This window comes from Vespula vulgaris, chromosome 6, assembly GCF_905475345.1.
Source record: "Vespula vulgaris chromosome 6, iyVesVulg1.1, whole genome shotgun sequence".
Taxonomy (NCBI): domain Eukaryota; kingdom Metazoa; phylum Arthropoda; class Insecta; order Hymenoptera; family Vespidae; genus Vespula; species Vespula vulgaris.
Window position 1 is genome coordinate 6,990,845 of NC_066591.1, and position 288,358 is coordinate 7,279,202.

At 35.3% G+C, this 288,358-nt stretch overlaps 4 protein-coding genes and 1 long non-coding RNA gene across 17 annotated transcripts in view; 3 read left to right on the forward strand and 2 right to left on the reverse strand.

The window, feature by feature from the left end:
- LOC127064767 (protein doublesex-like) overlaps nt 1-861 on the forward strand; it is a 63,662-nt gene extending 62,801 nt beyond the window's left edge. For all 10 annotated transcript variants that reach the window (XR_007781829.1, XM_050996316.1, XM_050996313.1 and 7 more), the window contains one exon: nt 1-861. This exon is cut by the window's left edge and continues 1,891 nt beyond it. The gene's annotated coding sequence lies outside the window, so the exon portion shown is untranslated.
- A 2,483-nt stretch (nt 862-3,344) lies between these two features.
- LOC127064907 (protein UXT homolog) lies at nt 3,345-4,345 on the forward strand. The gene is made up of 2 exons (XM_050996562.1): nt 3,345-3,617; nt 3,782-4,345. Exon 2 carries the CDS (start codon nt 3,787-3,789, stop codon nt 4,216-4,218), a length of 432 nt encoding a protein of 143 aa, XP_050852519.1. The 5' UTR covers nt 3,345-3,617; nt 3,782-3,786; the 3' UTR covers nt 4,219-4,345.
- Nucleotides 4,346-4,675: 330 nt separating this feature from the next.
- On the forward strand, nt 4,676-15,715 carry LOC127064906 (cysteine sulfinic acid decarboxylase-like). Its single transcript, XM_050996560.1, has 11 exons — nt 4,676-4,954; nt 5,033-5,276; nt 5,346-5,544; nt 5,625-6,001; nt 6,970-7,161; nt 7,736-7,772; nt 12,674-12,864; nt 12,988-13,068; nt 13,398-13,560; nt 13,751-13,890; nt 14,428-15,715. Exons 1-11 carry the CDS (start codon nt 4,683-4,685, stop codon nt 14,590-14,592), a joined length of 2,061 nt encoding a protein of 686 aa, XP_050852517.1. The 5' UTR covers nt 4,676-4,682; the 3' UTR covers nt 14,593-15,715.
- Nucleotides 15,716-97,756: 82,041 nt separating this feature from the next.
- Nucleotides 97,757-103,093, reverse strand: LOC127064866 (uncharacterized). The gene is made up of 3 exons (XR_007781857.1): nt 101,475-103,093; nt 101,300-101,398; nt 97,757-98,657 (listed from the first exon to the last, which is right to left on the reverse strand). It is a non-coding gene; the product is annotated as an uncharacterized LOC127064866 (long non-coding RNA).
- A 19,348-nt stretch (nt 103,094-122,441) lies between these two features.
- On the reverse strand, nt 122,442-218,054 carry LOC127064908 (nephrin-like). Of its 4 annotated transcripts, XM_050996565.1 has the most exons (13): nt 216,233-216,372; nt 197,171-197,284; nt 160,124-160,253; nt 153,954-154,165; nt 152,494-152,811; nt 143,969-144,120; nt 141,427-141,702; nt 140,616-140,775; nt 136,851-137,185; nt 135,902-136,271; nt 126,991-127,239; nt 125,431-125,711; nt 122,442-124,076 (listed from the first exon to the last, which is right to left on the reverse strand). In XM_050996565.1, exons 3-13 carry the CDS (start codon nt 160,165-160,167, stop codon nt 123,933-123,935), a joined length of 2,541 nt encoding a protein of 846 aa, XP_050852522.1. In that variant the 5' UTR covers nt 160,168-160,253; nt 197,171-197,284; nt 216,233-216,372; the 3' UTR covers nt 122,442-123,932. The 4 variants fall into 4 exon arrangements, with proteins under 4 accessions (XP_050852522.1, XP_050852520.1, XP_050852523.1 ...); XM_050996563.1 differs by lacking the exon at nt 197,171-197,284 and having other exon boundaries at nt 216,233-218,054; XM_050996566.1 differs by lacking the exons at nt 197,171-197,284; nt 216,233-216,372 and adding an exon at nt 172,579-172,816.
- Nucleotides 218,055-288,358: the final 70,304 nt, after the last annotated feature.

The following is a 288,358-nucleotide window of genomic DNA, read 5'->3' on the forward strand; positions in this document are numbered from 1 at the left end:
AAGAGTAAAACTTTAGAGAGAAGATAGAATAGCGTCACGAGTCAGAGTGTAATTTCTTTTTTTAATAAATAGATATTTCAAACACATGCGAGTAAAATAATAATAGTTCTTAAATAAAAAAAATAAGACGTTCTATACGAATGGATAATAAATTCGAAAGGATTGTCGATGACGTATTTATAAGAAACGCGTCAATGTGACTTATGATTTTCTTTCTACAACAACGGTGAAAACGTTGAACGATAAAAAAACTGACGTGATTTTTACGTATCTACGTCCGACAGATCAATAATAATCGTGCTATAATTCGGATCGATCATAGCATATAATAAAATAATACAGCTCGGAAAGTTTCTTATTTCTTCTTTCTACAGTGTGCAGTACATATGTATGTATAAGCGAAAGTACAGCACGGCACGTGCACCGAATATGAAAAAGTGCGAATGAATGTTGTGCGAGAGGATTTTGCACATCGTAAAACCGTACCCGTTTTTGTTTTTTATAGCTTGTAACCAGTCGGCAAAGAATGTGATGACTTAAATGAAAAGAAGTAGGATCAATGCACCTATATTTAATACGATCTTACCTACCTGTATTCATACATTCTTGTCCGTGTAGTTATTTATTCTACGATCTTCGGAGATAGATCATTTGTGCTACGAGGTAAAAGAAATACAACGTTTCATAGAAAAAAAGTATGTTGAAATAAGTATATGAGTGAAAAGAAATAAAACAATGGAAAGAGAAAAAGAGATAGGATCTCGAGACATGTAATGATCGTTCTTCAAGGATCGACTCTACTTTACGTACTTTTAATTGTTATACATATTATAGCATACAAATAAATGCTAATAAAATCAAGTGTGATCGGGTGTGCTTAATGCGGACACTCTAATTTTATTCCTTAGTTAATGACCGAAAGAATGAAGGTAGGTATAGTAATGTTTTCTTTGTAATTGAATTCGTTGCAAATTTGGATGTTATTGAAGTTTTTAATTATTTCCTTCTTCTCAATATTAATAATATCCACTCGATTTAAATAAAAGTAGTTGTGTGCATATATGAGAATGTAATTTGAATACATCAATTTAGCAATATTGTAACGCGAAATTGTTGGTGGTGATATATCTGTCGTTTAGCATTGAAGATTCTTCATAGGTTCTTTGCAACTGATTAAAATGTGTCTCGAGACAAATTTCACCCAATATTGTAATTTTTATATCATGTAACTATCCTATTAATCTCAATGGCGAATAATTTTTCTATCGTTTCTCTTTTCTTTTTTTTCTGTTTTTGATATATTCTCATTATATCTGAACTCTTTACAGCTTGTCGCATTATCTGTAATAATAATAATAATAATAGTAATTTATATAAATACCTCGATAGATGAAAAGAGTATATTACAATTAAAAGTTGAACAATTCTAACGACTTTCGATATTTGGTGTAGGAAATATAAGGTATAATATTAATCGTGATGCGACTTCACTGGAAACACCACAGAGTAAAATTCTCATCGTATGTATATATTCAAACTTACTTTTTTGCATCATCATCTGCACGCAATGGGTTCTCTACAACGATCGTGATAATATACGAACCACCTTGTAGTATGTATACGAATATCTCGGTAGGCAAGTACTTGCTTTACATGAAAATAATAAGACAATACAACATCTTACCTTTTGTTAAGATTTACTTTTTTAGAATTCTAAGAAATTCAAAAAGAAAAAATTATGGACATGCTCTAGCAACGTAACTTTAATTATTTTTACTAATTAATAACTCCTTGACTCCTTTAGCGTTTCATTTTATGTAATTTCTGTATAGTAATTATTTACACGCTTACTACCGTGAAACTAATCGCAAGGACCGATAAGCAATATAATTACCGCTGCATATATACGGCATTAAATACAGTAATGCTAAAATGTATCTACTTGAATATAGTTAAAATACATGCGATTTCTTTAATTTTGAATATTTTAACAATACAAATCGTATACACCAGGTGTGGCTACGTCGACGAGTTTCATTCCACCGAGTGTTTCTTTCAGTTACTGCAGGCAAACTTGTTTCGACCATTCTCTTAGATTCAAATCAAATCGATCTTGGTATCGATGATTTGCAAATCATGCGCCATGAATAATTTATATTATGTAGTTGATATGCATTATAAAAGTTTTATAATGTACCATGACTTTACAAAATTTTGCAATCAACGAACAAATGATAATCAATTTTAAATGATAATCAGTCATTTTTTAAATGTATGTATTTTGATAAAAATTATAAATGTAAAACTTAAAAATGAAAAAAAGAATTTATAAAAAGCTCGATGCACTTAGATTGATAAAGTGTAAAATAAGAGGGCAAATTATAAGGGGATGTTATTTACAAACATTCGAATTAGCATAGTCATACAATCCGTTATCTTTCATTGATCTGTTAAAGCCCGAGGTGAACGAATATATTCTCAAAATATCTACTTAATTTGTGAAGGTATTATTAGGGATACTCCTAACACGCCGGATGGCAATTGAACTTGTTGGTGGGCGTCAATGATTTAATTCATTGCCTCGAGCAAACCAGCAGTTTTACCTGTTAAATTGGTATGCATTTCTTTGCCGAGGAACACTGAATATCTTTGATTCATTGTCTCTACAGAATGGACTTTTAATTTCATAGTCTACAACAGTAGGAACAACTTTAATAGTAACTTTAGAAAGGAAATTATGATCTCTCGAACATTTAAATGATATTAGATGTAAGTATTTAAAAGGGATAGCAAATTCATAGATCTAAATTGTTAGCTCTGAATATTGAACGGACTTAACGGAATTATTACATGCTCTGTTAAGCAAAGGTAAGCATTGAATAAAACGTTTGGAATGTAGCAAGTACATTACACCAACGGTACTTGTATATGCATATATCATTAATCTTCGTTTGCAAAATAATCCATCATCTACAAAGCAATAAAAACAATAGTTGCATCCGTATGGTACATATATTTTCTCTTTTAAAAATAGAATTCGAGAAATTTGCTTTATTCCATTAAAAACAAATACGGTATATTTAATCTTTTTGCAAAGTTATTTGTTCTGTTATTAAATCTTTACACTATGTTATAATTAGCACGATATTTCATTTAATTCATTAAACAAATTAGTAGCAAATAGTTTTATTTAAAAATTACTTTATATATATTATCATATATATAATACGAAGAGTCTCGATGACTCACAATTTGTTTATTTCTAATAAAAGGATCCTGTTTATCGACTACGTTGCTAGATATAAGTTACTAATAATTTTCGCTAGATGTCGCTTCAATCACTTTTCTATATACGTATACACCAGTGATCATCTAATAACATTTAATATAAGCGAGTTGAATTTAAAAATGAAAATATTCTTACTTATATGATGTAATTAACGTAACAGATATAATATATAAAGTGTTTTATAATTTAAGAGTATATTTCGAACAAGGAATCTCATTTATAATTGGTGTTACACTGTTGAAAACGAGTATAGAGTATTCGTGATATTTTCTAACCTCTAAGTGTTTGGTAATACACTTGTTAACGCATTTTTCGCAACAATTAACTGGTAAATATATTTTTTAAATAGTAAATATATAAGTAGATAGATAATGCATCTTAAAAATACTTTTATTTTACTTGAACATTTATAAATTGTGATGATCAATAACAATATTATTGTATCCATGTAGAACCGTCTTGGTCATTTTATTCTTTATAATTTAATTGCAGTAACTATGAATCCAGATATACAGAAGAAAATTCTACAGTTTGAAGCTTTTATAAATGGTGTGCTAAAAGCTGATCTTGCAAAGTTAGAAGAAAAACTTGATAGTAAAAATACAGATATTGCTGAATTTCTTCAGCTAAAGAACATTATCACAACCTTTCAATCCAGTGACTTTAATAAAAAAGATTTTAAAACTCAAGTAGATATTGGAAACAATTTCTATGTTGAAGCTCATGTTCAGGATGTTTCGAATATTCTATTAGACGTTGGGTTGGGACACTATGTTGAATTTAGTTTAGAGGAAGCTTTAGTAATAATCAATGTAAGAATCAAACTTTTTGAAAAACAGATAGCTCATATACGGAAACAAATTGCAAGAACTAATGCCCATATAAAGTTAATTTTAATAGGTATCAGAGATTTACAAGGATTACAATAATGATATATGGTACTAAATTGTACAAATCAATACTTATACTTTCAAGTAGGTGTGATATATGTGTCATAGGCATATGTATATAATAAAACTCCAAGTATTTTATAGAAAATATATTTTTATAAATAAATGTATGTTTTTATTTATAGTTATATTGATTAAAAAGTTATATCTAAAAGATTATTTAAGGTCTTTGTAATTTAAATTTCAAGAATACTGTGTTTCATACAAATTAATTATATTGGTGACATTGATTGATTCAGTATTCTATAGGGCTGTTGCTTTGTTTCCTTGTTAAGTGTAATTGTGAAATTTTATGAAGACCTTGTAGTTAGTTTATATATATATTAGAGCTTGGTTAAAAATGCCCCAGTCTATTTTACGTCGTTCGATTATACAACATTTATAAGGCCTTGTATACGGCCTGATATTTCATTTTTTTCGAGATAATCTTCAACGAATTATTCATGTCTGATTGGCGTAGTATACCTTCTGAAAATAAGCATAGAGAATTTCTTAAGAAATTCAGTGCTATTTTAATTGATTTCGCATTCGAGAGTGTATCGCGAGATAATCCTGTATCAAGATGGAGAAGTGCAAGTTATTTGCAAGAAATTTTAGACTTCGATTTGTTAGAAGAACCAAAACCACAAAAAGATCTCTTGTTGATAGCAAATAAGATCTTGAAATACAGTGTTAAAACTGGCCATCCATACTTCATGAATCAACTTTTTTCTGGGTGAGTTTTACTCGCGATTCTGGTCAATTACCAGTTAGTGATTCATAATTATTTCCATGTAATTATTTATTTGTATAGATTGGATCCTTATGGCTTGGCAGGGCAATGGTTGACTGATGCTCTAAATGCTTCGGTATACACGTACGAAGTAGCACCCGTATTAACTTTAATGGAGAAAACCTTGACTAGAAAGTTATTGTCTATGTTTTATAAGAATGATAATGGATGTGAATTCGGTGATGGATTGTTTTGCCCAGGTGGATCTTTTGCGAACGGAACAGCTATCAATTTAGCAAGATTTTCCTTTAGATGTGAGAAAAAGGTAATTATTTTGTTTCCATCTATTGTATAAGAAGAATATGTAAATTAAAAATAATCATCTTTCTTCAAGGATTCGATGGTGAAGCCAACTCTCTTTGCTTCGGAAGATGCTCATTACTCTGTATCCAAATGGGCAAATCTTTGCAATGTAGATGTCGTTCTCGTGAAAACGGATGATTTGGGTCGAATGAGCGTCGATGATTTAAAGATCTGTATTCGGCAGGAACAAGAAAAAGGCAGTTCTTTGTTTATGGTCATGGCTACAGCTGGTAATTAATTTTGTTTAATAAATATGAAGTGATGTAGTAATTATATACTATATTCATCGACAAAATTTTCGAAATTTTAGGAACGACGGTATTAGGTGCCTTTGATCCATTGATCGAAATAGCAGAAATTTGTCAGGATTTGAAAATATGGTTACACGTCGACGCAGCCTGGGGTGGTGGTTTAATATTCAGTAAAAAACATTGTGGTCTTTTAAGAGGAATAGAGAGAGCAGATTCTATATTGTTTAACCCTCACAAATTACTGGCTGTCCCACAACAGTGTTCCTTATTTTTGACAAAGCACCATAATATTTTGACCAAAGCACACTCTAAGGGAGCTACTTATTTGTTTCAAAAGGATAAATTTTACTCAGCTGATTTAGATCCTGGAGATAAGTATTTACAATGCGGACGTAGGGCAGATGTTTTGAAGTTTTGGTTTATGTGGCAAGCTAAGGTAAATTACAAGCATTGTTTTAAATATTTTTATAAACCTTTTTATAAAACATATTTTAAATGCTCTTAATCAGATCAGAAGCATATATTATATGAATCATATTTCATATATATTTGAAGCATCTTTGTTGATGCGAATTTAAGACTTATGCATGCTAGAGAAGTGGTTCTCTTTTCCCTGTATTAGATTCTGAATGCAACCACTTATGCAAATATGTAGAAAACTAGCCTTCATAGCACTTTTTTCCCCTACCTTCTTTTAAGCGTGGATCTTGTACTTTAGCATTTAAGCCATTACGGTTGAGGTAACGGCTTAACAACTTCGTAGAAGTAAAGGGCTTGCATGCTCTGTATAGAGTGTTTGCTGGTGTACTTATGCATATATTAATCTCCCCTGTAGGGATTCAGAATTATCCATACCTTATTCATTCAGTGGCTTTTTAAGATTCTAAAAGAAGCGTCTGAATTTCTCAAGAGTTCAGCCGATAGCAGTATTTTGGACCAATAAGTTTTAAATCTTACATGAAAGAAAGTAAGAATTTATTAAGCCAATGAGTAATTCTGTTCATTTGATATAATGATAACTAGAATGATGCATCATTTTTAAAAAATATATATTATAGTATGATATATGCACATACATATATAATTTCCAAGTAGTTAAATATATGGTATAATTATTTTAATGCTTTCCTTACTTTTAATTTAGAAATGATCTAATTTTATGTCGTAAGATGTATTTAAATTATATAAATAATTAAGATAAAAGAATTTTCACTCAGCTAAAAGCTAAGTAAATAGATTAATTCATAACTTGAAATATTATAGAATAAATTTGGTTGTATGTGCTATTGAGTAGTATATGCATATAATGCATGTTTTTTTTTTCTTTCTTTTATATTATTTATTTAGATTAACATGAATTTTTTTATATTATTTGACCACTTTACTAACACTTTCTTTTTACAGGGATCATTGGGTTTTGAAAGACATATTGATCATCTAATGTCACTGTCAGCTTTCTTTAAAGATGAGATTGAGAAAAAAAAACATTTTGAGTTAGTGACACAGCCATGTTTCATCAATGTATGTTTTTGGTTTATTCCTTTGCATTTGAGAGATAAGGATTCTATATGCAACTATGAGGAAGAATTAAGCAAGGTAAGCATTAACTACTTTATAATGGAGTTTTAGATATATTCATCTTAATTCTAATTTTAAGTAGAACTTATTTGTTATAATTAAGACATATATTGACAGTGGTACATATTAAGTATATGTAAAATATATAAGTGTAAAATTGATTTACCTTTTTTTTCGATATTATTATGTATGTACATTCTCTTTCTATTCAGAAGTGCAATAAGAAAACCTTGCATATAAGAAAATCAATTTACTATTATAACATACGAATAATTGATTTAATTGGCATGTTATCTACAGAGAATATTTTTTAAGTTACTGTTGAATGTTGATAAAGAAACTAATTCATAAGTTAACTGTCGGTTAAATAGGTATCATTTCTTATCGATGAATGCATACATGTATACGTATATGTATATGTACATTTATATGTATGTATGTATGTATGATGTATGTACGTATGTATATACATATGTATGTATGTATGTATATCCGCACTATATTCTATAAATTATGAACTTGATTAAGATTATAGTGAAATTAAAAATTGATTCGTCTTAATATTTCTAAATTGTTATATTTTCTGCTTTAGGTAGCTCCTAAGTTGAAGGGAATGATGACAAAAAGAGGTAGTTTAATGATCAATTATCAACCGTTACGTGAGAAACCAAATTTTTTTCGATTTGTTGTACAAAATTCTGGAACAGATATGCAAGACATTAATTATGTATTAGAAGAGCTTGAAAATCTCGGAGAGTCCTTATGAATTCCAATGTGAGGTCACATGTAATCAGATATTTTATTAATAGCTTTTTTTTGATTTCTTCTTTATTGTATCCACTTGCTGCTTTTAGCACACGAGATTAGAATACTATACAAATACTTTCTTAAGTTCTCTTGATAGACAATTTAGAGACGGAGATCATATATTCATTCATGTATACAGTATATATGTCCCCGATCGAATTTCGAATTGGTGTTAGTTGTCCTGCTAATGAGACACATTAAATTCGTGATACTAAGGTAGGAGGTCATTTCGTGATTGCGTTTGTCCTACAGCCCTAACGGCCTCACATCGTATGCGAACGAGCCGGCTAATCCTGATACGACTGACAGCACACAGGGAAGCCATATATTCCATACTACTTTGCTCATACTGACTTTCCATGACTGTACAACATTATGGTAGGTCTCTGAGTGCTCGTAAAAGGGGATAATGTCAATAATGAGTGACACCTTTTCATTTGTTTTCCTTTTTATTTTCTTTTTAATCCTTTTTTTTTAGTGTAACATACGTAATAGCTCGCTTTGAAACAATCGATTTGAAAGACCTATTTTTCGTGATAGCAGTGAACTTAGCGAATCGACTTAATATAAAAGGAACGAAAGACTTCTTTCGTGTCAATTATTAATTTCGATAGACTTTGATCAGTTCGGTTTTCATTGGATTTTATGATATTACTTTCAGCTAATTGCTTTTTTGTTGTTGGCACGATCTGTTAGCGCAGTGGTGCACGAACTATATTTACTTGCGACCTTTTTTCTTAAACGTATTTTTTGTTATCAATATGTAAGTTAATATGTATTGATAATAATAATATTATTTTGTTATTTCTGCACATAAAATTCATAAAAGTTTCCTAACGCCAATAGTAATCAGGTGATTCTTCAAAAGGTCGTAACATATAATTTATTCATTACTGTATTAGCTTATGCGAGATTTTTATATGCTGATCTCGTACAAGTAGAAAATATAGGATAATTGGATTATTAAAAATATACTCGAAAGTCTTTTTTTAATTTTCACGAACGGTAGATTCCTAATTATTTTTAATTTGATAAATAATTCGGTAATCATGAGCATAAAAGACTAAAAGCGTGCACGGAATTTCGTGATCCTTGAACGACGTTAAAATGGAATATGTTGACCTCATTCGAAGATTAATTGCAGTAAAACGGCCTTGACTCGTCTGTGCAATCATAAGTTATGTTTATGATTTGAACTGAAACAGATGTTCCAATTTGATTATTTATTTCGTTATAATACTTTCTATTTTCATCATAAGTTTATAATACAATAAAATTAATTAGCTAATGACAAAACTTAGAAATTATTACAAGTCATTTTCATTATACTGCAATAAAGTTTATTAGTGAAAATTGTTATTGTCTTGGCCCAAATTTACATACAATAAAAAAGTGTGTAATGCATAATTTGTAATCGTAATTTTTTAATTTTCGGTTCTTCGTTTGATCGACTTTTAAAAATGATAAAAATAAAGTTAACGATAAAGGAAACGATACCATCGCTTTATTAAATATCGTATGATATTTAATAAAATAATAGAAAGAAAGAGTAGCGATTGAAACGATTGAAAAACGAAATTAGAATTATTCAAAATTCTATATATCGCGCGTGGTATTGCCCTAGTTTGTTACGCTCCTGAGCATAAGCCTCTACTAGGGGTGCTTGCCCTATGGATGAACGTAAGTTGGACAGTAGTCTAGTGCCCTGAAAGACGGCGATAACGTCGGCATACGCGAATAGAAAGTAAAACATTTCGTATAGTAGTTCAAATGTCATCGGATATTTACAGAATCGAAACGCAAGATGCGGAAAGTTTCCCGACTTGTGGATCGCAGGTGCGTCATTTTAGTTTCTTTTTTCATTTGACTCACCTCTTTCCTGTAAACCTGCGCATCGTAGACTTTCTGGATCATCGTTAAATGATCTCTCCAATCAAATTCTTTAAAATCGGATTTTATTATTTTTGATAACAGTAATTTTTTACCTTTGAGAAATTAGACGAATTCAAAGACGAAGTGCCGAGATTGGACTGCATCGATCGATTGCGGCCAACTAAAACAACCACAACTTCGAATTTAATCGTTCCAGAATGTTGATAAATAGATGTCATTTGCGCATACAATTGAGGTATTAATATTGATTTAAAGAGACGAATTAAATATCGAATCTTGGGAAAATATAGTTGTAAATAAAATTTTCGATACCTATCGTTTCTCATAATAGATACTTTTTCCACATATTTTCATTGTATCTAATAAAGAGTTTTTTTTTTATGCGTTTTAGTGCATGTATTATTTTTTTATAAAGATCTTGACTATTGTAATGTCATTTTGTTCGTTATCGAAAAAATAAGTTCATGTTTTTCATGATATTTTTACTTAAATGCAGTAATACATCACTGTACATGTAGCCTTGTAATTTATATTTGTTCGTAAGCAAAATCGAGGTTAAAAGAGTAATTTTACTTGTAGATAGGCATGTAGAAATATTTAAATAAAGATCATTTTTTTTAAATATTCGAAATAGTTTTTTTTTATGTATTTATTCATATCGAAATATAATTCAGAAGTATTTTACAAAAATTTATATAATGCATCGCGAGAATTAATTTTGGAATGAAAAGTTCAAGAACAAATCTCATGTTGTTATTTTGATCATCGTAGGCGAATACGATCTTGTTTTCGAGAGGCTCTTAATAGGTAGCTATGTATACTTCGAGCTTGTTATAGTTTTCGTTAAAATAGTCGATGAACGGTAGAAGATCGTAACCATAAATCAGAGTTAAATTATAGTCAAGGTTTTATTATATAGATATATAATGCAGATACATAACTGAGCGTACATTTTTGTTATCTTTATGTCTCCATGTTGAATGTATAAAGTACGCTATTATTATCGTTATTATTATCGCTATATATATTGCATTATTATTACTTTTTTATATGGTTATCTTTTTATTTTTTAAACATAATTTAGCAGTGATTGATAATTACAAGAATAACTAATGGCAATAGTTATTCTATGGAATCAATTTTAAGGAACATATTATGTAATGCATTGAACATATTATTTTGTTACGTCAGGAGATCGAAATGTCTCGTAACATTACGAATCTTTTAATCCTTTATGCTATGTTGTAACTCATCACGCGTTTTAAATAAGAAAGCATTATTCGAATTTCTATTATTTTAATTTATGAATCGCGTATTATATTTATATTAAGGTATGTAGGATTTCGTCAATGAACTATCAATATTTCAATTGTATGTAGGTACAAATAAGATTTCTGAGCAAATTTTATTTCAGAAATGAATTCTGTATTATTCTTTATGTGAATTTATAAAAATTTCGATGAAGTTAGTACATTTTCATTAACGAGAGATAGCTTTCTCGATCTTATTATTCTGATAACAATGGCTAGTTGGGTAAAAGTATTTTCCTTCCGCTTTTAGAAGGATTTAAAGAAAAAACTTCTAATGAAACAGTTAACATACGACTCTTTTTTAGCGTGTAGAAACTTTACACATTACATCTACCTGCATTTATTCCTTTTGTTCGGTCAGTTTGATATATAGGGTGGAAGATATGCGTTGAAAATAATCGTTTTGAGATTATAAATTGCATCGATCCTCTTCCTGCATTTCCCTTCTTTCGTTTTAAATATTCTTTTCTTTTAAACATTCTTTTAAATATTCTTTAAATTTAAAATAGATTAAAGTATAAATTGATATTTGAAATTAGAATAGAATAAATATTTCAACAGACGTCTTTTCGTTTTATTTTGTATTGAGGTCAATTTGAAAAGATTGTGGCATTACTTCTTCACTAGGAATGCATGACTTTGCAATGTATTATCTATACATATTATAACTGCTAACTCGTTATTCTGTCATTCTCTCGTCGGCTACCATCGACGACGATTGCCGTTGCACCGGTATCCTGTTCCTCCAACGGACCCACTCGTTTCTTCTTCCTATTTTCATTCGCGAACGAACGAACAACGCTATTCAGTCAGTGTTGATATTTTTGCTGTTGTTGCTTGGCTCTCTGGAATATTGGACTTCGCTCTTCTCTTCTCTTGGCGAACTTGAACGATAGAGCATGGACATTGCAAGGGTCTACCATTATCTCTTCGAGGAGATTGCAGGTGAACGAACGTATTAAATATTTTATTCTGTGTTGAATTCCTTTGTCCGTTAACGGTATTCCTAGCTTAGAATATTTTTCATTTCTACAGGATGATCCAGAATCGATGACCTAAGCTTTTCGAGCAATATTCAATGAAATAAGCATCAAAATCTTTTATATATATATATATATATATATATATATATATATATATATATATATATATATAACGTAACACTTCATTTAGTTGATAAAATAAATCAATGAAAATTGTTTTCTTTCAAAATTATTTTATCTCAAAATATACAAAACGTACATGAGATATCAAAAGTAGAAAAAATCAAATAAGAACTAATCGAAAAGTACAATAGTGTAAAAGTGTTAAAATTGAAATTTATGATTATCTTTTATGATAAATGTGAAATGTGAAGTTAATATTTGAATGTCTTTATTAACATTTTCTTGCATAATCTAGTTCTCGAATTTTGTAATATTTTAAATATATATATATTAACATTTTTAATGTTTGGTCTTAATAATTTTCTAAGATCTTCTATTTTGTAACATTCTAATGATTGCAAATATATATTTTAGATCCCAGAGTGGCAAAATTTCCCCTGATGCAAGATCCGTTCGTAGTGATGTTAATCCTGGTTGTTTATCTAGAATTTGTTCTTCATATTGGACCTCGTTATATGAAACATCGGAAACCTTACAAACTGAAGAAATTTTTGATTGTGTATAATTGTTTTCTCGCAATCGCAAGTGGAATCGCATGTTATGGAGTAAGTGAAGTTAAATTTTTTATATTAACACATTATACATACATTATACAAGAATGATAATATCAAGTTCATTATACTTAAATATACATGAATATATTTTCGAAGATATTCTCTCTTTTATAGATTCTCACGTCGGGTTATACAACGAATCTTTCTCTGGGATGTGAACCTTTTAATATATCTTATGATCCCGAACCTCTTAATGTGAGTAATGTTATAAATAGTAATAGTAGTAATAATAATAATAATAATAATAATAATAATAATAATAATAATAATAATAATAATAATAATAATAACAATAATAACAATAATAATGATAATAGCATCGTGATTGAAAGACATCAGACGGTAAATATTTAATTACATCAACGAATTCACGATACATATCAGATGTCTTAGTGATATAAAATATGAATTATTTTATTAAATAATGAAATTAATTGATTGTAAAGTAGACGAGAATTTTTCTGGAGGAAAGGATTTCTATGACGAATTATCGATCTTTATTAACTTTCTCTATTGATTTGTAGATGGCTAGTTGGGTTTGGCGGGTCTTTATAATGAAGGTAATCGAATTAAGCGACACAATCATTTTTGTTCTTCGAAAGAAATACAATCAGACATCTTTCCTTCATGTCTATCATCATAGTTCAACAGTCATAATGGCATGGACGGTTTGTAAATATGTTCCAGGTATGTGACATGAATGTTAATTGCTTCAATCGAATTTATTAACGATCGATCAGAATTTTTTTTATAGAATATGTTTATTATAATCTTTACTAGTAAATTATTTTTACTATAAATTATTAAACCTTTAACTAATAATTATTTTATACTCTTTTGAATAAAGAATATATAAACAAGTCATTATTTTTTTCAGGTGGCATGTGGACTTTCATAATGATACCGAATTGTATCGTGCACGTATTCATGTACACTTATTATCTATTGGCTGCTCTCGGATCAGAAGTAAAAGAGAAGATTATGCCGGTGAAAAAATATATCACGAAACTACAAATGGTATGAATTAATATAATACCTTCTTCCTTTTGGAAACAATGAAGTGATTTTATAAGCAGAAACAGATTCTTGCATTTTTGTTTCCATTAAAAAAAATTCAATATCCGATTTTCCGTTTTCACGATTCGTTGTGCTCAACTCGCTTCCGTCTTTTCTTCCTTTTAGACCTGATCTTTCTTCTCACCTCCTTCTGTATCGTGTTCGAAGTTTACGAAAAAGCAACGCTTTTCTTTGCGAGCATTCGAATGGAAGATGCATATATTGCACTTTGTCCCGATATCCGTATTGTAACGTGCATTTTCTTTCGAAGCAAAAATCGACGATGATAAAGGCACTTTACTCGTGATAACGTTGCTTTTTTTTGAAAAAAGAACATTTTAACTGTTTCATTTATTTATTTATTTATTTTATTTATTTATTTATATTATTTTACTTTTTATATTATAACGATTTATGGCTTAAAAGAAACACAAAAACAGAAAATAAGACGTGTATTCCTTTTTCCTTTTTTCTGAAAATATATTTGTATGATTACAGATACAATTCATCATTATGCTGTTGCACACAGTTCAGGCACTGATGCCCTCCTGTGATCCAAATAAAAAGTTTGTTGCGTGCATGTACATGATGCAAGTAACTATAATGTTGTACCTGTTCTGGGGCTTTTATAAAAAGGCTTATACAAGGAAGAAGTTGGAGTAAAAAATCATCGGCGTTATATATGATTGAATGAATGAAATATAAAGCTATTAGAAATTTCTTACGTGGGGTAATAGGTGGATGAATATATTTTGCACATGCATATGTATGTTTATATGCATATGTGTGTATATATATATCAATTGAATTTTGCGAAATTAGGCTTTTTCATCGCATTGATCTTAAAAACAAAATATCTTCTAAGACTATGTTGTATTTTCTTAATGGTACGCGTAACTATTGAAATTTCTCTCTTTTCCATTATTTTATTCCGTCTTACTGTATGATGGACAACGTCACATCGAGCGTTAGTTTCGTGCTCTTTCAATTAAGCCATAAGAAATATAAAGTTTGCACCGATGAGTTACCATTGATGGTTTATAATATATTCTCAACGTTGTATCATTAATTCTCTAAGATGATTCTTTTGTATCGCATAAAAGAATAGTCATGAATATTTTTGCAAAAAAAATGCGATTAATTATAAACCATATATAAGAATATGATTATCCTTATGCGATTATAAGTGTAAAATATTTCAAAATTGCTAGGAATATATGAAAAAGAAACAGACTGGTGGAATAATATTACGTTTATTAATTAATAGCTTTTTATCTAAGCTCGTATGATTGTGGATGTATTTGTATGGACTGCAGGAAGAAGGGTTAGGGCTTATATAGGGTTCCATCGTTTTCACACTCTGAAATTAGCATAGCGGATTAGTATGTTCGTGGCTTTAAGTCGACACGCATGGGCTACCGCCGATAAGAGTTTATTAACGTGGAAGTGTATTTATCTCAACCCTCGGGGTCTCGTGGGCCCTCTGCGTTGTACATTCTTTGCCTTTCTCTCGCTCTTCCCTTCGGAGCCATTTAAACGCTTTCACGCATTGGCTTTTTTCTCTAGACGGTGTATTTCGACTCGTGGTTCGTTCCTCCCATAATATAAACTATTAAATAACATTTTGAATAAATAATTTCGTATATACTCTTGAGTCGACGATGCTAAACACATCGTTGAAATAGTAATGACGTATAAACGTTATACGAATATACGACACGAACTTTTCTCTAGCGAGACATGTTGTCTTATATATTTGAATAAATAACATTTCTTTCGTATTATATTTTGACGTGTCTTTTATTTAAGAATATAATAAGAATATTGTTGTGTATTTAAAAGATTGCATATGTGTATCCAAATTTTTTATTGCTTGCAACGTGATATTTATTTTTACAAATTGAAAATAATGTATCGAATCCTTTTTACAAATTAAAAAATCTTGGTAATTGGTGGAATATATTTTTTAAATAATTTTAAATAATTTCCAATGAGTTTTTCAAGGTACGGAGAAAATTGTACTTTTTAGATTCAGTCTAGAGTGGATTACAGATAAGTAGATAAAATTTCGAGTACAATATATATATATATATATATATATATATATATATATATATACACATTTCCGAATTATTGATTTTATTTTTAATTAAATCCGAACGTTCGATGGTTCAAAGGATTAATTAAAAATTTTATCAGGTATCGAAAGTTATCGGAGAGGGCGCTAAATTCAATTTTCCTCAAAGCGATTTCCGAGTTATGAAAGTTCACTCGGTATAATTCACCTACATAAAATCTACCGGATAAGGGATACTATTTACGTTCTGTTAAAGTATATGCGTTCTATATCGATAAAACGTTTGCTCTACGTGCATTTAAAAGTAAGGACAAAAAATTTTTGTATTTCGGAAATTTCAATAAAAGCGTCGATCGATTCATAGATCGTGGAAAGTTAGCGCAAAACTCAGTTGCACTTGGTTTTACCAGAAAAGCAATCAACGCGAGGCTGCTGCTGTTGCTGTGCTCGCGAAAATAACGATCGAACCGACGCGTGTGCGGCCTATGCAAATTGCAATTGCAAAGGTAGCGTAAACTAGTTGGACCGAACGTGCTGCTCGAAAGAGGGCGAGTGGAGACTCATAGGAGGGAGTCATTTTTTGTTCCCTTCTTTCTCGAAAATTTTCATTCCCTATCCGGTCTCATTATTGCCGGCCATGCGTAGTCGGTAACTCTCGAATTAACGGCTCGGCCAATTTCCTGAAATTTATAAGGTGGGGTAATGGCACAGACGCCATTGCCATATTACGATCCTCCATTACGATCGCACGGTATACGACATAATTGCTTGCTTAAATAGCAGAGTTTACGCATACAGTGTCGGGTACAACTACGTATATGTGTGTATATATATATGTATATATATATACACGGTGTCTCAGTAATTCAGTTACAAAACAATATTTCCATTACTTTTAATGATACGAAGAAATACCGAAGTAAGGATTTGTTTGATTCATATGGATATATATTATCGTGATTTTTTCTCAAGATTATTTTTTTCAAGATTTCGAGATCATCGAAGATTTTTGAAATGGTATAGGAATCTTAGCTATCATGTCGCGATAATGAATATATGTTGTCCCATTCGAAAGAAATATTTCATGACTTTAAAATCTTGCAAATAATGGAAAAATAATTAATTTGTACCATAATGTATGTATGGCGTTCTGACTCAAACAATTCATTCTTTCGATATTACTTTGTATCGTTAAAAATAACGGAGATATCGCTTTGTAACAGAATTACTGAGACACCCTATATTCTATGCTCGTTCGCAGGAAAGCACGAAAGCTCATCGATTGTACGAAAACTACTAACTCTTTCCTACGATACCGACAGAACGATTCCAAAGCTTCTTTGGATTGTCTCTCGTAATCGTATATCTCGTCGAAATTTCTCTTAGCTTGCCATTCACAACGATCGTTACGAATTAATCTTTAAGATTTCGGGTATAGTCATTAAAACGGTAGACAATTTTAGATTTTCTAGGAGCTTTTGAACTATAATAAAATTTACATGCATATACAGATTCATTGAAGAATCATGTTGCGATAAAGCAGAAGCGAATTTAATATCGATTATTCGTTGATAGGATAGAAAGAAGATTAGATTTGAATAGAAGTTTTAGAAATTAGTTTCGTATCCGGTGCTAGACAAGGATCACCTATCGTTCTGTATGCCACTGCTCCTTTCACCACGGGGGTTGAGTTTCGGAGACCGTAAATAGGAACAGAAGTGGAGTTCCCACGGGGGAAGCGGCTTAATTAATTGAACTTAATCTAAATTTAATTTAATTTCTCCTATCCTATATCCTCGACGACGATGGCCATGTTCTATCACTGTCCTGTGTGTCTTCCGAATTGGACGTTTAAAACGTGAACGAACGAAACAAGATGGAAATAAAATGCGTCCTTTCTTAGATGGAATCGCAAGAGTTCGACTAAAATCCGGATTAAAGTAATGAGGATAAGAAAAAGAGAAAGAGAAGATGCGATGATTTAAGAACTCCTGTTGTGTAATTCATGATCTACACAAGAAACTTTTATCTTAAAATTACGCGAAATATTTGAAGAAAGATATAAGTGATGATTTTTACTTTTATCGTTAAACTATTCGGAGTCATTTACATTACAAAGAAAGAATATTTTCAATGTCTTTACGAATATTATTAAGATACATCGTTTTTCCTTTTACGCTTTCATACTTTTACGTGATACTAAAGTATTCGTGTAGGTGACGTCACGACAACGGAAATTTATCAAAACGATTATCTCTTGCATAAGATCGATCCATCCTCGGTGGGACAATGCATCTGCAATTTCTCAGGCAACGCGTTAGCACATGGAACTTAAGCAAATGGTGGACCCGGAAGATTAATGAGCGCAAGAAGAGGAATACGATGAGACGGAGAGGACATCCCCCTTTTGGCGTTAGGATGATATAGAAAAAAAAGAAAAAGAGAAGGAACATGGAAAATGGAAAGAGAAAGAGATAGAGAAATATCTCTTCCTTCGAAAGGAAATCTCTTGCAAGGGCTCAAATTTTCCGTGCTATTTTTCCTTTTCACTCGTCAAACCTGCGTTTCAATATCTCAAGGAGAGAAAAAAAAGAGAGGAAAGGGACAAGTGAAGTTCGAGCCATGTGTAATCTTGGATGATTTACTTTGGGTGTAAATCACCGTTGTTACAGGTGCCACGCTCGAAATCCACCGCAGCTCGTTTCTCTTGAGAATTTCGTGAGATCGCTTCCGCGGTCCGAGGAGAGTTCCCGGACCTTCGCTTATATCGAAAACTTTTTCGAACTTATTTCTCTTCTTTCATTTTCCGTACTTTTTTTCTCCCCTTTACCTTTCTTTCCGTATTTTTCTTTTGCTTAGAATTTTATTTGAAGATAAAGGAAACTAAAGAATACAAATTTGAAATACGGCTGGTATTTCTGTATCTGTATAATTCGAGAAAAAGACTCGTCTTTAGAGAAAAGAAGAGAAGGAAAGAAAAATCTTGAATACTTGTGTTAGATTAGAGACGTTCTCGTGCCGTCTTTCGAAATTTATTAGCGAATATCGATGAAATTCGAGCGCGGTTAGACAAACTCAACGGTGGGAAGAAAGAATGAATGAAAGAAAGAAGAAAAGGCAAGAAATGCAAGGAAGAAGAAGAAAAGAATGGTAGAGGTTTATTGAATTTCAAGATTGGCCTCGTATGTAAAGTATCTAAAAGGAATCGCATTCATAGAATCCACGATTGAAAATTTCAATACGATTTATTTTTAAAGAAATCATAGACATAATGCGTCTCTATAATTATGACTATTAGTATCATAATCATTAAAATGAAATTAACGATTTTTATAAAGATTAACTAATCGAACGATTCAAAAATTATTCAAGTAGAGATAGATTCATATGCATATATTAAATTTACTCAAAGGAAACGATACGTCTCTAAGAAAATGTTCTCTGCCATTTTGATACGATAATTTGATATTTTTTGTCAAAGAAACCGCATTAAGCAGATAAGTAACTACGTTTCCTTTATAGTATTCGGCCCTTCGGTTGTAAAAACTCAGTTATTTGTTGGTAGAGTTTTACATATCTTATTCGTGAATATTCATCATTGAATTGGAATAAAGAAAGTTTTATTTGCAAGAAGCCGCTCGACCTACTTTGTTACGTTACTATTTTCCAATCGAAACTTCTCTCACAAGAATTTTATCTGAACAGAAATTTTTATCAGGGATTAATTTTCTTATTATGAAAAAAGTCTTGATCTATAACATTTTTTCTATCAAGTATGGAGTCTCGTTTCACGTAATTCGAGTATCGATTCACGAGGAAATCACTGGAAAGAAAATACGAAGGGAGAAAAAAGTAGAATGTTCTATCTTAATTTCTAAAGTCGTTGGTAAGTAGGGATGAAAGAGAGGGATGAAAAGAGAAGGAAATAAAGACGGAGAGAGAGAGAGAGAGAGGAGGGGGAGAGAGAAAGAGAAGAACTTAAAAGGGAACGTCGTTGATGGAGTAACTAATGAGGAAAAGCGGAGGATAATGTCGTTATAATAAGTATCTGCAGCGTTGGTGTTAAAGTAGTGTTTTATAACTTATACCGCACTGGCTACGATTTTAAATGATCTCGCGAACGTTAAGTGACTCCAAGTGGAAGTCAGATAGCATTTTATTACCATCGAACATCCACCTCGTCTAGTCTACCATTCCTTTCTAAATATCGGCTACTCATTTTCATTGTGAACTCAACGAAGACTCGATACAAAGACTTCCCTGGTTTTGTTCTGATAACCATTCTTCAATAAGATAAAATGATGCTATAAGACCAAACAACGTAACGTTTTACGGAAAAGAAATCGTAGAATCTTTTTCGTCGTTTCGAAAACAAATAACTGTAGCGGGTAAAAGCACAAAGGGGTTAAGTGCGTCCACTCTTTTCGGTGCTGTTCGATATCCGGCGTAAATGCATCGCGGCGATCGTTCGGTGAAATCCTTAACACAGAACGAAAGTTCTTTTTCTAGCTATCGGAAGAACGTGGAATCTTTCCACATGTAAGCGTTGAACAGGCTTCTTGTACAGCACAAATGCGCACTCACGTTCATCGTCCTTTTCTAAGAGGTTCCTTTTTCCAATTGCATATTCGAGCAAAGTATGAGGACATTTTTCTGAGAAGTTACCAACCGAATAAACGACTGACATATGCAATGGTAATGCGGTTCCATTGCTCTTTCTTTTACTTTCTCTCTCTCTCTCTCTCTCTCTCTCTCTCTCTCTCTCTCTTCCTCTTTCTCTCTCTGCTATTTTCCTTTTCCAAATACATCTAAAGGTACCTGAAATTCAACGTATTGTATTTATGACAAGAAATATACCGGAGTCAATTTCCCAAGTACATTCCTTTATGGTCATGTTTTAAATGTATAGCTTAACATTAAATGAGAAAACATTGTAAGATTCTTATCGAGTGTAGATGGCTAGATCATATTATTATCTTAGACTTCTCTAAAATCTTCACTTCAATTCCGTAAAGAGACTTATTGAAACTTTTATATTGAATGTTAATCCAACTCTTTTCATCTCGTGATCTTCGAATGAATAAAAACTCTTCCCGAAATTGAAATTATACGTAAGATCTAGTAATACATTGAAAAATCTGATTCTTTCAAATCTCTCAAAATACTCACGAACAATCGGAACTCATCGACACGTGCAAAACATAATAGAAAACAGAAGAATGGAAAGATAAGATATGGTAAGGGTTGTTTGAGGAGGGTTGGTTTGGGGGTGGGGAGAGATAACGGTGGTCGCGGATATCCAGCTCACTTCGGGTCCTCTTCGTCATCCTGCGGCTTGCCGGAGACAGCCGCAGAAACTTGGAAATTTATGGTCTTGCGGCCTGCGGATTTTCGTTTTCAACCGAACGATCCGTCGTTGGAAATTCCACGCTCTCGTACGACGAGAAGAGAACGCCGATGGGGACTCAATTAATATTTATGGGAATGCTGCCATTTCCTTTTGCCTTTCTCTCTCTCTTTCTCTCTCTCTCACTATATCTATCTATCTATCTATTTATCTCCATTTCTCTCTTTCTCTTTCTTTCTCTCTATCATATTCTTCTCTTTGCAACTTTTGGCATTATAGGAACGAACTGCAGGATCGGCAGAGCTTTATAGACGACTACACAGGAAAGGAAAATGAGTTACGTTTCGCGATCAGTCCCTACGTTTTGTCGCTTTTATTTTATACCTCTGAATTTGCAGGGAGCACATTTACCAAGGATACAAGCTATTTGTAACAATTTCCAGTTTCTTCGAGACTCGTATTGGTTTTTAAGGGGAATCATCGAGATAGAAACTTTTAAGTTTGAACAATTACTTCGATTTCATCACGAAATTATCCTTTAAATCTTGTCGCTTTTTTAATTTCTTTATTTTTATTTTTGTATTTTGAATAGATAAAATGATTAAAACACAAAAAAGTCAGAATCATTCAAGTAGATTAAATGTTTTTATATGTTCCTGTTTCGGTATATTTCTTTTGAAAGCTTTGATCAATTTAGGCAGTATTAAATCTATATGGATACCTTTTTCATTAGCTAACAAGATTTTTCTATTACTAGTAGTCTGTATGAGAAAACGATATTGATGGATGTTGCATCTGTAGTGGAAGAAAAATGAAGTAGTGAACGATTCTGGGTTTAGGAAATTAATGAAAGTAAACACGGAATTCATCTATAAGATACGTTCGTACAGTATTGCCTCATACGAAAATATTGAAATTGATATATTTAAAGAACATCCGATAACTGTTTATTGAATGTACAAAATATTTTTTCTCGTTTATTAAAAATATGTTGAAAAGAATAAACTTCCTATGAATGTTTCACTATTTCGTTCTTTAAAATTCCCAATATTTTATACGAAGAAAAAACCGAATTAAAGCAAATATTATTTGAAAAATAATTTTCATCGAATACGATTCATTTAGCATTTTTTGTTTTCGAATTCTCTTGTATTTCTCTTCGATTCATAGAACATAATATGATCGTGACTCATATAAGGGAGATATCGGTGCATGGTCTTGCTTTAAATTCCCAACACGAGGACTGCAAACCGGAAGCTCTGGGAAATTGAGAATAAAAGGACGAGGAGGAAAGCGTGAAGGATTCATAATTTTTTTTTCCTCATTTTTTTTCATCTCATGCGGTGCAAGCACTACACATAGTATTTGTATATGCACCTGCGTGTTCAGATATGTGTGTGTGTTTATGTATATCCATGTACGTGGTTTGGTTGGTTCCGGTTAAAAAGCTCCGCGAGAAGCGTGTAACGAAAAATTCCCCGGACGGAAATAAAAGTAAATTAAAGCGTTCGTGCTTTGCCGGTTGTTTAAAATGTAACAGCCAATTACTGGCTTCCCGCTACCACGGAGTCGTCGATCGCGTGAACGATCAAAGCTTTACTTTCTTTTCTTCATGATTTTTCTCGAGGAAAACTCGCATCACGAAAGTATACCAGCTCCCTATGAATTTTCCTCAGTTATGTTCACCGAAATTTTCATATATTTAATTTTAGTATCTCCTTGAAAGTTTCGTATAAAGAAAATGCCTGTATTATGAGTGTTAAAACGATGCTGTGTAAGACGTGTAGTGGCCAAATAGCTTTCTGCACTTTACGATCGTACTGTTTTTGACATTGAGGCAAATTTTTCGAGTGACTCGAAAGAGAAAAGAGAAAGAGAGAAGAGAAAATCTTTGTCTTTTCGTCGTATTCTTATCGTTTTTTATACTCTTCTCGATGATCCTCAAGAGGTCTATTTCCGCATTTTTTTTATCTTCTTGATTCTTTTTCTCCCTGTCTCCCTCCCTCTCTCTCTCTCTCTCTCTCTCTCTCTCTCTCTCTCTACAGTGAGTTCTCTTAAAGTCCACCAATTCACTGACCGAACGAGAAAGTCGACGATTCGACTGCAGGAAAGGTTTGGAATTATCCGCTTTCCAGCGGATAGCCAGTTTTCCAAGGTACGATTATACTCGAGCTATGCCCGGATATCCTGGCGATGTCGGAACGCTGCTACTAGCCATTCTCTTTCTCTCTTTCTATCTCTCTCTCTCTCTCCCTCTCTTCCTTCCACTTCTCTCATCTTTTCTCCTTCCCTCTTTCACGAACATTACTACGCAGCGCATCCTCGGCTTTTCGCTAGCTCGAGTCGAGGAAATTGTTTCGCTTCTGGAGGTTGTGAACGCATCTAACCATGGATGATAATCCAAAATTTCGCTCCTTTGCTCTCATAATAAGAGGGAGAAAGGAAGAGAGAAAGAGAGAGGGGGGGGGGGGGGGGAGAAAGAGAGAGAGAGGGAGAGAGAGAAAATAACAGAACAGAGGGTAAATGTATAAGCTGTTAACTTTCTGTATATCCTACATATTCTAATGTATCTACATAATCTACATATATCTTACTTATGTACACATATGTATTACCAAAGCTCAAGAAACATTTGTTCGTTCGTACTATTGAAAACAGGAGCAACATATGCCGCGATAGTTTAGTTATGTAAATAATGAACTTTGACTGAAAGCTGGAAGAAAGAGAGAGAGAGAGAGAGAGAGAGAGAGAGAGAGAAAAGATATCATTCCGCTATTGTTTCAATGTTATATTCCTTATCTCTCGTTTTTCCTTCCGTTTTCCTTACCTGTTCAGACTGATTCAAGTTTCGATTTTAAGAATCTATTCTAGAAATTAATTTTCAATCGAAAGTAGACTACCTGATAGAGAAACTATTTCTTAGTTTGACAACTAATTGAGAAAAAACATGTGATTATTTGAACGTTAAAAGATTATTATATAATGATTATTATTTTCTACGAAACATTTAGTATAGATTTAAATGCATATTGGATAATTGAATCAATCGAAGATCCGAATCAAATGTCGTTATACGTAATTCAAATATTTATAATTTACAAGAAGAGATGATATTACTGATCGTACATTAAATTATTTATGTAATACGTATGCTGAAGTATTTGATGGAATAATCTTTAATATTTAAGAGTATTGTATTACACTGTCGTGTTAACCTCGTATCAACGTATCAATAATACTTTTGCAAAGAGATAAATATAAAATATGAATGTGTCCGACTCAAATTCTTTAATTACGTTTCTCGATGAAACGAAATCGTTACTGTATTGATGGCATCGATTTTTGTATTCAATAACTATTATCCTATCTCAATGAAATGATCATTTTGTGTGATATTTCGGTAATATTCTCTTACGTTCGTTCAAGGAAGGGCGACGTCCTAAATCCCTAAGGGTTCGAGTTTTCTTCACTAGTTCTTCTTACAGGCCTGCGTCGACCCATTTTTCCTCTCTTTTTTTACTAAATCCTTCGACAATTTGCTTCCCAATAGATCAAACTTACAAGTCCGAAATTTTCGTTCTTGTACTATTCTTAGAGAAGAATCATCGAATTTTTATATAAGAAAAGATATAAAATAAAGAATCTTAAATTTTATCTCTGATAGAAATATTGTAACATATTATACAATACATCATAATCTTCCTATAACAATAATTTCAGTCATGTATTTGTATTTTTTTAATTTTATTTTTGAATAATTTGCATTTTAATATAAAACAATTTTTGATAGAGGAAAACAGCATTTTTGACATGACTTTTTTCAAAGAAAACCAAACAATTTCAAAAATTCGAGTAAGTGTAAATTTTTACCTTTAAAACGAGACCTTTTCCTTAAAAATTGGCTAAAAATTACATTTGGATTCATTGCTGGTGTAAATCTTAAATAAAATCTTGGGTGATGAACAACCTTGAGACGTTACAAAAGAAATTTAACGCTTCGTCGTTAAAAGATACTATTAAACGAAAAACGATAGTATTCGTTTAATAGTAAAAAAGATAGTATTAAACGAATCCCTGTTACGAACCAGTGATTCGATCTCACGAAGAGGAATACCGACGTTTCTCTACCCGCTCCCCGTCATCTTTTACTACCTAACTAGCCCGCTATCGAACGGATGATGAGAGAAACGAATAGACCGACGAAGCGGTGAAACAAAGGGTACCTTTATTTGACGTGATAGGGGTCGTGAATCCTTTATAACAAGATAAAGCAAATTGTAAGGTGAAAGGACCATGGTTGTTCGTTGACGAGTTCCCAAATGGGATTTCGCGGTGTAAAAAACTTTTACTTTGAAAAGCTTGTTGCTTATTGCTTTCGTTTATTTTTTTGTTCAATTGCATATTGAAAACTAATACAAAAAATAAAGGGATGAAATTTGAAAATCTCACATTAACGCATGGATATCTCTGTAAAAATGAATATCCTGAATTTGTAGAGTGTAACAAAAACTTGGTTTCAGAAATTATTCATCTCTCAACAAAAATATGATCGATTTTAAAGATATTTAAAGAATTTATATAAGATATGAAATGAAATTATAATAATCAAAAATCTACAAAATGCATGTACTCCTACTTATTATTAAATCTCTTGAAAGAAAATTTCTCAAAATTTTCTGTTTTATGTTTCTATTTGTTACAAAAAGAAAACCATTTATCTTTTTAATTTTTCATATATTTCATATTGCTATAAAATACTTTGTTCAAATACTTCTAAAAGAAATTGCTTAATTTCGAACAGTCTTTCTATAATCTTAGAATATTTCTGTGTGAAAATAAAATCTTGAAAAAAATGGAAAGAGGTAACAGACGACATTATTGTATATTGAGAATCGAATTTTCCATATATTCTAGCACGTAATGCGATAAATCAAACGGAAAAGTTTATGATGCTTGTTAGTTTCAGTACAATAGTACTTCAAAAATGATATAAAGATCCGCCAAGCGGTTTCTGTTTGTCTCGCTTTCTCTCTTTCTCCTTCTTTCTAGCCTTTTACAACGAAACCGCGTATACTACAGTAGTTGATAATATCTAGTAAGCCATTACTTCCGTTTTCCGGACAGACTTTGTAGCTTATCTTAAACCAGGAAGGCGGATGAGAAACCATTCGTGAGATTTAAAGTAAACTGCATCGAGCTATGAACTAATATTCTTCCTCTAAACCGTCCTTGTCCTCTTCTTTCTTTACTTCTCTTTACTTCCAACTAATTCACTTCGGTTCCTTCTTCACTTCCAACCATTTCTATTTCATTATCGAATGTTGTTACGACATCTGTGTTCCTAAATAAATCATCCATCATTCGTTAAGCCAACATTATTATATTTCTCGTTGGTAGACATTTCCAGGCAGAGCAGATGTGGATGGAAGATTAGAAAAGGGTGAAAGCATGGTCGCTTAATAAGCAAGAGTGAAGTGCCGTACAGCTTTAATGGTTAGTTAACAGAGATGGAGATATCAGTACGTTTGCCTTTCCTGTGAGTTGAACCTAGAAAGGGAAGTTATAGAAACTCGCGAACGAGTACGAAGAGACGAGAAAGTGTTTGCTTAATGTCTTCTCCATCTTTATTCCATCTGCAAAGGGACGCGTATTTAACTTCAGATCTCGAATTATGATTCGACGATAGAAAGGAACGCGAATTTAGCCGAGGAAAAAACGACAGATAAGGAAGTTTCCAACGATGGTAAAAGGTCGGAGTGTGAAAAAGATCATGATTCTCTGAGCTCTTTCAAAAGCGTATTTGCGAAACTCTTGTCGCGCGAGTCAGCCATGTTAGTTTTTCACGAACGGATATCGATTCTGAAACTTATTCCGAGAAAGTTCAATATCATGCGATCAAACACATTGTCGAGATTTTCTAAAGACGTTCGCTTCAATAATTCGGAATGATCTTTAAATTCATGCATGTATTTTTTACAATTTAATACATCAGAAATGTTGACATTGTTCCTCTTATAATAAATTATTTAACATTTTCATTTATTCTTTCTAAATTACAAATTTATAAATTTTTTCTGTGGCAATTGAAAAGTTTTATTAAAAGTTTCTAGATTTGTCGAAAACGAAAGAACGTTTTGAACGAATATGAAAAGTGTCATCCTAAATGTTATGTAACTCGTTAGTTCAGTAGCCAAGCAGAAGTGAATCTTACCATGTTTTACGTAGATTTACAGTGACTACTCGGTCAACCGAGTACTTTCCAAACCGCGAAATTCCGAACTTAATCCATTTTCAGTTTGCACAGTGCTTTATGCCATCGTCGACAGTCGGCCATTTTCGGACGGTTAGCAACTTCATAACGCTATTCTCAAATAATTAGGATTCATTAATACAATCGCGTGATATTTAAACCGGTGCTAATTGCATGCACGAGTCAATTTAATTAGGTACTTTGACGTTTTACAAAAAACCTATTACTACTCGATAGCTAATCGAATTTCTAGTTTCAGTTATTTCAAGTTTCATTGTGTTCAACCTTTTCATGAATTATTTATTTTTGTAGAAATTTTTAGAAAAGAAGAAAATAAATAATATAGGTACTAGTTACAAAGTTAAAGTGTGGAAATAATTGAAAAGTTACGTTCTCGTAATTTTCCGTTTCTTTTTATCATGTAACTTGAAGAAGAACTAAATTATTACTAGGATATTTCTCGAATATCCTAGAAAATCGTAGAAAATGTGGAGTCGCAAGGACTGAAACGTACGAAGTAAGTTAGACCCCGTGCTCCAATTTTCAATAATACCATTTAAATTGGTATAGGTTAGCGCGTACTATATACGTTATACAGGGTTTCCGAATAGGACACGTCTCTACGTCGGCGAATGAAACTGCGGCCGATCCAAAACTTCGCTTGGAGTTACACGGTTGGTCGTTAATCATGGATCTTAATTGGTTCGCAGGCACCTACATAGAGCCGAACGAACAATTTAGAATCCGCCCCATTGATTTATCAAATAAATTGTTGCGCGGCTTCCGAGATCGCTAAACGGATATCCCTTTTCCTCTTCGTGCACACTATTTTTAAGATCTTTTTATTCTTGGAAAAAGAAATTTCCGATATTTATAAACTCCTCTTTTAATAGAAATAAAATAATTTTATTTCGTTAGAATAAACCGAGTTCTATTTCATGTTATTTATTATGAATTATCAATAGGGTCATTGATCAGTGATACATCTATATTGAAAAATGCTATAAAAGATGGTGCTGCGAATACTTTCCGGGAATGATTTCTTGGAAAAAAGGTCGTGCGAGCGACGTAGGTGAATAAAAAGAAGATATGCGAGCGTTTTGAAAAGGGAGAAAGAAAAGGATGATATCAGTGGAGAAACTGTAGGATGAGAAGAAGAAGAAGAGGAGAAGAAGGAGGAGAAGAAGAAGGAGGAGGAGGAAAAGTAGGAAGAAGGCAATGGCGTTGGAGCAGGACAGACGATTCAAGCGAATCGCAACCGCTTATGAAAAACGAGGCATTTGAACGTCGGTGGAGGTCTTTCGGAAAAAGATGGATATCAGTGAATCTATTTGCAGCTCTCGTGAGTCTTGGAGTGTCTCATTAAAATGCTAGCTTCATTTTCTTTCAAACGAGCCCATACAAACGTGGCTCACTCTAGCTTCCTCGCATGGGATCTCCACTTCATTCACGTTCTCTTTTCTCTCTTCCTTCTAGTTGGACATCGACGTTTTCTCTTTCTATCTCTTTATCTCTATTTCTCTTTCTCTCTCTCTCACATTCTCTTTCCTTGGACTCGAGTCGAGTCTCAGAATGACTTTGGACGCTCATGGTCGACACTGCTCGACGGTCTTCAACAGAAATGGAAAATATAAAACGGAGCAAATGGCAGAAAGAGAGATGGCAAATATGACAAGCTCTTTCCACCGATTAGGTGAGTAGGAGCAGTGTGGACCGGACAAACCAAGTGACAAAGAAACGTGGCACATTGAATCGTCCGGTTTGCTCGAGATTAGTCATTCCATGAATAACCAGACGAGAACGAAGAGCCTTTCCTAAAGTCCACCATTACGGTCAGAGGAGAAGGGTTTGCGGTAGGGTAAGATACGTAGCGAAACGAGAGAAGGAAGGTGACTTCGAGTCAAACGAAATACACTAAAGCAATCGAGTGAGTTTTACCTTAAAAAAAAAAAAAAAAGAATTAAATAACAAGAAAAGGAAAGAGAACGAATTTATAACGATGATTTTTATCTCTATATAGCATTATATTTGGTATTTAACAAGTAGAAAAGAAAGAAGTTAGCGGTACGCAGACAGGAGGATTGGAGTTGGAAGATCGGTTTTAAAAATTATGAATCCCATCTGAAATCTACTTAGCGATCTTTTGCGTCTTGTCCTTTTCATCGTAATTAGTACCAGAAAAGAACGTAGTTGCTTTTGGTCCGTGCTAACTCGGCATTGCCGTACACACATAGAAACATTTAAGCAGGCAATATAACGCAGTGCACCAAGTCTGAATAATATTTCGAGCATTTATCTTTGTAAAGTTTATATATTCGTAAATTGCTTATGGTACCTCCCACTTGCGCGCGAGCGCGGCAGGCCTTCCATGCATTATGCATTTATAACTTGCATGCTCAGTATTTCTTTTTTCTTTATTTTAAAACGAAATGGTTCTCTCGTATTTTACACGCCGTCTTCTTTTGCTCTCGCAAAGCGACTACCTTCCCACTCTTTCCCATAATGGCGTTCTCTTTTCATAATGAAATGCAGTGAGAAATAATTTAACTTAGGAAAAATTAAATAAAAACAGAGAAATTATTTACTTATAAAAAGATTTAAGTCAAACAAAACGGTTAAAATGAAAATAAATCCGCTTACATATTATGCGTACACGTTCTTTTGTCTTTGACATGCCTCTTTCTTTTTTTGCAAAAGAGGAAAAAAAATATTTTGGTAGGTAAAAACGCCGTATATTATTATTATTCTACCTTTCTTTTTTATAGTTTAATAAAAATCGGTGTTATCGTCGGTAACAATACGATGTCCTTATATGGCAGTAGCGATAACGCCGAAAAGGTCGCTCACGAAGCTCTTTTTAACCTCAGCTCCAGATACTCGCCAGGTGAATTTACTTTCCGAGAGACTCAAATCGTCGCTCCCGTGGGCCCGAGATAGTCCTGAAAGCTCCTTCGCAACGAGTAGCTCGATTTTGTCACAGGTTACTATGTTAGAGCCAGTTTCACATCCGTTGAACTCACTTCGAAAGTGCATAGACTCGATAAAAATACTCTCTTATCGCTTCGAATAGCTTGTGCTATGTTTTATATCTTTCATATACTTTCTCGCGGTCAATCGTAGAAATCAACCATAAAAAAAAAATAAGAAAAACGAAATTGTCTAGTAACGAATAAATTAAAATCTTCGAAGGGTTTATTCTCGACAAAGGAGCTAGTAAAACGTTTTCATCCTTTTTCTGATAATCTCGAAATGGCGTTCTTCATCTTCAAACGGAATAGTACACAAAGGACTCCACACGTTTTTGATCGTCCTGGATGACTATTTGCCAAACCGGAAAGTTGGCGACGATTGAGAAGAAGAAAGTAAGAAGAAGAGGAAGAAGAAAATAGTGGAGGAAGAGGAGGAGAAAAAGGAAGAAAGAAAAAGGAGGAAGAATCTAAGACTCGTGAAGAAGGGCCCGTTATAGGAATACCTACTTCCGGCGTGTTGACATTGCAGCCAGTTGACCCGGTTGGTTCAAAGGGAAACAAGCAACCCTGATCGCCGCTCCTGATAGTGGCAATAGAGTCTAGATTACTTCAGGGGTGCTCACGAGACTTCTATCTCCGTGAAGAACGTTGCCTTCGCAGGAAACGAAATCCTCAAAGTATTCACGTAGCTGATTCCTAATAGAAAGCACCTCTGAGCAACGTCCACCACTGCCAACATCAGAGTCGAGCACATAATTTGAAATGCATGTTCCTAGACGAGTCTAAAATGATATAGTCTCCTTGTTCGTTTGATCTACGCCCCTTCGCTCGCTTCGACTCGACCTCAGAACTTTAAGAACCCTTCGAATATTCCTTTCCACTATGGCGCAACTTACAACATCTTTGCAATGCGAAGAACATTAAAGAAGGTGAGTTTTCGAAGTTTCCCATCATTCCAAGTATACCGACTGTATTTAAAGCGAAAACTAGAAAATTACGATGGTTCTTGAGAAACCGCCAGGGTTATCTCAGCGAGAAAGGACACTTTGGAAGAAGGATATCAGTATCTTTATTCTGTTATGAAAAATGCAGGTTTCGTTCTAATTAAAAAAAGTCTTGATAACTGTTCGTAAATGTGGAACTTTCTTACAATTGGTTCTCTTTATTTTCCCTCAAACATTTCTCTTAAATCCGTGGAACCAGAAAGAAAGGTATAAGTCAAACGATCGAACAGTTTTCAATCTTACGTTTGTAATATTGTCACGTTTACATTTACCTACAACTTCAATATGAAAATAAAAAATTCACTCAGTTCTATTATCTACCGAATATTTCCATTTCTTCAAAGTACGCGTCTTTGAATCTCCTTCGAGCGAAAAAGGAACATCGAAATCTTCCCATTCGTTTTATCTCTATGCTACCATAAGGTCGAATTCGCGAAAGGAACTGTCCATTTACCAAACGATGCCACTCGAGAGACGAATCGTTTCTCAAGTGACATATATAGGACTTGGTACACAGTTTCACCGAACAATCGAAAGGTCTGCCTTGTTTGAGAAGTAACTACATACATACATGAGAGAAGATGGTGTGTTCTCGATAGCTCGAGGAGAAACTCGGTCGTGCGTCGAAGAAGGGGGGAGAGAGTAGGAGGAGGATAAAGATAGGAGAGAAAATCGTTTTGCTTGCCCCTTATTCGCTCTGGCATAAATCTTTGGTCAAGCTTGGACTTTCGTGCGGTTATGAGGTTTCGCGAACGATGATGTATCGCGTTCGAATGTTGGTATGGATCGGACCGATAAAGATGTAATTGGTGCCTCGAGTCCAGTGCTCGTTCGGCACGACGCAGGTATACCGAACGATCCATCATTTTCTTCAGATCGATATATTATATTCCGTCCCTTTTCGTCGTTCGTCCGATTATCTTTCCTTTCCTTCGTCAATGCCTTTTATTTTATACGTGTACCTACCCCTCTTTACTTAGTTCCTTCTCTTTCTTTCTATCTATCTATCGCTTTCTCTACTTCTTTCTCGACGGTAATTGAAAAACTTCAGGGATTACAGCCATTCCCTCAGCTACCCTTCCACTCCTTCTCAAATCATCTTTGACTGGGTTCGACTTGACGACTCGCTTCGTTATCCTTCCTATTTCTTTCGTAAAGAAGAAAGATGATCGATCGATTGTGAGAAGGGTAATTCGTTTTTCGTCTTCCCTTTTTTTATATATCGTTATTCCTTTTATATTAAACTGCCAGCTATTATACCTTTCTAAGCTGTAATCGTACGTAACTAGTTCTTAGCGAAAAACAGAGAAGTTTGGAATATACGGTAGATGTTATCCCGTATATGTACGTTATCAAGAAAAGACCGGAATTTTGAGATTTGGTTGTATCGTTTACGTATCACTCGACTCCGAAAGCTTTCTCTGCTTAGAAAAGCAAAATGAGAGAAATCGTCCATTTCACAATGGCCGTTTATCCAGACAATGAGTAGAACGCATAGGTACTGTTTAGTCGAAGCACCGTCACAATGATGCCATGTTTTCGGATTTCATCTTCGTTTAAAGAGAAAGAGAAAGAAAGAGAGAGAGAGAGAGAGAGGAAGAGAGAATCGGTAAGTTGTACTTGTTGGAACAGCTCGCTAGATTTCAACATATTGACCTCGCTCTGTGAAAACACGATACAATGGAACAGACATATTGGTAACCATGTACGAATGAGAGAGGGAGGGAGAGAGAGAGGAAGAGAGAGAGAGAGAGAGAGAGAGGGAAAGGGAGAGAGACTAGATAGACGCGAATAAGAGACAAAGACGAGGATTTTAGGAGAGGATTTCAGAGTTTCGAGGTACGTAACAATGGCCTCGTGGCTCTCTTGCCTCTCTTCTACATTGTCACATCTCCGTGGATTAGGTAGAAAATGTCTACTCAACTATTCCTCCTTAATAAATAGTTTCCTCCTTCTTCGTATAATTTCAGCGGATCCCACGCTTACTCTTAGAAGAATCCGTGGCTCTTCGCCGAACGTAAACTGGCTTCGCAAAAGCTTCGTCGAAGTCGTTCTTCGTGGCTTACATGTTTTACTCTTACCAACTCGTTTTCTTTCCAGGTCGCGCCTTTCGAAGAAAGTGTAGCAGCCTCGCTCGAATGAGTTGCCCGAAAAGAGAACTGAATTGCAGCGGGGGTTACACTGGGTGGCTAATAAATTGTGGTTTTATGCACAGAAGCGAATGAGACGATGAAAGAAAAAGGGAGAGAGAGAGAGAAAGAGAGAAAGAGAATAGCGCGACTCGGAAAACGACGACGGTACTTCCTTATTGCTCGGTGTAATACGACGTAATGCATACGAGAGGGATGTCTGGCTCGGCTGGGAATAAGGAAATTAGGATCTTTTTCCACCGGATATTATTATCATTGCCACCAACAGTACGAGTATTGGTGTCGTAGCGGTAGATAAGAAATTTTAATTTAATGCTGGTGTTCGTCACGCCGTCAACCTTTCATACAATTATATAATACTAACAATAAAGTCTCTTCTTACTTTTCTTCTCGATGCTTCGTTACTATTAAATTTACGATATTAAATTGATGTCGCTGAGAGTATTTTTGATCGTATGGAAAAAGTTTATTCAAGTTGATACCGATTGTAACTATCGTTTAACATTTGATAATTATCGATTACTTTGCTTAAAGAAAAATAATATTTTTGACTATGCTATTTTTCATCTTTTATTTCGAAATCAGTTAATTTAGTAGCATGGGCAAAATGAAATTATTTTTTTTTTATTTCCTTGCGTTCTCTTTTCTTTCGACTTCACAATGACATAAGTTATCAAAAATTGAGAGCCTTGCGCCTGCGCACGGGAGAAATAGGGATAGGGACAGAGATAGAAATAGAGATAGAGAGAGAGCGTCTTCGAAAAACATTGCTTCTCCTGCAAGAAAATCGTGCCACGTCAGTACTTGCCCGAACTATAAATTTTTAGTAAGGACGCGCGGTACATCATCCAATATCCAGAGCTTGAGGTTGCAAGCTCAGAGATTGCGAAATGCCGTTTGCTAGCTGATTAATGGACCGTGCTTATGTACTATAGACCTTCATCCACTTGAACGTCGAGGATCGTCCACTCGAATCGTTCCTCCTTTCGGATATTTTCGTTATGTGCGTTCTCACCCGTAAACTCTCTCTCTCTCTCTCTCTCTCTCTCTCTCTCTCTCTCTCTCTCTTTCTGTCTCTCTTTCTCTTTCCACTTTCGTTAGCTTGTCTCGTTTACTAAGTTGCACATTCTACAAGTAAACCGTTTAGTTTGGCTATGTGACTATTAAACTTAAAGTTGGACGTGAATAAAACGGATTTAAACTATGAAACATGTTTTCTGGTATGTTTCAAACTATTTCTGGTCTGTTTCATATGATTAAGTAATTGTAAAGATGAAGTCTCTGAAGATTTGTAACAAAATTTATCACATTATAATTTATAATAGCTGGCTTCTCTACTTTGAAAAGATTATTATTATGAGAAAAGAAAAAGAATCGATTTGTGTATATGCATAACCAAGCCTTTATACTAATAATATTGTAGAAGAAGGCTCCATTGCGTCATAAATAACGGGGATTACTGCTGCGATTATTAAGTTCGACCGAAGGAAGAAGAATCGCGGTCTAGGAATGCCATGGTCGAAACCGTACGAGATATTCGCGGTATTACCAGTAGGATTACACGCGTGGCTGAAACGGTGAGAGAGATATTTAATCTCGAGTTAATCCGTCCTCGCCTCGCGATTGGCTTAAAACCCATGGTGTTATCAGTAGCCACGGATTTACCCGAGCATTTGATAGTACCGACCGGGCTCGGATGAAGAGATTGCATACTTGTGCGAACGAATATTCCTACCTACACTTGTGCAAATTTAAAAAGCTTTCACGTAGAAAATCATTTCTAGAGAGAGAGAGAGAGAGAGAGAGAGAGAGAGAGAGAGAGAGAGAGAGAGAGAGAGAGAGAGAGAGAGTAAGAGGGAAAGAGGAAGGGAGAGGAAGAGAGAGAGAGAGAGAGAGAGAGAGTAAGAGGGAAAGAGGAAGGGAGAGGAAGAGAGAGAGAGAGAGAGAGAGAGAGAGAGAAAGAGAAGGAGTGAAAGTAAGAGGGAGAGAAGGAGGGAAGGAGAGGAGTATACGATCTGATCAGTATTCTCCTACCTTTTATACGACTCATAAACGTTATATGATATTTTTTTTACTCTAAATTATAATAGAATTATAATATCACCATAAAAATTTTGTAACTATTCACTTACATAAAATCATAGGAAATGACAGTACCGAGCGATATTAATAATATCTTACAAATTTTCAGTTCGCTCATTTGAAAAGGATCATTTTAGAATTCAAATATCGCGCACCGATAATTTTTTACCAATAAATATGTCCAACTTCCTTTCAAGATAAGGAATCTAACAAAATTAACGATACATTTTCTTATCTTTAGCTTTCCTAGCTTCTCGCGTCGAGTTCGCTCATTAGTATTCTCCAATAAAAGAAAGAAAGAGAATAAAGAGAGAAGTAGAAATCGAAGCATATAAAAATGTAAGTAGAGTCGTTGATTTCCATGGCAAACGATGTTAGTAAAATTAACGTTAAAGTAATGCGAAGAAAAGATTTTTGAGATAATACGTTCTTCGTTACATATAAGAAAAAGAAAACAAAGAACAAATCGAACATAAAAGAAAATAGAAGAAAGAAGAAAGAGGAAGAAGAGGAGCAAAAAATCTGAGAGAATTCAAAATATTACGCAGTCTTTAACCGTAAATAAACGATGAAGGAAGTCCTTTGTTTCTCCTATGTTTGTTATTAAACCGAGGACGAATAGGTAGATACTTTCAAGGTTCTAATCGGCATTGTCGTCGACGAATCTTTCGAACACAATGCTTCTTACAGACCGGCCGGATATTGCGCCGTCCTGAACGTACGAATGAAACAACAACGAATTCGTTTGTTCTCGTTCATTCCTTCCTTCGCCGGAGAAGAGTCTACGTCGATCGTCCTCCGCAATTTTGGCGAATAGGATGAATGGAGATGAAAATATAAAGGAAATATAGAAGAGGAAATATAAGGAATACTCGATACCAAACTATAATATTCTTCGATGCAGATGCAGATGCTTCCTCGGAATGTTTCATTAATCGACGCTCTCTTTCTCTAATTGGTTTTTTATTATATCGAAAATATTATTTCTTCATTTTCGTCGATATTGAAGTAGTAAGTTAAAGTAATATTGGTTAATACTTTGAAGACTCACCGAAAATGTATAAAATAAGAATCATACTTATAAACGAGTATAAGAAAAGCGATCCAAAATTTATAAATTTGGAGGACTACATTGGCATAACATGGATGAAGATAAAACTAGAATTGGAAAGATACGACGATGGTAATGAAACAAATGAGTCATCGTATTTTGCTCGGCAAGGACAGAAGAAAGAGATACTTCGAGAACCGTACGGTAATTGGAGCATTTTAAAACTCATCACCATCACTCTGGACTGCTCGTACATTGCGGTCATGGCTTGTTCGTTTTAGTCCGAGCGGCCGCACTAATGAACGACTCCGAGCCCTGGTTAAACTCGTTTTAAATACCTGATAGCCACGGCTTTTCCCCAGTGTGTAGTCAAAACAACAATGTTAACGCCCGGAGGAACGTTTTCCTACGAAACGATAAAAAGGTTCAGGTTGTTAGGACACGACCACGCACTTTACTTAACGATTTCTGTCGTTTTTCTGAGTAAACTCAGGTTGGACGCAGTGGACGTCCTTTCATTTTCTTCTTTTTTTTTTACGATGGTATCATTTCTTTCTAAATGGAAAGAAAAGAAAATGGAACAAGTAGAAGATACTGGAAAGAAAGTTGGTAAGAAAGTAACAACTCTAATTTCTTTAACAGTTTTAACGTATCTCGAGTAAAACGTAATTTCGCTCTATAAGACCGATTTACTTTTCAACGATAATACAACTTCGGCAGATTCGCGAGATCCGCCTTATATTTTCGTATACGTTAACCATGGTATATAGAACGCGACGGTCCAATGGCCGAGCACGAACCACTACCGCGCCAATTTTAATTCCAATTTCGGGTATAAATCTGTCGGAGCGTTTACAGCCACGGAATCATAAAACTCTGTTGGAAGAGTGCCGTCATAAATTTAATATGAAACTTCCATAAAGCATAAACATAAACCAACTAGATGGGGAGACTGGAGGAGGAAGAAGGGCGTAGGTAGTAGGGTGAGTAGGTTATAGGGCTGGCTGAGGCGACAAGTGACAACAACAGGCTGGAGAGAGGGTAGATGGTTTGCTAGCTAGCCAGCTAGCTCGAGGGATTCCGGTTGGAGGGTTCAGTGTTGTTGAAAAGTTGCTCTCAAAATTAAAATTCGAGCAGTCCTATATTAAATATTGCACGACTACCTTTCCTACAGTTCTTCCAATACAGTAAACGATTTTCTCGATGCGTTCATATAGACACATCATCCCTCGCTCAGCCTTTGAACGTTTACCATTCTTCGATCGAACGTTATTTTATCGATATACAGCGTTACTTTATAGACGGGAACGTTAAAATTACTTATTGCCGAATCTTTGCTCTCTTTCACTCTTTTTCTTCTTTTTAACACATACTACGTATCGTAAGAATTAAAATATATTCATGGTAACGTAATAATGCACATTATTTGTCTAAAAAGTTTTATAGGAATTTTCGATTTACAACGATATTCATAATTCATATTCATAAACGTAAATCACGATATTAATGCGCAATTAGCTTTAACATACGTTAACGTCCGATATTTTAATGTTAAATTCTGGCTAATCTCGTTTGAATCTTCAACAACGAAATATTGTGTTATAACGTAATATTGTAACGGTTCCATATGATGACGTTTAATATCACTTCAGTCAATCTGTAAACTAAATATTCGCTACGGGAGAAACTTTTTCAATCATAAATTAATGAGCTCTTGCGATATTAACTATGTATAAAAGTTCATACATGTGTATAGATAGCGTTACTGTAACGAATTTAATGATCTTTCGATTATACTACAAATATGTAGAATTTTTAATTGGAAAATAATTTCATTTCATTTCAGTAATACGGAAAAATATCTCGCTATCTCTATTTTCGGTCTTTACAAAGTACCGTAAATTTCATGTCGTCGTTAACAATAATCTGTGATTTATGAAACACCGCTCGTTGAGAAACAGTGCTTGAGAACGATATAATAATTTCTATCCCTGAGATTTACTTTTCCCAGCGAAACCAAGAAAACGAATTGATGAAGGAAAGAGAAAGAGAGAAGAAAAGAGAGGGAGAGAGAGAGAGAGAGAAGAAGCGTACGTTGACGTACTTTATCCCTTTTCTGTTACCACAAAGGATTTAACAAGCTTCGAAGATTGTTCTTTCGTTGTAATTTACAGAAAGCAGTGTGCATAGACGTATACATACGTTTCTTCGAGCTTGGTCATTGTTACTGTTCCTTCTTTGTAAACGTAAGACCATCTCTCAAAGTAGTCGTAATTTCGTCTGGCAGTAACCCGGGACCCCTTCCACCGTCCATTTCGCTTCCTTTACCGACGTGAAAACCTCGTTTTTCTTCATCTGAAAAGAAGAAAAAGAAGAAGAGGACGAAGGAAAAGTGAAAAGAAAGTCCAAAATGTTAGTCGAATTCTCGTTGGTACCAAGAAAGATCCGTTTTCTTCTCCTGTGAAAATCCGTGTGTCGATGTCGACTCGAAAGAAAGAAACATGGCGACGAAAGTAAGTACTGGAAAAAGATTTAGAGAAAGAAAGAGAGAGAGAGAGAGAGAGAGAGAATATATGTGTGTGTATGTATGTATATATATATGTACGTTTATGCGCGTATCACTGAGGGAGACGAGACGAAATGAGATGAAACGAAGTGGATGGATACGAGTGGTCACGTGATACTTTTTCACGATACAATTTTCCTATTACGTTGACTATCCTATTACATATATGTCATCTTCTCGTATTTTATCGCTGAATCTGCAATCTTCATAGCTGCTCGAATCTTTTATTCTCTTATTCTAGACTCTATCGTATCTTTCATATTTTATTATGCTAACGGTAATATCTATGACCCAGAAGAATCTTTAGAGTTTAAAGCGAATATATGTATTTTCGAAAGAGATTAAAAATAATGGGAGTATAAAGAGACAGAACGAATCAGTACGAATGTCTTTTCTCTTTCTCTCTCTTTCTCTCTCTCTCTCTTTCTCTTCCTCTAATCATGAAAATGTTAATCAATCGAGAAAATATTACATATATACGATTTTTATATATAATATAATATATATGATATATAACAATATTTCATATTAAATATATATCTATAGCGTTAATTAGATTTATTGATCGAAACGATAAAGAATAAATGCAGTCATTCCGCTGATAACTTTCCGTTCGATTTTCTCAGAGTAGATCGACCTCGTGTACTTCGTTAAATCGTCTTTCTTGTTGATCGTTAATTATTTGGCGGAAGTGAGAAAAGAGGGAGATAGGAGGGAGAAAGGAGGACAGTTTTACGAGCCCAAGACCGCAGGGGATTTTCACCTTCACGATAACATTAAATTGGAATTAGTAGGACGATATGTAATTTCGATTTTCCTTAAATTGTCATGAGTTCGTTAAAGAACGGCGTAAATAAAGTTTTAATCTGTCAATTACTTCTTTTTCGGACATCAGTTTTTTTTTCTTATTGTATATTTCTAGTACGAGTTAAATTATGAATGATAATGATAATGATACCGATAAAAATTTTGTTTTGACATAGAAATTTGATAAATTATATTTATTTTAGAATAGATTTATCTTCTTGAATAAAAAAGTTAAAGATCGTAGAAATGCTTAACAAAGTACTTATTAATTACAAACGGATGTACGTATGTACTCTTTAACTACAGTATGTGCGTGCTAATATATGCGTAATGAGGTACCAAATGCGATGCTAATTATTACTGGTTAATAATTGCAATTATCCATCGACCGACAGCGTTTTCATTGTAACGCCGGCATTATCGTGACCGATAAAACGGAAGTACATAGGCCATGCTCACTGTACGAAAATTGGTATGAATAGATAATATGTACATTTATCGCCCGATTTCGTATAATTCTTACAAAGCAATTAACTTCAACAATTCACATTATTTTTTATGCTTCCCGACGTTTTTATAACGCAAAGAGAAAGACGAAAGTTTTTTTTAACGAGCTTTTTGGATTAAACGATGGCGCATCTGCACGGAAAATTATCCGGTATAGTGACAACAGTGTGCAGGATCAAGAGAAAAGCCTGTAGTGACACTCTAATTAATTGGCGCCTGTCGGCCATAATTAATGAGACTTGTTGAGGCGAGCAGACAACGACGATGAGGAAATGGATGGAACGAGGAAGAGGAAGGAAAGTAACAAGGAAAGAAGGAGAAGGGAAAGGGTGTTAAAGTTCTCGAACGTGCAGAGTGATTCTGAAGAAAGTTATTTACACGCATGCCTCGAAGGATGGCAAGCATATTGACAAGCATAAGTATAAGAGAGATGTTGTTCATCGTTCAACGATAACAAAAAGTTAACAGTGATCGATTAATTGGCTTGATACTACTAATGATGACATACTCCTATGACATCTTTATTATGTTCGCAAACATTTTTATTTAAGAAAATGCATATTTAAATAAATGTAAAGTAGGACAATGTATATTCTAATTTCATAAGCAATAGATTACTTTGATAAATGATTTTAAGCGAAGAGTATTACGCTTTAGCAAACGTTAAGTTATGAATATATTTCGTATAGATTTTACTTGGAATCGTTTATAGTAGATTTTTAAGAAAAAAAATCGTGTCTGATTCTTTTTTTGTACTTTGTATAGTGATACGTACGGATTTTTGATGGCGAGTTCAAACTCCAATCGATTGTTACATAGAAATCAGAATAACGCGTATGCAAATAACACAGAGGACATGGTGTACCTATTCGAATAAACTGCTTCGTGTCCTAGATAATTTGTCACTGCGAAATCCGCGGGGATTATTTGCCAAGCTAATAATGCGGGTCTACAGTCCCAGTCCGGCGTGCAAACGATAAAATCAGCGAAAATGCGCTCGACACGAATAATTGCACGTGCAAGTAGTCGTGCTCGCATCTTTTCTCTTGTATAATTATTAATGAATATGAGAAGGATTATACGGATGTGTTGTTCAATCGTACGTATCTATTAATAGTTTATGCCTGGCTTCTATGTAATTACAGATTAATCGATATGTGATAACGAAGATAACTTTCGAACTATGATTGAACTCGATACCTTGCAAACGGTCATATTGTATATTTGATTTATATTCAAAATGTCCTTTTAGCGTAAAAATATAGAAAAACGATTAATAGAGTCTTGATATAATCTTTTTTATCATTTATATTTTATCTTTTTTATCATAGTATCGATAAGAAAATTACTATAAATCACCCTATACAAATGTAATTGTAAGAAAGTATTTTTTAATGCTATTGAAATATGTAATCATTAGTTCGATATTACTTTCATAACATAATTTAGATTTAGATAGATCAAAATTAATATCGATTGCCCAAGTCTCGCTATGTGGAGTTGAGGTATGCTTGCGGAAAGCCGCGGACTGAGATTACATATTAATTAGCCACGTTTAACGAACGTTCCTTTGAAACGATTAAATTGGTACAAAGATATATCGATGGATATCAATAACATATATTAATTATTTTAATTTAATTCCTAACAATATTTTAATGAATATAATCTTACGCATTTAATGTCTTAATTCATATTTCGTAGAACACTGAAGTTATGTATCTGTAACTAAGTACATATACGCTGATTTCGGAATATATATACAGATGAATTAATTGAAGCAGCTTGTCGTAAGCATACGATTATCTCGTACCATTTTAAATCTATACATACTTTCTGAAGAAGATTGTTCCAAAATAGTAACATTTATGTAACGAAATACATACGAATAATGAATAAGAAAAAATTCAAAATATCAATATCCATTTCGCTATATCTTACGGAGAAATTATAAAGAAAAACATACTTAGATATTCATTCTGACATTCGTCTTAGCGTAAGTTGTTTCTATCGTACACACGATCCAATGACATAGACTCAGTATTAGTTATTACTACATTTCAAGTCATTTATATGCCTCATTCAATATTTGTTCAAGGTGACTGAGTATCCTCTGACGTATAATTCTATACACTATAAAAAAAAGGAAAAAGATATCGTAAGAGGGATCGAATAGTAGGTATTCAAGCTATCGAGGCTATCTTGAAAACGACTTCGTTTTCGCTCACGCTCCCAACCTTTTCACAGTTTCATTTTACTCTCACGAACACGTAGACACTTAACCTCATTTTTAAAGTCGTCCTCTCGAATACAGGATAGAGGACACGTTCGCCTTCCCTCTCGTTTTCCATACAGATTAAGATTATACACACGAACTCTTCGTGAAGTAGAGAAAGACGGGACAAAGCGGATGTGTTAAGGTTGGCAAGAAAAAAGATATAGTTAAAAGCGAGATCAGAAACTCTGTTTATTCTAATAATCCTCTAAAGTTAATCAATTTTTAAATAACTTTTAAATTACTATCGAATGAAATGAACCTTATAGAATATTCCGTAATTAATTGCAGATACGTATAGTTATTTTCTCGTTCATTATAAATAACAATTGTTTTTTTTTCTATAATCAAATTAATTATGTTTATTCGAAAACGTAGTAATTATCGATTTATTTCGTACATTTATAGAGTTTTACTCTAGACTTATAATATTAGCGGTAGTTATTCACTTGACCTTTTCGAGAAACTATTCCTCTTCAGTTTTGTTTGTTCTTATCATAAAATCGTCTCTTCGAAGTATCCTCAAGTAGCCGTACATATACGATGATATCGAGTGGCCTGGAGTAAAAGAAGGGAAGTGCAAAGAAAAAGGATAAAAAGAGTCTGCGATCGATGTAAATTAAAAGAGATCGACTCGACCTGGTTCTTCTTTTCTATTTTCTCCTACAATTCGTTTGATTATGGAAGCGGATCGACTCTTCGTTAATAAAGATAGGCATGTCGTTCGACCGTTTCACGTTCGTCCATCATTCATTAATATCAAATTATTATCGAGTGGACTCGTAAAAGATAAAAGTGAAAAGAGATGTTCACTGATCGTAGAATATGTTCGTTAATAATGATTTTTTGAAAGATCGAAATTGGAAAGTACTTGTCGGTCAAACGTAAGGGGACTTGGATTTGAAAGGGAACTCCTTAAGCTGATAACGAGAGTTATGATCTGGGATGATATCTCATACTGATTATTATCATAGATGATTTTTTGGTTAAATGCCAACGCTCTCTATATCTAAATGACAAGTACGCTCGCTTCGTATCATTTCAATCTTTCCAAGTGTATCCATCAAACGTGCAATTCATTATATGATTTTTCACATTAATGGAACAATCGAAAAAAGATAATCGAGAGAATGCATAACTATTGATGATACATGAAACGATAGAATCTAAAGTGCTATCATAGTTATCATCGTATGGTAGTTTGGAGAGAAATGATTCTCTTATTGCATCTTCCGAAAAAGTCTTTCCACTCGCAGCTTAATGCTTTTATTAGAGCTTTAATGCTCGGAAAAGGAAGATGGAATGAACGGAAGAAGAAAGAGATGTAATGGTTGAGTGACGCATCGCAGACTCGCTTTCTATTATGAAGCACTTCGCCTAATCTCCGCTTAATATCGTCGTCAGACAAGATGACTATGGACTTCCCTTTGTCGTTCTCGCGTCTTCCTTCTCGTAAGTGCTCCCTTGCTGCGTCCACGACGGTTTGTCGTATAGGTAGAATACGTTCGTCCCTTCGACCTCCCTCCTCATTAATTACGCTTCCCTACCACCTACGAAATAAACGCATTCCTCTCATTAATTTCGTCCAAGGCGATTAATCTCTCCCGCCACTATTTCCACCTACTCCGCACTTTTATTTTAACGATTAAATTGTTTACCCCAGTGCTTCCCAATAGTTTAGCCACGCAAAACTTTATCTTTTCTTTCTCATTTCTATCAATAATTATGTAATGTTATATTATACTGGTCGTATCATCGAAAGACAAAGATTAGTTTAAATCAGTCGTAACAACATTGAGATCTAGTATTAAAAATTTCATAACGATTCTATGCATATATTTATCTTGAAAACGATTATACGAGCAATGTGTGCAAATTAAGAAAAAAGAAAAAAGAAACGAATTTAAAAAACCAGAGGTTTTAGGGTAAATAGAGAATTTGAGAAACACTGAGTTACAGGGAGTCGAGAAGGAGACAGTGAAGTAGGTGGATAAAGAAAAAAGGACGATTCTTAGAAGCGATGGAAGGGAAATAAATGGATATGTTTCTTTTGGACAGCACGAACGCCCGTTAGCAACGTGAGAATTCGGTTTCCAACCTTCCATTTGCCTACGGTGAAAATTGCACGAGGACACTCGATCGTAATGTCTCCATCGCTCTCGAGATCTTAATGCATACTCTCAATGCGTTCACTCCGCCTTCCAGAATTATGTTTCAACGTGGCACGTAATGCTTTCGCGAGCATAATATCTGCCGCATTTCACACCTATAATCGTATCTATGCTAGAACATTATTCCGATAGGACACATCTATGTTCACGATGTTCGAATCGCGACGTATCAAATCACTTTTGAATCTATTATTGTAGAACCTAAGATAGATGAGCGTTTTTTTTAAATTCGAAGAAACGAAGTTAAGCTCGGTACCTAAAATTCATAATCATATTAGATATTATAAATTTCATTTAATTGAATAAGAACATTTATATTTAAAAAATCAATAGATAATTTCGGATACATCAGTTGGCTATAGTAAATATCGATCTTCCTTTTCCCTCAAGCTCTCTCATCGTAGAAGTTATTCGGTTTCAAAGTCATGAATATTTGCATCTGAGTCTGACAGTATCGCATATATCTTGTGGGAAAAATCGTCGAAATAAATAACAATAACGCTCCTCTATCCAGGCTTTTTCCTTTCTAACTATCGAGTCTCGAATCGGGAAACGGCGTATAGTAAAGTTTAAGAAGTTTTCTCGTGCCAAAGAAATTGGTGGCAACTCTTACGTTATGTATACTTGTACACATAAGATATGAAATATAGACGTCGAGAAACGCGTGGGAATGTGCCGAAGTAAGAAAGAAAGAAAAAGGGATGCAGAATGAGAGAAAGAGAATTTGCGAATCGGTTATAGACGAGCGAAAGGGGACTGTCAGTCGCAGCCATAACCTGGTGACTGAGTGACTTCCTGAAAAAGAAAGGCCTTCTTTCTTTCTTCCATACCTTTCTCTTCTTTCGACGAATAAACCAGCGTAGTGTGTCGTGCCAGGCAGGAAAGGTACGGCGCACCCCGTATTTGTCACTCGGTGCTAAGGGGTTGTCGGCTTGTCGCCACATAATTCTCTCAGCACCCCATACCACACTCTCGTGCCTTAACTTATCCCTCTGACCCTCTCTGCCACGTCCTCTTCAAGTTCTCCCTCTCTCTCTTTCTCACTTTCAACTAGAATTTATATGGCGGTTTGGAATATCTCGTAAGACATAATTTGTATCGTTTCGTATCTCTGATAGACACTATAAATCGTATAATCTAATCAATTGACAATTATTTGTTTGAATGTTTTTACTGACGTTGAATTTTAATGATACACGATTCGTAATATGATTGCAAAGATTTTGCGAAAAATATCGTTTTCTTCAGACGGAAAAGATTTTCAATTCGTTTCGCTTGCAGTTCACTGATCGAACACACTCAAGGTCACAATTTTATGAAAAATCGGAAAGGAAATCGGCTAGAGATTTGTCACGAATATAGAGATCTTCGGAAAATCGCGACTGGGAAATTCGATAGTAGAAGCTTTAAAGTAGACTTGAAATTTTCATTTTACCCCGTCGTATCTTATTTCCATCTTCGATCGATCTATCGAAATGCATGGGTAATGATTTTTCAATTTCATTTAAAATAGGAAACATATCTATTACTTATTTTATATCCTTTACTCTATAAATGTTTATAAAAAAATCGATGCTCTCTCTCTCCTTCTCTTTCTGGAAGGAAAGTATTTCTATGAAAATGCGGTCCCTTCAAAAATACGCCGATTATATTTGAACCGGGGCCTTTGAAGTCGATGTTCTATCCAAAAGTTTCAGCTTATCTCTGTAAGCTATCGTCTTTTAACTCTTATACCCGTTCCCAACTTGAATTCTCTTAAACTTTTTTACAGTATTACCTATATGGAAAATTGTGGGAACTAAAGATAAGTGTAGTAGTTTCAATTCAGACACGCTTGAAATATTATTTCTTCCGAGAGCTTTGAATTTTAAATGGCATCACGTAAATTAGAAATAATATCTCGAATATGAATACATGAAAATTGTAAAATGTTATTTATTTTATCATTTAACAAAATGATATCTTTTCTAAATTTAACAAATTTTTGACTAGACATATTCCGTCATGAGAACCAATAGGATACTAAAATATTGTTTTATAAATCACTAAAAAGGTATAAATGTTTTCTCAAGTCAGTCATTCGGAGTTGTGGATTCGATTAGGAAAAGCGTAAGGGTGAGATAAAACGAGGTCGATAAAAGAAAGAAAAGGATAAGAAAACGGAAGTAGAAGGTAAAGATCGGAGTTGGAGAAAAGGAAGAATGTGCTATAAAAAAGCAAGGATAAGATGAGAAAAAGAAAGAGAAAGAAAAAGAGAGATAAAGATGGTTAAGGGTGGAAAGGCGTGTAGGTGTAGGGAGGTCAGAGCCAAGATACCTTGAGATTACGAGAGATGAAAGTTTCATAAAACACACTGCTCACGACTCGTTCGTGGACTTTCAGCAGTCGGTCGTGGCTCACGAGGAATTTAAAAGTGGAGGGTGAGCACGGATACGTACATAGGCAAGCGCGCGGATATTAAAGGAGTTCAGAGGAAGGAGTGGCAGGTGGTATAAGGTTAGAAGTATCATCCTTTCTTTCTCTCTCTTTTTATTTGTCTCTCTTTCTTTTGCATGTATCTTAATTATTGACCTTTTAACATTTTAAAGATAAAGAACAATTTTTTATCATAATTGATTGGTAAGAAGAAAAGATTCTTGTATATTTAAATTTTCTTAAATAAGGTTTACTCTAATTCTTTTAATTTCTGTATAAGATCATATAAAACACTATATATATATATATATATATATATATATAAAACTTTGAGTGTGTTAACAGTTAAGATGCGGCCAGTCTCGAAGCGAAGAAAAGTAGTAAGTTGATTTTCCAGTATTGGGTGTATCCACTAGAACTCGGCACCTTCGAGTCGATGGAAATCGTTATGTCGATTTATATTTCAGTGGTAGGGAAGCAAAAGGAAGACGAGATACAGCTTCAAGTATGTACGTTCGATCTCAAGAGACCTTCGTGCACTCGGAACGCTCGCGTCTTCTTGCGGAATTCTCTGCTGACGTCCTCGACCGATCGTAGGTTTACCGAAGCGTGGACAGGATGATTTCACCGATTGATCTACATCTTTTTCGAATCGAAGATCTTATCTATCTATCTATCTCCTTTCGGATGAGAGATTCCACGAGAGATTCACGGAATATTGTGTCTTTTGCGTACATAGCAAATGTATCTGGTATAGGATCTTTTTCGATTATAATAGAACAAGTTGATTTGACTATATCGGTAAAAGACTTTTTGATGGAACGACTTGTATAAAGTTGATAAAATCTTTGTTATTACACTGTATTGTAATATTTGTGGCTGATAAAATAATTTTTTCATTTTATTGAAAACCGAGATTAGAAAAAAAAGTTTACTAAAGAAACAATCAAAGTTCGATAATTATTAAAGAATTGAGGGAGCGCGTATCATCGATGATACCAATCAATTTTTCTTTTTTCAAAATAAATAAAAAAAAATGTTCGTAAAAGAGATACTGCCTGTAGAATTAATAATAGAAGGAAGTTGATGAGAGCTCGTAGAAAATCTATAATCGGTTGGACCGCATTCGTTATTCGAGTGAACTTACGAACACGCAGATCGAAGTTTAAGAACTAGCGAAATACTTCTTGTCTTATCCGGTAGAAAATTCTCCGTGTAACTGAACCTCTCGAAGATTCCTTAAATAAGTAAAGAAGAGTATACTCGGTAAGTATTTCGCGCGTCTTTTAAATCTTTCCACTTCGCTCGAGTGTATCCATGAATATTTCGAGAATTCCGAGGTGCGAGTCGTGTTACGAACGGGCAGACCTTTCGGGTCGAGTACTTTTTACTTTGCTTTAATCTGTCGATCGATACGTCACATTCACGGACGGTAAAACTTTTTCCGATCGGCCGACTAATCGAAGTCGCCCGCTGGCGACGATATCTGAAAGCCCGAGATATTACTGATTTTCTTTCTAGGTTCGATCGTATCGCTTTCTTTTTATCTTACGCTCACCGAATAATTCGATATAATATCTGAATAACGGGAGAACTGGAAAAGAGATTGTCTTTCTTTCTAGATATTTCTAACGTAAATTTACACTACAGATTATCTTTCACCCATCATTCGCGAATCGAATCGAAATTCCTTTCTAGAAATACAGATTTTTATATGAATTTTTCGAATCAATGATCGATATATAATACTTTAGAAAAATATAAGTAAACAAAAAATCATAATCAAATTTTTGAATTAAATAAAAGAAGGGATGGTAAATTATTTCAGATGAGACTATTAATTATCAAGAAACATCGATTGCTCGATATAATCTCTTACGTCATTCTAGAAGACTCTTTAAGATACTCGATCTTCGCTGATATCGAGGGTGAGAAACGTCAGAAGATGAATATACAAGAAAGGGATTCCGATGAAATGATGTTTTTTTTTTTTCAGGAATGATGGATGTTCATCTTAATTAATAAGAGAAGACCTGTATTGTTGTCATTTTGTAGTACTAACGACGAAGCTTACAAATGTCTTTCTAATGCTTTGAAATTATTTATGGTAGTGTATAAAATTAAAAAAGTATTACTTATTCTTTGTGAATTTACATCAAGTTCAAATTTACCAATTAGTCTTACGCAATATATATCAATATATAATATATGAGATACGCATATTTATATATATATTACATATATGCATACGTATACATATACATATACATAATATATATATGTATGTATATTTTTCTCTTTCCTGAAAAACATCGAAGAAGAAAAGAAAAACAGAAACAAAGAGAATAAAAAGAAGAGTTACCATAACGATAGAAAACGCGAAGTCGGCGGACGGAATGATGTATGCCGCAAACGAGGTTTCTTTTTCCACAGTGGAAAAAAGTAGTTCAGAGTATCGGAAGAAGGCGTTCGAGTGGAAGTTCTTTCTACAAACAGACGACGACGTCCGTGTGATCTTTCTTTTGTCATTCGTCTCGTCGCTTCATATCGTGACGAATGCGCGCACGCGCACCAAAGAACATAATTTTTTTCATTGCGCACCAGTAATCACGAACTGCCAGTAGTCCGACCGACGTCGATTCATTATCTTCTCTTTCGGTATCATTTTCATGCTGAGAAAGAGCATGAGGAACGAGCTTTCTTCTTTTGAAGGAAGAGAAGAGAATCTCATATCTTTCAGCTTCCTTTCGATGCCCATTTTTACGCTACGATTACATCGTTGAATAGATCAGCGATCTTAATGATTTACGGTGCTTTATTTATCTTCGAGTTATGGGGAGAAAAGGTGAAACCTCATTTTTTGTATTTCATAGGACTGTATCACGAGGGAACGATAAGTGTGTTATTAATAAATAATCGATATAATTTCTCATATTATCATAATTTAATTACCCAGAAAGTCGAGATCAAATTTACATGCGGAAAATTGTTTGATTATTCTCAAGCAAAAAACGATAAAACATTTTGGCTACTTAAAGGGAATTTTAGAAATCGGAAGACGGTAGAACGGCACGCGATAACCGGAAGTAGTCGGTAAAACGAGCCGCGAACAGTGTAGGGCTAATTTTCTCCGGACAGAAATTAAATCGCTTTGGAAGAGAAAAGGAAAGGAAGATAGAGTGTGAGTAAAACGAAGAGAAGAATCTCGAGAAGGTGGCTCTCCTCGACCGGTAAGATACACGGAAGAAGAGTTTGCGGTCTTGAGAAGAGAGCCTAAAGACGAGTCGAAGAAGTTGCTTGAAGAAGGACGTGTCGAGAGTGAGTCGAAAGGAGAAAAAGAGGGACTCCCATCTCTTTCCTCCTCTCCGCTATTCGCTACTTTGCATTTCGTTGTTATTCAGAAATAGTCGCAAACCGTAGCGTACCTTCGTCTACGTTCTCTTCTCCCATCAACCCCACTCTTCGTACCACCTCTTTCCAACGGTTTCGTCCTCCCTCTTCACCAGTACCGTTCTCTCACCCAACGAGATGTTTTATTAATGAAAATGAAGGAGCTTCTTATATCTTCCAGCACCCATCTTCGCTCCTTCCGTCTCTGTCCTTTCCTTATCGCTTCTTTTCAACGTTGCTCTTTCTTCCGCCCACCACTGTTTCCATTTTCCCTGACATTCTCACTAACCATGCCGTCCTATATCTCTCTCTCTCTCTCTCTCTTTTTCTCATTCTCTCAGTCTCTTTCTCTACTTCGTTCTTTGTATCCGTCCTCCAACGGCTACCCTACTCCCATCTTCCCTCTACATCCCCCTCATCGCTACCAGCCTTGCCTAGGGGTGGTAATATTACTTTTCGTATACCGGACCGACCCCCGGGGAATGCGACAACGAGCTCTGCGCGAAATTAATTCAGGCTCCTCTCCCCGTATCATGCATGCCTCGGTAGGTCGACTTTCAGAATTCGCGGAAAAGGACCGAAAAGTCCTTGATATCAAAATAGAAGTAATAATCTCGCACTGAATGTTATGCATCCAATATCCACACCCCAAACGTTTTGGTCAACGTTTACTGCATTTTGATCTGCGAAGTTCGTTAATCCGTCCAGATAAAACTTTCTAACTGCACACAGCTAATTTCGTTTCCTTTCGATTGGTCATGATTTCTCACTCTCTCTCTTTCTTTCTTTTTCTTTCTCTTTCCTTCTTTCTCTTCTGCGAATCAGAAATCTAATGCGTTCGAGATGGTACTAGTATACGAGCGCCAAGGGAATCATAGGATGGTTTTGTGCCGTTCTGATCTCGATAGACTTACTCATCCCTTGGTATCGTTTTTTAACGAAACGTTGAATTTTCCGATCGATTTTTTCAATCTTACATATTTTGCTAACTTACATTTATTTCTTTTTTTTTTTGGTCAATACTATCTCGATGGAAAAATTATCTTTAATTCAATTATTAATTTCCAATGTGACAGTTCCATTTTCTTTGATTTTCCTAGTGTCGCTTTGAACGACCGTAACTCTAAAATTTATTTACGTTTACAACGTTAAATTAAATCGTTTTCTCTTTTTATGGTAACTAATTTTTTATTTTGTATCATTATCTTATATCTTACAATTATTTTAAATTAAATTTCGAAAATCATTCAATTAATAATGTTGCTTGAGATAGAAATATAGATATACAATTAAAGATTCAAATAAATGGTTGAAATATATATATATATATGTGTGTGTGTGTGTGTGTGTGTATGTATATATGTCACGTATCTATAATTAACAAGGATAAATATATCGCGAGCACGTTCAACGATATGATCGAGGCAGAGCCGTCATTAATTCCAACGACATCGTCGACGAGTTTTCCGAAAAGCCTTGTTTTAGTTATGACGTAAAAGCTCGTTGCTCGCCGGTGGTATCGAGCTTAGCTAGGTTGAATATCGGGGCCGACGCGTTTGCGGTCTACTAGAATATTCATTTATACGGAATATACGCAACAATATATTATTCTAACGGGAAAGCGAAACATGGGGTCCATTGAGACATCGTTGCAGGTACAAATGGGTCGACGTCGCGACGAAGAAAATTTCTCTTTACCCTTTTTCATCTCTTTCTTAGTCCCTTTGGGAGCTGACTCTTCTTAGGATCGTAGCTACGATATGTTCTATTCCTTTTTATCTTATCTTATGTGGTATAACACGCGAATGAAAAGAAAATGAAACGAACGTTAAGAAAAGAACCTAAAAACAGAAGGAAGCATTTCCGATGTTAAAAATGTTGCAATCACGATAAACCAACAAGAGCGGATAAATAAAAACGATTCGACAAATATCAAAACTTAGACAAGCATTTCTCAATCTACAGGGAATATTAGACGATATTAAATTTTCAATGGGTTATGAAATAATAATACCTTACGCCAAAGTGAGGAAAGTGATTAATTTATAGGGGACTTAGAAAGTTCTCGTAGAATATTTTTGTTGGTTCGCAAAAGTATCGCAATAACATTGTATGTTTAAAATAACATATAATGACTACTACGTTCTTAAAAATTTTTATTTTATAAATATTTGAGCCACCATGCTTTTAGAAATAAATCTATTCGTCTACACGGTAAAAAGGTTGAGAAACGCTGATCTAGACAAATATTAAAGACGTCGCTAAATACGTATCCGTTGTGTAAATCATGGTTCATTCAGTAAATATCAAGCACAGGTTTGTATGCCATCCAAACTCTATTTTATTTATTTTTATTGACGATCTACAGAATCTTTCTACTATCGAAAGCTTAAATAAATTGTAATCTGTTATTTGATTAAAAACCATGTATCGTAAAGCTTTTTCGACTAATGTATTACAAAATAGAGAAATAAGAAAATAGAAAAGTAACGTATGAAACTTTGTCTTCTCTTGTTACGTCAATGATGATTGAGGATAATTTATTACATTGTAAAATGACTGAATCAAATCATTAAGCAGAAAGACATTGAGGATATAATTGAAGTGGCATGATAATGAACGTCGTGTTTATCGGATCCGTTTTTCGTGAATGAAAAGGTTTCGTGTAGCGAAATAACGCGTGCGCCGGGTAGCAGTAATTACATTGGTCGAAGAGCAAACGCACAGACCGCAATGTTTTGCAGAGAGTTAATTACGGAAACAGAGTCTATTATCCTGGCACAATGTCAACTCATAGTAGTAGCGTCTGCTGACTGCACGGTTAATACCTAAATTTAATTTCCACCGCAGTAGCTTCAATTTCCGAATACCACCCACCACACAACTTCATCCTTTCGTGATATACGAAATTTTATTGATCATAAACATCAATTGTCTTGCACGTTATTCACGATTTTCTATGACCCATTTCCGTCGTATGATAATCTTCGCTGACAATTTTGCATTAATCATACAAAAGAATTAAAATGTAAAAGCTTTATATTATTATATCTACCGTAGCCCTGTGACATCAATTAAACTTTTACGAGTCAGATAATTTCTTCTCTTTTACAGTTAACAGTTAAGTAATATAACAAATGAAAAGCCCCAACTCGGTATATTAAGTCATAATCTCAATTCTTGAAATCGTAAAAGAGTTTCTTAGAGAATAACGAATCTACCTCTCAAATGAAAAGGCAAAGTGTAAAAAGACGCGAGTATCTTCCTACTCAACATTTTCCTTTCTGTTTCTTCTCAGCAATAAGAACTTGCACGAGTTTGTCAAAATGTCTTCGAGCATACCTAAATCCAGGCATCCTTATCCTTTTCCTCTTCCTCGTTGTCGTCATCGTCGTCATCATCATCATTATCCTTATATCTTACCATCTTGACGTGTTTTTTCATGGCAGGTTCAAATAATTTCGCATGATGCGTCATGCGTTAAAAGACAAACAGGTTCGTGGAAGGTTCAAATGGAGAACTTCCTAGTATTGTATTTGTTCTTTGGTACAAGAAACGGACGACGAGAAAAATAGAAAGTTTGAGAAAAAAAATGAAGAAAAAACGGAGAAAGAGAGAGAGAGAGAGAAAGAGAAGAGAGAGTTCTAAGAGAATATAAGGGAATAGTAGAGATACAGAGACAAGAATGAGATCACAGAGACGTACAAATGAGTGAAAAAGATAAAGGAGAAAGAGAGAGAGAGAGAGAGAGAGAGAGAGAGAGAGAGAGAGAGAGAGAGAGAGAGATGGAAGGTGGACTACTCGACTTTGGATGGGTGGATGGTTCCATCTACTCGTCGTGTACATCCACTCCTTTCGTTCCACCCCTGGCGTTCTCCATCTGCCATCGTTCTAGCGAGTTGAGCGAGGCAACTGCTTATGGCGTCATAAGCAAACTCGCGAAACGTCCGCCACTACCTACGTCGTAGTCGTCGTCGCAGTCGTTGTCGTTGTTGTCGTCGAGCGTGTGAGAATGTCTGCGAGAAGAGCTTCTCCGAGGCAGCAACAGCAGCTTCAGAGTTGGATGGTAACATCCTTCACTCGTAGTACAGACGGCCGCGCACTCGTCCAGCCGTGCACAGCCGGATGAAGACCTTTAACGTGTCTCAGGCTCGACGCCTTCAACGAATTTTCCCGGCTCGTGTGCGCTCGCTCGTGCGTGAAAAGCGCGTTCGTTTCTCTCCGACTTCTCCTCTCCTTCTCTCTCTTTCTCTCTCTCTCTCTCTCTCTCTACCTCTCTCTTTCTACAATTCGTATATACCTACGTTTATTCCTGTAAGCTCACTAGGCAGCACGCGGCAAAACTGTCTGCTGCAAGTCATATGATTTTAAGGCAAGAATCTCGCGAGGCAACACAACCACGAAAGACGACGGTGAATTTTACTCGAGTGCATGCTCCCGGCTACGAAACTTTCTACCACCGAGACTCGCGAGAGAGAGAGAGAGAGAGAGAGAGAGAGAGAGAGATAAAGAAAGAGAAAGAGAGATTACGAGAGTGCGATTCTTGAAGAACATGAAACGTGCTCTTCGTATTTTCTATGAATTTAGAAAGTTTAAGTTAATGGGTAAAACTTTTTTCTACTCTTTAGAAATACACTCAAAGAGATATATTTTTACATGATTTTTATATATAATCTTGTGTAATTTTTATCTTTCTAAGAACTTAATGAAGTTCAAATATTTGAAACATTTTCCAGTATTCCTACGATTCATTTCAGTGATTCGGTTTTGAATTAATTAAATGGTATTAAACATGTCTTCGTATTGTAAAGAGAGCTACGTACTATATCTTTCTTGGAGAATTTGCAGACAAGGATTGCGAAGACGTTCGTACAAAAGAACAGATATCTTCGCGCAATAGGTGATGTGACGTACAGTCGTTCAAAAAATTTCTTGTCTTACTATGTCGTAAGTTTAGAATTATAATAACAAAAATAATAGATCAGCAATAGATATTCAATTATTTTATTTATTATTTGTTCAAATAGAAATATCTTTGATGATTTTTCAATTAACTAAAATAATGTTATATTAAATTTGCAGTACTATTCAGTAATCTACTAATAATATTGTTACGTACGCAATGGAAACAATAACTTAGTAAACAGGAAAGGTTTAAGGAATGATCTTTCTTGTAATTTACAAAATGTTTCTCACGAAGGACGAAGACCATTTAATATAATTCGTAACTGTGACTGTACACTGAAAGTTCCACGGCGCAAGTTCTGGCTTCGCGCGAGGGACGAAAGCATATTGCACAGCTGCAAAGTACCGCATTTTCCAAATCCCACGGGTCGAAAGCCGCAAAATTCCCTCTGACGAAGCGGCGAAGAAGAATGTGCGGCTGTACCGGTAGCTCGTTTTGAATTTTTCAAAGTGGCCGATAAATACGTGCGAAAATCTCGAGATTACGAGAAAAATGTTACAAATATAAGAATGAATGTTGCGGGTATGCATGCATGTAACGTATATGCGGAAAAGATATGTCGTTTCATATATATCTTGCATTTACCGAAACACATTAGTCGCGGTGAAAAGACAGAGGAAGAAGGAAAGAAAGAGAGAGAGAGAGAGAGAGGAGAGAGAGAAAACATTCTAATATAATATAATATAATATAATTACGTAATAATTTTATTTAAGAACGATTAATTTAGAGCTCAGTAGATCTTCACTCTAATAAGTAGAGCAATTTCTTTTACTCTTGAAAACGTTTTCACCTATATTTGTTTCTCTCAAGGGGCGCTTTTGAGCATATTTCGAATTATTAAAGACATGAGACACTTATCGTTAATGCCTTTCTCTAATTTGAAATTCTTTTTTTAAATAAAATTTATTTTTTCGTTTTTTTTTAATTTTATAATTATTTAACTGTTTAATCGTAACAATAGGTTAAAGGATTAAAATGCAATAAGCGACGGGAAATATTATCGGTTGTTGCTTGCTGAATGAATGAATGAAATAAAATCGGTTAAAAAGAAATAAAGAATAGACAAACAACTTTTTAGGAACGGCGGAATTGAAAGGGGTAGCAGTAAATATAATAATGCGGGATCAAAGAGGGAAAGCATCGCGAATCGATAGAGGCGAAATCGCGTGAGCGAGGGTGCAATGCGGCAATGGCTCGAACCCTCCCGACTTCTCTCGAGTCCTTTCGCGTCCTCTTGCCTCTATCCTCTTATTCGCGTCACACGCGGACTTCACGATTCGTCTTACGTGACGCTAAATCTTTTTCTCCTTCCCCTCTCACTTACTTTCCTTTTACACGTTTCTTTATCTAAGATGTTTTCTACAAACTTTTTCTTTCTCTCGTTTCTACTTTTCTTTTAAAACTCATCAAAGGTAAGAGAGGAAAACATTTTAACGAAGCACACGAATTATAGTCGATTCTATCTGCAATGAAAAATAAAAGAAATTGTTATGAAAATATTTTTTAAAATTGTAAGAATCAAATTCTGTTGAACTGCAGTTGATTTTAAATAAGGAAACCCCTTACAAGAAATTCAAATATTTAAATGGGAAACGAAGAGGAATTGCTGGCGTTATTGGATACGAATTATTTAAACCGTGTGAATCGCTTGACTAGAAAATTATGTTTTCCTTCTTGCTCATCAATATGTCATACACTCAATGGAAATTTCATGTTCCAAGCGAAATGCACGAAATGCACGAATATTATAATGAGATTGTAATTGAAATCTCTCGATCGTTGATAGAAATTAGCTCGTATATTTAATCAATGAAACTATATGAACGACTACGGTTTGTATAAATCACTAAGTTCAATACGGCCACTTAATATGTACAGTACGAGTATCAATATAGTAACAATTTTCATAATTCATAAATGATATTTTCTTGACGTTTGTATCAATTAATAAAACCTATTATTATTTCATTATATTATGATTTATGTATAATACAAATTACATAAATCTTCGAAAATGCTACAAGAATTCCTTCGAGATAACGAAGGATTGTTCTTGACGTCATGTTCGAAAGGGTGGTGATCGTAGCGGATGCTTCGTCGCAGGTCCGTCATTTGCGGGCGCCATTGAAACTTGGGATCGTAAAGTCGAACGGTCGAACTTGGTGTCGACCATGGGGTCTAAACTGTAAGCACCAGCAACGTTTTGGGATCAACTTCAGTGCTGTATAAAATAGCGTAATGCCCCGGGCACGTCGATCGAAATCAGGTGCAGCCAATTTGGCTAACATCCAAAAGCCGTGACATGTAAATCCAGTTTGGATGCATCAAACCTTGTCAGTAGCACTTTGGAGATCGATCGATCGACACGAGCGAACCATGGTAGTTAACTTTCACTTCATTTTCATCTATGTATTATAAGAGAAAAAGTATGATTCAATGCATGGATTGCACTAACTGTCACCAGTGAACAATACTCGATTTTGCAGTATTCATTTGGAATATTCATGACGCATACGAGTGTAAAAAGTTCATAGAACAGGAGAGACAAGTTCAATTTTTCGCTTTTACTGAACTTTACAGAATATAGGAATATGCTGGACGTAATGGAGTATATCCGAATCGGCATGACTTCGTTATACCAAGAAATTTTGTTAAAAGGGAAAAAGTCAAAGAAAAAAGGAACAGGAAAAGGGATTTTGTTTTTCACTACATTTACCTATTGAAGTAGAGAAAAGAGCGCATTCATGACTGACAGGAATTAATAAATCACGATGGATGGACCATGATTGGATTCATATTGGACGTATCGAAGAAGGAACGGACGATTTATATCGATAATTTATTTTTTTTTTATTTTCTTCATCGTACGTTTTATCGATGTGACTGATATCGAGTTTTTATCTTCCTTTTTTCGAGATTAATTGATGTTAGTCGATATTTGAGTACCTACTATTTTATTCGACTATACGAAAAATCTGCTAGTTAGAGAGTCATTGAAAAAAAGTTACGCATAACTCGGTACGTCGAATGAACATGCCGCTCGCTTCAGTCGATATTCAAAACTATTCTCTTTTTGAAGTAGTAGAATTCTCTTTAATGGTTAGCTTTTGGTAGAGAACAGCACTCTGGTTTTAATATATAGGTATATATCTATGTACACACGATATATGTATATTGTATGTACATCAAGTACATATCAAATATAAAGCGTATTTATAATATATATACACACACACACACACACACAAACGAGAAACAACGGAGATCGAGTTTATTTAATCCATTAATAAAATAATATTCTTTTCATTTGCTTGTATAAAAATGTTAACATTTTAGAAAATAACAGAAATAATACTTCCTGCGAAAATTTGTAGTGCTTCTTCAAAGTTCCGATAAAAATCATTCTATCTGTTATTATTATATTTCGTATCTTTTATTTCATAGCAGAGTTACATTTGAATCACGCGAGTAGTGTGATAAGTATCGGTAGAAAATTTGTCAGAAAGGAAAGGGGTTATGAATCATCTCAAATGGACCACAAGGAGGACGTACAATGCACGTACGAATGTTTTTCGAGTAGACTTTGAATGACTTCGACCCTCATCTCGAAGAAACGACTCGCACGGATGCACGACAATTTCGCTAAAATTTGCACCAGTAAGTGGACGCGGTTAGGCTGGACGCGTTAGAGGTCTTTCTACTCTTTTCTCCCTCCCTCTTTCTATCTCTCATCCCCTACTTCCATTTCCTCTTTCCTACTTGTTACATCGGCCACTTTATTTTATTGCCCGGCACTCTTCTTACTACGTAACAAGAGAAGCCTGATATAGCTTCCTTTGTCCCTGCAGTGCACGCAAACGAAGGCGGTGCGAACGATTAGTACAGTGCTGTTGAAACGGTTATTATTCTTCACCGCACACCACTTCTCTTCACTCGACGATTTCAAATATAGTAGTCCGTCTGTAACTGCACTTTATTCGTTGGTTATTTAAAGAGAGATTTTTCGATATTTTCTTTTTCTTTATTATTCTCATTGTCATTGAATTCAAGTATAATTATTGTAACAAAGTATAATAAAGATATAGTTTGTTAAATACATCAACTTGAATAAGCAAAATAATAGATAATCAAAAATAAATTGAATCGGATGCATTTTAACGTTCGTTTCGTGTATGCGGAACAGTTAAATACCTAATTAAAATTCGGATCGTATCGCTAATTATTAATTAAATTTCTCGATTCACATTCAATACAGAAAGTAGGATTCATTTGAGACGTTAACGTTACGATTAGATCGGTGATATCAAGGCAGATGCCCAAAATTGTCGGTATCTTCTCTGTGCATTTTGAAAATTATGTCGGCATGAGATCATGATGGCTTTCGAGTGGCTAATAACAATAACAAGTTTGGCGATGCTTCCGGACTATGAGGAAGGTAGTTTGCGTTGTTGCTGGTTCACAGATAAGCCAGATTTATGCTTGAAACGGAGTTCTCCAGATTACGATCGATATCCCGATATTCGCAATTATTGCACCACAACGTGGGGATTCATGAAAAAGTAAAATACGGCTTGCACCGTTTTATTCTCGCCCATCCCACACTTTCTACATTTCTCTCTTTCTCTCTTTCTTTTTTTCTGTCTTTTTCTCTTATTTTTGTCGTTCTTTTTTATTTTATCGTTGTGAACCATCGGCCAACTTTATAATATAAAAGCTCGCCGGTAGACGGAAGATCTGTATTTTTTTTCTAAGTATATTTGTAGAAAGATTTTCTTATATGTATAATGACTGAAAAAATAATATCGTACGGTATCAAAATCAGTTAATATGAAAGTTTTGATTTTTATGTCGTTTTATGCCGGGTTTTAATGAAATTATCTCTAGTGGTAAATTACTTAAATATAATTTATGTGTGGTATTTAATAAAAATCGATTTTACAGTATCGTGAATTTCTACATTATCATCTACGATGTATTTTAAATATTTCAGGTATTTTGGTTATATTCTATTTTATCGAAATGTATAGATCTACGTAGCATCACATCGTTTTGTTCGGTTTATATCGAGCTTTACAGAAAAGTAAAATCAACGATAAGGGTTATGGGAGTATTTTTATTAACCGCTCTAATTTACCTTCGCAAATACAGCTAAAAATGAGAATTGGATAGTATAAAATGTATAGTGATTTTTTCAAATTCATCGAGAAATCTGTTTCTGAACGATAATTCTGAAATTCTCGAAAACGCTTGATTCGCGAGACATTCGTCATTGCATCGCAAATTTAATGTCGATCATTTTCTCTGTGTTTGAGCGAATCCGTAAGTACATGAGTGAGTCGGAGAATGAACTGAATTTATATAGGTATACGATAATGGAGTATAGTACTTACACGTTGACGATCACTGTAAAGTTTTAACGCAAACGTTATCGCCTAGCATACAGGCTCATTCGTTATTCCACACTGATCCTGTCACATGGTGGGTGTGACGTTCCCGATAGGAGTATCTTCATTCTCGGAATAACTTTAGCGGATAAGTAGGGTTTACGTGAAAATCCCAATGCGTTTGAGTATAACTATATTAAAATCTCGAATTCTCGACTTTTTCATTAAATCATGTTATATTTATACACTGGTAAGTCTAAGTCTAATTTGTTATAAATCAAAAATATATATGTGTGTAAAATGAAATTGCGAGAATTGTTGAGACATATAGATGTCTCTCATGTTGCGAATTTAAATATATAAAGAAATGGGAAGGTTCGTAGGACTTTGTTAGGAGGAAAAGGTTCGCATGCGACTGGCATGGGAAACCGTATTACGATGCTTTCCAATCAAAAAGACAATCGATATGGGGAGATTGAAGTGGAGAAATGGCAAAGCAGAATGATTGCCGATTTCAAAGAAAGTTGGTAGTATCGATACTATGCCGACACATACACACACACACACACACACACGCGTTTTTCGCATTTCATTTATGTTGTTTCATCGTCCTATCACCTGATACTCTCCCAAATGGCAACTGCGTTTGCCCTTCGAACTCGTACCATTAACATTTCTGTGTACCCATAACTTCAAAGAGAAATCTCTTTTCGTTCACCGACGATCGATTCAAGAAATTCGTTTGTTCATCGACGTACCGACGGTATCCCCATTTCTTCGTTATTCATTTTTATGAAAAATTTCTCTCGAGGAATCTTTTCTGAAAAGATACTCTAACTCAATTACGTTTTATCTATTGAAACAGAACAGCGAGAGAAATTGTGGACAGGAATCGGATAAACGGCGTGTTTCTCCTCTAGACTGAAGTTTTAGGCGTAAAGAGAGTGAGTAAAAGAGAGAGAGAGAGAAACAGGGATAAAAATGGATCGCGGATTGGAAGCTATACCCTCCGGAATAATGACAACTATAACGTTCAGCCGGCTAGATGCGAGAAGCTTTGCTCTGCTGGAAAAATTACTCCTTGATCTGAGCGGATTTTGTGAGACGTCGTTGCCAGTTCTTCGCGGATTTGTCGAGGATAAGAGGTTTTTCCGCGTTGTCTCTATGAGACTCTTTTCAGGCTGCGATGGACCTCGCTAATCGTTTCGTACGGATCGTTAAGATGAGAGTTTAAAAAGAGAAATCGTTTTGGTATAATCCGGCTTTCACCGTCGATAATCTCTCGCATAAATCGAGCTTATATCACGTTCAAAGTATTGTGTTTATTTGATATAATTACAATTTAACAATAAATCGGATTACAGTCCTGTTTATTATACTCAAATACGCTACACTACATATTCCATGTTATTGGTTACACATATCTTATTCGATCAACATACTAGTAGTTCGAAATGTAATAGCGTACATTTCGTTTCTACAGTAAACTGAGTGATATAAACCATCTGAAAAAAACAGACCCTTGAAAAATATAAAACGGGATTTACGACACCACAGAAAATACTTCGTTACATTTTTACGATCGACAACTTTTTGGTAATTCGGTCAGCGTCGGAACAATGAATTCTGAAAACCCGAGGACGTCTCGAAATATCCAGCTATATTTTATAAATGTGAGTATCTTTTCCAACAGAAAGCTTCAACTTTTTTTTCTATTTTCTTTAGAGTTAGGGAAATGAACAAATTATTAGCTGAAGTATCACGAAATTGTGAAGAGAGATTAACGGTATTGTAAGGGTAGGAATCTTGCTTACCTTTCTCATCATTTTTTAACAGTGGTTGCTTGTTAAGTGGTAGAATAGTTCGCGTGTCGGAAGGTACATTCTATAGGATATAAGCGAAAGATATTTGCTTATTACCGAGATAGCCACGTTAGAAAACCAAGTTTATTACTAGAATAAATAAGATCTCTATTACGTTTATAAAATAAACTGGATATTAGATATCGTTCGCTTGGAAAATAATTTGTATTAAAATCGAAATGATATCTTTGCTATTAAATTTTCTTCAATTACTAGATACATTAATAATGAATAAAGTTTGAGTTAAAAGTATGAAAAATATAGATAAATACATGTAACTATAATAGAAGACGAATTTAACACATATAACGTAATTGCGTGATAGAGATTGATATTGAACGTTAATATTTACTCGTTGTTCATTTCTTACTAACTTACTCTGATGAAACACCGTCAAATTTCTTATTTGACTATTTTAGTTCTGGCGACCAGCAAATCCCGAACCTAGTCTAACGTTGTAGCGATTCACCCTTTTTGCGGTTACGTCTCAGCAGGATGAATCTCATTTTGAAGAAGGGAAACGACGAAAACGAGGTCGAAATTGTAAAGTCAGCCGAGTACGACGAGCGAAGCTTCGTACGGCATGTACGAAGCTTAGAGGAAACGCAAGTCGTCTCATGGGACCAGCTTCCCAGGGTAGCCGCAGCGATATCAGCTAGACAGAAGAGTAGAGGAGAGAGAAAGAGAGAGAGAGAGAGAGAGAGAGAGAGAGAGAGATTCTCTTTTTCCTTTGGGGCTGCTCTCTTCGACCAGACTTTCAACGATAGTTCCTTCGGTATTCCCAGCCTGTCTCATTTACGATCAAGTTACGGGCTCGTTTCACGTTCGAACACTATTTTCCCGTCCTTCTTGTTTCTCGTTAGCACGACGTTTCTTTCTGAACAGCTTTCGGCTTACCATGTCCTCGACGTTTGGATTTCATAACTCGCATTAATGTAAAAGAAATTCCATAAATCAAACATGAATAACTGGCGTCTTGCGGACCGCACCCAAATTTACCTGTTCTGTTAAAGTAGGAAAAGATCTCTACTATTCGATACCGTCGTGACTCGTAAGCTTCATAGCTTTTGTTTCTGTCTATTTATGGATAATCGGTCGGAGTGGTGGCTAGGGAACTTAGATAGTACGTGAATGGATTGATTGATAGTAAGAACTGTGTGGCTCTTGGCGTAGAAGTTGTTCACGTTTAGTATAAATAGTTATCCTTATGCCGAAATTGTTTTCCGTCTTTTTGCGAATCGATCATGAGTCGATTTAAAAGTCATACTATCGAAACTTCCAAAGGTCATGGCAGAACGAATATCTTTATTTCATTTTTAAGTGAAGTTAAAGAATAGATTAGTTCCAGTAATTGAATCTGTATTGAATCGCATCAAATATTTTATATCCTGTTTTTTCGAATGAAAGAAATAGAAAAATAAAAAATGTCGAATTTATTGAGCGTTGCTGATTTTTTTAGTAACATCGAAAGATGCACGTGTTTTAATTTACGAGATTTTACTTATTTTTGATTGCATGTAGAAATGAAGATAATAAAATTGTCATTAACATAAAGAAAATTTGAAAGGCTTTTTGTTATTACTATTCGATAAATCTTAGATATATTCTTTGAGACATATTTCATAGAACATATGCTGCTTCGAGAAATTGTGAATTATGTCACTGCATCGTATTTTGTAGATTATTCTGAAATCTGAGAGAACGATATGGTGGGAATTACATCAGTAATGATCACCTGCTTTATTAACAGCCATCTCTCGGCGTCCTCTGTTCACGGGTATATTAACTAGCGACCCCGCAACGAGGTTTACTGGCCTCTCATGTGGTATTTGTAGGTGTGCGTGCCAGTTCTCGGACTCTCTCTCTCTCTCTCTTTCTCTCTCTGTCCCGTTCTCCCTCGTGTACGTTTCCAAAATGCGTTAGCACGCGGTCGAGTATGTTGCAGCATGTATCACGGACGAGCGAGTCGACGCTTGCGAATAACTCAATTCAACGATGAGTTAACGAATTTTTCGAGTACCAACCATCACGTTTCTCTCGCCGAAAAGACTTACTACGTATCTAACTACATATATGTGTACGTTGTACGTTTACGATACAATTCGAGTGATATATAACATAAGCAATATAATGCTTTTATTAAATTTTAAAAACTACTTTACCTTTATAATCGAATATTGTTATTATTAACTCTTTTCGATTATCAACATATCTATCATGAAAAAGTATAAAACAAAGTTGAGCAATTGAGTTTTATCGTTAAAACTTCAGAAATGACGATGTCACGGGCCAGAAATTTGCACGATGTTGCGATCTTCCATCTTGCACGACTAAATGTTGCTGTTGGAAAACATTCATCACATCTAAACCGTGAGGATGATGTGTACGCCTTTATTAAATACGGAAAGTCCAGATGATGGATTTTTTTGACGTCCGGCTAACGTCATTTCGCCGGACTGCCTGACGTCATTAGCCGTTTTTCACTTCCCGCCAGAAACTCATTTCAGCTCTTGCACGCCGCTCGTTGATTTTGACATTTACGAGGCGGCTATCTCTCCCTCTCTCTCCCTCTCTCTCTCTTTCTCTCTTCTCTCTCATGATCATCTTCTATTTTCAGGGTGTGTTCGTCCACGGTAGCATACGTCCTACAATTCAGCAAAGTGGAAAACGAATTTTGGAAAATCGATTTTCCAAATTTCCTTTAGTAGCAGATTCCTCGATATCTCGATAAAAAAATTTTCTCAATCAATTCCAAATACTATTTTACTCTTTAATTAATCACTATCTACTCTACTTTCCAATCAATGAATTCAAGTCCGCGTACGGGTACGCGATTTAATTCCTAACGAGGGTGAGTTCTCGATCCACGATATAATCCTGTTATTACTTCGAACTTGTTCCTATAATATCTACTGGCACGTGTTTCTCTTGTTTGCGAGAAGTTCATAGGCGAATTAACCGATCACTATACGCGTTTGAATTGTGTAACAAGGAGTTTATCGTTACTCCGACAATCCTACGCTTACACAGAGATTATACAAATGTAGAACTTAATTGAAATGTAATTTGAACGGTACACTCGAAAAAGATCTTGTTATTTTGGATTTAGTTTTTTTTCGATAAACATAAAAAAGAGAAAGAAAAATATTCGAAAAAATTTTCTGATCATCAAGAAACCTTCAAAATGTAAATGAATTCATTTATATAATATTTTATACATTGTTATACAATTGTTTTTACATTTTCGTTATTTTCTCATGTTAGAATAAGTTAGAAACTTTTGCACAACAATTCCTACTTCAATATCTCCTTAGAAAAGCCTTGATAAACCTTTAAGAAAACCCTTCACATTGTAGAGAAACACGTTTACTAGGAGTGCAGAATTTCTTAGCAAGAATATGCTTCTTTCGTCGTTCGCTGTAAAATTTATTGCAACTTGTTCGGGAAGGTATTTTCGTTGAAATTTTGAGATTTCAAGCGTACTCTCGCGTATTCGAATTCAGGAGTTTCCTAACCCACGAAACTCTTACCTCGACCAGAGCCTCCCTCTAGATTCGTAGTTTCCCAACCGCTACGAACATCGATATTGTTGAAACTTTCTTGCGTTCTACGTCGTGTTATGGCTTATGTTTCTACATGCCACATACATACATACATACATAGATATGTCTGTTTCTATATGTATGTGTTTAATAAAATATTACTTTCTGCTTGTCAAGATTATAACAAATCTCTGTGGAACATCTCCAAATGTTTCTTTAATAAATATTGCACATAAAATTTTCATAGGAAAGTAAATATAAAAAATGAATCGAAGTAAGCTATGAAATGTAAACGAATAGAAAATCACTAACTATCTAATCAGTTTCCTGTCGAACAATTAATTTAGCGAAGAAAATCTTTAACGTCTCGCGAAACTAGTTCGAAGTCATAAATGAGTTTCGACGTCTCGATTAAGGCTGTTCATCATCCCTCGGTTTATAATGGTTTACGCCAACATTCAGAACAGGCGTAATTATTGAACGATTTTGATGAACAAAATCTCATTTTAAAACTGAAGGTTCAAGCGAGGACTTTTCCAAACTTTTAAAATAGCTTCATTTTCTTTGAAAAACATCGTGTCAAAAAATGGTGTTCTTTTTTCGACAATAATTTATACATAAAAATAAAGTTTTTTAAAAGATTCAAGAAAGCCATGTCCCGACCTAAACCTTCGTCTTTAAAATAAAACCTTGCTCATCAGAATTTCTCAAGTATTATTTCTCGATTCGATGTTGTCAAAAATGCTGTTTCCGACATTTTTCGTGAAAAAAAGTTTCATATAGTGGCACTTGAACTTTGCGGTGAAAGAGAAGAAGCTCCTACCATCACTACTGATTTTCATATAAAACGCTAGAATAGTGTGTCGTTTGTTTCCATGAAATATTCGATTGCTTTCTTGTTTGGCATGCTCAAATTTTCTGACCCATTGCAAACGAAAGTAAACGCGTTTCGCCATCACACGAAGAAGCTATAATAATTTATTCAGGCATTTTAATGAACTTTCGACTAATGATTTTATGGTAAAAATAAGTAGATATATAGTTGTTCATATTAATAGGTATTAGGAATAAATTTCATAATTATTTAAACGATGTATAATCTACACGAGATACGATAAATTAATATTTAAATAATAGTGTACATTCGTTTAAACATTACATAGTTTGTAAATATAAAATAAGTTCAATTTAAAATTTAAATAGATTTAAATTTTAATCTTTGGTCATAGTTTACATTTAATAACAACAAAACAAACGTTTGACCGACTATGACATTTATCGATCCAGTGTTCTCTCACATTCGTACGAGTAAACGTCGACAATCACTCTTTCCGTACGGCCAAATTTTAATAATTTATAATTTTGATAATTTTTTAATTGTTTAAACAATGTTTAATATACACGGAGTATAATAAATTAATATTTACATAATAGCATATTCGCTGAAACATTATAAAGCCAATAACACGCGATAAACATAAAACTATCTTAATTTAAAATTTCAATACTTTCAAATTTTGATCTCTTGGGCGTTGATTATGTATAATATCAACAAAAACAAACTCTTGACTAATATTGATTGTTATCGAAACAGTTTCCTTTCGCATTCCGAAGTGTACACATCGAAGCGATCTCTTTCCAAACTGGTAAGCTTAAATAAATCTTACTTTAAATTATTTTAGAATTATTTAAATAATTTGAAACATATGCGGAGTATACTATATTATATTATAATATTGGTTATTAATTATATAGAAAATAGAACCATTCGATTATTTTAGATTTATACTTTTTTTATTTTTCTCGGGTAGACCTTTGATTATGATCCTTGTAAGTGAGTCATTTGATAGGTTTTTCTTTTTTACCTTTTCTCCTTCTCTTCTTCTCTTTCTTTTCTTTTCTTCCAGGTATGGTTATGGGCAATATAGGGAGAACATTCACGCGCGTGTTGGAACTAGTCATGTCATAGTGGACTCCATTTTATTGTTTGAAATTCGGAAGCAACGGACTATTGTGCTTAATAGTAATGTATGAAGCTATCAATGTTGCGATGATTCTGTTATCTGTAAGTGGGGACTGACCCTTCTCTAGATAGCGTTAGTAGCCTGAATTCTCAGTAAGCTCATGTCACTCCGGGAACCGGATTTTAGAGTAAAGTCATCGTTAGCCCGTGTGTCTCCATAAACAGCAATCTCCATGTGGTAAGACCTGGATCGATATCTATGAACTAAAACTACTATAAACTTTCTATGAAGTACACTATTTATGATTTAATGAATATATATATTATATTCATTAAAATAATATTCAATATATAAGTATTTATTAATTTTCATATCATTTATATTTATTATCCTTTATGCATTTATATCATGAAATAAATGCATATCGGCGTTCCGTCATATCTATCAGGGATTACTGCGACAGGCACGCTACCATTAAAGAAGGATATACATATGAGAAAATGAAAAGTGTGAGTTCACAACCTACTAACACTATCTATTGTAACCTACCCTTACCTGATCGTTATGTTACGTGTGAGAGGGGTATAACCTACACAAGTTTATAGACTGATACAATAGACAGTATTCCCTTCTTGTGCTTGTAGTTCATATATTGTTCATACCTGTCGCTGAAGTCACACACGCTTCGAACGAAAGGGTGATGAACTGCTTAAGGCAAGTATTATAGAACGAGGAAATCTGCTTCGAAAGAAATTAATTGACGGTATAGAAAAGAAAAATCGATCGAATCTTTAATGTTGATATTCTAATCTGATCTTATTCATCAAGTGCCACGTCGATTTTCTCTTTATTTTTAATTTTTAAACAAAATTTTCTTTCGACTTATTATATTCTTAATCATTTTTTATTTACATTATATAATTTTAAAGCTTCGTGAAAAGGAACGTATACGTGTTAAAACCTTAAAACTGAAGATATCGACGACGTTTGTTTTAACACGACTTTTCTCGGCTTAGGTGTTTCGCTGCTTAATGACGAATAAATTATACAGTATTTGAGACTACAAAGGCATAATGATCGATTCAGTTCCCGACAGTATGTCGCGGAAGGAAGAAGTTGTTTGAACAAACTCTCGGATGTTCTCGGTTTCCGTTTGTTCTCAAAATGAAAAGCTTTTGACGAAGAATCGATTTCGCATAATTTAACGAAGTACGCGTGATTAACGTAAAATATCTCATTAAAATGTATCGTAAAGGTAAAACATTATCTCCGATTCATTAATTAAACTTTTGCTTAAATAATGAATTAATTAAATGTTATAAATAGAAATACAATGACCAAAAATGCTTTAAAAAAATATAGTACTCCTTATTATTTGCCCATAGGATGTGAGCGGATAGAAATATCTAATTATCAGTTGTAATTAGTGTGGCATATTGAAAATACTTCGAGCGAACCGAAGTACAGTATAATAAAGTCTAATTTATCAAGCGATCAGGTAATGTATATTCAAGTGCGTCGAAGTAAGCGGAGTTAATTAAATGAAGGTTTAAATTTGAGGACGCCGGGAAATTTGCCGTTCCCGTTTCGGCAGAATGCATCCAGCGGAGAGGTAAGCAGGGTGTGGCCACAGAGTTTGTCGGATGTTTAGGTATAATCAGGATGGATATGGCTAGGTGATAATGAGGGGTCACCACCCCGGTTCTGCCACGTGGGACCGAATGAAGACAAATAGCCGGTCTCAACACATTTACAGCTCAGCTCGGCGTACGCGTCGGTGTTGATGGTCGTTGTAATATTCCCTGTAAACTCTCGACGTGTCTAGTTACGCACGTATGCCCGTGAAGTGGGTGAACGACAGCGCGTATAGACATATATAGCTAACCTAGCTAGACATTACCGCTTTAAATTGTCCTATGATGAGCACCCCCTGTGTTTCTACATTATTCCCTAATCGAAATCAATCGGCTGTGTTCTCTCTCTCTCTCTCTCTTTCTCTTCTCTTCCACTCTATGATCCATTTTAATATGGTTCTGTTTAGTTATTTACTATCAGTATTGTAAATACTGAATTAATGTTGAAATTCGTAGAGAAATTCATACCATAAATAAGTTCTGCAATTTGTATCATAATCATTATTTTATACGGGATGGATGTAAATTAAATTGATAAACCTCCAGAATTTATAGAGGACAGCCAATTGAAATAAGAAATTAATTGTTCGCAAGATGCAGAATGTTAATCATTTGTATTTGAAAAGTATTTATATTCCGTCTTAGTTTTCATTTTATTTGTAACATAATCATAATGATTTAACAAATTAATATTGTAGAATTGTACATAAAACAAAAAGTTAACAAATTACTGCAAATTTTGTTCGTGATATGATCAAACCGAGCATCGATACAAGTCGAGCATGAAGAAAGTAAAACCCGATTGAATAGTCGTCTGTAATTCTGGTCCGTACATTAATTTACAGTATTCCAAGTCATTGTCTGGATAGACAATTTGTAAATAGAGTGTCTTACATTGTGGACTGAATAGAGATAAAGTACGAGTGCATATGTTCTACAAGAAGTACGCAATTTCATTATTGGATTCTTCCTGAACATTTTTGCATCCTTTTGCTAAGAAACAAAGCACTCTTTTGCTAAGAAATTGCTTTCCAGCATGTAATTTACTATCTCAAAATACTTCAAATGATGTCTCCTATCAGTTAATCCAGTTTATCGGTTAAATTTAGATTCATCCTGTATATAAGTATAGGATTAGCAAAAAATGTGGTCCTTCAAGCGACTAGTCTTCCAACTAAGCCAGCCAGGCCCTTCAGTCAAGCCTTCTCGCGAATAGTAGTTATATAATCTAGTAGTTATGTTATGAAAGAGTCTCGATCCTACATAGGTGAACTTTGTAAGTCTGATAGAGTTTCCTAGAATGAAGGTACGAGTATCTTTCTTCGACGATCCCGTTAGAAGGTAGGTCTTTCAAAAGTGTGACAAGGAGAGATTTTCTTTTACGAAGCTCACCACCGAGTTCTCGAGAGAGGTGGTAGATGGTCACGGAAGAGAGTATACGTGGAGCTTACTCGGCTAAGCTTCGTAAAGCACCTTGATTACTAGTTCTCTATCCCTAACTCTCTAATAATAGGATTATACACCTTCGACCATTCTCTTTGGGCTCTTTCTCACTTGCTTTCTCTCTTTCTCTCTCTCTCTCTCTCTCTCTCTCTCTCTCTCTTCTCTACAGTGCTTTTACCCTTTGCGATATCACGTTCATGGTAGTACGTTAACTTTATCTCAGTTGGATAATTTGCTGTTTCCAAAGGCACGTTCATCTTCGCAGAAGGCACTTTGGTACAATGGCTAATATCGTTCCTTTTATCGTTTTCCGCTAGAGGCAATAAATTTTTTTTGTCAATTTAAGGCCTCTCCGATTTCACGAAAGCTTTATAGGACATTGCAATATCTTTGTAACTCGTTATAAGGAATGGCTGAATCTTCAAGGTACATACGCGATATTTCCCCTTTATCTTTTTTTCTGAAATCTTGAAGATAATACAAATACGATGAAAAATATTTTCTTTTATTGCTTTATCTTAACAATTTTTTGAGAGGTTTATATTAAATGTGTCAATAGTTTTGTCACGATGTAAAAATGCACATGATCAACATTGTAATACGAATAACTAACATTTAAAAAATTGAAATATACAATGGTATATGAAATTTGATCAATTTTATGCATATATACACAAATAGATTTTTAAAGTGTTGTTTTTAATTTGAATTTTTAAAATTTTATATTTCAAGGTAGTTCTGCTATAACAACTATTTTTTATCTTCTTCGGATAAGATAAGAGACACGAAAGATGTCACGAAATTTGTTCTTCCTTTGTTATATCCTGTGTTCTCCCAAAAATAAATAAACGACAAGAAGAATGCTACAATGTACGGATAAATACCAGATGCTCTTTATTTCCCGAGCATTGTTGAATTTCGGGTTCTAAACCTAGAGAGGCTGTGATCGTGTGATTTATTATTGCTTTTTTTGTTAATATCCATTCTCATACTCCTCTTCCGTCATCTTTTTTTCTTTCGTTTTTCCAATTTTCACAAAGAATACTTGGGTAATTGTTCGTTCATAGAGTGAACAACATGCGTGTCAAATGCCGAATGTGCCGATGGATTCGTTAGGCGAGTATTTAACGAAAACCAACATAGGGCATTCGAACCATTTTTTTTTCCTTTAGATAAAGTTGAGAATGTCTTAGTATGAGTGAATGCGTTGTGAGTGCGTATGTAGAAACGAATTTATACGAGGAGTTCCATCGAATGCAATAGAATTCCGGAATTTACGTGCGATTTTGCGTGACGTTTCGTTTTTCGAGCATCTCCCTTTCTCCTTCGATATACATACAATACGAATTTCCCCTTGATTTTCGCTCTCCTCTAGTTTCTATTCCGTTTAGAGAGATTTTGTTCATTTATTTTTTTGTTTCCTCTTTTTTCTTTAATTTCGTGCAGTCAGAACCTCTTTTTTTCTTCTTTCAGATCAATTTGATTGACGAACGTTCTTTCCTCTTGTAGAAAAAAGTTAATGGCACCGTGTTTATATTTTCAATTAATTAGATATTTTATCCGAAAGAGAAATAATTGAAATGTCAGCGTCGAATTGAATTTAATTTGAAACGATAGATCGAAAATTCGTGTTCCATCGGAATTCAACTTCGATGTCGTAAAAGGATTTGTCGAATTTATTTTCCAAAGCGAGCAGTTAGAGAAGGAATTTGAAACGATGTCGGCGGAAGTTAGGTGAAAACGTGCACCGCCTCTCTACGCAGAGGTACTTGTGTAAACACACACGGCTGTTTTCATATCTCACTTTCCATTTGAAACATGCCCCGCCTATTCTGTTACCTTTTATGAAACTACTCGTGTATTTGCATTCGCACGAATGAAGCGCGGAATAAGACAGTTTTTTTACTAAAAGCACAATTTTTTACTAAATCCATAAAGTGATGTGAAACTCCGTTTAAGCATATATATGTGTATTTAAACCGACTCATAAATTGCTTTCGATCGAAAAAAAGAAAGAGCTTTATAAATGGAACGATGGAAAGTCAATATCCAACAACTAGCGATGTCAATAATGAGAGAGAAAGAGAGAGAGAGAGAGAGAAAGAGTCATTAATAAAAATTATGAATTGAAATAAAAGTTTTCTTCGCATTTCCATTTTACATGAAACGAATTTACTCTTTATAATTAAAATGTTGTAAGAAACGAGATAGTTAAAATTTCATTTATTTTTCTTATGAAAAAAATGTGAAAAAAGGAAACTAAATAAATGAAACACTGTTTTAAAAAGAAATATTTCTTGGCGTATTGTTCGAACAATTCTTCAAATATCCCTGTTTCGCGTTGACATTGATATACACCTTTGATATTTGCGGTATCGAATCTTCACCGTGCACACACCCTCGAGCAGTTTCCTCGAATTTAATCGACGCCATTATGCCAACAGTTAATCTTGTTGCATGGCGCAAGCGTCGTTCTCGTAAATGTGTAATACTACGACAGATATTTCCGCAAAGTGGTAACACGAATGGAAAACATTTCATAGTTCTCGATTAGTAGTTTTCCTTATTTCAATTTAGAAAAAAAACGAAGTGGAAATGCATTAAATTAAATTGCGAAAACATTTGGACGATCAGTCTTCCATTTTAAGTATCATGGTTAAATTCGTTTCAATCAAGTGTTTGCTATAACAAAAAATTTGTATAACAGCAGATATCAACATACACAACAGCTAAAAATAATCACATAGGAAGTAATTCTTCTTTGGTGGTCTTGAAGCGAAATACGACGCCGATGGTTAACTCATTTTAATCGATGATTCAAACTCCCTAACCACTACCACCAACGCCAAAGCATCATTCAAGCTTTCTCTCACGTCATAGAAGAGGAAGCTCTGTGAGTTTGAGTTACCGGAAAGCTCATTCGCTCCTGTCCGCAGGATCTCCTACGTCGTTAACCGCGTATTGTTATAAACAATGGGCTTGCCTGCCGCTTCGACGGTAAACTCGTTTAACTTGAAGCATGCGTGACGGTTAGACGAATACACCACGGTACAAATCTGAACAGTTCGTTCAATGGAAAACGATTGTATTTAAAAGTTTCTATTATTTTTTAATTTCTTATTGTCGTTTTTTCTTAAAATTTCTAAACCATGATCGTAAACCTTTACGACCCTCGATACTTTATCTCTATCGTGTGAACGTTAACTGGAAAAGCTTTGCCATTCTTTTTTATCTCGATCGGTGTTTCTTAGTAGACTAACGAAAAGAAAAGCAATACAAATACAACTAGCTTTCTTCTTCGATAGTACAGGGATCTACACGCTAGGAACTTTCTAAGGTGCACAGCTGCAAGAAGTTTAGGCTAGTGGGTTGCATCACTCCTTTGGTACGCTCCCTTTCTGCTCACCTTCCGACTTCTGTGTTTCTTGTATTTGAATTTCAATACCGACGGGACTTTCAGCTAGCTGTATCTTGGAAGCTCTTTCGGACATTCCGTCCTATCGTATTTCCGATGTGCATTCGTGTTCGAAAGCTGGTACCGATCTGTGTAGCGGTTTTACACGATCGTAAACGTTTGAAAGTCTTCAAAATACTAAAGAAAAGAATATACGAAGAAAAGAGAGAAAGCGAAAAAGAACACGTTCGGGGAGAGTTGAAATTTTATTTGCATTTATTTCACTTGGATAGTTTCTCATCTTTTCGTGGTGAAATCAAAAAGAGAAAAAACATTCAACAACAAATTCAACTTTCCATCCGTTTTGAACCAGTCGTTCGTCGTTACTATCAAGATCGATAGAACGACAAGAATATCAAATCTATCGGTACGAAATCTTGGAAAATATTGAAGAGAAAAGGTGGTGGAAATTTTTCGGTCGATCGGTGTCCGAACATCGGCTGAATCAGCCAGGAAACTCCATTTCTTCTTTTATCTTTTTATGTTCTTTCTCTTTTTCTTTCTCTGTTTGTCTCTCTCTCTCTCTCTCTCTCTCTCTCTCTCTCTCTCTCTCTCTCTCTCTCTCTCTCTCTCTCTCTCTCTATCTATCTATCTATCTCTTTCTCTCTATCTCCGTTTCTCGGCTTGAAACATTTATAATAGTTTTCCATAATTTATTTTTAATTGCAGAAAATGAACAGAATAAGATATTATCATACAACAAAGTGTTTTTTCTAATTACCTCAAAGTAATAATACAGTTCCTCATTCTTATTCTTTTCTCTCATTATCTTAAAATACTGTGGAAAGTTGATTTATCCGCGTAAAACGAGTCGGCGAGCTTCCTGCCTGATAAAGAAACGACCGTACCGTGACACCAGAGCTTTTACGGCTTTCAGCTTTCATCGTACGTTTTACCGATCGAATACGGCTGAAACCTATGTAACGCATTTTGCGTATATTGGCTCTTTGAAAGAGAAAGAGAGAGTTTAAAAGTACTGTAGAGCTCGTCGAGTCGGTTAACGAGCTACAACGGCCACAGGACCGTCGTCGTCTCGACGTCCCACGTTGCTGCTACTCTCCGGCGACAACAGTGTGGCAAATTAAATTAAATCCGCCTACGGGGCACTGGCCGATCGATAGATTTTCATTTGGCGTGCTGCGAGCTTCCCGATTGAAGGTAGGGATGGAAGAGGAAAGAGGAGAGCTCGGTAATACGAGAACGGCCGATGAAAGGATAGCAGCAACCGAGAGGGTGGTGAAGAGGCTGCTGAAGAGGGTAGGAGATGAAAAAAAAAGAAAAAATAAAAGAAAAGAAAAGAAAGCACAGAGAAAATATTCCCTTCGCGACCCGTAGACCAACCTTCCTTACCCCTCTCTCCTTTATTCGAATCGTTTCTATCGGTAGAAAGCGTATTCGCAACCCCTCTTCGCACTCTTCCATTCTCTATCACGTTTTTCTTTTTCTTCTCGATCGAAGAATATTCTCGCTTAATTTACCGATTTATGCGCCAATCACGCGATCCATCTTCGATTATTTTTCCGAGCGTCATTTCTCCTTCTTTTCTTGTTCAACGAAAGGAAATGGGTTTATGAATGGTAAAGGCGATTAATAAGTGATATAGAATAATATTTTGTTTTTATCTTGGACCTTGTTGGATGTCCTCATCACTTGATCGAACTATTACGAACGTAATAGAAAAGCACGCTGATGATGATGAAAATGAGAAAAACGCAAGAGTTTATGAAAGCCATAACAGCGGCGTCTAACACAAAGAACGATGAACGAGCGGTAAAAATAAGCAGCGCATCGTAGAAACTATGAGCGAAAGCTTTTACTTGATTGGATTTTATCAATAAACGAACGCCAGTGGATCGTCGATTTATTTCTTCCGTCTATCGATCGATCTGTTGCCATGAGTGAACTTTACTCAATTACGAATCCTTCCATAGGAAAGCATTGAAGTTTTTGTATTTTTGTTTGATTTTGTCTTGTTTTATTGGAACAAAAGGCGAAATCATTTATAGTCGACTGTATTTTCAAAAAAGACTTTTAGAGATTTGAAATTTTTCGGAATTTTAAAAAATTGAAAGAATAGTTCATGTTTGACGATCCAAGCACGAGTTTCATTCTCTCAATGCAAATAAAATCAGAGATACGAACGCTCGGTTGAAATTTTCAAAGCAGAAAACGGATTCTTTTTTACAAAGACATAATTTACTGGTGTCACAATGTATTCGTCGTGATAGAAAAGTGCATCGCAGGTAAAGGATCTTCGTCGTAGATTCGAGGGTTGGATTCGAACTTGGCACTCGAGTTCAGTGTTTGTACTTAGAAACTGAGTGTCGGCTGAAGTTCGACGCGCGAATTTTGGGTACTTCTCGAGGAGCTGCTCGAGTTGAAGACTAATAAAGGCGAGAAGCTTGTAGAGTAAGAAGGTAAACGCAGTCGAGATAAGGAGAGGCCGAGTAGTCGTAGAGACGTGCACGACGTGTATATCTCGGCCTAGTACTATATATGTTCAAACAGATGAGAAGGGAGGTCGAAGTTCATGTAGTGAGAAAGTAATTAACTTCGTTCACCGACAACATTTAAAATAGAAGGAGAGATGTTAGACTTTCGTAAAATTTCCAAACTTCGAAATATGCTTTTATTGGGCCAAAAGAAAGTATTTTTACGTCGTATAATCCATATTCTTGAAAAAGATCTTTTAAATGTGAATAGCTAGAGCAGCGTATTTTTGTGAACGTCTGGCTATGGAATCTCAAAGAAATCGTTTAGAAAGTTCTTCGAAGAAGGAAAGGTTCGAATTGCGTCGAATAAATTTCAATGACCACGAAGATACTTTTCCCGTTCCTGGGTACTCGTTCCATCTTCTTTGGGATACGTCAGGATTATTCAAATTTTGGAAGAGCCTGCGTCCCTTCGAGCCAAAGTGCCAGAAAGAAACGAGAAGTGGACCTTCGAGGACTAGAAAGATATAGAATAATGCAATTCCAGTATGCTTCGAGAAGATCGTCTAAGACAGTGGTCTTTATCCGGATCTCCGATCCGGATGCTTTGCCGAGTTCTTACCAAGTCTTACCGAGCAGAAACGTTTCGCCCTCTAGTAAACCTTCCTGTTTGAATCCCAGTCTTCCGAAACACGCGTAGCGATCGAAAATTCAGCATTCTTTCTTTGAGAAAGCTTCTTGATGGTGAGCTCTTTTTCTGCGAATAAAGACTTTGTCAAGATAAAACGGAATAAAGTTTTATCATCGAGTAATATGAATGTTGCAACTTAATTATTGATACGAAGAATGGAACAATATGTTAAAGGAACATATAAAGTTAAAAAGGCGGATGAGAAAAATTGAATGCGGAAATGAAAAGAGAAATAGGATAAGAAGAAAGGAAGAGGATGAGAGAGAGAGAGAGAGAGAGAGAGAGAGAGAGAGAAATATAAACTAGTCGCTTTATTAAAAAAATACGCGAGTGCCCTTTCCAATAGCATATTAGGAGCTTCAGGAAATCAGAGAAGACTTTCCTTCGGTCGATCGATGATTCGAAACATCGTTAAGACGGAAATTGGGTAGAAACGTACTTATTGTTAGAGAAGTCTAAGATTACTTTCATTTTCCACTTAAAACGATCATTATTCTATAGAATTATCGGAATATTATCTCAAGAAAATATTGCAGTAATATTGATTATATACCTATTTATACCTATCTTTCGTATCGATAAATAAAAGAATTTTCAATTGTACATAAATTTCGGTTAAATCATTTTAAAGATTTAAAATGCTTAAGCTTCTAACGAGTTCTTTAATCTTTCTAGTTAGAGTATCATTTCCATAACTTAATGGAAAAAATCCTGCTTGATGGAACACGTATTATGTTATTTCAGAGTAATTTCTTTTTAGACTGAGCAACGATGAAGACATATACTTATTTGTTAGTTAGTAGTAGGATACTCGAGTTGTAAGCAGTTAGGACGGTTCCCAGTGCAGTGTAACTGTCGTGAACCGTTGCCAAGCAGTCTGGACAAGCTGGTGCGTTTTGTAGGTCAGCACAGGTTTCACTGTGGGCTGCTTGACAGTTCCACAGAAGGGCCGATGGAGGGTGGAGTCGGAGAAGGAGAGGGTAAAAGCGTCGGTGGTGGCGGTGGCAGTGGTAGCGATGCCTCTGAATCTAGAGGAGGGTCGAGAAACGGGTTGTACGTGTCGTGAACAATGGCCCAGAGAGTACACGGCAACCTGACGTCACTTCCTGCCTCGACGAAGCTACCCTAATTGTCTCTAACCGTAGTCCAGTGATGTTCCACGAGCCTGAGGCAACGTATTACGTTTCTTCGCTTTATATCTTTAATTCGAGATTTTTCCTTCGACTTGTTGAAAGAACTAACGTTTAATTACATTTAGGACAGAGATTTAATAAGAAAAAAGAAAAAGAAAAAGAAATTTGCAAAAGATGTGGTTAACCAGATAGTTACCAAGTACCAGTAGTCAACCGTTTAATGCTTTTTCCTTTCAAAAAATTCTCGAAACAAAACACCTCTTACGAAATCTCTCTTTTCTTTTCTGGACATCGCTTTTTATCAAATTTTTGAGCTTTTTAAATAAGAAGAATTTGCATTACAAATGGAGAATCTCCAGAAAGTAATTGTCTATCGAAATTTAACAGTTTGTTAAGTGAAATGTAATTAACTTTCATTCTCTTTATTTCACCCACGTTAATTTTAACTAAGTTAGTCTATAAGTACCAACGAAGTATCATATAGGTTGGTGACGACAATGGTATGTGATCCTAAACAAATTTTAGTGTCGTTTCCCTTGATAATATAGTATTCATGAGCCGATTATGAGACCGTTGAGGGTTCTAAGTAGAGGAAGGATCGTCACTCGATGAGTTATTAACTTCCATAATCCAGTGTTGATCGTCGATGACGACGTGGGGATATCACAATCGACTGCAGATACTTTTGCGTGTGTCGTTCCTAGATTAACATCGATGTTCAATTAACGGGTCGTTATCACACGAGTTAATTACTTTACTGGATCATCGAGCTCATCTTCACGCTCGCGTGCCATCAACAACGCAATCTTGCTTCGCCGTAACGTTAATTTTTTTTTTCCTTTCCTTTCCAATGGAAATCAATATTTATTTCTTCGTATTTCCAGCATCAGTTTCTTTGAATCGATATCTATTTATTCGAAGCTTTTTGGAAATCGTTATCAGAACTGAACAAACTGACATAATTCTATGGGAGTCTTATTAACATTTCCGAACTATTAGTATTATTGATTTAGAGAAGTCGAACCATTTGCTATAACTTAGTTTTGTTATCGATCCTATACGATTCTCTTTATTCTAATTGCAAGTTCCGTTATCTAAGTTCTAGCAGATTATAGATTTCGTTTAGATTCCATTTAGATAATAAATCTTTTTCGTTTAGATTTTGAAATCTAGGTATAGTTGATATACACTATTTTACTGATTTTAGTTTTAGCTTAAAACTAGAAAATATTTTTTATATCGCACGATCTGTGTATGGTTTTGTTTTTTTTTTGTTTTTTTTTTTTTATTCTATACCTATCGTTGACAATTCGAGAGCTTTCAGCAAGCTTTTATACTCGATTTATTCCATATTCATACAACTACGAAATAAATTCGTTCGAATGTTAACAAAATGTGAACAAAAAGAAATTTTCTGCATAAAAATATAAGAGCAACTAAATAAAAGTTCTTTATAAACGAACGATAATAGAGTTTATTAACGTTGTAATATCTTAAAGTTGTTACGTTGTCTTAACGTCTCTTTATTTTCAATCGTATTCCACTATGGCGAACATCGGGAGAGCATGGCAAGGCTTTGCCTCTTTTGTATTTTCTCTCTCTCTCTCTCTCTCTCTCTCTCTCTCTTTCTCTTATCTTTTTACTCTCTCATTTTCTGAGCAGCCCATCTAACCTTCTACGACGTTCCACGTCCATGTCCACGTTTTCGCAAAGAGGACGTTGCTTGCTCAATTTTCAAATGGAATTTTTAGTATACGGGAAAGGAAGAGAACAAATTTTATAAAATAATGCTTTAGTCTTTCACAAATTGTATATAACATTACTTAATAAGAAACTAGAGGTGCAAACAATAGCATCTTAAATATTTCTTGTGGAGGCATGATATAGACTTCGTTTCGATGAACGCTAATGAACGATGAAATTGAGTAGACAATGAATTTTGGATAAATCGCTTCTAAAATAGCATTTAATAATCCGAGCGATTACCGATCGGTGCTAAAGATTTCTTCATTGAATTCGAACGTTACTCAGCGATACCATCACGAAACTTTAATCCACGAATGGAGATTCTTTTGAATAGTGGGTAGTTGAGTAAGCACCTTAAGCTGTTCGCTAAGCCACGCGATATTGGCACCGATCTTGAAGCAATCGAGAAGCGAATAACAAATTCTTCTTTATCGATCGTCGATTAACAGCCGGGTCAACCTCGAATTCACGTAGCAGAGCTCGTATTGACACTCGAGTCGATGTATAAACCATTTCACAAGGATGAATGGAACCGTTCGGGATTAGCAACGCTTCGATTCGCTTCTCTCAGTTCCTAAGCCTTATTTCCTCTATCTATCTCTTTCTCTTTCTCTCTCTCTCTCTCTCTCTCTCTCTCTCTCTCTCTCTTCTTCTCTCTTACTTCTACGACGAGTATCTAACGTCGATCTCCTTTAGAGTCTTACGTGTTTATTAAACCTCGGCTCGAAGGAGTGGCATTGGTTCTAAATACATGAGAATTCTGGGTTATCAAGACGCGTCGAAGCGTTACTTAACTCTAAATCCTCTAATCCTTCGTCTTCGATATTATATCTTCGCCTTGAAAAGCTCTTTTTTCATAAACATGAATATTAGTCTCCAATATGAGTTTATTCATATCGGGATATTTATCAATGAAATTATTAAATTTTTGTAATTAATATACGATTGCAAATTAAAATTAATTATCTCTATATATATAGAGAATGTGCTGAATTGATCTTGAAAAATTGAAATATTTTGAAGGATTGAACCTATAAAAAAAATTTTCCGACAAATTTGTTTAGCATAAATGGGCACATCATACAGTATCAATATTTTTTTTTCAGGTCCAATGGTAGACGAAATTTTAAAGTCAAATTCATTTTTTTTAAATGGAACTATATATGTCTTTTCATAGTTCGATGACATTTGTTGAGATAAATTTAACGAGGTATTATATTAGATCATTTTATATTGTAATATGTTGTAAACTATATTATAAATTTATGAGCATCTAAGGAGTATAATCCTGTATTGCTGGTTGCTGGCTGTTAGACTACATACTGTAAACAAAGGCCGAACTTCTTATCTACCTTCGTGCTTCTCAAATTACTGACCTAAGAAACGAAGTTTATTTCGTAAGAAGTTCGGTTTTGTGATACTATAAACGAGACATCCTGTATATATGCGGGTTTCTGTTTTTCTGTCCACCAAAACATAATCTTACTCTTATACGCTCCTCGAAAATCGGCTAGGCTCTTTGTCCTTTCTATTGTTGAGTAGTATTAATCTGTAGAAGTCCCCTCCCCTACATCATGCTCAGCAGAACACACTGCGCAAAGAAACATATTTTGGGGCAAACGCAAAATATGTCATCTGCAAGAAAGTGACAACTCATCCTCTCCAAAAATTTAAACCATTTAGTAGTAAATTTCAAAGAACTATTAATACTAGAAACGAGCTACAAAAGAAAATTTATGGCTTATTCCAGGTGAAACATAGAGGAAGTTTATCCCCAAAGAATTAAGGAAAAATAAATCTGTGATACTTGTTTGTAAATACAATTAAATTAAATGGGACAAATATAAAAAATAGTTTAAATATTTTCTTTTTCAGTTGCCCAGATGCACCAGAACATAAAGAAATAAATTCTACATATTTAATGATTGGACAACAAGTGATGAAACGAAAAAACAGAACAAGATGTAAAAACTACACAGAAGAAAACAAAGGTAAAGAAGGATGACTCAGAGTGTTTTGGACAAACGTGTTTTACAAAGGATATACATCACAGAAGATACCGAAACCATGTAAACAGAAGTTAAACCTGCAACTATGAATAAATAACCAACAAAACAAAACAAAATGTAGAACATAGTTGCTAACAACGATTGTTAATTTAGGTAATAATAATTAACTAATGTACTAACATACATACATATACATACATATATATATATATATATATATATATATATATATATATATATATATGTCACTTTACACACTTAAGTCGATAATGAGATAACTAAAAAATAAAATGTATTTTGAAACGTCAAATGAAAATAAATGTAACATTAAAAATAAAAAGTCAATGTGTTCTTTCTTAAAACCAGCTAAACCCAAAATCCGCTAAACAATATAAACAAAAATTCGTTTATAATTAAAAAATATGCAATTCTTACAAAAATAAAATACAAAAAATGAAAAAATATAAAAAAAAAGAGAGTATGATATTATCCAATATGGAAAAAAATTTCATGAAATCTAGATATAAAATTCCTCAAGAAGGTCCAACGAAAATCACGTAAAAGCATAACGTGGAAATCGTAAAAAGAACCTAATTAACAGGAAGACGTAACGCAGAACAAACAGATTCATTATCAGAAAAAACTATTATATTATAGAGAATGAGGTGATACCGCGTGCCACTTCCTCGTACATCATGTGACTCGCGTACAAATTCTGATTTTCGTGCGCACTTTACACGGAACCAATACCTTGCCTAACCCAAAAACTGTTCATACTACTTAGAGAATGCCGCGTCACAGCGTGCCACCTCTACGCATATCATGTGACCCGCGTATAAATCCTAATTTTCGTGCGCACTGTCCGCAACCCAGACGCAACCCAGACGCAACCCAGACACAACCCAGACGTAACCGAGACGCATCACAGATGCAACCCAGACGCAACCCAGAAACAGTTTATACTACTCAGAGAATGCCGCGTTACAGCGTGCCACCTCTTCGCACATCATGTGACCCGCGTACAAATCCTGATATTCGTTCGCACTTTCCACGGAACCAATACTTTGCCTAACCCAAAAACAGTTTATACTACTTAGAGATTGCCGCGTTACAGCGTGCCACCTCTTCGCATATCATGTGACCCGCGTACAAATCCTGATTTTCGTGCGCACTGTCCGCAACCCAGACGCAACCCAGACGCAACCCAGACGCAACCCAGACGCAACCCAGACGCAACCTAGACGCAACCCTGACGCAACCCAGACACAACCCAGACGCAACCCAGACACAACCCAGACGTAACCGAGACGCATCACAGACGCAACCCAGACGCAACCCAGAAACAGTTTATACTACTCAGAGAATGCCGCCTTACACCGTGCCACCTCTTCGCACATCATGTGACCCGCGTACAAATCCTGATTTTCGTTCGCACTTTCCGCAACACAGACGCAACCCAGACGCAACCCAGACGCAACCCAGACGCAACCCAGACGCAACCTAGACGCAACCCTGACGCAACCCAGACGTAACCGAGACGCATCACAGACGCAACCCAGACGCAACCCAGAAACAGTTTATACTACTCAGAGAATGCCGCCTTACACCGTGCCACCTCTTCGCCCATCATGTGACCCGCGTACAAATCCTGATTTTCGTTCGCACTTTCCACGGAACCAATACTTTGCATAACCCAAAAACAGTTTATACTACTTAGAGATTGCCGCGTTACAGCGTGCCACCTCTTCGCATATCATGTGACCCGCGTACAAATCCTGATTTTCGTGCGCACTGTCCGCAACCCAGACGCAACCCAAACAGTTTATACTACTCAGAGTATGCCGCGTTACAGCGTGCCACCTCTTCGCATATCATGTGACCCGCGTACAAATCCTGATTTTCGTGCGCACTGTCCGCAACACAGACGCAACCCAGACGCAACCCAGACGCAACCCAGACGCAACCCAGACGCAACCTAGACGCAACCCTGACGCAACCCAAACACAACCCAGACGCAACCCAGACGCAACCCAGACGTAACCGAGACGCATCACAGACGCAACCCAGACGCAACCCGGAAACAGTTTATACTACTCAGAGAATGCCGCCTTACACCGTGCCACCTCTTCGCACATCATGTGACCCGCGTACAAATCCTGATTTTCGTTCGCACTTTCCACGGAACCAATACTTTGCCTAACCCAAAAACAGTTTATACTACTTAGAGATTGCCGCGTTACAGCGTGCCACCTCTTCGCATATCATGTGACCCGCGTACAAATCCTGATTTTCGTGCGCACTGTCCGCAACCCAGACGCAACCCAAACAGTTTATACTACTCAGAGTATGCCGCGTTACAGCGTGCCACCTCTTCGCATATCATGTGACCCGCGTACAAATCCTGATTTTCGTGCGCACTGTCCGCAACACAGACGCAACCCAGACGCAACCCAGACGCAACCCAGACGCAACCCAGACGCAACCTAGACGCAACCCTGACGCAACCCAAACACAACCCAGACGCAACCCAGACGCAACCCAGACGTAACCGAGACGCATCACAGACGCAACCCAGACGCAACCCGGAAACAGTTTATACTACTAAGAGAATGCCGCCTTACACCGTGCCACCTCTTCGGACATCATGTGACCCGCGTACAAATCCTGATTTTCGTTCGCACTTTCCACGGAACCAATACTTTGCCTAACCCAAAAACAGTTTATACTACTTAGAGATTGCCGCGTTACACTGTGCCACCTCTTCGCATATCATGTGACCCGCGTACAAATCCTGATTTTCGTGCGCACTGTCCGCAACCCAGACGCAACCCAAACAGTTTATACTACTCAGAGTATGCCGCGTTACAGCGTGCCACCTCTTCGCATATCATGTGACCCGCGTAAAAATCCTGATTTTCGTGCGCACTGTCCGCAACACAGACGCAACCCAGACGCAACCCAGACGCAACCCAGACGCAACCCAGACGCAACCTAGACGCAACCCTGACGCAACCCAAACACAACCCAGACGCAACCCAGACGCAACCCAGACGTAACCGAGACGCATCACAGATGCAACCCAGACGCAACCCGGAAACAGTTTATACTACTCAGAGAATGCCGCCTTCCACCGTGCCACCTCTTCGCACATCATGTGACCCGCGTACAAATCCTGATTTTCGTTCACACTTTCCACGGAACCAATACTTTGCCTAACCCAAAAACAGTTTATACTACTTAGAGATTGCCGCGTTACAGCGTGCCACCTCTTCGCATATCATGTGACCCGCGTACAAATCCTGATTTTCGTGCGCACTGTCCGCAACCCAGACGCAACCCAAACAGTTTATACTACTCAGAGTATGCCGCGTTACAGCGTGCGACCTCTTCGCATATCATGTGACCCGCGTACAAATCCTGATTTTCGTGCGCACTGTCTTCAACACAGACGCAACCCAGACGCAACCCAGACGCAACCCAGACGCAACCCAGACGCAACCCAGACGCAACCTAGACGCAACCCTGACGCAACCCAGACACAACCCAGACGCAACCCAGACGCAACCCAGACGTAACCGAGACGCATCACAGACGCAACCCAGACGCAACCCAGGAACAGTTTATACTACTCAGAGAATGCCGCCTTACACCGTGCCACCTCTTCGCACATCATGTGACCCGCGTACAAATCCTGATTTTCGTTCGCACTTTCCACGGAACCAATACTTTGCCTAACCCAAAAACAGTTTATACTACTTAGAGATTGCCGCGTTACAGCGTGCCACCTCTTCGCATATCATGTGACCCGCGTACAAATCCTGATTTTCGTGCGCACTGTCTTCAACACAGACGCAACCCAGACGCAACCCAGACGCAACCCAGACGCAACCCAGACGCAACCCAGACGCAACCTAGACGTAACCCTGACGCAACCCAGACGCAACCCAGACGTAACCGAGACGCATCACAGACGCAACCCAGACGCAACCCAGAAACAGTTTATACTACTCAGAGAATGCCGCCTTACACCGTGTCACCTCTTCGCACATCATGTGACCCGCGTACAAATCCTGATTTTCGTTCGCACTTTCCACGGAACCAATACTTTGCCTAACCCAAAAACAGTTTATACTACTTAGAGATTGCCGCGTTACAGCGTGCCACCTCTTCGCATATCATGTGACCCGCGTACAAATCCTGATTTTCGTGCGCACTGTCCGCAACCCAGACGCAACCCAAACAGTTTATACTACTCAGAGTATGCCGCGTTACAGCGTGCCACCTCTTCGCATATCATGTGACCCGTGTACAAATCCTGATTTTCGTGCGCACTGTCCGCAACACAGACGCAACCCAGACGCAACCCAGACGCAACCCAGACGCAACCCAGACGCAACCCAGACGCAACCTAGACGCAACCCGGACGCAACCCAGACACAACCCAGACGCAACCCAGACGCAACCCAGACGTAACCGAGACGCATCACAGACGCAACCCAGACGCAACCCAGACGCAACCCAGAAACAGTTTATACTACTCAGAGATTGCCGCCTTACACCGTGCCACCTCTTCGCATATCATGTGACCCGCGTACAAATCCTCATTTTCGTGCGCACTTTCCACGTAACCAATACCTTGCCTAACCCAAAAACAGTTTATACTGCTTAGTAATTGCCGCGTTACAGCGTGCCACCTCTTCGCATATCATGTGACCCGCGTACAAATCCTGATTTTCGTTCGCACTTTCCACGGAACCAATACATTGCCTAACCCAAAAACAGTTTATACTACTTAGAGATTGCCGGGTTACAGCGTGCCACCTCTTCGCATATCATGTGGCCCGCGTACAAATCCTGATTTTCGTGCGCACTGTCCGCAACACAGACGCAACCCAGACGCAACCCAGACGCAACCCAGACGCAACCTAGACGCAACCCAGACGCAACCCAGACACAACCCAGACGCAACCCAGACGCAACCCAGACGTAACCGAGACGCATCACAGACGCAACCCAGACACAACCCAGACGCAACCCAGACGCAACCCAGACGTAACCGAGACGTATCACAGACGCAACCCAGACGCAACCCAAACGCAACCCAGAAACAGTTTATACTACTCAGAGAATGCCGCCTTACACCGTGCCACCTCTTCGCATATCATGTGACCCGCGTACAAATCCTCATTTTCGTGCGCACTTTCCACGTAACCAATACCTTGCCTAACCCAAAAACAGTTTATACTACTTAGAAATTGCCGCGTTACAGCGTGCCACCTCTTCGCATATCATGTGACCCGCGTATAAATCCTGATTTTCGTGCGCACTTTCCACGGAACCAATACCTTGCCTAACCTGAAAACTGTTTATACTACTGATAGAATGCTGCGTTACTGCGTGTTACCTTCTCGCATATGATGTTATCCGCGTACAAATTCTGATTTCTGGATTTTTTTTATAAATGTCGTTTATGTTGATGATATTTATGATAAGGTTTTTAATAAAGAACAAGTCGATTTTGTGTTTATTTTGTCCATTTATTTTCATTTTAATTATTTGTACATATTGAATACATAATGTTGAATTTATATTTATTTCGTTTATAATATGAATTCCTATACAATATATAATATAATACTATATAATTCATTATAATGCATTATATTTGTGTTTTATACAATGACTGAATTTCTTGTTTCTCTTTATTCTTCTTAATTTATTGTTTCATGTGAATGAAATTTTTGTCCTATGAAATTCAGCCTTTGTTTATATATTCGGTGTATGAGACGACAACCAACGATACAGGATTATAATACTCTTTAGATTCATACAAATTTGCATTGTAATTGGAACATTTTACAATATAAAGAGACCTCGTATGATATTTCGTCAAATTTATATCACTATATGTCTTCTTGCTATGAAAGGAAAAATATTTATTTTCCATTAAAGAAAAAAAGAGTTGTTCTTTGATATCTCGTCCACCACTTGATCCTCGAAAAGATTGACACGTTATAATGTGTCGCTTGATTCCAAACAGATCTGTAAAAAAAATTTTTATTTTAGTTTAGTCCTTCATATTGTATCTCAGTTTTTCAATATATATATATGTACATATATATTCTAACAGTATTTTTATAATCCACAAAAAAATTATTAAGAAGTATATGAATTATAAAAATACTGTTAGAATATATATACATATAAATATATATATATATATATATATATATATATATATATATATATAACATTATATATATTATATAATATATTTGACAAGCCTTATTACGTAATATATAAAGTAATAGTAAAGTGTAGTACTATGTAATTTGTATGCACAAATGATGAAGTACGTTTTCCATATATAATTAATAATTTTTTCTCTTATATGCGAAATTCTTTGCGATCCTACAAGCAATTAACTATAATTGTATTTATAAGTCGATAACTCTTATATTATTTTATGCAAATGGTTTGCATCATATATATATAGGTATATGTCTTTGTGTATATATATATATATATATATATATATATATATATATATATATATATATATACACAATAAACAAATATATCATCCTGCTTGTTATCATCTCGAAAACGCAATCGAGGTTTTCATCGTTTGTTTTTATCGTTTTCCCATCATGTTGAGAAAAAAATCCAATATAAATAAGAATGTTAAATAAAAATTAAAATGCAAGATCTGTATGATCGAATACAGTGTTTAAATAAATTCTCTTCCATTCTGTTTGGTTTTTGACGAGAGAGAAAGAATCGCTTGAAAAATTTGATTAAAATGTCACGTACGTACTGCCCGATAAAATTTTTGGATCGAGTTGTGCAGGCGATGAAAAATTTGTGGAATTTGATCGTTTGCAATTTCTAGGACATGATTGAGGAAAAGAGGAAAATTCTAACGAAGAGATTTCAAAGAGATTTTGAGTTTATAATACGAAAAACTTGTACATTCTTTTTGACTCTTTCGTTGTGAAAAAAGATTTTTCAGATTTTTCTGTAAGATAATTGCAGATTAAATAATTTAACTTCGTGAATGCGGATTCGAACGACTAAAGAAAAAAAGATTTAATTATATTTGATAACAGTAGATACATTAGTAACGTTATATAACTACAAAATACATAATAAATTGACTATTAAGAGAGGAATGTTTCCTTTTCTTCTAAGGGAACTAAAATATATTCCTTAGTAAGCTAGATATTTACGGGATAATTATCGTTATCGTTTATTCGCATGAAATTCGTTTTCAACAAATACGATAGATTGAGATTACTTTTATTCGTACATTTAAGTTAATATCACGAGAGGAGGAGAAAGTAAAGAATATGGTAATATAATATTATATTATATAGATATATCACATTAGATATATCATCAATAAAAATTTGGAAATTTTAAGCTTTGTTTTCGTCAAGGAAAATTTATAATAAAAATCGAATATCGATTGCTAACAAATCTCGTTTTACCAGACAAAATGAATATTTGATCTCATATGTGGTGTCGTTCATTAAAACACTTATTAAAGCCACCGTCTCTCGCTTTGCCGCGCGGTAAACATCGAAGCTGATTCAAATAGATCGACGCAGTAATTAATTAGAAGGAAAACTTTCGGGATTGTTGTTTTGAAATACCGTTATTAAGGATAATTTGAGGTACGATAACTAAGTCAAAGTCTGAGTATTTTGGTCAACGTTAGAGATATTACAACATTAAAATATTAATATTAAAATGAGTATATTAGAAGTGACGTTGAGCAATCTAATAAAAATCAGAATTATAATCTAGAAACTTATAATCTAAAAAAATAGTAATACCGAAAATAAAAATAGTAGATAAGAGTTTTCTCATCCTCCCTCTTTCTCTTTTCTCTCTTTCTCTCTCTGGAGTAGATCAGCACCCTCTCTTTTCTCGTAGCTTAAACAGAAGGGTCGCGAACCGTCTGCCGGATGGTATGCCAGTTATATGAGTCATTAGTCACTGTCTTCCGCAGAGGTGACTTACTTGGATTTAAAATTAATGGCGCGGCTTTTGCGATACTCGCGACGAAGATTTTTGCAGCACTTACGCTTCACGAACGTCCGAGTGCGCCTGAATGAAGGAAGAAGAAGAAGTCGTGCCGTAGTCAGGAATAGAAGAGTAAAACTGCGCCCTCCCTAAAGAGTCAGGGGGAAAGAAGAAAAGAAAGAAAGAAAGAGAGAAAGAAAGAGAGAGAGAGAAAGAGAGATAGAGAAAGAAAGTGAGGATGAGTGGGGGTATTGTCTGAGTTTGCTCGCGTTATCCTCGTTTACGAGGGTTGGTCGGGAAGGAATAAAACCAGGGAAATTTTTATTAATAACCGGAGGGCCAACCAGAGTTCGTGACTGCTATCCCTTCCATCGTAAGAATGAAATTAACATGGCGAAGATACTGAAGCATCTGAAAGTGTCACGAAGCGCATATATCTCCTTAAACGATCCTATCCCTTCTATCTCTTTCTCTCCTTTTTTTCCTAATCTCATTCTGTTCGTTATAATTTTTATGAATAAAGAATAGTCGATTCTTATTAATGGTTAGTATTGTAAATTTTAATGTCCCAATATAACATCGATTTTTTTTCTATTGAATATCTATACATATCTCACAGTTGAATGAGGTCCTCGTTGAATTGTTTAAACGACAATTTTTATATATGCAATCTTTTTAACGCACGCCAAGATTTATAAATCGAAGTCTTTGAAAGATGAAAGAGGAACTTTCGACTAAGGCGAGAAGGAGCTTTCGGTAATCTTCGCAAGAAAAACTCGCGTTGCTTGAGAGCAACAGCAAAGTTATCGTCATACGGTGAATATTCACAGAGAAAAGCTTGGTGCTCGAAGTTACCTAGCGCAAACGCGGACGCTAAATGCGATACTTCTTTTTCCAGTATGACATTTAAAAAGTCTAAAGAACTTGATATCGTGCGGAGACACGTTCGCAGAATTACCGGACATTGGGAGCGGAACGAGGAGTAAAAAAAGAAAAGGCACAGCTTCCACGTCTAACCATTTCATCACCGAGATTTACGACGCGGTATACTTTTCTCTTTTTTATTCTAACGTACATTACTCTTTCGTTGTACTTTTTTTTTAGTACGATCATTGCTCGCTTGTCTATATATGTTTTCATACATGGTTTCATTTTTTGAAAATACTTCACTGTATTTATAGATAAATAGTTTTGTCATGACTATAAAAAAAAATTGTAGAAAATAGTATAGAAATATACTAAATAAATATATAATTTTTATATTTAGATTGTGGATAATTAATGAAGGCATCTAAACGATTCGTCAAAATTGAGAGTACCTGATTAATTATATAAAAATTGTAACTCTTATCTTTCTAAAGCCTATTTCTTTTTCTTTCTTTCTTTCTTCATAAAATGCTTAAACTACACCAGAAAGAAACTTTTTAAACTTTCGCTAATTATTCAGCCTCCTTACTTAGCAAGTAGTTATAGAAGTAGTCTTGTAAACTTACATTACTCGTTCCACTCTGGAAAGCTCTCTCTTGCTTCGGAAAAGATTGGAGCATGCCGGAAGAAATCTGTCGATATCAATGAACAAGAAAAAGAGATAAAGAGAGAGAGAGAGAGAGAGAGAGAGAGAGAGAGAGAGAGAGAGAGAAAAGGAGAAGAAGTTTTCCATAGCGAGTTATATAAAACCAAGAATCAAATTCGCAATATACGCAAGTCGAAGAAGATAGAAGGAGAGACGAAAAGAGGCAATTGACAGCTTTCCGCTTGAACTCTTTCTCCGTTCTCTCAGTTCGAAACCACAGAGACCTCGCCTTTCCTGCAATTTATTCTTCTTCTTTCTTTTTCGCAAAACGTTCAACTCTGCCAGGTTTGCACTTCTTCGTTGATTTCAGTTTCAAGCTTGAAATTCTTGGTTATTTTGAGCGAAACTAGTAACATCGAATTAAGGATTTCGTAATAATTCAATTTATAAATAAACTAGATAAATAGATAATTCATGAAAACTCATCTATTATTCTAACAACTATTACTCTAACAACATATAAATACAGGTAAGATTAATAAATCTTAGTCATAAATAAAAGGAAAAAAAAAACATTCATATCTTATGAAGCATTAAACGGAAATACTGCCTGGTGGTATCTCGAGTTCTAAAACGTCACGAATTCGCAACATCACCGTCTATAAATATGCCGCGATGAACAATTCGCGGAGCAACTTTATATTTAATCGCAAGACTCGTCCCTTCCGAATAACGTTGCCGATAACCCCTTGCCCTTTCGCCCTTCGCCCTTCCAAACCAGGCTCACACTGCTAACCACTGGAACAACATGGGGAACTACGATAAGTCGTACGAACTACGTAATCCGTATTGGAGTTTCTTGAAACACCGACAATGTAACCGGTACACTCGTATTACGTGAATTTATGCATCGAACAATTTGTCGGTATTATCGAACTCACATGAATCTACCGGTAATCGAAGAGTCGTACTGGGAATAGAAACTTATAGTTAAAACCATTCAAGCGAAAAGGTCTTTAAAAATTTCAAATAAATGAATATTAAATATCTTTTAAATAATGTGTTTTATGAGAGTAAATCCTTTTACTACTCTGTAGTAAGTAAAAAAGTATGCAATAATAATATTTTTAATAATTCTTGAAAGAAATTTTATCGACGTGAAGTCGTCTACCAAGACAAGACATTGCAATTTTGAAAAAGGATATGAGGTACCTAAGAGAGAAAGATAGGAAGGGATGGAACAAGGAGAGAGGGACAATAATGAGAAGGGAATAAGAGAAGGAAGAAGAGAGAAAATCGCGAAAGGGAAGGATGAGAAAAATAGGTAAGCAAGCGCAATTTCCGCAATGTGAAAGTTTCTAGAGAGACAAACGATGCAGATATAGCTCGTAACATAAAGATTTTCCGTTTCTCCCAGTTTTCGATTATTGTCATCCTTTGATATTGTCCTTCGTTATTCTCTGTTCACTTATCCAGAAAACTATTCAATACTGTTTTCTCTTCTTTCTTTTTTCTTTTCTTTTTTAACGTTCCACGATAATAACATCCTACTTTAATAGGAAGGAAAAACAATAGATAAAATTCGCTGCTCGATAAAATATACTTTCCTTATTTAAAAGAACATTCGCGCCGACGAAAATAGTAAAAGCTGTTTGCATTTAGCATGCATAAATGTATATGTATGTATGTGCGTACATTCATATTATCTTCATATCTTCATCGAGCATTGGATCGTCGAGATACACAGCAACGATGAGACAATTATGAAGTGGTAGGTACGCGACGCGTCGACGATTTGAATATTCAACGAAACGTGCTATTAGCTCCTTCTTGCTAGCGAAGCCTGACGATGCGAGTTAGAATGGCGACGAGTCACTCTTCGGACTATTCATCAAAGTGACGTAGTTAAAGGTGTTACGTCTTGGCATTTCAACCACTGAAAGAAAGAGAGAGAGAGAGAGCTAAGAATAAGGAAATGAAGGAGAGAGAGAGAGCTAAGAATAAGGAAAGGAGGAACAGAGAGAGAGCTAAGAATATGGAAAGGAGGGAGAGGGAAGGAAAGAGAGAGAGAAAGAGAGAGAACTAAGAATAAGAAGAGCGGAGAGAGAAAGAGAAAGAAAGACGATACGTGTGATCATCCAATTAATTAGCTACACTGCAGTGACAGATTACTATTTATGCGTTGGAAACTTGATACTGAAGATGTATTAAGACACATTACCGTCGTATAATTCTAATAACCGATTATCAACTTGAGAACATTTAACTCCTAATGGCTCATTTTATTTATCAGTATCTACTAGTATCGATATTGTTCCTTCGAATAAAGGGTAATTCTCTTCGTTTCTCTTAGAAGTAACTGTTCTATCATGCGTCGTGTGAGAGAATGATAGAACGATTCAAGCACCATCCTGCGAATCGTAGTTAAAAGCAAGAGCCATAAATCAGACTAGCGAAGTAAACGAGGATGGAGAAACAGATGTATCCTGCAAATAACCGACGGTATAGTTACACGTAAGGTAAAAGAAGTTGTGGAAAGGGGAAAGAGAGGAAGAGAAAGAGATAGAGGAGAGAAAGAGACAAACAGGAAGAGAGAAAGAGAGAGAGAGATAGCAGAGGCGGGGCAGGATATACAACTACATAACGAAGAGAGGGAGAAGAAATAAAGGCAGGACGATACGCAGGGGGTCGTAAAGCGGGTCGGCCCGCCGCAATGTTGTTACTCACTGCTTTCGAGCGTAGAATTAATTAAAATGCATATAAAATGACCCAACAGCGACCGTCGAGCAGCCTCGACTCGTTCCCCAAATTGAACCGAACTTATCTCCTTCTTTCTCTCTCTCTCTCTCTCTTTACTTCGTTTATACACCACGCCTTTTATAGGATATCCTCTTTCTCATTCGCAAAGAGCCATATCGAATAGCCCCGAAAATGCAAATTTTCCAAAAAGCTAACCTTCAAACGCGATTACTTTCATCGCCAACAAAAACGAACAAATAACATTTCAATGTTTCCAAGTAACAGCACGTACTCATTTCATATGAGAGTAGTGTGCGCAGATGCGAACATCTCGAGAATATCGCAATACGCGTCTTGATAAAACGTTATAATTCATCGTTCGATATAGCAAAAGGAGAAGATAAAAGAGGATAGACGGTGCATAGAGACAGTCCTAGTATAGTCGCTATGAAAGTGCACTCAACAGTACCGAGGCTCATGCATAATCATATATTTACAGTGCCGTGCCGAAGACCCTCTCCTTCCTATTCGCTAGCACTTCCACCAGCGATGCCATACTCACTCTCTTCTTCTGCTCTCACGTATCAACGAGCATACACGCACGAACGCATAAGAGAGAAGGATAGAGAGAGAGAAAGAGAGAGTGGGAGAGAGAGAGAAGCAGCATGTGCCGTCGTCTCCGACTGCTTTAATTAAATATTTGCATACAGGAGAACCTACATATGTATACCTATATATATGTATATATATGTATCTTTATACATATATATCCCTCACGCGTTTACAGCGATACAAGAAAAGACATATAATCGTTCCTCGTATCCTCTGTCGCATTATACTTTTTCTCTTAAGTTATGTGTAGACGTATAGTGTAAAATATATATCTACTAAATTAAATGATTTAAACTTTTATATCTTTGAAACCAATGCTAATTAAAGTCTCCAAACATATCTATATACGTTACACTTTATTATCAACGTGTTGATATATTGTTTTAACAAATAATTGCATTATTAAAAATAAAATAAGAATAGGAAACAACGAATATGCGTCAATTTCATATACATAAGAGTTTATACCTTTTGAGAGTTGGATGTAGAGCTGTTAGATGAGTTCGTAGCTCATGTTACCTTCCTCACGCCCGAATCCAAGGATCTTGAGAGATTAACCGCAAAATCGCGCTCTGTTGCTCTCTATCAAACATGGACATATAGAGTACGTATCAACATTGTGTGCGTATTTTCCCCCTAAGCACACATTTCTACTCGCGTGTACGACTGAATTACGGACGGTCATTATACTTCATCATTTTCACCCCTTCCTCCATTCTCTCTTCCCACTATGATGTTCTCTCTTTCTTTTTCTCTGTCTGCTTGTTTCTCTTCCTCTTTCTTTTTCTTTCCTTTCCAATCTCTTTTTTTATCAATACGTACAATATTTAGCTACACGAATTTGAACATAAACACGAATTTAGTCCTTCACTTGATAAAAATCGCGTGTCCGTGCCGTTTAAATCAAATTATTTAAATTTATATAATATCGTCGTATATAAATATTTTTGAATTAGATCTTTTGATTCGTAATTGCCTAATGCGTACACGTTTTCATTCATATCTCACTTTAAAGTATTCCTCGATATAAAATATCAAAGAGGATTAAATCTTTATCAACTTCTTATAACGAGAACAATAAAACACTTTTAAGATTTTCATTCATGCTTCTATTATGCGTCTCTCATTCTTTCTTTTTTTTCTTGCTTTTCTCTCTATATTTCCTTACTCTTCCTTCTTTATGACACTCCACTCGTGCTACTAACAATAACATCTCACCAATTAAGATGCTTATCAGAAGGAGCACGGTTACCGCGAAATATTTGCTGCTTCCAAGCACGACTCTTTAAATCAGCTTGAAGTATCTCGCTGGTGAAACCGGCGTAAAAATTGTTTCAAGTGCTTCAATTAGGAAGAAACATTAAATCATTCCGATGTGATCTACATTAGTTTAAAAGAAAATATATTCGCGTGCGTTCATTGTCGCGTTGGAATTAGTTAGTTTAAGTAAAAAATAAATAAATAAATAAATAATAAAAAGAAAAATAATAAAATTCATCAAAAACTTGAAAGTTTTTGCAATCAATAAAAGTCGTTCGAATTGGTCATATATTTCCCTATATTTTTCAACTTAAATACGTGTCTTAAAAAAATCATCGACCATGCACGTTCGAGGAAAAATCATAAAAGAGTTTCCAGAAAATGAAAAAAGAGAAAGAAAGGATAGAAGGCAAACTTGCAAAGATGAAAAACGAAAAAGAAAGAAGAGTAATATGATGGAAAAGGGAGCAAATAAGAGGAAAGGAGAGATAGAAGGGAAGAGAAGAGTAAGGAAGACTGTTCTCCTATGGAAGCTCGGTGAAGAGGATGAAAAGGGACAGAAAGAGAGTGAGTAGAGGTAGCCAAGAGAATCCTTGAAACGAGAATCGCGTTAGACCCTGGGCTCCTGACGGGAAACGCCGCTTATACATGCGGCATAAACTAAAACTACCGGTGTCACCGGTGATACACCGTCGGTAGACGCTGGGCGAGGACGGTTTATTGTCCATTTGTATTCCACGTTCTGAGTTTTCTCCTTCTTCGTCTTTCTCTTCACTTCTTTTTCTCTCTTTCTCTTTCTCTCTCTATCTATCTATCTTTCTTTAGTTTTTCTCTTTTTCTCTATTCTCTCTTTCTCTCCTTTTCTCTCTTTTTCTCTCTTTATCTATATCTTCTTTCTTTCTTACTGTATCTGTCTCTTTCTTTCTCTCTGTTACTTTACCCTCCCGTTCTCGTTTTCGTATCAAGAGAAAAAGAATAGTATTGCTCGCCTTGTTTTTTCTCCATCCGGTGTATTTTTCTGTTTTAGACGTAGACCGAGTGCAGTCAACGAGATGGTGCGAGCTCTGCTTTTAGCGGCCTGTCCGAGGGCATCAGTATCTCTAAACGACCGACCGTCCCTCTCAAACCCTTTCATTGCTTAACGCCAGGTCCACTCTTCCTCTCAGTGCTTTTCGTGCTAGTGCGCGTTCCGCTTCCGACTTTTAGAGCCGGCCGTTATGTAAAACATGACGCCCAACGGGTCTTTTGATTAATCTAGAAGAAGGAAGAAAAAAAAAATAATTTCGTTAGAGACTTGCTGGAAGATAGAGTGAGTGAATGAGATAGACGAAAAGAGAGAGAAAGAGAACGAGAGAGAAAGAGAAACAGAGAGAGAAAGACGAAAAGTCTCAGAATGAATGAACGCGGCCTCGCGTTTACTCGTTTTAGCTCGCATAAAAAAGATTGATGTAGCCTAGCTTGAAGCTTCGTTACGTCTGTCAAATGAATGCAAGAAAAAACTCAACGATTCTTTCGAATGTTTTCATCGTCGACTATGCGAAAAATGTGTTGATTCGATTGAAATTACAAAGATAATGCTATTTAAATATCCTGAGTTAATCACAATTAAAATTATTTTTTAAACTAGTTGATACAAATAACATGTGTGTATTTGAACGCTTTTTAATTGTACTCTGATGATATATATCGTGAAAATAAAATTAATGCAAGCATTTTGTATTGTTCCGGAATATTTGGATTATACGTTAATAAATAATAATAGTTTAATTGGACAATGAAATTACTAATACTATTCTGTTTTATTTCCGTTTACGTTACGTTAAATTCTTGAATGTTGATGACAATCGTAGTCAAGAGATTTCACATAGTCAACAGAACAAAGGCGATCAAATCTTTTGGCGATCAAAAGCAGTATACAAGATCGTATTTGTTTGCTTAAAGAGCATCAATTTGCTACTGCATTTCCACCACTTAGGTGCGTTTGAACCGTAATGGAGGATGTAATTAATCCGGAACTTAGAGACTTCACGCTTGAACGCCAAATCTATTACGATGCAACTGAACGGTTAATTTTGCAATTAGCACATATTATAGGAGAGAATTAGAATCGACGTGGTTAATATTGTTCAATTAAAAAGAATGCATTTTGTCTTACGTTTATTCGACACTTCCCGATTCTTTATAATTCTTTCATATGTCAAAATATTTCCGTAAATGGTAAAACAGATTTATACCATCCTGATTTCCACCAATTGATGTTAACTTGGATACGTTATCGTTAAGAGGATAAAGCAAAGAGTCGTTCGATGCGTTGGTCGATACGTCGAAAATTACAGTAGGTCAATATTACACGCTTAATTGTTATTTGAATAATCGAGCGCGAGTAGAATTCACGTTTAAACTGGATCCAGCTTTTCATCTCTCTCTCTCTCTCTCTCTCTCTCTCTCTCTCTCTCTCTCTCCATCTCTTTCTCTCTAGCTGTATTAATTCGTACAAACGTTTAAATGCGTTTGTTCCTAATTATCTCCCGTTCCAATGTTATTCCTTTTGATGCACGACTTTTGTGGATAGTAAAACGTGGATTTCTTCTAATTTAATAATTGTAATTCAGAAAAACCGTCATAAATCAAAAAGCTTGGAAGCTTTTATTTAACTGTTTAAATGTGTCGTAAAATAGAAAGTTGTTCAAATCTATTGAAACTGACAGATTAAACCGTTAATGTTCCTTTTACCTTTACAATTTCCAAACTTCCTTTATTAAAATTTTATTTAATAATTAATTTCTATGGCTCACTTCGATATCGCATTAACGTATCACCAATCTTCAATCTAGATATATGTATATTAATCGATTTTTCCAATTAATTTTCGCGATATTGCATATTTCGTTCGTGTTGGAGTAGAAAGTCATTAATCTCGCGGAGGGTATAGAAATATTTTATTTAAAAGGTACGAGGAAATTCAAGCGAAAATTCTCTTTCGTTTATCTCTCTCTCTCTCTCTCTCTCTTTCTCTCTCCCTGTGTCTCTCTATTTTTCTCTTTTTCTATCCCGTCGACTTTGAAATTCTCAGTTATGATCCCCAAACGAACGTCGTACAGCGTACACGAAGTCTTTCTTAATCTACGCACATTATGATTTACAGCAGTCGCTCGAGCATCTAACATTGAAGAGCGTGCAGCACCTTCGTTCTCTTCCTCTTTCGGTCTTTCTCTTTCTGTCTCCCGGTGAGCCATTCACATTTCTCATTTACTTAGAGACGACCGACGACGACCGTATGAATTATCCAGACGAAATCCCAAAGGCACGATTCAGTACGTAAGAATAATGATACCGGAGGTCTAGCCGGACACGAAAATCGTTCTAAATAAATCGTCCTCTGCTCGAAAGAGAAATAGAGACGAAAAGAGAGAGAAAGAAAGAAAGAGACAGCTTGGTACCAGCATGTATTTCCTTCGTTAAATAGAATTTGTAATAGATGCGATTAAATCAGGTCTGTAAATACATTCGAGTTTTTGGACGATCGATATTATCGTCTGTTTAAATTTAATCGTGGAAAGAAAATCGTAATTGGTCGCTCTACCTGTCCTACATTTTGATTGTAGGACAAATAATACACGAGCGAATAATGTGAAGATCAAACGTGAAACGATACAAGAGTATTTGATAGAAATTTATGATATTACCCTCGAGCGAAATTTATGATATTACCCGTATGATATTAACTGGACGCTTGTTATATATAGTTACGTCTACACGTCTACACATATCTACATAAGCATACGTATACGTATTCGTTACACAGAAATATAGACGTCATCTTGACACGCCTCATTAATTATCAGAACTATTCTACCCTTGTCGCGTATTCACGTGACACGTAGAATAAAACTCACCATTTTTGTCGTATTAAAGTGATCGATGAATCGGGACCTTGACGCTCCAAGTTTCAAAGTGTCCCACCATCCGTCGTCTGATCTCTTAGGATCGTATTCCTATGTTGAAAAGAATAAGAGTTATTCGATGAAATGAAAAATGATAAGGTTTTATCTTTTTGTAGGAGATACCTACTCGTTTCTTATCTTCCTTGAATGTTACGTTGTCTTATCAGTATGATAATGCTGGTGAATTTTAAAAACTTTCAATGGTATTACGATGATACGAAGAAACAAAAAGGAATACAACAAAAATCGACGAAATTGGATAGCTTTCCAAGGATATCGTGTTCTTCTCATACCCATGATACGGATTAGGGACTCGAGCTTCTATTCGATATAGTTAACACCTCTCCCCGTTTGCAAGATACAAAATTACGTTGCAGGTGCATTTTCTTAAAACAGATCTCGCTTAGGAAGATGGGAAAGCCAAGAGGAAGGAGTTATCGAAGAACGTTCGAGCGGAGTTACCCAAGTGGGAAGAAAATGTCATTGGCATCGAACGGAAACTTTTGCGATCGCCCGAACTCTCTTCCTTCTCTTTCTTTTTTCTTCTTTAGCCTCGACGTGCTTCCTTCTACTCTAACTACTCCTTCTCAGTCTTTAATCGTGTTCCTTCTCGTACTACAAGCTTTTTTCTCTTTTATCTTTACCCCACTTTATTAATTTTTCTACCTATTGTCATTTTAACTTGGTATATTGATCACATAAAAGTTTAACATTCCATTTAAAGTAAGAATAAACTTCGTATATTGATCTAAAGTTAATAGAAAATTAATACACGTCATTTAAAATTAGATTTAGCATTTAAATTTTCATTTTCTTCCAAAAGCTTTAGGCTTTTGTTCGTCCGATAAATAAATTTAGTTTTCTCTATCTCTTTCTCTCCCCTTCGATTCTTTTCGTCTATTGGGAATAACATTACCGGCCACCTTGATTTTTCTTTTCTCCCTTTTACCGAAGTTCGCTCACCACGAAATACAAGGACCAACTCCCGCGTGTTTTGCCAGTCGATTCGATGTTTACCACTCGCCATGCTTTAAAGTGGAACTTCTCTTAACTAGTACTGACATTTCCAAGACTCTTCTCTTCATCATCTTATCGTAACCTTTGTCAGCGGACCTGTAATGCTAAGAATACTTTCGACGAAGACCTTTTGTTAACCAATTCTTCCCTTTTACCAACAGATTCTCTCGTTTCCTTTTCTCCTTAACTTCTTCGCGTTCACAAGCTCTCGTAAGATATCTCGTAGACGACGATAATCTATCTTCTCTCTATTTCTCTCTCTCTGCTTCTCTCTTTCTCATTCTCTTTCTCTCTTTCTTGTAAGAGAAACGAGCTAGCTAGCTCCAACTCGTCTGTGTCCGTTAAAAGTAATTGTCACTTTCCAGGAGACCCGTAGAATTAGCATCGAGCGAATAGTCCTCGTGGATTCTATGTGAAATGATAAACGGGCACGACACTTTTGTAATGTCTTTGAAAAGTGAGAGAAGTCGTTGTGAAGAGTAAATCGCGAAAAGTGTAAGTAAATGTATCACATACATGTATATCCGTGTATATGTACACGTGTATATATTTAAATGTATCTATTCGAACGAGCAAAAGAGACTAGAAATTTTCATGCGAGTAGTTTTCGTAATCCAATTTACATAAATCGGATATACATTTTGGTTTTAGCACCGATACGTTTTAATTTCACTTTAATTTTGTAATAAAAATCTATTTCGATCGAGAAATAGAGAGACGAAGAGTGGAACATAGAGATATATGATTGCATTCTACAGGTTTACGAAAGAAAAGAGAGAAAACATTACTAGATTAGTTACATTTCATTTATACATATATTCAAATTTATATTTAGAATGACCCACGAAGGTTTATTTCGAATAATTCGCTACAGATACGATATGTGTGTTACGATATAGATGTATGCATGCGTGAACTATCTCAATACAATTTACAAAAATTTATTATTATTGTATATATAAAAAAAAACAAATAAAAAAAGAAAAAAACTTGAAATCGATGAGTAATCGCGATTCGGTAACATTATTTATCGTTCGAATTAATTTCGTCGTTTCGTTTGAATATACATCTTTATAATAAAATAAAACAAGTGAAATGGTGAAAAATTAACACACATTCTCGTTCTGATTAATGTTAATCCGATCTTTTCTTTTACGCCGATTTTATTTTATTATCCAAACTTACGAATTCTTAAGCTGCCGTTCATACGAATCTGATTTCATGCTTCCTGCTTTTACTGTCGAAGTTATGTCCAGCTAGCATTGCTTTTACGAGCGACCTCGCGTTATCCGTAATTCTACCTTCTATTTCTCGTACGATCGCACGCCGGTCAAACTTCCTGGAGACCAGTCGTCTTACTCGCTTGACTTCTCCTTTGAAACCACCGGATATTTTCACGAAATTCTCGACATTTCCGGTTAAAACGAAGCTCCCTCTTCCTCTCTTACGGTTTCTCGTGGAAGAGAAATAAGATCTATTTCCGGTATTTCGCTTCGTGACATCGATCGAGAACCTTCCAACCACATACACCACTTGAACGAATCTCCCAGCCGTATTGATTTATTTGTGCTATTATCGAAGAAAAGTTTTTAATAATGTGTGACAAAAAAGTTCGCAGATAGCGAAGGTAGACTATTAATTGGTAAAAAGAAGAACATTGCTTGTTATAACGTATTAACCAATTAAATCGTATTATTTCCAAACAAAATGCAATTTCGTCTAAAAGATTAATTGCTCTTTCTCTCTCTCTCTTTCTTTCTCTCTCTTAATTTAAAAAATCTCTCTTTTCTCTCTTAAAATTATAAGATATATTTAATCGCTAGCATATATTATGTTCGATAATAAGAATTCGATTTTACATTTTAATTATCTAATAATACCTTAGCCGAAAAGAAAGGTTGATTTAATTACAAGCTTCTCGCATAGCTTTCTAATTGATGGGTAGGTACTCACGACAGGAGACGGTAAAAGCGACGACAGCAAGGAGAGTTGGTGTTCTTAAATGAAAATAATCGACGGCTAAAAACCGACAACGGCACGACGAAATTTCATAATAAGATCTTATCTCCGGTTTATGAGTCCAGCTCGGTAGCCTCACGATGTGAGCCATGTTTTATCCGTCCTGTCGAGGATAAGCTGGATAAATTTCCATCGTCGCACGCACATTCTACTTTACCCTCGACCTTTAATTTGACACAATAAAATAGAAGCTTGACACGTTGAAGCCAAATTGAAGTGAATATATGTATGTCCGATTTTTAGTCAAGAAGAATATACACAATTAACGACTTTTTGGATTTTTCAAGAATATCAAATGTTTATTTCCCTCCTACAGTATCTAGAAACTGAGGAATTTCAAAAAATAGAAATGATGAATAATACTGTAATTAAATATATAGATATACTTTCTACCATGTTATACTTATCAAAGTGAGAGCGTGCAATATGAAACTTTTGTGCTCGAATCATATTTAATAAATATTCATTCAGTTAGTAATATCTACTTAACGTTGAGAGCTTTCAACTAGAAATTCTATTATTTAGCTGCAGTTCGGTGCCCAAACTAGAATTCATTGAAAGTCCGAGTGAATTCAAGCGCGATATCTTCTGAACCTCGTGATCCGTGGTACGAGATAAACGGTGGTCGCACGTTCTAACGATCGACTCGATGCGGAGAACCGAGTCTAATAGAAATTTCCCGAGAGATCTGATATCATTGGTTGGAGAGTGCCAACGCGAGGGCCGCTTGGAAACTCGCTTGACGCGTCGCGCGCGGCCTGACGACTACTCGGGCCAAGGGGTTAATGACGTAGGAGAAGTTGCCGGTTGTTAGAAGGAGAGGACTTTGACTAATCGTGAGAGAGATCGACGTTGTCCTCTTCGCTTCGGGAGGTCAACGGTGCTTCGTGCGAATCGAGCTTTTATCTCTCTTTCTCTCTCTCTCTCTCTCTCTCTCTCTCTCTCTCTCTTTCTCTCTCTCTCTCTCACTCTCTCTCTCTTTCTCTCTCTCTCTCTCTCTCTCTCTCTCTCTCTTTCTCTCTCTCTCTCTCTCTCTTTCTCTTACCTCTTTAAATTAAAACGATCTATCTGTCTATCTATCTATCCAACTTTCTCTCGTACTCCACCTCTGGGAAATATTAATGCATTAATTGATGTCACAAGTGCTTATATGCCATGCTCCTTCACAACCTCTCCTTCTCTCCCTCTACCTCTCTTTCTCACCCTCTCTCTCTCTCTCTCTCTCTCTCTCTATCCTACATCTATTTTAAGAACACTACTATTAGAGATTCCAAGAGATTGATAACTGCTTAAATAATAATACTATAAATGGTAGACCTTATAAGTTATTTAACCTTATAATGTCAAGCAGAAAAAGTAATTTATATTTTATTCTAATAAAGTTATAGGTATTATTTCTTGTAGCTCATTTACTTTTCGTTAATTTCGCTCTTTGGTATTATAAATTTTAATTAAAACGACTTCTAATTTCTATGAAAATATTATAAGGAAGAAACGTTTTTCGATTTCACGCCCGTACATCGTGCCAAGAAACACCAAAGTATAGCGTAACTATCGAATATAAGATGGCGAATGAACCAACCTCCGTTTTCTACGTTCCTTAAATAAAACATCTACGGATTGATCTAACACTGGCGTTTATTCTTCCTATCGCACACCCTCGAAAATCGTGTTCTCATTCTTTCTTTTTATATCTCCCTCTTCGTCTTTATTTCACTCACCTTTTTGTTCTTCTTTTTATACATATACATAGACATACACACACCTATCTTTCGTATTCTCGAAAGACCAGCGCTCTTTTTCCTTTACCCTTAAATAAAACATTCGAAATACATTCAAGATTAAGAGAATCGAGTAGAGTTCCCTTGTTGGTCAAAATGACGATCGCGGCCATTTCGAAGGACGAAAGACAAAGTGCAGGTAGGTACTATATAGAGATCACTGAACTATGTATAGAACTTGAAGGAAAAAGAAATGGAAGGGAGAAGAAAGTGGAGCGATTTTATTGGGACGAAAAAATGTTGGATTCTTTTCTTGTTACGTCGAAAGGAAGAGGAAAAGAAGAAGGGATTTGAGAGGGATAAAAATGGAGATGTAAGGAATAAAAAGAAAAAGAGAAAGAGAGAGAAACGGTGAAAAAGGTAAAGAAGGCACACGAAACGATCTCTTGACCCTTTTCAAAGGTTGGTCTAGTAGAAATAGGTTCGATATATATCATGGTTGCTTCGTTAATCCTGCCAAAAGTTTGATAATCGTGCATCATGAATGGTCCTAACGATAAGACCATTTCGTGTGTTAGAACGTAACATCGACAACGACGTAGGTGGTTTAACGACGACGTATTTCAGGATAAAATTACTCGCGCGTTCGTACTTTTCAATCGATATATTATATAGATACCTATTAGTGCTTTAAACTTTGTCGCTTTTAATTATAAACTTCATGATCTAATATCGTAATATTTGATTAACTCGTAATATTTATTTCATGTGACTAAAATATTCTATCTTGTATGTCAAAGGTACATTCGATTCTTTTTTATAAGAAGTATAAAATATAATGAGAAATCCGTGACGTTGTGATTACGATCTTATGATCATCACACATGCTTGTTTAACTTCTTCGTTCATAAACCTTATAAAAGTCAGCTTTTGCTTTCAATGGGACAATATTAATTTTCTATTATTAGGAAGTCAGTTTTTTTCTTGAGAAAAACATTAATAGAACTAATTAAACATTGAGATTGGAAATCCATCCAATTAAGAGATTAGTTTTTCTCTTTTTCCTTTATTGAAATTCTTTCTTGCATCTTTCATTTCGGTCACGATAAAAACGATTTTCTCTCTCTATCTCTCCCTCTCTCTTTCTCTCTCTGATTCTTCGTCGTACGTTATCTTTGCTTTTGTATTTACAGGTATTCTAATTATGATAAAACACATTATCTATTTTTCTTTCTCAGCAAAATGCCAAAAGTTTTTGTCCAACCGAGTCCACTGTAAAATCGATGAGAAGTCGGATTTGACGTAAGCGGATAAACCGGACTGTTCCTCTCACGTCACCTCGCCATTTTCCTATTTGTCCTACGGTACTCTGGCTTAAATTATTACGCTCGCGGAGACTTGCTCTTCTAGTAAAGCGACACACATTGGATCTCGCTAAGCTTCCAATTACCGCGTAGAATGCGAACGTATATCGCGCTAGAGAGCTCTCACGTTGGTGACCATTTCCATGTATAGAGACGCGGCCCCTAGGACAAACCTGGATCTAGTGGAAAGAGTAAATTGGAGAATGGTAATCGGACTCGTTTTCCCTAATTCACCAAACCTCCGTTGCCTCTTTCTCATCTCTTTGCGTATCTCCCAATCCTCTCTCTTTCTCCCTCTCTTTCTCTTTCTCTTCCTATCCGCTTACCCCCACAGCTCGCCACTAGCACGTTTGCCAGGACGCGAAATAATGAATAGTTCTCAAGTTTTCAGAGAAAGAGAGAGAGTTGCATTCCACGATGACCACTGCAATCTTCCTTTCTCTTTTCCACTATCCTCGAAATATTCATTCTACCTACCGGAATCCCACCGCTCATTTCGCTCCGCTTTAACGATCTCGCGTTATACATAAACATAACTCCCTGACGAATGATGGATGATAAAATGCCTGAAAATACGTGAATGTTGATCTTTAGCTTAATTGATAATTAATTTTAATAGAAATTGTCATTATATCTTTTGTATTACATGTATGACAGATTGACAATAAAATTAAACAAGTATTGATCCTGAAGTAATTATTTTCCGAGCTTCGTTAAAATCGTTCGGATAAAATTCATTTTCTGAAGGATCCTTCTGGCTACGTGTTATTTTCGAACAATTTATATTTCATGCTTTCATTGAAGAAATCGCCAAAAAGATTTGAAAGGCAACGAAACGTCATTAACAAGCTTTCCATCTTCATTTTCTTTTTTTTTTTTTTTGGAACCTTGGTATCTTGCCTGCGTAACATAAGTAAAACTTGTTAAATTTAAATTTAACTTTTCAGGCTTTCTATTATCAATCGTTGGCCCCTGCTCGGTGAAAAATTGACGTTATCGAATTTTTTTTTTCTTTTAGAAAAACTTTTTAACAAGTATAACGGTGGTCTGTTCCGCCATGTAACGACCCTTAACGGCAGGAAAAAAGAGAGGAACATATAAAGGCCGTACGCTCGGTCCAAAAGATTTGATCGATAAAGCTTGTGCATCTATGAACTGAATTTCTCTTCTTTGGACATGTATTTCTATTTTGTTGGAAAATTTACTTATCGTAATACGCTCTCGAATAAACACGTTCACGGATACATGAAAACAAAACAAGTGAAATTGTTAATATTGAACAAAAGAGAGAGAGAGAGAGAAAACATATTGCAAATTCGACGAGAGACGAATCGTATCGTTTAATCGATGGATGATCGAATCTATCGATGAATTAATACGTTTAATGGATTAGATTCGAAACTGTTATATAGGGCGAGTCTAAATTCAATCGACAAATTGTATTAACTGATAGAAGACATCCTTTATAATATTTTAGAATAGTAAACCATATGTCAGAAGCCCTTTGTTTTTAGTAACAGGCTTGTAAAAGTGGCCAGAGAAAAATCTAATGATAAAATAACTTTTTGTAGAACACATGTTCTTGCACTATATCTCAACTTAGTTCACGACGTAAGGAACACTGTTTACAAATGGCCTATCCAAACAGTACAATGGCTTGGGATGCAGTATCTTGTTATTAACAGAACGAAGTACTCACACTGTATCTCAACTCACAATCAGTCACAAACTAAGGCATTCTACTTACAGTTGCTTATCCAAACAGCAGTTTGAAATACTGTATTATTAACTAATATTTTCGTTTGTTTTAATTAAATAATTATGATTTATTAAAACTAATTATGATTGTTTAACAAATTAAATTAAAATAAGACGAAGAAGTATAAATAATTGTCAAATAAAAACGATTAACTTGTTCTTTATCTTATGAATAATTGATTTCTAATCGTTAGTTTTCTATCTTAAATTTAATTTGATGTCATTTGCAATTCCTTGAGTTTTGTAGATTGAATTTAGATTCATTCTTTATATTATTACCCACGGTTGTATTGAAGAATGTATAGAATATTTAAATCTTATTTTCTAAAATATACAATAATTCTGAAGTAATAAAATGAAATGAAATGTTCTCTAATCATATGTGACTCTGGCAAGCCGAGAATAAAGTTGTGAATATTTTTAACACCCTGTATACTTCATCACCGTATTTTCGTGAAAAAGCCAATCTACTTCTATAATACTGGAGAAGAATTCAACATATGTATGTAAGTATGTATGTATATGTATACGTGTATTCGTATTTGATTCAAACAAAAGCCACGACTTAGGATCGTTGCTCGAAAGTTCGGTCAAACGCGTAGGTATTTAGGTTGAAGGTGGGAGACATTAATAAATAGCAAGCTACTACTACCGAATCATATACCACTACTATCGTTCCACAGGCCTGGTGTTCCATGGTGCACAATAGAAACGAGAAACAATGTGCACTCTGTTTGCGCCTGGTCTTATCCTTTTGCTTTCCTTGGGGCTTAGAATCCAGCGGCAACCTACAGCTTGAGGCTCGGAAAAGCTCGATGTGTGTATTTGTGTATTTGTGTACATTCGTGTTCGTATTTGTGCACGTTTCTGACCTCTTTTTATATATGTAAATAGTACTACGTAAATGAAAATTCGATCCTTCATACGGACTATGTTTAAGTGAAATGCGTGTCCTGACAACCGAAATTATTTCTACTTTTTTCTTTATCTTTGAACAAAGAAATCATAACAAGGATTAAGTTGTTTTTTGTGATACAAGTCTGTTCTTTGTGACAACGTTTAAGAAAATTTAACGATTCTTCTCATACAATTTCTTTGATTCGATGGAATTATTTACATTGATATAACATTAATCTGAAGTACTAAGAATTTTCACTAATTGTTAATAAAGAGAATCTCGATTATAAATAGAAAATAAAAATTATTTTCTCATGATACTCTAGACATTTAAAAACTACTTTGATTTGAAAGTATAATAATTGACTACAAAAAAACAACATTATAAGAATCAATAAATTAATTAAAAAGAAAAACAAAGTAACATTTCGTATCTGTACAAATAGCCGAGTAAGAATTTTATTACCTTAGAAAGCTCGCTCCTAAGTTCTCTATAAAATGTCAGGAAGTAATCAAGAAGAATAATTACATTCACTTTGTAGGCAGTAATCATTCTCCAGCTTTTGGTCGTTTCTTCGCTCGTATATTAAAAGTGAGAATTAAAATAAAATAAGACGACAAAAGGGAAAGCATAAAATACAAAAAACAAAAAGAATACTTTCTATGGAAGTATTTAAGCCCAGGCTCGTAGAAAATTCGTTCGCTTGGCGAGCTTTCTTTCTTCTTCTTCTTCGAGCTTCTCACGATGGTTGGTCGGCTGGCCGAGTCGTTATTAAAGCGCCGAATGGCGAGGAGGATGCCGCGTCGTGCCGCGAATAAGAAATTAATTTTCTTTTCCTGTCTCTCGGTGCCTCGAGAGACGAAGACTGGACCCTTTCGCGGAGCTAATCCAATCGCTAATAATAAGCGAGGAAGCCACTCAACTTTATAGTTACAAGCGTAAACTTCATCAGGAGGTTCCAATTACTTTTCACGGTAACTGCCGGCTAGCAGTTCTCGCCTCTTTCTCCTCCTACTCCTCCTCCTCCTTCTTCTCCATTTTTTCCTTTTTCTTCTCTTCCAGTCTCCTTCACCGACCATCTTTCCTCTTTACATTCCACCCTTTTCTCACTTTGCCTCTTTCCTTCTCTTTTCCATTTTCCGCGTTGCTCTCCAACCATCTTTCTCTTTCTCTCTCTCCTCTCTTCCTTCTCTCTCATTTAGCACCATCTTTCTCACTCAGGAAATGAAAGCCGGTCTTATTGTACGACGGAACATTGCTGGAAGTATTGCCAGGGGCACTTGGAACATGTCGGTTCGTATGTGAGTCGTTCTAAGAACATACTACCTACCAAAGTTAATGTAACTTACGAGAGATGATTACGATCAACGAGGTTTTCGATGTAATAAAAAAGATTTTTACAGAATTTGAAACATATTTTCAAATATTATTTATATCTCGATTAATATTATGAATAATGACGAACAAAATAGTCACTGTAACAAAGTTATGATAGAAAATTATTTAAAAAGACACAACCCTCACATTGGAATTTATTATATTGATCGATTTTGTTTGTCGTTATTCATAATTCTCATATCGATCATTTGATCCATTACATTTAAATACATTATTCTTTTTATTGAAGATTTAAAAATATCTCGACTACAAAATTTATTTATAAAATATAAACTTTATATGATAGAAGGTTAAAAGAAATATCGTCCAACAACGCAGAATAAAAGAATGGAGTTTGTAAATGTAGGTGATCGTCGTTATCGAGATTAGCTCATTGCGGAATTGCGTTTTACTTTGTAAATTCGTTGCGTGTCGAGATATCATATGGTCGAAAAAAGTCCCTTTTTTATTTATTCGTTAGATACAACTTATGACGATCCGATTGTCAACGATAATAGCGATACGTCTTTTTGTTTTACACGAACGTCTACGGCGATGCTTACCTTTTAATTTTTTGTTAACGTGCTTGTTATTCGAAAGGGAAGGAAACAAAAACTATGGAACGTTCACTTGGTCGGCTCTTTATTGTTCGACGGTCCTTCGAAAAGCACGTATAAGGTACCTTCGAATGTTACCTTTTGAAATAAACCTTTAGGAAAAGCATGAGGGAGAGATGGTGATAAGACAGGAACTTTAAGTGCGTGTATCAATTAAAGCGGTGATCAATCATAATTTGCTAGTTGAGCTAACACGAACGATCGATATTTGGCTGCCTAGTATTAAGCTTTTAAACGCAAAGCTCTCTCTCTCTCTCTGTCTCTCTCGCTCTCTCTTTCTTTCCCTCTCTCTACACAGGTGTCGTTGACAGTTTGAAGCGGTGACACCGATCACAAATTTTTAACAAATTAAAATGTGTCGCAAAAATGTAGATTATCAATGATCATATTGTCGTATTCTTCGATCCCAATATACTTCTTTACCATTGCTTATTGATACGACGAATATTGATTTTATATAAAATTGTTCAATAATCTGGAGAAAGGATAACAACTATTAAATTTCAAATAAACGGGATACAAGATTAAAAATGGAGTTCGAAAATTGAGAAAGAAATGAAAATAATCGATAAATGTGGAATATGTTCTCGTGCTTTGAACATACACGAGTTGATGATGATGGCACAGGCTTTAACGTTAATAACAATGTTACACCCGCCTCGTTCTACAATTTACTATACTATATAAAGTCCATAACGCTAACGTTGAAACACGATGCAGATAAAATGTCAACTTTTAGTGTTAATACGCGCGATAATGGCCGAATGAAGACGAACGAGGACAGCGAGCCGAGCATATTGTGTATCTAGAGAATACTTCTACTTCGGATAAGAATATATTTTTTCCGTTATTCGGCTAACAGCCATTAGTTATAATATTGGCAAGGCAACGATGAAAAACGAGGAAATAGCTAGTCTGATCGTGTTGTAACTCTATCGTTGGCTTGTTCCGATATTTATCTGCTTCACGTAATAAAGGAAAAAGAACAAAAAATAAAAGAAAAATTCAGTGCATATAGCTGAAAAATTAAAAAAATATGCGATAGGTTGATCTAAATTTTGTATCCTATAAAAAAAATAAAAAATAAAAAAGGAACAAAAAGAAAAGAAAGAGAGAAAAAAGAAGAATTATTTCTTTCATCATTTTTGCATAAAGAAAATAAAATTCGTATATTAATCTATAGGATTAATGGAAATACGTCATGAGATACTTTTGTGATCATTTCACGTTTAAAAGAGATAACGCATTGGAAAGATATCAGCGACAATGAATCCGCTTTTCACAGAACGCGTAGTACGATTTCTAAAGGAGTTCGGGGACTCTACGTTGTCATCTTGTAAAATCTCAGAAAATAGCGGCAATAACGGATGTACCTCTCTCACGGGAGTACAGGCAATTTGTAGGAGCGAACGGGGAATTTACAGACATCCTGCGAAAGACTACAAATGTTCTTTGATTCTTTCCATCTTGTACAGCAGCTTCCATTTTCACACAATACCGCCATTCCGCCCTTCGACTATTTTTACGAATCTTACTTTTAAATCTCGTTTCTCTCGAACAACGTCAAAAGAGACAAAGAGAAAGAAAAAGAGAAATATTATTCCTCTTATAAATCTTCTACCGCCGATTGTTATTGTTTTAAAAATCTTTCTTTTTTTCTTTTGAAAAGACACGAGACAAGATGACAGAGAAACGACGGTCTCTCGTGGTTCTTTAGCTTTTCCAAGTGATATTATCTCGTTTTATCGATAACAATAGAACATCTCTCTTTTCTTTTGCTTTTCCACAATGTATTAGGACATTGACTTAGGCTTGACTTTTACCAAGACTCTTTGCCTCTCAATAAACATCCCACCCTCCTTTCTCTTTCCTGTTTCTTATTCACCCCCTTATTTCGACGCCTCGTAGCAGCCACAGGCGAAGTGAATAAGAGGCGGAAAGAGACAAATGGAGGATGACAAAGATGAAGAAAGAGAGAGACAGAGACACAGAGAGACAGAAAGACAAAGAGAGAGACAGACAGAGAGAAAGAGAGAGAGAGAGACAGACAGAAAGAGAGAGAGGGAGAGAGAGAGAGAGAGAGATACTAAAGACGACAGTCAAGCTCGAAACTAAAACTAACTGTAACCCTCCCGTAACTGTGTAACTACATTACAGCGTACCACTTGTATAAATTAACTCGAATCTCAAGAAAGTAAGTGGCCGAAGAGCAAAGCGCTAGTTGACTTGCTAATGCTATTTACTGTCTCCGCGTACCGACGTAACACACCGTGCGCTTCTGGAAATTGTTCTTTAAAAGGACGAAAGGGTGCCATCGTCCAATGCTTTTGGCCGTTGGCTCGCTCTAATTTTACAGCTGTTGCCGTTACTATGTTCTTTACGTTGTCAGTTCTTCTCTTCTCTTCTCTTCTCTTCTCTTTTCTGCTTCTCTTCCCTTTCGAACTTTTCTTCCCTTTCACTTTATCTTTGAACAAACAATTGCAAAATATAAATTGCGTACATGGGTAATATTAAAAACAAAACCGATTTACTTATTTTACATTTCCTTTCATCTCTCACGAGTATACCGTTTTACGAGGATGTAGTAATTTTGATCAAACCGTTTGAATTTAGATGTACATCTAAATACTTAACAAACACATGTCACAAACCTTACGTTCGTACAAACAAATATTCCGACAAGGGAAAGGAGATTTTTGTCCAGGAAACTTTTTTAAAGAATCTTCTATTGTTAAGAAATGACTTATATTTATTTCTGTTTATTTTACTGTATATGTTTATGAGAAGATCTTTCTTGATAACTCGAATGTTCGGGAAAACCAAAAGAGAAGGAGAAGGAAAATGGAGAAGTGAGGAAGGATTCTGATTAATTATAGATTTACGTCACGGGGGTGGGAGTAGTAAGACTTTGAGCTTTGAGCAGTTCATGCTCGGATAGTGTATATTCTATATATGCATATATTATTATATAGGATGTAATCTTCTTGCAATTACATTAATAATGGCAATGGTAATGATAATAATGAAAATGTATAATGATAATAATAAAAATATAATAATAATATTATATAACAATAATAGTAATAATAATAGTAATAATAATAATAATAATAATAATAATAATAATAATAATAATAATAATAATAATAATAATAGTAATAATAATAATAGTAATAATAATAATAATAAGGTGGATGGTGGATGGTGGAATAAAGTGTAACAGAAAGAAATATAAAGTATGTTCTCTTCTAACGAAAAAATAAAATCCCATTTGTTTGTCTACCCTACTTTATTTCCATCTTCTTCTTTTTTCTGTTTCTAAAATGATTCTCGTTAAAGAAATACGAAACCCTTAAACTGGATCGTGGTCATGGTTCTTCAGTTAAGAGAAAAAGACGAGTCGTGTCTCTAGCCGCGCCTTACTTCGCATTTAAATCGTTTCGGTTATAAATATGCAACGTCACTCGAGATATTTTACGCGTCCGGAAAACTTCTTCGTCGTTTTCTCTCTGATTCTCCAGAAATCGATTCGTTGAGATTTCGAGGTTCTCTTCGTTTTCAGGCTGAAGAGGAAGAAGTGGAGAAAGAGGGAGATAATATCGAACAGCTAGACGAATTTAAAATGCCTATTTAAAATTCTTCCTTTTCAAAGAAAAAGAACCACGATAACCTAGATTGTATGCGTTGATTACGTTGGCATGTATATGAATGCGATCGATAAAAAGATTTAGAATGAACGTGTTCATATATGTATAATGTACATGTGTATATATATATATATATAAATATTTATACATGCACAGTATCTTACATATGTTTATACACAGTATATACACTATATTAATTCTAATTTATATTGTATTTATTATTAATCTAACTTGATTTCTAAGACTGTTTCAATATTGTAATATTGTTAAAAAACAAAACAAAAGATAAATAAAAGATTGAGGTTTATCGTGTGCAATACCTAGTATGTTTCACGTCTTGAAACTTCTTTCTACATTTCTACGGCTTACCTTGGAAACTTCAGATGTATTTACTCGACAAGCTTTGTTTGCGAGATAAAGTTTCACAAGTGCCACAACGCTTTCTGTCGAGCTAGTTTCTTGACTTCTTGAACGAAGGTACATAACCAAACTAACCCTGTGAAGATTGGCTCGATGCTTTTATCAACAAAATATGACGAGGACTAATTTAATAATAACCACCTTATGTTACCTTCGAACAATGAAGAAGTAACAACAAGAAATTCGAACACTTTAATAATATTTATGTGCCATGTTTTTGTTCCGTTTTTGAGAATTATAAGAAAAGAAAACAGTTCGACGATATTCTCATATTTCATTCTCTTATTTTATAAAATTTTCAATAAAGAATCGATTGTATTAATTTCTCATTTTTTTATTCTTTAAACATTGAAACGATTTAAGCGACGATAAAAAAGGGAAGTATAAACTTGGCCGATTAGTACGTAGTACGATTACTGCCTACTTTAAATCAATAAACGTGAATACCACCTAGTAGTTGGCTCGTATCTTACAAATTTAATCGCGCGTTTATCGTCGCTCTCGTAGATATACCTTCCTTCTATGTCTATAGTTAACCTCGAAGACAAACTAAAGTTACCATAACATTAACCGTTCAAATAAAAATTCATTGTTACACGGTCACGGTAAGTGTAGATACATATGTTAAGTGTGTCGCAAGTTTAATATAAATTCATAAAAAATTAATTCTATGTATACGAATATTAGAAATTAAAAATTTTATATACGTATGAATAAAAAAGGACATGAATTTTTCTTTTTATATTTTATTAATAAGTTTATATTTAAGTATATTATGTATACTAATAAATGATTTTATTTTTATTGAATTAAGTCCATTAAATATTAAATCTCATCAATGTGTTTTTTAACAATGAGTCGAGATCATTCCATGTTCTCGGGTTTGAAGAACAAAAAATATAAAGTACTAGGGTGAAAAAGCTGTTTCTGATAGAGAAAAGGCTTTGTCAGGACTAGATAAAAGTTATTTATCTACCTATCTCTGTCTTTCTATCTCACAGTTCTCTTCGTTACTGCGACGACGTATTTAGCAGGTCGTCGCTTAATACGAAGCTTTGCGAACACAGGAAAATGTAAATCCACTAGAACAAGAAAGAGACGATGATCGTTGAATCTCTCTCTCTCTCTCTCTCTCTCTCTCTCTCTCTTTCCTTCTCACTATTTTACGTACACATACATACGAAAAAAACTGCGCTCACTTTGCCGTTGTTAACACAGATTGCCACGATGCGACTGACAGTGCTTAACTTTTCGTTCGAGCGAGAACTTCAATCAAAACTTTTCTTAACATCGACGTATGTACACAGGGCGACCTTATTTCTTCAAGCTTGCCTTCTCTATCCTCAGTCTTCCATTTTCTCTCTCTCTCTCTCTCCCTCTCTATTTTTATTAACATTTTTTAAAATGATTTTCTTTCTCTTTATTCCTGTTTTCCTTGTCTTTCCCATCTCTTCTCTACAACTTTCTCAAAAATTCCACATGTTTGACCACATTTTCCATTACGATTCTCCCTCTCTTTTTCTCTCTCCATTATCGTCTATCTCACTCTTATACTTTTCGAAGTTCCAAAAGAAAAAATACGGATGTAGGATACCGCGAGGCAACGAGCGAAGTAAGATGGTCGACTTCGGTGGAAGTACCCAGTACTACATCCTGGATGAGTTTCTTGGACATAGCTTCAACGATAGGGTCGTAAAAAATGATCGTCGACGCTCGTAAAAAAGAAAATCTTGCGTGCGAAGCATTGACCAATCGCGTGAAACTTGCTCTCTCTTTCAAACGATTCTATCTACGAGTATGTATGTGTATGTAATTCGTTCTTATGTATTAATGAATCTTATGTATTAATGAATGTTGAGAGATATGTCCAATTTGTTTAAAATATTTAAAATTCTAATGTGGAATAATCTGAAATTCTGTGTTATTTCATCTGTAATATATGTACAATTATAATGCATATACAATTAGCATATAATATAGGTAGAATATATATATATATATATATATATATATATATATATATATAGTATTATTTAATAAAATAATAACTTAATAATCTATTTTTGAAAACTAAAGAGAAATAATTTTTATAAATGGGATCCTTCCAATTTAAATCACAATTTCTATGCGATTGTGATAAAGCCGTATATATTGAAACGAAATTTTCTTTTCCTCTTTCCCAAGCTTTCCTTCTAAAATCGATTTTCTCCGCCTCTTTCAAGAAAGATACTTGAAGAAATGGCGTTTCATCAAACGACGATATAAAAGTTGCTAAGCGATGGACGATATTTACAAAAAAAAAAAAAACTAAAAAGTTTTGAATTAGAGGAAAGGCCTTTAAAGAAACGAATTGTATTCTCGCTTAAGTTCAGATTTTATTTAATTGTCATGGAATCCGTAGGAACGTCATAAAATTTTCGATTAGTCATTAGTTATCCGTTATACTTATAAATAATCGATGACATATATTTGAAATACTCATACTTCAATTTTAGATTATTTGACTGCATCATCATTTTCTGTAAATTGATTCACGATTATCTATTTTTGTTTCGTTTCCAAAAATCCTGTCTCATAAATAAAATTGATTTTTTGATACTGTTTGAAGTCCATCAAGAGAAGTTTGTTTTAACTATTAACAATAATAATAATAATAAGAATAAGAAACATATCTCGGTATTAGAATTTTATTTCTCTTCAAGGACGTTTGAAATAGTTCGGGAAATTGTTCGATGGATCGAAATCATGGCACCAGGGAATTTGATTACATTCGATATTGGTAACGTGATAGAAGCATTTCACTCGTACCTTTTTTATTCGTATCGAAGTATCGAAGAATCTTTTTTCTACCTTTTGTTTTACTGGTTTCGTTCCCTTCGAATACTCGAAAAAAAGAGCTTGTAGTTGAAATGCTACAAATCGTAAAGCGTTGGAAAGATTTGATATATCAAGTTTTCAGAAGCATTGTTTAAAAAAAAATTTACAATTATAAAATATTTATTATACTCTCGCGAACGATTACGAAAATAGCAGAACGATTATGTTCAAGGTGGAGGAATAAAAGCGCGAGCTACAATTACGTTCCTACGGTATCACACAAGTCGCTATTTTCTATGCACCGCGTTTTCAGCATGAAACTATAGAACGTGGTTTATATAGAACGAACGGATGAACGAACGAAAGAACGGCTAGATAATTTAACGTTCGTAATCGTTTTACCTTACTGTATCGATCACACACAGTACGAGGTTCTGAATAATATATACTTCTCCACGTGTAATGAGTGGTTCAGCAAGTAAGAACAGCTTTTACGCCGTGTTCCTCAGTTTCTAGTATGAACTCGTCAATTATTAGAACGACCTACACCTATCGACGTATACCATGAAACTCTTTTTACGCAATTTCAGTAGGCGCATCTAGTTCGTAGATCTTGGCGCCATTCGGTAGGATCAAACAGGTACATCGTCGCAATCATGTAATCACCTTTATGAAATTCAGAAAGATTAGAGATCAAAAATTATTAATACAGTATTAGATAATTTTTATAAGAGAACAAAAGAAAGAAAGAACAACATATTTGATATTCTGTCTTTTCTCGAAAAGAAAATCGATTAGTTTGTTCATTCGCAAAATCGAGGAAAGGTAGAGTATATCTACCAAATTGAATAGAAAATAAAACCAATCTCTGTCTCACGTTCTTAACGTCACGCTCTAGCTTAGTTGCCAGAAGATACTCGAGAAAATCGTCTCAAATACTTTTAACTGGCGTCGTCTCGTATTCTACGAGACGGTTTCTCTTACCAAGTCAATTTAGTTTCAACGAGTAGTGTTCGCACCGATTCGCTTAAACGATTTTGGTTGTTGATTTGACCTCAGTACGATGGACTTTTCGAAGGAAGGAACGAGGTCAAGTAACCTGCAAGACGACTCGTTTCGCGAAATTACCTTTTGCGGATTCACCCGTGGAAAATGATTTTCCACGAGGCGAAGGCCTGATCGAGAACGTGGTTCGATCGGCCCTTGCGGTTACAGAGGGAATAATGGTTATGGTAGGAATTAAAGTGGTCGTTATCGGAAAAGCTATGCGTCTTACTCGTGCGTTCGTTCACAAGGAATAATCGTCCGCGACGAACAATCGCAGTGGAGCCAACGGATCGTTCAAATTATTAGTCCATTCGATTAGAGATTCCGAACAAAGCGTACGAGGCTAATTGAAATTCGTTGAATTATGCGTTTGAATGCATAAAAGAAAAATCTAATACCTTTGAAAGCTAGTTCTCTCAGTTACCTCCACGATTCGCTTTGACTATTCCGATGCATATTAATGAAAAATTCTTTCTTAATGGCACCTTTATATAATTTTACAAGTTAAAATATTTATACTTTTTAAGATAAAAATTCTCTATAAGGCGATCTTTTTTGATAAATATGAAAATTACAAGTATCTTTTAGGAACTCATGATAAATATTAGATATGCTCATATTAGGTATGCGTTATGAATACGCTTAATTTTCATTCAAACGATGCTTTCCTATCAAAAAAGAAAAGATAATGACAAAAACGGAAGTAATTAAACCCGATTATTTTTAATTGCTTTGCTGTTGGAAATCGTAAATATCTAAAAAGCATCTCTTTGATGCGGAACGTAATTTAATTATAACACGGCAATTCTTTTTACACATATCATACCATTTAGTATTTATTACGCGTCAAAACACTACCTGTAAATTATAAGCTGAAATTTCTCATGAGCATTACGAGAGTAATAACTACTATCTTTACAAGGATCTTTCCGAAAGTTAACAAAGCAAAATGCAACACATCGAAATGATAAATGTTACATGAGTAAAAAAACAGAAATTGTAATTTTTACCGTAGACAATGTAACAACGGTGTATATTAATCGATCGCTATCGATACAAGAAGTATACATTCATGTCGATACAAGAATTATTATGTTCTGCATATTATTGTTTGTACATAATTACATATAACATATTCGTAGTTCAAAGGAATACATTGCTTTCGCGAAATCGAAAGAGAAAAGCAAAGAGGAGGAGGAGAATAAGAGGAGAGTAGGTCGCCTTAACAGCCTTGGAAGCACGAATGGTGCTTAGAATAATAGCTTGAGCCGATCTGTCCTACCTTGTGCTATCCCATTACCCAGAGACCAGGCTCTCTCTACATGTATGCAAAACGCTCTAACGTCCAGGGATTTCCAGGAAATGCTCGAATTACTGCATTTCATCCAACAGGATTCTCTGTCTATCTCATTCTCCTACTAGCACGTTCTATAATTACATAGGATGCTAATAGGCATGCAATGATCTGTTTCAGGTTCTCAGAAGCAAATATCTTTGTCATGAGAATTTCGATCCTACGATTTCAAACAACAACAAATCACGAGAAAATGAGAAATCAATCGTTTTCAAATCCATCATGATAATTTCATTTCTCAAATTAACGATCTAATCATAATTATTTTTTAAATTAATTAGTCAACGAAAACATTATTCTTTGATAAAAATCATGGAGGTATTCTTATCCTTATTCCAATGCAATCATTATAATATATAATAATAATAATAAAAAAAGAGATATATTAACTTTGCAATATCATTGTTCACTTACCTTCTTTGAGATCCTCTTCGAAAGGTATCCAGATTATTCTTACTTCAATACACAATGCTTTCTTAACTCGAAAAAAACTCTCTCAACGCTGAGATATAAAATCCGTTAACGTGTTATTTATCTTAAGAAGAAAAGAAAAAAGAAAAGAAAAAAAGAACAAAAAACAATGAAAAAGAAGGAAAGCTAGCGTTTCGTTTCGTTCACAGAAATATCCAGACTACTAATATCTATAGGAGGACGGATGGCGACGTAGTACAAACAGGGAACAATGAAATCTCTCTTTCGGGGACGGTATAGAGGGTGGATGTGGAACCCTCTACTGGAAGAGGAGGTAAATGGACGGTGGAAGTGCACGTTCTAACAATAAGAGGAAATTCGAGTCACGCGCACGAGAAATTTCACCGACTCGTTTCGTTGAGTTCCTTTATACCTTAATAGAGAGAGAGAGAGAGAGAGAGAGAGAGAGGGAGAGAGAGAGAGAGAGAGAAGATGAGAGGCAGCGGTTGAGGGCGTTAGGGGGTAATGTAGAGATGGAAAAGGGCGGGGCAGGGAAAGGAATCGAACAATTTTAGGATACTACAACAAGATCGTTTATGTTCTTTTTTTCTTTTTCTGTAAAACAGATGAAACGTATTTCTCTTTATTCGTACGCCATTGAATTTTGTCGTTTATCTTATGCGATCGGACGTTTCACGGCTCGTTTGTTTAGTTATTTATTTATTTATTTATTCATTTATTTATTCATTTATTTATTTCTTTTTCTTTATTTTCTTTTCTCTCAATTATGTTTATCGAATGAAATTCGGACATTATCTTGACTACTCTCTACATGTGTCTGAGGCTAGACGCCTATTTACAATAGATTCCTTTGTACAAAAACTAATCTCATATAAACAGTAAAACGTACACGTCAGCACGAACGCGCGCACGTGGCAGCGTCGATGAGCGGGAACGAAAACGTGTTGCGTCTCTGATCGTCGCCAACGACTATGCTCTTTTTTTTTCTTCTCTTTTTTCGTGCCTTTATATTATATTCTTCAGCGCCTCGATACGGTGTGTCTTGCTTGATTAGAATGATTAATAAATGGGATGAATTTATTTATTTTAATAACGAGTATTTATATTCGTTTATTCTCCTTTTCTTGCTTTTGTGTCGCGTTAGCAGTCTTTCACAGTTCATGTTCTTGTAAGAAATATCCTCAAAATATATTTATGTATATATAATATATATATATAATATATACTTATATAATATATATATATATATATGTACGTTTTATGTGTATATATGTGTATGTATGTGTGTATATATATATATACATATATATATATATATATATATATATATACATGCTTCTCGATTGAAAGTATGTTTTTCTTTTTTTTTGCTCAACCTATGATGTTATTTTCGATGAAACACGAAATAATGAATATGTTTTAGCCAAAGAACATTGTACATTTTCTCGAGAACACAGAGAAAATGAATCGCCGAAAATTTCACTTTTATCCAAATCTCAACGACCAAGTCTGCGTTCCCGCCATGACGATTTTGAATTATATCATCTTCTATTCTTCGAACGAAGTTTTGTACAATCAACGTTTAAAGAAAATCCCATCAACTCGTTGAAAATGATGATCAACGTAAATTACGAAATGTCAAGAGGATTTTTTATCGTTGGTTTCTTCTTCTCTCTCTCTTGTGTCCTCCTTTTCCTCTTATCTCTTTACGTATTTATCCGTCTATCTCTTTCTCTTCCTCTTACATATTAACTGTATACGGTGATCACAGAAATATTTGGCACTTTTTAAAATTAAATCACTTGTTCTAAATCGAAATAAGTCTTTTCTGAATTGTAAAGAACGAATGGAGATATTAATTTAATAGTCAAACAATCAGAAAATAATAATATCAAATTAGTGTTAATAAATTCTTGACAAACGATTAAAAATTCAGAACGCATATTTCGATTTAGAAAGAGTCAACGAATTAAAAAAATTGTCTAAACATTTCTATGATACTCCGTACACGTGTCGTTACCATGAGAAGAGAAAAAGTAAATCGGGAAAAAGAAAAAAAGAAAAATGAGAAAGTAAGAGAGAATGGGCACTCTCTTATTATATACAGCTCTCTTGTATTCGATTCGAGCGCGTCACCACTTCCGGCTGATGAAATTTCCCCTGAGCAGAAATTGACGAAGAGACCGGCCTCTGCGGCATCGACGATAAACATTTGCTCGCCCTTTGAAGGCTGTAATACACCTGAAAGCAACGCGAATGATATTTTTCCACCGTCGTCTTCGTCTTCGTCTTCGTCTTCGTCGTCGTCGTTGTCGTCGTCTTTCCTATCTCGTCTTAACAAAGGCTTGCCTCGTGAAATGACGCGGAACAAGAAAGAAGCGAGCTTTCGTAATCAACGAATCGTCTTTTTACCGCGTCGTGCTTGCGGACTAAGGAGAACGTCACGATACATGCATCGATCTACAAGCTTTTTATGAAAGTCCTTAATGAACCTCACTAAAATCGATATATAATGTATCGAAATAAAAGTCATAACGAGCGAGTTAAAATAAAGAAAAAAGATCAAAGGAAAAATTAAAAGTCTAATTAAAAGATAGTATGTATAGAGAAACGTGTTTTTTAAGGAGATAGCGAAAACATTAACAAATTATATAAAATATTAAACAAAGCGAAAATTATAATTAACATAATCAGATTATAAACACAATCACATGTTATAGATATAATACGTACGATTAAAGTGAGATATCTTTCGGAATAATTCCAATCGGTCGAAGATACTATTTCGATATTAAAATTATTCGAAATCACCGAAGGCAATCACCTTCGGGGGAGATACAAAAGTCAGCTTCGAGAGGAGTTACGCGCATCGGGACTGGCCTCCTCGAATTATCGAGAAAACTTCAAGGCAATTAAACTTACGAAGGCACAGATAACCCAAGGCTCCGCTAAACCGGAAAAGTTAAAGTGGAAGACTGCCGCATATTAAAGCGAGTGAACTCACCCTCCCACAACCCCTCACCACTCTTATTCCCAGACTTTTACCTCTATCCCTTCCTTCTCGTTTTACCTTCATCGTCTTCCAGTGAAACTCCAAATCTTTAAAAGAAGCTCATTCGTTTAGTCAAGGACACTTAAAGTACCATCGTACGCTACTTGAGCAGTTAAAAGAACGAAGAAAATAGATTGAAAATTACACTATCCATAAATTTTAACCCTAAATTCTAATCTTTCAGTGTTTCAATATTATTGTTCTCAACAATTTACTTATATCTTCGTTTATTTTAGAAGTTATATGATCTTACTATAATCGCACGTATAGCATATAAGTATATCTATATAATTAATACACATATCTTTATAATAACATTTAAGTTTCTAAAAGTATATATAAAGACTAATTATAAGAGAGATATAATACATTACAAAAAAAAAATTCCGCTTTTATAATCAAAGACTAGGTGAGTATTGCGTTGGTATCAGCCATGCATGACCAAATAGCAAAAGTTATCGGTCAAAGCGTAGCATTATGAAAAACAAAAAAGGTAAGAAAAAAGCTATACTAAAAAGATCAAAAAGGAGGCTGATCACTCACATTTTGGTTATTACGTTGATTATAGGCGTCCATCGCCATTTGCTTGAAGTCTGCCATGGTTGGCTGATGACCATAAATTGTCTGATGGGTGACATGATTTTGTGGATAGTTAATGGCGGGTGTTGAAAGGCAATCGGCGAGTACAGGATCCGATGGTAGATCCAAACCGTGTTGAACGATCGGTCTTTTTTCAGGCGAAGTTACTTCGTCCGTGACTCGATCCTTTTTTCTTCGTTGAGGTGGTGTCTTGTAGACGGGTGTATATGTTAAAGGTCTTCTTTCTACGAACAGATTTTAGGAAGCCATGTTGAGCCACGCTAAGTCAATTAAATCGATTAAATCAAGACGGAGAGATTAAGCTTTTCTTTTTTATCTCTTAACTTTTTTGTTTCTTTTTTTTATCGTTTCCGTTATTACCGATTTTAACTGATACAAGAGTAAGCTAATCATAAAAATAAGGAAGAGAGAGAAAGAGAAAGAGAGAGAGAGAAAGAGAAAGAGAGAGAGAGAGAGAAAGAGAGAGAGAGGGGGAAACCATGAGAAATTAGATGGACTTTCTTTGGTAAGATAGAAAATGACCAATTTATATTTTAATTCTAGATTATAAAGAATAGGAAATTAATGAACACACTTGTTACAACGAGTTATGAATCATTGTCTTTAGCGAGAACGTAAAATTGAAAATTCTTCGCTTTGTTTAATATATATATATATATATATATCTTTTCTGGTTCTTTTAAGTGCTTTAATATTCGAGAGTGTTCAAGAATTAAGTGTGCTACGATAAAAGATTTAAAAGAATTCCTAGCCAGTTCTTTGGTAAAGCCGAAAGGTCTTACTCGCTGATAAAGTAACGGTATTCCTCAGTAAATCTCTTCGACTTTAAGCCAAGCAGCGCTGAACTTATAGTCAATTTAATATTTAACACGTGTACTATCAGCCACTTCTGGGGATCATGTATTTTTTCTACTATTCAAGGGACTTTTGAAACTCTCTTAAAACACATTAATATTCCTACAGAAATATTCGAATGTCTTGTTATTAGAGTTTTAGTAGTATTCAAAGAATGATAAAACACTGATTAAAGAAAATAGTTTTATAAAACAACTTTTTTAAAAATTAAGGACTGTACCGATAAAATTTTAAGATTTCGCAATCGTGAAAATCGTTCCCGCTATAACGTTTGATACAAGTAAAAATGTTCAATTCTATTCAAAGTTCTACACGTGTGAAATTTTCTAAATGCATCTGGCTGTACTGTGCGAAAACTTTTACGCTTCTTTTATGAATCTAACAATTATATAAAATTAATAATAAGAACATAATGATAAAATACAAAGGAGGTCAACTTCTAGTTTGGCTGTCTGGATTAATTTAGTTTCTAAGTCAATCTTCGATAAGTTTTATTAGCTTTTATAGTTGTACTTATAATTCGGCGATACTTTATCGCTTAGGTTCCAGATATTAATGCTCTTTTATATTTTATCAGCTTGTATAATAAGTATAAAAGGAAAAGTGATGGAAAGGCAAAGATGAAGAAAGGTTAGGTCGTGCTCTCACCGTATTCGTTCGGTATGATGTCCGGATCGATGTCATCGACCGCCTGCTTGGTCTGAGGGTGCACTGGGGTGGTTGCACCTGCATTAGGTGGCTCGCACACGATCGGAGCGTGCTTTGGACTTCCGGCACGGCCGTTCGAATGCTTCCGGTAGAGCGCCGCCAGGATACCAGCTACGGCCAGGGCCAAAAGGGTCGCCGTAGCTGCCAGACCCAGTAGCAATGGACTCAGCATCGATGCATCCGTGTTACCTGTCGCAACAGCAACGTAAAATACTCGATCAACCGGAACTTGTATCGATCTTCTCGCTACCCTTCCACTTTTATCTCTATAAACCATCCCTATCCTTTCATTTCTCTCTTCCTCTTTCTTTCTCTCTCTCTCTCTTTCTATCTCTATTTCTTTCCACAGACTATCCCATTTAACTTATTCGTCTAAAATATATTAGCTCGATTATACGAAAAAATATCTAGAAATAAATCGCGTAATTCATATTCCTAAAAACAAAAATAGTCTTCTTTTAAATGATTTAATACCCATTATATCGATTGGTTTTTAATCATATCTTGAAAATATTATTAAATCGTAATATTATAAATTATAATATAAGAATATCGAGGAAATTTTTAAAAAGACAATATTATATAAAAGCTATTAGTGATCGATGTTATTGATCAGACATATCCTATACTTAATTGAGCCGACCATTAGTCAGTCAAGAAATTGGCGGTGTCGCTATTGCGATTCTGGATCATATCTTTTTCTTTTTCTTTTTTTTCCTCGTTCTCTCTTCTCACGTCGAACTTCTCGGAGCTTCTCGCTTTCGGTTCCTATACTTTAAAGTTCGATCTCCCTTTGTTCACGGAAACGAAGGCACACAGATGAAAGATATCCTACAACTTCCCTATTATTGACATGCGACGGTGTGTAATACAAAGAAAGTCTGTTGCTGAATGATAGATCTAAAAGCGATCATTGCACTGAATACTCGTTGAGTCACGTGTATAAACTGACTCTTTCTCTCTTTCTTTTTCTCTTTCTCTATCTTTATCTCTATCTATCTATCTATCTATCTATCTATCTATCTGTCTTCTTTATTCTTTCTTTGAATGATACTTGGAAACTTTCGAGTTCGATTTAAAAAGCAAAATTCTCTTTTTCCGATAATAATGCTCTGACTACTCGAATAAATGGATATTTTAAAGGAATAATTAAGTAATTATATTTCACATTGCTTTAATATATTATTTATATAATATACGACACGAATTACCGATCGTTTTGATTTTAACAGAAGTATATAGTTTTTTTCTTTATTTATAAAAGAGATACAGAGAGAAGAAAAACAGAGAAAGACGAGATGTATTCTTTTCTTTCATTTTTTAATCTGTTTTAAAAACTGCTGGATTGTCAACAAATTGAGACATAACTAATTCTACTATTAGTTTTAGAAACTGTTAATTAAAAGCAACAAAAGGCTATTTTTTTAATCCGGATTCAAATTTCTTTAAATATATTTACTCTTTTGCTGTTTCTCTCTCCCTCTCTCTCTCTCTCTCTCTCTCTCTCTCTCTCTCTCTCTCTCTCTCTCTCTCATTTTCTCGGTCATCAAGAAGCAAATGCGTTTTCATTGCAGTATTACGAGCATATATACGTACGTGCCTTTCGCATCGAGATAACGCAGAGATATGGAAGTTACATCCCTCTCTCTCTCTCTCTCTCTTTCATGTTGCACTTGTCTCACCGAAGCATGCGACAAACTCGCCCATCAATATCACCGAGGTCAGCTTAATAAGCAGGACCATAATTAACAAAGGTATGTCTATAATGGCGCTATTACCGTTCACCTGGCGTGCGTGTATAAATAGAGATGCGCGATCCTGTTACAACGTACTATACACTATGTATTTCTACATGCTGCATTATATATACGTAGGACAATTTAAACGACTTAATGTCACGTAATGATCTCCACAAAATTATCCTTGGAAAGAAAAAACATAGTACAGAAAAATGTTTATAGTAAAATTTTCGTTGCACGGTCGTATTTTATTCTGCTAATATCAATAAGTAAAACGTAAACAATGAAAAAAAAGAGTAAATACATATAAAGTAATATACATTTATAACAATTGAAATATGTGAAAGCACTACTCAGTTGCTGTAAAATATCAATGTTACGGTTTCTGTTGCTGATTTTTTATTTTTGTACTTTATGTTATATTCACGAGGAAAGGAGAGTTGTATAACGAAATTAAATTGATAACAAATTGTGAAAACAGAAGTACATAGTCAGTCTATCGGTTATTGCGTTTACATTTCCTAATTAATTGTACTTAAATGACTGTACTAGCTTCATCATTTTAAATGACACGAAATTAGATATAACACGCATTGTACGCAATACGTATTAATGGTTATTGAAAATAAATACCAAGTTCTTATAAACGCATGTATGCAAACTTAACGATAATTACTTAAGACGCGAGATCGTGTTGAAAGAATATTTTGAATATACTAGTTACTTGATCTTACGTTACGATCAGTTATATAATCGTAAATATCAGTAAAAAGATTTTATAGATGTTTCAACGAAATTTGTAACAACACTCAACTCGTTAATTCATAATTATTAGTACAATTTACAACCTACGAAGATACTTGGCTATGGTCGAAGTTAACGACGGGCAAGAATCCAAACTCGTGAATTTGCATTAAAGGTACTTACTCGGTGACTCAGCGATCGTACTTTATACATATACGTGTATATATGTATATATATTATATATATGTATATATACGTCTACATGCCACATCGTCGTTCTCTACCATTGATAAAACTTGCGGAAACGAGCCAACATGGAAAGTCGGAGTTCGATCTTGAAACAGAATTATGAAACTAACGGTTAAACGATATTTGTTTTTCTCTCTCTTTCTTTCTTGCATGGAACATCTTGAAAGACATTGTTTCATCTATTTAATACATTGAAATTTCAGCTATGCTCGTATCCTATTACTAATTGGAGTTAAAACAGAAGCAAATAATGATGAAGCAACAACGGAAAGGGGCACGTGTACTGCTTCGACTATTTGCCAAATATTGACTTCGCCGTTGGCACAACGCTCAGCGATAGTAACAAACGAGAGACAGCAAGAGAGAAAGAGAGAGCCAACAGCTACAATACGAGACTTCACAAAAGCTGATTAATGGAGCTGCGATTATCCGACGAGCCACGCTGCAACGCGGATTTGTCTCGACAGCAATCAGAAAACATTCCGTTGCTGTTTCCTTTGGAAGCATTGTTATTCAACGCTTCTCTTTCGCGAGTACACTTAAGATACACAATGCACGTCGATCGAACACTACTTCCCTGTTCCGGTGAACAAAGATACTCAATCAACAGAATTTTATGAAAGAGTACGATATTTCGCACATATACATTCGATGGTTTCATGAATGTACCATTAATTGATATTAGAAACGATATAAATAAAAACACAGAGATCCTTTCAATTAATCTTTCTATCAATTAATAAAGAGTTATTCATAAATGAACGACGATGTGAATAGACTCAGAAAATGCCAAAAGAAATAACGAAAAATAGCAAATATCCTGTAAATCAGTTTCACATTCATCCTACATTTTTTGCTGTAAATTATGAATTAATTTTTATTCATGTGAAAGCAAGCACATTCATTTTATACAAGTAAAGCATCCATGGGGAAGTTGACTGAAGGGCCTAGATAGCTTAATAGTTAAAACAAGTGCCTGAAAAGCGGAAAATCCAGATTCGAGTGCCAGTCTAGATTACCCGACGGCCAAACTTTTTTCATGCATTACGTGTATACGTTATATAATAAAATTGATATTCCCTATATTTTCTTTCATTTCTCAGAAACGATAATATCGAAACATACGAATGTTTCATAGAAAGATTTTTATTTGCTTTTTCGCTTCTATTCATCCTTAAAAGTATTATTCCTCGTTTGTAAATCATCCTTTAAGAAACGAATTTGAGAGTTTCGATAATTCGTCTTCCCAATTTTCGAAGAAGGTATCACGGAACATCGAATCTTCTTCGAATTCAAGGATGATTTTGCTTCGTTTCTCTATCGAAGAGTTGCCATTTTTCGGGCAAAGCAAAGCTCGCTGAAGGGGATAAAAGCATGGAGCTTGAGTCAATACGGTAAGAGATACGCCTGCCGTTCGAGTAGTTTCGATATCGAGAGAAATAGAGGAAAGAGAAGAAATAAAAGGAAAAAGTCGAGAATAGAATCGGTGTGGATACATGTACGTGTAGATATATATAAATGTGTGCGAGCGAAATAGGAGGGTCTTCGCGAACGACGCGAGTACTCTTTTGCGCTTTGGAGGCGGGCGAATGGCGCGGTGTACCGCGAGGCCGGCCGGCTTTAAGGCAACCAAGCAATTCGTCCTAAATCGAAGCAATCCCGCGGAAACCCGAAACCAATTTCGAAAGAATTGCATTCTAAAACCATCCGCGTAGTAGCTCCGGGCTAAACAAGCGGCCACGCCGCGTTCGCTCACTTTCGACGAGAACGTATCGGCAACGAAGAGAATAGCCGAAATCGTCGAAAGACCAGACTTGTCGATGCTCACCCTTTCGATCGAACATACTCGAGGAATATCCGATTTCCCTATTCTCTTTCCTACGTATCTTATTTCCTTTTCTACCTGTAAATATGATTTCTTTACTATATTCAAAGCGATTATCTCAGTTATAAGTTATGATTATGCTTTTATATATGATTAATAATATAATAGAAGTTATATAACAAAAGCGAAGATATCGTCTAATTTCTTGGCTATAACTGACCTGTTCCTACCGAGTGAAATACATTACAAAGAGACCGCAAATAGGCTCTACCCAGCCGTAGGTAGCTTGGCATTCGAGCAAATCAGCGCCGCGGGCTTACGCTCGTCAAATCAATATTTGCACCTCCGCGGGGACTCGCGCATACAGACAGAGAGAGGAAGAGGGGAAGAGAGAGAGAGAGAGAGAGAGAGAGAGAAAGAGAGAGAGAGAGAGAAAGAGAGAGAGGGAGAGAGAAAGAGTGTGAGTAGAAAACAGAACAAAAGTAGAAGAAGAAACGCCATGTTTGACAGATTGAATAAGAGAAAAAAAGGGAGAAAAAATCGTACCAATAATTAAGAGACAACAAGGTCATGTAAGAAAACAAATTCCTTTGCAGACTCGTAGTATTATTTGATCTTAAATTATTATTTTAATTATTAAAAATATTATTAAAATTATTTAACTATTTCATTCTAATACTAACTTATATAATGGCACAGAGTAAATCATTCATCCTATTAATCCAGAGTTTACCAGTGATTCTATGTTACTATGATTCAATTCATTGGAATTTAACATGAACATTAGAGATAACGAGGTTCAATATGGGCAAACTTTCAACCATAAAATGAAGAACCAGATTCCCGTATGATCCGTTTGTACAAATACATAGAATATTCGGGTCTAAGCGACCTAAAGGAAGGAACACGCCACGTTTAGTTCACTCTCCGTAATCTCTTTTGCGGTATAAGATAAGAGAAGAGAAAAGAAGGTAGAAAGGAAGGAAGGAAGGAATAAAAGATGGTTTCTGCTAGCGTCGCTAGCCGAGAAGCATGGACCCGGAAAATCGTCCTTTTCGAATAGCGTATCCTGCGGTCTAGGCTTTCACGCTTGTCTACCCAGTATATTTATTATATACACGCGAGCTTTTCTTTTAGATATAAATACACTGAAAAGCGTGGTGTATGGGCGCCATTAATTGTTGAGACTTTCCGAACTACAGGAAATGAAAACACATTTCTTGATTCTTTAACTTTTTTTGACGAGGACTATAGATCGAAACGGTTGGTTTTTTAAAAATATTTTATATGTCGCTTTCGTCGATTAACTCGTTACAAGGACGAAGATATCATACTACTGCTTTGTAGTATTCTCTGTTGATCGTCGCTAATACGATAGAAAGTGGAAATGAGATGGACATGTGCAGGTTGCGAGGAAGAGGAAGAGGAAGAGAGAGAGAGAGAGAGAGAGAGAGAGAAGTTGAATTAGGGATGGATGCATCGAAAGCTAGCATCGGAATGGTCGACGCACGCGTTACATGGTCAGAAGGGAAAGGGAGTAAGAGTGAGAGGGACGATGTTCGTTGATTGAGAGTAATCTGTTTTGTTAATTGCAAGGTCCGCAGAGTCCGATACCTGTGGTCGCGTTGCGCTGTGTTCAGCATTACAAGCCAGCCCTCTCCCAGACTGGAAACTGGCGATTCCTCTTCTCTCTCTCTCTCTCTCTCTCTCTCTCTCTCTCTCTTTCGCACCCTCTCTATCTCTGTTTCTCTCCCTCACTCACCGACTCTGCGATCCACCTCGAAACATCAGCGACCACGGTGCGAGCCTCTCGTGAGGGGGTGGTTAACCGACTAATTGCAATACCGACGCGTCTACTCTGGACTATTTGTGCAATCGCGATTATATCCGTCGTCCTTGTGTCTCACCTATCAAGCTATGTTTCCAGCAATTTCGAATGGCGTCGCGTGCCCGTTGGGAAGCAAAATGTCATGTTGTTAAGTGCGTATCTCTGAAAGGGTTTCAAAAAGTAACTAAGGTAATCGATTGAGCTCGATAAAACTTTACAGAAATTCAAGAGGACAGTTGCACAAAAGCTTTTATAGTAAATACGTTTGCAGTCGATAGAATATGTACGTACACGGTTACCCTTAAAAACAGAGCAGCAGAGAGGGAAGAGAAAGAGAGAGAGAGAGAGAGAGAGAGAGAGAGAGAGAGAAAGGAGAAAAGCGATTTTGTATTAATATAAATTATCCATAGTTGGCTCTACTCTTTTATCCATTTCTGTCGTGTACTATTATATTGAAGAATTTAATCTCATACTGAGAGAAATGCGATAAAATTTATTACATACGCGTAATCGAAACGACATCAAATTTGATCCGATATAAATTACCGAAATTTGTGCATATTTCTTATGCTACTAATACTATATAGATACATTGCTACATGCAAGTGGTTAAATCTAACTGAAATATTTCTTCTAATGCTTTTACGCTCTATGACCCTCATAAATAAGAGTCGCGCCAGTAGCAACGTCACTCACGAGAGCTTACGACATGTTCCATGAGCTTGCAAACTGCATGAAAGCGACTTCTTCCTTTCTTTTTGTTTTACTTCCTCATAGTTCCTTTCTTTTCACTTGCTTCTTCCGGATATGCGAGCGAGATACTTTCAACTCGTCGCTGATTTTTTCTTCCCTCAGTTTTTTGGATACTCCTAAGAAGGAAGACGACGATTTAAAAGACGACGAGGTTCACAAACGTTTCCCATATATTTTTATTTTTCTTCAATGTATGTCCAAGTCTTTTCAACGTCAAAGTCTTGTATTTTCCAAAGGATAGTTCACACGGAGAATTAAAAAAAAAGAAGGAGAAAGAGAGAAAGAAAGAAAGAGAGAGAGAGAGAGAGAGAGAGAGAGAGAGAGAAGGAGGAAAAAGAGAGAAAGAAGTTCTTTTACGCTCTCAAAGCTTGCTAAATTGAAACTTAAAAATTTTAACGAATAATAAATATTTCGCTTTAAACAACGAATTGCGTGCAGATTAACATCTACGATGAAGTTCCGCTAATACTTGAATTTTTATCTCTATTATTTCTTCCATTTCATCTGTTTTATTTATTAAACGAGTTAGAAAGACTATTTACCATCCAAATCAGTGGAAATTTTCGCTTGAGAATTTTTTTTCTTTTACATCTTTTTCTAGATTTCAAGGGACTGGTATAGTAGTATCCTTAAATCTCTTCTGTCGATTCTGTTCGGGTGGTAACATCTATTCGCCCAAATCAGAAGGTGGTGTGACATCCACAGCGGGACTATTCAAGTGGTACACACCGTTGCTTTACAACATATACTTACACATGCACACACACTTTGTTCAACCATTTTCGAAAGCTTTCTTCGCTCTAAAGACGATTCAGTTTCTCCTTTCTCTCGCTCGCACACTCGCTCGCTCAGGTAGTCGGAGAGTAATACAAAAATAATCACGTCGTATAACGAGAAAAGTTCTCGCCTCCTTTCGAAATAACACGCGACTACGAAACGAGATTGTTTCTCGAGGAGTTATTAAACTTGAAACATCGCCGTGTCACGATTGTCCCGAACGTAGGATCGAAAGTTTACGCTAATGGATTCGTTTATATTATTTAATCGGTAGCTTTATATTGAAAAGTAGGTTATATCTCTTGAATTCATTTACAAACATTCCTACAATATCACGATACAATACGTATACATACTTGATATATAATATAAAAAAAAATCCAATTACAGTGAGAATTTACTTCCAGCGATTTATATATACAAACATATACAGGCAGAAATAAAATATTTAACAGGTTGAAAGATAAATGAATTTTTCATGAAGTCATAAACCGGGTGTCTCTTTTTAAACGATATAACAACATATCTCTGATCCTACTGATTTTATAAAGAAATGTTTCAAATGAAAGTTCCTAAGTTTTTCCTGGGAGAGGAAAGAAATTAATGTAACATTTATTGTAGTTGTTTCGTAAAGAGCATTGTTGTCAAGATACGGAAATCATAAGAATTTTTTTGAATGAAAATCGATATTTTAAGTCTGGTAAAAGTTGTAGAAAATATCAATACGTATCAAACAAGTATCTATAACATACCTTTTCATCGAATTACGATGCTTATTTTTAATATTATTCAAAACGAAATACGAGAAAAATTCATTGTCCTATTTTTTTTTCTAAGAAACTAATTAAATATTATAAAACGAATCATTTGCGCTTTAAATAGAATGACCATCAACGTGTTGACGTACCGATGAAAATAAAATTAAAAAATATTTACCAGTTGTGTACATGGCGACACCCTTAAGCGTGACAGGTTCCAATATGGTGGGATCGCTTCTACCCTTGGCGTTAATAGCGTAGAGATAGAGACGATAACTTTTGCCGGTCGTAAGGCTAGTGACCTCAAAGATCGCTCCATTCGGATTGGCCTGTACTGTTTTGTTCAATAGAATCGAAGCTCCATCCTCTTCGGCTACGACCTCCAATTGATAGCTATGGATAGGTAGGCCTCCGTCGTAACCATCTAAGCAACGTACGATCAGACCAGTTCCTGATTTCGTGCCAACCTCCTCCACGCCCAAGGGTGCTGACAGTTCCGTCGTAGTAGTGCAGTTGTGTAGAGGATAGGGACGACCGGCCGCTATCACCTGAAGACAATTGTCCACAGGTCAGATCGATTCACCTCGATCTACGAGTTCCTTTTGAAAGCTCTAACATAGTTAAAGCTATAGCCTCGATATTACGAACGTGATCTTGATAATGAAAAATGATACAGTATTTAAATATATTGAAACATAGATATTGAAACATAGATTTATTCGATTTATAAAATATTATTTATTTAATTTATATAGTTATATATATATATATATATATACATATATATATGTATTATTTTATTCTATCAATAACATTATCAATCATGTGTACTGAGCTTTATTTACGAGATAATGGATGTAAACTGTGACAAATGCTTCTCATAGAAATTTCTGCTGTATGAAGTAATATTGTCGAAATACAAAATATCTAACAAAAGTAAAGAATAGAATTCAACTTTTAGCTTTCTTTTCTTTAGATCACAGCGATAAATTTTGAATAGAAGAAAATGAAAATTATAATTTTGATGAATACTTATCGTAACACAAACAGGAAAAGAGTAGAAAGAAAAGAAAAAGAAATCAAATCGCATCCAACTAAATAAATAGAGAAAATGAAATGAAGCTTACTTGGAAAAGGCACGCTGATCTTTGCTTGCCGACTTGGTTAGTAGCCCAACACGCGACTGTACCGTAATCCATTTCCGTCGTGGGTGTATAGTTAAGTCTCGAACCGTGAAATTGTTGATATTCTTTTAGACTTTCCACAACTGACGGAGTTCCGGCTACTGATGCGTGAGAGTATCGCGAATGTGGCATCTCCATCAACTCTCCGGAATTATTAAAGGTCCAATGAAAGGTCAACGGTGGTGGATGACTCTCCACAGCGCAAACCAAAGAAACTGTTTCCTGTTTGAGAGCACCAACCACAACCTCGCTTTTACCCTCTTTGCAGACCGGCGTATCTGTAACGAGTTGTAGTTTCCTTTCGTAAATTTAAAAATATATAAGTTTTAATGTATTCCTTGACATTTATTTTCAAATAAGAAAATTTTCTTTTTTTTCCTATAAATTAAAAATTTTCCTTATATTCTTTTCCTTCTTTTTTTATTATTATTACTATACGATTGGCATATTAAATTTTTATATGAATGATACACATTTTAATTTATAAAAATGTAAATAAACTGACAAAGAAAAATTAAATTATTATCAATCTTTGTATTACAAATATAATGACACTTATATGTATATGTAAGAATAAATGTCTTCCTTAAATTCACATACAGTATTCATAATGCTCTATGTAAAAATATAATATTTATTCTCGTCGAACCAATAGATATACATATAGATATATACTGTGTCATACAATTTGTTAAGGGAAATATCAAGTTTATTCATAATTCGTTCGTTTCGAACTATTAGAACGGAGGGAAGTAAACGTTAATAGAAATTATCTTAATTGACATAAAATATCGTATATTCTTCATTCCAAACGACGTCAATACATAAAGTATCAAGAAACTACTCTGTCTATTAATATCTATATTGATTTTCTATACAGTCATCGAATTCCCTCATTGTACGATATAAACCATATTCTCACGAAAATCCAAGACCCCGAAGGAATACGGACGATTATGTAAATCCATTGTCCACGATTATTGAAATTTAAATAGGATCGCACGGTGTGCGACGGGTAAATCACTCGGTTCAGACGTGCTGCCGTATTCACCTAGTCGAGTTAAGCTATTGCAGCGGTAACCCGTTCAATGTGTCACAGATATGGCACGACTGCACGTTAGTCAATTGCGCTGCTTGACACTTACTGAGGCAATCATCTATCACTCGAGCACGTTTCTCACGTAAGCGCAAATTGCTTTGTACTGACTTAGATCCTGACGTGAAGCTCGTGGCTCAATTAATTAGGACAAAAGTTTTGGAGGGTACTCAACGATTCTTCTAACTACATTTCTTTGACTATATTCATAATGATTTAAAGAAAAAGTAACTAATATATATACGTGTCTTTTTATACACAGTATACGTACTAATTAATTCTCGAATTATAATATTATATCAAGAAATTGATAAGACCAAGCCTCGGAAAAGATATGTTTGTTTTACGCGTAAAAACGTTTAACTTGGTGAACATAATTTGTATTTGAGATTCGAATAAGATCGGATGCCATCAAACGGAAGAAGAAGCGTCGAAGCTGGCGGGTTCGTTCGATCGATCGTCTAATAGGAAATTCCCTTGACATCGGTATTTGCGATAGGCCACGGCATACGGAAGTCCCAAATGGCAGGGAACATGATTTACGTTGGCGGAGAAGCCGAGAATCGCGAATACGTATGTATATACGTGTACATATATATATAGTATATATGGGCCATGGCAGGGTGATGCTTTCAATCTGCCGCATTTGATCTTCCTAGTGATATTAATTGCTAATAAGAGAAATTGACGGCACCGGTAGGAGATCAAGCATGTCACAAGATTGTTCATATTTCCATCTTCACTGATGAAGGAAAAGCGACTTTATCAATCTAATCAAATATCGACTCACTTTCATCTTGATCTTAAATATTCCATTCGTTAACAGTGTACAGGTCTTCCGAATTTTAAATCGTCAGCGAATGAATATTTTATATCAAATAGTCAATGAATTAAATTATTCTAATTTAAATTGTTAGCTACTTCGATTTGATGTTTTAAAAATATCCTAATGTAAGATAAAAGAAATGAATGTAATAATAATGTTTAGATATTATTTTTGAGATTACCATATGAAACGAATAATACAATGATAGATGTTCATGTATAAATTAGCAATGGTACGTGTCTTCAAGTCAGGTCAGTTAAAATATTATAATTATCTTACAAGTATTTATAATTTCTTATCTGAGTAATATAATATCGTATTAATAATTGCATATAAAGTAATGTGAAATTGTATTAAATTAAATATATTATTATTTATTTGATATCACTTAAAAACATCATTTATCTATATCTCTCATACCCTATATTATTCACGATAAACTTTTAATAAAACATTCAAGATTAGAAATCTATCTAGGACTCTTTTCGCGTTATTATTTCCGCGATGATGTCACGCGATAAGATTGGTGCTGCAGACAAGGTCGACCTAGGGCGTAAACACGCGCAGATAATGATCGAAGGGCGATCGAAATTGATATCAGCGTTGAAGGGGTTGAAAAGTAACGATATAGGTGTTGGACTATCTCTGTCTGCCACTCTGTCTCACTCTTTCTCTCTCTCTCTCTCTTTCTCTCTCGCTCTCTCTAACTCTCTTCTCTCACGTCACACACCGACCCTGTCCTAGCTTAGCACATTGCCAGACTACCTTCACCCACACATGAATATTCAGCTACGCTTTCCATACATTGAATATGCATCGCAGTCCTTCCTTCCCTCTTAGGTCATTTACAAGATGCAGATACGCCGAGCTACCACCGGGGCCACCTACCATTCTAATAGAATAACCCGCTCTGTGTTTCAGAGAAAACTATCCACCCTATCTTCGTACCCATCCTCCTAGCCGTCTTTCTCCCATTCTCCGGTGACCCTTTGGCCTTTCCTATTCCCTCGGCTATACTCTCACTCTCTCTCTCTCTCTGTCTCTCTCTCTCTCTCTCTCTCTTTCTATCTGTCTCTCTTTCTCTCTCTCTTTCACACATACACACACATGCCAACTTGGAGTCTCTCTTCTCGTTTCCTCGACGCACACTCTCCTGGAGAGTTGCTTGCCATCGATTAAGTAATTAACGAGGAGTCGAGGCGTTCAGTGAGAATGGCCAAATTAGAGAAATGCTTTCCCAACGACGGCGAACGCCTTAACCGTAATTGCTCGAGAGTGTTACAGGACGAAATAAAATGAATATTCTGTTCGTACCGACATGAAAATATTTATGGTTAATCGTGTAACTTGATCGTTTGTAAATAGGTTACATTTGGTTGAGCGTTTGTTATTGATAAGATTTCAATATTTTCTTCTTTTTATGTTATTTCATATTTTTACAGAATTACTCGTATAATGATTGTTCATTCTCTTTATTGGTAAATTTGTTTAATTCTGAATTTTATTTTCTTTATTTTTTAACTAACAAAATTTATCGAATTATTCGAATTCGTTGAGATCGATAATACTGCGAAAAAATAAAACTTCTGAATTATAGAGATAATCCATACCAAGAAAAAATCCATCTCCTCTCTATGCCATTTTGAAAATCAGCTAGAAATTTTTTTTCTACCTACGCTGGAAATAACATATTCTTTTTCATGCATAGAAATCGGGATATTTTGTGAAATTCGCCATGAGTAGTTACCTATCGATACGTAAAATAATAAAGCTTCAATCGACTCACACATTATTTGAAGAGTCACGGGATTACTAGCAGTCTTGCCCTCGCTATTTGCGGCCAGACAGGTATAGTCACCGGCAGAATGTCGAGTTAAGCCTCGAAGCACCAACGAGTGGTCGCTGAGAATGACGCCGGCTGTGGCATTGTTCTTCAACTCTTTACCCTAAAAGTACAGAAGTAGCAAGAGTTAGTATGCTCTTTGAGTTAACCAATGGTCGCAGTCGAGAAAATTAATCAATTTTACGACTACAAAAGCTTGACTCTTTCCTAAAAAAGTAAAAATGGGGCTAACAAACCATTTCCACAAACGAGATTCTCTTCGATCTACGAGAAATTAAATTCCCTAAGGAATAAAACGTAGAATTCATTTGGCGAAAATAAAATAAAAGAAAAAACTAAAAAATGGAATTAATGGAACGAAAAATACCCATGAAGTTAATCACATCTTCGAAATTTAAAAAAAAAATAATAAAAAGATTAAATATTCTATTGAGTTTTACTTGCTTCTTGTTGATGCTTGCTTCTTTGTGTCGCAAATAACAATTTTAATAATATCTTTTTAAGAAGAAGATAAGTTAAAAATATTGATATTTTTTTATGTGGAATGGAAAACAGTACAAGTCTATACAATTTTTATTCTTTCATATCAAATTTACTTTTACGAAATCCGAAAATAGCAGTGCTAAGTTCAACGACATGAACGAACAATAGAACTATTTCAAACGACTAATATCTGAAATGAATAATTCTTGTTCGTTTCCTGCCAAGGCTTATAGAAAACGATAACGTTCATGATGTTGTAGTTTGTACTTACGTCTTTGAACCAGGCGAGTTTGTACACTTTAGGATTCGCTTTCACTATGCACTCGAAGTACACGTCGTCACCCTCTTTGATGTCATCTGGATTAAGTGTCTCTCCCATCCTCAAAGTCACCACCGGTTGATAGTGCACCTCCAATCGCCACTTGTCCTCCATAGCACTGTCGGGAATCAACGGGTTCTCAGCACGGCAAGTTAGATACTTCCCGTCGTCATCGATACTCGGTACGAAGCTCAGGACGCTCATAGTGTGATTGTTGTCCAGAGGATACTACGATATAATTGAGTAAACAAAAAATGCGATATCATATAACGTTTTCCATCAGAACAACGATTTTTCTTGGAAGACCGTTCTATCTTGCGAATTTCAAAGTTAATTCCGATTGATAAGAAAAAAAAAAGGAAAAAAAGATACAGAAAAACATCGACTTGGAGATCGTAGCATACGTATTCGCGAATGCAATGAGAATTTTCTCTCGATATTTACGATGAAAAGGACTGAAAATGAATACAATACGAAAAAGGGAGATATAGTAGGGACAGGTCGCTGACTTTACTCCCTTTCTATCTCGCTTTTTATCTATCTATCTATCTCTCTATCTCTCTCTCTCTCTCTCTCTCTCTCTCTCTCTCTCTCTCTCTCTCTCTCTCTCTCTCTTTTTCTCTCCTTCGTTTTCCACGATGTCATTTTAATGATAGCGCCGACGGGCATGAATATCGGGAAAGGCTACGTATCTGCATACATAGAAAACGCGATGAATGGAAGTAATGGTTCGTCAGGATGAATGTCGTGCACCACTCTCTTTCTCTCTCTGTTCCTGTCTTTCACCTACCCTCACCCACCTACATCTCTTTAGGTTAGTCTTGTTTCTCTTTTTTTTCCTTCTTTTGTAAACTAGTACAGCGCTGAACTTTCGATTTGTCTCAAAGCGATACGATAGATATTTACCGATAGAATCCATTTGAGGACGTCATCGTTCACTTCCCCTCTCTCTTCTTCTCCCTCCCTCCCTCTCTGTCTCTCTCATCCTCTCTTCTCAATCCATATACGATGTATATTGCCATCGAGATAAAATAGTATTTATATTTATTTAGAAAATTATTTATATAAGAATATCTTTAAACTTCGATTAGGATTTTCATGGAAAAATTTAGAATTAATGTCACATAATTCTAAATATCTTTGTACATAGTGCGATTTCACTATTATCTTCGGAAAGAACGATGGATATTATGAAAGTTTCTTTACGTAGAAATAATGCTCAATGCCGATGGAAGAATAAACGACTTACAACGAATTAGATGGCGAACGCTTTGCACGCTGCCATTGCTCGCTTCTCTTGGAAAATCGACGAGGATCTCGCGTGATGCAATTTTACACCTCATTATGCGAGTTAAGATTTCGTAATAACAGAGCGGATACGTAATACGCTATAATTTCTTGCAAGATAGTCGCACGGACGTATCGAATAAAATTTTGAATTACGTTCGTGCTTCTAGGATAATAATCGAGTATAATGACAGATGAAAAACAATAGATAAACTCTACAATAGATTCTCATCTACGTCTCATCTACTACGAAAACGTTGCAATACGCTAATAAATATGAAATGTAAATACGAAAAATAGAGAGAGAAAGAAAGATAGAGAGAGAGAGAGAGAGAGAGAAAGAGAGAGAAAGAGAGGGAGAGAGAGAGAGAGAAAGAGAAAAAAGAGGAAACAAAAATAAGAGAAGAAAATAGACGCAACAAGAAAGTTCGTCTTTAAAGAAGGAATCCGCAGGATAACTTGCGAATTTTCGCGTTCTTCTCTGTCACCTCGCGCGAGAAGGTGAGTTCGAGTCGAACTTCAAAGGTCAGAAAACGAAGTAGAAGTAAAAAAGAAAAAAAGGAAGGGAGGAGGAAGAAGAAGAAGAAGAAGAAGAACTTGGATGGGTAAAAGACGAAGAAGGAAAAGGAGGTTGTTGAGAGAAAAACGAAATAACCGCAGTCGCCCGAACTTTGGTTGGAATCCCTGAAAAGTATAAAGAATTTTAGAGGACGCCGGTGGTTTCAAGAATTTCCCTCGTCCTTTGCTTCCTCCTCTCCTCTAACCGTTTTCGCGATTCAACGCTTGAAACGACTATATCGAGTTGGTGGGACACCTTAATAAAAACGAAAAACAACTTCTTCACGAGTCTAACACTCCGGAGATCAACACACTAAGGAAAGAGGAGGAAAAGGAGGAGGAGGAGGAGGAGGAGGAGGAGGACGCGAAGGATGTGATGGAAGATCGTCTTGAAAACTAGAAAGGAAGATGGAAGATGAGGATGAACTTTCGAACTTTGTTGAGAGAAGAGAGAGAGAAAGAGAGAGAGAGAGAGAGAGAGAGAGAGAGAGAGAGAGAGGGAAAGAGTAAAGATGAGTCGCATTTACAGAGCTCGAAGGCATTGTTTTGAACGAAATCAAGCGATGTTGATTATTACAAAACGATAGATCACCCCGATTTCACTAAACTTTCATAAAACTACAAGGTGGATGAAAAAAGGAGGACTTACACTCTGCGCCATCTTCTTAATCGGTCTGTTCGCTTTCCACCAAGTAATCACCGCTGTGGGTCTCGATCCGGTTGTTGTACATTCCACCTTGTAGTTCTTCTCCGCCGAAACTCGTTCCTCTTTCGTTAATATTTGAACATGCATCGGCTTCACTGCAAATGAAAGATGATTTTTGCTTTATACAATAGAATTTGTTAGTCCTTACAATCGATACATCCTTGAAATTCTTTTATGTATATAATCACGTATTAATTGTATTGAATTTTTATATAATTAATATTAATCTTGATTAACATGTTGTTTTAATCATCATGGAATATGTAAAATAATACTTTACTTTATAGAGATTTGATAAGAAATAAAACAAAGAGTAAAATTTATCGTTATACCTTGCTCTCGGCACGAGGTTAACTCTCCTACGTTCTAAATGAGACTAACTAAATGTGACTCTCCTACTAAATGGTTGTAAACATAACAGAAGGAACGTACGATAAAAGAAATGAAAACATAGCAGTCATGTTATTACACGACAATTTAGTATAGACATTTGTTCAAATGTTTTTCAATAGAACGATTTTTTGTTCGACACTTGAGTTTAATCGTTTATTTTTTCTTTCTGTTTTTTATTAATTACAAACTGTGAATGTATTTATTGACAAGTAAAATTTGAAATACAATTTACTAATTATTTTACTATAGATACTAAAGGAGTTTAGTCTGGTTCTTTCTATTTTTACTATCCGACCTTCTTCGCAAGAGGAAACAGCTCGAAGGTAAACAAACGTGAAAAAGGAGTTATCGCAAAAGTTCTTAATAAACGGGCATTATCGCGGGACGCAACGCCACGAAATATATATTGTTCTCAGTTAACTACTTTCGAGCTTCCTTGTAAACGGGAAATTTTGCGAAGAGCGAACGGTACAACTTTAACAAAGTTAGATGAATCGCCTCGCTTTCGAACTAATCCCGTTCAATCCTCTCTCTTTCTCTTTCTCTTTCTCTTTCTTCTTCGTAATACCAAACGCTTATCCGTGGAAATTGCGAGTTATTTGGACAAAACGTCAAATTGCTTTTTCCTTTTATTGTAGATGACATAAAGACGTATTTTGTACTTTTCATTACTATTAAAAGCGATGGTATCGTTCTAAAAAAAATGTCTTTGTTTTTACAGTTATATCATTATTAAAAAATCCTATATAAAAGTATGGAAAGATTAAGCTTCGAAAAAATAAGTTTTTGAAATCTATTGAATATATATAACATATACCTATTTACAAAATATGTTCCTATGCGAGATCGACGAAATCGATCTTATTATATAGATAGGATCTGAGTAGACAAATAAAGGAAAAGCATTTTCTTTAATAAAATGATCTTGTTCCATATTTTTATGACTTTTCGTTTCAAAGATATCGCCTTGTGAAATATTGCCATTCATAATTCGTTTAGACATCTAATACTATAATAATAGTAAAAAAAATATTCTTATCGTGTACAGTTGCGAGTTATGAAAATTCTTGAAATTTATGTAGATCACGGTATCAATACATTTCTTTGAAACAAATCAGTTTATACATATATCTGTTTTTTATTTATACTTATTGACATGGCAATATCTCCAAAATTAAAAATCTTAAAAAGATTGAACAAAAAAATAGATTTTTCTATCTTCTTATTATATTGTTATTAATAATTTATTATAAACAATTAGTTATAAGTATTTTTATTAATACATTTTCATATATTTCAAAAATATAACTTTTTTCTTTGGTTTTGCATCATATATATAATAATTATTTAACAATTTGTTATAAACGATTCGTTAAATATAAAAATATTGTTTATAAAAATTATTTCTCCGAAAGAAAATCAATAATTTTATGGATTATAGTACATATTGGCCCATATTCATAATCACGGTCGATATAATCATCGTGGAGATTATAAAGTAAAATTATAAATTAAAAATTACAAAGCTCACATAACATATGACATCTTCGAGGTATCTACGCAAGATTTCCCTGTTGCTCTTGGTATTAAGAATGCTATTTCGAGACGATTATGGCCTACTTAAATGAACTACTACTGTATGCTCGAACGAAAGTAAGGGAGAATGAAGGAGGGTAAAAGAGGGTAAAAGGGTGATGGGCGAGAAAGCGAGCTGCTTCGGCGTAACTAAGTATTAGATATACTTACGTTAGATGAATGAGTCTTTTAAATTCCATGCTGCACGATCTTCTTCTCTTAATTATTTCTTTTTGCTCCATCACGAAAGTTCGCCCTTAGTTCATTTATTTCTCTTCCTCCTTCATTCTTTATCCTATCGAGAATCTTTACTTTGATCTTCAGCTTTGACTTCTTTTCCTTCCGCTCCATCGAAACTTATAAATCTACACTTTATCTATTTTGTCGTATTTATTCTTGCTAATTTATTTTCTTTTTTTTTAATTTAATGCATTTGTTTATTTTTGATGCGTATCTTCTATAGAGTCAATTTTCAATATCAGAGTATTGTGTATATCATAAACGCGCACGTATGACTTTGTAGGAAGATCATTGTACGTGAAGGAACTTGAAAGGAATTTAGTCACTCGCATCGATCCCACGGGAATAGACGAGCTAGCGAATGCCGATCATTCGTAATACCACACCGGCCGTCGAGCGGTGGGCCTCCTAAATTCCAGACCATGCTTATGCGCTGCCACAACCAGCCACTCGTACGACCCTAATTGCCATTAGCCAGTAGCCACTTCTCTGAAATTGGTTCACCTTGTCTCACCTCGTGGTTTCTCTCTATACACTGTCCACTTACTCCTTTCTTCTATCCTCGCTCTCTCTCTCTTTCTCTCTCTCCCATCTTTTGTAGCTTTGTTCACAAATTGTATACCCTAATTGTATAAATCAGAAGTGCGCTTATAACTATTATATCAATAACACGATCGACTTTTTTTCTTTAATTCGTTGATAACTTTGCAACATGCTAATTTCCTTTATAAACTAATTTTAATTTTATATTTTAAATATTATCTGCATTAATTATATTTTATACCTACATCTCATAATTTGATATGAAAGTGTACATCACTCTTTGTAAGTAAATAAATGAATAAGAAAATAAGTATTAACTGGATTGTGGAAACGTGAAAATGACGTATCTAAACTGTGCAAGAAGACTTCTCGCGTCTCGAGAGGACGCGAGTTTTACGCGAGGCCGACGTTGAGAGGGTAGTTACGTCCATCTGCCATGGCGATTTGCGACGCTGACGTCGCTCTTTCTCATCCTCTATCCTTGTTCCATCCTACCATGTCAAACCGTCCTCTTCTTTCTCTACCTCCGCTTAATTTATTCGCCTGTGGAAATTTATTAGCGGACGAGTCAGCGTGCACCTAGCAAGCATCGCGAGCATTTCTATTTGAAAATCGTCGCTTCTTCTCTTTTGAAATTGAACGCGTTACGAGCTCGATGTCTCTAGGTTTCACCTCCATTTTCTTTTCGAGTTACACGCGAGACTCTTCATTTGCACCTTCATCCTTTCTTCTTCAAGAATTATATTCTATACGTGTGCTGAAGTTCCACAAAAAAGAAAAAGAAAAAAAAAAGGAAAAGAACAAAAACGAAAAAGAGAAAATATGGATATCGTGCGTCACGCTATTACTTTGACGCGTTTCACGAGTTCGTGCCACGATAAACTGTTTCATAATTTAGACGTTTTGTTATCGAACTATTCGTTGAGGTTGAAGGGCAGATTCGTAACTTTAAGGATATGCTCGAAAACTAATGTACTTGTGATATACTAGTATAAATTTCTTTTCTCCGAAAGCACACAAATATACGATTTAAATAGTAAGACTATTCCTGTGAACCCAACGAAAAATGCATACATACTATTTACATTTTTATGTTTAAAAGATAAATAGATTTCTCTGACGTTTAAATCATTTTATGCGAAATCTTTTGCGATCGTGTTTTCGAATAATATTTCTATTTTTGTTAACAATCACATATGTTATAGTTCTTAATTGCGATTAAAATTATCTCCTTTTAATTTTGTCCGAAAATATCAAGCTTCTCAATAAATAATATTAATGCAACGCGTATGCGCGCGCGCTCATGTACGAACATAATTATTTAGCAACATCCTTTTTAATTTTTGGTAAATAACCGTGGACCGTTTACGCAGGAAACACTGAAAAAAAAATCTGAAAAAATTGCAGTATATTTTTTGAACTTTTGTCTTTTCGCATACGTTTTATAATGCATGAGCACTCTATAAACAAAAGCGTACCGAGCTTACACACACGTGCACAAAATAATTTCACCATGCATATATCTACTAGTTGTACGTATTATTTGATTGCCTAGGTCTTTTATGTATAATAATTTTTTAAATTCTATAGGTAGAATTACGAACGTTCATCTTTTGTATCTTTCGACTACTTTTAGAGAAAACACGACTCAGATGTTCCAAGAGCTTAGGATAGTTTGTAAAACGAGTTACGTGGAACTTTGTGAGTGGACGATACTCCAGGATCAAACAAAGAGTTTGTGCGAATTATCGAGGATGAAGTGGAAGTACTCGTAGGTACTAAACTGTTCGAGACTTATCCTTACTTTGTTCCGGACGATTCTGGATCGATCGAGTGTACCTACGTGAGAACGAAACAACAAGAAAAAGGGAGAACGAGATAGAGATACAGTTAGAATGAAACGATCTGTCACGGTTATCGATTCGCATTGAGTTACGGGCTCGCAATGGAAGTCGAACGACTTGTGACTCTCGGATTTGTCGGACGTCTCGTTGAATCTCGATTCGACTGCTCGCTCGATATCACCATCGATTTCGATAGATTTTCCGTACCTTGAAAATAGCTAGCATCCTGAATACTCTTTTTCTCAGGACCCTACATAAACTGCAACACTTGAAACGATCGAACTGCACGCGATCTTTGCGTGCATGAATCGATACTGTAATATACAGTCAGATCGATATAATACATTCCGCATACCTCATTATCGAACTACCTTTAGTACTCCGGATACATTTATTACACGAAGGGAATTAAAACATTATGAAATACGACCAGAGTGTAAACCGATTTTTTATCTACAACAAAAAAAAGATTTGCCGGGCGCGAGTCCGCCACTTAATCAAGTTTCAAGTATCATGAATATAATAATGGCTGTTATTGGGTTCTCGATAACGCTCAACTAAACAGGTCGCAGAATGTATTAATTGAAATTGATTGTGATATACCAGAGTACGATTATATCGTAATAATTTTTGCCTTCTCGCATTAAATACTTCTTAATATTTTAAATATTTATCTGATGATCATCTAAAAGACAATGATTTTGATCAGTGAAGATCCTCGTCCAATAGCAAAGTTTTAATCTCTTTCGCCTTTTCGATTAAGCTGACTAAACGCTAATGACCATGGATAAATTCAATTACGTTCATCACTTATAATGAAAGTTATAAACAGTAAATATACAAAAATATATATATATATATTAAATCTCTCATAAAATTCTATCCGCTAGCAGACAATTATTTTGAAATAAATAAAATAATTTTTTTAATAATAATTTAATAATAAAAACTTTGCTATAGGCCTAATATATATGTCGTGTTATCATGAATATATACATCAAATTTATAAACGTATTGGAAAATTATTACGATAGATATTAAGACTAAACTATTAGCTGGAAAGATTTAGAGACACGTTTTCTTTCGAATAAGTTCAATTCGATAAGATAGAAAAGAAAAATGAAACGTGAAAGGTGTAAAAGGAAAAGGAGATTCATTTCGGCGTTGATCGCAAAACGAGACGAACGGTAGGACAGGGTACGTCCAAAATGGATGCTCGGATGATCGGTCAACGCGTCGACCACGGTTATTAATCATCGCTCGTTGAACAGACTCGACGCGCATCACCGCGCGCGAATAAACATCAAGGCACGAGCGTGTACGCCCGCTTTCGTGGACGTGCCACGTATATAAACAATGAGAGATCGAGCGGACATGAATTAGCAACGGCACTAGGGACGAGCCGTTGAAGCTAAACCAACCACCGTTTGCTCCTTCATCGCGAAACCGAGGAAAAGCTGCGCTTCTGCTTCGCTCTTCCGCCATCGCAGCTATTCTACCGTCCGTTCGACGAAAGCCACCGTATAATGTCGCTCATGAATAATGTCCTGTCGGCTTCTATCCTACTAATGAAGATTAGTCGAGTTCCGTTCAAGATATTCCCAATAATCCTCTCCTATGTTATATGTGCAAGCTTTGTTTCAGCATTAATTTTATCAACGTCTACATTTTTTCGGTTACATTGATCAATCAAACAATTAATTAATTAAAACGTTGATTTTGATCTATCGTATTTATTTATAGCGACAAGATTTTTTTTCCCTCTTATACCTATACGGAAAGCATGGCTTTTTTAAAGAATATTTCACGCATTCAAATAAATAAAAATCTGCCCTTCTTCCTCAGAAAAGAGAAATTTTTAGGTCGCACGAAAAGAAATGTTTCCAATTGTAAGAATTTAGATTGATATCGTGATTGCAATAATCTACAAATAATACGGTGAACCATTCGATCGAAATAACTCGTTTCTACCCGATAAAATTTCACCTCGCTTTTCGGCTACCCTCAGCTAAGTGTGAATCGACTTTCAGACATGGTGAGTCTCTCACACCCTTGAGTCTCAGTAATACCCAAGAGATAAGATCTAATTTGTGCCTCCTAGCTCACGGATGTCTCGTAATCGGGCTCCTTCTCATGATTCTTCCAATGCAAAGGCTCTTGCTGTTTCGCTGCATCGAGAAGTAAAAGGAAGAGAGAGATAGATACATAGGTAGATAGATAGAAAGATAGATTGATAGATAGATAGATAGATAGAGAGAGAGAGAGAGAGAGAGAGAGAGAGAGAGAGAGAAGGGTGCCATAAATGTAGTGGTATATCAAGTCTTGGGAATTTACACGCTAAGTTATTCCTCTGTGTGTCCTTGTGTGTACTTAACGTTCGATCACGATCAACCAAGCGTGAATTTAACGTCGGCCATGACTACTAGTCTACTACTCCTTAATGGTTATACGCGTGTTTACATTAGCGCTATCGGCACCCTTAAAGAGTGTAATAGGGGAGAGAAGAAGTCAGTCCAACCCTCCTGCTGCTTCTCTTATTCACCCCAATAACTCTTACCTTTCAAGTTCTTCGTTGGGACACTATCATTGGGATCATTTCGCGATATACCTGCTCTGAGAGAAACGTTTGTTAAAATTAAAAAACATTTCTTCAGCTACGTCGTTAAATTCTTTCGATTTTAGATAGGATAATCATTTATCAAGTCACATATAAAAAATATAATACGTAAAAATTGCATTGATGATTCTTATCTCCCATGAAATTTTCATATAAAACACTATCGTGATTTGCACAGATGTTAGAACGAAGAACGGAACATCTCTTTCATCACTTAATGGATTAAAATGTCTATTTCTATGTTCCGTGACAGAATAGGTATTTTAAATTGACCTTTAGAGGGTGCTCGTGAGAAAAATGACATTTCTAGGTTCTCAAAAGTCGAACACACCAGTCGAGAAACACGGTGCAAAGGACACGCACACGTTACGACGACAAGCAGCAAGCGTTGTCGTCATCAACGTCGTCGTTCTTCTAAGCTAGCTGGAGACGCAACAACGACAAAGCTCTTGGAAGTCAGTACCGTTGAGTTTCTCTGGTGCTGTCGCACGCCAAGAGCTCGTATACGAGCACGGAATCGAAGGAAGGTGAAGTACGCTTGCACGCGATCCTCTGATCCGTCTTACAAGAGGCGTTACCGTTATCTCCGTTGGTTAATCTCGAACGAACGACTAATAGGTTCACCGTGTGAACGTGTCTTCTCTGAAACGGAACCACCTGAAAAGGCTTTCGCGGCACGCTTTACTAAAACCGTGCTGAGAAAGAAAATGATTGAAAAAGTCTAAGTTTTTTTTACATTTCCAAGAGAAGACCTTTCCTCCTCACTTTGGGAAAGTTAATGATGACGCTTGAGAAAGCATAAAAAATATGAGTATATGTATGTATGCACAGGGGGAAGAGATCCGAAAGATCTCCGTGCGGCTTTATTAAAATTTTCTCAAAGATCGCCACTATCGTCTCTTTCCTTGGCTAGAGACGAGCTCGTTCAAGCTCGCGGAATTCTTCTCTTTCGCCGACGTGACAGGGAGAAAATTATCACCAAGTCACGTCAAGTGGGTCACGAAAGTTCTGAGAATGCGAGAAGAGAGAGAGAAGGTGAGGAAACTGTGGTTCTTTTCAGAAAGAGAGAAAGAGAGAGATTCAACGGATATAAAGCTGAGGGTGAAACGGTTGAAGATGGTGAGAGAGTTTCGAGGAAACGAGAGCATTCGTGGACTTTAGAGACGGATGAGCAAGATGGGGAGAAAGCAAAGATTATGAAAGGTCTCGGAAATAAAGAAGGAAAAAGAAAAGATACAAAAAGAAAGATGACTTACGATTCATGTCGAGAACGAGGACCCTGCTCTGTGGCGGCACCAAGTTGGTGTTGCTGGCCTGACAGATCAGCCTTGCGTTGAGATGTTGCCGGCCGACTCTCGGGTACGACAAGTGGTTAACCGTAAGCGCAAACTCGCGGTCATAGCTATAGGACTCGTCTATCACGTTGTTGTCGAGGTACCACGTCAGCTTTGGAGGTGGCTTGCCACCTCTAACCTGGCAGATTAGTTTCACATCGCTATCCTCGTTGTAGGGTTCCTTGATCCTCGATATGTCCTTCGTCGTGCTGTCCAGAATCTCGGGCTTCGAAGGAGGCACTGTAACGTACAAGCGAAAAGCTCGTTCCACCTGATAGTATTCAGATTATCTTCTACTAGGGTGGAAATCATATAAGTTGGACAAGCTATGGATTAGGGGATCTCCTGTTACACGGTAGTGTATCGATATAGAAGCCACTCCCCAACTACCACTGGTATCCGAGTGAACCGGAGGGACTATGTTCTCAACAAAAAATGCCTGTGTCATATGTAATCACCATTGATAAAACTGGACATTCGCAATAAGTTGTCATAGAAACATAATATTTTCAATTTCTGTGCAAAGATGTAAGATTTTTAAAATTAGTATATAACCGAATGTGTAAACTTCGTTTGACTATAACAACGGATCGGTTGAATCTAATCTAGCAAATTGTTATTTTAATTCAAATAAATTTATTATCCAATAGAATAAATAAAAAAAGAATATGTGGTAGTTTCTAAGCTTATATTTATATTTTATATCCTCTTCCCTTTCATCTTTAATTTTGTAATAAAACGTTTTTATGACATTCTAGCCTACGAGAAAGATACGAGTTTTAGCTTATGCGACATTATTTATGATCTCGTGTATTTTCTCTCTCTCTCTCTCTCTCTCTCTCTCTCTCTCTCTCTCTCTCTCTTTCTCTATCTCTCTCTTTTTCTGTCGACGAAAGCTTAAGATCTCGCATTATCTCGTATAAAGTTCAAAAGAATTTATTAACGGGTGGGTCGAGGTAGAAGTGCTTTAAAATTAAAATTCATAGAAAACGCTTTTGTTGTAAAAAGAGCACGGGGGATTTATCGAGGAGGTAAAAAGGTACCAAAAAAATGGTTACACGACTACCGGCTATTCTATACGTCTATGTAACATGCATATTAAATTCGTATAAAGTGAAAAGAAAAGTATAACGATAAAAAGTTATTCAGCCATATCCAAACAAATTGAGATATTTATCCAAGCGAATCACAATATGCTAATAAAATTAATGAAAGAGAATGTATAGTCAGTGGCGTCTGATATTTATGATGATACTAGACTAACGTGTCGCTATACAGTTACAATGTCAACACGATCAACGAACCGAAAGATATCTTACAAGTAGCTGCAAATCAAAGGGTTGGAGCTAATTAATTTTTCTCCCGAACGATAAAGAACTTACCAATTACGGTCAAGTTCATCTTTTGATTTTGAGTCGGAGTGTTCTTAAAATCCACCATACATCGATAGATTCCTTCGTCCTTGGCCTCGAGGCGGTCGATGCTGAGATGTGCCGGTTTCGTAGCCGTGATAAAAAAAGCTCTTGATCCCAATGCTGTTGGCGACGACCAAAGTTGGGCATTGTTGAACTGCCGACGACCGCGTACGTCAAAGCTGCAAGCGATAATAATATTATCCGTTATTCCTTCGAGCGGAAATATCCTCAGAAAATAATCTTTATTGGTTCGATACACGCCTCCTTTATTGCTTCCATGCTTTGAACGTACGAATTACCTAAGTATATCCGCTTCACGATCTTTGGCATTACAGAACGTTAAAGAATGTGATTTCACGGGCCATCATGGTCGTCCGCTCAACCCGGTAAAAGATGTCCGACCAACGAAAGAATTACGAAAGAATGCATGAAGGACGTACGGATAATCATTGTACCTAATGCGTCTTATGGCGTATCGAATCGCTACGTAGTTTTATCGTAATTGGAACACGACGGGATACAGGTGTAACAACTTTTTGAGACCTGCAATCCGGTTTTTAATAGAGCTAATGATTGAACGTATTCAAAAATTTTCTATCCTTCAAAAAGGTTAAACATCTTTAGTCAGGAACGTCTAATCTTTGAAGACCGTTTTAACATGGAAAAATTAAAGAGAAAAATAAGAGCAAAGAGACAAAGAATAAAAGAGAAGGATCTTAGAGGAAGAACGATACCATACGTGAATTGTAATTCAAGTAGATGGTAGCCTACGTGGAGTATACCTAGTTTCTCACCTGGGAGCCATCCTCCCTGCATGATCGCATATTAAGCATCCAGAGCAGCCGAGAAAGCGGGAGAGATCAAGAGAAAGAGAGAGATAGACAAATAGACAGAGAAAGAAGATTGAACAGGAGAACGGGAGATTACGAGGAAAGAGAGACAGAGCAAGGGGGAGAGAGAGAGAAGTAGAAAGAGAGAACGAATGCGAGGCAACGTGGTTCCTCGCGAGCGAACGAGCGACCGACTAAAAGTTAAATTGCGTTCTACGACTGCAAGAGAGTTCAGATTTCCGCTCGTGACTGAGTATTCCCAAAGATATCTCGGTGGCACGACTCTACTCGCTTCCGCAGCATTGACGATGAAATATGATTTAATTCTTCCACTTCGCACTTCGCGAAGATTCTCATCGCAACGTGGAACTATCTTCGCGAACGATTCTCTCTCTTTCTCTCACTCTCTTTTCTCTTTCTCTTTGTTCCTCGTTCGACAACAAGCATGGTTTTCAAATCGCGAACGATAACCTTGGAAAGCGATTTTCTCCTATCGTCTCTTTGGTTCTTCATCAATGTTTAAATGTACAAGAAAAACTATTTATCAGGAGCTTATTTTATCAGAGTTACTCGTCGATCATTTTACTGATATGCTAAAGAGAAGAAAATCATCATGGTAAATCGACAAAGTTCAATATAGTATGCGTGTGCAATTTTATTTTTGTATTTTCAATGGGAATAATATTAAGATCGGAGAATCGTCTTAGTGTATTACAAAAAGAAGTAAAATTAATTAGAGAGAATTTCATTAAGAGAACACTTTGAGAAGAGAGAGAGAGAGAGAGACTCGAGCTTCCTCTCATTAGACAAGATATCGCGAGTCCGATCTTAAAGGTTCGTATAATCAAGCGGCATTCGTTTCTAAATGTGCTGTGCTTTTTTCTTTCATTTTTCTTTTTATTATTAAAAATATATTACTAGTTCAAATAAGTTTGAAGTAAAATAATGCTATAATATAATCGATAATAATCAAAAAATGAAGTGTGTCACGTGAAAACGTGCGAATCGAACTTTCGCGTTAGAGACCAAAACTATTGCGAAACACGCGAGAACGTGACGAATCGTGCTTTGAATAAAAAGAAGAAAGAAAGAGTAAATCCCTAGTAAGCGGACGAGATTAAGAGAAAATGATAAAGACGGGCCATTTATTCTTCTTCTTCTACTTGTTCCGTAGGATTATACTTGGCCCTATTCAGTGGCTGTTCGACAAGTTCGACAGGCTTGCGGTCGTAGCAACGTCGAGTCACCGCATTTGGCACGTTCGCTCGAGTGTCCTGAACTTTCGCCGCCTTATTGCCAAGATATTTTAGCGAAGCCCTCGAGATCTTTCAAAGAGGAAAGAGAAATAGAGAGAGAGAGAGAGAGAGAGAGAGAGTGGGAAAGAAAGAGAGAGGAGAGAGAGATAGAGGGAGAAAGAAAGAGAAATAGATACGAAGGGTAAGGAGGTTAAAACAATCCTGCTGGATTTGGCCTAAACGTGACAGCCAAGCAGCGTACTTTTCTTTCGTTCTCTATTTCTCTCTTTTCTCTTCCTTATATCTTCCTCTCTTTCAATGACAAGAAAAAGAATGCCAATACCAACGATTTTTCCTTTCTTTTTCTTTCAAAGGAGCATGAGCACTTTTAGATTTCAGCCGAGAAAACGACACCGGGTAAGGCGCGAATCGGAGTGAGTGAAATACCTTGAAACTTTTTGGCTATCGAATAGAATCAAATGGATTTCGAATAGAATCGGATATAAATCGCTAAGAGTTTTGGGATAGTTTCCCCGAAAAATATGGTACTTTAAATAATTGAAAGTGGTTACCCTTGCGGTTTCAAAATCATTTTTAAGTTTCTATTATTGCAAAAAATCGATCGATATTAATGTTATATGAAAGAAAATATTGAAGGAATAACGATAAATTATTTGCAATACAGTGATCTTTCTTATGTATCTTTATTTTTACTTTTCGCACGTTAGCCTGCATTTATCTTCGCTAACGCGTTATCTTCAGAACACAACGACCGTCGTTATTATCGTCCTACGTGGAAAACATGAAAGTGTCACATACCTGGCATTTTTTATTTACATCGATGTCACCCACTAGATTTCTCTCTAGTCTCTCTTTCCACTCTCTATACCTGTCCTTGGGGATATACGAATAGTGCGACGTTACACGAAGTTCCATTAAAAAGTAATATGCGAATCCTGGCGTAGAAAGGAAAAAAAGGAAGATAAATTAAAGAGAGAAAAATTCTGACGAATAAACAAGGAAATAGCTTTGAAGCTATTATCACGGTTTGCTCGGTACTTCGAAATATCGATCGTAGATATATACAGGATGGTCCAAAATAACTGACAATAATTTCAAAACTTGTAGATTCATGAATAACCAAAGAACTTTTATTGTTTCCCTTTTTTTTTATTAATTAATAACAAATAAGAAAACTATATTTTACAATACGTGTTTAAAACATTCAACTTTACAATCTAAAAGCGTCAGGATGCTTTTTAAAGTTTTCGACGATGTTCGCACACTCTTCCACGGTTATTTAACGCTAAGCCTTTTTCAAAATCTTTTTAAGTTTGTTATAACGTATTTTAAATAATATTGAGATCAGGAGAGTTTGAGGACCAAGTATCTTTATTCAATATCTCCGAGAACAATTCTTTGCACAATCTGATCGATGATTTTGCTGCATATGTAGGTATATCATTCTGCTGAAGAATTCAATGTCTATTTTCATGATGCATGCGTATAAAAGATCTTCTATTTAAAATAATTAATCTAAGATACTTTACTTCTTATTTTCAAAAAGTATCTTGACGCTTGTATTAAATGCAAAGATGATCATTTTTAACATGTTTTATAACATATAATTTTTTTATTCGTGTTATTAATTAATAGCAAAAAAAAAATAATAAAAATTCATTGATATACTATAAAGTTAAATGCTCCGAAATTATTGTCAGTTATTTTGAAACAGCCTGTAGTTTATTTGCACAGTATGTACGAATCATGCTCGCATTAACGTTTCATTGGTGATTCCATGAATAACTTTACGTAGGCGATCATATGCCTATGTGTATGTATTGCGTAGACAGAGAGAGAGAGGGAGAGTAGTCATTGCGGGCAGGCAACTGATTTATCGCGTTCAAATTAATGGCTCATTAGTTCGTTCTCTCGCGCTAATGAGTCAATCGCCTCTCAGAAATGGATAACCCTTAAGCGTGGCATATGTGCCTAACACGATCGTTTACAAGACTCGGTACTTGTGCCAAACGAGAGGATACGCAAAGCAAACGAAGATGATGACGATGAGAGAGAATCGAATATTCAAATTTCTGTCGGAAATACAAAAAAGAAAATTAAGAAGATAATTTATTCGCATATATTTCTTTCATTCTTGATATATAACAAACATAATAAAAATAATTAAAATAATTATTATTATTGTTATAATGATAATAACAAAAATAATCAAAGTGTAGTAATAATAATAAGAATAACGATAATAATCTGTCTCTGTGGACAGGATATGACAAAATTATTAGCCCAACTAGCTTGTGAGTAAGCAAGTACATAATTATAGTATACATCATGCTTAATGAGATGAACGTAGGGGAAATATATGCGAAAGCTTCGTTTCGACGAAACAAAGGTAGACCGACTTATACCATTTTTATTTTCCACAGTTCGTTGCCGAATCGTAATTATTCCTGCAGTGATATTTCTATTTTGCTACTTCCGAACGATATTAGAAAGGTTGAAAAGTAATGCTAAATAAATGACTTTTGCGTCTATATTCGTGTACATTCCTACACGCTATTTATTCAAATTTTAGTAATTATTTTAGGAATTTATTCCAGGGTTCTTCTTCAAAGTAAACATAGATATTTAAGATGATTAAATTAAGTATTAATATTCTAAATCTTTAGACGATTATTTCGCGAGTCAGTTTATATTTGAGTTTGATGAAATGAAACAAGATTATTTAAATCCGATTTTTACGTAAAAATATATCTAGAACGGATGTGTGCTTTTAGAAAATGTCTCACATATGTTCCGAAAAATTCGCATTCGATTCATGAAAGAATTCGTCGTGTAAAACTTTCGTCTAAAGTTTCACACATTTGGAAAAGCCGAATGGTCGTTATGGATGAACGAATGAACAATAAATATGGGGAAAAAGAGAAAAAAGACAAGAGGAAAGAAAAAGACGAAAAATAGGAAAGATGTTTGCTACGAGAAAGAGAAGCGAAAAGGATCTTCGCGTAACAGTCTGTGGCACGTACGATAAGCGAATAGGATGTCGCACAATAAATATTTTACTGCGTCGCCACGAGAAGGAAGACGGCTTAGGAGAGTGGGTGGGCCCATGACAGGGGTGGAATCTCCTAGAGAAAATGTACGAATTCGCGAGGTCGCCTTTAAATTTAAACTTTCTTGTCGTAGTAAAGATTAAACTGACTTTACAAGAGTTGATGCGAGTCTTGGTTACGTGTTTCATCCCCTTACTTTGTTATCTCTTTACATTCATCCTTTTCACTCTTAAGAATGTTATATTATGTGTGATTTGATCGTGACGCATTATAATACATTTTATATCTATATATAAATAAAATAAACGATGAATTTAACAGGAGATCAAGTCTTGTTGTCTCCGACAAATTTTAGATCGAATATATTATAAATAATAATATTATATTTATCTTGTATTCTGCATTGAATATATTGGATAACTCTCAATATGTAAAACTAAACACTCGACGGTTTTCATGGAAAGAAAAGAAAGAAATTTTGCTCAACGCGATGACATCGACATTCTTATCGTTCTTATTTTCTTTCTTTCTCGCTCTTACAAATTCGATGCTCGGCTTCTCGATGCGAAAGACGTAGATCCGTGAACGGGATAACCCAAAGCGATGAGAATTTCCATCCTTTTTTCTCCTACCGTTTTTTTCAATAAAACGAAGGACAAAGTTGGGACGTCGAACGTGCATGTCGAAACGAGAGAACTTTCCCATTATCATTGAATCGATGAAAGAAAACGATAGAGAAAGAAAGAGAGAGAGAGAGAAAGAGAAAGGAAAAGAGAGAAAGAGATGAAGTTAGGCGATCTCGAAGAAGGAACTATCGACGTGATTCGAATGAAAATCGTTCGAATAGTTCTCCTACGTAATACAATTCCATCTATCGGATTTCTAGCTTTATTCTCTGAAGTATAAACGTAAAGACGAGATTTTCCCGTCGAGGCGTTATAATAAAATGATTTACTTATTACGGTGCGATGAACGATACGTCGTTCGTATACGTGATTTACCTATAAATCGGATCACCCCCATCTTCCTTGAACCAGAGCACCATGTTGACGTTGTCGTCGTTGGGCGCATGTATATCGCACGGTAGCTGCACTTTATTTCCCACCACACCTTCTATCGTAGTAATTGGCACTGAAATTAAATGAGAAAAGAAGCGATATAGTATTCGTGCTGATTTTAATGTATCAAAATTCATTCGAGTAATACTAGGTGAACAGTTGCCTGTTTGAGAAAAAGACAGCTATATTAATTAAATCTGATTATACAGAAATATAATAACAATGTAAACGACGACCATATTAAAACGAATACAAACGTGTTATCTTATTATTAAACTAACGCATTTGTATTTGTTCTGATCGTACAGTTGAACAATTATCTGTTTTATAAAGAGACATATATATGTTAATCAAATTTCATTAGATGAAAATATAATGACAATGTAGACGATGATCGTACAGGAATAGATAAACGATCTCGAAGGATAGTTTGAGAGTGATATTTCACGTAAGTGAGTGAAAGAAGAAAGGATGTCTCTTCAAATCGATGAATTTGACGACGGTAAATGGGTGTTTGATGTCGCAACTGTAGGGCGCGCCGTTACTAAATTAGATTTACATGTTGATAGAGTTATCACGTTTTAACAAGTTCCTCGCAAGAACCCCTTTACGCCCTCATCCCTTCTTATTTGTAGACCCTAATGGAACTGGTATCTGAGCCTAATTTGACTGTTAAGTATTACAGAGTACTATTGCTTAACACACTTAATTGCCTCCTTCAAATCAGTTAAATTGTCCAACAAGATAATTTAAATGTGAAGGATAAAAGGATGAGAATTACGAGAAAGAGAAAATGGAAAAACGACAAGGAGAACATATAATCAATACTTTTTCTTCTGTTATCGATTATAAGCCAATCTAAAAGGACAATTTAATTATGAAGAAAAGAGTGAGAATGACGGGTAAGAGAAAATGGAAAAAACAAGAGCACATGGTCAATATCCATTCTTTTTTCTTTTTTTTTCTTTTATTTTGTTGACGTTGTTGATTCTGAGAAAAAAAAGTACGGGAAAGAAGGAGTACATTAGCGTGGAAAACTCTCTCAGAGACCGGATAGTCAACCTCTTCCATCTTCCCTTTTCCTCACCTTTCTCACTCATCCTCATTCTTCTATGGTTTATTGCACCCTGCTCGGGAAACTTGCGACGCGGTTGACCTTAATGGTGCGTTCACCTGTCGCGTGAAGCAACACGAAGAGACACATAACGTCGTTCTCGTCGAATAAACGAACGAACGAACGAACGAACGAACGAACGAACGAACGAACGAACGATAGTTAGATACACGCACTGTGCGTCAAGTTTTACGCTCGACTCGATCCAATCGATCGATAAAACGGACGATCCTTTCTCTGCATGTGTAAATGCTAGATAGTGTCGTAACCTCTCATAAATTTTTCAATTGCAAATCTTTGAATACAAGGAATAATTAAAATTTCACAATAATAAATTCCAAAGTGAAAATAGATACTAATTAGACTCTTACCGAACGAGATAATTAAAATGAATCTTAAATCTCTACGAAGTTTCAAAATTAGAATTGATTGAAGAAACAAGAAACGTTGTTCTTTTCCTATATAGTCGTTGACGTCTCGAGTCGGATGTAATCGTGTATCGCGATTTGTTCATAAACGCCCACATCGTTCCAAGAAGGTAAAGAAAAGAAGACACGAGAGATATCTACACGGTGGTCTCGTAGGGAATCCCATAAATAACTTTTCTACGTGGAAAACGAATCCATCAGCTTGCGGTACGTTCGAGCGTTCGATTAGTGGAAACATCAAAACGTGCGTACGAGCGCGTAGCTCCTCCCTTTTTCCTTTTTATTCTTTTTCTTTTTTTTCTTTCCCTTCACTCGTACCGTTCAGTTCCATCTTCCCTCATAGCCATAAATAAGTAATCATTCGGTTTCCACGAATCTCATAAACTATCGTTCTTGGGACTGGTATATTCTTTCATGGTATACCAAAGTTTATTTTTCTTTTTTTATCGTATGACCGAAATTTGATGCTGTTTTCCTTTTTTATTTTTCGCTTCGTTCGTTCGTTCGTTCATTCGTTCGTTCGTTCGTTCGCTCGTTCGTTCGTTCTCTTTTACTTTTCGGTAACGTCGGAGAGCGAACTACAAGGTTATTTCATCGAAGATACTCGGAGCTTCCGATAAATCGGCAGACGCCTGCTGACTCGGTCCGTTTATCTCCGTTCGAAGATAAATGTGAATGTAGTCCGAATCAAACGTGAATGCTCTTCGAAATTAGACGCTGATACTTGTTTGTGTTTAAACCGAGCGGATCGAGGTTTCCAAGGCTCTCAGTCGTATTCTTCTACACGCTCCGATATATAATATGTATACTTCTGAACCGGTTTTAACAACCCTATTCAAAGGGAAACTCATATTTAATAAATTGTTATCTTTAATGAAAAAATCGAAATACCTGTTTCTCTCTTCCTTTCCTTTTTTCTTTCTTTCTTTCTCTTGCGTGAATACTTTCTAAAGTTTTCTAACGATCCTAACGTCTTCAGTAGTAAAGTAGGGAAAGGAAATAAACATTTTCAAGCGAATCTTTCGGATTCTTCGTAAGTACATATACCTACCAGTAGCCTTCTACGTTGCCGCGACTATTATTTTCTCTCTTTCTCTCTCTTTCTTTTTCTCTATCTCACTCTTACACACATTCACACACACACACACAATCTTTCTTTCTCGGTAGTGCACATAAACTTGACGGAAACTGGCTTACGATAATGACCTCGAACGTAACGAACCTATTCACGATTTAAGGCGGGCAATCAGCCAGAAAGCCGACCATTATTTAGATGACTCTACTCCCACTACTTCTTTCGCCATTTCCTTATACAATTAATTCGACGATAAAAGAAGCATTAACACGAGCGCGGCAAACGCTGAAGAAAGAAAAAGAGAAAGATAAATGAATAGAAGATAGATATACACACACACATATATATATGTGTATATATATACTTATATATATATAGGTATGATTCTTTTATTTCTTGAACGATTATGAAGGTAAAGAAATAAAAAGGGAACCAGACAGGTTTAAAAACCGGACCTGGAGGCTACTTTCTCATTTGATCGAGAGTCGATCCTCCTTTTAATCACGTCCGGCTTTGAATACTACATAATCATCGACTAATACTAAAATACTCAAAACATAGATGGAGAGATGAAATCGTTAGCAACCGAATTAGTATCCGTGATATGCGGAAATATAATGGATCTATGTTTAGAATTTTCTATAGTTTTTACTGTTCACTTTCAATCAAATAAAAAGTATTAATAAACTAAACGTCAACGATATTCCTATAGCGTTACTCATTGATAATTTCATGGTATAATTTTCTTACATCCTTCAATTTTTAATAATAAAGGTGTAATGATGGCTCTTTATATTTTTATATTTCGTAAGATCTATATAAAACAGATCGCGTTTACGAGCATGCTTACTAATTAATATTTTACAAAATATATATTAATCCAACACAGAACATTTTATTATCGATTTTTGGAAACAAGAATTGAGAGAGGAAGTTTCCGCCGCCAATTTTCACCTTTCTTATTCTTTTACTATTTATAAAATCTTCTGTGCAAATTTTGATATTGAATTCATTTTTCTATAATTATTAATGTTATTATATAAATAGTTTACATACAAATTTAATATAAAAAGTTTTTACCTATATGTATAATGTATCTTAAATAAAGATTCTCATTTTAAAAATGAATTCTAGAATCATATTTACGAATAATTAATGATTCTAATTCCATTGAAATTATCACATACTGATGTTAGAATGAAACATTAATCTCGAAAAATTCATAGCTCTCTCATCCAAAAGAAATTTTATAACGAAGGTACTGGAATATTTAGATGAAGATTTATCGATAGCCGTTCGGTTCGATTCACGCGACTCCCATTTGCATAAATATACGGACGTACGAGTTGGCGTTGGATATACGTTCTGTATGATTGATCGCGCATTAATTATGCCTACGCTCGGTTAACGCTAAAGGTCCACATTATACGAACATAGAAATAAAAATCTACGAATGAAAAAGAAATAAAAACGAAATATTTTTTAGTTTTGTCACACATATTTTTATCGATCAAAGAAAATCCTCGAGATTTATGAAAATCCTATCAATCATTAAAAAAAAATCTTGTATTCGATGCAGCTCTCTGCGAAAAGTGAAAATTATTTCATTCGATCATGATTTCTTTCTTTTTGTAAAGAACAACGTTAACTTACAAGTCTTCATCTACATATTTTACATTAGATCCCAAACAAATTAAAAAGACAGTAATAAAAGAAGATATTTACAATTTGATCAAGGAATTCGTTGATCAAAAAAACACTTTATACGTATTATGGCAAATGTTACGGCAAAATACAAGTTATATGTGCAGTAAATGTAAAATATCATAATTCGTGTGTGTATAACTTATATGATTATTGAATAATAATGACTTCATTAATAACTATAATTAATAAATAATAATAAAAAGTTTATATTCTTCCATAAATACGAAAATAATTTAAATGAAAATTAATTTCCTTTAACAATATGATATAATTTCGTAAGTAGAACCTATATCGCATAGTTTATACTTGCAAGTTTCATTGATTTTAAATGCTGAGTTGGGTATATAATCTCAGAAATGCATTTCAATAAAATGTGTTGCTTTCAGATAATTGATTAACATTCAGATAAAGTTTTCTCGATACATTCTATTGGAAAGTGTAAAAGCATATTTTTCTTAACTTTTCATTGCCTTGTTGGTAATACAAATTCAAACAGATAATACCTAAATTATGTAAAAATATTTTTTTATAATATAATATTTTTTTCAATCCATTTCTTGATGCCTTATAAGCTGCAATTAAGACGTTGCTTGTATTCTTGTTACGATCAATAATTTAATGTTTCTAGTATTAATTTTGAAATTTCTAAAGATAATATTTATTATACTCATCATACTATACTCATTTACTACACTCATCATACCATTGTGGAATGTACTAAGAAAAAAAAAAATCCCCTAGTCCTTCTACATTTCAATACTATAACATTTACTATATATCTCGAAATACATTGACTTGATTTTAGTAAGACAATAATAAAAAACTAATGATATATTGTGTTTATGTTCGTAGTCGTTAAAAATGTTTTGTGACTACGCAACAAATTAAAACTGTCTTATGCAACGAAGGAGCGTTTCCCAATGGCGAGTTAACTCGTTATCTTTTGTTAATAATTCAATTAATAATACATAAAGTTACAACAGTGGAAATGATATGCAATCACATAAAAACAGATTGCAATAAATATTTCTTTAAAACGCAAATATTATTGGAAATATATTATATAATATAAATATAATATCATTTAGAAATCATCGTCATAATGAAGACAACGTCAAAGGTTTTCTCTGATATTTCTAATTGCTGCAAAGGAATCTTCGTTATTTTTGTTGCGTCGAGTCTGCGCCGTAGAGAAGAGAAAACGAATTGTAAGAACACAATGTTGTCGGATTAAAGCTGAACGTTCGCGAAGAGCCTTTAAAGTGAATGAGACGAACGAATTGAAAAGGTAAAAAAAAAGAAGGATAGTCGATCTTAACGATTTGTTCATTAACTGTTGATCTCAACGATTCATTCGATTGATCGAGTCGAAACGAGGCTCAGAAAGGTTATTAATGAGCCATCATGTTTATCGTATTGCGAAAAATATATCGATTGGTTGCAAGAGAAACACGGAAAAGTTTACAAAAAACGCACAAAAAAGTGAACAAATAACGAGCGAACGAAGGAGCTGGACCGACTAACGGAACAATTTTCACTAGGAGGAAAGCTCTCTCTCTCTCTCTCTCTCTCTCTCTCTCTCTCTCTCTCTCTCTTTCTCTCTCTCTCTCTTTCTTTTTATTTCTCTTTCTACTGGCTCTCGAAGCTCTCGCGCAAGCATGACTTTATTTACGAGTCTTTGGCGGCTGCTTCGTTCGCCGGTAATTGCTGCGGCAATTACAACGCGATTTATTGTAATTACAACTTTTACAGTGCGACGACTGAGCCAAACTACAAGCGTGTACCTTTTCTTTCTCCCTTTCTCGATCTAGTAGTATTAATAAATATTTCTAGTTATTATCTTGCCTTACTTTATTAGATACTATATCGTATTATATTCATTATTATATTTTATATTATCACATTATAAATTACATTACAATAAAATTATTAAACACATCTATACATACATACATACACACACACAGACACATGTATAAAGTGTATCATTTCTTCGTCATTGAAAATATCGATCTTCATCTACTAACAAACTAACGAATTAGATTATCATGTTAAATAATTTTCAAAATAAAGTATCCATGTCAGGATACTAATCGCAGGTTTCGTTAAAATAAAAGTTAATAGTATAAAATATTTCAGAAGAAATAGATTACAAACGAGAAAACGAATCTCGAAATGTTTCTAAAAGTTTACAATGCTAAAATGGAAATTGGTTCATTCATTATGAACTTATAAAAGTTGTCAAGTATCTGCAGGAGCTTTGCGTAATTATTGAATTTCTATAATTATCTCAAATCATTATCACAATTCTGTAATAATTAGTGAATAAGACTGTGATTTAATGTAGATAGAAAAATATTTCCTCAAGAAAAAAAAGAACAGTAAAATAAAAGAACCGATCGATAAAATGTTTCTAATCAAATATACTTGACTTTGTTCTGAAAAGTTCTGTAAATCGAATTCAAAGCCGTTAGTTTCGAGGAATCGTGGCATGATGCGTTTGTACGTTGCATGCTTATAACGAATAAGAGGATGTTAGAGAACTCAAAGTTACAGTATATGCACGACTGGTTACGCTTTTACGGATTCTCTTTGACGATCCCTTAGTCTGAAATGAGATTATGTACATCACCGATTTATTCTCGATGGTATTGGCGATTCGTGAAAAGCAGCGACCGTAAAAAACTATGTATGTTCTGTATTGTCATTTGAGAAATCTCACATTTTTTTCTAAGATTATCGCTTCTTCTTTAACTCATTAGTGCTTAGCTTGGTCGTTATATCGTGGACGGTCACGTTTGCGCTCATTTTTCCCTCCTTCTCGTCATCCACTTCTCATCTCTTTTCATTCCCAGTATCTTACATCTGGCACAGTCCTACGAAGACGTTTTTCCACTTCCACTCTTCTTAAAGTCGCTAACTTACAAACATCAAATGAAAAGCTACAAATAAAATCGCGCGTTCTACATTTAGATATAAATTCTATTTAAACATTTAAAACAAATTATTCAACTAGGATGTTCAAAGTCATGAATATCTGCATATAACCTACACTTTAAGTATAAAAATGTTTCCCGAAAAATATACGAGTACAATGATGTTTCCCGTTACTCTCTTCTTTCGTATCGATCTCACGTATTTCCATTGCTCGTATATTTCAATTAGTCCATCCATCGGCAAATTTTGGACTTTCCACCACCGTGGGGATTTTATTTAAAAATAAAATTACTGGTAGAAGATTCCGGACGGTCGAACAGGCACGTGCTCTGATTTGGCAAAGATTCGCGACAAGAGAGAGAAAGATAAAGAGAGAGAAAGAGAGAGAGAGAGAAGAAGAAACATAAAGAAAGAAAGAGAAAAACATGAAGTCTGAAGGGATGAGAAAAGAAGGGGTGGAGAGCTCGAAGTAGGGAAAAATAAAAGGCGTGAACCGAAGAGAAGCCAAGAAAGAGCGCGAAGGGAGATATAAAAAGGGGTATACTTGATAGGAAGGGGTAAAGAGGAAACCAAGAGGGTTGGGCTATCGGTAGTGGTAAGTGCACCAACAGCATGCCGTGCCTGGCACTTAAGGATATATATTAGCGTTGGGAATATATATACGTTTATATATATATATATATATATATATATATATATATATATATATAAACGTATATACGAGGGTACTGCCGGCTTGAATTCAATGCGTAAAAAAAAGAAATGGAAGAAGGGCTTTCTACGTAAAAATTTTCCTTGGGGAGGAAAAAAAGAAATGGAAAGAGAAGCGCGAGAATCGTTTAGTTATTTATGCATGGGCTATTTTTAAAGTCATTGCTAGCTGCAGTTTTTCGCACGATTCGTATTTGGCACGCGGAATCTTCGATCTCTTTAGTTTCCAGGTCCTCTTTTCCTTTTGTACTTCCTAAGAAGGCACTACGTTTTAAACTCCTCTTTACGACGTTCTATAGTCGCATCACGATCCCAACGTCTGTTTCCCAACGCTGCGAGTAACAGCTTTCGCATGGAACTGAGCAGTTCTCTGTAACGGAGGAGCTTTACAGTTACCGAGCCACGCTCGCAGACATTAATCTCTCTTATATGAGTTACGGGCCGTATATTTATACATATGTATACGTATAAAATATGCAAAGATACGCATTCGTGAATACGCGAAAAGAAGAGCCTACGATCGGTATTATCTTTAAATCTTACGTCATGAAATCTTACGCACATGAAAAATTAATAATGTCTCGAAGATTAAGAAATTTCGAACGATCGAAAAATTACCATCATAAATTGATCAATGTTCGATCAATTTTTATGAATGTGTTTATGCGGCATTAAGAAATATAATAAAATTTATAGCGAAATATCTCAATGATCGTATGTACAATATGATTTAATCGCGTGATCATCCGCAATAGATTATATGATAAAAATAAGGATAAAAAGTAATGGTCGTGGATGAACAACTAAGAGGAAAATTCAATGCACAGAAAAGAAAACGTGATTATAAACTCATTGGAATTTTTCTTTACGAGAAAGAAGAAAAAAGATTTCGATAAAAACAAAGAGCATTGAACTGCGTTTTTCTTCTATCCTTGTTTTTCTATCCTTTTCTCTCAACGAACTCTCCTCCTTCTTTCTCCGTTATTCTCAGTTTTTACGAGCGACAGCTTTTACACGATGCAGCCGCCACGATACGAGATCTTCATGGTTTTCAAGAGGCGCTAAAGAGAAAAACTAATCTCGGCTATGAGGATGTATGAGTTACGAGCCGAGCAAGTTTCACGTGGCTCTTCTTGATGCTTCACGGTATCAGTACATTACAACTCGAGTACCAAATTGATACGGTATACTGAAAAAAGATTTCTATTGAAAAAAAAAGAAAGAAAAAAGAAAAATAAAAAATGTTATTTCTTTCGTCATGCAAACGTTCGAACACATTTGAAAATATTTTTCCGTCAACCTGAATTATCAAATCAAATAGAGAAATTATATTGGATTCGGAATGTTGGATATAACGAATCGTACGAAGTAGATATCTACGAATTTTATCGACGCGCGATTGGAAATACAATATATTTCTCCGTGGAATACACGTTGGACAATTGGAAGTTAAATGAAAATTAATAATTTCGCGTAATATCGAACAAAAATATCGCTATTTTCTCGTTACGGAGGTGGGAAATCGTGGAACGTGTATTTCGGTCATATTTGTCGTTTCACTGGCAATTACACACTCGAAGGATGGAATGTTAAATATGCGACCACCAAAAGCATAATCAATGATGTTTACCGTTAAAAAGTCGATCAACGTGTTTTGCGCGACGAGATGAATAAAAAAAAGAATGTACTCGACGGTGTAAACCAAGCAATTATGTGGATCCTGCTTTTACGAGCCTCCCGACGCACCGTGAATAATATTCCTGTTGGCTGAATATAAAAAAAAAAAAAGAATAAAAGAGAACCGAGGGAAAAAAAAGGTCCGGGAATTCCTCTCGCTCAATTATTATCACGACGTACGGCGAATTCTCCTGCGACGCAACGAATAATTTGTCGGCCTGGTAATACGTGCTCTCAGTCCTTTCGGCCCTTAAGATTTATCGGTTTACCGTACTCTCCCTCCGAGTCCCTCGACGAATAAACTCAAACACATGTGATTACTTGTCGTTTACTTCAGAGAACAAAAAGAACTCAAGGATATTTCAAGATTAACATTTGCTTTAAGTTACCGAATATATATTGATTGCAATAATTTATAATTACGTTAACTACTTTGAAAAATGTCGATTAACAAAACTATTCAATAATTATTAAGTATTGAATTCTATTGACAGTGAAATATACGATTTCATTTATTGTTCGTTGCACATCGAAACCACTAGTCATCGAATGATACCCTTTTGGCTTTCGTCCTTCTAAAGTGACTGTAATTCAAGACAAGAGACCCTTTTAAAGGTAACGAGAGACTATGAGCAATAGTCTCTCCTTTGTAATACTATATAAATTGCACAAATTCGTGTCCACTTTGAGAAAAAGGGTTTCTCAATTTTCTACCTCTTTCTGCCTATATTTTTCATCCGTACTATTCCGAAGCGCATCCTTTCCCAAGTCTATTTCGCTTAAACTTTTCGTAGACACTTGGAATGCGCTAGAGAGTGTGAAAATCGTGTATAGAATAGCGTTTCTTGTCTCTACCTTTCTCGCTGTTAACGTGCATTCTCGTATGCCATACGCGTGCCAAATTCCACTCGTCTCAGTCTCTTCGCACGACCTTTTGGCTTGTCGTCTGTCCGTCTGTCCGTCGTAAGCGCTTCTCTGATCCCTTGAAAAAAGAAACTTACGAAAGCGAGAAAAAGCTCTTTCGATTTTTCGTCCTATCTTTTTTTCATTCCCAAAGGCGCACAAAACTTGGACGAAAATTTAACTTGCCTACGAGCTAAACTTCGTCCCGTTCAACTTAGAAAATTCGATTTTCAACTTACGATCGCTTAAACGATTAATTTCCTGATTATATGTAAAAAAAGAACAACCCACTTAATAGCCAATTTTCCAATTATAACAAAAATTTCATCATTAAAAATATATATATACATCTATAATAGAAAATGTAATTTTCCAATTACGATGATTAATACGATTAATTCATCGTTTAAAATTAAAAAATAAATATCCTACTTATTAGTTAATTTAATTATGTAAATGTGTTTGAAGCAAAAGAACATGTGTATCGATTTTTAAATACTTCTAAAGAGAATAAGAGATAATGTTTAAATAAAAGTGTATAGTTTTAAAAAGGTTAAGGTTGAATGAAGGAAGTTTGTGCAAGCATGTTCTACATCTAACATCTAGCGGCTCGTTACCCAGCGATAGCAAACTCGCTCTCAGCCCCTTCCTTCGTCTTTCTTGCTAGCACCACCTTATCCTTCTTCTTCTTCTCCTTGAACGTAGAAGATATCTCGCTTATCCTGCACCACCCGTGGTTTCGACCACTTTCAAACTGCGCGCCATGTGCGTCCATCCGTCTCTTTTTATCTCTTCAACCCTCCACGACACATTTCCGTCCATTTTTTTCTTTCTCTCCTTCTTCATTCTTTTTCTTCTTTCTTTTTTCTCGGCTTCCATAGAGAACCCTTCTTTCTCGATATTGTCTCATCCTCGTCGTCCTCGTCATCGTCCTTGTCGTCGTCGTCGTCCTTGTCGTCGTCCTCGTCGTCCTCGTCGTCGTCCTCGTCGTCGTCAAACCAAGAAATCGAACGCTTCTTCTCGAACTTTTCGTATCTCCTTGAGAAACGTGTTGACCGAAACTTGAATGACTTTCGATCGATCTTCTTTAGCGACAAGGAATGGATCTTATCCGTTCGCTCAAGTGCTTGATTTTTTTCTTGTTTACTTCGAACGAACAAGTAATACTTTCATGACATTGTTCTTACCTTCAGTTTATCATGAATCTTCTAAAGTTTTTCTATGTATAATTTTATTACAAATATCTATTTAAAAGATAGTAACAATCAAATAAAAAGATCAATTCGAAGAAAACTTTATCTTTTGGTGTCTGCGTGAAAATCGAAAAAAATTATGAAAGAAATTCGTTTACCATTAAGCATATAGATAAATCATGTTAGAGCCACCAAAGTACTCTACAGACGATAGTCATCATTTAGGCTTGCCTTTGTATATAAGTGACGTACAAGATAAATGACTGTCATCACACAACAGCACTTTAACATTATTTCGATGGTGCCTTCTTACTCGATGCCGATGATGTACTTACACTACTACTCTTATAGACTAGCTACGAAAACGATGATGGCTGCACTATTACGAGACGGTACGCTGCTATATTTTTCATGATCGTCTAGCTTACCGCTATAAATTCACTCTAACTAAAGTACAATGCGTCGTAGATGACTTATAATCGGATAGCATTTCATAAATAACGATTCATAAATCATTGATCTGCTTTACGTTAAACAAAAATCGCAATGTAACTTATACGATATTGAACTTAAGATTAAAATTATAAGAAAGAATATTAGAATATGCTTACGATTAAAAGGAATATTATTATAATACTTAATTTATAATTTACCTATGAATATTTCGCCTAATAATTTCGTCTATCGTCCTGCGACTTCTACTCTTCGACGGATGCCTTCCAACTGCCTCTCGTTAATTGTCTCCTTGGATCTTGTTGTTAACCTTGTCCTTTGTTGTCTTTACCTTTGTTGTCCTTGTTCTTGTCTCTCGGATGACGAATTCAAACACATATACACACACATACAGACACAACAAAGAAATAAGCAATACTTGGAATTACCAATGACGCAAATACGTTTCAATGACTAGCCGTTGTATACAGTCATTGTTAAATACTACAATAATAAATCTAAGACTTCCAATTCGAAGAATCGTCGTTCCTAAAGCGAACACGTCCATAACAATTTTTTATCTTTAAGATAACAATGAACTTCGAGAAATGCGATTGGTCGTCTATGCGATTAGCAGTCTATTTTATCAGGTTGTTTTTACGGGGCAACTACCTTTGTCACCCGTCAATGGAAGTTCGTAGAATTACTTTAACTATCGTCAACACGCGTTTTAAAGAAAAAAACTTCTTTAAAAATAAAAGAAAAAAGAACTGTATGAAGAGGAGAACTGTTTAGCGTCGTGAAGAATTGAATATCCATAGTTCTCGTATTTTTTATAACGTGGGACTGAATGAGCGTTCGACGAAACTTGTAATTTGTTTTTATGTCATTTTTCTATATAATATATTTTTTCTATATAATACATTTGTTATCATTTATTATCCCTCCCTGTAATCCTATATAAATATCTATGAAATAAATATTACAATATTGTGTAATAAATATTATTATCTATGCACATTGTATTTGCATCGAATCTATAAGAAATACGATTGATTGCTAAAAATATATTGCGTGGAATAAAATCATTTTATTAAAAAATCGTAAAGATTTGCAACATGCGTACTCATATACGCATGAACAATTTTTTATAACACAAAATGAAATATGTATGTACAATTAAATAAAATAAAAAGAATGGTTATAAATGGCACTAGACACATCTGTTCTGTTTCTCGTCATTCGCACGATTACCGAAGAGGTCTTGTCGGTCGGGCAATTGTCATCGATCAATGTAACATGCTCTCATGATTTCGATTAGTGGACAAGAGTGTTAGAATCGCGCAAATACGAAGCGGATAATTCTGGATTTCTTCGATCTCATTATTTTTTTATTTCCTTTTGAATTTGTCGACGGATCAAAAGTTACACAATAAAATGTAAGCAAAAATCTCGAAAAAGAACTAATACCAATTACCTGATATAAAGGTCATATTGTTTCGATCTCTTTGAAAATTGCTTTTCGTATTTATTTTTATCTGAGAGAGAATTTCGTAAGAAAAATATTTTCCTTTCTTGACAATAGGATTCCGCCGAAACGATTCGAAAGGAAATCCCTTCGCAAGCGAGGTACGATTCTTTGATATAAAATTTAATGTTATCGACGGTGAAAACGTATCTATATATGTATATACATAGATATCTATGTATATATATATGTGTATATATATATATACATACACACATAGATGCGATTTGAGATAGATCTCGTTCGTTTATCGGTGAATTTAAATTATCGATTGTGGCGAACGAATCGAACGTCGATGCTTACTAGACGGAGTAAAATATTTTGCAGGTAGCTGAAAATACTCGTATTTCGTAGGAGAACGCGAATCTAGAGCGTTACTTTACTTCTCCTTACGCGATACGTCGATGGTAAAATATCACCGTGGTGGAAACGGATCTCTATGGTGCATAGATAAAACTCCCTAGCACTTCCGTATCCGGTTACTTATTTACTCTTTCTGAAAGGACACATAGGATCTAGGAAAGAGAGAGAGAGAAAGAGAAAGAAACCATAGAGAGACTCGGAAAAGAAGGGATACGCTATCTGTACGGAGGATCTTTAAAAGGTCCCCTTTTTCGAGCTCGGACCACCCGTGGTGAGTTTCGCAAAGCCGACTGGTTCCTTTATATCATCGCGAGACGCTCTTTATTTATCGTATACAATACTGCTTTTCAAAATCTTTTAGAAATAGAAATCCTAGAATAATATTCATATACATATATGTATGATGAGCAGTATCTATATATTATGGAGAACAAATATGTATATCAGACAAGCTTATAATTTATCCAATTGAAATATCATGATATAGTTCGAGATCGAAATGATAAAATTACTTTCACAGTAGCACGACATTTTGAAAGATTACTTAATCTCGATCGATCGATTTTTAAATAATATTCCAGTTACTACTCTATCGTTAAAACCAGTGAAATGATCGAACGAAAAGAATAAGAGAATCTCGAAGTGTGCTCGAACAAATCATATTCAAGTTCCGTAATCTTCACGATGTAAACGAAGCTTCAAGAGCTCTGACAGACATAGTGACAAATGATCGAACGTATCGCGAGGAGTGATTTGTTAGACAGTCTGTCAAGCCGTCAAAAGAAACCAGATGGAATTGATATTTGAAACAGCATTAAGGCGGTATACCACTATGTACTATCCGTTCGTCAGATTGCTTGTACAATGAACAGTGCTGGTAGTGTCTGCTATGACTACTCCTTTCATTTTTCTTCTTTATTTTTCGGAGGTTTCTTTTATACATATTTTATATACCTGACAATTTCCAAACAAAATCTTATGATTTTATATTTCACAATTTGATCGATAATTTTTCAATAAAATATTTTTATATTACATAGTATTATTACAACTATACGTACTCAAATTTATACGTCCATCTAATAATAATCTGAGCGGTACTTTGAGATCAATTATAGTAAGGTCTCCTATCCACCTACGATCTTCATCTTTGATCCTTTTATCTACGATCTACGCAATTATCGACTATACCCATGGTTAGCAGGTGGTTCGATGCGAGAAGGAATTTCCGAAGGAGAAATTCATGATTAGATCTCGATGTAATTTCAAAGGTATTCTTTATGACGTGGTAATTACGTTTGCGAGAAAGGGATACTCGATACTTCAAATAGTTTTTGCCTTTGTATCCTTTGTAACGGATACAACGATTTGATGGATTCCTAAATCCTTTGAATTTATCGAAAATGTCGAACGCGGAAAATCCTTCTCTTTTATTTTCTATTAACAATTTAACGTTTCGCTTATCAATAAAAAAGATTATCTCTTTATGTGACAAAAGTACAAAAGACTTTCTAAACATTGTCTCATACCCAATATATGGACAGATGCACACGTATACACATCATACACACGTCCACATTCAATATCTTACATTTTTCCAATCTATAAAAGATCCTTGCTATTTTATATTCGAAGTTCAATGACGAGAAAATAGTGAGTTATCCATCTAACAAAGACTTCTTAGGCGCGGAAATAGAGGTACTGCTTATAAGAACTCTTTTCCAAATTACGGTATAATTTCACTCGGCGCAGTCTCGCTCGCGAGAAAATAGGTAGGGCGGTTGAGTGCGCCCATTAAAAACGAGGTCAATTTTCCGGATAGAAAATATAGAATGCGAAATGCGAACAAAAGTGCGAGCGACATACGGTATTACGTTCAAATGTGTTTAAGAAAATACATATATAATGGATGGATTATTTAAATTTAAGTGCGAAAACGTTTCCCTAAATCTTCTACAAATTTTTATTTTATTTTTCAATTCTACTTTTTATTAATAAAAGAAAGAAAACATATCTTCGAATAATAATTCATTTTTTTTTAATTTTTCATATAATCAGTAATTTATTGTTAAATCCTCTTTTTTATTCTTTGATGTTATTATAATAAAATTTACATTTCTGATTAAAAGCTATCAAGATTATTTGTTAAAAACCTGGAGAATTATTCAGAGTTCTAATGAGCATTTTAACTTAAACATTCCATCTTTTATTTCCTTTTATCATGATAGTGGAGTGAAAATTAAAAAATTAAAAAATAAAAGACTAACTTCGCAAAGACACGGCCAATTTTTTACTTGAGACGAAGTGTAAAATATCCTAATGATGTTTGTTCTCACACTCTCTTTCTTGCTCTCTCTTTCTTTTTCTCTCATGTCTGTATACGTAATGTACATAGGACGGTGAACCGGCTACTTGATTAGCCGTAGAGAGCTGCAAGGGCTCGACTCGAGGCGTCTCTCACCACCACCCTTGATTACTCTTTGATCGAGAGCACGAGACAGCGGCATAAGTTTCAAAGAGAAAATTTCAAACGTTCTCTCAAGCGACGACTACGACAACGACGACGACGAGGACGACGACGTTGACGATGACGACGACAACGACGACGATGATGTCGACGGAGATGAGGAAGAATCGAGGCCAGGTTTAACGAAAGAAAGAGAGAGAGAGAGAGAGAGAGAGAGAAAGAGACAGAATCTACAGACATATTCCTATTTCAGTATTCATGTTACTAATAAATATAACACGAAAGAAAAAATATATATCACCAATTAATATCCTATTTAAATTACTAGTCTCTAATAAACTTTATATATCCCAATTCTAATGAAAAATGTTGAAACACATTAACAATATCTACGTATCGATCTCATGAAAAAAAAAATTAATCTAAAATTGTATCCATATAAAATCGATAACTTTTTAACAAGGATTACCTATTAGTTGGAACGAAATAGTTATGTTTAAAGTAACAAAAAAGTATATAAGAAAAAAGTTAAAAGAGTCGACGAAGAGCTAAATAGCCCGTTACCTTTACCGGTGTATAACTTGCGAGGCTTGACTGACTTCTCCATTACGGGGCAGCATACGGTCAGCACACGCGCAGCCTTTAACCTCGAAACTTCCTTTTAATACAAACGCGCATCGAAGAACGAGAGAGGAGCAGCCAACGAAAACCATTTCGCTCGCGGCACAACTAAGCGACGAGATGGAGGAAGCTCCGAGCCTTCCAGAGTTTCTTTCCCCTTCTTCTCCCTCACCCTCCAACACCCTCCGGACCAACTTTCTTCGAGTTACCTTCCGCACGATCGTTTCATCGCCAACTCTCGAAAAGCCGCGAACCGAACTTTCCTACCTAGCGTGATATCGTAGCTCGATACTTTTGCCCCACTGGAACGACCAGAGTAGTTCCTTCTGGAGAATCAGGGATATCGAAGATTCTGCTGGTTGCAGTATTCCAACGAGATATTCGCTTGGATACGCTAGCTTCACACGAAAACGTTTTTCCCAACCTATTTTTCTTCATGCGAAAAAATCCAAGTTATTCTAATTTTCAACTATACTTAGCTAAATCGATATGAGACATCTTATGGCAGAACATCATACGAACAAATCGAAAATAGACTGATTAAAATTAATATTATAAAAGAATGGATGTAAGAATTTATATTTGTGTTAATAATAAAGAAAATATATTGTGTAAATAATAAATAAAGGACAGATGCAATATATTTATGTTATAAATATAGCAAAGAAGTACCGATATAATTTCCAATTTCCTATGTTTCATTTTTAAACGTATACTTCTATTTAAAAATCTTTATTTCAAGATTGTAGTTAGTATATAATCTAAGAAATCCAAGTTCTTGCTTCATTGAATCCATTATCTTTCGCTCCCTCTCTCTTTCTCTTTCTTTTTCTCTTTCTCTTTCTCTTTCTTTCTCTTTCTCTTTCTCTTTCCCTAACACCTTCAGTAACACTCGTCTTGAGCCATGTTAACGTACGCGAGTTAAAGTTCGCGTCGGCAAATTGCATAGTTTTAGCTGCCATTGGATCTCGCCAAGTTCCGTAGGAAGTTTCTTCAACGTGATCGTTTGGCTATGTTGGTAGCTCAGAAAGCATGAAACTTTGCCTCGATTCCACTGACCAATCTCTTCGGGGCAATAACGCGCGGATTGAATTTGCCTGTAAAGTTGTTCGTCTTTATATAGTCGTATCATCCCAGATACATTCGAATCATTATTAATAGAAAAAAAAATATCAACCATTTCCGAACTTTCTATTCGCAAAAGAAACATTTCAAGTAAGAAGATATGTCATTACTTTTTATTAATGCATGCAAATATTGGTAAAAGTAGTACTTTAATAGAGAACGAAAATAGTATGTTACGTAAACTTTCTACGAGATAGTTTCTTCTCCAATAAAAATCATGTCAGATTGTATCTGAACGACAACAACGATGACGACGACGACGACGACGACTACGACTATGACTATGACTACGACGACGACGACGACGACGACGACGATGACGACGACGACGACGACGACGACAACGACGACAACGACGACGATAGTGACGGCGACGGCGACGGCGACGGCGACGGCGCACGGATCCTCGAATCGTGCTGGCTGAAGGAACTAAGCGAGAGAAAATATTGATTTAACCGCGTTACACCGGTCTTTACAGCGAAGTTAAGACCGTCGAAGCATAATTTAATGCTTTTGCTGTTTCCATTAAGTGATCTTACCGAAGTTCCTTCGGCAAGTTTCTTGAACGTGACCAATCGAACGTCGAAAAGGACAAGCACTTCGACCTAGCTAGCTTGATCGAGCAATCGGTTTACGATAACAAGGCAACGATCAAAAACGAAAAACTACCTCTGTCGTTAGTTTAAATATTTATCTATAAATGTTTCTCGACGACGCTTTTCCATCATATGATTTTTCTCTGTGAAGATGATAAAAAAAGATTCCAGATGAAACTCGAAGAAGAAACAACTATAAGATTTGGTTTAAAGTACGATCAAAGTTTCTCCATGACAACATTGATCTTTCTTATCTCGTACTTCAAAAAAGCGTCTATATTCGAAATCATAAGTTTAGTTAATTCAAATGCAAATGTATAACAAGCGTTTAGGATTATGCTGTGAAGCGTTGTTATCTCAAATATTTCCTTTTGACATGACTCTTCACGGAAAAGGAAAGAGATAGATAGAGGAAGGATAAGGAAAGAAAGAAAGAAATAGAGAGAAAGAGAGACAGAGAGAGAAAGAAGCAGTAAGCACCAAGCATGGAAGTTGGTGGAATGAAATTGGATTTAAGGTTTCCACGTCGCAGAGAAAATTTCGTTACCGACCTCGCCGGTTTACAGAACTAATACGTTTCGCAATATTTGCTCTATTCCCCCGTCCTCTCTTTCCACACTTTCCCTGGCACCGTGCTGCCAACGGCACCGCGACGCCACTGCGTTCGAAGACGCTCTTGATTCTCGAGCACGAAGAAAGGCTGCAACCACCCTTTTCATATTTTTCCACGGTAGACGCCCTTGGAATCTCACTATTTCCGCATTACTTCGACGATAAATTTCGTCGAAAGAAAATGGCGCTGGATCATCATTCCTTCTGCCTTTTTCTTTATTTCTCTCTCTCTGTCTCTCTCTCTTTCTCTCTCTCTCGCTTTTGCTCTCTCTCCCTTTTCCCCTCTCTCTCCCTTTTTCTTTTTTTTTATTTTCTTTCATCTTTCTCTTTTCTTTCCTTTTTATCACATAGAGAAAATTTATACTGCTAAAAAGAGTAACGATCTCTCAACGAACGATAACCCGACTCTTTTCCCATTTGATGTTCCACCTATTCAGATACCAAATTCTATTTGTTTTTGAATTATTGCCACGAGATATTTAGTATAACGGAATGGTGTAATAACCCGATTCCCCTTTATCTTTCATAATTTTTATAATAATTTTTTACAAATTAATATAAAAAGATTTCATAAATTAATATGAAGAAATTTAAGATTGCACATTTTATCGTATAACGACATGAACAAGAGATCTATCTCTTAACATTTTAACAACTTAACAATTAACTTTTACAATTAATATAGAATTGGATTAATTATGCAGTTACGTTGTCTCTTAGATTTTTAAAATATATGTATAAGTGCAATAAATATACAAGTGTAAAAATATAACTGCATAAAAATAAAAAATTAAGAACAGAATAACTTTAACGCTATTTATAATAATAATAGCTCATCACAGAGCAAATAGAGTTAGAGATTCAAATTGATCGCAACGATGTCACTACATGCGAAATAATTTGGCAGTCATTGGTCCATGCAAAACCATACGTATAATTTCCTTTCGTCGTTGTTCATTACAATCAGTGAATTCATGCGACGCGTATTCCATGTGAATAGCCTAGACTCGTTTGAAGTAGAATTTGCAGGGACCGTGTTCTGTAGTCGTTTGACAAACGAGACGGTAAACAGGCTGCTTCGTGTAATGATCCCTTCTCCTCAGTATCGGTGAAACTTTACGAAGGGTGGAATAATGTTCGTCGATCTAGCTGATTGGAATAGACACTATCCTAGATTGGTTTCTTTACCTTTGAGTAAATAAGTTCAATTTCATTTTCAAAGTTTCTTTAATAATTATATAAATGTCTACTTTACTTCTAATACTATGCAACTCATAAAAATTTGTCCTGTCTCAAGCGATGCTTCAAACTACTATAATGAGAAAATCTTAAAGTTGTTAAATCTGTACTATCTACACGGTCGCAATTTAAGATGTTAGAAATGCTTGGTATACCCGAGGGTTTCAAAAATTCTTGCGTGCTCATTTTTGATACATGAAAAAGAGTGTGAAAGAAAAACAGAGAGAGGGAATAAGGGAGGAAGAGAGAGAGAGAGAGAGAGAGAGAGAGAGAGAGAAACAGAAGGAAGAGCATGGAAACTATACTAGAGGTAGAGGAATCGTACGGGCAATGAAATATCCCCTGTCGTCCGGCATAGCCCGAGGATTTGTCAAACGAGAATTGATTTAGGTTCGGAGGCTTAATCCTCGAGGGAGCCCGCAATACAGTTTCCACCCCTTAACCACCCTCTTCTACCACCTCATACTAGAGTTCGTTCGATCGGAAGCTCGTGTCCTACCGGAACACGCAAATAAATGGAGACCCTTATATTGGTGAGAAGGATCAAGGTCATTCTTATGTTCGATGCTGTTGACCAGTAATACCTCCATTTCGGAAGTTGTAATGACAAATAGGAGGGATTAATGATTTTATGCATCGCGGTATGAGCTATTTGTATTACTTACATCCATAATACCATAAAGTTCATGATAAATATAATAATTAATATATGATATAAACGGATCAATGAAATATACTTTTGTCTTATATCATATTATTGTTGAAACGAATTCGTTTTTGTCGTACGTTGATATTAACATTGAAGGATGAAAAAAGTATAAGCAATTTAAACATAACAAGAAAAAAGAAAAAGAAAATAGGAACGAACGCGAGTAGAATCTAAATTTACCAGAGCAAATGTAAATTGCTAATTAGATGGCGCAGTTGAAAATATTACATGTTATACAACGAGCTTTCGAGATGGTGCAGTCCGCGACTGAATTCTCAACGTGTCGTATTTTTTGGAAGCTGATATCATAAATGTCGTTGCCACCGCATAACGAGGTGTCCTAATTATACTCGTTGCGTTTGATGCAGGAAATAACCTTAAAATACGGCACCTGTGTTAAATACTACCCTTTATTGCTGGCACATTAACGGTAACCCTTTTACAGGAAATGTGCTTTACGCCGTTTAAGATCTACGATGCACGAATTTGGGCTGGTGGCAAACGATATGTGAAACGAAACGCGGGAAACTGAAATAAAGCGCTAAATTCAAGAACGTATTCCAAAAACGATTTGTACGACGAGTTCTACCTTTTTAGAACATTATATGTATTAATGCATCATATGAAATTGAAACTAGTAGTATTGAAGTAATAAATTTTCGATATTTTATAGAATTTAAAATATTTCTACAAATGTATACTTTAGTTCTTGGATTTGCATTTAATCCTTATTGACTTTGTACTTATTTCTTAATAAAAAATATTAAAATTTCTTAAAAGAAATACCGTCTTACTGTTATAAATAAAGTATTTAAATAATCGAAGAAATTAAATTTGCATAGTTAATAGTGAAAGAACAAGTTTTCGTATTAATACAGTCGCTTTTACGCTCATCCATGATTTCATTAAATCCCTCTACGTGATGAGAACCACGATTCTCCCAAAGTGCGAATAAATACTTTCGGTTAATGGTCCACGTAAAGGGAACTCGAGAAAACGACGACGATACCTGTCTCACGAAATGATTCATAATGTTCCATTCTTCGAAAATCGAATCGTTAAAGGTCGCATTTAAGAAAGGAAAGATTCGAATAGTTCCCTTTTTTAATTATGTAATTCCAAGAAAAGGGGAACCATGTCCTTCTCTTTCCCTCTTTTTCTCTCTATCTTTCTCATAAAACAGAATAAGGAAAAAGAAGGCGTTTCGAGAACTCAAAAAGACCGAATGGATCATCCACGAGGATCGCGCATCTAATTTTACGGTAAATGCTCTCGACCGAATCTCCTTCCAGCCACAGGACGGGAAACGAGGGAATACCTTAGGAACACCGATATAGTTAAAATGATCCGTGAAATTAAGCTTTCTTTGTGGTATTCAAAATATACAATCTTCCAAAGGGACTTACGTAATTTAGTCACGTCAAATGAGATTGATTTTGATAAGATTTCATGCTTATTAAATAGATCAAAGATTAAATACAGAAATGTTATTCTATATAAGATTTTAATGAATGACGGTGTTTCGTATTTAAAAGTGTTGATAAGCCGAACAATATGACTCAACTTTTCAATTTCCAACAACAACGAATATTTCATACGCGGGAAAATATGAACTGTACATGGAAAATAACGGCGAAAAAGAGGAAAAAATGACAGCATCAGGAGAGAGAAACTCAATACGTCGTTAATAATGAAATAGACGCGTCGGATCGATCGTACATACAAGCGAGTTTCGTCACCGTATCTACCCAATTAGTCCGCCGTTTTGTTTCCCATTGGCGCGAGCTAGCTATATATATTCTACATATTCGCACGTGCCATCGGATTCGTGGCGTTTTGATTTTCAAAAAATTATTGCGAGCGTCCAAGTGTCGTTCGTGCAAATATCGAGTTCATGTACGAAGTAGTGAGAGAAGGGGGAGGGAGGGAGAAAGAGAGAGAGAGAGAGAGAGAGAGAGAGAGAGAGATGTTGAAAGTGTCGAATGGGACATTAATCCGAGCCACTTTCACGCGACTGCTATAAATTACAACGGTGTTGGGAGATGCACAGGGTAATATCCAATTTCCAAGAGCTACCATAAAGTAGTCGCGAACACAGAAACTGAAACTATGAAAGGAGCTAACGTGTCCCAAGGAAACGAAGAAGACCGTACGTCGACCATACTATAAGCTCGCATTTAATTATCCACGGCTGGATCCCTCGGGAGATCTACCATCTTAAGGAGAAATGCTGAATTCTTGGAAGCTGGACAACCGAAAATCCTGTTACAGTTTAATTGTTAATTTACCAGCTCAGCTAGCCGCGACGCTATTGGCTAAACTACATCCTGTTTCAAGGGAAAACAATGGTACGACTCGCAGATTATACAGTCCCGACTGATAATGACTCATAACGGATTTAACTTCTTCGTCAAATCAAATTTAATCTTATTTTATTCTTTCGTTAAAATACGAATTTTGTATTAATCGACATTATGATTCGAACAATTTTCTTTAGAATATAAAAATATAATAAAAAACGAGTCTGGCCAATATCTTGACCAATCCAAATAATACAAATTCCACGTATAGGAAAGTCACATTGAAAATAATCTAAAACGTTATACGTAAAATGAACCTCGAAGAAATCGGATAAAGCAAAAACGATTCCATTATACACTATTATTGTTCGGCACTGTAGGTCTATACGACGATCTACACTACTGACGCGTAGCTCGTTGGAAGCCTTTCACGAGCTTGAACCGAATGTTCTCGGTTTAGAGGAGGCAACTTCCGATAATCTATCCCTTCCTTACCTCACGGAGTTTCAAGAAGACGGTGTGAAAGTTCCTGGCGTGTGTCCTACGAGAGAAGGACTCACCAAAGTACTTCCTCCTTCTCTCACCGTCGAGGAGGTGTTAGAGTACGCGGCGACACTTGTAAACGCGTGTTCCCGAGGACTAAGGGCGAATCAATATCTTATAAATCGGGCCATTAAACCGCGTTTAAAGGGGGATAGCTCCTTTGCCAATGGCGAAGGGTCGGTAAAATGCCAACGTGAAACACAAGATGTTCTCTCTCTCTCTCTCTCTCTCTCTCTCTCTCTCTCTCTCGCTCTTTCTCTCTCTCTTTCTCTCTCACTTACATACGGTCTCCGTGAAGTCTTCCTTTCAACGTCAAAGTTCGGCTTAATTGAAATTCTTAGAAAAGAGAAAGAGGGTGGTCCGAAACAAAAGGATCGTTTTAATCGATCAATGTAATCTTTATCGTCCCTTTCGGTCCCCCTTCCCGATACATCCTATCCAACGTATTTTCATTGGCGCATTGCGCTGGCTAAATTTCCAACCTCCTTGCCTTTCCTGATAATACAAGTTTAGCGATGCTCTCTCGGCCGTTAACTTAAACGATTTATCTTGATCGTCGAACCGATAAAGAGTATTATCCCTTTTTCAACCATAGCTCCTCCCTTATCGTAAATGGCGAAACGTTAATACGTCCCACATTAACCAGCATTTTAAGTTAAGATATCGTCCTTATTATTACCTGCGAACTTCACGTTTAACTGCGAAAGAATACTGGTAAATTATTTGTACGAAGCAAATAAATCAAAACGACAAGCTCGTAAAATTTGACACGACTACGGTGCCGTCGAAAATAAGGAATATTAAATTTACGATGTTTGTTCCGACAAACGTTACGAATGCTCGTATCTCGAGGAAAACTTCGAATCGGAAGCTAAAGGTCCAGCCTGGCCAACCATTGTACTATTTATTATCGTCAACCTCGTCAACCACTCACGCTACGAGCTACGAACGAAATTTTATCGCGTTCGTGAATCGTCGATATAAACCGTAGGTAGAGATCGTATTTTCCTTGCCATCCTTTGACAGCTTGTTCATTCCCCATTCCCATTTCTATCCCTATCCCTTCGAATAAGACCAGAACTAAAGTTGCGAATGCTCGAATTCTCAACGCATCATTTACCCATACGTTTACCAGCATATCGTCGTCTACCATTTTACGAGCATTCAATTTTTACTGATACAACAACAAGTGCGACGTGATTCCACAGTTACGATGACGATACCTATGTTATAACGTATTGCAGAATATAAGAGTATTACGTGTCCAGATCGCAAGCTTGCGATTGGCCAACCGATATACATCAATTTTTATGGGTTACCGTATGCGGATTGTTACAAAATGAAACAAAGCCGGGACGATGGTTTAAGATCTTTTGTATGCCGGATCTAGCAGCATCGTTAAAACGGTATTGGTTATGTCATATTATACTTATGATTTGTATTATGTTATGATTTTTAGTATGTTTATGATCGTTTATAAATACGTACCGTTGCGATGAAAAGAACATTGTAATAACTTTACAGAAAAATAGTAGTTACTTTAGAATCATGTCATGCTTCTTCACGGGAGAGGAATTTTTATTGACATTTTAGAATGAAAGAAAGAAAAAAGAAAGAAAGAAAACATTTTGAAATTGCATTTTCTCCGCAACGAGCTCGGTAATGCTCCAGCTAGAAACTGTCGGATATTCAAATGTGTAAAACTCGCCCGTATGTGTACATCGGAGAGAATATCGTATCCTAGGAAACATCTCGCAAGCATTTTACTGAAGTTGATACGACGAAATAAGAAAAAAAAAAAAAAAAAAAAAACAAGAAAAGAAAAAAAAATATAGAATGACCGAGGAAAAGGGAGAGACCTTCCTTTCGTCCGTTGAACCCGTATTCGAGGCATATCCGGATGTCTCTTAATATCTCTCACCACCCTCGATATCCGTAACCCAACGATTTTAACACCTGCAGGCACACCAGTGATAGTACTTTTTATTTCTCAGGTAGTTTTACAAAATGCGCCAATTGAGTCCGCTATCGCGAGCTACCGTCACACTCTTTGTATCTCTTGACTATATTCCTCTCGTTCTCTTTCACTCTCTCTCCTTCTTCCTTCCGTTTTGTCTTTCTTGCTTTCTCGTTTCGAAACCGCTATTTTCGAGCATGTTATTATAGCTAACATCCACGAGCCTGCGGCCGTGCTTTAAACTCAGCCGTCCTTTCATATTTGCACGACGAATAAAATTTCGTTCTCTCTCTTTCTCTCTCTCTCTCTCTCTCTCTCTCTCTCTCTCTTTCTCTCTTTCTTTCTTTTTCTCTTTTTCTCATTCTCTTACTATACTCATTTCCTTTGCTCTCTTCCTCACTTCAGTTTCCTTTATGTTTTCTCCGAGAGAAATTCAAGTTTAGATAGGAGCTAGATGATAGTCGTTGAAAAATAATTTTTCTCTAGAATTAATAACTACCAATCGTGCCATTATACACCTGCTATCAGGCATTTCTTTTGAAATAAATTTATTGTATATACTATAGTCATTCACGCGCAGTTTATATTGAAGTAATTAATTATTTGAACTATATAAGGAATAAAAAAGATAAGTAAAATTCTGTGTTAACGAACTATCCTCTTTCTATTTCTTTTTTTATATTTCGTGGTGAACGTAAGGAAAATATATCTTCCGTGTTACGTAAGTAATAATATCGAGAACTCGTATATAATGTAGTATCTGCTGACGAGAATATATTATTTATAGTACTCGAGGAAACGCTTTCTTTCCTCCTTTATGAATAGTAATGAAAGAAAGAAAGAAAATAAAATGCTATACAAGACTTTCGTTCTTTTTTTATCGACGAACGCTTTTCCTATCTATACATTTAATCTAGGGCAAACTGATATCTCAAAGATACGTATGAAGGGAATATTTTGGATAAATAATTTCATAAGTTGGGAGATTATTTTTCATATTTTAATGTATCAAAATTAATCATTGTCGCATCTCTATCAAAAATTTCTCAATTATGAACATAGTTATCTCGATCAGATCTTCTCTGTTGGCTGATATTTTCCATTAAATGTAATTTTAGAATTTTACCCTCGTTTCTGCAGCGGCATAATTCATACGACACCGAAATGTTATTTTCATAATTCGACAACGATTTTCATTTGGTTAATTATTTCATATTAAAGTTTACGAAGATCCAAATTAATACCATAATAGCGTGTACATTTATTCTATTGTTATTTTGAAAATATCAATGAAATTATTATTATTAATGATTGCAAACAAAGACATCGATAATGATCGTACAGAAAATAATTATTTAAATACAATTTCGTCCTAATTATTATCTCCAATTTAATCTATTGTAAAATGCATCTCCATTTATAAACGAGAAAACGATTAAACTAGTGAGCGTAACGATTGAATTGTGAAAATCGACGTGGACGTTCACGTGCGGTTTTCCATTACAAACCGAGAATTTCCTTCTGATTTTACGCTTTCAGCTTTAACGGGATGAAAGATTGGAAGCTGACAGGAAGAAAGCACGCTCTCAGGAAGTTGTTCTTAAGAACCTTTTCCTTATCCTTCTTCTCTTTATCCCACTTCCTTTGAAGAAGGGACCACGAACACCACCACCATCGCTACTACTACGAACAGCCGTACTCGGAGTTAAGCGAGCCGCTGCTCGCGCTAAAATTAATAGATTTCCTGTCTCCTTCATATGAGGAAAGGTGAAAGAGCCTTGATAAACAGTGCACGCGATATATCGCTTTGGAATTTATGTTCGCCTTATAGACTCCAAGAAGGGGCAACAATTTTTCATTGTTCCTTTCGCCAGAAAGAAAAATCGAAACTTTGTCTATATGTGTTTGTGAAATTGAAAAAGAGAAATAAGAAGAAGAAGAAGGAGAAAGAGAAAAGGAAAAAAAGAAAAAAATTGGCATGGTGCAGAGTATAGAATCGATATCTCCATTTAGACCACGTAAACACGTTTACTCTGTTCTCTCTCTCTCTCTCTCTCTCTCTCTCTCTCTCTCTCTCTCTCTATCTCTCTCTCTCTATCTCTATCTATCTATCTATCTCTTTCGTACACATCGAACTTTCGACACTTTCCTTTCACATTTTCCGATAACGAGATTAAGACGGATGCCGGGTCTTGATGCGTCGATCGATGCCTACGTTCCATCGACGACAAACGAGCTCGATCCTTTTCAGGATAATTGGAAACGTGCCGACTTGACTGAATGGTAATTCGCTTCCTTCCTTCCATCTCTTTAATCCTTCCAGCTAGCACATAAGGATATTCAATTTCACGATTCAAGTTGATCATTCGATTGTTTTTAATTTATTTAAATAATAACTAATTGGATACAGAAATACCGATTTGCGTCATTTTTAAAGAAAAATCGAAAATTTAGACCAAGAAAAATATATTGTATCAGAGAAATTGCGAATATCGGTGAAACTGTGAAAATTCGATATATCCTCTTTAATTTATTTTAGGAAAAAGCGAGATTCCAAGAATAAGAGAAGACTTGTTAGGATAGTCAAGTTTGAAATAAATACGCGTTCGGTTCCTTCCAAAGCGCTCGACACTTTAAAGCTAAGGGACTCTCGCAGCTGGAAGATGCAGAAAATTATCAGAGATGACGAATCGCTCCCACGATGGTACTTACCCTTTTCCCTGACCCTCCTTTTCCTTTTGCTTTACTTTCAAAAGTTAGATTCTATGAAATCGTATAAAAGGAATGACTAAATTTTCATTTTACTTACTATCAGAATTTTTATTCGACGAATTCTATAGACCCTGATAGAAATAATTTATTTGTCGAAAAATTTCATAAATGCATAATATAATATCGTTCGAAAAATATATAATATCAAGATAGATTAATATTAATAGATAGAAAAGACATCGTTATATTATAAATTCCAAGTTAAGAAAATATGGTTAAAGGATCGATTATTCTTTCATATGCTTTTGTCATGAACAGTCACTTTTTTCGACGTTAAGGACGAAGATACTTTATAAATTTCTTCGATAACAATTCGTGCCGATCAATGGTATAAAAATGATTTTGTCTTGCACGAAAACGTGACATTCGTGATAAAAAAAATAACGACTATCCATAAATATAGTTTTAACTACGGTTCTTTTTATTCACCGAAAAGTTATGCGAATAAATTTTGAAGATTTATATATATATACCATGATGTTACGATATTTTACAATATTTTGAAAGATATTCGTGTCGATCGCGATAAAAATTCGCGATATATTCTAATTATAAAAAGTAGAAAATGGAAAATCGTGTTGTGATATTAGCATGCCAATCCCATATTATTCGTAAAATGACAACGAACAAGTCGACGCAGAACACGTTCCAGTTTAGATCGAGTAATTCGAATGCGAGTTCGCGATAGCAACGTGCTTTACATTTCCTGCGTTCGAAACCGCTAACGACGCGATCGATCGCAATCGGCCAGAAGAAGATTTATGATTTTCGTAATTGAATCGACTGCGAGAACCGATCGTACCATCTGAACTAATGTGTGCGGCACGATGCCTCGGAAAAAGATTATTGTTTCGATGTTATTACGAACGGTTTGAACAAATAAAACGATTAAATCGTCTGAGCCGTCTCGATCTAGATTGCACTAAAATGCACCGTCGATGGGACTAGCAATATGTCTGATTGATTTCACGATCGATCGAACAGGACGAAATTTCCGAGATTTGCTTTTAGAAATGATTGCAATCCTTTTTCGATCGAGTTATTAAAATTAATACACTGCGTGCGGACTTTAACTTTAATAAAAGACATTTGTAAACACGTTATCGAAACAATGTTTCTTTTTTTTTTATTATCCTATATAAGTAGAACGCATAAAAAGCAATTTAAAATAATAACACATATTAATTAATTTTTCGATATTTATTCTTCTTTCGTGAGACATCGAAAGCTCGTTTCTTTTTCATACGCTCGCTCTCATTTCGAACGCGTTATGTTCAGAAAGACAACGGATATGCCAACTCTTTTTTTCGTTATCATAAATAATTATCGACGCATATCGAGATGAATAATGACCCGTCAACTCCTACAAACTATTTTCTCGAAGGGTTGCCGAGAGATTAATGCGAGCACGCATCGCTATTCTCCAGCCTTGGCTTATTATTCGAGTTTACAGATGTGTACTTTCGCGTACGCAAAACGAACAATTTTTTCTTGCACGTTGGTTAATGGCTTTGCGATAATAAAGAATAAAAGTGTATGCATGTTTACATTGAAAACATTACCAAATGCAAAACAAATTAAAAAATATTTTTACATATGTATAAAGAATATAAATTTTTAATCAGATTCTCGGAGATCAAAAATGAAACTAAAATTAGAAACGATATAGTTCAACTTCAAAATTATAATTAACATTAATATTTCAATATTTATAAATGCTGTAATCGAGAAAAAATAAAGTTAAATATATAAAATTACAGCGTCTAAAATGAATATGAAAATAGTGTAAAACAAATAAAATTTACAAGTAAAATGGGAACGCGTCGTTTAAAATTAAAATATCGAACGAAATGTAACACGTATATGTACATACATTTGGCAATGAATTTCAAAAGCCAATATCTCCTATCAAAATGAAATTCAACAGTAGAACAAAGAGAAAGAAAAAGAGAGAGAGACAGAGAGAAAGAGAGAGAGAGAGAATTCTATGTTGAACTTTCATAAAATAAGTACTCGATCGCGTGCGGGAGGAAAAAATTTGGTTTCCGGTTTTTTTTTTTTTTCAGTACAAAATCATCTTCGTCGCTCCTTTTTCAGAATTCAATGTACTTAGCGTAGCCGTCCACAAGTTTTCTGATTATACGAAGTAAAGTGCTTTCAGTCGGATCTTAAGATATTCTTGCGTACCTTCTTTCATTTTGTCATCGCTCTCGTCAAGACCTCCTTGAAAACTTTCTAGCTGTTCGTAAACTTTCCACCGTCTTCCGCAGCTGTCGCGATACCGAACTATTGCTATTCTCTGCGTTTCGTCTGATTTTATCTTTGATTACAAGATAGAAAGAAAGAAAGAAAGAAAAAAGGCAGACAGAAACAGACAGAGAGAGAAAGGAAGAGAGGGAGAGAAAGGGAGAAAGAGAAAAAATTGTTAGTTCTTCTTTCGATAGACTTCACCAACGAAATTAAAAGTCTCGTCGAACGTCGAACAAGATGAAAAAAAAGCAGAGACAAAAGAATTTCATTCGTTCCCCTAAATTTCACGACACGCTTGTCCACAAATCTCTTTTACTCTCTCTCTCTCTTTCTCTTTCTCTCTCTCTTTCTCTCACGCACGAGCGCAACAATATGACGTTCGAGCATATTGTGGATATAATATTTGACGCGTACGATCGTGGCTCGACGAGTCTCTAACCTAATTTAAAAGCGTTCTCGCGCCCCGAAAATATTCCCACGGCGAATAAAATCGCTCGGTCGTTCATTCGCTCGCGGTCTACGATGGGAGCGACATTTTTTGCAAGAACCGTCGACGCGGAGAGGATAGATTATATCGATAAATCGCATTTAATACCGCTGGGCTAATTCGTTCGGCTAAAACACGCAAGTTCGCACGAAAAAAAAAGAATATTAAATCCGTGCAGGCGAACTGGATGTTTGAGAATCACGTCCGAAATTTGTATAAATTCGTTTTCGTGCCACGCGAATTTCGTGCTTTTACGAACGAAACCTACATACCTATGTAATTTTATAACTGTACGTTATACGTGCATACTTTTCTCTCGATAATACAAGATATTTTTTATTGTACTTGTTTTAGTTAATGACAATTCATATGCCAGTTTTTTCACTCAATTTTCCAAATTTCGATGCATATATCATACATATGTAAATATATATTTTTTTTCTTTTTTAAATTTTTTAAAGAACGTTGTATTCTTTAGAGGAAAATTGCAAATATAAAACGTAATTTGTTCGTATTACTTCCAACTCTAACAACAATTGTTTACCCTTTATGAATAAATATTTGATATCAAAATAATGTCTTCTATTTATGAATTACTTGAAATCATATTTGATATGTAATAATAGTATTACAGAATAAGGCAGAGAAATAAGTGATTATAAAAGCTTAATAACTTATTGGAATTCTTCTTTTAAGAAGTTGTAAATATATCTTGTTAAAGCATAGGAAAAAGTATTTTATTATATTGAAGGCGAAAACGGTTTGCATTGAACTACGGCAAAATAACCATTGAATGGTACAATCGTCGTTTTCTTAATACAACTTAAGAATGAACAAACATTCGCCCTAGTCCACTGGTTCATATTTACTATGAATATTATGATGCTGACAACACAGCGTAATGGAATTACTACTACCGCAGCAATGCCCGATAAAATTGATTTTCATTCTCTGCTTTGTCTTTTACTAAAAGTAAAATATTTCTAAAGGAACTTATCTCTTTTGATATCTCTCATATGAGAAAGTATATTGGTAGTTAATTATCTTGAAGTTTTCGACGAGTCATCCCGAGGAAAAACGTAACAAAAAACAAGAAACAGAAATATAAAAAATTGACGACAAAGAACTTTCTTTAATCTCGTTCTTTCCTTTCTGTTTTCTCTTTTTCTACCCTCTTTTTTCCCGTATTATAAAATACGCTTAGATTACGAAAGCTAAAGTAGTAGTGATACACTTTTTCAAGATGTCGACAGTTCTCTCATCCTTCAAACACATTCCATGCTCACAAGAATAATTCCAACGAAGTAAGAGACAAAGCAGAAGACAAAAAAAAGAAAGAAAGAAAGAAAGAAAGAAAGAAAGAAAGAATGAAAGAAAGAAAGAAAGAAAGAAAAGAAAGAAAGAAATAGAGAAACGTTGGAAAAACGTCGAGAAAATTCCCAAGGAGCCATGGAAATCTAATCGATTACTCGATCCAACCAGCCATTCTTTTTCCGGCGACGCAGCAATCCGCTCTCTCTTTCTCTCATATTACCTTAAATTAGAGAAGGGTAGAGAGGTAAAAGGGTGATAGGGTGTAATCAAGATACAGTAGAGGAAAGGGGGTAATTAAGATTCCCAAAGGATAACGATAAAATCGTGCTTTTTCTTTTAGAAGAAGACGTAACGTAATTACAAGACGAATTCTGACTTTGTCCTCTATGTACAATCAGAATTTAAAGAAATGTACAATATCAGAATTTAAAGAAATCGCAGAAGAAGAAATGATAAGCGATATATTCAATATTGACTCCAACCAAAGAAATATTTATGTTCAACATCTGAAACTCTTACAATAAAAAATGATAAACTACGACATGTTGAAAAAAAAGATTTTATAAAAGCCTTTTTAACGTAGGCTCTCAAGTCTTTTATAATCTAAAAAAGAAACGTAAGATGATAGAAAGGAATAAAAGAAGGAAGAAAGAAAGCAATGAAGGGAGAAAGGAAGAAAGAGAGAAAGGAAGGACGGAAGGAAGGAAGGAAGGAAGGAAGGAAGGAAATCTCGAGAAAAGTTGGGCACGTGAGATGGCACGCGTATGCCCGGCACGGACTTCTCGTAAATAATGGCGGCTGTTGCCGCGAAAGACTCGCTCGTCCGCCTCTCGTATACTACGGAAAGTAGCTTCGAAAGCAGCTTACGAGTTCGCTCCGATATCGCGTTATTACTCTCGGAAGTGACGCGGAGCAAAGATGAACGCGTACCGTCGTCTCGAAAAGTCGAGACTGAACGAGCCTGGCGTTCCTCGAAAACGTAAATTCAAGAAAGAAGTTACGTTATCGTGGTGGTATCTGTTGCTACTGTCGTTGGTGCTGGCGCTGCTGTCGTTGCTAGAATAGAAGCTCTCTGAAAAAGGGATAAAAAAAGAATAGAAAGCTCGGTCGGCGGCCACCGAGAAAGATCGGATAAAGATTGCATCACGTAGCCGATATTCCGTCGACCGGCAGCACGCGCCATAAGGCAGATCCTCTCTTTTCTTTCTCTTCTCTCTTTCTCTTTTATTCTTCCTTCGACCACGTTGGCTAGCTTCGAATAGGAATACCTCATATATTTCTCGCCTCGTACGACGATAACCGGAGCGCTGTGATCACACAACGAAAGAAGGTTTTTTCCGGTTAGAATGAGGGACGCCCTACCTACCTATCTCTCTCTTTCTTTCTCTCTCTCTCTCTCTCTCTCTCTCTCCCTTTCTCTCCCTCTCTCTCTCCTTTCCTGTCTATTTCGAGCTCGGCACGATTTGCGACATACCAGAGGAAGGAGAAAATATGTCCCAGAGCCGTAACTTCCGGATACCACGGACGATCGCTCTTCTATTGCCCTTTTTATCTTCCACGATCCTCCTATGTTCCTTCTTGGATTCTGATGATTCCTACGATTATCTCCGTTATAATTTCTTCATTCTTTTTTCATTCGTTTCATTCTTCAATGAATAATTTCTATTATGAAATTTTAATACCTAATCCGTTTGAAAATAAACGAACGATATTCAATAGTTATTTTATATCGACTAAAAATATTTTCGAAGAGTTATTCTATTTCAATATTCAGGTAAGTACTGCACGAGCGAGTTAATAAAAACAGATATGTCAACTATAAACCAGTTTATACAAACGGTTAAAGGTGACAAAACGGAGATGGTACTCTAAAATAAACGATCCAAGACATAGCAACGTTCAATGCAATGAATGAAACTCCACAAATCCGTAATTCTACAAGAGATACCATTACGGGAATAGTAGGACGTGGGCAAAGACGAAGATAGGACGAAAGTCGAACGAGACTGTGGATGAGGGTAAGACCGCATGTCCTGACCGTGCATCATCTCCTATACCGGTAACCACAAGTCACTACCCCTTCACGAGTGCCATATATCGTCCATGTGTCTACCGGAATCGTAGACGGTATTCGTGCTTGCAACGTCCTATCAAAATAGGAAGCTCCGTTACATTTCTAGCTTCTCTCTGTTAGAACGAACAATGGATAGACCTCATAGATGTCCTATTTCTCGTGTGATTCTTTTTCCCTTCAAAAAAGGATTGACAAGATTCTTAATATCTTTTTGGTGTAAATACGTCTATGACGATACGTATCTGTGTGAACGGATGGCAGATTATAATATCGTAACTGGAATATAGAAGACTCAACATGGTAACATTGTTGAAGACACGTCTGATGCCGTCATGCATTATTCACGAGGATGGCCTCAAATCCAACGCAATTTCGTTACATTTCTCACGAGATTGGTTCCTTTGTATAACGCGTCGCTGCAGTCATACGGTCGATTCGAATTTTTCTTTTCGTCGAAAAATATTCGGAAAAATAAAAAAATTAAAAAAGAAGGTGAAAAGAAGAAAATGATTACACTATTCGATACAAATTTAACTGCAACTGCGATTGTAATCGTTGTAACATTAGATAAATAGCATTTAAATGAAACATTTCACCAGATCTATTTCTTTAGAATTGTGATAGATCTACAGATTCATAACTAGCGTTTGATCGATATGATCGCTTTGTCTGATTCCTAGCGTCTTTCAGCTTTCTTCACCCTCGAATACAACGCATCATGCCTACTAATGCTTCTCAAGTACAATGTAAAAAGAACGCGTAGGTGACCAGAATCCGTTAGAAAAAGAGAAAAGGAAAGAAAGAGAGAAAATATATATATATATACATATATGAAACATATGTGTATATGTATATGTGTGTGTATGTATGTGTATGTGATGGACTATTTCGGTTTTCTACAGGCAAGGGAGCCCTTTATAAAAGGTTTCTTTGGATCTTATTTACGAGGATCGACGAAGCGGCTGCGGCATTCGATGGAGCCCTAGCGATTTCGACACCATTTCTTCGGACCACCACCTACACATACGTTGTATATACAACGAGCTATACATTATCGCGTGCGTTGCGGCGTCCATGCGTCGAGCTTCACTTTGCCAAAGCCATTCTAAAAGACCTGGCCGGGAGACGAGAAAAGCGATCGTAAAAGCAAGCTCAACAACTTGCTTGGGACAGCTTTTCAGCCCAAAACCCTACCGCAAAGCCATTTGCGGGACCATCGTGATTCAGTGAAAGGCTCGAGCTTACTACTCAGGGCTAGATAAAGCTGAGGTATTGATTTGCATTAAACAACGATCCCTTAGAGATCAATGAAAGAGGATCGCGAGCGAAAGAAGAGGTAGAATATGTAGATAAATTCGAAAAATGGCTTACTTATTTTCGATTATATTTTCATTTTAGTCTTATTTATTCTTTCGAGTGAATGTTAATTAAACGAATTAAAATATTTTTAAATATTTTAAATATGTACATTTAAAATTTAAACATACGTTTATATTTTATATCCAAAATATTTCCAAATTGTTTTCTTATGCCTCGTTATACAAAACGATAAGATATACGTATCATCAGAAATAATGATCCAAGAGAAATCTAGAAATAATACTTTATATTAACTTATACAAATTTCTTAATTCGATAATGATCACAATTAATGCCAATATATTATAACAAAATAAATAATAAATATACGTATCGAAAAATTCTTTTTAATTAAATCGTATATTAAAAAGTTAATGAATATCATTCCGACCAATTTATTCAGAAATTATTTAGTAACGCGTAGTCATTTTTGGATATTTCCTTCGGCACGTAGCTAAATTAGCTAGTTTACTATTGATATAAAAACTAATACTTACGTGCACATCCAACGTACGTGAACGAAATACACGCTGAACTTCCCTCCAAGTTATTCGTTGCTTTTATAGCGACTCTGCGAAATGTTCTTTTACGTTATTCCCATTTCCGCTCTCCTGATATCGAAAAGGAACCGAGCATGAAAAAGAAACGAAATCAATGGGAGAAATAAAGCAGAAGAATCGTTCACAAAGCAAACAAACGATCTCTAACGTGCATTTTCTAAAAGATTCAAACGAATTTTCTTTTCCATTAGTTCCAAGTGTCCGTGTAACAGATGATCCTTGAGTTAACATTTAATCGAACAGATTGATCATCGACCGGTTTCTTTGGTTCGAGTAATTCGATTGATTGAGATTCCATGATATTCATTGACTATAATTTGAACAGAGATTACTTCAATCAAATGATAATGCGTTAAGGTAGAAATCAAAGGCAATATATCGAAGCTTGTAATCGGCAAGTAAATCATGCCAGAATCCGCATGATCGAATTCGAGATTGGAGAGATCTTGAGCGGCTTTCGAACTACTCTTCGCTCTATCTCTCTCTCTCTCTCTCTCTCTCTCTCTCTCTCTCTCCCTTTCTCTCTTTTTCCTTCCTTCCCTTTCTCTCTCTCTCTCTCTCTCCCTCTCTTTCTATCGATCTCTCATTCTCTCTCCTTCATCATCTTCGTCCATTTACACCGAGCCATCGACCTCTTTCTATTCACCCACCCCCAAAGGCACCACCCCGCTTCTCTCGTTGGCTATTTCTCTCGACTACGAAATCAGAGGTAGCGTGTTTGAAACACGAATCCGATAATATCGCTCACCGTGCAATTTTGCCCGGTAGTTACCGGACGGTACGAAAAAGGAACACCCTCCTCCTTCCTCTCGCATCTCTCTTCAATCGATGGCCCTTGCGCGCGATACGAACGAGGTGAACATTCGCAATCCCGGCAGTACGTTAATTGGCTGACACTAAATAATGTGCTCAACCTGATACATCAACCTTTTCTACTAACTCACCTAACTTATGATTTCTTCGATTCTTTACTCATGAATTACAAACCGTTAATGATCCTACGTAAATATGAGAATGCTGAAATAATGATTTGTGCTTGACTATGTACTTTTCAAAATATAATTACTTTTTCTAGACTCAGCAGGATGCTTTGAATTTATTGAATATCTGTAAAAAAAAATTGATATACTAAATACATCGTCAATTATCAGCTAGTTAATGATTAATCGTAAAAGAAATGAAATATATAAAATAAACTTTTCATGTGCTATTATTATTTGATTTGAAGTGTAATACATAAAGAATAGTAAGTCAATATCATTCTATGCTGGTATATACTCACAAATTAAAAATATTAAACCGATTTAGAAAAAGTGATTGTAAATTTCACTATGTGTCCATCTTATTCCTATGTTGAAATTTAATAGTTGAAAAAAGTGACGATAAAACTTTATTCCCGTTCTCTCATTTCTTGTTTCTACAAAAAATATCGTGGTGATCGATCGCTTGAGAACCGATACAGTGATTTTCCGAGACTATTATCGTCCAGTATAATCGATAGAGGATGTAATTTTAATTTTAATGTACCGTGTTGAAATGGAATTCAATTTTGCATGACACGGTGTTGAAATACACGGAACTCGAACGAGAATATCAAATAAATCCAAATTATTTTTATATATAACTATTTCTGAGATTGGAGAAACATTTTTAGAAATTTTGACAGGATCGCTTTTGAATAGCAGTAGATGATATAACTACAATAAGAATTTGCATCTATAAATTACCGAATGATAATCTTGTATGAAAATAGAGCGAATTTATTTAATTGATTTCTTCCTTTTTAATTTCTTATATAGCGTGTGCAAAGTGCAGAATTGAATAAATTATTTCCGATGTTTGCGTAACATTACCTTTAGCCTTTAAATCAAGTATGAAAGATAGAATTATTCTTATCAACTTCACAGATCTATTGAAGGCAATCCATCAAAATTGAGTACCAATGATAAATTACAAATAATGTAATACAACCGAAAAAATTAAACATATTCGATATATTTCATTGTGTTAAATATCTCTCGCATAAGCAAAGCCAATATTCAACGTATTATCTCGTTTCTGTAAAAGATCAAAAACAACGAATGTTGCCGATGGAAAATAGCTCCATCGTTACAATTACGAAATTACGAGAAGTGCTCGTTTGGCCAAAATCGCTTGTAATCCACGAACGATGATTTAACGTCGACCAGAGCTCGATCAGAATACGCGTAACTGAAAGCTCGTCGTGATTTCGAAGCATGGTTGGTCTATCAAGAGAAAGAGAGAGGGGGAGAGAGAGTGAGAGAGGAGAGAGAGAGAGAGAGAGAGAGAGAGAGAGAGAGAGAGAGAGTAGCTGATAACGCTGTAGATATTTACATGTGCGTATTTGTGTGCGTCGATGTTTTACGAGGAAGGAGAGGAAAATCGAAACGAGGCACAGGACACGCTTTACTTTGCGTTACGTTCGCTTACTATACCTGTTTACATCGTTTTACAAAGGATTGTTAATTGAAACGAAAGCCACTGATACCGTTATGTGTCTGGACTATCAACAAGCATTATTTTGACCATAATTCTTTACAATTAACGAACGAATCTATTTCTACTTTCGAGCTGAAAATTAAAACATCATTCTTTATTAATTTAACGATACAATTATCGCGAAATAAACACGACGGTTACTGATAAAGTTCCCGATGTTCATTACTTTGTGCATAGAAACGAAATGCTTGTAGTTCTATCTCCAGTATCCATCATTACTGGCTATGCAGACTCAAAAAAGGGAGTGAGTGAGAGAGAGAGGGAGAGAGAGAGGAAAATACAGAAGCGTTAAAAGTGCGAGCAGTAGTTTGTACGTGCGAGTCGAGATCAGACGAAAAGCGCCGCTTGGTTTCGGCGTAAAAGCAAAAAACAAACTTTTCGAGAGCAAGAGCGTTCATTTATCGGCTACCACCGCTGCCGAGATTAACCTCGGTGAGCGGATTTTTCGTGTGATATCACCATGCCACGATTGAGGTGCCAACGCAAGGTTATAGTGCGCGTAACGAGTTCGGAATGGAAAAGACCTTTTACTACCAAAAAAAAAAAGATTAAAAATAACGATCGTTGCGATCGAATACTGAGATATTGAACCAAATTTTAGAGAAGAAATACGATGATATTTGTTTTTAAAAATCTCTCTCTATCTCACATAACTATATGAAAGAGAAATATCATTCTATCATCTCAACATTCATATTTAACATTTAGAACAATTGATACATGATACAATAACATTACTAATCCTTTTCAATATTACGTTATTTTGAAATTTCATTCGCATGTATGTATCGTGACGAGCAAAAATGTAAAGATACACCGCCAGTTTTATAAAAGGAACAATAATCGTAACAATTGTTCAATTGACCGATAAAAACTATTTATGATATTTATTTCCACCATTAAGAGGTAAATGTAATTAAGTCTGATAAATAAAATGTAACAGTTTATTTTCATATTTATGTTTTATGCTATACGGTATATTTTATAAAAATAAGGACTAAACTTCTTTTACAATATAAATAAACGATATAAATCGAGAACTATTTTCATCATTTTAAATTTAAAAATATTTATATATAACATATTTAAAAGATTAAAAGAATATGTAAACGCGACGGAAGCCTATACATCTCTGGCTCGTTGTAATTATTCGTTGGTCCTTTAAAGGTACGACATACTGTTTTAACGTGAAATTACAAACTCACTTTGTCCATTAGCCATGCGACCATGCACAAGTGAGAAAAGGACACTTTCCGTTTCTCGTTAAACATTTTGAGCTTGGTATTTACCTAAACGCATAAAAGTACTAAGTTTAACAAAAAAAAAAAGAGGAATACATAAAAGGGAATGATACATTAGACAGCTTGTTCCAATTCCCTACGACTCATTCGTTTAATTTCACTACAAGAATTCTTGAATATAAAGAAAATATCTCTTCGTCATTTATAATTGTAATATAACAATTTGTATTAGAGAGAAAAGTATTGAATAAGTTTAATAAGAGGAAAAAAGAAAAAGAAAAGAAAGAAAAAGTAAAACGTTCTCAAAGGAAAATTCTATAGAGCATTTTTGGATTTTATAAAAGTTCAATAAAGAAAGAAACATCATCATCGATCCGTAGAAGGTGAATAAGAGTCAAATGAATAGCCCGAGGATAGGGATATTTTCAAGAGGGTTGTTTAACTATTGGTAGAGAGCGTAATTAGATGGTAGTATAACTCCTACACACTCAAATTTATCTTGCAAAGAAGATTTGATATGATCAGCGTTTGTATCTGTTTACTGTATCAATCAAACGATCCGGTATTAATTAACGATTAATAGATCGCTTCGTTAGAAATGAAACATTTCGCAACGGATCAATAGCAGATGAAAACGAACGTCGAATAAACGAAATTGAAATATTTCCATTGTTCGGAGTTCAATTGTAGTATCAATTCTTTTCAGTATTCCATGAATTGGAAATACAATTATTGTATTCTATTCCTCTCTGCTGTTATTTCACACGGAAATATTCGCTCATACGTTATTTTATTTAATTAATTAATAGATAGACTATACGGTGATGATCGATTCAAATTTTACTTCATAGATAGTACAAAAATTTTGATAATTTTTTCAATTAAATGCTGATAACCTTATCAGATTGATCCACAAGATATGATGAAAGATTCATGGAAAGATAAACGAAGTTTACGTTCTACAGTTCCGGTCAACGAATCGTTCCACACTGCCTGACCGAGCTCTACCCTCAGTAAGCCGACCAAATGTCAACAAAGTTGTGTCGCGAACTGTAAACTTCGGTAACGCAAGGGGGACGCTCGCATAATTCGATGTCGTTCGCTTAGTATCCTGCGGCATCGAAGGGATTGACTTTGGTTATGGTAGTGGGGTGCGGGTGGATGAAGGGAAGAGAGAGAGCACTTCAGTCGAATACAGCTTTTTGGTTAATATACTCGGAAATGCGTACGCATATAGACTTTTGTTAACGTTTTCTTCTCTTCTTTTCCTTCCCGATAATTAACTTTTCTCTTGAAATTCATTAAAATTCATTTGCACATTATATTCATATTCATATTTGTATTATCGTCCGGGGATAAAATAAATGATCTACTTTAAACATATATCTACATTTTCTTGCTTTCTTTTTCTTCTTTCAAATCCTGATACAAGCTGATTTATCTCGATAAAATGATCGATCACATTTAACTTTTGGAATAATCAAGGAGCGAGCTAGTTATGATGTTTACCCTCTGCCATATCGGAAGAGTTCGTCAAATTAGTTTCGAATACGCAATCTTAGCTTATGCGTTTTTATTTTCTCGTACTCTACTTTCCCTTAACCATTTTATTTCTTGCAGCCGTTGCCTGGTTATTAGTCGGAAGTCAGTCAGCTTTTTTGCAAATAACGTAGAAAGCCGTCGAGCAATTTTTCTTAGGTCGGATATAACCTTGGTCTATGTAGGGAAGGAACCTCCGATGTAATTTTACGAGAGAATATTCAGTATCCATTTCAGTAACGCGCGAGCAAACGTCTTGGAAACTTATAATTAAAGAACATATGGCTATTACGTTTCACAGTATCTTCCATTTTTCTATCCCGTTTTTTCTTTTTCTTTTTTTTTCTTTTTCTTCTTTACCTTTTCCATGTTTTTTTTTGTTTTCTTTTTTCTTTCTTTTTTCTCTTTTTCTTTCCTCTTCTTTTTTTGTTTTTCCTACTCATCCAGCTCGATACGTGCCTGCAGTGGAATAAACGCGCGCCTCTCGCTCGTTTTCAATCCAACGCGAAAAATTTCCAAGGCACATAAATACGTTTCGAATAACAAAGCATTAGAATAGTCTCCTCACGAAGGACTCGTTAAAGCGTTCCAAATCCATATTAACTCATAAATCACGGATACGCCTTCCTTTTCCAAGTGCTACCTCCCTTTTCTTCTTTTTCTACTTCGAGAGAAACAGATAGAGCGACGTGGCTCACGAAGATTTAAAGTGCCGTAGGTTTCAAGTCCACCCAACCACGCTTTACCCTTCGGCTTTAGGGTACAAGAATGATGCTTTCCCTCTCCCCTTTTCTCTCTTTTCATTTTATAAAGATAGAGTTCAAGCGAAATTGAAACTGTTTTCTTTTTTTAATATATATTATCTTCATTGCATTATATTGTACTATATTGTATTGTGTTGATTGGCTCTTTTCTAGGTATTCTTTTTCATTCAGTTATATATTAATTTTGAAATCGTATTAATTGCTTGAATTGTTATCTCTTTCTCCCTCTTTCTCTCTCTCTCTCTCTCTCTCTCTCTCTCTCTCTCTCTCTCTCTCTCTCTCTCTCTCTCTATCTATCTCCCTCTCTATCTCTTTCTCTCTTTCTCTTTCACACAGGTGCATTGCAGCTTCGTAGAAAGCAACGAAGAGTTCGTAGTGAAGCCGATCACGCTGCCTCGCGTGATTAACGTTTACGAGCAACGCGGCTTAATTAATTGGACTGCTCCGAAAGCGAATATTAATCGTTCGTACTCGAGCTGGTTGGTGGGCTCGATTAGTATCTTTCGACGAACCGCTTCAGGCTATTTTCTCGAGCTACTCACTCTCATTTTCGAGCTAGTACCAACGGAAGCTCAGTAAGATACTTTTGATTGACTTGGTCATCCCTTCGTTTCTCGATCTTCTATATCATTGATCGTGTAATTAAGATTACGTAGATTATCTCAAACCTGTTTTACGTGTTAAAGTTAAAACGTTGACAAGATAAAATACTTTCCAGATGATCGTTGTTTTATAATATAGAAGAAAAGAGGGAAAGAGAGAGGGAGAGAGAGAGAGAGAGATGTTTTTTTCTTTTTAAAGAACCACCAGCTGCGATCCATCATTATTCATCGTAATTAATTTATCTTTCACTCGTCTATTTACAGTATTATGTCTTAGGATTGTGTAAGATTTACTTAGAGATTATCTTCTAAGTTATTATGCTTTAATATCCTTTGAGATTATCTTTCAAGGTCCATTTTTTGTTTACAATTATTTTTTTTCCTATCTTTTTTTTTTATAGAAGGTCATACCAATTTCATACCAATCTTTCCTGACACTTTCTCTTTCGTCGTAGTATTCACGATATAAAGGCCTCTCGTAAATCTCTCGAAGAACATCCAATAGCGAAGGAACGATTCTCGCGAGTCAGGAATTCCACGAGGACGAGTCGTTTCTCTCGAAGCTCGAAAAAAGATCGTTTGCATTTCAATTGCGAGCAAATAAATCGCGGAATCGAACCTCGGAAGGGTTCCCGAAGTCGAACGTAAGCCGCTTCGTGCCTCGATAATCGATCCTCTTGAAACTTACAGCTCATTGTCGGTTGGGTCGTATCGTCTTGCCAGAAAACTTTTCTAAATTTTCCAGACAAATCGAAAAATATTTTTTTCTTTATATTTTTTTCCCCGAGAAAACGATATCATACAATATTTCAAATCATCTTCGATCTGATTATACGACGCATAAATTTGCATCGAGAAAATTTTTCCTCTGAATCAGATAAGTATAATAATTAACATAGATAATAATTAATCTAATTTAAAGATTATATGGATCGATCGTAAATGAATTCCATCATTCGATGCCACTAAAAGCTAATAATAGCATTAAGTATAGGTATTAATATTATAAAATATAATACGTATATAGAGAGATGAAGTCTCCAGCAATGGTCCGCCTATGTGAAAGTTACTATTAACGTAATTACCTTCGGCACTCTAGCGAATAAGAACATTTTTTGCATTAAAAAGCCTTCTATGAACAGTGTAAGCGAGTTTGCATTTTATTCTCTTTCTTTCACTCATGATACTCTCCACTACAACAGCCGTTATAAAATGTTACCGACCTTTATCCATATATATGCGATACGGGAATATATATTTATTTCTCTTGTCGTACATTAGTCACGCTTAATTGCTAATCAGAAATCCAGTCCTCGAATCAGATAATTTTAAATCAATGAAAATAATTTTTTTTTCAACGTGATAAACATCTTGATGGCATAGATCGTTCTCAGTTTCAGTTACAATTGGCCGAGAAAAATAAATTCGATAAACAAGTTCGTAATATCGTGTCGTTCGAACGATCGTTCATCGTTTCTAAAAAAAAAAGAAAAGGAAAAAAAAAGGAAGAACAAAAGATGTCAATGCATCTGCAACTTTTTTTTCTTTCTTTCATCGAAAACATCGCTCGTTGATATCGTTACGAAGTCGGAACGTAATTGTGAGAGCAGCTCGTTAACGCGCCACTGGAATATGGCTCGTCGAGGGACTTGTTGAAAAGAAGAAGACAAAAAAAAAGTTAATAACATCGAGCTTTAATAAGCACCGTTCGTTCCGTATAATGCACTGTGTGATTTACTTCGACATTTCATAGTCACTTCTCACGCTCCCTTATTATCTTCGTCATTCTACGAATCCATTTATTTTATTTTTTTTCTCGATCCTTTTCTATATAATGTCTGTATATACGTAAAGACAGGTGCGCGCGCGCGTAGGCTGTGATCTTTCTTTGCGATTTTTAACATGTCCAAGAGATATACGTGTTGGACGTACATAACCAGAATATCTATTGCCTCTTACGAGATTTTATAAATATCGAGATCGTAGCATTAATTATTCATTGCAGCGATAAGGAAGAGAAGAAAACAGGGGAGACTTTATCCATATTTATTGTTACGACCGTAGTAAAATAACGAGAGAACGTTTATTTTATTTTATTTTCAACAAGAGAACATTAGGAATATCGTTATTTTACCTATGTAAGTATAACGCTGAATATTAATCAGGAACGATCAATCGATAAATAAAACGTTGGGAAAAAATTTCTTTCGAGTAAAAAGGTCAATTGCATTTTGATCGTAAAGAACAGATCAACTTCTTATGGAACGCGAAAGGTATCTAATGTCGACTTATGACATTGGAAAATTAGGTCGTAGCACCGACTAGCAACGTGTAAGACTCGTCAGAGTGGTCACGGTGTAACATGTCGTCCCACGAGTTTCTCGCATAAGATCGAATAACGGATACTCAACGACGCTCTACCATTAACTAACGTGACTGTCACACCCATGGGAAACGCGAGCTAGGATTACCGTGCGATATCAAACCATATTTCGAGCCTTCCTATTTGTCATTTCAAGGACGTCAAACTGAACGACGCGTCAGAAACATCTTCTTCTTTCTCCCTCTCTCTCTCTCTCTCTTTCTCTCTTTATCTAACTCCCTCTTTCTTATCTCATCTAGATTAAGCTCTTTCCTTTCAAAACACATAAAAACTTGAACTATATAAGAGTTCTCAATTTTTGTATAAATAAAATCGTATATTCTCCAATATCTTTTTGCATCCTTAATATCAATCAATTGTAAATAGATTTCAAGAAGTTGAAATAATCATTAAAAATTTGTAGTATTATTACCTTTGATGTTATCATGAATCAAGAACACGATCTTACCGCAAATAAAATCTTCGTTTTATTTTACCCTAAAGACTCAATCGAATAGAAAAATTTGAAGAAGCATCGAAGCTCGTCTCTCGAGGCTTCGTTTCACCAAGTTTCTATCTAAAAATTGGAATTCGGTTTAAGGGCCGGCCCGGCATTTACGATCTATGCGAGTATTTCCACGACGAAAGGGGATTTGCACTGGGGATTATCCGGTAAGTCTCTATAAAAATCTAAACATGTGAGAGCGCCGAACACAATGGCTCTTTAAGAGCAATCCCGTCCTCTCTTCTCCTCACTCTCTCTCTCTCTCTCTCTCACTCTCTCTTTCTACCACTCTTTATCCAACACACTCGTATCGCAAGTTTACGTCTTCTCATTTTGGACGAAGGATACCAAACCGGATCGTTCTCTCAGATGTTCAAAGCTAAGAAATCTACCATTTTATTAGACTTCCTCCAGATCCGAGTTAGGTTCTGATACAAAAGCAAACTTTTGCATCGAAAGAGAAGCTCATGAGCTTCGATCGCGATTATTTTTATTCTAACACACCGATACTACGTTCAAAAAGAATTTCCATTTCCCATCGCGTATGCGCGCGCGGTTATTCCGCGTTATTACGACATATTTAAAGTTATTTAAATTAAAAAATGCATTAGCTGTTAATTTAAAGTTTTGATAAAACTAAGATATTTTACTTGTCAATTTTACGAGATTCGATTGATAGATTTAATCAATTTTTGTTAAGATACTTCAATTTTTCTCTGCGCGAGGCTATTTTATCTTGTAATTCAAGGAATATTGGACTTCGCGAAAAAGAGGTCAAAGCTACTATACGAGCACTTTAATCTCGCTATCGAAGTATCTAATGAAAAGATCATATTAGTACGTACGTAAACTTTTAACGTATATTATAGTTGTTCAATCAATTTGCTTTAATATATATAAAAGTCGTATTCACTTGAAAAAGCGTATTTCATTACGGAACATGGTACTAAGGCAACGTAGTGCTTTCTAAGCAGCTAATCTGTTAACCACAATATATGAAATGATATATCGTAAAATAAGTATAGAAAGACATTATTACTATATGCTAATCTCGTGTTATAATAATAATAATATATTGTATAAATAAATATTCGATAATATTTACATTGTAACGTGTAAAGAATTCTCTTTTTTTTTTTTTGATAGAATAATAATTTCACAGATTCATTTACACACTATTTGAAGGTAAAAAATAAATATACAACACAAGGTGGAAAATAATATAAATACAATACAATACGTGTAAAATACAGAACGTTCGATATTACTTTGATTGCATAAATGCAGACGTGCATTATCTGAAAATGTTTGAAATCATGGCCATGCAAGCAGATGGATCGTATACGCAGAGAGCCGCATCGCTTAGATAATTAACACACTGAACGGATCCTCCAATTAGTAGCGGTAGACAATTAGCATATAAGCGCGACAATCGATGTATCTATATATGTATAGATTTATCATATACTATAGCATAGCGAATGAACGGTTCGTGAAAAAACATGATACGTAATCGTCTGAGAATGAAATTCCAACTTGATATAATCGTAATATCCAATGTTACTTAATATCAATAAAACAATGTTAAGTGAAGACGTTATTGTCGATATCTTTTTTCTAATCAAAAAGTAGAAAACGTTCAAAACTATTCTTTGTGTATGTTTTTATAATTTCATTAGATAAGTAATTGAATACAAATGACTAAACAAAAGAAATAAAAATAATTATAGAATTCCCGAAAGAATGTCTTATAACGATGTTTCTATTTGTAAATTTCAATTTTTCTATTAATCTTACTTCAGTTTCAAGAACTTTTATCTATTCAGGGATTTTTCTTAAATATATAATTTCAAAGAAGAAAATTTCTAAAGCAGTTTACTTCGAACATCACGTCTAAGTTTTAACAATTAAGACAATAAACAAAGGCCATGTCCTAGATCGATAAGTTTTAGCGAACTTACGGTAAATCAAAAAGAAGGATGGAAAAATCGGTACTTGCGAACTTTACTAAACTCTCGATAACTGCGGCTATTGTCCAATTTCTTTGTAAGCTTTATCTCTCAAATATCTTTCGCACCTGCTATGAACATAGTTAAATCATCCAAAAGAAGTTCCTAACGATCGATTGGCATTACTTTTAAACGAGAAAGAGAGAAAAGGAAGAGAGAGAGAGAGAGAGAGAGAAAGAAAAAGAGAAAGAGGGACAGAGATAGCTACTTTCTTTATAAGACGAACAAAAGTTTTCATTAGAAAACATTATTCTAACAAATAAGTGAAAACGTAAGAAGAAAGAAAAATACAGAGAAAGAGAGACAACAAAAGACGAAGAAAAATAAGAAGGAGGGAAAGATAGAAAGAGAAAAAAGAGAAAGAAAATGATAGGAGAGTTTGTAGGACGTAGAAAAAACCGACAGACAGTGTCACTATCCTCGGAACACCGTTTTCCCCTAGCATCGTGCATTTTTCTCGTTACCCTCTATCTTTCTTTTTCATCTCGTGATACTGCCCTTCACTCTTGCCTCTTTCTTTCTCTCTCTCTCTCTCTCTCTCTCTCTCTCTCTCTCTCTCTCTCTTTCTCTCTCCCAACCAACCCAACACCCCTCGTATACTCGCGTTTAATCCCGTTGACACGGATTAACGAGGATTCTTGACCGTCGCGCGTCAAAGGCTACTTTGTCCTAGCCGTAAATTAATCGATGTCAGATGTCAAATTATTTTACCCGACGCAGGCGAGAGAGATAACGTGCGCATCTCGCTAAAAAGGAAGAAGGAAAAAAAAGAAAAAGAAAAAGAAGCAAAAAAGAAGCGATTCCATCCATCATACGGCAAATCTTTTCTTCGCGCGACGTTTTTGCGAATGCTTAGGAAAGAACGTCATCCTGACTCTATTCGTGTTTGTATATGTGTTGTGTATACGTCTAGCATGTTTTTTTTTTTTTATTTTTCACGAGAACCTCGATCCTGTTAATAAAAACAGCTCGCACCATTTACGAGATTAACCTACACTTTCTCGAAGTTTACGTTACACTGTCTCGTTAAAAAACGTACACATGCTTTTAGGAAATCGAAAATAGGAAGGAAAGAAAGGGAAAAAAGAAAGAAAGAAAGAAAGAAAGGAGGACACAGAATGAGCTGAATAGAGTTCTATAATCGATCTACGTTCAAATTTGTTGGACGTTAGACCGGAGTTTTGACAGTCTTCTCAATGGGTTTCGTTCGTTCAAAAGGTGTGAAAGGAGTTTAGGCGATGTTTCATACATATGTATAAAGAGGTGTATATGCGTGAGGAAGGGATGAAGGAAAGGGGTTGAAGGAAATTCAGCCGGAGGGGTCAGTAGTACGCAGCTAAACTTCTATGTCTCGTTGAAAGCGTGTAACTGGTAGCAGAACCCGAGGGATTACTGGTAATCTGTGGTAAGCTACGCTACGTGTGCAGGTACCAGCAACCTGTTTCGGATATTGTTACGACGAGCAGCCGGGAGCCATTTCAACGGCGAGTCGTTCGAACTCGAGTATCCACTGTGCCGTTTCTCTTCCGGTACCGGCACCGGCTCGTTTGTAGACTCGTTAGCGCCATACCGCGGATACGACGAGGAGGTTCGATGCTTTACAGACGAATTAGCCAAATGTTGCGAAATTTCCATCGTATCTGTCTGTCTCCCTCTTCCTCTCTCTCTCTCTCTCTCTCTCTCTCTCTCTCTCTCTCTCTCTCTCTCTCTCTCTCTCTATTTCTATCTCTCTTTCTCGTTCGGTCTCTAACGAACGAGAGGCACACGCCTGCCAATTTCAACGAGCGTTTTCAATGAAGAAACATGTTTACTTTTTCTATCCCTCTCTCTCTCTCTCTCTCTTTCTCTCTTGTATCGGAAAATGGTTAAATTAGTTGCTTGCTAAAAATAGAGAGAGCTCCATTGTACTTCCCTCAACGTTCGTCTTTACGAACATTCGAATGATCGTAATTGGAAAAAATCATTAAAAATAAATAAGATTCGAGGAGACGAATGATACGGTTACTATAATTACTTACATGGACGAATCGATGAAAATGTATTTTCGTATTAAAAAGAAAATTACGAGTAGAGAAAGTACTCTCTAACAACAGTTAGAAAGGATCCTTTACGATGTATATAATGGCGAGATCAACGTGGCAAGGTCCTCCAGTAATTACAACGCGATAGCCGACTAAGCCTTCTCTAAAGATAGATATTAAATCAGTTCGTTCGCGCGTTAGCAACCGATTTAACGACACCGCCATCGTAAGTATTCCTTCTTTTTCTTTTTCTTTTTCTTCTTTCCTTGATCTTCCTTCTCTTTACAAGGGAAAAGGATCTCCCTTTAATAGCTTAACGCATTAACGCAAAGATATCTTCTCGTTCTTTCTCCTTATACTTGTGATAGTTGATCGACGAGAAGGAAAGTGAGCTTGGAATTTAGCCTTTTGATAACAACTCTTTCTCAAACTGATGTTTCACTTTCCAAGTACTTCCCAAACAAGATTTAACGTCATAATCACTTTACACGAAATAGCTTCTAGTACTCCGTAGATTTCTTCGAAAGAGAAGAGTGATAGTATTAAGGAAGAATTTTTCTTTCTTAATTGAGTTATCAGTCCTTTCCTTGGGATCATTCTTGAAATAACAATTCAATCGACTTTTTTTCAGACCTAATATTCGAAGAAGAACAAAATTTTCCTCTTCCAATTAAAAGACGTAAGGAATAACATCGCGATTTAAAACGTTTGATATATCGAAATGAATCCTCATGCGTTTGGAGATCGCAGTTTTGCAGAACAAGACCCGAGGGTACGATATTCTGTATTATAGTCGTCACACGTATACATGTTCATGAGAAATACGTAATTCGAGTGGTTCGTATCGGTAGCCACTCTATAACGCTCCGTCCCAGTATGTAAAGCACACTATGTGCATATATGTATGTACATACATAGTCGACGATATATGATAATACGCAACATGGGACTGTTTGCTAGAGTTGGAAGGATATATCATCGAACGAGAATACTCACGTAGTAAGAACAGCAATCGTGAAATTTAAGAACATTGTCAGATTAAAAGAAACATCTTTTCTTGCATCTTTGATCGAACTAATTCCATTTGATAAATCTCAGTAATCTTATTCTATAATTAATGAATGTTAAGTATGTTTCAAAAGTGATCAAAATCATAATTTTAATCAAACTTTGTCGAAAATTTCACGTAATAAATATTTTTAACAAACAAATCCGTATTAAATTGATTTCGGTTTTATCGAATATAAATGTTCTAGCTTATGATTAAAAACTCGTTTTTTTAAATGGTATTATTTTCTTCTTAGAAGATGCAAGAAGACTTCATCCAACGTTCTTTCACCGAGTGAAAACGAATGCGACGAAACCTTTCCTTTCGTTCCGCAAAGAATGACAAATGGTTGGCCATTAGAACGATTTCGTGATCATTCCGTCCTTCCATCGTCCAACACTTCGCTCTGAGTCTCACGCAAAAAATTAATTACTACTGTGAGCATTCGCGTCAAGTGCGGTAAAATCGTCGACTGCGAAACTCCTTCGTCGTTGAATCATGCGAATATACGGTACACGTACACGTATGTATATGTTAAATGTAAATGTAAGTGATAAATCTCTAAAAAGATCTATAATTATCACAGAAGAAAGCACAACGTGAAAAATAAATGAAAAATATTTCACTACTGTCCATAAAGATAAAGAAAAAAACTGACTGTACTATTTAAAGAACACTTTGTCATTTTAAAAACATAAAAACAAAGATAAGCATTACTAATTATTAAAGGCAATCGATTACTAATATTTTATGTATAAAAATCATACTTTATTTTGACTATTTTAATAACTGCAATTATTATTTGTTATATTTATTATTATTAAGAATCATTATTAATTATAATTATTTTATTATTTACATTTATTTACTTCCATTATATTTAAAAACATTGTATTATATGTTTCTATCATTTTTGTAATAAAAATTGTCAAATGAAATTTCCATATAATAGGCTCAACGTTACGTAATAAATGTACTTACGTTGACAGGACGTAAAATTCGAACAAAATAATAACAAAATGCATCACGTTTTAATCGCACGAACGGATTACATTCCGTTTATATTTTTTAAACTATACCAATGCAATTATGCGAGAACATTAATGCATTGAAAGCCGAGTGAATAGAACTTTCTATAAACAAATCATAAAAATAATAATGATGAATATTTCCGAGTTTTGATAAAAAAGTTTTCGTGATATTAAATCTGTACGTATGTAGCTTGTGTTCGTCGATGATTCACCATATTTTCGTAAATATTTTTCTATACAATTTTATAAAACATGATTATTCACGAAATTAAGAATAAAAAATTCTATATAATTAAAGATATATTCGTTAACGTTAGTCATAAGACAAACTTTATATCTATGAGTAACGTATTTGAAATCGACGCTCCCGGCACAAAGCTATTTCGTAACTAACACGAATCGTAACGGTACTCGAGACTAACAGCATACGTCGTTGTAAAAATTTGAAAAATTTGATGGCCATATTATCATTTAATACGACACGAAAGAAATATTACATCTCATTTTAGAAGAATATCAAATACAAGAGAAAAAAAGGAGATTGTTAATGAAGAGATAGATCAAAAGGATGTACAAAGAATTTCCAACGATGATAAATAATTTAATTGAAAATACGAGAAACAAACCTTGTTTTCTTTGTTTTATCGATTAACCGCACCTGTTGGAACGGAAACATTACAAAGTAAGTATTCGTGAATAGCTCATCTACGAAATTCGATCACACGCCGCAGTACTTTTTGTAACGCAACCATTTAATTGCGATTGTAATTAACCGTGGTAGAAGCCGCCCAATGAGCGTATTAATTTGCCACGGAAAATGTTTGCGGACGGGTGTGTATGTATTTGGATATGTGTATGCGTGCGTACGTATGTGTATCGATCGATCGAGTCTCTCTCCCCCCTTTTCCACCCCCGAAAATTCATTTAACTTTTTAATTTTTCCGATATGGTCTTATTAATTCTTGCGAATTTTTGTGTATTATGATTTTCTATGAATCTGTAAAGATAGTATTGATGTTTCATATATGTTTCTCAAACTTATCATAAATCGTCGAATTAAGAATATGAAAAAAAAAGCTATATTACGAGTGAAATTACACGATCATATATATACTATTCTCATAATGTTCTAATTAATTAAATAGAATTTAGTATAAATTAATTGTTAATAGTTAAATCCGAAAAATAATTCTTTGACGATCGAATTTTTCTCTCACACGTTTTGTCCCTAACTTCCTACCAATAAGACATATCTTTTTTATTGCACAACGATAAATTCAAGTGGGTTTAGCGCCGAGGTTTAATTAAACTAGTTTGGTCGTCATTCTGTCCCCCTCCAGAACCCATGCTTTTACGTGTCTCCCTTAGAATCGATCGGCCACTTTAATTTAGTCGCTCGCGAACGGAACACACTTTACGTTATATTAGTTATTTACGTAGAGAAGAAAAAAAGTTATGCGATATGTGCTAGTAAGTGTCATTAGCATTCTCGAAAGCGCTACTTTATTATACCCACTCGAAGAAATAAACGAGAGGTAGCACGAGCCATTTCTACCGTTCATTTATTTTCCTTCAAAGACTTGTTCTATTAAACGAAGTTAAGTTAATTATAAGAGAATTAAAATGATTTACATTAACATACTATAATACATAATAATTTCATTCACAAATAATATATAAAATTCAAAAAGAAAAAAAAAAGATAAAAGAACGAACGAATAGTATAATAAGACATTGTTTTTAACTCGTAACATTCTTTTGGTATCAAATATTCTATCAGGAACATAAAAGAATGAAATCCTGTTGATAGTTAATCTTACGTAAAAGCCACGTAAGCCGTCGTTGTTCTCACAGATCGACACACCGATAATGCCAATCCTGTGGATACTAAAATTTACGGGTCGTTAACGTTATTTCGATCGTTTAGTTCTCCGTTAAAGGAGGAGTCACGAAATTAATTTAGCTTTGGGTTTCGGGGACTGAAAAAATCCTTGATATTTCGATCGTTCCAAGCCATTATTCTTTGTTCTTCGCCGCCTGTCAAGCCTACTGGTTTAGTTGATTGGCTTGCTGGTAAATCGAGGACCTAACCCATAACTTCTTTATCAAATTTTCAATTATCTAAAGATTCCGCCTTACGAGCTGGGCAATTAAAAACACGCGATTCTTCCTCACATCGTTTTAATAAATATTTGCATTCTTCCGTTTAAATAAAAAAACAATTAAAATCCGAAAACGATGAAGTTCTTACGATAATTAACATATTGCTAACTATTCGGAGATTTCTTTGTTCGTACAGATATTGTTACTATATCTACAATAGTTACATCATATTACATATATAAAACACACACACACATAAATATTATAGACTAAGTAATTAATATAAGCATTATGAATAACAAGAAACAAAATTGGGTACTGTAATAAATCTATTATAGAAAACTATCTAATAAAACGCAACCTTAGCGCTGATATTTATTATAGTGCCTGATATTATTTGTCATTATTCATAATGCCCATATCAATTACTTAGTTTATACATATACACACACACGCCCGCGTAAACAAGTTTATGAGCACGTAAATATATACACTGATAATGCGAATAAGTTGAACTTCAAATATTCTATCTTATCCTAAGTGTACCATATGTTTCCCCTCTTTCCCTCTCCCTCTCTCTATCAATCTACCTAATACATGATTAATATTCATACAAATTTTTTTATACTTTTTGTCAATTAAATCGGACTGGATAATACACTTTTATCAATCGTTAAAAACGACGAAGTTAATGCGGAACGTAATAAATAAAACAAAATAAATAACAGTAATTATAATTGGCAGATAGAAGGAACTAAAAGCCAGATATACTGACGAAACTAGACGATTCGTTTATACAAATAAAAAAGCACTAATTACGGCATAAAAGCGGTAACCATATCAAGATCAATATTCCGCATCGCGTTAGCTGTTTACACGAGCTCGAAAGCGACATGATGTAGAAATAAAAAATTCTCGTGCTCGTGAGATATATCCAAACGCAACAGCTCACTTTCTGACTTTACGCGAGTATTTTTTAAAAACCAATAATGTTACTTGTAAAATAAATGTCATCGATGACGTTTGAAAACGTGCAAGAAACCCTTTATGAAAATTCACTGTACTTCTGTGTTATCGATGAAATAAAATGTAAAAAAATCGATACTAATAATAGAAAGCTTAAGGCTACCAATAAAAAAAAAAGAATTCGTTTGGAATAGGTAAAGTTTACTTGGATTTAGAATTTGGTGTCCGGCAATAAAAGCAAATAGGTGTCGCATAAATACCACTCTGATAACTAGGCTCACAACTTACCGGGCTTATCCAGATCAGATACGTCGACCTGCGAGTAGACCGAGGCCACTCCCAGGACCAACAAAACTGTGGTCGTGGTTGTAGTGCTGCTACTGTTCGTCGCGGATTGCATCGTCGAAGCGATGCTAGCAAAGTTCCACCGGCACCTCCACCACATTTTTTTCTTTTTCTTCTTTTTTCTCTCTTTCTCTCTTTCTCTCTCTCTCTCTCTCTCTCTCTCTCTCTCCCTCTCGTTCTCGCTCTTTCTACACCTCCTTTCTTTCTTCTCCTTCTTTCTTGTTCACAATCACAAAATAACAAAAAAAAAATAACACGCTTCCTTCAGTTTTTTCTATTTTTCTTGTCTACGTTCTTGCTTGTCCTCTTCTTATATTTCCTGAGTGCTAGCACTCCATAAACATGGGACAGTTTCGAAACGGCACTACTAATTGCAGCCACGAACCATCCTTTCGTTTTCTCTCTTCCTTCCTTCGTTCATTTTTCCAGCAACACATTCGCTGCCGTCGCAGCATTGCGTCCTGGACATACTCACTTTTTTCTTATATCTCGTCTTCTTTTCTCTTTTTCCTTCTTTCCGACCCTTCCAGAGGGATTGAATTTCAAAAGGATTCTCGGTAAGGGAGATATTCTTTTAAAAGATAATAATAAAACTTTGATCCTTTGCCATTTTTTGATGAAACTTCAAGTCGAATTTCCAAAAATTGTATAATCCTTTCCCTGACTTTATGTGCCTCCAAAAAAATTCGTATACATATATATACATATATATATATACATATATATGCACATATATATGTCTGTGTATGTATGTATGTATGTTTATGCGTATAAATTGATGGTAGAAAATTCGAGGCGACCCGCTCGATGATGGCAGTGTAACGATGTAAAATTTTCCCGTTTCGTTGGCAGTGTTGAAGAATTATTGTTTGCAGCAACGTGTTTGGTTAGCTTCTCTTTTCTCAAGTAAAATATTTCCAAAAGGATTACGAATTACGTGTATCTTCTACGTTTAGATCAAACCGATGATAAAGGTATCGTCGTGTTTTTATCAAAGAACGTTTAGACTCGCTCACAAGGAGAACTAATAATAATTATCGGGTAAAGACGGTGGATCCTTGCACTCGACTCAGTGAAACCGATTTAACACTCGTAAATTCACAAGACAATCCTTGGAAAGCTCTGAAGATAAGTTTAAATCGAAACTCTGAATATCCCTTGAGTATAAATCGATTTTTCTATTCGCTTTCATGCGTCTTAGTAAAACTCTCACTGTGAGAGCGTGTCACGTGCGTACATGTAAGATTGCCGTTGTTTGTTTTCGTTAATTTGTACAAATGTCCTTCAAGAGTGATACAGTGAAAATGAAAGGAAATAAAAGAAAGGAAAAACAAAACAAAAATAAAAGAAATATCTTATCTACAGTCTGCTTATCTAAAAATAAAAAAATCCACCGGGAATGTCACTGAGTCGACAAATCGACAAAAGCCGTCCATTTTTAGTCTTCTACTAGCGGATTCCGCACCGCGTACATTTACCGTCGGCATCCGCGAGCATGCGTTGCGATCGATTTATATCGAAAGTAGACGTCAGTCGATCGATCGAAAACGATGACGATGATAATAAAAAATGATCAGCTCGAAAAAGAAAAAACTTATGAGTTTCGTTTGTTTTTCAATGTAAATACAATTCTTAACGATTTTCACTCATGACAGGATTTCGTCGAAACGCATTATGCCGGCTCGAAATAAAGAACGCGTAAACACACCTTTCTCATAACGGAACCACATCGAGTCCTGACCCGCAGCGGCTCGGTACTGAAACCATTGAGTAGCGCGAATGACTGTCGCGAGTCTCTTCGGCTACATTCGTATTTAGTCGGCTACGTTCGGGCACGCTCGCTTTACTATCCTCTTCTCGCCTATTACACCACCCTCTTTCTCTGTCTTTCTCTATCGGCTAGTCGTGAGCTTCTCTCTTCGACCGAGATAGATTCTTTCTCTCTCTCTCTTTCTCTCTCTTTCTCTCTCTCTCTCTCTCTCTCTCTCTCTCTTTCTGAAATATTAAAAATAAAACATAAACTTTTATTTAATTATATTTGCCTATTCTATCTATTCGCCTGTGCTACTTTTATTCTATTATTATTCTATAATTTCTTTATTATCATTTTTAATTCGATATATGCATTAATATTTTCATATACTTATTTTTTTTTTTTTTTATATTTTGTTATCATGTATATGTCATTGAGGTTCATGGAAAAATATGAACACCTCGAGCTGAACAAAAAATCTTTCGTTCGCCTTTCGAAAGTCTAGTAGTTATGTTAATAAGTCTCGATCCTATGTGTCTATACTTAGCTATATCTATTTTTTCTATTCCTCAGTATCTTTTTCTCCCTTTCTCTCTTTCTCTCGTTGTCTCTCTTTCCCTTTTTCTGTCTCTTTCTCGCACTCCATCCGCACGTCGTTTCTTTTTACCACGTATCTCCGATGAAGTATCCTTTTCTCTCTCTTTCCCTCTCTCTCTCATTTTATCACTCTCTCTTCGTTATTCTCCCATGCAGAGGATTACTATGATTTAGCGACATGGCTAATGAGTCGCCATAATCGTTGTGGTGCAGGTACCGTGCAAACACTGTGCGTGCACTCGCGCTCACTAGAACGAAACGCTCCTAAGTACTGTCTTACTTCGTTATCTACGTAACTCACTTAAGAGAAGCCATCCCTCTCTCCTCACTCTTCCTCTTTCTCTTTATCCCATTCTCTCTCTCTCTCTCTCTCTCTCTCTCTCTTTTTCTCTCTCTGTCTCTTATGTTTACGATTTGTTAGTTCCCTGTTACATGAAGAGACGCGTGCGAATAAATAAACATTGACCTCTGTTCCATTCGAAGGTTCTCCGGGATTTACTTATTTTTCCTGGAATTCGAAGAGTGTTTTCCAAATATACAATTAGTACGAATTGAAAAGTAAAATAAAAACATTTTTCATTATCTTCCTTTTTCATTTTTCAATTGACATTTCCAACATGTAATATGCGAATGTTAAATACATTTTGACTATGCTTTATTAATTAACATTTCCATGTCTATCTTGCACGTTCAGTTTATCAGTACGGAACATTGAGCATTCTAATTATTGATGCGCATTATCGATTCGACGCATAAAAGAGCGACCGATTGCAGGGTTTATTAAAGTTTCCCCTTACGCTTATCCACTCGATGTACGGCTCGACAAATTTTATTATTCCCGATCTAACGATCGATTCATCTCATTAAACTTGTTAGAAATGTTTACCCATGATAAATACGCAACAGCCATTACGTCGAATTACAAATTAATAGTTTACTTGCTTCCATTGAGATTGCTTGTTCGTAAAAAATTCATTAATGAATTCCGTTAAAAAATTTAAAGGAGCGAAAAATTCGTTTGTACTCTGTTAATAAATAATTTGAACTATTTTTTCTGGGATTATCAAATTATCGTTAACCTCAAAAGATAATTATATCAAACAAAAAATGTACATGTCTAAACGATATTCGAGCAAGAAGATCTAATAAAAGATAATGTCCCGAATGTATTAGATATATGTACGTATAAACTGACAACGGACTGAATTCTTGGCTCGTACGCAAGTACAACGATGCTCGTAACCGATGCACGAGCCGAGCAGAGGACACGTACTTAAGCCGTCGACGAAAACTGATGGTTCGTGCGTAGCAAGTGCATGCGCGAGATAACGACCCTCGAAGCTTCATGACTCTCGAGAACTACCTCCGATCGCGATAAATTCTGGCTTTCGTGTTTCCATCGCTATCGGGAATCGACTGCAAATCACTTCCTAATCCTCATCGAGTAGGTATCTCCGGAGGTACCTTTCCTAAATCCGCTTTGGGTTCGGGGCTTTAGTTTCGTATATCGTTATTCTCTTATCCCTTAGCTCGCCGTACAGTCGACGGCTCATCGATGATCTCTAAACGTAAATCAAAATCGGTGGATATCTACGCGTTCGGAGGCTGAATATCAAATAGGATAATTGCGGTTCAAAGCTCGTTATAATGCAGAGAGTTGCCTTCTATCAGATCTTTCTGCGCTGTGTTTTCCTCATGTACTTGATATTACTAAATATAAATATTACTCATCGGAATATACTACTCTTTTAAAAAAAATCTAATCTCATATTCGTTCTTCTCGATCTTACGAAATTGATCCATAATGAGTAGCGTAATGTTTTATCGTTGATCGATGAAGAAACCTATCAATCGATACGAAGGCCGATAAAGCTACGAAGAAAAGCAATCGATTCTCGAGTCATCGATTTTACGATAACGAACGAAAGATAAAAGGATCGAAGAGAGAGAGGAGCCAAGAGGAGCCCAAACTTAAACCAACGATCACGATTACCCTTCGTGGGATCTCCGATCTCGTGGTTAAAATCCTCGCTTGAGTCTGGACCACGTGCTACTTCGATGATATTTTACATGGAGCACAGAACCCGCTTTCATACATGCCCGACGGATTGGAACCCGACACCACATCATACATCATGATACATCGTCGAACACCCAAGCTGTTAATCCGAAGCACACGCTGGATGCAATGTAATTGGCTTTCCGGTTTGTTCTCAGCTTCGTGTACACCACGAAGCCTCCCAGGCGCCCTGTTTCAACTCACTCCTCTCTTCGAATCTTCTTTCCTTCTTCAACGTCTTCCATTCTACATAGATCTTGTCTTTTTACTCGTTTTCTAGTACGCTCTTAATTTATATACATATATCTGGCATATATGTACGTACCTACATATATTACATTTTCCTTGTCTCATTTGTTTCTCATTTTAAATACGACCGTATGATTAGTTTTTTAATCATGAAGAATTCGCTAATGAATCCGGCATACATTCGTTTATAAAATTTCTTTTTATTCGCCGTAATTAGCCATCATCGACGTGAAAAGTATTTCCATTAAACATCGTCGATGATTCATTCATTCGTGAGGTACCTCCAGGACAGGAATCCTCGTTTCTATCCTTTTTGAAAGAGAACCATAGAGGAACCTTTTTCTGACGTATTTACGCGCGTATCCGTGGACTTTTGTCGTAATAAGTAATGGCCGTCGTGAGTAATGGTTAGCCTTTTCTCATTGGAATCGAAGGATTCCAAGCTCTACTGAATCGGTCTTCCCTCTTTTCCCAATGGAAAATGAATGAAGAAGCGAGTGCTTGGTGAAATCTTTCTCTCTCTCTCTCCCTCTTTCTTCCTCTGTGAAAGTAACTCTTCACAAGTATCTCCTCTCTCTTTTTCTCTCTCTTACAAACATACACATATGTCATATAAAGAGACAGAGAACGAGAGAGAGAGAGAGAGAGAGAGAGAGAGAGAGAGAAAGGGAGACACCACAGAGAGATAAAGAAAGAGAGAGAGAAAGAGAGAAAGACATACATACACACGAGATATACACACATACACATACATCTTTCGATCATAAACGAATCATTAATCAATCGAAGATCGCGTGTTCCGGCAAACTATTTTCCACTATTGTCGTTGTTATGAGTGAAAATCGAAGGGAGAAAATGGAAAAAGCGTTTCAGCGATTCGTTTCTTCGTTTGTTTCACTCGGAAGAGAGAAACGAACGACTTTGTAAGTAGAGGGTGAGAAACGGTAGATGGTCCGTAACAGTTAACTGTGCTACAGAATGGTCGGGAGCTGAGGGAGATGAGGAAGAAGAAGAGAAATAAGAAGGAAAAGGAGAAGAAGAAGAAGAAGGAGAAGGAGAAGGAGAAGGAGAAGAAGGAGAAGAAGAAAAGGGGGTTGCGCCGTCGGCGATGTTAGCTGGTTGATGGGGTGGAAAGTGGGGGTTACTGGTACTGAAATTTATGTCGGTGTTTACGCGGAGTGGATGGCGTTCTTGGTGGAGCACAGAAGGAGAATAGTTATTACGATTACGGTCTCACGAGGTACGAGCTCTTGTCCGGGAGCCGCAAGATTTTCTTATCTCTCTCTTTCTCCGTCTCTTTCTCTTCCTCTTTTTCTCTCGCTTTCTTCTTGTTCTTTTTCGTATTCTTCTTTGGTGAGATACGTCCTCGACAAAAGAATCGAAAGATCGCAAAGAATTCGTAGAATTGCTATAACAGAGGGAATTTCTACATTCTTTGCTTGTCCAACGCTAAGAAAACCAAGCTATTTTTCATGTTGGACCTTGGAAGTGGCACCATTAGCGTAACTACTTGCAATTTAATTCGTCCTTAAAACGAAATTCTTTAAACGGCTAATTTGTCGCATTGTTCCTTTCAAACGTCTTAACATTTTATTAATCGCTTGATATCGTACTTATCGATATATACTTAAAACAAAAATTCGAAATAACGATAGGGTACGATTTCTCTCGTTTTACTCTTGTCACGTTCATCTTCCGATAGAATTTTTCCCACGTTTTCCCACGCTTCTGTTATCAGGATAAACGAAAGTGGAAATTTTCGATGATCGATTCCGAAGCGTTTCGTTGAAAGACGGCGCTTCATTGAAATCATGCGTGCGTAACTATCGAAGAATATTTGACGATGCGAATAAGAGACGCTTCTCTCTATCTCTCTCTTTTTCTCTCTCTTTTTCTCTCTCTTCTTCTTTATACTTATTCTGTCTTCGAAATGTCACATCGATCGTTATCGCTCAGCGGTAACGTTTGAAATATTCACAAGCTTCAAGAAATAGGTGGGCCAGGCGGTGGGCCAGAAGGAGGCGTGAAAGGTGCAAGATGCCGGCGATGGTCGGCCCGAAAAAACGTGTTCTTGCAACGATAATGGAGAACAGGGCGTGCTACGAATATCTAGAAGAGTCATCGGAACCACTAAAAATCTCATGAGAAGTCACGAGAAGTAAAGAGGAATCTTCTTCGTCCATTATGTTGATGAAATTATGATCCGAAAACTTTTAAATCCGACTTCGATTTAATTTATTTCTTATAATATTTTTTTCTTTCTCTTTTTTCTTTGCCTATTCTTTATTTTTTTAGTAAAATATAAAGTATCGAAAGTTGTTTGCAAGTTCTGAAAGAAGGATCACTTTTATTGCGATTTAAAATTTGAATACCCTATGTTTTTGCATCTAGTAATTTTTGACAAATAAAATATAGATATATTTATAAATATACTATAGACATTCACGAGTGAAAAGTTGAAATTTTCATAGAAACAATCGTTCAGACTTCTTTCCCGAAGATATTAGTTCTCGGAGAAGATCGTTAGATTTCAATCAACAAAATCATTCTCGTAAAAGGATCCTTGGTATGCCAGAGCAGGTGTTTCTTCTTAGTTAAACTCGTTTCTTTGGCGCCAAGCGAAGAACAGGATAAAGAGACGAGAATAAGAAAAAAAAAGGAGTCGATCGAAAGGCACTTACCACTTGGCTCTACCACTCATCGACATATTCTCATGATCGGCCCTTATACCATGGTATTTTCACAACGCGAGAGAGGAGAAAGAAAGATCCGCAATATACTTGCAAAGTAGACAATGCGGTTGGATCAACATAAGCGTGGGTTGAAAGAGCCGGCAGAAAGAAGCACGGAAAGTGGAAACAAAGTACGAAAAGGGTGAAACAAGAGGAACCTTTCGACGAAGATTCCTTCTAGTTTCTACCCCTTTCTCTTATTTTCTCTTTCTTTCTTTCTCTCTCTCTCTTTTATTTTCTCTTTCTTTCTTTTTCTTTCTCTTTCTTTCTGTCTTTCTCTCTCTCTTTCTCTCTCTCCTTCTTTCTTGCTTTCTTTCCTATCATCGCGATATATCCTTTCCTCCATTTACTCTTTCTTCTTCTTCACCTTCCCGAAGCTTTTCCCTTAACGAGAAACGACTTGTCCTCGTTATAGGCCGAGAAAATAGGGATCAAGAGAATAGTGAAAAGGGTTAGTGAGAGGAACGCGTTTCTTTTCCGAATCGTGACGTATCTCCCTGAGAGAATTAACTCGTGGCGTGTAGAGTTCTATCAAGCCTTCAAAGCTAATTGTGAAGTATCGATGCTAAAAATCATTCGTTTCTTCGAGAAACATCTGCCAAGATAAAAGAAGAATGGAACATTTCTTTACGGAAGATACAATAAAGTGTTACTGTTACTCTTGGTAGTTACTGTAAATCCTATACTGTAGTTATTCGAAGTTATATTCATAAACTAGAGATTTATAAAAGTTAAATAAAAATATGTAATTATTAATATATACATATATATTATATATTATACTTAAATGAGAATGGGAAAGAAAAAGATACGATTGTGAAATAGATCAATGACAATTATTTGTAAGGTTTGAAAAATATCAATTGCTTTCACGATCAACTTGTTATTTCCATTTCCCAATTGTTCGAAGGTTGAATACGCTTGCATGTCTCGAAATAAGACAATGGTGAAGAGTTATCATTTAGAATTAAAAAAACGAAACTATCTAAAAATACGATTCCTTGTAGAAACGATCAATGATCGAACTCGTTGCGAGAAAAAGTAAGATCGACTCCGAGAAAAGGCAGTTGGAATCGGAGACGATAAACGAGTGGAAGAAGAACAGTGAGAGCCATTATAAAGTATAAAAAAAGCATATCGAATCATCGTTATGTCGAAACGGGACCGGATTGATGTAATTTCACGGAAGATTCGGCATATTCAATGTCCAATGGAAGTCGTTTAATGAATGGAAGGCAAGAGACCGAGAGATTAAATCGAAAGTCTACAGATTAAAATCGTCGAGAGGCGTCCTACTTTTTCTCTTCGAGGCCGAGAAAAACCGACGGAAAGCTTGAGAAAAATGAGAGACAGAGAGAGAGAGAGAGAGAGAGAGACAGACAGACAGACAGACAGAAAAGAGAGAAAGGGAGAAAGGGAGAAGAAAACGCGTGAAAAAGTAGGAGGAATTAAATCGATTGAAAAACTTTGCCAATGTAACTAACTAAATTTATCCGCCGCGTGCATGAATGTATATTTGCTTTTATCGCAAACATCACGTGAAATTTATTAGAATGAAATCCGGACTACTTTCTTCCATGTAATCACAATTTTTCATTCTCTCTTCTTCTTTTTTTCACTTCTTCATCTCTTTCTCTCTCGCTTTCTCTATCCTTGTCTTTCTCTTTCTCTCTTTCTCTCTCTCCCTTTTTCTCTCTTTATCTAGAAGAGGAAGAAGAAGAAGAAGAAGAAAAAACATAACATGTTTCGAGCGTGAAGGTTTTACACTGAAGCATTTTTCTTTTTTTTACGAGAAACTCGACGTACGTTACTAATTTAAAGTAAATTAATCCCTGCCTTTACAGTTTACGTCGTCACGCTTAAGCATCCCTCACCCTCTAACTTCTCTCACTCTTTCCTTTTCTATTCGTAGAATGTTACAGAAAGTACACATTCAATAATTTTACATTTACAAGTTTGCGTTACGAGCTTGAGTTTGTTTAAACGTACTCTGAACGTTTGCGAATTAAAACTATCGTAAAGTTTCGGCTCGTAAAAAACGAGTGGAAGTAATCGGATTCATTAATCGGGTCGATCGGACCGGCTCCGGCTGTTGTAATTATTTTCGTTTTCCTCGTTACACCGTCAAACCTTGTTTTTTCTTTTTCTTTTCTCTAATATCTCACTCGATCTTACAAAATTACATCTTGAATATTGCGTAGATACGTTTTCCAATAGGAAATATTAGTTAATTGATCCTAGTTTGTTTGCTTTCTTTGTTCGAAATTGTTTTATCGAAATTATTTTAAATGATAAGTAATGTAAGTTGTAAAATATGATCACAAAGTAAAAAATTAAAAAGCGAAGAACATACATTTTCATTATTTTCCAACAATAATCTAACAATTGCAAAATGTTCGCTCTTTTTATTCTTCATCAAATACTCGATATTCACCTCAGCTGTCGGAGTGGATAAAGTGGAAGTATTTCATCCTAGCAAATGGAATCGTTCTTCCATTTTTACGTACTTTTCGAAGATCCTGCTGGAATCGCCACTAGAGCGCGAACCGTAAGACCTATTCCGTACTAAACTTTTTACAGTCTCGCGCGTTTTTTCCATCCTGCAATATTCGCGATACCGTATTTGAGATCTTTAAGTTCGTATGAGTATCGTTTCGTAAAAAGTATAGACATTACTTTTCCTATAAAACACTGCGTTCGGATGCTGCAAAAAAATAGCAGGCTGACTTACCAAAAAAGTTAATTTAATTTCAAGAAAAAGAAAGAAGAAACAAATTGAAAAACAAAAGGTAACAACTACAATGAAAATAAAATGTTTTAATGAAATATTAAATAAATAAAAAAATTGTAATTATGTGAAAACAGATAACAATCAGAGCAAAGGTTTTTCATTAATTTTCGACGTATAAGACGAATGAAAAAACATATGTTAAAATATACACATGTCTATTCAACGATCGAGAAGAATATATTTACTTAAACATTTTTAATAACTTCGAAATGATTTTTCGAGACACGTAGTCAACGATTTCTTTCTCTGAAAAATTCTTCACTCGCTCACATGAATCGATATTCGAGCATATTGATTTCGATAAAGCTCGCCGCTTGTGTAGCAACATCGTGATCGCCAGCATCGATGCTCTCGCAACATCATTAAGCGATAGATCAGATAAAAGCGTAATTAAAGGGTTCGCGCGTATAGTACGACGTAGCCGCCATGTTGTGCCGGAGAACGAAAAACCGAGAGTGGGATGAGTTGGCATCGATAGAGAACGGCCGGAGGGTGGTAAAGGAGGATGGCGACGAAGGGAAGCGACGGAGGGTGGGAAATCGAGGGTGGCAATCGAGGGTAAGGCCGGCCGGCAAATTGTAAAACGTGAGGCAGATTACGCACAGTGGCGGCACCGACCCGTAATAATAAATTATTATCGACGTACCGACATTAAACACCGTTCGACGAGGTGCCCGAATTGCCCTGCAAATTCGCCGTTTCGAACCACCCGCATAAAACGTGCGACACGCGAACTACGAACGAACGAACGAACGAACGAACAGACGAAGGGAATAAAAGAGTGGAGGTGGAGGTGGTAGAGGAGGAAGGCTCGAGCTGCTTTCGATCCTGATTTTGTTAGCAGACCTTCGACACACAATACCCACCTGTGACCAGTATTATCCTTTACTACAGCCAACCAACGCATTCTGATTTAATCATCTGTTTAACTGCACCGATCATTATTTCGATGTCGTTTCGCTTCGAATGTAATTGATTGTAAACGTCATGTAGTTATGTAATATTTATCCTTTCATCTATTCGAATTCGAGAGAAATTAGGAAAAAGTATCTATAATTTTTTTTCGATAGAAAAAAGGATATAGTTTAGAGCACTCGGAAGAAGGAGACTGAAACGCTCGACCTAATTGTAAGTTATGTCGACCATCCTGACCATCCTTGTGGACGCAAAATTGTACCTTTCGTAACAAATATAGCGAGGGAAGTTCAATGCGGTAGAAACTGCAAGCATTGCGGTCGATCTTATTGTTTTGGTCGTTTCCGAGTCGGTGGGCATAGTAATATCAACCGTGCGAGTACTACAATTAACAGCACTGTATATGTGTGTGTATGCGACTATAATATTTTAAGCGCGTTATAACTCGAACGACCTATAATCTCTGCCTTTATAGCAAATATCCAGCATTCGCATTTCCCTCTGCTTACACGTGTTTCAAAGATGTTGCTTTGGTGTATTATGCGAATCTTAATCTAACGTAATAAAATAGAATTTCATTACGCGAGTGTACATAAAATGCATCTACTTATCGTATTAATTACTTTGTTACCTCTCACATATTTACGAGCTAACAAACTCATAACTAGAAATGCCTGCGTGTACGAACAATAAAGAATTATCAATGCTTCGCGATACGTCAAAGGACCGATAAAGTTATAAATTTAAATCTGTGTTCGACGACAAAACGCGATCCACGCGCCGTTTATAGATTGAATTGCTGATATTAACGAAAAATTCATTAAACACGTGGGATTTATAGATTATATAGCGGCTTGCATTAATCGGTTGCGTTCATGTGCGCGGGTGTACCAGATAAAGAGAGAAAGAGAGAAGGAGTAAGAGAGAGAGAGAGAGAGAGAGAAAGAGAGAGAGAAAACCAGTGGATTCACACGGTTTGGCTTTTGAACGAGGAGATAAAGGCATCCGCGGTCTACCTATTTCAATTGTTTAATCTTTATTGCCGTGGAGCGCCTGCTCGTAAATATTATTATTTAATGCGGCAGTTATATGGCACCATATTGGAGCGGCGTGAAGGATTTGTCGCTCGCCATGAAATAAATCATGCGACGCGCACCGACTACTATTCGAAAACTTTCCGAAATTATTTGATATTAATCTCTTGGTGGGCCACGTCGGTATATAAAAGCTCGACGAAAAGCAAAGAGCCATCTTTTTCATTCCGCTCCGTTCGAGTTATCATACAAAATTCAATCGCTCTTAGTTATTTTTATCAGAGTTTGAAAGAAATATATAGACATCACGTATATCCAAAAATATTTTTATTACATTTTATTTATTAACTATAAAATTAAATTATGTAGTTAATAAATATATCGTTTACTTAAATATATTAATAATGTTAAAAACTGTTAAAATAAAAAAAGGGGGTATTCTAAAAAATAGGAAAAAATCTCTCCTTTAAAATGAACTTCGTTCAAAATCTCTACGACTCTTAGTTTCCGAAATATCTTTATCTTGATAAGTGTAAAAAAACAATAAGGCAACGACATAAATTTAATAAATTCTTGGAATTTATACTCGGCAGGCGTATGTAAGCAATTTTTTATTTTTATTTTGAATGAGGCGTCTTATTTACTACTCGTTACGTGTTCCTTGCTATTATGAATCGCGATATTTCAAAGGAACATATTTTTGTAACGGAAAGTCGTAGAGATATGAGAGAAAAATCGTTTTAAAGATACGAATGTTCTCTTTTTATCTAAATACTCTGAAACTATCGGTATAACAAGATCGATTTTTTATGTAAGAGAATATCGCATATAGAAAGAAAGAAATGAAATGAATTAAAGACGCATCTCACTATATATCTATAAATGACAATTTAAAGTATCTGTTTATAGAAGCATCTGTATACGAAAAATCATGTTTTTGAATTGTTTAGCTATTCGCTGCTTCAATTATCTAACGATAATTACGACAAAACAATTTGAATGAAAGTAAACCGGATACGAATGATCGTTCAGAAAGACAGCTCGTAAAGTTTCTTTAGAGAACGACACCGATTTCCTTCCTTCCTTTCTTCCTACCATCTTTTCTTCCTTTCTTTTAGGATCGATTATAGGCGTGAACGGTGACACATTCGTTTCGAACTCGTGAACCAACACGTTGTAGCCTTGATAAGTAAACATCCATTATCCCGCTAGGAAAGCAAAGTGCGAAGTAGCCCCGAGGGTTAAGGTTTGACTCGGAGGTCTTCGTGCGAGTGAGTCAATTCGTTCGAAGAGAAGAGACAAATCGATCAAGTTCGATCTTTGGCCCTTCTTTCAAAGGTTGCTTACTTACTTGCTTCTTTAGGGTCTGAGGGAAAAATGGTACGCAGCGACCTCCCCATCACTAAATTCTCTCCTTCTTCACATCGACAGATATCGGGAAAAGATATTACGATCTCTTGATTGGGTTCGATCGACCCTTTCACGAGATTTCTTCTCCTCCATCCCTTCCTATCGTGACCCTTCCATTGCTCCTAACCGACCAACACCACGAACCATCGACGAGATCAACTAGAGCGGATGATTTAAGGTTAATTTCAAACGGATTAGCCTTCACCTTTCTCTCTCTCTCTCTCTCTCTCTTCGTCCTTTTACAGTTTCTTCTTCCTTTTTTGCTACACACACACACACATACATATATATATGCTCCTTCTTATATTTACTGATAGATTGCATGATGTAATGCACTTCGGGATCAAATGTTTGCTTTTAATTTTTACTTTCTTATGGGAAAATGCAAGAGACTGTTTGAAAATACATTCGTGATATCGTGATCGAAAATGGATCGGACGGTTTGTGGCATATTTCAAAATTGTCGATCGATGCCAAGTGCCGGAAGAGATCTATACTCGGCAAATAATTGTGACCAATGATGCGTGTAATCTATAGAGTTTCAGTGGATTACTGTGATATGTTTTTCTTAGTCGTAGATTAAAATATAATAATTAGAAAGTGATTGTCCGTCTAATTATTTATAAGGATATCTCTTGAAAAAGTTTTTTCTCTAAAAAGAATAAGCGTACTTTAGCATATTCGTAAATTCGATCTATCGCACCTTATACTTTCTAAGATTTTTTGTCGACACTTTGCAAGATAATTCTTTAACGATGAAAGAAAAAAGTACATATTTCCACCTAAAGTTTTTAGAAAGTGTATCGGTTCGGTCATTTGAGAGCTATTACACAGATCGCGTGTTCCTCGGTATTCTCGTTACTCGATTATCAGGAGAGAACAACTCAATCGACCGACGTATAACTTTGCATGAATAATTTCGTAAAGTGTATACGTCGAGTCTACCTCGATTTACCACCATTCGCACGATCGCACGCCTTTCGAAGAGCCGAGAGCATTAAGTACTCGCGTACAATACCTCTGGATATATCGTTGCATAATATCACTATGTTGCATAACGATTTCCATTCCATTCTCTAAATGCGATACGCGTCGTAAAATAAAAGACCAAACAATAATAGAAGGTATCTACTAAGCAGAAACAATGCGTGAACGATCGTAAAAATTTCAAGTGGACGATACAGTCTCCTATAACGTTGAAACAAACAAGTCATCTAGGAACTTATTAGAGATAATCGGTGACTAGAAAAGCCATAACAATCTACGTAGTAATGTCATGTAATAAAAGTCAGATTTCTATCGTGTTACGATATATTCTACTGTTAAATGCTTGCTACGTATGATGCTTCGGCGAATTTCCATTAAAAAATTGTATTTACCGTGACGTTTGTTAGGCGATTACGCGAACGTAATTAGCGGAACAACACCTGGACGTTTAATAACTCACGCTACTCGACGAGCATGTATGTCAATGCGAGGGCACTACTATCGGCCACCACCAAAAACGTAACCGTTTTCGCTTGTTCCACCTTCGTCCGATGTTCGGATTACACTCTCGTTTGCTTCCTGTGTCGTTTACATCGCGTGTATATACCGCGAGTAACAGCAACGACAACGACAACGACAACGGATGTCTGCCTGACGGTGTGACGGCAACGCGCCAACGAAACAACACGTAGACGAACTACACCGCGTTTCGCTTTAATACCTTGCAAAGAGTCGTTCGGTCCTCTAAACGATCGATGTTTCTGCGCTTCGTATCCGCAGAAACGTATGTATGTCTAACGATTTCGAGATACGTGGGAAAGCCAAAATGTTGAAAAATTTTCTACGTAAGATATAAGTACAATTTAAAATTTGTTACATCCTGTATATTTTATTATGTGATTCTACCTAGTTGCGTACAATAACGAACAAAAAAAAAAAGAAGAGATTATACATCGATAGGATTTCTCTGTTCTCGTCCTTATTCACAAAGGAATATGTAATTACCAGTGACTCACGTTTCTTTGACGTACTTACTACTTTTGAGTTGAATTACTCATTAGTGTGACCCTTGTGTACTGCGGAAAACGAAGATTATAACGTTTCATTTCTATTATTTCAGACCAATGAATACCATTAACGAGATTAAAGTAAAAGAACGTTTTATCGAATCCTACCAAGTACGAGCTTTTTAATTTGTTTTAATATTTAATTTTAAACGCATTTAAGTCGTTGGTAAAAACGGCTAATTACAGAATAAGTATTACAATATCTTCAATGTATTCCATAAATAAATAACGTTTCTAATTCTGTATATGAATACATTGCATTGATAAAGAATATACATATCTTCTTTTAATTTTACTTTCGAGGAATAACTTATCAATTTACAAATAAACGAGAGATTATCTAGATAATACGAAGATAAAAAGGATTCTTACGCGAAAACAAGAAAGAAAGAAAGAAAGTAAGTGTGATAATCTCTCGCATAATTTTGAAAATATTAAGATGTAATGCTTTTAATCTTACACCTTGTAAGTACGTATGTAGTTATATAATGTAAGACATCATTTGGTCGGACATTCCTCTCGAGGTCCTAGGTTTCCGCTGTCTCGTCGTGTATCTCTTCCGCTTCGAGGCGCCGCGTCACGATAACCCGGAGTGCCAGTAACTACGAGAACTTCCATTCCAGGATTACGAGCGTTCCTCGCACCGTCCTTACGAATATACGCCCTCTGGCAAAGACATACTCCCTCCCTTTCTCTCCCTCTCCCTCTCCCTCTCTCTCTCTCCCTCTGTCTCCCTCTCTGTCGCCCTCTCTGTCTCCCTCTATATCTCTCCGTTTCCCCTTCCCCTTCTCCTTCTATCTTCAGAGTCACCCGATTCGTAGTCCCGTCGAGTCCTTCTCACCGTGTCCTTCTTACCGTGTCCTTCTCAACGTTGTCCTCCTAGCAACGTCGTAAGAGACGAGACGAGACGAGACGAGACGAGCATCGTAATGAACGATGCGAATTACAGGGCATCCTGAAGCGTCGATCTATGTATTATACATATACAGGTATGTCCTATATACTTACATACTTGTACTTAACTAGGTAGTTGCTCCGTTACTCTCTAGCAAAGCTCTGCTCTCCAGTGCGTATCATCGGCGTCACTGAACTCCTTGGACCATTAAAGAGCAAAGACTACGATCGAAAAAGACACTAAATAATTCCTTTCTAACGATGAAAATAAGTTCGACAATGAAACCGATTAAAAATGAGAAAAAAGTGACCAATCTCTTCCGAGACTACAAATTTGATTAGAAGTCTACGACAGTTCTTGGTAAGTAAAAGAAGATAATACTTTATTTATATCGTTCGTTAATATTTAACTAGCAATGTAATTTTAAGTAATATCAATAACTTTTTATTATTTTGACCGAAGCTTTTTAATTTCTTTCCGATAAAATAATTTATCAATCAAAAACTAAAAACGGCTATGTTCAATAGAAAGAACTTTTCGATAGATTTAATGAATTTAAATAATGTATATAAATTATAGACGTATATACCGTAATATATGGAAGGTTTACTTTAAATTTAACGTGTAGTATAGAAAAATAATACAAAAGGTCGCGTAAATGTTTTTCTTCACCAATATAACAACAATACCTTCGATTTAAAAACAAGTCTCTAAACGTTTGTTTACATATTAACATTACATTAATACATATACATTATGACTCATTCAGTGTATATCGAAAAGAAATATATGACTCATTCTGTGTACGTCGAAAAGAAATACAACAATTAAGTCGCTAATGACAATAGAAAATCGTTTAGATTCGTTATTCGACCCACGTTCGAACTTCATTACGTCGTAAAATCTACGAGGAGATGAAAGAAGGGACAACTTTAACGAATGTTTCTTACTTGATATCTACGGAAATACGAGAGAGAGAGTGAAGGAGAAAAAATATCGGAAAGACATTGGTAATCGATAACGTATAATCGAAATATCACATTCTTACTAGTGTTGCTGCGAAAAAAAAAGATTAATTATAGAAAGACTTGTCTATAACCTCGAACGTCACGAAATAGATCGACTGTGAAATATTTATTTCTTTTTTTTTTTTCTTGAAGAACTGGAAAAGACGGATCGCCGTCTTTGATCTTCTAAAATCCCATGTCTCCTCGTCTTTCGAAATCATTGACTTCTCGTCACGCCGAGTAGACTTACCAGCGCTCGTTAAACTTATTACGTTTGCATAAACTTCCAAATTGGAACGTGTCTTCCATAAGGAAAGCGTACTAGTACGTAGGTAGGGCGATTTCGACAGGCTGTAATTAAGAGAACTACTCGTATATAGACCTGTCATTAACGTGGCAGCGTGATTATTCGAAGTCTAATCACGAGTCTGAAAGTAACGAAACATTTTCGCGAACGCAAATAGTAACGTTGGATTGTTATTTGAGGTCTTTACTTTTTATTTCCTGTCTTTCATAAATCTCTTTTAAATCGCTCGTTAATTCTTAATAAATATTAGTCTGCCGATCGTTAGACGGAGGATTGAATGTACTTTAAATAAAATATAGTGTCTTTGAACTGCTTTATATATCGTAAAGAAACTTCTCAATTCCTTTTTTCCTTTTACGTTTTAATAATAAACTTCAATTTAATAGTTTACTTTATTTAATCTTGATTTGTAATTTTCCTTGGAAATCGTTATTCTACTACAGACGATGTAACTCATACTGTAATCGAGTATTAAGTATGAATTAAATATTCTTTACTTGTACCCTATCTATCTTTTTCTTTTCGGAAAAGAACTCTCTGGTATAAACTCTAGAAGAAAAAGAAGAAGGAGAAGGGAAAGGGAAAGAGGGAGGGGAAGGGGAAGAAGAAGAAAGAAAGTTTTGAACTCGACGAAACTACGACGACTACCCCTGAATCGTTTCGCCTTCGCGTCTATTTCGAAACAAATTCTATCCGTGACCAGTGCTAGCAGCCGTTAACACCGTTAACGCCGTTTTCTCGTTGGTCATTATATCGCGCGAACACTTCTCTTCCTCGTTTCATTGTATCGAGAAACTTTTCAGGATAGATCGTTCCAAGAGTAAAGAAAAGAATAAAAAGAAAAGGTGAAACCCTCTTGGACAGGATTCAAGAAAAGTATCAAGATCGGAAGGGAGTCCTTCGATAATTTAATTAACAGTGTCTGTACTTTAGATTCACTTGAAAAAGATTAATTAATAAGCATTTTAATTGGAACGAATTTTTTACAATATATAATAATAATATTTTATAAATACTCGAGCTCTTTCTTTCTGTCTGTCTCTGTCTCTCTTTCTCTCTCTCTCTCTATCGTCTCATCTCTCTCTATCCATCTCTCTTCCTCTCTGAAAAAATATTCTCAAGTCATTTTTAAAAGTCAGGAAGAAATATAAATAAAAAGGAGGTACAAAGTTGTAAAATCGTTAGATACTTTTCGTGTATATACAATCGTGTATCGAACACGCCCGAACGAGTTGCCCTTCCGTCGGCATCGTAGTACTCCGCAAAATGTCGATCCACGTAGGAGAGTTATACAGGAACGAGTGATGTACGACACGAGTAATATATTTCAGCGACCGGTAGTAGCAGGGCAACGCTTTAGCTGCAACGTCCATATATTCGGGAACGATGCATACGTCAACCTTTGCTGCTACGAACGGACTTTCGAAGCGAGAACAGAGTATAGACAGAGAGAAAGAGAGAACACGAATGTACAAGATAAAAAAAGAGAACATAGGATCGAGCTATGTAAAACATTCATTAGTTAGGTCATTCTATATTATCGAGAGCTTTCATACGAAAGTACAAGCTTGTCGAAAGTAATTTCAAAATGACCTATAATACCCTTGTTACAGTGAATTTTATTAACAACAATCTAGGATTTTAGAGTGCTTTCAAAAGATCGTTTGTTGCATCGCATATTCAATAGCATATAAATCTCAAAGAGAGATTTATTTGAATCAGCAATATATATACATTCATATTAAGAAAAATGATAATTTTGTAATACTATAGACGAATGGCTTTTATCTTGCTCTCTTTAAACATGCTATAATTGTAAATTATATACTATTCTTTTTAACGAATGAAAGGTACACGAATTTATTCGATGATACGAAATGAATCGATTAGATAACATATTTTTCAACAAAAATTCTGCATAACGTAGGACACTTGTATACAACACAAAATGTAAAAGAACCTTTACTCCGGATAGGAATAGTAAAAATATCCTCGATGAAACAACGTAGGCGTCGTTCGAGAGTGCCGATGTTGCCAAACGAAATTTATTATTCGCTCGATATATCACTCGATAGCGTGTGTAACGGGCGGACGGATCGACGTTTCGTACGGCATTACGCACACGCGGCCATTTGATCACTGGCAACGCACAGCCTGGTGGCCGCGAACGCTCTAAAGCGAAAAGTGCCAGTGGGAAAAAGAGGATGGGAAAGGGAATGGCCGACCGAGAGGATCATCCTGTCAATATTCGACTTTTATTCTTTACCTTTTCCAATAGACACAGTGATTTTGTTATCTTTGAAACAGAGTGAAAGTCAAAATGGTGATCCATTTACTCGCTATTTTCTCCTCTATCGATTTAAGTCGAAGGATCTATCTGTGTTATTATCATTATGTATTGCATTATATCGTATAATATATAATAATGATAATCTTTTATCGATCCTTGTATTATTATTATTATTATTGTCGTTGTTAATTATACAATAAAAATATAATATTACATATATATACCTGAGTATATGATATAATACAATAATTATAAAATAAGATAGAGAGATGAAGGAGAAGGGGAAAGAGGAGAAAAACGAGGTATTGATATGAAAACTGATAGAAAATATTAAGTGTTTTAATTCGTTTCAGGTATCGATAGTACGATTGTAACACTTTCCTGATATTAAAATATCGAAGATAAACTTTTAGTGATATGTAACTTAGTGATCGTTCGGCACACAAATAAAGCTCACGTCGATTCTTTTCAACTTTTTTTTACGACTATTACCAGAAGATTACGATAGCTTGAGATCGTTGAATCGATAAAACCGGAGCTCGAGCATTCACGATGAACGGTCGATCGAAGGAACGCTCGCAGTTAGAGCCGTCTAAAGAGGAGGGCTTTATAAATCGACTAATAAAAACAATGATCCGACTGGAACGAGATACGATAATAGACCTCCTAAGTAGTTTCACTTAACTAGAAAGAGAAAGAAAGAGAGATAGCAATTCGATACTTTTTAGATGTTTTCCAATGATTCCTCGAACACAAATCCTTCGAATCGATTTCATTGTATCGAATGTCGCTCGTATATGTATTAATTAACTAACGGCTAGACATAGAAGAACATACACACTCTTTCTCTTTTTCTCTTTCTCTTTCTCTACCTACCTATACCTATCTATCTATTTATATATCTCTCTCTCTTCAGATAGAGTACCTGATCGTTCTCTGAAACAATGTCGATATTTCGTAGAACCGATCGAACAAACGATAGTCTACTATATAAAGATTCGACGATACGATATCCTCGAAGATAGTCCTCTCTTACAGATCTTATTCCTTGTCTCGTAGAACTCGTTTACCTTGTCGCTCGTTCGCCAGGAATCGAATCGATAAATGATCGTACAGAATTTCTAAACGGTCTAGACGAAATCAGTAATCGAAAGGATTGAGAGCTACCGTTCGAGATCGAACGAGTCGGTGAAGATCCCTTTATAAAAAAGATTCGTTTATAGGCCGCGGTCAGAAAGGCTCGATTATTTCTTTTTCGATCTCATTTATTCGGACTCTTTCCTTCTCTTTTTTCCTTTCTCTTTCTTTCTTTCTCTATCTCTGTCTGTCCCTATCTTTCTTTTTTTCTCATTCTGATGTAGGGAAAGATGGATCGATAGAATACACATACCCAAGTTCTTTCTTCTTTTTTCTGAACGTTTTATCATGTTTTTCTCTTTTTCTTTCTTTTTTCTCTCTCTTTCTCTTTCTCTTTCTCTTTTCCATATCCATATCCATCTTTCTCTTTCTACGAATCGAGTTCGTTATTTCTAATAACTCGACCGTATCGTTATGCAATGTTATGGAAAAAGGCTTCGACGTCGTCGTTAAATTTAGTGCGGTAAATTCAACATCAAGATTTTCGAAAATCTCAAAGAAATAAAAAGGACTTGAAAAGGTTTGGAATTTCTGCATACGACGGTTTTCACGCTCACTTGCAGCTGGTCAACAACCAACGGCTTTATAAAATCGTCTATATTTCAGGAATTCGTGAAAAATCATTTCGACAGATTTTATATTTATATTTCGAAAAATTTCGACTAGAATTTGTCTTACGTATCATTAAGAAGGAAAAAAGGGATAGGTTTCTTTTTTTTTTCTTTTTTTTTCACACGTGCTTCAACAATCGTATTAATGATCGACGAACAAGTCGATGGAATCGTTAATTGCCGTGGAACGATGCGTCCAAATTGAAATTTATATCGATATTTCTATTAAACGTAAGCTGGTTCAGATACGGATAGAGGACGAGAAGAGGAAGCGACACGGTGGTGTTCGAACTGCAACGAGAAAGAGGATGGGGGTACACGTCAAAATGGAGCGTAACTTTTTCGTATAAATGCTTTCGTTGCTCGAAATGACGGAAATATTGTAGAAAAAAGAGAGATACGAGACTGGTGATATATGTACCTACGTATATATACATATATATGTATATATATACATGTATGTATACAAGGTGGGGCGTTTAAATGTGGGAATATCTATTTGAATATTTGTTATTTACAAATGAACGAGACAACGTTATAAGAAGAAATGATTTTAAAGGAAATCATTGGGGAGTATTGTAATTGTATTTTCTGGATAAACTTTTTCCTTAAATCTACAGAATATTCTGATGTTCCCATTTAAATTACTCACACTGTATATTCTGAAACGCACAATATATTTTCTGCTCTACTGTGCGTATTACTCTCAGCGAGCTTCGAAATCGTAGAATAGGATGCTGTATCGTCTGTTTCCTCTCTCCTACATTTACTAATAATAATAAAATACATACCGCGTTATGTAATTGTAATAATAATATAACGTATAATATGAATTACAAGATATTAATGTAATTTTAATATTTTAATCAAGAACGTATATCTAATGGGAAGATAATCTTCAATCTGAAACAGGAGAAAAGAAAAAAAAACGAGAGAAGAGGAAACCGGTCTAGTAAGATCCATTAAAATTTTCTACATCATTTCTATTCCATTTGATGATAAAGAAAACATCAAGATACGTCAATACAGAGTAAAGTGGAATTTCGACTAAATAAATTCTCCTCTTATCTGGGTTCCGAACACAAGAGGAGCGAGTATTCATTTTGAATCTAATTAACGTAGTTTCGATGATAGATAGGAACTGTACAAGAAGCAACCTGGATGTCCAATGAGAAAATAAAAATGGAAATATAATTAATAGGATCGATAAAGTCATTCCCTGTTCGTAGGGTGATAAACGAATTAACAATCTGATAACAAATATTCGGAAAAAAGAAAAAAGAAAAAAATTAATCGTTACATATAAATAATTTATTTTATATGGAACATCATGAATTGAAAAATGTATTAGTTTTTTAAAATCGCGAACAGGAAGGTATAATGGTATAAGAAAGATAATAATAACAATAATAATAATAATTATTATTATTATTAATATATTAATATTATTATTATTATTATTATTATTATTATTATTATTATTATTATTATTATTATTATTATTATTATTATTATTATTAATGAATAAATATTCGTATGTATCTTTCATTTTACTTGTCGCACAAATGTAATCACATTGCTTGGGCAAGATTAAACGTAGAACATTGCAAGGAAACAATCAGCTTTTGCATAAAGCTGATCGAAGTTTAATCAGCAACGATTTTCTTCCCTCGTTAACTTTCTACCATTGAGGCTGTCTACAATATATATTTTTTTAAAGGGATCAAAATATGAAACGCATCGTACGAGTTTCACAGGACGAGGGATAGAAATACTTTGAAAGCTTTCAACGATCGACAACACGGAAAGCGACTTTACGGAGATAAACAAATACAGGAAAAAGGAAAATGTTGAAAGAGGCAAAGAGCGAACAGAATCGAAAATTTACGACAATATCGTTTTCCTCTTTCTTTTCAATTTCTTTAATAACGTCACGATTTTATGTTTTGTTCATTCAACGGAATAGAAAGATAAATAATATTTTTCATTTAATGTTTATTGTTATACGAAATATGCGACATAGCTTTGTAAACGACTTTTTAAAAATACTTGCTATTACTATAATGAAGTTAAAAGTAAAACATACAAAACGAAATAATACAAAATAAAAATATAATTATAATTTATATTTACAAATATTTGTTGATGCATTAAATATTTTTGAAAGAGGACTGATTCGTTGAATGAATAATTAAATATTAATATAGACAAGGTAAAAGATCCCTTTACATGATAAAAGAATCGAATGTTCGATAGAAATAATGAAATAAGATGATGTATGTACGCGGATAAACGTACGCGATTCGATTTTTGAAACTATTTCCCGGGCTGACTGAGGGATAAAGGTTTTGTTACGAGGATATCTAAAAATGCAAGCTAGGTTTCGTGTCACTATAGACGTAGGTTTGGCCCTTTGATCGTTGATTCATATCACCGATGAAAACGTTATGTCGATGCTCGCTGACAAAGCTAAACCGAAATCCAATTTACCAACGTAAAAAATTAATCTGTTCCGACCAGCGTAACTAACTTGGGCCGATGATACCACGCTAGTGATACGTTGACAGATAGTTGTTTTTGCGCTAGCAAGCGAGAGCTGGCGCAGCAATAGCAACACCAATATCATTCGATTGCGTATCCAGCAATATCTCACGTATGTATATCATAGAGAATGTTCGTTTCTGACAGCAGCAAATCGATTGTTCTCTTTCATTTTTAATCGACTCAAAGTACGAAACCAATCAGTAATTTGCATTTTCAATATGTATTTATATACTTGCTGCACAAAGAAAAATTCATATATGTATTTATGTATAGGCATTTACCTATGCAATAAAGAGATTCAATGGATAAAAATCGTAAATAATATTCACGTTAATATTGCTCCTATATGATCTTATTTCTGATTTATATAACTATTTATTTCTCTTCTTCATTCTCTACGAATGCTGAGACATATTTTATCTATTTATATTTTAATGTATTTATCTCTTTAATGCTCACATCAGGACAATGTTAATTGTTAAATGCTATTTATAAGTTTAAACTTTTCATTATGGTTGATTGGCTTGAGAGTATTTGTCATCATGTGCATACGTATGTCACGTTTCCTGAAGTTCAAAGGCTAACGATATCTCGTTCCTTCGAAGATCGAGTTTCCTGTTTTAAATTTAATCCTCCGCCTGAAAAATTTCACTCGAGTCGAGAAGAAGGATCGAGTTTGAAAAGGAAGTCCAATTTTATCTTCGGTCTGTGTCAATACGACGTGAAAACATGATAAGACATGGCCAAGTAGTATCGTTCGAGAATGGTATTTATAGAAGATATAATTGATAGGAGGCTAATGAAGAATTTACTGAGATATGACCTCGGTATAAATATAAATTTTTACTATATACACAACTATATATAGATTTATATATTTATCATAGATTTAATATATGCAACTAACAATGTTTCTATTTTACCAATCATTTGATCGTGTGTATTAATTATTCGTAAAAATATCATTAATCACGATTGTAATCACCATTATTGTAATAATATATATGTGTGTGTACGCGCGCGCGTTTCTTTATATGCACTTTTACATGCATTTAATATGACATTAAGAAAATTTCATTAGAAAATTTTCCAATCGTTATTTCCAAATCTGTAATTCAAAAATTTCATCTTTTATACTCGGTAGGTATTATTAGAATTAATTTAGGTGAGCGAGAGTTTCGTAGAGTAGAGACCTTAATTATTCGGATGGCTTCTTAATTTAATTGCTTTAATTAGCGGTCCCGCGTGATCACGGCACGGTAACGCCACGAAGCGTTTTTCTCGGTGCACCGCGAGCTTAAGCGTAGTTTATGCGGATCTCGATCGTACAAGAAACGCGAGATTTCTTCCGCACGTTTCTTTCATTCGCATTTTGCTTATCGTATCGACTTGTATATTTCACGAGAGAACATAACGAATGATCTTACTAGGTAAAGAGAAACGATCAGCGATCTCGAAACGATAATACGATTCTCTCCATTTTCTCACGGAAGTTAAATTTATTCTATAAGACATTATAATTTTTTATTCATTTATAAAGTAAATATAAATCTTTGAAGAATCTCTCTTTTTATTATTAATCGATATCTATTATGGTTACACTGTTTTATTTTACTTCAAGGATCTATCGTACCACGAATAATCATACCACTCGGAAGGTTAATAATCAAGTCTCAAAGAACGAACGATTCATAAACAATAGAACTGAAAACGCAGCATCCCGGTACTCGTAGTTCCTACGAGAGAGATTTACCCGTATAGTCACATCGTCCTGCACATCCGTGCAAACATACGCGTGGAGAAAATATATTTCCGCGAGCCCGTAATTAAGTACTCGACGCCGAGCATCGCATTGGGATTGGTGAAAACAACTCTCGGAGCACGTCCACTCGAGTGTCCGGGAGCTTCCCTCTTCGCATAATTAAGCCCTTAACATTCCACGTCTCTTCTTCGTATTCTACCTCCGTTCACTGGAATGCACTTTCGTTCGTCGTTCTTTTCCTTCTTCGGACGTTCGTAATACGCGTCGAGGCAGCAAGTTGAATCCCTGCTGATGTCTCTTCTCTCATTCTCTTTCTCTCTCTTTCTTACCAAGTGGATGACAAATTTACCTTTTAACGCGTGTTCCTAGATTTAAATACGTTTCTCTTTCTCTTTCTTTCTTTCTTTCTTTCTGTGGTACAAATATAATAAAACGATATGCGAGAAAAAGTCGTACGATAAAATAATTGTAAGAAAAACGAAATAATAATAATAATAATAATAATAATAGTAATAATCCACCATATTAATAGTATAAATATAATATAAATAAGAAAATAAAATGGATGCAAAAACAAAAAAGTAGAAGAAAGTGGTGACACGAAATAAAAGGATCGAGAAGAAAATGTGATGTTGTTTAAAATCATGCGCAAGTCACGTAAGATATTCGTCCGTTCGGCTTTGAAATAAAACCGTGAATAAATATTTCAGCACCCACCATAGTTGCCGCAGCAGTCGAGAAGGAAGCGTAATAAATGCTTGAATTTAAAGTACATCATTCCAACGATGTCTTCCCACGAATAGCTAGATATGCGCGTATCATGCTCCTCTTGCGTGTAAGTACATACATATATACTAGGAAACGCGTAAAATCGGAGCGTTAAACACGGCTTGTTTCCTCGCTGAGGAAAAACGCGTATGCACATACTAACTGTGCCTATTACACGGTGCACTAAAACTCGGATCTTTAAACGCGAACTTACTCGCGCGAGTAGAGTTCACAATTTACGAAGTAGGCGCGCGTGCACGTGTATGTATGTGTGTATACATATGTTTATATGTTGTATACAAGCATCGTGAAAAGTTATGACTTTATCATTTCAATCCTGAAATATAATTATTATTTTCAGTAATATACAATAATATGTACAAGACAAACTGAAATGCATCTAGAAATTTTAGAGTATACACAACTTTTGACTATAGGTATATGTAAATATACGTAGAAATCTCTTGTTATGAAGTAAGTATAATTAAGTGGCTCATGAAGGGGGGGGGGGAGAGAGGGAGAGAAGGAGAGGGAAAGGAAGGGAGGGACAAAGGGAGGGAGAGACAAAGGATGGGAGAGAAAGTACTTTGTACGGATCTTCCGTGGCATTTCTCACTGAGCAGGCCGTCTTCTTCTCTCTAATCTTCTCCGATTTCGACGAAATCCTATCGTACCATTATTATCGAGATAGACGAGAGAGAAGAAAACGAGACTTCGTCTGTAATTTCGGACGTCTTTCGAGACACCTCCGGTCGTTATCTCGGCACAGACTCTAAACAAGCGATGACTTAGAGCCTAAGGCAAGACAAAAGGATACTCTTTCCTTCTTCTCACTCGATGCAAGTATTGTAAAAATAATCGATCGAAGCAGAGAAACGAAGAGTTTGAATATTATCATGTAACTTTGAGAGAAAGTTTACCAACAATTTTTCATTCAATAATTATGCCGATATCGAATTTCATATCGTTTAAGTATCTTCGATCGAAACTTCGAAAAAAGTTTCGTATTTCAATCGATGAAAGCAACATTCTAGAATAATATATGACCGTAAAGTTATCGTTAAAGTCAATTTTTATTTTGAAAAAATTTATAATAAATTTCACTGTTCACTTAAGAGTAAATTAATCTGACCGAGCGCCATATTATATTGCATAAATTTGATCCGATATAAATAGATATGTATATGAAATGTATAATTTTTATTACTTTTAAATATTGCGTATATACACGTAAATGGAAACTTTAAAAAATACATTAACATTTTTTATTTCCTTATATGTAGTATTAGAACATGGCTAATGTAGTATCGCGTGTCGTCATGGTTATATTCCGAAATCGTAAACACTTCACGGTGATCCAGCTTGACAAAGAGAGAGGAACACGAAGTTAACTCGATTTGGTTTATGTCGGTACCTTTGAATACAGTTTACGAGCCAAAATACCCCTTACCTCTTTCATTTCCAAGTATATTATTAATAACAGCATCATAACAAAAGGTTCCGATATCGTTCCTTCTTCGAACGATCATATTCATTATTCCTGATGGTCTAAAGATACGATAACATCGATAAGAATATAGCTGTTTAAGTCCCCTCTCTTTCGATAACGTAAAATCTATGTCGTACGACGTAAGTACGTGTTGGATATTTTTTCTGCGAAGAATATTATACGATCGATCGTTTTTAAAATAGACATCGAGAATGTTCGATGCTTCTTCCAATCTCGTACACGTGTATGATTTATAAAATGAAAAGTATATGAAACCACAACGTAAAAGAGATAAAAATAGTTTGGATGTCATAAAAAAAAGTAATCAAAATTCACAACTGAATCAGTTAAACTACGAGTGAGATAACATAAAGAAAGAAATGTGTCAGTTTACATTGAGAATTGTAAATATTGTTCAGTATAATTAAGAAAATGGAAAAATAAAAAACATGAGAAGAAGAGACACTACGAGCGAGAAAAAGGGAGACAGGGAGAGAGAGAAAGAGAGAGAGAGAGAGAGAGAGAGAGAGAGAGAGAGATCCACTCAAATATTTGGCTCGACCACAATTTTGAAAAAAAAAGAAGAATGAAATACAAACAGAAAAAGCAGAGAGAGAGAGAGAGAGAGAGACAAATAGAGAGAAATAGAAAAGGAAAAGGAAGAAGGGATATCGTTGACGAGAGAGGAAACACGATATTGGTTGCCATCGATTGATATAGTATGCAAAACTAAATAGAAAAAAAATATGAATCTGGTCCTCGCAGTACGAGAAGAGTCAAAGCCGATGAGCATTTGGGTCAAGCTCGTGGAAGACTGTATTCAAGTCTCTTTTGAATTTTAGAAGAAAATTATACTCTTAGCAGCGTAAACCATGCATTATTTTCACTCGAAGTAAATAAATCAAAAATAGCTAAAGTAATGCAATTTTTAACGTCATTTGTAAAATTAATTGTATAACATTTCTCTTCAAATGAACATTTTGATATCGTTTCCTCTAGAAGAAGAAGAAGAAGAAGAAGAAGAGGAGGAGGAGGAGGAGGAGGAGGAGGAAGAGAAAGAGAGAAAGAGAGAGAAAGAGATAGAGAGTAAAATGAAGTGACACAATTTTCGCAAGCGCAAAACCGTGAAATATTGAGTCGTATGCGCAGACGTGAGCACAAACGTAAAGTTCTCCAACGGCATACAGAGACACGATGATTTTCCTTGCGGACCGTCGACAAAAGGGAGACAACGGTAAGTGAGTTTCAGCTTTCGTTAGACGGCACAAGGCGAGCGCACCGGGTAATCCGATTCTCTTGCCAAATGGGAATGTTGCTGGATTGGTTTATCCGTTGCCCTCGAGAAACAGATGTCCCGTTTACAAGGGCACGCTCTCCTTCTCGACACTCCGCGTTCTTACAGATTATTTGTAATTGAATTTCCGACTGCCTTCTTCGCGTTAAAACATTTTCGATTTTAAGTTAACTCCGAGAATGATGGAATGAATTCTGACCAATAGCATTTAACTATTTTCTGTGTTAATAATAAAAAGAAAAAGTTATATTTTTAAATAGAATAATACTACTTCGAAAGTAACGTTCATGATGTTAATAAATTTTATTTTTTAATAAATCTAATATTTAAATACATAGCTTCAATAGAAATAAATCGTTCGGGTAGAAAGAAATGAGAAAATTCAATTTTCATTTGAAGTTTTAACCACCGAATGTTTTTTGCTTGGCTAAATAGAACGATCAACAAAGGTACGTTGGTAATAAACGAACAGAGCCAAATATATAAAAAGGAAGTGAAGGGAAAAGAAACAATGGAGAACGAAAAAGGTGAAACGAAGTTATAAACTAAAGAATTTTATTTTCCTTTCTTTTTTTTTTTTTTTTAAAGGGAGTACTCCAAAGCGCGAGTATTTAATAATGAAATAAGGTTAATTGAAATTAATAAATAACGTGTCATCGTTATTGAATGAACTTGATCGGTTTTTTGAAATGATATAATAATTATTATCGCAGAAAGCGATAAAATATCATTAGTTCAGATGTTCATATGAGAAATGAAATGCGAAATCATATGAGCGAGATAACGAGAAGATAAAAAGATTCGCGTAACATTAAACCGGGAATGCTGTTATACTAAATTATCAAAAAAAAAAGGAAGAAAAAAGCATTAAAAAGAAAATAAAAAATACGGCGCTCTCTATGGTCATGGTTAAAAACAAAAGATTTCTTTCATAGTTATATTACCGTTCCTGCTGGGCATTTGTTTAAATAACGTCTCGTTGTATTGGCGAGTATTCGATCACTGCATTGTCTTTTTTTCTTTCTTTCAATTCGTTGCGTAGTCTCAAATGAATAAGTCGCTTTTATGAAGCTGCCGTCAGCTTTACTCTTTTTCACGATGCATGGTTACTCACATTGGTTGTATTTAACACCTTACACCTTTGGCCTTCTTCTTATGATGACTTTTCATGGCTCGGCTGTTCGCACTTCGGGGGTCCATGAGAGAGAAGGAGAAAGAGAGAGAGAGAGAGAGAGAGAGAGAGAGAGAGAGAGAGAGAGAGAGAGAGAGAGAGTGAATGATGGAGGAAGGGACACGAAAGGCTTCGCAACTCCGCGTGAGAGAGACTTATAAACTTCCTCTTTCTCTCGGCTCTCTTCGCTTTTAAGTTTTCTCTCTTTTTTTCTTTTTTGAATAAACAGACTGCCTCCGGTCCAGCTTTCGTACGCTCAGTCCATGCAGCCTTCGTCATTGTGGTCTGCTCCTACCGTGAAGAATAACGGCGACCTCCTGACGTGAGAAGCCTCGTTCCACCAGGTGGAGACGCAAAGTCGTCTCCATTCTCTTATTTCTTTTCTTTCTTTCTTTCTTTCTTTTATTATTCCTTTCTTTCCTTTTATCCTTATTTGATTTTATTTCTTCTCTTTGCTGATAAAACGTGACTCTTCGAAGCAACAAGAATTGCGAAAATGTCGTTTCAAAAACGTCGATCGATAAAGAAGTAAAATTAAAATATACCGATAAATAATTATAGACGAATTAGAAAGTGCAAATTTCAAATTTCATTAAAAATGTTTCGTCCTCCAAAATATCTCGATATTTTGTTCTGTGAAATATCAAAAAGATTTTCCATTATAATAGTATTAATTGATATAAAGGATAAAATTATTGTCCACTTTTATGTAGATATATTTCTTTTTCATAACTATTTCTACTACTCATTCATTTTCATCGTGTATACGAAAATATAATAATTTTATTCGTGATGCTATCGAGGAAAGCGATTTAATTGACGCGAGTCCTCTCTCTTTCCCTCTCTCTCTCTCTCTCTTTCCCTCATTTACCTAATCCACTTCCTAGTCGCATCCGCGCGTCTCACTCTCCCTGTGGACCGAAAGGCATCTTCTCTCCCATTATGCCATAATGGCATAATAATTTGTATATTCCGCGATATGGTTTCCAATTTCCAGCGCTGATGCAGTCGACTCCTACCATCCTGTATGGATAGTACATACTAGATATGTACATACAGTGTTCCGTGCACTGAGCCCCTTCTGTCTCTCTTGCTCTGTAGCGTGATAGTGAGTTACGACTATCATAACGATGCAAACGGTCACGTGCCTCGCGAGGCATCGGATTGGTGACTATTCACTAAGTTATTCATTATTTGTCGGTCTTACTTTGTCTGTATGATGTCTGAAGTTTTACTTTCGATTATGTAGATAATTCTTACTTGTATTTATATATCTATTTTCCAATTAATTAATTAATGTATATATATATATATATATATATATATATATATAAACTATTCGTTGTCTAGTATATTACAGTATACGTAATTACGGCATATTAATGATATAATATTTTATAAGTTAACCAGAGATGAGGTTTTACGTAATTGAAAAAATGGACAAATGATAGCGATCTTTTTTTAAAATAATACGTATAAGTTAATATAAGATAAAACGACCGAAAGACGAGTAATGCAATACTTGTACTTGTAAGTACTTACTCAAGAATACGTTTTCCATATTTGGCTATCGCAGATGTCATAGTATTTGATAAATAATTATCAAAATAAATTATTACGTCTCGTAAATAAAATCGCTAGTTGAAGTTTTTCGCGGGCCTTTGAAATATGACTGCCTCGCTCGTGGAAATAAATTACTCCGACGCATCTGAACATCTATGTATATATGTATGTACCAAGGTAGAGAAACTTTTCGTGAAATATTTAATCCTCTATATCGAAGTAAATTACGTATTTTGATATTTATGTGGGCTTATAATCAGTAAAAATTTATTCAACGAAAAAACGTTAAACAAAACTTTTTTCGTTATTGTTTTTTATTTAATGTTGTCCGATGAAACGAAAAACACATACGTTTTGTATGCGTACAACGTAACACGATATTTAATTTAACCATATTAGAATCTTATCTTCTCATCAAAAGAAATAAATCGTGGAAAAAAGAGGTTGGAGAGAGAGCGGTATGGAGGGAGAGATCGAATTAAGTGATATTTATGTTCCCTTTTTTCGTTTCTTCGTTTAATTCAAACTCATTAGTATGTCTACTATGTGATAAGCTTTGTGGATAAGAAAATTTCTCGTCAACACGAGAAACGTCGTCGTATTTTCTGCATTCGAAAGAGCCCACGCTAATGAGACCTACGCGATATCCTATCTTACGACTCGGATCACGATTCAGCAATCACCAGGTTCAAACGTTTCGACTCTTCCACGTGAATCTTCTGAAACTGGATAGGGAGACGCCCATATACAGGGTGTCTCGTTTCTATCCTCGACATGTTTTTCACATTTGATAAAACTGAAGCACTTAACTTTATGCGAAAAAATGAAAAAACGCTATCTCGATCTTCTCGAGAAAAGAAGGAAGAATTCCTTTTTGACGATCTATAAATTTGTTTGTTCGAAAGAGATGTCTATCGAGTACCATAACTCTTATTGGAAATCTATAAACAGTGTTACGGAAAAAGCTCGTGTTGAGGAAGCTCGTAATAAAAGGTAAGGAAGGTGGGTCCGATGACTGTCGAAGCGAGAAGATAGGAAAACAGGCTGGAATTACGTTCTGTATTTCAGTTTTTTTTTTTACTTTTTATACTAACACACTTGAATCGCTGACTTTCTTTTTCTCTTTCACACACACACAACTTCTTATCGATAAAATAGAAAGCTAATATAAGATGACAGAAAAAAGTAACACAATGTAATAAACTACATAAATATACATTAATTGATATTTCAAACTGACGATATAAAATAATGAAAAGGAAAAAAATTCGATAGGAAAGTCGGAGCAATAAATTTTTTAAAAACGAAGGACGATCGATAGCGAAATATTGTTAGAGCAAAAGTACACGTAGACGAGAAGGAATAAAATTGTAAATTGATTCGGGGATCGACGTACGGGCAAACGACTATGGACGGTTGGCAGCGAAAAGAAATAACGCCGATAAGCACCAGCGATGGATTTATCGGCCATTTCGTGAAGTACGGCTTACACGGTGCTTCAAAAGTCGTCGCTCGTGCGTCCTGACGTTTTCGTGGAAAGAGGGGAAATGAAAAGTGGGAGGACGCTGGGGTATCTAGAAAGACCAAAAGCGATCGAGTCACGCCAGCCACTCTTATAAACACGGCTTTCTTCTCTAATGGCCGTTGTGTTATTATGATGAACAGAAAGAGAGAAAGAGAAAAAGAGAGAAAGAGGGGTAGTTGTGCTGGTATAAAACTCGAAGCTACCTAAATTACCGCGATACGCCATTATTTAACTCGACTCCACCCGACTCGACTCGTTTGTTACGTATCGAGAGAGAAAGAAAGAGCTCGCAAAATTTCAAATTTCGAAATAAATAGATTCGAATTACATACACGTATTCGAAATTAACCTACATTTTCTAGAGAATTAATGGAGAAGTTGGGATTAAGTAAAGAGAGGGGGAAGGGATTACTAAACTAGGGCTATCCGCGTGATCTAGGCTCGTCCGTCAACGACGATATTGTCCTCGACGTACCGTTAATGCGACGTGTTCCAACCGTGTTGATCGCTGGTCTTTGTTAATGAATTATAGGCATTCGTCCCCTGCCGTGTCTCGTCCTATGTGCACGTTCGATGACGGTACCGTACTTCTCTTTCTCTCTTGTTCTATTTAGCCCGAATTGGTTAATGGGTTAGCGATGGCGTGACTAAATTATTCTGTTAGTTAATATATATTATACGTATATAGATACATAATAATATGGATAGCCATATATGAATATGCATAATTATTCTTATTCTTTTTTTATCACCGTTTCTCTCTCTTTCTGTCTCTCTCTCTCTCTCTCTCTCTCTCTTTCTTTCTCTTTTTTTCTCTTTCTCTCTTATCCTCTCTTTTACTCTTTTTCTCTTCGAAATGACGTTGACGAAGAACGAACGGTTCGGCGCAACATGAAAAAAATTTCTATATGATGTCGAGTAAGAATAAGAGCAAAGACCTTCAGCTTTATTCTCTGCTCTGATGCGATGTCTATCGTTTTAATCGTTCGCCTTACAAGCGGCACTAGCGAGAAACACGTGTATTGCCACCCGACTTACTGCTTTTCGAAAGACCCTTTCGGAATTCCCGTAAAACGAACATAGGGAGAACGGCCGAATGAAAATAAAGAGAGAAAAGATCGCTTTTTTCACGGTATCACACGCACGAACGTAATACAGAATATTTTGACGATAAAAATGATTCGTTGTTTTCTACGGCAGAGTTATTTTCTTTTTTCTTCTTTCTCGCGACATCAAATGAAAGGAAATTTTTATTCATATTTTATAACAACGATATACGTGTTCCTACAGTGTCTGTGATATATAAAAAGAAGAAAAAGATATATATAAAAATGCAAATATATTAACGCAACGTTCAACCGCAATGCACATCAAATTTAACAAGTAGATAAACGACTAACAAGAGCTTTACAAAGTTACGGTTGAAAGGATCGACGTGAAGGGACGAATAGAAGCAAGATGGAGCAAGAACAAGAAGACAGAGACTTCAACAAGATCATTTCCTAGAAGTACCATGAACACCTGTCCACCGTACTGTCTCTCTGAAACTCATAGGTACGTCCGTACTTTTCACTTATTGCTACGTGATGAGAAGACCGGATTAAAGAACACCAGATTTCCAATCATGAAGAGACCATCTTAAATTCCTCGCTTCCACCATAGCCAGCGCATTATACTTAGTTGTGTGTATGTACTCTCTGTACGATCGGGTCTTTAACATGGGATTAATAAGCTGCTTAATATAAATGTAATACGCTTAATATATTTGATAAAGTTGTAAGGATAAGTATAGAGATTAATATGAACAGAGGATGATTATCAAAATTTATAAGTACATAAAATAATTTTGGATAAGTTTAACAAATATTAATATGATTTATTAACAAGTATCAATAACTGATTAAAAAAGTTATTTTACTTTTTAAATAATCAAATCTTTCAAATAATCAGAAGGGTATAAAATGAATCCTTAAGAGAATCATCTGGTAAAAAAAGTAGAATAAGAAACGACGGCTTTATTATCTTCGAAACAAACTCGATCGACTCCAAATTTATAGAAGTAGTAAGTTAACTTTTTATCTCGATGAATTAATATATATATATATATATATATATATATATGTATATAAACGGGAATTCTATATAATATGCTGGTTAATTTGATGCAAAGAGATGATCGAAAAAATATCGCCATCATGTAATAGACGTAAAATTCCTTCTTTGGATTTTTACGAGTCATCCGGTAGACCAGCCATTCTCGCGATAATACCTCCGTAGATGGCAATTTGTTAAACCCCTACGTACGTTTCCGTGGCTCTAAAAGATTCGCTCGGATTCATCCACTTAACGCCGATCATACGGGTATCCACGAAAATTCAACGGGATGTGATTCTATGTTCCATTAGTCATAAAATCGAGTTCAATATCCGACATTGTCATCGAGAAACCCGTAAAAGATCCTTCAGATCTGGAATCGTGGAGAAGATGGGAAAAGGGTCAGAATTTTATGGCTGCTATGAAGGTCATAATGCCCGATGGACAATCGATACGTGATCGTTATTTACGAAGGAGTATTTCGATAACTTACGAATTTAGTAAGGATCAAAATTTTCCAGGACGTATGATGCAAAATGCATCAAATATCCAGGAAAGAACATCCATCTTTAGTCGCAAAGAATATGTTATAATGAAAAGTATAAATATATTTTCATTTCCATAAAGCTCTTTTATTTCTATTGCAACAGTTTGTACTGAATTAGAATAGACATAGATCGATGTGTCACTGTTAATCTTGATATCTCGTCCAATGGCTTTCTATCTCTCTTGCATCATTGTACTATATAGCTATATGAATCTTATTGTTAGTGATCCTGGTGATATTATAGGACGGAAATTACAAGTTTCATGAAGTGTGATTCGCACGAAGATAACAATACTACTATAAATGTAACTGTTGGTCTGAATGAATTTTATCTAATAATGATGAAATGTATCTAATAATGATAGTATGAATGACGATCTTAACCTCGTAACAAATCAAGTCGATTCCAATTTCAAACAAGTTCTGTAATAATTGATGACGATGTTATTTTATAAATGATAATCGTTTTGAAATTGAACGGATCTTCTATGAATAAAACTGACTCGTTATACAAAATCTACGAAATTGAGAAAAAAATATTATTTTATTCATTACTATAAGACTGTCTAGATCTTTTTATACAACAATTCTTCTGAAATTCTAATTCACTTTATAACTGTCGTTTGATAACTTTTTGGATTAAAAAAGGACTATTTCTTTCTCTCTTTTCACATAGTCCCTTAAGGACAACTTCTTCCTTCAGAAAATTCTAAGGCGAGTCGACAAACACTTGAAAATACCTTATATCGTATATATAGCGCGTATGAAACCACCACTTTGGAACTAAACCAGGCCGGTAGATGGTTAAGAAGGGTAGTTAGGAGTTAATTCGCGTTACCGTGTTCTACGTATGGAAAGTTAGTTCAGCCGCAGTCCTTCCGTTGCGCACGGAGACTCTCTCAGCTGGCAGTCGTGATAGCTGAGAATGGTTATGAGAAGGAGAGAAAGAGAGAGAGAGAGAGAAAGAGAGAGAGGATAAATGAGAGAGTGTGAGAAATTGTGAGAGGAGGGCTGAAGGGTGGAAGGAAGGAGCGTTAACCTCCAAGACAGCCGACGTCCTTTCTCGATCTTTGGCGGTGAACAGATACGCGCGTGTGTGAGTACACACTTGGAATAACAAGTGGCTCTGGACTTGATTTCTCTCTCTTCTATCTCTTTCTCTCTCCCTCTGTTCTCAGACGCTCGACATTCCACGAGACCAATTCTAAAGTGGATCCGCTCGGATCTGTTTTCTTTTTCATGCATTCGTGACATTTGGAAGTGATCGTAACTTCACGGTCAATAATCTAAAATAATTGGACGAGAAACCTTCTTTATTTTCTTTTCTTTTTTTACTTAGAAATTGATCGGTCAGATTAATGAAATACGCGAAGAAGAAAATTATCAATTGCTTGAATTCTTCTTCTACCTATCTTAGATTGATAATTTATAAAATAAATGATTAGACTTTGGCTTCTCTTTAAAAGCTTTTTAAAATAGGTACGAAAAGTTTAATATCAATCCCATTCCATTTCTCGTACTGCCGATCCTGTGCATTTCAGGTGACTTATCACCCGTGCCAGAAGGAATTACGAGCTTCTAAAAGGAGAGAAAGAAAAAAGGAAAAGAGTGAAAGAGAAAGAGAGAAAAAGAGAAAAAAGAGGAGAGAAAGACAGAGAGAGAGAGAGAGAGAGAGAGAGAGAGAGAGAGAGAGAGAGAGAGAGAGAGAGAGAGGAAGAGTGAGACATTGGAACACCCGAGAGTACGAGAAGAAGGTTCGATCGATCGATCCGTAAAACAACAAAGTCATTATCTGCTTCGGACGTTCGAGCACAAGGTAAACCGTCTTTCGTACTTTGGACTAGGGATTGTTTTACCGGAAGTCAAAGAGGTCACTCTCTATGTCCAAGCTGACAAGGTTAGCTGACAATTTCACTTTACCTGTTAGTTGATTTGAACCTGTTGAAAAATCTCGAATTATCACGTTTAATGACGTTTTATCCACAGATAAATTCACTCTAAGTATTGTTTGTAAGAAATTTTCTAATTTGGTATTTTTGTAAACTATCAAATTAAAAGGATGAAAATGATCACTTAATATGATAAAGAATATCATATTTTTCATCTTATAAATTATCTCTGACGTGCACATCGATTGCTTCTATAAGTTATTATAATATCATTCCGAAATTATTTTTATTAAGGAATTAAATGTTCCCGTTAATTTATCTCTCATTAAATTCTTGAATAAAAAAAGATATATTCATAATTAAATTTACTTATATAATTATTAATGAATCTGTTCAAAAAAATATCTGCATGTTTGACTATTTCGATATTCACGAACGAAGGATAACATATTTACGTACTGAATTCGTAATCATATCGATCTTACGAAGGGTAGAATTAGGTCAAATGGTCAACGTTTCCAATCGATTTTTCTTGTAGATATACAGGATTTCTGTTACGTAATCCAACTTATTCGTAAAAATAACGCGAACTTCAACGTAGCAAGTGCATTCCTTTTAATTAACTCTAATTAACATTAAACTCAAACGTATCCGCTTTCATTTCATTTAATTGGCTTGTTTTTAGTGGCGCTTCCGAGAAGAGTTCCTGACGACGACGAAGATGATACGAGAAGTGAAAAAAGAGAGAGAAGAAAAGAAAGAGAGAGAGAGAGAGAGAGAGAGAGAGGAGAGAAAGCAAGAGAGAAAGAACGAAAAGAACGAACAAGGTTGTTCGATGTAGAAAAAGTGTGAGAATATTTCTGCGACTCTGTAGATCGTGCGATTCAATGATTCGCAAAAAGAAAGATCGACATCTGGAAAGAAAAAGAAAGAAAAACAGAATATATTCTCTATTGAAATAGAAGGCACGGTATAAATTACTTGAAAACATAAATTTTTATTCAGAGGTTGGCATTGGTGTGCTGCAAGAGGACTTTATTTTCTTTCTTTTTATTTTTTTTTAACTCGCCGTTAAGTAGAGGATTACGTGATTCAAGCTATGGTAAATACCGGGAGAAGAAAAAAGACGTCATTATCGTTAACGGTGCATACCGAATGCGGGGTCATGAAGTGTGCCTTTAAGCCTCTTGGATTGGGGTATCGTCCTCGCGGAAGGTCTACATAATTTTTCTGCTTTCTGTTATATTTTTCTTGAAAAGAAACGACCGTATGAAAAGCTCTTTACTTCATGAAACAAGAATGAATAGAAGAAAAAGAGAAAGAGAAAGAAGAAAATAAAAGGAAGCAATGATCTACGAAAAGATCAATCAACCTTATAAGTCGAGCTATTTTTAATCATTGTTTTCCATTTCAAATGAAAATCTGATATAATTAAATAGGATTTCGGTATTTAAAAAGTATATTTATCCATCGATTTATCTATTAACGTATCGTATAAATTTGATACAAGTTCCGTTTCAAAATATATCAGCTCAGTTTCAAAATATTTGTGTTTGATCAAAATGTTATATAATAAATCATACGTTATCGGTTTCAATCGTATTAACTATAAAATTTCAAGATAATTTAATACTAATTTTATTACTATTTAAAGAAACTTGAATTTATAAAAAATAATCTAACTAAAATTTCTTGAACCGATAAATCATAAGAGAGAATTTGACTGGCCGATATCCTCGGTTTTATATATAGTCTTCGCGAAAGAAAGGATTCGTTCTACGGCTATAAACAATGGCTGATTGTTTTCGAGGACGGCTACGGAGGAAAATATTTAGATTAGAGCCAACGCGTACGGCTGCTAACGTCGGCGTGTGTCTTCTTAATTTTGGCCTGGCTCTTCTTGTGAATGCGAGAGTTTACGATGGTAATTCCGGTATATGCCGTATGTCGAAAAAGTTTACTTTGATTATTTGTACAGCTCGAATCCGGCAGACCGTTGCATCTGCCGTGAGTATCTCCGCTCGTTACCCTCTTCGACGAACAAAATGTGTCCTGCAACGAAGCAAAATATTCTGTCCATATTCTATGAATAATAACTATGAAACAATTCAAAAATATCGCGCGTTATTGTTTTTGACATTTTGAAATAACCAAAAACTGTTGAATCTCAATAGATCAATAATAAAACGAAGTTCTCGTATAGAAAAAAAAAGAAGAAAATAGAAACAAAACAAAACAAAATAATAAATGATTTTAATTATATAAAAACAAAGAAAAAACAAAAAAGATAGAAGAAATGATTAAGCAGGTACTCTACGACGAACATCGTAGATTATTCGGTTACTAGCTCCGAATAAATCGCCCGTTAACGCACAATTTTCGAACTTTCTATCCAATTTGCAAGTTCCCGTTTGGGTACTTGCTGAGAGAGAAGAAAAAAGAGGATGAAATAAGAAGGAAGACTAGCTTTTATAGGAAGATTACGGGGGGTGACGAGGTCTCGTAAAGTTTTTCTTTCCTTTTTCTCTTCTTTTTCCACGTATAATACCGCACATACATAAATCCGATTCACAAGGCGTAGGTACACGTCGGCGTAGGTACTGTAGGACTTACACATACATATATACTTGCGTTGCTCGCGTGCGCTAGCGCATGTCTATATGTTGCTCTATGCTTCGAGGAAAAACTTTTACGCTGTACTATCCCGAGAAGCGTTCTTGCTTTCTCTTCAACTATCTCCGAAATACGAACTCGCATCAATTCTTAGAAGAAAGAGGAGAAGAAGAAAAAGAAGACGAAGAAGAAGAAGAAGAAGAAATAGAAAAAGAAGGAAAAGAACAAGAAGAAGAAGAAATAGAAAAAGAAGGAGAAGAACAAGAAGAAGAATAAAACGTATGTAGATTCTTTCTTCTAACAAAAGGATCCACGCTGACGTTCAATTGAATAGAGAAAAAGTTTGTGACTAAAATATTTCGTTCCCTTTCTTCTTAAATTTCTATCATTTTCGAATAAATTAAATAAATAAATAAAAAAGAAAAATCATTTTCGGCCATTATGGGTATCCCATAGAATATTTTTATAGTTAATATTTTTATGTTAACCCGAATAAGCCTCGGGTTAACATAATGAATTATTTTTATTGAAATGAAAGTGTTAATATGAAACTATTTATATGAATAAAATGTTATTTTATTATCACCAAGTACAAATAAAAATATAAAGGGAAGAAATATGAAATACTCTGCTTCGAGGCGAATGCTTTTGTCTGGAGATTTCTAGGCCAATAAGTGTATTCGGAGATGAGATAATAAGCTGAGTCTTGTCAAATCTTTGTCTAGGTTACTAAAGGAAGTGAGGCGAGCGCCTAGCTAGGAACTTGCCTTTAATTATAGTTCTTGTCTGACTAACGTCAACAAGACGAGTACTTACTTTCTCTGGAGTTATTGTTAGTCCAATATTATTATTACAATTCAAAATTAGAAAATATAAAATTAATATTATATTAATAAATAACTTATCTAACAATACTTACAAAGTTCTTCCACATATTCAAACAAGAAGAAATTACAAATAAGAAGTAATATCAAATTGAATGTTATTATTAAATTTATTACTGCATATGATCTACATTATATTCATTAGACATCGGTTATATCGTCTATATCGGTTATATCGTTAAAGCTATAATATTGTCGATCTTAAAAATTGCATAATTTCTATTTTCCTATATCAGCGAATAATAGTGACGTGCCTGAATCGATTACGAAGAGTGAGATTGGTGGAAGGAGAAATAGGATGAAAGGTATGGCAACAGAGAGGGAGAAGAGGAGAAGGGTTAAGGGAAGGATCGAGAGTTATGGAGAACGTACTGCGACGAATCTTGCGGTTTTGTCGGTCGCACGGGACACGTCGCGTGACGTGTACGGTTTTGCAGATCACGTGTAGATGGGTGAACCGCGTTGCTTTTTGCCGGTACAGTCGGCCCGAACGATTAGTTCAGGAGTGGGGGTAGGTTCGGGAGGTGAGGCAAAGGGCTTAAGAGCGCTCGTGCGATCCGTTCACTTAATGAGGGTTAAATTATGCAGGTCTGCTCGAGAGTCTCTCGAGAGGATGGCCGGAGCTTCGAGGTGAACAGGGAAAACGGGAAGGGAAGGCGGCCGGATTTTCGAATAAAGTAGATTTATGGATCTCTCGTGAGTACTGCTACTCGGAAAAGGAGAAAAAAAATCGAAAAAGAAAACTTAGAATTTTTTCTTTCCCTTTTTTTTCTCTCCTCTCGTCCTTTTTTTCTTTCAAAACGAAGATCGTTCAGTAATTTTCATTCACGTTTCACTCTTTTGAAAAGATTTAAACTCCTCTGAGGTATGTCGAACATACTTTTGCATGGGTAAGCGTTTGCTCCAGTTTCGTACAAGTATTCGTACATAGATAATATGTATATATATATACGTTGATAAGTATTGTCTCGAGTTTTGCTAGGAACGAATTTAGTCGGTGCCAACGTTGAAACTTCACTATGAAATATGTATAGTACTATGAAACATTTGACAGCAGTCGAGATAGTAATAAAATTCTAGGAAGTACGAGAAAAGTAAGGGAAAAGAATTTCTTGTATTTGATTTCGATTTCGCATGTACAAGGAGAAACATCTGAGTGAAAGAAACTGATTGTGAGATCATATTGTTTGATCGACTGAACGTATAATAAAATGTTGGTAGGGAATACTGATCGAAAAAATTTATTATTTTATATACTATTATTTATTTGAATTTATTTACTATATATAATATCACCTAATATTTAATAATATAATATTAACAAAGGTAATGTTTGATTTTCGCTATACAAGCACTGCGAAAGTCATGTATGCGTGTGCATATATATCGTTATATTCACAGTTATGTTTTTTTGTGTGATAAAGGTATATTAAATCTAGACGATGTTTGCGTTTCAGTCTTTTAGTTGTCCTGGTATAGCAATTTTCCTCTAAGGGATTTATGAGAGCTTCGACTTTGGTCTTGTGTTTTCTCATAAATCGCATGATTTCTTCTTTTATAGCTGGGATTTAAAGCCTTGCGAATGTCATCATTTCTAACATGCCAGGATGCGTCTATGATTTTACGAAGAATTTTTTTTGCACACTTTCCATTTTTTTTATATGCGATATAGCTATTATCCTCCTGTGTTGAAATCCATAAGTCCACATTAGCTTAATTACGCTTTTGTATATTAATACTTTGTCATCCTTGCTGCATTTGGATTTTTTTAAGATAAGCCAATCCATTGATTTTTTAACTAATTTCATACGTTTTATTTAAGACTTGACACGTTGATTTCAATTGATTTTCATGTCCTAAATACTTATTGAGTTAGTTTTATTGTGTTATTATTTAGCTTACAGTTTGCAAATTTTTCGTAGTGTGAAAATAATTTTGAAAGAATTGATAACGACTTTATTAGATATTAAATCAAATGGTGTCAAATGATTCCATAGGTCGTGCTAGTGGCAGTTTTGACATCTTCATGTATAGAGATTATTTCTGTATCGCCTACAAACGTTGATATTCGAATATTTTAATAGATAGGGATATTGATGGTATAGATGATATAAAGTAACGGGCCAAGTGTATGTTTTTCTGGTACATTAGTTTCAATGAATATTAGATATCAAAGATAGTATTTTTGATTTTCATATAGAAGTATCTGTTATTTATGTAAGATAAAAAGAGTGTCTAGTGAGGTAGATAGAAAGTGTTACAAATTCTGTAGCAATCTCTGATGCCAAATTGCGTCGAAGGCTTTCTCAACGTCAATGAAGCGTACGAAAGAGTATTTCTTTTCTTCTAATGTTTTATATTTATTTAACTATATAATAAGTCTGTTTAAATTTTTATATTCTTCTCGAAATTCAATTTTTTGATTTGATGTTAGCTTTTCTTTGTTAACGGTGGTACTGATTCTTTTATGTATTACCTTATCGATTATTTGTGATAGAATTGAGAGTAATGAAATAGCTCTGTATGATTGCAGTAAATTGGAATTTTTCCCAGAATTTTAGAGAAACATATATATATATATAGTACCTTTCCATGATCGTGGAAAATATCCAAGGTAAAATGGTATTAATTAAAATGGTTACGTAGTGGATATCTATTGGAAACAGTTCTTTGAGCATTCTATCTCTAATTAGGTCATACCCAGAGGTATTATTGTTTTTAAGTTTACAAATTATAGATTTGAGTCCGTCTTTCTTAAAAGATTTACGTACAGTGAAGTTATTATATTAGTATAATTATTCCTGATTAGATCGATGAAAATTTTTTCAAGATCCGATATAATATTCTTTTGTTGATTTTATTCATGGTCCTGCAGGAGTTTTAATTGGAATGTTACAGATTGTTTCAGTGTTTTTAGTTTTTTGGCCGCTTTCCACAAGAAGTAATTTATTATTTTTGTGGTGTCAAAGTTTAGGATATACCGGCTAAATTTTTTATTATTGTGATTTAGTATTTTTGTTTTTATAGTTCCTGGTTAATTTGTTCATCCATACTTTTAGGTGTACAATCATGCATCGATATATATATATATATGTTTTTCAACAATTGGCTTAAAAATTAAAACAAACTCGGGAACTCCGAATTCTGTTACGTTTCTCTTTCTTTAAGACACGTGTTAAACACGATAGTTAAAATGATTCCCCGAATTCTTCTTAATAGTTGACAAAAGTAATTGTTCTTGAATTATTAAAAATAAATAGTATAATAATCTAAAGTCCTTTATTACCTACATGCTCGCGTTAAGATCAAGGTTATTTGAACGGCAATTCTACAAGATATTATCTTTGTTTATTATTATTTTACTCACGATGTTCCATAGTCAAGTTGTATGGATAGTTAGTAAACATTTAGTCTGTCTAGTAATATGATCGTTATTTATTTGTCCTTTCATCCTTCGCTCCTTTTATTTCGTAGATTGAGTCAGTCTTCGTCAGGCCGTAACAGGAGTGAACACGCTCGAGATCGAAGCTTAAGGTAATATCTTTTATAAGCTTATTCTTGGTCACTTTCCATTTCAACGTAGTAAGTATTATATTTCCTTTATTTCTCTTACATCGAACAATGCGTAATCATATTGCGTGCGCTTTTATTAAAATATTATTACATTAATAAAATTCGTTTTAATAGAATAAAAATCTATTAGACATAAATGTTGAATAAGAAAATATTACAGCAATTACTAGATTCGATCGTGTTCTTTGTCGTCGATTTGCTTCTCTTGATATTTGTTCTTATTAACGCCGCTATAATTGCTTCCAGAACGCGACCTATTCGCGACCCAACGTTACTTGGTAATGCTTACATAAGCTAGTTTCTATGTAATTACAGGAAAAGTAGAATCACGGAAGAAAGCTACGAACAATGTTGCCTCGAAATTAAAGCTTTTAAAAAAAAGATAATATCTTTTATATACAAATATGTGTGTCTACTTTTAATTAAACGATTAATTTCCACGTCAAAGCAGCAAGCAGCACTTCCTCTTTCGTTATTATTTTCCGACTAATTTAATTTTTCTTTAGATTTAATATTTGCAAAAAAGAAAGGAGAAGAGGAGACAGAAAAAGGAAAGAAATAAACTGTATTTATAATAATTTTATAATAAGTCTTTAATAAAAAAACCAGAAAACCAAGGAGAGTATTCGACGGGAGTTTACACAATTACGAAATCTTTTGTAACCTCGCAAGCAGGGAAATTCGCTCGAAAAGAACTGCACGCCTTTCTTCTTTATACTTGGAGCGAAAAGAAAAAACAGTATTTCTTTTCCTTTTTACTTTTTTATTTTAATATTTTTTTTCCTTTCTCTTTTCTTTTTCCCTTTTTTCTTAGGAAGAAAGAGAAAGAAAACGAAGTTAGATTCATGATTTCTGTTACGGTCGCGTGTGTCAAAGTGCTGCGCATTATTACATGTCTCTTTGCCTTATGTTCATGTACATAGATATTTTACTAATGTAATGAGTACAGCGACATTTTAAAGAATTTTTGTAAAAAACATTCTTCAAAAATGTAATTATACAGAAATAACATCGAAAGACTTTCGGAAATAAATTTCGTCCAAAAATCGTAATTTAATGAAATACGAACGAAGAAGAAAGAAAAAGAAAAACAAATTTCAGAAAAAATGATATTGCTTTGTTATGAAATATCTTCTTTAATTTATTACACTATTTAATTTAAAATAAGGATAGCACATCATAATCTTTAAAGGCTATCATAAGTGAAATGACTCTCCATTCAAACTTTGTGATGTTATTAAAAATTTTATCTATATCGATTGAGACATTCAGTATTATAAAACAAATGGATTATCTCTCTTTGATATTTTCTTATAAACATACAAAATAGAGTTACAATTTGGAGTTGACACTCGTTGATAGCTTTTAATAAGTTAATTGAAAATGAGGCTACGAATAAATGTTTATCACCTATGCCAAATCAGAGTGTTATTTCCTCGGTTGCTCGGAAACGGAAATGGTTTTGAGGGTTTCGCGTTGCTCCAATAAGCAGGAATAGTGTACATCTAGGAAGGAGGAAGTATTTGGATACGGCGAAATCGTTGGGAGCGCATGTTCGCCACCTGCCGGGTATACGAAAGGGTTGGTGAGTAGGGGATAGCTCGACGCGCCTGTGCGCGCTATTGTCGATGAATAATGCATCTGCAGTGCCACGCGCGTACCTAGAAATCCTTCTACCATCGGATACACTACACCTACGTATCTCATAGCGCATAGGACGCGAGAGAAGAAAGAGAGAGATAGAAATAGACATAGAAGATAGAGATAAAGAGACATAGAGAGATAGAGATAGAGAAAGAGGAAGAGAGAAAGAGAGAGAGAGAGAGAAAGAGAAGATACATAGCTCACGAACGCCCACGGTAGGCTGCTTTCGATGATTCTACGAGCTTTCAGACTAGACTTATAAACGATATCCTTTGTGTCCGTTTCTGTTTCTGCTTTGACCATGCGATTGTACGTTTTAGACTTTACGTGCGCCTTTATGCACCGTAATATTACCAATATGCGACGGCTCATCTTTGATAGTTGGAACATCGCGTGTAATAGGATATCATAGATAAGCTTTCATTTGCTACGTTTGATAAATCTACGTCTAATTATTTTAAAATTCGAGATAAAATTATTTATAGAGAATATCCAATCAATGATTTTAATCATTTAACTTTGTATTTCGTTTCTTTGAAAATAAGCTTATTACTGTGTCTTATATTTCGTTTCTTTTCTATTTCATTTCAAATAATAAAGATATAACTACAATATTATTAAAAAATGACCGTATTTGTCTAGAGAGTTAAAGAGAAAAAGAAAGAGAGAAAGAGGGAAAATATATATTACGAGTATCGATGTGTGGCGAGTATCGATCGGACGTCTGAACCAGGACGTCGTTGGATTTCATATTACCTTCCGTACGGAAGCGCAATCTCCGTGTTTCGCGCAATGTAATCGAGGATTACATTGATGCGTAACGTAATCGCAGATAATATTCCTGCATGAATTAGTTTCTCCCGTATAAATTTTCGACGGAAACCGTCCGAATCTTTTATCTCCACTCAATCGACCTGCATCAAAATCTACAATTTATTAGCAACACAAATGTAAACGAAATGAATTAAAGATACGATCACTCCGATTAATAACTTATTGGGTTTAAAATTAGTAGTAATACGTTGATAAATAATTTAGGTAGCGTAAAGGTAACATATGTAACATGTTCGAGAGGAACATAAAAAAGAATATATAATAACATTCTCGAAACGAGATTGTTGTGTATGACTCGAGTAAGGAACAACAAATCAAATTACCACAAAGATAAGTAAAATATAAAAACAAATAATAGAATAGTTAACGATAATGAAAGTTCAAATTGTGCAGAATAACTTGATGTCATTGAAATCTAGTTATAAGACGTAGGTTGTTGTCTGTATCGATCTACTTTCAAGAGCATTCGGTTAATGTCACAAGAAGGTTATCCTGTCCCGTATCTAAAGCTTATACTATATATGTGTACATAACAACCTCGCACCATCGTTCTCAGGACTTATGCAGAAAGCTTCGCTTGAGATGAGAAGAGAAAGGTAGGGAGGAGAAGAGAATACGTGAAAATTCGAGTACGTGCATTACCATCGTGAAACGGGATTCGAGCTCGTAAAATCGTTAGCAACGAAATCGATATAGGCTGCCGATCGCGAAAACGAACGGTTTGTAACGATACGAATCTGGTTTTGTAATCGAATATATACGCGGTTCTACCGAAATTCGATACATAATTTATCGGATGAACTCTGGCGCCTTTATGCAAGCAGCCACCTGCAAAATGGCGCCAGAGGAAAATCATAAAACGTTCTATAGTCAGTAGCAATTCCCTCTCTCATACTTTGCCTCTCGTTTAGCAGAAACCTTTCATTATAATAAATTATACTCCTTTTACAGAAATGCGACAAATACCTACTGCTTGCTTTGTTTGGAGTATGCAATGTAACTTGTTCTGATTATTATGACCATAACTCACAAGCTCTCTTTTCACTATGTCTCGTGTACTAGATTTTGTTATAGTAATCTAATAGTAAGCTAATATTCAAACAAACGTTCGCTCGCTTCTATATTTATAAGTACGAATCGTTATATACGTCTACGATAAACGATTTCAATGAGAAACGTAAGTGCATATATTTCATCTCGATATTCTCACGGAGAATGTTCTCTCGATAGAAATTATAACTTTTCGTATTATAACTTATATCAAAAATATTTTAGGAATTATCGAATTTTCTGTGCCATTTATTCGTAATATCTGTTTATTCCTAAATATAAATGTATATATCCCAGGATAATTTTTAAATGGTGAGAAGTAGATATTTCGATATGAAGAATATGATACAATTTTGAAATCGTTTATGTAAGATCGATATTAAAAGAAGAATGAAAAAAGAAATAAAAAATAAAAACACTATCGCGAAATAATGGAATTTTTTAAAAGAGCCACGAAAATTTGAAACATCTAAATGACTAGATTTTTCACACGAGACCAGAGATTAAAGGTAAAACATTTCAAGAGGGTTTTAAATGTTTCTAAAGCTCGCTCGACGAATTGGGTACCTTAATTTTGCGAGCATATAATTCGAGACAATCAAGTTTCAAAGAACAACGTTCGAAGGTTTTCGGACCTTTTGCACATAAAAGGGACCAACCGCAGCGGTCATCTCACTTCCATTCGCAACACTTTTTTCTCTTTCTTTTTCGTGCTATTACAAAGACCAGAGTTTAACAGTCGATTAACTCTCGTTCAGCTCCATTCCGTTCTCTTTGTTTTTTTTTATAATATCAAAAGAATACTTTATTTAATATCTATTACAATTTTAAGAATAGCAATTGATTATTTGATGAATAATTCGTTTTTCATTCGTTTTAACAGCTACATTTTGGAGGAAATATGAAGAAAATAATGAATTATAAAAATTCAACGATAAATTTAACATGTTTTTATACGTCTTTATGTATCAAAAGTACAGAGATAAAAACTATATTTCGTTGTAAATCGCTAAAACGTTAATAACAACAATGAGGAAAAAGGCTTCTTTATGTCTTGGACATTTAGATTCTTTTCTATAGTACTTTTCTTGTCACATCCTTCTTCTCTTTTATAAAAGAGTCCTGCATTCGGTAAGGTCCGTAGCAAAATTTTACTCTCCAAACGCTTGCTCGTCGTTAGGAACGATGTCGTAGGTATTCATTCGTTGAATACGATGATGAAGCGATTCGTGAAAGGCGGCAAGAGGAAGGGAATAAAAATATCATGCTCGATATTATCTTCAAGGAAAGAGGGTCGACTTTATGAAAACTCGGATGTAGTAGGTACGAGTGAAACGTATTTGCGCATAAATATTCCTTTATGAAGGGGTAGCAGCATCCGAGGTAGTGCATCGATAATGTCGACTTCAAGTCGAAACGTACGAAACAAAGACGTGATGATACTTATATGAACGATGTCGATATACTATTATTTCGAAAGAGAATAATAGAAAAGATTTTTAATAAAAACAGATAGATTTTTGCTATAACGTTTGAAAATATTTCTGTGTGAATTATGATCGTCACATTGTTATCGTAAAAGTACAAAAACATAGATCGCTAATAGAATTCGAATTCGAGTCGAGTATTTTCTCATGAGTATTATTTTAAACTATTAAGGTTCAAATAAGTACAACAGTCTTCGTGGATTTTATTCTTTCGAATTTGTACAAGACGTATTTTGTCTTTGATACCTTTCTTTTTTTTTGATAAGATAATTCAAAATTAGTCACTAAAGATGTTCTCCTCGTATTATTCTCTTTTCAGTCGATAGGTCTTATGGTTAATATAGTAAGAATAGGCAGATACGATAAAAGTTGTCTTTTCAAGAGTCTCCAATGAGATAGTTCAAACGACGAACTTTCAAAATATCTGTCGTCTAACGAGAAGCACGTAAGCCATGGAAATTTGGCGAAGTCGCGAGACTACGTTGGATGAAAGAAAAAGAAAAAACTAAGGAAAAAAATGTAAGAACGAGCAGAAGCAAAGAAATAGAAGAGGGAGGAAGAGAGAGAGAGAGAGAAAGAGAGAACGATAGAGAGAAAGAGAGAGAGAAAGGTGGGAGTAGGAGAAATCGCGCAAAACAAGGCCTTAATGAGAAGTACTTTAAAAGTTGGTTACGCGCCCTTACGCGAGAGGATGTCGAGAGTCTGTGGTACGCTGTGGGTAACCAAAGTCGAGGGAAGAGAGGGGTGGCTACTGGGAGATCGTTAGAACTCCATTTCACTTTATTGTAATTCCATTTTTCCCGTCTGCAAATAAACGCTCCGCTGGTCACGTCTATCGCGTTATCCGCCTTCGGTGGAAAGTTTCGGATAGACGGGGTTAAATAGCACTCGCCCATCGTACCACCCTTACCTAACTCCCAAACCACCCTCCTTTTAACTCTTCTCAGCTACGAAAGAAGGGAATCTTCTTCTTCTTCTTCTTCTTCTTCTTCTATCGAACTACGTTGTTTTTCCTTTCTTCTTTATCAACTCTCTTTTTCTCTCTCTCGCTCTCTCGCTCTCTATCTTCCTCTCTCTTTGTTTTTTTTTTCTTCCAAACCTTCGATCTCCCAGTTTTATCAAAGAGCTAATAACATCGTATAGTTATCATAGTGATCGCGTTTTCCGTATACCATCTCTCGACTTTCTCGATGTAGCCTCTATAGTTACTTCCATCTCCTTTCGATCCATTCCCCATTCCTTAAACAACGCGGTTACTCTGGTGGTCGTACGATAATTCGCAAAGCGGAGATTTTTCGCGTTCATTTTGGTGAAAGTAAAGTTATCGGACTTTCTTAAGATTTCACGTACACGTGGTAAAGTTATCCTCCTTCTGTTCTCTTTTTCTTTCGTTTTTTATCTTTTTCTTCTTCTTCTTCTTCTTCTTCTCTTTTCGAAGTATCAGCGTTTCTCCCTGTGGAATATACAGTCTCCTGTCTTCTTGCATGGATCGATCGAGCACAGTATAGAAAATATAACGTCGTAACGACATCGTATTTTTTATTGCAGTTTCTACATTACGGATATAAAACAGTAAAAATTATCGGTGCTCCTTCAACGCTGCTCGTTTCATGAAAACTTAAGAAAGATTTCGAATAAACTCTAATATGTATATATATATATATATATGTATAAATATACACATATATATAAATTTATTTATCTATCGATTTATATAGTTTATATATATAATATTTTGGACAAAAATAATAGAATAAAAATAATATTATAAAGGGGAAATATATATACATATACATATATATATATATATATATATATATATATTACTTAAAATAATGTTTATATTCGTAAAGAGAAGAAAGAGAAGGAAGAAGGTTACAAACGGAAGACAGTGAAACGAAAAAGAGAAGTCCTACAAAACGTGGATAAGAAAGGTTTGAAGAGGCCAAGGAGCGAGTAACCTACGTTATGACGTCGTAAAGCACGAGCTGGAGTGAATTTAAAGTCGCGGAGAAAGTGCACCGGTCGAATAGTTTTTCTTTTATCGACGAATACGATGCAGCTCGCTACCGAATTGCAGTTTAATCGTGCGCCTTCTGTTTCACCCTGGAATATGATTCGTCGATGGGGCACATACTTGGTATAGAGAATAGAAGAATGAAAGAGAGCCAGAGAGAAATCGAATTTATAGCTATGAGGAACTACAGGGTAATACGAAAAAAGATGTACTTGGATATAAAGTGAAATATTAGAACTAAAAATAATAGAAATAGGTAAATAGAATGTATTGCTAAAAAAAAAAAAACGATAAATACATACGTAGGCATTTTTTAAAAATGTGATAGATATTGAATTATCAATTGAATAAACAATAAATATAAAGACGCAAATAAATCATTAATAGAAGCTTAAAAAGTTAAAAAGAAAAATAATGGTTTCCAATCGATGAAACTTTTCGCTTCTGGCTCTACGAGGAACAAACAATAGAAATTTTCCAATCTCTCTGTACGGCCGCGTGCACGGGACACCGTGATTCCAAATTTTATGTTGCACGGAAAAAAGGGCGAAATACAAGATTTATTCGGCGAATTACGGTAACGACGAACGAAAATATCGGTCCACCACAGGAACATTACTATCTCCTACCTTTTTATCGGCACCATTCGAACGTGTAGCTCCTCTACCTCCGCCAACCAACTTCCGTTGAAATTCATTTGCCGTCTGGTCTCCTATTGAAAATATATATCCGCTAATATGGCGCACTTTGCAACGATATTTACGAGCTAACCAAAGCCCTTTTGAACGAAACCGCGTTAATTTACGACTGGTTACCATTCTCTTTTCCATACTCTATTACCACGATCGCATTAACTTTTTTATTATTTAGGATTTTTCCTTTTAGTTATGTACGGGTCGTAGCAAGAAAGGAAGCAAAATCCCTACGAACGACATGAAAACTCGAAATTTTCTACTCTTTTCTTCTTTCTTTCTTTTTTTTTTCTTTGTTTACGCACTAAGGATTTTGAAGAGTCACCGATGGTTACCGGCCGTGCCGAGTTCTTCGATAAATATTTAGAAAACGTCAAATGAAAGTAGACGCGCTTACCGAAGGACGGTTAATCTATCTCGCAGGAACAGGTTTCTTATTTCTCCGGGTGTTTTCTTAAGACGCGTTTTAAGAAGAGGAACGTCCCCACGTTCTCTAGATGTAGACGTCTCGTCTGCTCCCATCCTCCATCCCTCCCTCCCGCACCTCCCTTAAAAATCTCTGGCTACGGATTTACGTGAAACTAAACATTTACGTTTTTCTCTCAGTCTGTTATACTTTTTCCCTTTGTTTTCTTTTTCCTTTACGTACCGAGCTATAGACTTTAAACGTAAACGATCGTTTATCAATCATAGATTATGAAAGTATTAAAAGGAAAATAATTCATTATTAGATTGTTAAAATTTAGGTTATTAAATGCCCTGAAATGTATTATCATTTTCGATTTGGATTTCACGGGTTGACCTACCTGCAGGTGAAATATCTATAATATATGCGTTCTATCGCCTGGACCAACGCAAAATTCTCCAATAGAATTTATATTTTATCGATTTGTTTCTCTACCCCTTCTTCCTCTCTCTCTCTCTTCCTCTCTGTCTCTCTCTCTCCCATCCTCTTTCCCTCCCTCTCTCCCTCACTCCCTCTCTCTCTCTCTCTCTCTCGTTCTCATACCAACTGACGGACCTTAACGAGTCATTGTGAACGTGACTGTCGCACGTTATTTATGCATTGCATGGCGCATTCGTAATAAAAGCACCTCCACGAGCTTTCCTCATTTCGCGTGTTGTGAGTGTATAGCCGTTAGTTGTAGGTGTCGAGAAATCGCCAACGAATCAAACGAGTTGTAGAACGCGAGTCGTAAAAGAATTTTTGTCGGTCCAGTTTTATGAGCTTTCGGTATACGTGTTGGTAGGTTCCTACGATTTGATCGTTCCAAAGTAAAACGAGGGATAATCTCATGGGGGTAGCGTCGTTAAACGGAAAGCAACGAAAGTATTAACACCGACGCTGAGATTTATGGTGGTAGAAAATAAAGATCGTGTCTCGTTTAATCAGAATGTAAATCTTTTGTATTTTTTGTTATATATATATATATATATATATATATATATATATATATATATATATTACTCTATTACTTATAAATTAAGTATTTATAAGTAATTTAAAAATAAAGTTATATTTATAAGCATATAAAAAAATAAAAGCATAATTATTATTCAATACGGCAATAAACATATTTAAATATAACTTCACTAATTTGCGAAGAAATGACAACGTACAATAGAATCAAATTTAATAGAACGCACGTTCATTTTCATCAAAAAGACATTGAATAGAAAGATTCCCCGGTAATCAAGTAGGAAGCGTATAGATGAATTTCGATGGAATAGCTTCGCGGTCTATAATCTTGGGAAAAGAAGTCCAGTTCTTTTATCCTTGCGATAAAATTCTCTTTTTTCCGATATTCGACGAGAAAAACCTGGAAACCGTGAGGGAACAATGGCCGGACGTTTTATTCTTATTGAATTATTATGCAAAGTAGCAATTAACCTCTTCATTCGGTAATGGCGTTCGAAACTTTCATATAAAATATCATCGATGAATATTTAAAGGTAATGCCCGACGAGGGCGACGACGAAGGGAGAGAAAGAAAGGAAGGAAGAAAGAGTTGACTATGGAGTAAATGGGAGAGCGATCGGTTAGTTTCTTATGCAACGGGAAATAAAATTGAATTCTCTGTCATCCTGCTTCGTAACATCGCTGCATAATATTCAATAATCATTAGGCGTTTTATTAATTTCGACACATTAAATTTCAAGCATTTCAATTTTGCTGCACATTTAGATATATCGAACGATCGTACTCTTGTTCGAATTGATAATTGCGTTTTATTTGCCAATTTCGACTAATGATTTGATTGTTGCTATATTTATAGGGCAATAAATTTATATGGGAACAAATTAAGGTGAACATATCTAATTCATTATTTTTATAACTAATTATCAAATATCGAAATCGTCGAATCGGCCAATATCCGTATTATACGACAGTCAGATCTGTTTTTTAACGATAAAGAGAGATTTATTTTGATATTTAAATTACGGAAGATTTACTTCGAAACTTCAGTCATCAGTAAAAAAAAAGAGCACAAAAAACCTCGAGAAAGCTTACGGAAAGCTCACGCTTGGATTATTCCGGTACCGTTGAGATTTCTTATTATAAAAGGAGCCCCTTTATTCGCGAGTCTTTTCGTGTTTCTCTGCATAATAATCTTCTACTCTTCTGCTTCCTTCGTACTCCTTTGATCCTACCTCTTCTTTCCGAACGTTAAAGTACAACGTATATTTCGTATGTAGAAGTAGTACATTTTTATACAGATATCTACGCATACGCACATACATATAATATCGCATGTTCAAGCTCTTTCGCGATGCATCGCGATGCCTCTGGTACCGAATTCATGTGGAATCATTAATTAATGAAACGAAACACACTGTGCACTCCCCGGCCTTCACGAATATTACACAATTATGAGAGAGAACTACGATTTTGATTTAGATTTAGGATAGTACGCGGCACTCGAACTCACGAGTTATGACGCGCCGGCGAATTCGAATGACAGGCAAAGTGATTGCCGAGTCGCAATGCAATGTAGTTGCGCATTACTTCGAATGCATAATGACCCGATCTGCGTGAATGCACCACATTTTCGATGCGTTCATGTCACCTCGGACAAAGCTTGACAAAGCTTCGAATTGTACTAATTTATCGACGATCCAAATACATATTTTTCTCATTTTTTTCTTTTCTCTTTGTTAATTTTTTCTTCCTTTTTTTTTAATGAACTAAATGACAATAGAACGAATAATTTATATTTTTATGGGATCATGTATATAGTTGTTTTCCGATCTGTTTGAATAAATGTTTTAAGAAAAGACAAGAGATTGCTCTATTGCGTGTTTTTTTAAAAACGATCATTAAAAATATCATTATCATTAAAAGCAAGGTACGAACGAAAAATAGGACATATTGTCCTTTATGCATAATGATAGCCGTTTTCTCGATAATACGGCATTCTCATTTGCAGGAGGAAAGTGCTTAACAACCGTAACGTCATTCGAACTAATTACGAATAAGAAGATGCAAAAAAAAGGACAGATAAGAAGAGAAACTTAAAAGAGTGCATGTTTATTAATCGATACGTTGCTGTCATTATCTAAACAAACATCGTAGAAAGTAAATGATTTTTACTTTTGGCTATCAAAAATGGCTACAACAAATTTATGTATTTTATTTCCGATAAATCGAAATTATTCTTTAAAGCTATTATTAAACTAGAGAATAATTTAAGTGTACGTGTAAGTAATAAGAGCAGTACTAATTAGCTATGTTATCTAATTGACGAATAAGTCAAAGTACAGCAAAATCTCTAATGTCGATTGAAGACGGATCAAGCTAATTACGAGCCTAATTGAGGGTAATTAGTGAAATGAAATCATTAATATTACGAAATGTATAGTATGTTATCCCTACAAGTCGGTACTGGAGTTAAATGAAGTGCAGGTATCTTACGTTTCCACGATTCATCGATCATGTCAAGTGTCGTTACCATCTCGCATGCAAGTTAATACGAACTCTCTAAGTCGTTCTCTATTTCTATCTCTGTTTCTAATTCTCTCTCTCTCTCTCTCTCTCTCTCTCTCTCTCTCTCTCTATTCCCACTTGATTGTTTCACATATATTAAATGGTTGCATTTATACATCATATATCACAACTATGCATATAATATATATTCCTGTAAAAGAATAAGAAAAAGAGAAGAAGAAAAAACTTTTAATTACATGGAAATAATTATACACGATAGTCTATATTCATATCTCATAATCATGTAAAAGTATTTCTAATAAATTATTAAATTCAATATATTATGAAAAGAGCACATGGTGCTCATAGTATGACATAGTAAAGAAGAGAGAGAGAGAGAGAGAGAGAGAGAGAGAGAAACAGAGAGAAATAAAGAAATGGAAAGACACGATTCATCTTCGTAATCCAATTAACGCGACGAAAAACGAGATTGACAGTGAGACGACGAAGTTTCGAAAGTCGTTGATCCAATTCAAATCCGATCGTGTTGAATTGATAGCGATACGTAAGCTATCACACTATACACATTCGAAGGGTTGTCTAGATCGCATTTCAATCGATGATACCAGCACGATTATAGGAATGAAAAGGAGAAAAAAAATAGCAAGAATGTAGTATTCCTATATTTTTTGTAATACACTCCATTTCGAATAATTATGAACGATTTGTCAAAAGTCGACGAATTCATTATGGTCCTAATTTTAGAAGCAATTTGCATAAGTTTCAAACTCTTCGATCAGGGTCAAGATAAACGTCTTAATAAGACGCGTGCACTAGAATGTGCGATGATTAATTAAAGCGAAGAAAGACGCGATACGTTTCCCTTCTCCCGAGGTAATTCGTCACGTTTCTGAATTGCGCTAATACCGGTGGCTATATGAAATAAAGCTTCTTGTAAATTCATCAATGTCGTTTAAACGCATATAGTAGCGTACAATCTAAAAATCGACACATACTCTTTTACAATCTTTCATATAATCGTCAAATACATTTCAAATGGATATCTTAATTATTGAAATATTGGAATCCAATAAAACATTGGATCATTTTTGTACAATTTAAAAAAGAAACTTATATGATCGATGATCAATTTAATCCATTAATAATATCGTTAATGATGTTCTTTTAAGAAAAAAAACCGATTACGATACTTTTAAAATTCTCTCTTTCGTATCTCGTAGCTTGGTTTCCATAGATCAGGCTCGTGGAATATTATACCGAATTACACGACTCGTATACTCTCTGCTAATACGCTTGGAGCACGAGTCGGTTAATTAAGATCAATAACCCCTCTCGTAACGGCGGAGAACTTGCCTCGAGTTTTCCCTCGACCCTTCTATCCTCTTCTCTTCCTTCTCCTTATCCTACATTTTCGGCTCGAGTAACAATCGCGCGGCTTAACGTCGTCATCCTCCTCGTCCAACTCGTTTGCCTACGAGCTATGCTTCTCTTCTAATGAATACGTTTACGAGAGATCCCAAGTGAGTTAAAAAATGAACAGGTTCAATGATTCTTCGAAAACTTTAAGTAGAAATACAAGCAAATTAATTAATAATAAGTTGATTCAACTTCCTGATATTTATTGGTTATTTCTTTATTATAAATATTTATTAATTTTTCACTTTTATTTAATATGTCACTGATTAAATTATATCACCGATCGATTAGCAATGTTTGATTATCTGTAAGTACAAATATTATTATAAAATCAAATACTTTTAAAATAATATTATATTATTTATTATTTATAAATATATATAAGTAATTTAAGTAATATAATATTATTAAATAATAAATTATTTATTAGTAAATATAATACAATGTATAAATATAAATATAATATATCACTAATTAATAAATGTAAGTCTCTTTAAGCGATATAACATTATTTAAAAAGGCTTGTATTTATTAATTAACCCGATATTTAAATAATAGATAAGTAGAAGAAATTGACTAGTATTTGATTTTTTCTAAGCTTTCGAAGGACGAGTATAAAACGAAGACGATGAAGGTAGATAAAGGAGTAGTAGGATATAGCAGGCATACGAATATCTAGAGTTGCATGCCTTCGAAACGACGACGTAAGGACAGATCGACGTGTCGTCGAGTAACCGATTGCAGCGGGGAAGTAGTCGAAGAAAGAAGGTGGCAGAAGCTTTCCTTCGAAAGCCTGCCCGTCTTCCTTCCGTCCTTCCTTCCTTCCTTCCTTCCTTCCTTCCTTCCTTCCTTCTTTCCTTCCTTCTCTTTCCTTCTCATCTCTCACCCTTTCAAAGGTCTCCGTCGTTCTCGCATCTTTTCGACGTCTTCTCGCTGCCTTCTCGTCGTTCCGGCCAAAGGAAAGTCTATAAATTTGCCAAGAGAAATTGTCACGAGAAATATGGAGAATATTGAACGCGAGAGCAAAGCATTTACTCTATCGGTTCGAGAGAGACAAGAAAAAGTAGAGACTCCGCTCTTTCCTTACGAATCGATCACTCGTCCTTTCGGTATATAAGCTTTGGAGGATCCTTATATCCTATACCTTTCCTCTCTTTTTTTCTTTTTTCTTTTCTTTTTATTTCCTTTTACAATCTCAAAGTGCATTCGAGTCACTCAAAAAGAGAACATTCGAAATATTACTCCTAACTTGTACAGAAAATTCTTCAAGATATTTAATATCGAAGATTACATCTCCCTTTTTCTCTCTCTCTCTCTCTCTCTCTCTCTAATGAAAATTCCATTCAGTTGAGAATCATTATTGTATTAAATTCGTCTCTATATAAGTGTTCTTAATATTAATTTTTTATTCTTTTCAATGCAACGTGTTCTATTAGAATTTGCCATTGAAGTTATGAGATACCTATCATTGCCTAGTGTCGTTATAGAAATTTGAAAGAGGGACAATAAAAGTAAAATAGAAGTAGAGAAAGAGAGAGAGAGAGAGAAAGTGAAAGAAAAAGAGAGAGAGACAGAGAGAGAGAGGGAAAGAGAAAGAAGTCGATAATGCGTTGTATCAATTTTCTCCCATCCCTCTCTTTTTTCTTTTTCTATCTTCTTGAATGAAAAATAACCAAACAATGTCTTTGATAACATTCCTTCTCTCTCTTTCTCTCTCTCTTTCTCTCTATCTCTTTTTTTTTCTTTCTCTTTCATATCCTCGAGTTAAAGATCAAGGAAAAACTAATAAGAAGCGAAGGTTGAAGTGTCATAGATGAAAATGTTATTATATGTTGTTATATGCTATTATCGCGAAATTCCGCCGACAAAAAAAAACACGAACGAGGATTAAACGACATTGTTTACTTCTTTCCCATATTCCTCTCTTTCGTTATTTATTTCTTCGCTTTTTTTTAGAACCTTAATATATACACACACATACACACAGTATTATTTCTTGTGAAATAATATATGAATACAATGAAAACAAGAAAATAAATCATAATATCTATTGGAAATATTCCCAGAAATGTATATCATAGGTCCTCATATCATCTTCATGTTTATGTTTCTTCTGTTCTCTGTTCCTTTAGTTTTGGCTAACAATGAGTCAGTCACAGTCAAGTCGTAGCAGAGTCAACGTCGCACGAGAACGAAGCACCGAGAATGGTAAAGTTTTAAAATTAACTTTCGTTTCTTAACTTTTTAATCTTTTTTTAGTCTTTCTAGTCTTTCAACTTTCTTCTACATCAAGCAATATCTAATTATATCTATTTCGTCATAATTAACATTCGACATGCAACGAAAACAAGATATCAAGTGGATAAAAATTTCATAGAATCGTTAATTAGTTATGAAATATACTCACCATCATCAATTCGTTTTTATTTCTTATCTAAAACGAGATGCGCATACATACATATAATTATACGTTTTGTTTAGAAAGTACAACTTTTTTTTTTCATCAAAGTCTACAAGTAAAATATCTATGATCGTTTATAACATCGTTTCGACATTTTAAGGAATATTATCAATATTATCATTAATATTATTAAACAATACATATTTGTAACAACGTAGATAATATCATTAACGATATTTAATAGGAGATTTATGACATTATCATTTAATGAATTGAATTTCTATATAATATAATAGTTGTATAATAATCGTAGTATATTTTATATCGTTATAAGAGTTACAAATTCTAAACGGAAGGATAGCATTTAGAGGCGTCAAATGCACGTACCACGACGATGCCGGCGTCGTGCGGAGGCGTTAGTGTTTGTTATTACGGACAGGTAAGCCTGCAAAACGCGAGCGGCCACCAATGTCTGCGTATAAATTATTAGTCGATATTTCAAGCGTGACGTCACTTCCGGCAATGTGCCGGCTGCTTTCCGCTTTATGACGAATGGCCCCTCGGCTCCCGTCCGCCTCGATGCATGGCTCCTCCCTTTGTCTTTTCCGATGATTCGTGCAACGTAATAAACTTGAAATTTTGCACCAATGTCGAATAATATCAACAATTTTCAACGATACCAGCCATATTTTAATTTGATCGAGTTGATTTCGTTCGTCTGCTTAAAAGTTAAAAGTACTGGGTTGCCCAATAAAATTTTCAATAATTTATATCGGAGTAAACAACATTCATATTTAATATTTTTGACTGAAAACGTCGACCTTAATTTACCAACTGAATATGAAAGATACATAATAGCTGTGCAAAATATTGAAACTAAGAAATCCGATCATAAAATATCGTATTTATTAATGTGTTGTTTTAACAATAAGCGCCTTTTTAATGTAATAAACTCCTTACTTATATTTAAGTATTTACTTAAATATCAACCCAATATCACAGAATTGAGGAAGAAGATAATTCTATTTCGATGTAAAAATGAAAAAACAGGAAAGTAAGTAGTGCAATCAAGTTTGCCAATCGTTACGAACTGTTCTCTTGATCTTCGATATCGTTTTAACAATAGATAAAGTAAGAGAACGAAAGAAGCGATGAAGGGTGAGATAGAGCGAAAAGTATCGAAGAAGGGTGGAAATTAAGGGAAGCTCGATGGCGAAACAGACACGTTGCGCTTCGTGTCGAACAAGGCTGACAATAAAATCGATCTTCGTTAATGAACTTTCTCTTATCGTGCGCGAACTCTTTGAATATTATCGTTATCGAAAAAAGACAAATGAATTGAAGAATTTATATTAATTAACTTTGATTGGAGGACGAGGAACTTTACCATGTTCATCATCCTTCATCGTTTCGTATTACCGAATAAGACGAAGATAAATTAATAATTGATAAGAGAAAATTTGTAAAATAAATGAGATTTTTATGTTTATAATATCAAATTATTTTAAATTTTCATTAGAACGTTCGTAGCTCTATTCGTTCGTTTGACTTTTGATTTCATTATAATTGTAACTGATACAGACTGTCAACTACCAAGGTAGAATTAATTTTAGTAACTATCGACAATACTAATCGCGATTTTTGTCGATATTCCTTCGTGCAAAGAGAACGGAAGGTCAGCTCATGGGAGTTCAGTACGGGTCAGTTCTTGCGATCGGAGACGCAATTTCAGTTCGCCGATAAGTAAAAGGCAAGGGGTTATTAGATATCACGGATACGGATCAAATTCCAATTTCAACGAAGGGTTCGAGAACGGTTTCTCGATGAAGAAGGGTAAAGGGCAAAGAGCATAGGGCGTGCCCCTTAGAGGTCGAAACCCCTGACTCGAGACGAAGCTTACGCTCGAATCGTCTCTTCGGAATCTTCGCTGAAACGATCCTGATAACTTTTTATTTTCTATTCGGCTAATCCGACGACAAGAGTTTTCCAATCGATAATCGTGTTTCCATTTTTCCCTTCTTAAGAAATCTATTAGAATTCTACGTCTTTTATTTTTTATAATATATATATATATATATATATATATATATATATATATTATTATTATATATTGTTATATTGGATCCATCGAAAAAATGTTATTCGTTTTACGAGCCAAAGAAAATAATATATTTTTGTATTATATTATTTATCTATTAATATTTTATTAACAATGTAATTCCTCTCTTCTCGATAAGCTCTTCTAATCATTTCCGATACGATAGATGTGATATAACATAAGATGTATATAATACAAGATTTGATAAATCTATATATTGTAATGTTGTTTATACTGAAAATTATTTTTAATAGCAGAAAAACACCTTGTTCGTTGTTTTCTCCGTACGGTTTGTATTTTCGCAGCAATCAAAGTATAATTCAATGATTTCACAGAGATTGCGTTCGATCTTTGATCGCAATCTATCGTATCGTTGTAGATAAAGATCTAATCGGTGGTTTACACAATCATCGTTAATAGCGAGTCTCGATGTAGCTATCAAAGTGCTCGAAAGCCATAAGACTCCCTTGTGATTACGTAGATCTTATCGAGATCTCGAATGCAAACGGTACTGAACTCTTGCAGCTAAGTTTATATCTATTTGTCAAGATGTAAGCGTTCTTTGATTCCTATTTACCTTGTCTATATATATATTTGCTTGTAAAATTTCTCGGACAAATGAGAATTGCATAATAATGAAAAAAATAATAGAAGTTTAGAAATTTTTAATTAATCGTGCTCAACAAATTAATATTGTAAAATTAAGTACTCCTTTTTAGTTTTCATAAAAGATAAAGAAAAAAATTCTTCGTTCGTTCTGATTTCAAATAGAGAAATACGATAATTAACAGATTTTTTGTAATTAACTTTTCAAGACTTCTCTCATAACGATGGTAAGGCGTTCAACTTAGGGGAATGAAATCTTATCGTGACTTCTTATTCGGTCTTCATCATGATTGCGTGTTTCAGCAGGTTTTTCTTTTTTTTTTTTTTTTACTAACATGATTCATAGCCGCTTAATAGCGTAATAACTTTTGAAAAAAAATATTAAAGATTTCTGAACGATGCACGTGACATTATTAAAATACAAGGAAAAGAGAGTATATTGTATCGATTTATGTTACCCAGATAACGTATCTCAGGTGGATCGAGTAAAACGATGGACTCTCGCACGAACGTTACCGGACATTCGCTAGTTCGAGTAAAAAAATAAATTGGAGCGATAACGACTCGTTTACACCCAAAACTGCTTCCCTTTCCTGTAAATTCGAACTGGCACGTCCATCGCGTATCATCTAGTTTTAATATTTACATATAAATACCGACATGTACTTCGTCAATCTTCTTTTTAATTTTTATGAGACTTCTCATTATTTGTTTTTTTATCGACATCAAAGAAATTATAACTAATTGTTGTCATTATTGTAGTACAATAAATATCTACATATTGGTAGTTCACTTATCTAACAAAACGTTCCATTGGTTGTCTTTCAATCGACGTTGCATATTAATCATCGTCGATTATTTATTATAATATGCATATGCTATCTACGATCAAAATCAACGATTCTACCAGCCTCTATAGATTTTACGCATGGCAAATTTACTATGAATATCTAGGAAATTACGAGCTGTCGTAGGTATGCATTATGTACAGTAAATTAACACTATGGACCGATCGAATGACAGATTAATGAAATTCATTGTTACGATATTTTCGACAGAACAAATGAAGATTTATTATCTGTCACAATTTTCTGGAATCTAACGTTTACTCAATTTGTCATCTAAAAGATACAATTAATGATAAATTTATCAACTATTATCATTAGCGTTCTTAGACGAAAACGTAAAAAAAAAAAAAAAACAAAGAAGAAATTGTGAAATGAATTCTCTCGACGAGTACGTCATGTGATTACGTGATCGAAATAAAATCGTACATTTGCACAAAACAAATAATATACCGCTTGAATGGAGAGCTTCAACTTAAAACGAGAGGTTGAGATTAAAACGATTATAAAAAAAGAAAAAAAAATAAAAAGGTATACAAAAAATTTTCAACGAACTGGAAACTAATGCGTGGGGCTAATTATAAATACGGGCTATTCAAAACTTTTCCCATTTCGTCGTCGTACTTCGAGCGTTTTCTATATTTCGGACAAAAGCTTCGAAATTCAGGGAGTTTTCGCTTCGACCATCGACGCATGAAATCTCAACGACGCTGCGTCGCATTGAGATTTTCGACGAGAGATACATATTTACCTAGATGGGTACGTATATACGTAGATACGTACATACGTATGTATGTATGTCGAAAGAGAAAAGGGATGAGCATAAGAGACTCGAAGACAAAATAGACAAAAGTAGTAGGAAGAAAATTCAATTTCGACGGATACGAACGAACGAATAAAAGCCGAGAATGATGAAAGTGCAGTGGAATATTCACATACTAACATGTTCTTCGGATATATTCGATATCGACTTTTTCGAAAAGTAACAAATGGGAAAAGAAATCCGTATTTCTAGTAGTTTGTATTGTTCGAATGAACCCTTCATCCATTCATTTTTTTTCTTTCCCATAGTTTCCACGAATTTCGACCTCACAAAAAAGAAAGAAGAAAAAGAAGTTAATTGCAGACTGTAGCGTACTTGGTGTCTCGAGCTATTTTGGAATTTTTATCGTTTTATTCGTGACAAAAAGAAGGAAAGAGAGAGAGAGAGAAAGAGAGAGAGAGATAACTCCAAATTGAGAAAAAGTTTCTCGCGTGTGCTAACAAACACGTTCGTTTATAATGATAAATAACAAAAATATCATGCTTCCATAGAAAAAGAAAGATGATTTATTTACAAAATTAATGCTATGACGGTATTTATAAAGAAAGCAGTTAGAGAGGGAGAGAGAGAGAGAGAGAGAATAGATGATTTTGTTCGCCTTTCTGACGGAAGTCTCGCTAAGTTTGCTTTTTAATAAGCTACGAGTACCAAAGATATATGTATATTGTCACGATGCACGAAGCATAACGTGCAAATAAGTGCTTGGCGTTAATAAAATTCCAGGAATGAGTTAATTCAACGGATATTCATAGATATCTCGATTAAAATTTCTCGGGGAAACAATAGAGCTTTCGCAAGAAAATATAAAAGAAGTTCAAATGCAAACAAAAAAAGTATTTGAATCGTAATAGAGTAAAAGAAATGAAAGAGAATATTTTAACATCATTGATATTATCCAGAGAACGTTGACATTTTTCAATATTTATTGATTAAAAAGAGACAAAGAAAGACAGAGAGAGAGAGAGAGAGAGAGAATAGAGTAGATTAAGGCCGATTCAATGTAAGTCGTTAATTTAAAGTTCTTACGTTGAGAAGCCGCGTTGAAATCCACCTCGAAACGATGGAATTGCCGGCCAATGTACGATATATGTACCTAAGTATACCACTATATACGAGCCACATCATGGACTACGTGCGTGACTACTATCCATATCACATGCACTTCTCTATTATGTTTTCTGCTTGATAGTTCGGGCTCGCGCGGTACAACACGTAAAACGATAAACTATTCATTCCTTGCAACTCTCTAACGCATGCGGCAAAGCAAAAGCTACTAGGTCGGAAGTGCCAAGAAGTTCGGTATGAATCGTCATGCGAACTACGCGATGAATAAGTTCATGTAAAAATGTCAAGGTCCTTTGTGCTTTTCGCGATGAAAATGGAAATTTTTTCGAAATGTGAAAAGAAAAAAGAAAGGAGAAAATAAAGAACAGAAATTTTTAAGATAATTCGAAAGTACATCGATTTGAGATAATTTACTTTCGAGATAATCGACTTGATTATGAATATTTAATAAGTTTGTTAGAATTATTTCTTGAATGAATATTATCAACATTGTACGCTATTCATCATCGGAAATGAACACGGCAGAGCTCGAAAGTGATATAATATTTACTCTCACCATAAAATCCACAACGTTGAGAATGCTCAGACTTGGAGATAGAAGTACGGGTTTTCGGTTAGAAAAGCTCACTCTCTTATCGTAACGTGTATCGACCCTCCAAGATAAGAACATCATACTTCCATTATACTTGTTTTGCAATGGGATTCGCTCAAAATCACATTTTGGTATGACGCATGCAGATTCTCGAATTTTCCTGTTTCAACTAGTCGATTGAGATGCAATATGCATATTTAAAGAAGATACTAAAAAAGGAAAAAGGGTAATGCGAGAAGGGTAGCAAAAGGTATAATGCAATCATTTCTATGTATATCTAATTATACTCTTAGCTCTCTCTCTCTCTCTCTTTCTCTCTCTCCCTCTCTCTCTTTCTCTCTTTCTCTATTTCTCTCTTTCTCTCTCTTTCTTAAATGATAGAAGAAGTTTTAAAATGAATGATTCAAACTTTAGATACTCGTGGTATTGATCAAAGTTACGAAGAAAGTGTTGATAAAAAAAAAAAGAAACGAAAAAGAAAAAAGAAAAGAATATGTAGATTGCGCTAGGGCTTAAATGATTTAATTCAGAACTTTTATCAGGAACAAAAAAATACATCGAACAGGTATAACAAAATAAAATACTTTTACAACTCAGAAACTGTCTATCTCTGAACTTATATTTACTAATACTTTACTGTGGTTATGAATAAATTTTAGAACACTCATACTGCTATAACGAAGGCTTTTTACACGCTTCAAAATTCTACGACTCTAGAACGGCTCGTTCGTAAATCAATATATTCAAGAAGAAAGAAACAAAAAATTCCCTTACCTACGATGTACGGCGATAAAAATTTATCAGGATCGTATAAATCATTTTATTGTATTAAAAATTTGTTATAATGTACGAATGAAAAAAAAGAAAAGGAGAGAGAAAGAGAGAGAGAGAGAGAGAGAGAACCACAAAAAAAGATAAAAAAGAAGAAAAAGAAACAGGTATAAAAACATCTTTTGTAAATGAAATCGAAACGATCTCGAATATAAAGCCGAAATAAAAATCATCGAATTACTCGTGTAAAATTTCAACTTTTCGTTGATGTTTTCTTTCTCTCCCTTTCCGTTCCGCGTTTTCAATAAATAAAACAGGGACGTATAAAAAGCGTAGAAAAGGTAAAAAGAAAATAACAAAAAAAGAAGAGAAAGAAAAAAAGAAAATTCGCGCAAGCTTAATTCATTTATCGTATTATCCATCTGTTTAGATTTTTGCAGCGTTATTACGCCGACCGTTTCCGCATTTCTCTCTCTCTCTCTCTCTCTCTCTCTCTCTCTCTCACTCTCTCTCTTTCCGCTCCGCTCGATATTACCGATAAATCGATAGCTCGTCGGTGAAAGGAGCAAAATTGTTCCGCAGCGGCCAACGGTAGTTTCGACGTTCCATTTTTATCGTATCGTGCTATGTGACGGCGAAAAAGAGACGCGGCGAGAGAACGGAGAGGGGAAAGTGGATAGGTAGATAAATTCGTCGTAGTTCGATATAAGCACGATATAAACGACAAGGGGCCAAGTGTTCGCTGATACGACTTGTATCAAGGAAATTTCTGTATGTAGAAACGTTTTGAAAGAAAATTTTTAATAGACCAATACAACTTTTATTTTATTTTAATGAGTAAATACGAAAAAAGAATAAATTATAACAAACACATTCATGATCAAGATAATTACAATACCGAAAATGTCAGATTGACTTTTAGGAGAAAGAATATTTTTAAGATTTCTTTAATTTAAAGACGTTTAACACTTAAATACATCTGATCGTAGAAGAAATAACATAACAATGTGTTATTTAATTTCATTTGTGATGTAAATTATTGCGTAAGGATTTAATTTTACGTTATACCCGGTCAAAGATGTTATAATAATGTAATATTTTCATTTCTAAAATTGACATATCGTAAATAAAATCATTGAAAAACTAAAAGTATTCTTGGTAATAAGAACAGTAAGTCTAAAAAGAATGACGATGAACTTTTTCTATACTCAAAGAGATGTTATGAAAGATATTGAATAAATAATTCGTACATCGATTTGCATAAGATCGATGTGTTAAAGGAAGATAAAGAAAACGAAACGAAAAGGAAAAAAAAGGAAACGGAAGTAAAAACAAGATGTAAGATGTTAGTGCTAAAGCTTCATTGTCTCATCGTTTGCGTTTCCTGTCGAGAGTGAAAACGACCGCGCCAACAGTAGGCGCACGCGTTCCAGTTTCCATGGTAAATAAAATACCGCGCAAAGGTGGCGGACTGTCCAGGCGAGTCCAGTCTCGCGCTCGTTTCGATTCGCCCTCCTTCGACCGGTCAATAGAGGGACGACGTATACGTCACCAACGTGCCGTTGGCATTTTTAACGGTTATATATACGTTTCTGTTTCTCTTTCTCTCCTCTCTTTCTCTCTGTCTCTCTCTCTCTCTCTCTCTCTCTCTCTTTATTCGTTCTCTTCTCCGAACCAATTTCATCCCCCCTCTATCACACATACACATAAACACACATACATTCCCTGAAAAAAATACACGCAGGATTTCCATCATTCTCTCCTTCTGATCTCGCTTCCTCACCGTTTCTCTGCCATCCATCTAACCCTTTCGTCCATTTACCCTTCGTTCCGTTTCTCATTCTCTAAAGCCCCATTGCTCGATCTATTCCACTGAATGTGTATAGCCGAACGACGAAAAAAATGCACATCCCTTGGCTATTTTTCGGCATTTCCCGGGACACGCGAGAGCTCGCCTACAACTCGCGAAAAAAGGTGCATCAGTCGAGAAAGAGAAAAGGGGGATAGACGTCGACCAGATTGCGTTGTCCTGGAGTCAAGAGAAAGGGAGATGCCGTGTATATGGACGGAGATGGATGAATAGTTGGATAGACAGATAGAGAGCGAGAGAGCGAGCGAGAGAGAGCGGAAGAGAGAGTAAGAGAAAAAGAGTTTGAGGGTAGGAGCTATGGGAAAAATCGTCCGCGTAAAATCGGAATGTAGTTACCAATCTGCAATGCAAACTCGTGGTTTCACCTCCGTTATGTACTCCCCAACGAATGGAACAAAAAGAGATAGAAAAAAACGGTTCGAGTTACAGATAGGGATATAGTTCTATGTATATAGTACAAAGAATGAATCTGAAAGGGTGTCGACAAATTTGACAAACGTATTCTATATCTCGAAACTAGGAGAAAAGTCTAACACAAATACAATATTGCGTTTCGAGAATCTGAACGCAGATAGAACGTCGATGAAAGTTCGAGCTACCGTTCCTGGTTACTACTATTACTACTACTACTACTACTACTATCACTACTACCACCACCAACATTACCATTTCTCCTACTACTACTACTTCTACTACTATTCCTAACACTATACTACTACTATTACTACTGAAATCGCTATCACTACGACTACTACGACTACAAACGCGTCTTTCCTACTCGATTAGCGGACTATTCGATTAATAGAATCACGTACGGCACGTAATCAAAGCCGACGGTAACGAGCTCGACTCGTATACGTGGCTCGTTCCACGATGGATCGCAAGGACGATCGATATAGATCGCTGGAAAATCGATTTTCAATTACTTTCGTTATTGGCGATCGCGATGAGTAGTCCGTTATCGAACGCACGATCGAAGGCCATTTTGAGTTTAGCCATCAGCTTGATGTACCTGCGTGAAATGATGAATTCTTACATGTTTGTTATTTCTCTTTCTATTTTATTATTTTTTCTTTTTACCCTCGTAATTCTGTATTTTACAATACAATTTTGATACGTATTCTTTCATAGAGATTTTAACAATGGAATATAGAAAGCAAAGGAACGTTTTCTTTTTTCAGTTTTTAATAATTCTTTTCTAACTAAAGAATCAATAGTATGAGAGAAAAAAAAAAGAAAACAAAAACTGTAAAATAAAACCGTTATAATGATGATGAAAAATAATAATCTTAGCCAATCGATATCGAATCGTCTTTATTGAATCCGTTCGAATTTCCGCAATTAACGGAAAATTCGAATCTCAAAAAGTTTCTAAAAATGCTTCCGTCATTATTCTTCGTTCACAGTGAGTTTATCTTTCAGCAAGTCCGAACTGTTCGTAATAGAGTTAATTTTAAACAGTACCGAAAGAGTACAGATGTTGAAACAACTTAAATTGGACCCTAGGGCCAGGACCATTTCCACGGCAGGATTTTTCGACGGATTTAATTAATCGATACGTAATTCGGCCCTTCGGCTATTATCGTCGGGTATACATCCTGCTTCTTTTATCCTTCCTCCTTAAAAGTTTCATTTTAAGGAATATCGAAACTTAAATAAAAACGAACAAAAGAAAGTATTAGAGAGAAAATCTGAAACGTAAGAAGCTAAATGAAAAAATAGAAACAATAAAATCGTGAACGTGTAACAAATAAAGCATTGTTTTACAAAATAATTCTTCATCTATTCATCAGTTTACAAACGTACGCACGCTCGCTCGCGCAATCGCACATGTATGTATATTCTGTGTTCTCTTGATAATAGCGAGAATCTATGTTTTTAGTAAAAAGTGTGATACGGATGGTATGATTGGAATTCTATTCGACGAGTGCGCGTGCATCCGTGTGTACAGGTCTGAATTCCGTATGTACACCCACATAGACGATACGTACGTACCAGCGGACGTAACTTACTCGCATAAATCTGTGCGAATGCGCATAAATTTTCACAGGGGTGTTACATAATATAATGCGTAATGTCGGCAGTTTTATCGAAATTAGAATTTTTCTTTGCACACATACATACGCATGCATATACGAGAAAATTCATCAAGTTATGTGTTAACATTGAAATTAGAAATTTAACTCGTAACTAAATATGAAATCTATCTAATGAAAATAAAATGAAAAACACGTTATAAGTTAGTATAACGTTGAGAGTTAATAAATTTGATTTACAAAATTGACGAAGTTAACAAATTGCTGTGAAATAATGGAAGAGAAAATATTTTAAATCGATTATTCGAGGTGTGTTTTT

Coding starts and splice junctions, on each gene's coding strand:
- LOC127064907 (XM_050996562.1), top strand. CDS start 3,787: ATGAATCCAGATATACAGAAGAAAATTCTACAGTTTGAAGCTTTTATA.
- LOC127064906 (XM_050996560.1), top strand. CDS start 4,683: ATGTCTGATTGGCGTAGTATACCTTCTGAAAATAAGCATAGAGAATTT. Junction 6,002..6,969: donor GGTTTATGTGGCAAGCTAAG/GTAAATTACAAG, acceptor TTCTTTTTACAG/GGATCATTGGGTTTTGAAAG. Junction 7,162..7,735: donor ATGAGGAAGAATTAAGCAAG/GTAAGCATTAAC, acceptor TTTCTGCTTTAG/GTAGCTCCTAAGTTGAAGGG.
- LOC127064908 (XM_050996563.1), bottom strand. CDS start 216,389: ATGTGGTGGAGGTGCCGGTGGAACTTTGCTAGCATCGCTTCGACGATG. Junction 160,254..216,232: donor ATCTGATCTGGATAAGCCCG/GTAAGTTGTGAG, acceptor ATTTAATTTCAG/TGCCAATTACTACGATAGAA. Junction 125,712..126,990: donor CATCATACCGAACGAATACG/GTGAGAGCACGA, acceptor ATCTGTTCGTAG/AAAGAAGACCTTTAACATAT.